Here is a 220,135-nt window from a genome sequence, read left to right as displayed (position 1 = left end):
TCTCTTCCCACATCCTCGGAAATGTGGAAACAAGTTGCACTCAGCCGCACTTCACACATACTGGTTTAAGATATTCGCATTCACGTTCGCGTCGTTCAGTTTCCGTACCACTTCACGTTTTGACATTTTTTCCATGAATATGAAAATATAGGGCGTTATGCGTCTGGCAAGTGTAGGCGCACGAGGACATGATCGTTGATCGCGGACATAAGCATGTTTTACTCGGAAGCCGAGCGGGCGAAATCAAGGATGAACGTTCATTGTGAGCCGGCAATACACACTCGAACACCGGTATCATGCATAAAGTATCAGCTTCACCGCTACAGGCACTCCGGCCCATCTCTGAAATCGTAAAACTAATATCCTGAAGTAAGGCGTAAGTCGTCTAGCAAAGGGAAGTACTTTATGTGCACTTTATTGAACTCCATCAATCCTTCCTAATTTTGAATGATAACAGTTTGTAAGTATTTCTGGAGAAAGTTGTGCATGTAGTGTAAAAGAAGACCACCAGACACTTGAAGCGCGGTATTATTCACAAGTGATACTGCACTCCGGGTGTCTAGAAGTTCCTCTAACACGATTGATTGATTCACTCTATTCTTTTTGTGACGATGCTGATTATGTCGATGGCTGTTGTTATCAATGTTGGAGTAATTCTTTTCCATTGGCACGTAAAAGAGCAACGTTGCACAGTGAAACGCCGCAGTGCACGTTGTAATTTACGTACTAACGAATAAAGAAACAAATTTGATTTACGAGTAAACTCTTGTGGTGATAGTTTTGCTGATAATGTACCAACAATTGTATGCGCCAGCAAAGTTTATCGAGAAACTTATCTCCTCCGACCTAGTGTTTAGTACTGAAAGCAAACGTATGTCGTATTCTGTTAAATGATAGAAAATAAGGTATTTTACGTATCTTAAATGCCTTAAAACGATTTTGATGTAAAACAATGTTTTCCGGGAGCTAGCTGCACCCAGGCAGAGTTTTAGAACAAGTGGACAATAACTTTGCCACAATAACATATTGTTATGGTACTATTGGTCCAAACATAAAAAGTTGATATTTGAAGGTAATTAACAATGAATTTGTTGAAAATCCACCAAAATGTCTCAAACTAAGAAAAACCACACGAAAAACGCGAAATTTTGTCTTGTATCCTTAGGTTTCGGTAGACTATTGATGAAATGGATAGCTGTTTGGCCGGATACCGATTACCGGATATCCGACCAGCCGTTTGGCCAAACAGCCAAATATTCGGAGGCCGGATATACGGCCAAACATAAACATTTAGCGTATTTTGACGAACGATCTAGGCCAGACCGATTTGATAAATTTTCGTGGCATGCGACAAGATTGCGCTTAGACATTGAATAACTAGTTATAATACAATAATAATAACTGCCTTAGTCAATGACATAGGGCAATGTGCCTCGCTCTAGGTATTTTACCCGGTTTTACTCCTGTGTTTACCATTATTATGCGTGCCAAGTAATTTCATAAAGGTGTTACACTTCCGCATCATGGTAATTAAAATCTTTGCCTACTGTATTCCTTAACCTACCCTCTCGTGTATTTATTGTTGGTGCATTCGGACCACACCCGGCAGTAACTGTAAATGTGTAAGACAATTTGCACTACTTACTACTTAGAAGATTCCAAACTTGTCGAGTTATTTCAGCGGTCTGCTCGAAGAATAACAATGTTGGAACACTGATTTTCTGATATTTACTAAGCAGAAGTTTGCTGTTCCCAAATCGTTTTTCCTTATATAAACCTGTGGGGTACATTTCATCGTCTGGGCTTTGTGTTGGTACGCTCGGTCCGGCAAGGATGTTTAGTCTACATTTATTTAGTCTGAACGAAACAGAGTAACCCCTTGTAGTCTGGGTACGAATTGCTCAACTCAAGGCTCTTTTTGACATATTTATTGGTATACCTATTCAGTGGTAATAATTGCCGGGACCGTCTGGACGACGTCTCGCCCTATTCACAATAGCTAACGTATAAACACAAAGACCAGATGGTGAAAATTTCCGATATAAAAGGGGCACCTCGAGAGGTGTTCGTCAGTCAGTTCTTCGAGTTCATTTGATGCAGAAGCTAGTACTTATTAATAAACGCATTACCACAACTTCTTAATAAACTTACATCGTGATATTCAAACCAAGTGTCTTTGCATCAATTATAACCCACACTCACCGATCCCACAAATTGGTGACCCCGACGTGATATTAAATTGAAGAACACGTTATCAAATTTTAAGTGTGTGAGCGGTGAGAATAAGTGTACCGAGTAAAAATTAGAAAATCGAAATGGCTCAAAGTACATCCGCGCCGATTCAAATCGCGAGTGCCCGCGTTGTACGTTTAATTCCGCGTTCGGACAATGAAGAAATTAGTGTTTGGTTCACACTTGCTGAGCGCACCTTTCGGCTCACTCAAGTGACGGAAGATGATGAAAAATTGTCCATAGTGTTACAATTTTTGACGCCAACAGACCGTCAAGCGGTGATGGACATAATAGCAAGACCAGACAGCACGTACGACGAAGTGAAGGAGGCATTAATTAAGCGCCTGGGCACCTCCAACGAGGAGAAAATTCAGGCCTTGCTGGAAGGTGAATTTATAGGCGATCGTACACCTTCCCAGTTTCTGCGAGACCTACAGCGGAAAGGTGGTCCACTCGCCGGAGATGCGATCATCAAAACGCAGTGGATGCGTAATTTGCCGGAAGCAACACGCCTAGTTGTATCTGGCGCGCAGAGCGACGATCTCGCCTACTTAGCATCGATGGCGGATGGCATACACGCAGCCACGAAGTTATCATGTGCGCAGCGCAGCCCAGTCCAGCTTCAAGCCAAGGAGTCATCGTTGGCTGAAGTGGTTAACTCTTTGGCTGAGAAGGTAAAAGAACTTACGCTGCACATGGACGAAAGAGTGAAGGAACTTTCGTTGCGCATGGAGGAGAGGAGCGCTATGGAAGTTCTAGCATCGTCGTGATCAACATCGCAATCGCCAGCGTTACCGCAGCAAGTCGCGAGGCAAGTCGCAACAATATATTTGTTGGCTTCATGCGCGATTTGGGCCGGATGCGAAGAGATGTGAGCCACCGTGTCATTTTGGTTCGGGAAACGGTGTGGCGGGCAGTCAATAGTGGCCGCGAAAGACTGTCACGCCTCCAAAGCAACCACGCGCCGATTATTTCTAAAGGACAAAAACACTGAGTGCGACGTATATTTAATTGACACTGGTGCGGATGTGAGCGTGTATCCGCGAATCAGAGTGCGTGGACACAATAGTGCGTGCGAGTATTCGTTGGCCGCTGCCAACGGTACACCTATAGCTACTTATGGACACATGAACATTAAAATAGACTTTGGCTTAGGTCGCGAGTTTCTTTGGGCGTTTATAATTGCAGATGTCGATCGCCCCATAATCGGTGCGGATTTTCTGCATCATTTCGGCTTGATCGTGGACATAAAAAACGGTGAATTGAGGGAGGTGGCTTCGGGGCTGACCACATCGCATGGCGAGTTGGCAGTCTGTAGCACTCCGTCAATTAAAGCTATTCAGGGTGCGTCTGTGTTCGGTGAGGTATTAAGTGCATACCCGGACATCACTAAACCGCAAAGTGCAGGTCGTCCACCGAAGCACAATACCGTCCATTACATCGCTACGTCACCAGGTCCACCGGTTGCGCAACATCCGCGCAGATTAGCGCCCGATCGTCTTGCCGCCGCCAAGAAGGAAATCGATGCCTTGATCCAACTTGGCATGGCCCGACCGTCCCAGAGTCCTTGGGCATCACCGATTCATTTAGTGCCGAAGCAAACGGGAGAATGGAGACCATGCGGAGATTACAGAGCATTGAATGCTAGGACCTTGCCGGATCGGTATCCGGTACGTCACATTCAAGATTTTGCTCATGCGTTGCACGGGAAGACTATCTTTTCGACGATAGACCTCGTGCGCGCTTTTCACCAAATTCCGCTGGCTCCCGAGGACATCCCGAAAACTGCAATAATCACCCCGTTTGGACTCTTCGAGTTCACCGTCATGACGTTCGGACTGCGTAATGCTGCGCAGACGTTTCAACGTTTCATCGACGAGGTTCTCCAGGGGTTGGATTTTGCATTCGCATATATAGATGACATTTTGGTAGCATCGTCCAGTGAGGAGGAACATGCAACTCATCTCCATCAGCTGTTCCAGCGTCTGAGCGACTACGGCGTGGTAATTAATGCTGCGAAGTGTGTGTTTGGCCAGGATAGCGTAAAATTCCTTGGATATCTGGTGTCCAGTCAAGGCACCAGCCCGCTCCCAACAAAGGTAGAAGCGATTATGGATTTTACGCAACCTGAGACCGCTAAACAACTTCGGCGTTTTCTCGGGATGATTAACTTCTACAGGAGGTTTATCCCTCGAGCTGCTTCTCTTCAGGCTCCACTAAATGAGCTACTTCACGGCAATGTTAAGGGAAATAAACCCATCACTTGGAATGAGGGGGGCATGTGCAGCGTTCCGGGATTGCAAGGAAGCGCTTGCCAAAGCAACATTGCTGAGCCATCCAGACCCTACAGCGCCGCTCGCAATATTTTGCGACGCGTCTGATTTTGCCGTGGGTGCCGTGTTGCAACAAAAAGTGGATGAAGAGTGGCAACCGCTGGAGTTCTTCTCGAAGAAGTTGTCACCGGCGGAGACCAAATACGCTGCATACGATCGCGAGCTGTTAGCCATGTACGCGGCTGTCAAGCATTTCCGGTACATGGTGGAAGCACGTGATTTTCACATTTTTTACTGACCACAAGCCTTTGACGTTCGCTTTTGGACAGAAGACGCAGCCGTCAACACCACGCCAGGTGAGACACTTTGACTACATTGGGCAATTTTGTACTGACATTCGTCACGTCGCCGGCGAAGAAAACGTGGTGGCCGATGCCTTGTCTCGTGTTGAGGAGATAAGCATCGCCATCGATTTTGTCGCCCTGGCTGAATCGCAGAAGAGAGATCAAGAGATGACGAAATTCAAGGATGACAGCAGTGGTCTGCAGTTGAAGCTCCTCCAGATCCCTGGAGTTGAGGTATCGTTGGTGTGCGATGTGTCCACATCGAAAGCCAGACCCTACGTCACGCCCGAATTTCGTCGAGCAGCTTTTGCTTCGGTCCATAACATTGCACATCTTGGACCCAAGCCGACAGCTCGTGCAGTAGCGGAGAGATTTGTGTGGCCAGGAGTGACGAGTGACTGTCGGGAGTGGGCTAAGGCTTGCCTAGAATGCCAGCAAGCAAAGGTGTCTCGACACGTATCTGCTCCCATTGGCAAGTTTCCGACGCCCCTAGGAAGATTCGATCATATTCACATCGACTTGATCGTGTTGCCTCCATCCGAAGGACATAAATATTGCCTTACCATCGTTGACAGAGCCACTAGATGGCCTGAGGCAATACCCCTAGTGAACCAGGAAGCATCCACCGTCGCTCGAGCGTTGCTGGAGCAGTGGATCTGCCGCCATGGAGTCCCAGGGAGAATTACGACCGATCAAGGTCGACAGTTTGAATCATTCCTCTTCAAGAGTTTGAATGCCATGATGGGTTCGACGCATCTTCGAACAACCGCCTATCATCCACAGGCTAATGGTATGGTTGAGCGGATGCACCGACAATTAAAGGCAGCCCTGATGTGCCATCGCAACCCAGCATGGACGAAAACACTGCCAATTATCCTGCTTGGACTGCGTAATGCTTGGAAGGAGGACATACAAGCCACACCAGCGGAGATGGTTTTCGGACAAACCTTACGCCTGCCTGCCGAGTTCATAGGCAGCAGTGACAGTTCGCCGGACTTCGGAAACGAGTTCATTAAGAATCTGAAGGAACAATTCCGCGTTCTGTCACCGTCCGAGCCATCCCGACATGGAGAAAAGAAGATATTCCTGCCCAAGTCTCTGCAGGATTGCGAGCAGGTTTTTGTACGTCGTGATGCGGTCAGGATTGGCCTACAACCACCATACGATGGACCATTTCCCGTTATAAGACGCAGTGCGAAAATTTTTACACTGCGCATCAACGGTAAAGAGGTTAATGTTTCAATTGACCGGGTGAAGCCGGTATTTGTGGTGCAACCAGAAATGCCACCACCAGAGATGGATGAAGATGACGACGACGGTAGCCATCTAGTATGGCAACCACGCGGATCTTCAACTCAAACGCCGCCGCCGAGTGTGGTGTCACAAGGAAGCAACGATAGCGCGGTAATTGCACCGCCAGCTCAGTTCAATTGTAAATCTCCAGTGAGTGACACAAAGAAGGCATGTGCAAAGACTATCGTTCCACCAAAGAAGGTGCGGTTTAATTTAAATAAAGAGTGCGTTAGGCGATCCAATAGGACTACCAGCGTACCAAACCGATTTCAAGCAGGTTTTAAGTAATGAGTTTTTTTTTTTAATGTTAATTGTTTAGATTTTTTTATGTGTTAAACATTTTTTTTTGCTGTTGTCAGATTTTGTAATTTTTTTTTGTATTGTTCAAATTTTTTTGTGTATTGTTTTTTTGTGCCCATAGCAGGCTACGTAATTTTTGTAACTCGTATAACTTTTTCTCCGGTAAGGGGGTACTGTGGGGTACATTTCATCGTCTGGGCTTTGTGTTGGTACGCTCGGTCCGGCAAGGATGTTTAGTCTACATTTATTTAGTCTGAACGAAACAGAGTAACCCCTTGTAGTCTGGGTACGAATTGCTCAACTCAAGGCTCTTTTTGACATATTTATTGGTATACCTATTCAGTGGTAATAATTGCCGGGACCGTCTGGACGACGTCTCGCCCTATTCACAATAGCTAACGTATAAACACAAAGACCAGATGGTGAAAATTTCCGATATAAAAGGGCACCTCGAGAGGTATTCGTCAGTCAGTTCTTCGAGTTCATTTGATGCAGAAGCTAGTACTTATTAATAAACGCATTACCACAACTTCTTAATAAACTTACATCGTGATATTCAAACCAAGTGTCTTTGCATCAATTATAACCCACACTCACCGATCCCACAAACCGCTCATTCTACTTAGGCCAACGCGACCCAACCACCACATGTAATCGACTGTTGAGACGTACGGCATTTATACTTCTGCACAGGGCTTTATCGCATTCGTATAAACAATTTTATGATTCATTAGAGGATTAAATTTAAAACGGCCTGCTTCAGGTTCATGCCTCTTCGAAGCGCAGTATGTGCTTACTAATTGATTTCTTGCGATTGTTATATCAGAACATGTATACAAACATTTGTTATCGTGGCACTGCATTCAATTGATTAAAAATAAAACTCTCCTTGATTCAATAATCTTTTTTATTTCAATTGTCATAACATATAAGGCAAACCAAACATTATAAAATTTTATAAACTGTTTATTTATTTAATGCTATTTCATATCCATTCAAAATTATAAAAAAATAAAAAATGGAAATAAGTCATATTAGTGATTACGCTTCAATAAAAAATTAATTCATGTAAATGAATCATCAAATACCTGTCTTTATTGTAATTTTAATTATCTTATCTAATTGGTAGTAGTTAAATTATTCTGCGACACATCGCTAACACTTCTTTCGCGAGCAAATGTTTGCAGAACTTCAATTAACTTATTTCCATGGTGTTGCTGATGCATAAAAATTGCTTCCATTTTTTTGCTAGAAGTATAATTTGAGAAGTATCTCTAATCTGCCGTTGCTTGCCGTTCCTTCCAAGCATCCGCCCTGACATAGCGTAATTAATCATAAGCAACCGGGTTCGACTCGCTGGCAGATTTCGAAGTTTGCCACTTTTCGCCTCACTCTCGCCTCGCCATCCACGTAATATTAATTAAGTACATCCAGGTCTCGGGATCAAAAGCTATTTTTTCCCTTGTTTGCAGGTCCACACTTTGATGCTTAATTCTTTTTTGACGCTAATTTCGCTTTGTTGTTTTAACTTTATTTCATTTATTTCACAAGAGTTGTGCGAGTTCAGTTCAGATTGCTCGTTTCATCCGGCGCTTACCAGACGCTGAAAATAAAATTCGCTTATTTCCCGCGTGCCGGCGTACTTCGAATGCAATGCGGTGGCGAAATTGCGTTGAAGCTGCGAGCGTGGCAATAAAATGTGAACAGGTAATAGATAAAAATCAATAACGTATGACCAATACCGCTCTAGCGACTTTGCAAAGCCGACATAAAAATTGACATAAAAGTTATTTATAACTATGAAGCGGACATCGGCGTTGTGAACGAGTCATGTGCTAAGAATCATCGGCCGAACTCTTTTCCGGCTCGTCGGGTGTCCGCCGCTATTAATTCGCCTGGTTCACAACGTTTAATGAAAACGCCGATCGTTAAAGTGAATACAGCGAAACAGATAAATGATCGTCGGCCGGCCGGCCGGCCGAGCTCGAAAATTCCGCATTTTTCGCGCTTATCATAATTAAGATCGCACCGCGAGGACTAGAACAATACCACGGCATTCGCGTCGCGACGACTGATAAGACGAGCTAATGGAATTCACGCTCCGCTGGCTTAGCGGACGCGATTTTTGTCTTGTAATCGCTATCGGGCGCTTCTATGTCGCGCGTGGCGGCGCGATATACTGCGGATAATTTAAACCACACGCCGCTAAGCATGTACGCGATAGTTCCCTCGTGGTGGACTTTTTGCAAAATGAGCTTTTAACCGCCAAACATTTCCCCATCACACGTTAGTTAGTTTGCGGAGTGTTAATCATAAGTTGTAATTAACACGTCAAACTTAAATCATTTCGTTAATTAATGTGAATAGTCACTCAACACCAACTCGGACGAGATGTTTAGAATTTCAGGCTGGTTTATTTTATGCCTTATAGGGTTAGAGTGTTGACTATCTGTACTAATTGCTAATTTATTTTCAACAAAGTTATCATTTTCTAATTGTAATTGGGTTCCGATGAATTAGACTTCAAATTTGGCATTTTTATAAAAAGTTTTCACGCGTATTGCCTTCGTATATCGACATTTAAGACATGGAAATGTTCGTAGTCTGCTCTAAAATAACCTATAGGAACCACATTCGAAAGTAGTAAATAAAACTCGGTTTGCCGAAATCGGCAGTGTAGCTGGAGTAAAATGAAAACAGAAATAAAAAAAAAGTAGCACTGAAACAACATTTACTGCCTCTTTGCAAATTCATCATGTTTAGTAGAATAAAATTAATTATATATCAAAGGGAATAAAATGTAGTTAGCGTAATTAAAGTATGAAAACAAAATCAATGAATGCGTTAATTGTTGAGTTTGTTTCCACGTAGACGCATTGAGTAGCAGAAAAACCGCAGGCCTGTTGCCGTCTGTTGTTCTCTTCGTCCTGTTTGCATCGCATTTGGTTTTATGTGGGTAGTTTACGAGCTGTTTTTTGCGTCGTGTGTCCGTTTGTTTACGCACACGATGAGCATTAGCCCCCTGTGTGTCCCGAGTTCGCTTTATTTCTGGTTCCGGGGAAGTTCGCAAATTTTATTTTTATGTCCGGGAATTTTGGCGACCTCTCTACTATCGCCTGTACATGTTCGTATACGTGCACATGCGGCTAAAAAGCGAAAGCCTAGAATGTTGAAGCGAACACGGCGAAAATTATTGCCAGTATAATTCTTTTTATTATATTCACTTCTTTCAGATGGGGATCGTTCGTTTTAATCCGTGTTCGGTGCAGTTTTCATTGTTTGTCCCGCCGTGGCGGCGCCCTTTATGCTCGCGTCGCTCGAAAGTATAAAGCCGCGTAAAATATTGTTTAAGACCGCTGATAGCGTCCCGGCGTGCTCGTGAAATTAAATACCAATTCGCATCCGAAGAAAAGGCATAAAGCGAAAAAATCGCGAGATGCATAAAATTTTATACTGAATCGATACGCGGGACGCAGGTGTTGCTGAAAGAAAACTTCACATAAAAGAGAAATCACATCGGGATCACACTAAGCGATTGGTGGGATTATGCAGAATGATCCTACTCGTCGGAAAACTTGACGACTTTTATATTGTTGCGGTGAATCATTGAAGGCCATCGATTTATTAATTTAAAATATTTAATTCCCGTTTTAATTTATTAATGGTCATTAGGAACGTGTACGACCGGCGGCATGGGTACTACTGTTCGGCCAGGCCAACCCTACCGCCTCTTGCACTTCGGGCGGCATAGTTAGCGGCCCCCCGCGAGCGGATCGATAACAAAGCACATTAAACTTTCTCGACCGTATGGTAAGCTGCTTAAACGAGAGGCGGCGGACGGCGGGTGGCGGAGTGGGTGCGCGCGTTCGCCGACCGGGGGCAGCCAACAGGTGCGCGCACGGGTCCGGAATTCACAAACGGAATGAAGCGCCACGCCGCAGCCGCCTTCGGCCTTCGGCGCAACGTGTGTCGCTTTTGTGTGTTTTACAAGCGTCGCGCATTAAATATGCAAATCAGCTTGTCCTAAATAAGCAAACATCGCGCGCACTTATTCACTCCTGCGCGGAGCCAAACCCTTGTTACCTACTTGAAGACGCCACTGCTGCCGTCGTGCGTGAGTGCGTTCAGCAACCAAATACGACACAATACGTAACATAAACATAGTACATACATATATTTCTTCATCATATAATGTTACATTTAAAAAACATATTCATACATATTACAAAGTTACAACATATTCAACACAGGTCAACTATGTTTTTCACGCTGCCATCTCACAGTCGAAATGAAATCACAAATTGAATTATTCACTAATTCTCGAATTTTGAGACATGAGTTTGATATCTTGTACATAAGAAAACCAGCAGTGTTTAACCTCGTCGTTTTCTCGTCCTGAATCAACGGAACGGGAAATTACCGTTTACAATATTAGTTTTGACTCTTATATTTAGCTGACATATACACGTACTTCTATAATTACCTATGTCATTTTTAACATTCCTCCGGTCCTTCGAGTGCTACTTATCACATACTCCGCCAACTTGCATGCACATGACGCTCGCCTGCGACCGGCGTTCATTAATTCATCAATGCGCTCGCCTTCCTTTTTGCCAGCAAGTGGTACCTAATTAGGCTACGAAGTCTTTCGATTTGCTCCAACGTGCTGGTTCGCATCGTCCACGTCGGTGTGACTGCCACTCGTGCGATTTGCCCTACATTTTACGTTTAATTACAGTATTCATATTGTATAATATTCATAATTTTAAGGTTTGTTTTAAAGCAAGTTATTGTCAATACTACGAGCTGTTTCTTCTGGGCGGTTATCGTTCTTTTTTTGCCAGTTGAATGCGTCTTTATGCGAATGCGTCTTATTAGATATAAGTTTGAATTTGAGCACTTGGCGAAGGCTCATTGGTCGATAGCAATCATTTTTATACAATCTTACAGAAAATTAACTTTTCGAACAATTCTTTTATTGCATAGAGACGGTTCGCCAAATAATTAGCAAGAAAAAAATTATTATTAAAGATTGTAGCTTTTTTGTATGATTTTTTTATATTTCAATCAAAAAATTACATTAAATAATAATTAATTATTAACGTACTTTTCTGCTGTTTGAGACCTCATTCGCATAAAGTTATTCGCCGTTTTTTTCCAAGTGCAATTTCAGTTTCATTGTCAATTTTTAAAATACACGCCTTCATGGGCCGTCGTTCCGTAGTTTGGGATAAATTGGTTTTCATGCGACGACGAAAACGTTAAATTTAGTTGCGATTATAGTAATCTACATGTAGATGGAATTCTAGTGGAGATAACGCGCTCGAAGTGACAATTTGTGTTTTGCTCCCGTCGTAAATGCTTGCAGTTTACAGCGATCTTGTTTGTTTCCTGCTTGTTTTTCATGTGTAAATTCTGCAAAGTGTGCTGCGCATTGCTGACGCATGCCGACTAGAGTTAAGTCATTAATGCTAAGTTTGTTAAAATAGCGACTTTGTTTTGTTTAAGGAAGACATCGTTGGGCATATTCAGCGTATGCAGTTTGCAACTGAACCGCGTAATCCGGTTGCTACAGAGCATGGAACTGTTGCTACGTCGAAATTTCGATCAATCGGGTCTAACTAATTGTTCGCGGTTTGGTTGGATAAGTTCGGTTCGTTCAGGCCATGTTTTTGTAAACAGTTTCCGTTTGTTTAATCAAATCTACATTACGTTGCGGTTCAGGGTGCTTACCGAGTTTCTGAGGGCTTTATTGAACGTTAGTTATTCACATGGAGTATGCAAATGCGAAAATTTCCAGCCGAAACGAAGTTTTCTCTCTGATAGCAAGTACGAAAGTGTAGAAAATTTAGTGATTGGGCTGCTTTCGGAAGTGGCGCAATCCGAAAACGCTACGAAAGAAATCAGTTTATGCCTGTCAGCACCCGTAACGATCGTTTGTGCTACTCGTTCCATTCTATCTAATTTTTCATTACTTTTCTCTACATTTTTAAAGTGGGAATCGTTAAAATCATGTACGAATACATTTCAGTCAGAAAATACGTAGTTTTGCTATTGATTCCTAAATCGAATCGAAATCGAAAATAGCTCAAAACAGCTTTTATGTAAAAAAAAACGTGTAGGTACGCGTCCGGTGCGCAGAGAAACTGATTGACCTGTTTGCGGCTTGAGTGTGACAAGTTCCACAAACCATAGATTTATCATTCAAAACCAGCGGCAGCGTTTAAACTTCGACCGGAAAACTGAAATCGAAACAATGCCTATAACAATGGAAACAATTAATGTCACCAGCAGCCGCCAACAAACAAACCTTTTCAGAAGTGTTAGTAAGTTTTAGTAAAGCTTTCATAGTACTTTAAATATTAATTTTTCGAGTTTTTGCAATAGGATGATTTAGTCAAAAATTTATTTTCAAACACTAATTGACACAATTTTTCATATTGACAATTTCGTAATAATTTTTTTTAAGTCCGCGTTTCTTGTTGAATCTTGTTGTATGGGCAATAGCAGAATACATTTTCCAATTACATTAGCTTCGAGTTGAGAGTCGAGGATACCCTGATGCACTATAATTTTCCGTGATTACTGCTGACACCAGCCGCACATTATGAATGTAGATAGGTATTTATGTGTAAAGAATAATTCGCATCACGCTCCGAAAGCATAGTCAAAGCGCACACCGTTACATGCATATTACTTAGAGTAGAAGCATATACGCGACCGGGAAAAGTCGCCGGCGATTTGAAACAATGTAGTTAAGCACACACACGTTACACGTTCGGCAGCGTAGTATATTGAATCAGTTTGGCGGTCTGCTGGGATCCCTCCCACCGCCGATCGTAAACAGCAAACATCCATCAAATTTAAACTTAACAATATTCTCATCGCGGAAAATCGCAGCTCTCGCCGGCGCAAAGTTCAATCAGTTCTTTGTCTGCAGTTTAGACACAAACTCGCACGTCCGCTGGCTGAATTCGGGCGAGGACCAGGACGAGCGTGAATAGCAAGAGGAACCCGATCGGTGCCGGCGCGGCGTGTGCGTTCGTCGGCGCCTGGTTCGATGTGCTGCTCTCCATCACGTTGCTCTCCTCGGCGGATATGATTTCGGCCGGCATTTCGGTCATCACAACTTCGACTGCAAATTTAATTGCGCGATTGTTTAATAATTGCGCATAGTTTCGGCGGCGGATTGTGGCCGCTATGCCAGCTATGCGGCAACTTACTGCGAACGGAGTGGCGGCGCTCGTCGGCGTAGCGCTCGTTGGGGCTGACATAGCCGGGAATCGTCGACATGCATGTTAGCCAGAGCTCGCCGTTGCCGCCGGCGTGCAGCTCCGACACTTGGATGGTGAGCTGTTTCATCGCTGGCGCACGTTGCTCGAAGTACCCATGTCCGTTGAGGCGACCGTTCGAGAAGGACCTCGTCAACATCTCGTCCACCTTCAGACACATAAAGCATCAAATTGTTATAGCATGATATAATTTAGAAAAACGGTATGAGAGTTTTTTTTAAAGTTATCTTGACGTCAATATCCCAAAATTATGTAATGTAGGCAATTAGAACGTGGGCTGTGACTAAGTGTGTAGGTGGGTTTGGAGCGAGCCCTAATTATACCTTTTCGCCGTTGATCAACCAGGTGATGTGCGGAGGCGGTCGGGCCGCCGCCGTCGTGCAATTCGCTTGCAGGACATCGCCCACCTCGTAGGTGGTTTTGTCAAATGTTATCGTGGGGTCTCGATTCTGTGGTTCTGCAATAATCAAACAAATCGCGGATATCGATCGGTTGCAGTTCGCACGTGCCGTTTCATTAGCACCTCGGCTAACTACTTCAAATTATCATGTGGATGTGAATGCGAGAAGTAATACGTACCGATGACATTGAGTGTGACCATCTCTGAGTCCTTGCTAAAAATCGGCGTCTCCATGGACACGCCGCACGAGTACGACCCGGATGCGGCAAAATCTAATCTTGCGAGTTCAATTTGCCGCTCGTTGCTGTTCGTTTTCTGCAAAAAAAAAGCATACAGACACCAATGAAGTGAAATCATCGTGTGCGCGCACGCGGCCCTTATGCAACCAACAGTGCATTGCCGTCTGACCTTTGCATTTCGACTTGAATTCAATAATGCAATCGGCCATCCGATGCGCGATAGTCGCAAATCGGCAACTCTCGGCGAAACTTCCCGCCCAAGTCTGCGATCCGAGGTCGCAGCTTAAAGCTAAACGAGCAAAGAGTTGTTTGTAAAGGGGGCAATTAGGTGTAATCAAAGTTTGAACGGGCAGTTTCATTTTCCAACTTAGGTTGCCGCCGAGCGGTGCTGAAGTGAGCGCGCCGCGAGTGTGTGCGCCACTCCTCGCGCCGCTTCCGTGCGCTCTCGTCTACATATAATGAGAATGTAGCGCCGTCAGCCACTAGTCACGTATCTAAAGCCGTGCAATTTATCCTTGCGCTTCCCATAATACCCGCACAGTCGGCCGCCAGTTGGGAGCTACTCACTCACGCCGCGCTCAGCTAACTTGCGCTGAGTCGTCCTGAGCGTCCTGAGCCTTTTGTTTTCCGTGCTGCACAACTTCGAGATGGTGCCACGTCGTGGCCGAGAGTGGGATGCATTTAGAAACCAGTTAGTTCGACTTCATCTCGCGTCGCTTTTGATGATGATCGACGATAAGGGCGCGCTCGCGCGACTTGTACATACAAATATATCACCCACAAGATGCTAAAAGATGATCTGCTTAATTTGTACCAACACTAAATTTTGGTAATTTATGTATCGAGGAGACAAATATTGTTTGATGTTTTGCGCTTGTTGTACATATTTTATATATGTCTACCTGTTTCCAGGAATAATCGCGTTTAGGCTATTGACCGATGAGAAAATTTCCATTAATTGATAAAACTCAAAAGAATATTCTTGCAATTATTTCAACATAAAAGTAAAGTACAAACAACAGCAGACGATATTCAAAAATTCCGATATATCCACTATTCTGCGAAAAAGGTGAATTTTTATAGAAAATTTCGTGAAGTACAAATTTTGCCCGACCTATTTTTTTTTATTAGAACTAACCATTTGATTTGGTTCCAGAATGGAAAAGTAGTACAGTTCGAATGGAAAACAATGAATTACATATAGGCATGAGTGAAATACACGCACAACAAGGGAGTTCGTAATTTTGCAGGTATGTACCTAATTCATTGTCCACGCGAAACTATGTACCGTGCTTTATCTACGTTTACACAATTCGATATTTCGTCAAAACAATAAGAGAAAGAGGATCGATGAGAAGCTGAATAACCATTTACGTGATTTTTATACTACTACTCACGAATAAAATGAAAAAAATACAATAAGTCGCTACGAACCATTCAAAACTGTTGCAAACGAATCCAAATTGATACTGCTAACCATCAACAAACAGACTTTAACAATAATTTTATGAAAAAAAGTGAAAAAAAGGCATTGCTTTTTTATCAGATTTAGAAGTCTTTGTATTTCGCCAGTTTCTCGACGGTTTTTAGACACAAAAATTATTACTTGAAACACGGACTGCCATGACCGTGACTAAAGTAGTTTACTCACGGATTTCGTACAAAAAAAGAACAGAAAATGAATTTTTGTTTTCTAAATTTTTGTAGGATATTTATAATCGTAGGCTCTCTTAAAAATCACACATCTATGTAACATAGTTGGCTTTATAACACGACTTTGAAAAGATTTTACGGCTCTAGCAGGTGGGTAAAGCAATCGTCTATCTCTCAGTGAGTTAGTATGAACTGAGCAAACTGTAATTTGCATAGGTTTGTTTTACGTACATTGAGCTCGGCGCCGGGCATTGGAAAGTAGCGAAAGGGCGGCTTCCTGTCCTTGATGTACTGAAAGATTTTTGCGCCGGCCTTCTGCCACTCGACTTTGTACAGCTGCTCGGGTGTCACGCTGTGTTCGCATTTTAAAACGACGCTGCCACCACGGATAGCGTACCGCGGCATTATCAGTTCCAGCCGGTCGATATTCCCCATGCAACTGCAACCTGCAACCAGAATGCATACACATCTTGTCATTATTTATCTTTTACTATGTTTACATTGTCGAGAGCGCGCAGGAATTACTCGCTGATAACGCAGCGACGCTTGACGATATCAGCTCGGTGTTCACCCGCATTCCTACAAGTTCTTCGTTTAATTGGAACAGCATTATGCCATTACGGTAAATGGTTCGGCGCGGTATTCGAAAACGATTGACAAACAAGCGCGGCGTGTGAAGCGCTTGGTGGAGGCGCCGGGCCGCATCGTCTTCGGCACGAAATTTGAGCAATTTCCGGCACAATTTATTCGCGCCGATAGGCCCATTTGTCGGCGAACGTGTAATTTCGCTTCGCGCCACACTCGGTCGGAAGGGTGCGCCACGATGTGTGCGATGCGGCTTCGCTCGTATCTGGGTTAATTACACGATTGACGGCGCTACGCGCTCGCTGCATGCGCTGATAAAAATGTGTATTATAACGCGCGAAGGTGCGATGGGTTTGATGTTCTGTTGCACTGATATTAATTACATTAGCGACGTCGTTCAAACGTCAATATCGTGTAATGCAGCGCGAATAAGCGCCTGGTGTATCATCAACATTGGCATTTTGTTGGTGTAGCACTCGCTCAATGGCATAAATACCCCAATGGATTTAGCTTTTATGTGCGAGGAAGAAACATTTCCGAGTTGTTTATTCAATATATGTGGATGGCATTAGCGTTAAACGAAACCTTCGACTATTGGACGCGCGAGTCACGCGTTAATGTATCATGTATCACTCGAAAAGCGAAAACATTGCTCTAATTAAAATAATTTACGAACACAAGCGGAAATATATTACATTATTGTTGCTTTTTTTTGTTTGCATTAACACCGTCGTTAATAATTCAACACGCCGTACCGCCAGTATTATGATAGATTGCAATTAAACGTAATTAAGTCCTCTGGCAAACAGCAGAAGACCGAGTACGGTAAATAGTCGTAAACAATTGAACATATCATCGCGGTCATTAATTTGATTATTGTTATTATAATCCGATGCGCGGAGTGCGATGACTTTGAGTATCGGCGGACACTTGAAACGCTCAAAATAATTGAAAACGTATCGATTACAGAAGAGCTTTGCCCGCCCGCTGGACCTTTTGGCTCTCGTGCCAATGTGAACGCAAACTAGATTATTAGATTACGAGTACAAAATGTGTGCTGCGGTTTATAAATAGAAGTTAGTTAGAGGCCAGTTGTAATGTGAAGCTATTTGCATTTCAACATAATTAATATTAATGGTATCAGCGAATATTTAAATTACAGACGAGCAAGTAAAATAATTTTGTATATTAATATTTAATGATTAAACACGTAATCATGTTGATATCAAATATCATAATATTGTAGAAATTATGAGTTTGGCTTACTAGCCGAATAGCCGAAAAGAGAAATAAAAATATTTAATGTTTTCTCTGTTATCTATTTGTAAAAAAAAACGTGTTATACACCTAAATAATCAAATCTGGTAGTAATAAAATGGATATAACTACTGTTTAAAAAAACATATAATATAGGTAATTTTTAAATGAAATTCCACCTTTAAAGCGTCAGTTTTTCCACGGTTTTGAGACACAAAAAGAGGTAATTTTAACATGACAGTGCGTTATACACGAGTTTTAGTTACGGGATGGACCTTTGCCTACAGTGCAGCATAAACAAGTCAAAGCAGGCGCTGCTGCTTGAGGTATTTCGCAGTAGTGTGCGAGCGAAGTTCGAAGATTTAAAACACAAAAGTTCAAACACAAAAACCTCAACGTGAAAATAGAGTGGAAGTACAATAGCGTAACTATCACGTGGCTAAACGATGTTAAACAACTTTGAACTCCAGTTAAACTCCCATTTAGCCACTTGACACTTCAAATACGAGTATATTATAAAAATACTTAATTATAAACAAATCATACAAGATCTGTGTAACCAAATTCGCTAAACTGAATACTGAAACATGATATCGGTGATTGGGATGTGTCTAAATTCCACGATAAAATTTGTTTATTTCACATGACATTGATATTGCGTTTTGCATTATAAATAAAAAGTTTATATAAAATCGCTGATACGCTGCATTTTTCATATGGGAACGAAGCAAGCTGCTTTTGCATTTTGATTTGTCAAGATGAAATTTCTTTAAAAAATTTCTAATATTTATAAATGTATATAACATGACTTGCCTAGTAGCTTTATATTGGATATATATGATCGGAGCGTATGAATAAAACGTTCCGATATTATTGCACCGTAAATCAACTTCAATATATTACAAATAAAAGATGGATGCCTTCAAAGAAATAGAAACATTTAATATTATTTCATAAGTAGTTGCTGTACCTAAAGGTAATATGAACTGTACTTCGAAATTTGGAGCATTGATGTAGAAGTAATACCTTTTGTATTTAAGCCGTGTTGATGAGATTCGATGTGAAAGTTTTTGAATAAAATGCGTAAGTCTGTTTTCAAATAAACTGGAATTTCTCTGATCATATTGAATGCAATATTGAAAACATTAGAAAATATATTGTGCGCAAGAGAAATCAAATTACAGGTGGCACTAATGGTTCTTTGAAGTTTTCTTTGCATTAAAATCGTAAAAAAACATAAATGTATTTGGGTAAACATTGTATTCCATATATCCAAAATTGAATTACAAAAATTCGCATAATTGCCGTTAACGGATCAGAAACGCAACTCCTATTCCAACGTACATTTCATCCATATTAAAATTTTTTAATTTACACTCCAACTTACTGGCACTGTCGGCGGTGCGAGCTCATCGTGAATGAAATATTGATTCGGATCGACTTATTCCATCCACGTTGTTAAATTACGCCCCTCCTCAAATCAATTTGCATACTGTAGTAGCACTCGATACTCATCGAAATTTATATGCATATGATGTAATCCGCGGGTAGCTTTCGCGCGGATTTGAGGAGTTTTAAAGTATTTATTCGGGGTCTTAAAGGCGCTCTGGGCGCATTGTATATCGGCGCGAAATTTATTACGTTCGTGCCGAACCGGATCGGCAGCGTCGAGAATGCGTGAAGAGCGGCACAGATATCGGCTTTCGAGTGGCGCTTATTTTTTGCTTTATTTCTTGACGCTGCCGGCAAGGAATGCGCATCCTGAGTTCGGCGTTTCGGCAGGCCGACGCGACGTTCGCATGCCCTTCAATCCAATCAAATCCAATATGGATATGCACGCACGAAAGAATTCACTTACGCCTCCGCATTGCTGATGGATACTTTTTTTTTGTTCGGGAACAACGCGTACTATTGTTGCACGAGCAAATGACCTAGTTCAACCGAGTAAACGCTATGTTTTCGCATATTAAAACAAGAATACTGGTTAATCTTTAACAATTGAATTTGGAAATTGGAGTTTTGACCCCACATTGAAAGCACGAGCGGATTTGTGGTGAAATTTGCGTGCTGGAAATCACCCCGGCCAAGACTGACCACATCCGGCGATAAACTTAAATCGTTTTGACCTCAGTGTTGATTTTCGGTAGTCGAAAGCACCGAGCACACGAAAGAAACTACTCCAGCACCCAATCGGAAAAGTAAAGCTCATTTTCCTAGTTTATGTTTACGTTATTATATTAGGTATATTGTGACATGTTGCCTAATTATATATTAGCTACATTTTGACGTATGTATACTAATTGAATTTCTGATATTGAACTCTATATGCTTACGAAAGAAATCCTTATTGAATTTTTTTCCACTCGAGGGGCCGAATTTAACATATCTAGCGTGTACGTATGGGTTCAGCATGGAATTAATTCGATTTGCTTTATTGAATAATGCGGTACGAAATCGGAAAGATATCAGTATTCGTCCGATTGAATATGTTCGCCGATTATCCTACGTCTAAAAACGAAGGCATAGTATGGGTGGACATCGGCGCTGCGATTCGTGTAGGAAAGGTAGAAAAAAAAACACACACACAAATTGATCGTGTTGGCATTTTCGCTTTTCCCATATTGGCATTCAAGCGCACATTTTCTTTTCATTCTCGTAACGTTTTTTTTTCTTCGTGCGCGTCGTTCGTGCCGTTGATGTCTACGGGGGATATTTCCAGCGGCGCGCTCTTTTGTCCCGCAGGATAAAACTCTTCCTGCATGTTCTGCCTACGCGCTCCGCTGGTTCGCGAACGCAAACGCAAGAAGCCCCGGCGACGCTCACCGCCCTCCTGGGATACGCAAGTGGCGTGATAAGATGAAACAATGCACGTTGCATTAATATCATTGCCGCAGTGAAAAACTCAGGCGCAAACATCGCGCCAACTAGCAAACAGCATTAGATTATTTTATTGACTGTTTTTTTGCCACGGAGTGTCTTCGCGTGTAACGCGCTTGTTTTTCGCCCGCCCGCCGCCGGCGTTGGCTTTGCGCAATTTGTCGCCGCGTGCCGAGCGAGAAATGCCCGTGCTTAAAAATACGAACGCGTATGCTCGACGGACGGGTGAAATTGGCGGCTTTGCCGGCGGTGACGCAGTCCTTTGCATTTTTATCGCGAGCATATGTGAAATGTTTGACAGGAAGCATGCGCTCAATTTTCGGAAAAACTCAAAGATGCTTTTGATGCTTTTATACCTTGTCATCAAACCAAGCGGGACAAGTGCGTAAAAAGCGCGTGAGCCACACTTACACTAATGTAAATCAAAATTTAAAAATTTTAAATCAACATTCACAATATCACTGATTCTATAAGATTTAATAAAGTTGTATTATTAGATTATGGTTGAAAACAAGTTCAAAATAAGCAAGACAATGAATTAAGTTTAGTTTAATTACCATTAGCATAAAATAATAAAGCTTCTAGTTAGTAGATTACAATTAAGAAAGCCAAGGTAATATGAAAGGTGTAGGTGTGCGCGCACTTGTGAAAAACGCGCGACATGTGATCGCGTTCGCAATTTATACGAGTGGAACGCCTGTCGCACGTCACGTCCGATCTCTTCTCGCGACGCGTTTACGTGGCGCGGCTTTCGGCGGCGCTGAAAAATGTGCACGCGGCGTGCACCTGTAGGTCCCGCCAGCAGGTATGCATTATGTATGTGTCGCGACGTGCGAAAGAGCGACGTGTAACAGCGCGTTATGAAAATGAGGTCGGCGACAAGACGCTCATACGAATTGCGCTCCTGCGAAGAGTCGCTTGCGAATAAAACAATAATTACTTGTCATTACTTGATGCGCTATAGGAAATTGCGCAGGCTGGAACATCTGTCGATGCAAATGCCATGACAGGCTGAAAGCAATTTGATGATGATTATGTAATTTACAACCGGGCGAAAAGCTACAAGTCGGCCTGGCAATCGTACTCGCGATTATAATAACGATTTGGAGAGAGTCATTTTTGCACAGCACGAACCCCCGCACTATCGCGATGCGAAGGCGCTCGCATAAAGCTGCCAGGGCGACCCCACCGCCCCCGACGGGTTGCATGCCGGCACATGCCACCCCCGCGCGTTGTGCTATCTCTAAGCGGCAATGCGATTATGGACGATTATAAAATTCTCCATAGAGTCAGCAAAAAGTGTACCTACGGTCCGATACACGTGCGTGGGTCCTCCACCAATGAACTTTATTCAGCTAGTGCAAGAAAAAATCCATCGGGATTAGACCTCTGGCGTGCGAAACGAAACGAGGGAAATGAACGAATTCTCAGATTAGCATATATCAAACTGTAATTAAGTGTAATTAATTAAGCGGCATTTGCATAATGTTGCTCGTAATTAGATAAGAAAACGTCGACATTTACGATGGCGTCGTGCGAATGGTCTTGCGGTGCACACTGCGGATCGATGGAATTGATTTGCGTCCCGCAACCACGTGTAGACCTAAATGAGTTATTAACATTCTTATGATTCATAAAAACGCGTGTTTTAGCGAATTAAAACAACGCCGGTTTACATGCTTACGCTGTTATTATAATTATGAACACATGGAAATTAATAAAATATTAACCTATTTTTCCCATTCTATATTATTCCTGTCATATCTGAATAAATAATAATAATATAGCCAGTGAAGCAGGCAACAAAGCAATTTTATCATATTTGTTGAGATCTATGGTGCGTTTGAGATTCGTTCGTGTAGATAAACACTGTCACAACTAAACTATTATCAGACATTAGGACACCACTTTTATTCTATAAATAGAAATATCAAAAAAAAGACTAAGTACGCAAAATAGCTAACACTTTCAGGGGGCGGCAAAATTTTTATCCTTCCACTCGACGCCATTGCAGGGGGCACCACTTGTACGTGTTATTCAATCAACCGTTTAAAATAGAATTGCGTGGTTTGCTGCCCTCTAATGACACAGAATTGACAGTTGGTAGGACATGCAAACAAAACGAAAAAGAAATTAGCTGGACTGAGGAATTTACACCAATCGACAGGCTTAAATTATGTAAACCTTCATTAAAAGAAGAAGCACAAGGAGCAGAAGGATTTGGTGTATAGGCGAGCTTGTAGAAAACACCAACTAAGGTAAACTGGTCAACTTGGCACAGACCAAAAGTAATAGTTACGGCCTTTACTTTATTGACCACCGGAGGGGTATATTCACATCTCTTGGGTGACAATATCAATTATTTTTTTAAATTAATAGAATTTGACTTCTATACAGTTTAAAATAAATTTTGTGTAGCAAATATATATATAAGTAACCAGTTAGAATACGTTATTGAGTTCTGAATTGTAACAATTTCTGTTTTGATAAAATATTCTAAAATCAAAAAAAAAAGTATATAAATGGCATAACTTATTGTTATTGGAAATCAGCAAGGTATTTCCTCAGTTATTATGACGTCACAATAGGTTTAACAGCATATTCAGTATCAAATGGCTAAACGGAAGCTTTAATCACAGCCGTCAATGTTTAAAGTACCACCTTTTGTGTCTCAAAACCATGGAAAACTGGCACTTTATAGGTGAAAGTAAAAAAATAAAAATTTATAACACTTTATGCATTATTTAAAACGCTACATTTTTTATACTCCAGCAAAAAATCTAATTAACTTTAATTAGCTGTCAGTTAACAAAATACACAATAACAGTAAAAGTTGTAACAAGTTGTGATACTCATTAAGAAACAAACCCAATAAAATATAAAAGTAGTACCAGAAATCTATAATAATATCAACAGTAGTGTGTAAGAAATAAAAATCAAAGAAATGTATTAAGAAATTTACATTTGTTTATATGATTAATATGCACAAAGTACAATGCAGAATGATAAATTATTGCACGGGAATGTGCATATTGCATGAGCTCAAATGCTTTTAAAGTTTTTGACAAATATTTACAACTTAAAAAATGCGCTTCACTCTGTAAGCAGTATAAACATACGCGTTCAAAACTTGTACCCTAACTCAACCGGTAAAGCTTTTACATTTATGAACTTTAGAGTTTATAATAATAGTTAGTGCTGTACAAGGTAAAAATATATACGGTAAAGACTGGTAAATTGCAAGGACAAAGTTTGCGGAGGTAGCTATTATTTATTTGCAAACCTATACACACATAATGGGCTTGTTTTTAAACATTCTTTTTCTACTTTCACCTATAAAGCGCCAGTTTTTCTACGGTTTTGAGACACAAAAAGTGGTACTTTAAACACGGACGCTCAAGGTCGTGACTAAAGTAATTTAGTCACGGTTATTATCAACGGAGCGGAACCTAAACGTGCAAATCGAGTGAATGTAGAAAAAATAACGCAAGCATCACGTGGCTAAACATTTTTAAACACTCGCTACGCTCACTCTCAATCAATCTCGTGAGTAAAGCCCCCGTTTAGCCACCTGATACATAATATACTATTTCAGTGCCAAGGTTATTTAAAACGAACAACACGTTCCAACCGCAATATACGACAGTTCCTTGTCCTTTATTTTAAGACACTAGGTGTTAAAGGTTTTGATATCGATCATTAACTAAAATTGCTTTGCAAACAAAAAGATCACAAATTGAACCAGCGGGCTTTTTGACACGCAGGTGAATTCGTCGAATGGTCGAAACATGAAAAATGTTTTAACAAGTCAAAAATAGACACATTACGGCACGGCACGTTAGCTCCGCTGAGTTATTACCAACAAAGCGAACAATAATGTTGTTCGGAAGGTTCGGAGGTACGATCAATTATTTTTCATGTTACTACACGTCGCCCATACGCCGCAAGTTGGCAAACACGAAAAGAAGTCGTTTCACGCATCGCATTTGCGTTCCACACTGTGTTTTGCACTTTTCTTCGTTTCCAGCGCAGTTGCGCTGCTTTTCGGGTTTACAGGCGCAGTTTACAGTTTACACAATTAGTCAGTTACTCACCTAACACGCCACACCACGCCGCACCGGAGCGATTGCGGTAAACGGTCTTATCACACATTATCATAATAACGTGCGCCAGATTTCCACCCCCGCTTGACATTCTTGCATGCATTCGGCTGCACCGGCGGGCGCGCCATGCTCGCGTTTTGATAATGACACTTTGATAATGCTTGTGATTACTTTAACATAAACGTTAGATAAAAATGCAAACGTGCGCAAACATGAAATTCAAATTTACATTCCAGCAACATGCATGACTATTTAACATTAGCGCAACCAATGTGAGCTTTTCACATCTGCCTGACAAATCTGAAAATCTGGCGTTTCGTCTGACTGCACTTTAGATTTATACCAACATTTTATCGATGTTTGTTACATTGCAACTCATTACACGTTGCACAGTTCACTCCGGTTGTTGTTATATTTTTTATTTTAGTTCAGCGCGAGTCGTAATTTTAGTTGGTAGCTTGTAGTGGCTAGTTATAGGTAAATAGGTGGGTGGTGATTAATGTTTATTCATATTCACATGTGCACAGTTCTTATTCTGGACTTTCTTGATTTTCTGTTTTCCACGTCTTGGATTCGAGTTTTGTTTAACATTTGATGATATCGCACAGTTAATGGGTTTCCGCTGTAATTGTAGAGATTTAATAGGTTTTAATAGACGTCGCCGGAGTTCGGGAGCGCGTTGCGTTTTATCCTCGTCGAAATCAGCGCCAAAAAACGTAATTTTTTCTCTCGTGTCTCGTGCATGTCTGCACGTTTGTAGTTTATAGTGCTCGGCAGCTACAGCTATGATAAGCATAACATGCGCCACTCGGTGTTCTCGAGGCGTTTCGTTTTCGTACGCTTTTTAAAACGAGCCCATAGAGTGTTGTACGACATGCTAAAACATGTTACACTCAGGGCGTTTCGTGCTTGCCGTGCATGTAGGGTACCAACACGTACGCAAAGAATATTAATGTCCATTTCCGGATTTTTATGTGCACGTGAAAGAAAAATTTATTACCTAATTGAATATTCTCGCATCTCTACTGAAAATTGCCCTTTGCATAAACAACCCATGCGTGTGGTCGGTTAGAGTGCTGGGAGCATTTATTCATAGTTAATGCACCTCCGCGTAATTATCATGAAAGCTTAAAGAATCGACGCATTTCAAGATTCAACCGGTGTGTAATTAATTGCAACCGTCTCGTGCGTGCGCGAGACGCCTGCTGGCAAGACGCCCGAATACAATGGTTTATTCAGGTGTCGATGAGTTCATGAATGGCGAATGCAGCCGCAGCGTTGACTCTATCGATTGGCAAGTGGTGTGTGCATTCTTCAGTGAAGGCGCGAGATTGCTTCTAATTGTGTGGGCGGCGGTTAAAAACGCGCTGCCCGCTACTTGAAAAAGTGCCTGAATGGTCGTCGCGGACGTAACCACGCAACACGTACACGAAGTGCCCTTCAACACAAGCACTTACACTCATGTCCGGGACAAAGTTTTGGCCCTCGAAAGAGGCCGGCGGGTTAGAGGGTTTGGAAACGTCGCGCGGGCTTTGTTCGCGCGAGAGCGCGTTTAAGTTTCGAGTGCGTGAAAAGGGTTTCGCGCGCGCGCGCGCGCGTGTGTTTTATGCAGCGCGTCAACATCGAAAACTACAAGTGCACATTTGATTTATACATATTTTATGCCCGCACCTTCGGCAACTTCGCACTCGGCCCGGTGCCGAAAGTTTCGTCGTTACGCAAATGTATCGTAAAACTTGCACCGCAGCAATGCGCGCGCCAGAAACCAGGCACAATTTGTACACCTCGCAGAAGACTTACCCAGGACGACGATGTACACGTATGCGAACTTGATTCCTTGCTCAATTGAACGCATTTTCGTCTTTTCATTATTGTATCAATTGAGAGACATCTGCAACAAAAAAAAAGTTAAGTATACTAGGTATTTATGTAATAAAAATAAATTGCTCAATGTTTTGCTAAGCGCAAAACTCGAGGATAACTAGACCAATCCGGAAAATTTTTTGAAAGTACAAATTTCTTTATGTGCGTTAATCCATGAGGAATAAACGTAATAAAAAATGAAAGCTCTAAAGCTATTTGTCAAGCGTAAAAAAATTGATAAAAAGAGTTTTGATTAAAAATTTGAAATCGTTGTTATGATCGCAATCAATATTTAACCAAGATTATTGCTTTATAGATGCATGATAGTTAATAATTACCAAAGGTGCAAATGACAGTTGTATTCATGTATTTATTGCTTGCCTGTGATGCAATGTATAACAAATTTAAAACACACCGCAGAAAAAAATATGTTTTTTTAACTGTACGCAGTTACAGTTTAGCTATGCATGCGTAAACTGGGAAAAATAAACTTTTTTTTTATATTATACAAAATCCAACAATAACGTTGCAAATAAATACATCCCACCCAATTTTTCTTTTATTTCTTTAAAGATGATTCAAGGTTGTGAGAATATGGGGTTGCAGGCTTGGACGCAAACAACCGGCTTGCGAACAGCAGCGCATGATGCCAAATCCGCGCAGCCGGTATTCCCTCGGGCGTTTGATTGTTTTCTACATTACATCCAATATCCCGGACCAAGCAGCAACTTATTTATTGTTCCACCGCTCGTCGCTTGTTTCGCTCACGGCTTCACGGCGCGCATACATTACGCCAACGCTCGGAAAGACACACATCCGCACGGCTCGCGGTTACATACGTTCACCTAGTTTACTACACTCTTCCTTCATATTTAAAACATCCTCCAAGGCACAAAATAATATCATCGCAATACGTCAAGGCTGGCGCGTACAGATTCCTGGAAGCAAGGAAAATCGCGTGCCGATATTGACTCGGAGCTAGTTTCTAGTTGGCTGCTTCAGTCACGCGGAAGAATTGAAAGGGCTTAAAAAATGTGTCGCAAGTTTTCGAATAGCGGAGCTGCTGGACGTGTTTACTCGTCGACGCATTGTCGACGCACGCATTTCGGTTGTTGAGAGGAACGTGCCCGCAAGGAATCCGCCCTCCGCCTTTATATTTTTGCGCGGGCTGAATTATTACGGCAAGGGGACGCGGCGAATGTTAAATATTTATACAAAGGTCGTAATATTTTAGCCCCCATGCATGCGGCCAAGTTTTTCTATACGTGAAATATTTATCCGGCGAATTTTGTAACGAATTTATATGAGAACGCGCGCGCCGCGAGCTGCGAGCTGCGTTTCGTCGAGAAATGTTGAAAATACGCGTAATGCTTTCTCGCAAGGAGTTCCGGCTCCACCTTTACGCCGTGGCATTGTATGCAAAATAGAAAATAAAGACGGCATAAATATATTAGCGATGAAATTGCTCGCTAACAACAAGATACACGGCAGTGCATGTAAACATCTTAAAAAGTAAAACATTTTACGATGTGCAGTGCTGGTAAGTTAGAGACACGTGGCTGAAACAAAGAGGCTACAATGTTAATCAGCTTTACTGGGGTAAATGCTACTAGCAGCCATTGTTTTTCTACTGCATATACAAATTCTATAAAGATCTAAAGAATTGATTACATTTTAAAGCTTAGAAAACGAAAAAAATATTTTTTTGTAATTTTATCAGAAAATCACAGCTTTCATATGTGACGTTAAATGAAATTGCAATTGCCTTTCATATTTATAGATATGTATCCTACAAATTCAATACTCAAGATGGAACTCAACTGCTCGCAGTCGCAATCGACGAGATTGGTTACGTTAAATCATCATGCGGCAAAAAAGGGAACCAAAAAAAAAAAAAGAATCGCGATTATTCACTCGTGCATAAATTTCGTGTGCAAACGCAACTCGCGAACAAACGGAATATCTGAATGCATAATTAATTCGTCGAGCGCGCAATTTTCTTGACTTGAGCAGAGCAATAAACGTTTCGAGACTACTCCTGGGCTATGACCACCGTCATTATCAATGCGGCACCCGAAGAGTGGTCCGACACTCGTATCTTCGCATCCTCCGGCGCCGTGCGCTTAATCTCGCCGTCCATGGCCGCAAATGATGTTAATTAACATATTTATTGATTTTCAGCTGTGTGCCGCGCGCGAGTTCTGTGCAAACAAAATCAAAATGCAAGACGACTCAGCAGGACTCAGCGTGGAAAACAAGTGGGAGCAGTCGCTGGATGAAACAATATTGTCATTGAGGTTAATCAGGCGCTTGGTGATCGTTGTACGGGCGTTTTTGCGGCTTACCACGTGCCGTGGTGGTATCATTACTCCGCCGGTACGTGTAAGTTGGTATTACGCGCCACTAAGTTATTGTTATTTATTATTCCTGCAATGGAACATAAAAAATAGAACGTTATATTCACGACGCGCGGTTGATTACAGCAATTGAATATAATTTCATATTTATAAGGAGCGGATCGATTTTGGATCGCGCAATGTTAGTGTCAACGTGTTTTCCGTTTGCTTCAGGAAGTGATACTTACTTCATTTACATGTTTTGCCCTTTGTGAAGTGGATATTTATGGCCGACATTTATTTAATTTGTATTTAATGAGTTTTTTAATGGTGGCATGCAGGCTTTGTAGCATTTTTCAATTATATGGAAAAAACAGAATAAGTGGTTGGTTTTATAAAATAGGAAGCAAAAGTCTAGCATTGCAACCAAACCTGGGCTTATAGAGTATTTCAATATTTTTATGTCCATTGTAAAGTATTTTTTGTTAAAAATATTTTAAAGACAAATGCAATTAACTTGAAATAAATTTATCTATTTTTAGAACATTTTTGGTGCAAATTACGCATTTTTAATAATTACAAACAGTATTTTATTGTTAACATAAATGTAATAGTAAAGTCATTCTCATGTGAGCATAGATACAAACAGTCACCAATCTTTTTTTATATTTTTTTGTGTTTTAAAATTAAATCAATTTTTATTTCATATTTTGCATTCATCCGTTCTTATTTCGTAAATTTCGTACATTTCATAAATTGAACTTAACCAAACTCTTCCAATATTAATTTCGTTGAGCATACTTCCAACCAATGAAGTTTTGAATATATGGCGGAATATATGGGTTCTATGCACAAAGAAAAATAGTGTACTGTGTGCGTTGGCCGGAAAATTAAATTTAGGCGCATGCGCTGACCGTCCGTTGTATTTGAAGTTCCAATTAAATTTCGTGTCGATAATTATGTTGATTTAAGCCTATTATGTAAGGCATTGTTATTAAATGTTTTAATATATTTTGCCCTAAAAACACTATGGGGAATTACTTATACAGGACGTGCAACGAAGGAGACAACGTGAGAAAAGAAATTTTATATTGCATTAAAATGACAAAGATATCGTTTTTTATCGAAAATGATAATTCGTACCATACTGCTGGGTCACTCTTCACCCATTAATAAACAAGTATTTAATCAACAAAGTTTAACGGGTCTTTTATAGATAAATTTTAGAGGAGCAGCATTTGACCTAAAGTTTAATTTCAGTTAGAAAAATAGCCCGGAAAAGTAAAGTTTACTTTGTGTGCAGATGCGCGTAAAAAGTTTTAAAGTTTATAATTAGAACGCTTAAACTTTAAAAATATAAAGAAAACTAAAGAGTAATAAAACTATCTCAACATCGTAAGTTATAAATATGACAGAGCAATTCAATTTGTTTATAATAGCAGCGAAGAATTTTGACATATGATGTGTTGGGTGTGTTTTCAACCCTTTTCCGCCCTCAACATATTATATATTAACAAAACTAATAGCGGAGATTATATAACATTATAAATTGTTTTGCCATACGACAAATCATACATTCATGCGTAATGATAATAACACCACATGTTATTCCGAAGTAAATAATCATTTCCTGCGCCACAAACATAGTCGATTCGCGGGTAGTGTGCCTACGCATGGAATATTTATTAATGGAAGCAAAGGCAAGTGACTAAAAATAAATAAAATAATTTTGACGAACTTATGATATTTATAATTCAAATACACGTAATTTTCATTGTTTCATGCTAAAAACTGTTTGATTCGGAAGAAAAAATAGAAGTATAATAACAAAATCATACAAAAAATTCTTGCTTCATTGTATTAACTAAATTTTAAATTATTCCAACTACAAAATCGATTAACTTATCTATCATATTGTAATTAATACGTTTTTGCTATTCGTATATATATATAATATACGAATATTCGCAATAAATGAACTTATAATACATGATACAATCGTTTTTAGTATATTTTGTGCCATTATTTCAACAATATTGTTTTCGTTACTATCAGTATTTTGACCAAAAATAACATATTCATAATATGTATCACTTTATCTTTCATGTTGCATAATATTCCATATGAATAGGTGGACATTACTGTGGATACAAACGAAGCGAAAATAATAAAATTTGACACCACAGAAATGAGCACACTATATCTTATTTTCAACTATTTGGTAAATTTTATATTTCAACACTAGACACTCGCTTTTATAAAATCTTGTAGGTTAATAATTTATCAATGTAAAAGTAATGATTTTCAATATATATTAATATACTATGCAAATAAGAAAAGTAATTGAAATGTGTTTCTTTACAATAAGTAAATAAGTTATATGAATTACGAATGTATTGGGCTTTCTACGAGAAAGGTGTAAAAGCTGCCAATCATGAAATTAAATATTCTATTTTTAACGTGTATTTTTCTTCAACTTATAAAATGTTTTCTGTGCTGCGCATTTCCGCCTAGTTTGGCATGTTATCTTTTTCTTATTTAAATGAAATTTTAAATGTAATATAATAGAAGTATAGGAATTAGGAAAATTACCAGTACCATTTGCAACACTAATCAGACATTAATTAAAAAAAAATCCAAATGACATGTCAACTTAAAAACCATAAGTGATTTGTAGAGTGTACATCGTGATATTCATGGCAAAGAATAGTGAAATTGGAAACTAGAATCACGCTTCCCTGGTTAATATGGTCTTGTATATCAATTGTTGATTTAATTTATCAATTTATATTAAACATTTATGAGCTGTCAATTTGTATCGTGATTATCATTTATCATTTGTGTATGAATATTTACTTTGTACGGTCTCAATGTTAAAAATTATCCTGATCAACACAAAAGAAGTATTCAAATCAGTAATTAAAAATTATATGACTGACATAATTATATTTTACTTTCCTTTAATTTTAACACGAACTAGTAAGAAAATATTTAATCAGTTTATACTTTTCTATTGCATATCAAACATCCTCTAATGTTTAGCATGTTGTTGAAAGTTACTAACTGCTATTAACAACACGTCATTAGACTTATAAAAAGCTTTTATGTTTGGCCCCAAGTGTTATTTTACTAATGAGTAACTACAAAAGTAGTGCACTTCAAAGGCAACGTTTATAGGATTCTCGTCACTGGCAACCATACAAATTCTCGCATTACAATACGCCAAAAACCCATCACTAACATAGACGACAAACAAAAGCACCATTTATGCACCACCGGATTCCCGATATTAGCCCAACACGAAAAATGTTTTAACGAGTCAAAAGTAGATATATCGCGTCCGATGTTGCGACCTGTTTGTCTCGCATAGTTATTATAAAGTCATTATAAAGCACACAGAATGTCTTCCTAGTAGTATGATACCGTAATTTTTTCGATAATAACCTTTGCATTTCTAAACCGACGCTGAATGCGATAAAAGTGCTGAGCTTGCATGCATTAAAATAAATCCAAATGAATTGCTCAATTAAAAAATGCATCCACAGGCGCGTGGGCGATAAAAAATTAAATGCAAAATATTTTACGTGGCGCAACGAAGTTTTATTACCTTGACGTCGGGGCGGCGCCGTTTAGTTTTGTTATTTTTGATTGTCGAATATGTGCAGAACGTGAAATATTTCAAAAAGGTAACGCCGGCATCCGGCTAATACGCATTTGCATAAAGTGTACAACTTCAGATTGCTTTTTGTGCACACTGTGCACCCACACGCGGATGCGGGGCAGCGCACGGAGGACACGGGGGTCACGCCGCCGCCAATTTTCTCGAATGCGCATTAAAATATGCATATTTTAATGCGCTGCCTCGCGAATATAAAGTTAATACTGCCTCCTACGTATTCCCACGTCACGTGTACGTGAGCGTTGGCGAATTAACTGGACGAACGTGGGAGTTGGCACGACAGGGGGCGGCGAGGAATAAAAAAAATATATTTATATATAACTTCAATTGGTTCTGAGAATAGTTTTCGTATAGTTATAATAATACGGCAATGATATTATCAGAAAAGTTGCTCCCCGTGCGGAATATCACGAAACGATGCGACAAGCAACAAGCAACAAGCGCTCAACGCAAACTTACATTGTGTGTTGGTTCTGTGCGGGCGCGTGCAGCTCAATCGAGGGATGTCATATTTACGAGTCCATCGAGTATCGTTTTTCATTCAATTCGCCAGCCAAACGGTTTATCCACCAGTTGATAGCGCTTACACCCACACCGAACTCACCCCGAGTGCTGCACCGAATTGCTTCACCGTGTTACGTAAGGCGCGCGCAACACAGCTTAATTAAATTACTCAAAACAACAATTAAATTTTAATTACTGCCAAACAACAAACCGCCTGCTCATAAAAACTTTCCGCGCGAAATGTTTGACTTTCGAACCGAATAAATACAATCACTCGAAGTTTGCTGAAGTTTGAGGACGCGCACGACTCTTCGCGATTCCAATGCGGTGGCGGTGGCGGCAGCATGCGCGTCGGTGACGGCCTTCCATCAACTGCGAGCGCGGCGCGCAATTCGCGCCCGCTTTGCCGGCGTACCTGTTAACCGCCCCCGTGGTGCGTGCGCGGCGGCCGCGCGCGCGATAAGTGCACTCACTCGCTCTGTGTAGGCACACACCGGGCGCACAGGTGCAAGATTACTGCTACCTTCCTTGACCTTATCGCCATCCGTTTTCTTTTGCGTAAATTAATAATCGGCGGGAGCGCGCAGGATGCGGCGCGAAGATGCCGCCGCCGAAGACGATATCGCATTTCTAATCGAAATCGATTTCATTACCGGACGCTTCGGATTGCGCCCCGTGCGACTCCTATGCTCGTCTGATTGAAAATGAGAAATTGAATTATTGATAAATTAATTAATCCACGGTTATTTCTGGTGTTCCGGATGTCCTGCGAGATCGATGCGCGCCGCTTGCCAATATGTAATTATCACTGGCATGGGTGTTTTCTTGTTTGGTTAAAAAAAAAAGGGTTCGTCGGGTGTGAATTAAATTTAGAAAGACGATTCTGCTATTATAAGAAATTTAACAGCATGTATTTGTATAAATTTAGGTATTTAATGTGAAATTGATCCAGAACACAGTTTTTCATACGCAATTTGAATTTATTTAGTGTGCATACATCATAACCCAACCATTATGTGTTTACATTATAGCAAGACTACGGCAACATTTGCCTACATTGCCCACAATAAAACAAATTTCACAAAAACAGAGAAATGTTAAAAAATAGTCCATCAACAAGCATCAATAACGTAACATACTTTTTTCTACTTCCAGCATTAAATACGATTTAGAGACACTAAAAGTGATGCGTTATACATGGATAGCCAAAGCCGTTACTAAAGTACTTTATCTTACATATTCCAGTAGTGTGCAAGCAAATTTCACAACAAAAGTTCAAATACAAAAACCTCAACGTGGAAATAGAGTGGAAGTGAAAAAGTAGCATAAGCATCACGTGGCTAAACATTGTTAAACACTCGCTAAGCTTGCTCTCAATCATTCTCGTGACAAAAACGCCCGTTAAGCCACGAGATACTCAATATACTATTAGAATCTTCAACTTTTATGTACAACTTCAGAGCTGTGAAACTTGAGTCCAAAGAATGATAAGCTAATCATTTTGTTGTATAAAATAACGAATGGTCAATTAAATGTGTCCCAAATTGACACCAGGAAATATGTAATACACGTAGATACTAATACATTACGTTTTCGTTCGCATTCGACAAAATAACTACCACTTGTTTCACTTATGTGCTTCGTTTTCACTTACCCCACTTCACCACACGATAAACATTACATTATTAGTTTTGAAAGAAAACATGGCATCGTCAAAACTTACCAATTTCATTTCCTTCGGACGCCAGCAGATAAAATTTAAATATTGTATCCTATTTGTTTATTTATTGATGACTGTACAAACCTCGTTAAAATCAACCAGTAAGTTTGTTCAGCACTGTTTGATGTACGGCTATTAATAATTAATTGAGTACTGCCTCGCAATGTCTACATACAGTCGTATAATGCAATGGCAGTTTTGAAGTAATTACAAAAAAGGATTCGGCTTGATTTGAAATTAAGAAGCATTTCATCGGATGGCACACGACGCGCGACGCTTGTTTTGCAAGTAGAGTAACGATCGACGTGTGCAGCGTATGAACTCGCGAGCGTAAACACGCGCGAACAAATAGCCGCTCAGTTTTGTATTCCGCGTACATATCGGGCATTGCGTCCCGCCGGGGTTACCAATTGGCAGCGCCCCAAACTCGCGAACAATATAAAACACACAAATTTCATTACGAAACTAGTCAACACAATTCTTATCGCGAGAAAGCATACAACTGCCTTTCGGAGTACTGCTAGAGGCATTAGATGACATGCACATCCTCGTGCCGCGTTTGGTAACCCTCGGACGCACTTGCCCGGCACAAATAAATCCAATGCACAATAATTCAGCGAGCGTGTGCAAGCAGACTGCACATGCAGTTACTAGAGCGCGTGCACGACTTCTTTGCTTCCCTCTTTTAATTAGAAGCGTGTAGGCCATACGGTGCATGTGCGATCGTGAATTATTCGAAAATTACTCGCTGCGAATGCACCGAACGGGACACATCTTTGTTGATGCGAACGTCATTGTTGTGAAACTTTGCGCTCCAAAGATTTGCTCATTAATGTAGCAAGACTGAATATGCGCGGCGAACTAGCGCAGAACTAACAAAACGAAACACTCATGTCAACAAGTTGCATTTGCAAGACGCTGCAGAAACAAAATTAAACAAAAACGTAAATACTGAATTACATTAAGTTAATTATTACTTTGGAGAAATTAAGTCTGTGGTTATTGCAGCGCGAAATTTGCAGAAGAAAGTCTCGTTGAAGATGGAGGGTTTTGTTGGTTCGTTTTTGTTTTTCTTTTTAGCGCTGCGCAGGAATAGTTTACCTTTACCCGAACGCTCGGAAAATATTTTCTTTGCCTAGCGTCTTCTGCATTCGCAGCCGCTTGTTTTCGTGTGCAAATTTCTCCAGAGAATTGTTTCGAAAGGAAAAAACCGACGTGGAAATGAAGAAAGCGCTAAATATGTTTCAACTTTGTTTGCTCGATGCCGGCGCTGTTAGTTTTATTACTATCATGTATTATTTTATTCTTAATTATGTGCGATGTAGTTTTCTCAGCAGTCACTCCTCGGCTGCTGCAGCACCTGCATTAATTTCGCGCGGAAATGAAATTGAGAACATTTGTTTAAGTTATATTTTGACATCCGCCGTATTTTATAATTTATCGCATATTTTTGATAAATATCGTTACTTGTATTTGTTTTTATAAGACACAAAAAGCAAATTTAAAAGCAAAATTTGTGAAATCGGTGTTGGGAAATTAATGATTGCTTTATAAAATAGTTACAAATTGTTTAATTTTTTTTTCTACTAAAGTACTTTAGTCACTGGCTTTAGTCATGGGGTGGAGCTTGCGCCTGCGCATTAAATTTTGCAGTTGTCTGCGATCGAATTTCGAAAATTTAAAATACAAAAGTTCAGATACAAAAACCTAAACGTGGAAATAGAGTGGAAGTAGCAAAAATAGCGTAAGCCATGATTAACGCTTGCTACGATCGCTGTTGATCAATCTCGTGACTAAAACTCCCGTTTAGCCACTTGATACTAAATATACTACTATTATGATTTTCAAAATATAAAAATAATTATTCCTATAAATTGATTATATACTCGTCATAGCTGAGTATGACTCTAAGTGAGCGTGTTGAATTGAAAAACGTTAGAAATGTTATTAGAAGCGGGTAATTTGACAAGAAAAACGCCAAATAAACAGTCGTGAGCAAACTTATACCACGCGCTCACAACCATCTACAAAACGTGGCATAAGAACTTGTTCTACTTAATTTCTATCCATATTCTGAAAATAGAACTCTCATTTAGATACGAAGAAAGGAAAACTTATGTTATAATATTGAGCAAGTTGATAGATTATTGTTTTTACTCGAAAACACAGACAGCAATGCTAAACTTCGAATCAACCCTTATGATAAACTTTACGATGTCACTTTCGTCTGTTTTTGTGGGGTGTCTTCCCGAATTGCTTCGCCTCGAACGCAAATAAGCAGGGCGCGGAATTTATTAAAATCCCCGGCACGAACACACACGATCTACATGCACACTGTTCAATAATAAAGCAATGCGAAGCAATGAAACATTACTCAAGCGTTGGCGGGGGCGGAGGCGGCGCACATAACGATAATAAATTCAGCTACGCGTACGTGCCTTATCGCCGCGCGCGAATCAAACAAGAACAAAGATATAACACACATCTTGCCCGGCTCGACGCAAGATGGAAGAAAAAAAAACGCCACGGAAATATCGGTCTTCCGGCCGCGACTTTCGGCCTTCGAACAGCTTAAAAACTCATCGATTATACTTGCGCTCGCACTCATCGCGTACAATGCCCACTATTGTGCTGTCAACGTGTCCACACATGAAAACGGATTGCACCGCCCCCGGCCAGATCGCCCACGCTGATGTAGATCGGGCGGAAGTGTCGCTGTCGCGCTAGCGTAATCTATCAATTAAAAAGGGAAAATTCTCGGTCCGAGTTTGGCGCCAAGGTTAAAAGTGCACGCTGTTGAATATCACATGGAGGCACGTTTCCTGTATATTTTTGGGATATGGAATTAGCATTTTGAATAGGGTATTGGGTATAAATATTTTGGGTAAATTTTAAAGTAAATTTTTGATGGTCAGTAGTTTTTGGGCGTTGAAATGTCTGCAGAAGTGATTTTTACTTGTGGGACACAAGTAATCTTCTGTACTTGCTTTGCAACCCATTGACAAATCACAATTTATATATGACTGAGTCATATCCTGTCATTAACTGAAGAAGAAAAAGACTTAAATTAAATAATAAAATAACACAAAAGTATTTAATTTATCAAATTAATTAGCTCTATGTTACTGGTAGTGATCTCGCCATCCAAGCAAAGTGGTTCCGCTCTTTTCAGAATAATTAACACTGGATACCAATGAACCATATACCCATGTACATGTTTCTTGAAATTCATGAAATGAGAACATTTCAATTTTTTTTTGGGTTTTTGGAATGTTTTGTCCAATATTACGACCAACCAAAACCAGAGCTTCAGAGGCTGTTCAAGATCATAATATTCAACAAATCGATGTTCAATCTACAGAAGCCTGTGCTGTCGCAAGGACAAGAACCATGTCTATCCATGTTAGGGTCAGTAAACTGATTAACAAGAATTCTTTAAAATACGATGCGCGACTTGCTGTGACACGTGTCTGACGTATCTGACGAATTGTCAAACAGTTAGTAAAAAAGAAGCTGGCCGATACAAACAAAAAAAGGTTAAATTCACCCAGTTTCATCTAAAGTGCAATGAGCAATGTCACTCAGACGCTTTAGTTTTATCTTTATTTACAATCACAACTTTCATATAAATAGTGATTTATCCGACTCAGATACTTAGGTATATGTCATCTATTTGGATATGGATCTACGATTCACAGGATTAAACTCAACTGCCAACAATCAACTTGTGATTGAATCGTAATATTTTACTCTGCCATTTAGGCAAGATTACACTGCCAAAATTGAAAATGAAAACCTGTTGGCGAAAAAGCCGCTATGTATTTGCAGTTATGATTAGAGTGCGCCTTAACGCAATGATTGCAGTTGCAGTTTACAAGCCCAGCCGTCGGAATTGCGGCTCATCTCGTACGCTCGAGTTGATTTTATCAAGCGGCAATTACGTCGGCCGGCAATAATCGTAACCGTAACAAAGCGCTGACAATAATAGAAAATAGCAATAACCGTTGTTAAGTAAACTATTCGCACTGCGGCGTGGTGAGCTGAGTCGCCTCGATGGTGGCATTGAGATGTTCTTTGCTTCTGGAGTGCGCACCAGGCCACAACCGGCGCTAACTCGCAAAGAAATTGGATGTCGAGCGAGTCGGTACGCGTCCGGCGTGTGGCGGCAACGGCGGCGCTCACCGGGGCGAAGAGTTAAATGAAATTTATGATAACGCTAAAAGCACACAAAGGACTTTACGTTGAAGTAGCTTTATATATATATATTTTTTGTTTTGTTCTCGAGGCTATCTTCTTACTACACATTCGTGGGGCGGCGAGCGTTGTCCCGGCTTTCAGTATTCCCTTTAGTGGAAATGGGCGCCCATTAGATCAAGCGAGCGACCAGTGGTCTCGGCCCGGCGAATGCAATGAAGTACTTACGCGTACGTCACGACGCACGATACATAATTGAATTGCTTTTGTACTGCCCCTGGCCGCTGCCACCACCCTGCACCGTGATTTCAGTTTGGTCAACAAATCAAGCTTTGCGATTCGCGAAAAATGTTGGAATGGAGAGGATGCGGCGCCGAAATCAAATCTAGCGAACAGTCCTTCGTATTTGCTTGCTGCAACATAATCAAGTTATTTGGCGACGGCAATACGATCGCGCGCACTACGCCTCCGACGTGGCTGCAAGGGCGCAGTATAGGGAAAAGAACCTCCTCTGAAAGGTGAATCGATAAGCTTAACCTCGCGTCTCGCTGTAATAACAAGTAAATCCAGCGACGGCGAGGCGCATAAACCTCCTGAACGCATCGCTACTTTCAGTCGTGTAATGAAAGATCGAAAATGCACTATTCCCACGACGCCCAGCGCATATCGTCTAATACGCAGCGCACCGGATGCACTCAGTTCATCGGGGAGCGCGCGCGCGCGTCTAAAGTAAGCAATTATTTACTGCAAAGTTACACGAAGTTTTATCAACCTACGGCATATTAAGTTTGATCAGACTAGGCTGCCTTCAGTCTCGTATTGCCATAACAACATGTTGCTCGGCGCGTTACGCAAACTTGCAAAAATATGTTAATTTCGTGTCGCGGCGAAGTTCGCAGTTAGCGCGTATTTAGTGTAATCGCATTCATGCCTTATCGCCGCGGCCAACCTGCGAAGCCTTTCACATAAACTTCGGTGGCTTCTCTTTCCAAGATACCAGCCCACCGTCGAACGCGGAAGAAATTCGATTAAGTTGTCGCCGCAGAGTGCCAGCGTGAACTCTTTCATTCTTAACGTGGATTGTATGCGGGTGATGCACTCTCGACGGCAGCAATAAACTTATGCAGAATTAGTTAGTAATTTAAGTTTTACAACCCTACGCAAACTCATAGGCATTCCTTAAGAAAACATCGACTTTGTTGGTTCAGTTTAAATTAATCATAGAAAATCAATTCATAAAAATCATTTTATAATATGTTGTTCATTTTATAGCAAAGTGCTTGTAATTGAATTTCTAAATATAGTTCTTTGTCACATTATACCGTTCTAATGCAAGCCAAAAAGAAGCAAAGAAAGAAAGTGTCTTCAACGGCGGAACTGAAAACTTGTCAAATGTCAAAACGACGAAAATTTAATAAAAAGCATCTTTCTTCAATAAAATAATAATTTCTACGAATATGTAAAATGCTCTACAAAGAAAATACTCGAATAAAAATATTCTCAATAAAAAAATCATTTTAATCAGTAATTTTAGCAATATGAAACCAATTGTAAGGAAAATTAACATTTAATTTATATATAGATCGTAATTTTAAAACTTCTGACAGATGTGCTGGCATTAATAAAAGTGCTGAATAACTGATCTCATTCGTTGCTAGCCAAAGCAACAGTTAAGCAAAAGTTATTTTTTTCATTTCGTCATCCATTTCGCAAGAATTATCCTCATCCGCGATGAAGTCGAGCGCATTCGCCCTAAGCCGCGCGCCCGACGATCGCAGAAAGAATAGGTCTTTCATTACGAGTCGGCAATTGCCAGTTAGCGTCGGCGATAGTCAGTTGACTAAATGGTATTAAGAAAGTAAAAGTTATAATCCTCGCCATGTCGCGCCGTCGCCACGTCGTGCGCTCAAGAAGCTGTTTAATGCGTTCGCCGTCAAGCAAAACTGACAACGATAAAGTGCCCATTTTTAGTAGGTATAACGGGCGCGCGACGGGAACTGGCCAGACGGGAATTAAACGCGGCGAGGGCGGCAGGCGGAAGAACGCCGGGGAAGAAGCGAATAACGCAAATGTGATTAAACGTAACGCTAACATTGTCGTTTTTCCCTTGTTTTATTATTCGCTTTGCAATGCGGAATTTGCGCCGCGCGTCTCGCGAAAAAGTGCGCTCGCCGCGGGATTGAATCGCGCCCCGCCGCTAACTGCCGCCCAGCGCAATGTTAACGCGATTAAAGTCGATGTTTTACTTAGTTTCGTCGCGTTTTAATGCGCGCCACGTCTTCCAGCCGGGTGTTTTAATTCAGTTATCGAGAATGCGTCTACAACATCGAAATGTTTGCGTTGGGCTTCTGGTCGCGCGATTGCAAACAATGCACACCGACATATATTTATCTTTGCGGCTTAAGCGAGCGCCTCTCGCCTGCTTTCGGACGAGTGCTTTCCCAGCATGCACCGTTTGCGCATAGGTGCTTAGCATATGCCTCCTCCCTCGTAGGTCGCAGGTGAGCGGGGGTGCTCATTTCCGCCCGGAGTACAGACGGAACTAAAACTAGAACTGGAAGTGTGCACGGCAACCGTGTCGCACAATTAATACCGAATGTATACACACATAATACACCGTGCTAAAATGCTTAGGCGTAATAGCAACGCCCCAGTCGCCCATTACACCGAATTCAAATTAAATTCTAATCGTCTTACTTATGCAGGCAGACCCCGCCACGCGCGTATTAGCCCGCTTCGTAGATGTAAGCATCCATTACTTCTCGCACCGGTAAAGCCGTTCACGAAATAATAAATTTGTTTCCTCTTCCAGCTTTCCAGTATTTCATCCGCTCATTACAATCGCGCTTATCGATCGCGCACTTAAAAACAGTCGGAATATAACTGGAAACAACATAAGCAAGCTAGACGGGATAACATGTCAGGATGGAAGAGCATATAATTGCTTCCAATAGAATTTAATTAACTTCTGGGAGAATATTCAGCTGCAAATGTTTAACGTAATTTTGTGTATCGACTGGGTCAAACTACTGCAACATAGGTAAACATTTGACTGGAAATAATATAAATAAGAAATTAGATGCTTGTTACTTGCAGTTTTTTGAACTATCTTTAAATAATGCCTTGGTTGAGCATCTTGGTTTCTCTTTAACGGCAATTGTATTCCCTTCGGATTGTTTTGCTTTGTTGTTTTACTGAACGCGAATTATGAAAATGTGAGAGTGCAAAGTCAGCTCTTTCCCTTGCTTTTCTTGCACTAGATCCAATTCCAACGATAAATCCCAACAACTTGTCAGTCATAATTGAAAAGCACTGACGCCACCTGTCAAAAATTTGCCGAATTGCAGAATTGTCATGGTGGTACTTGATGTGAGTTTTGTTATTCTTATTTTTCTGTTTCAGATTTCCACTGGTTTCTCGATTGTACTATTTCTTTGCCTCATTCTTTTATTTTTACAGTAATTTCTAAATTATCGCTAAAAATAAAATGCAAGCTGTATCGACTGTGTCGTAATCAAATCTGAAGTAAAAATGGAAATTCGTGCTTTTAATAAATTTTAATTAGCGTTCGAGAAAACTCCGACCAAAGTACGAAAGAACGCGACACAATTTGCACTTTCACCTACGCGCGCGCGCAATAAATTATCCCGGAAGCAGCGTCTCCTAAGTGTAATAAATTTCCAGATGATATTAATGCAACTCCATTGTTCCGTGCATTAATAGAATTGTGTTAAATAAAAATTGGTTTAAACTAATTAACAAGGCTTGATACCAGATTAGAATGAAGTAAAATATATTTATTGTTTTTGTCAAATTTTAATTATGTATAAAGAAAGATTAAATTTGGGAATTTAATGTTGCTATTTTAATTGGCTAAACCATTACGCGAGCTGTGGAAAAATAAATTACTCCTTCGGGAGATGTTTTTAATTTTTTAGTCAAATGTGCATACTATTTATAACTTTATAGTTTTTTTTTGCTCAACTTTTATTAAATTAGTACATTTTTTATAAACAATTAATAATTAATTTGAAATAAAAAGATAAAGACGTTATTATTATGATAAATTTGAAATTTTTACACAAATGTTTAAACATGTGTCAGATTGGTTGCCTATAGTTAGACAAAATATAAAACACGCCAAATAACAAAACAATAAACAGGTTTTATTATAATTTAGACAAATACATTATAAATACATGACTTAACATTATGATGCAATGATTATTGTAGCTGTTACTTGGCTAAAACTTTAATTTTGCACAGTAACGAGACATCCTGTAAGATGTTAAAATGTCAAATGTCAGTTATGCAACATGGTCGCCTACATAAGCATGTGTATGTACGGTACCGAACACGTGAATCCTCATTCCGGCTCATTTTTTACGTTTCTAAGCGAATAATACTAGAATTACGAATAGTTTTAATCATGTACAGACTCCTGAAGCTACGGAGTACGAATATTCAACCTCTGCGAGGCGTGTCCTTTGCCCACACCCCGCTCATCAACGAACGAACGTGCAACCTCTGCAACTGCATCCACAATGCAAGCAAGACACAAGGTAAAACCGCATTCATCGGCATAAGTTCCCTATGAAATTATGCAACAACTCTTCAAATGGCATCTCTTTTATAGTGTTGTTCCAATCTACGAATACAAGTCCTCACATCGCGCCCAAGAAGAGCAGAAAGAAGCGGATTGCCAAAAAGAACTACACTGACATGCTAATTGGTTGGGTTTAGGTCTAATAAGTTTAAATTTGTGTGCCTAATTTGCTTGTATTTACAGTAAATGAATCATCAGCATCAGAGGTGAAAGCCCGGATCCGAAATCTGAAGCCCAATGATATTAAAATGCTTGCATTGACAAACTTGAAGCTGAATGAATTATATAAATTGAAGCACTTTCTTAAGGCAGATCCTGCTGGCAGCCACACTGAGCATTCTTACAATAATCTTGCTGATTTCTCAAATATTCCACTACTTGAAGAAGTGCAAAATGTCCCAGTTCTGCCCAAGATTAACATTGTCAAGCCCGAATTAAAAATATCTAACAAGCAGCTAGAAACTGAGATTGATGAGGAAATGGAGGCTGTTATTGAACACACAGATGAATTATTACACAAGTATGTATATACAGTCATTTGTGTTCTATTTATAAACATATTTTATTGTTTGCAGTGTCAAAACAATTCCCTTTCAGCCTGAGATAGTCGAAGAAGAAGTCACCGAGACGCCGGATATTGTTGAACAAATCCTCAAGGAAAACAAACAGAAACGTGAAAAATTCACTGGTGATCGTCGTGCGCGCGAGGAAGTCATTGCCAGGACGCTCGCCGCTTACATCGAAGTGTGTGCGGGGTTGAAGAATCCTCAGCGTGGATTGAACGCGTTGACTTTCTATCGGCATAAGTGCAAACTTGGCAAGAGTCAAAGCGAGCGCTACCCGCCGATCAAAAACGTCAACGTATTCAACGCTCTCTTGAAGGGTTTTGCGGCGAAAGGTGACTTTCGTCGGTTGCAAGAAATCCTCAGCTTAGCAAAAGAAGAAGGCGTGAAACTAAACGTTCAGAGTTATGCGGCGATTTTCGAATGCATCGGGCGCGTGAATTTTAACGATAGTCACACACGGTTTATTCGCATGTATACAAGAGAAGCGCTGCAGAATGAAATCACTTTTGATCGAATCATGAATGAAGCGACATTTCTATACGATCAGAGGGAGAAAGTGATCAGCGCGATGGAGACGCATGACATTAATTATAAGCCCAAATATTGGGAACCAAGCGTGCATTATATTAATGGTTTGTTGAACGAGCTCAATCATGAGGATCAGAAGAAAGGATTGCAGGAGTGCAAGCCGGGGCAGCCTGGAATCTTCTCGAAGCAGATGCTTACGGATTTAACACAGAAGCAAGTGGATATTGAGAGGAATGTTATGGTTACTGTAAGTTCCTACGTTTTTATTCTTTTTCCAGTTTTATTTTTATTTAACTGCTTCTAATAATAACATACAATGGTTGCAGGTAAAAAGCATTGAAGCTAAAGCAGCACCCACAGAGGAAGTACTTCGCAATCGAGAGGTATGGACTGAACACACGAAACTCTGGGAGACAGCAGCTGGTGAAGCATTCAATCGCGATCTGTTAGCTTTATCTGCACAGCGCAGTGCCTTAAACAACGATTTGTATTTGCGTAGCATTCCCGTAAAGGACATTATAACGATTATAGTCGACGAGGCGCAGAAGCTTGCCCAAGGCTCCGAAACATATAGCCCGACGACTACAATGCTCTACAGAGAATTAGGATCTAAGGTATATGCACGGTATAAAGTTCTAAAGAAACAAAAGACAGGTGTGCTTGATAAAATTATTAAAGTGCACAACAAATATGTCGAGAACTATGCGGAGTCGCACCGCAAGTTAAATGTGTTACCAGAAGACGTCGATGTGTTGAACGGACGTCAGAAGTGGCAATGGGCTGAACACAGCTTTAAACATGAAGGTGCTACGATTCCCATGGACCATCAGGAATGGACACCTGCCGCTCTAATGGCCATCGGAAAGTTTCTCTATAATATTATCATGCATGACTTGAAGATTGACGTTAATTCACTTAGGGCTAATAGTAAACACAAGTAAGTACTTGTATCCTATTGGAATGTAAGTGTATGTGATTGTGAAATGTTGATTTGTTCAGAAATTACCTGCCGGCATTCTATACGATATTCCGAACACAAGGCCGAGCTATCAAAGAAGAAGTCAAGCCACATCCGGTGCTGTCAAAGTTGTATCGCGCATCGGTGCCTGAAACTCTAACATTTCCTGCCTACGAATTGCCGATGAAGTGTCCGCCGGTACCTTGGACTTCAGTTACAAACGGGGTTATCTGATAGCCCCCTGCGAGGTGGTGCGACTGCCGAGTCAAGCCACAGCGCAAAAGCAGCGCATGCACCAGGCATTGGCGAATCAATTGTACCCAACCCTAGATTCTCTCAACCAGCTTGCGTCTGTTCCTTGGAAGGTGCACACGAAGATTCTCGACGTCATCATGAAGGTTTTCCGGGATGGTGGCTCCGCGAAACTCGACGTTCCCGAATTGCCTTCATCACTTCCACTGCCAGCGGCTACGCAGGCCGATATGTCGAAGACACAGAAACACGCACTGTTTCGACAGAGGTTGCAGTATCGAAGAAAGAAGGCCGAAATGTACTCGCTATGGTGTGATTGCTTATATCGACTTTCCCTTGCTAATCATGTAAGTTATGAACTTAAACAATGCGAATTAATTGTTTCAATATTTAAATATTTACAGTTCCGCGACGACATCTTCTGGTTACCACACAATATGGACTTCCGCGGTAGGGTTTATCCCATCCCTCCGCATCTCAACCACCTTGGATCGGATTTAGCTAGATCCATGTTAATTTTCGCCGAATCGCGTCCATTGGGTCCGAAAGGTCTCGACTGGCTTAAGCTACATCTTGTAAACCTCACCGGGTTAAAGAAACGCGATCCAATTGATGTTCGCCTTGAGTTTGCCAACAGTATTTTACCGGAAGTACTTGATTCAGCCGATAAGCCGTTGGATGGTAAGCGATGGTGGGCGGAGAGCGAAGAACCCTGGCAAACACTAGCGTGTTGCATGGAAATTGCAGCCGCACTTCGCTCTCCAAATCCGGAGGAATATCACTCACACTTTCCCGTCCACCAGGATGGCAGTTGCAATGGCCTGCAACATTATGCCGCTCTGGGTCGAGACAGCGCCGGTGCTTTTAGTGTCAATCTCTCCCCGGCGCGGGTACCACAGGATGTATACAGCGCTGTAGTGGTGCTTGTGGAGGAACGACGACGCAAAGACGCTGAGAGTGGTCTGGAAATTGCGAAAGTTCTTGACGGCTTTGTGAAACGGAAAGTGATCAAACAAACCGTAATGACTACGGTGTACGGCGTGACGCGTTTCGGTGCGCGGCTACAAATTGCCCGGCAGTTGAAAGACATCGATGAATTTCCCAAGGAGTTCGTTTGGGCCGGGTCGAATTATCTGACTGCGCGGACCTTTGAGTCTCTGCGTACCATGTTCACGTCAACGAGGGAGATTCAGGACTGGTTCACGGAGTGCGCGAGGTTGATTTCATCGGTTTGCGCTGAGAACGTTGAATGGGTTACGCCTTTGGGTCTACCAGTGGTGCAACCATATCTGCGGTATAAGAAACTGGGCAATGGGTATGAGAACTTTCACATGGATTCCTACGAGAAGCCGAATGTCATGAAGCAGAAGAACGCATTCCCACCGAATTTTATTCATTCGCTGGACTCTAGTCATATGATGTTAACGTCGCTGCGGTGCGAACGCGCTGGTATCACGTTTGTTTCTGTTCATGATTGTTATTGGACGCATCCATCGACGGTGCATATTATGAATCAGGTAAGAAATATTACGACCTAATTTTCTAGAACCTTGTAATGTAATGAATGAAAATCACGAATTTGCGAATTTTAAAATTAATACACATAAAACACTAAACCGACAGTTACTTATAGCATATTTCACCTATACGTTAATAAAATGCGATTATAAAACATTTTCAGGTCTGCCGAGAACAATTTGTTGCGTTGCACTCGGAGCCAATCCTAGAAGACTTATCAAATTTCTTAACTGAAAAGTACAGCTACCAAGCTGAGTAAGTTCAACCCCCGAAGCGATGACGTCTATAGTTGTTTAACTTTATTTTTTATTTCAGTGAAATACAAAATGATGGATCTGTGATTGAATTGACGAAGAGAAAGCTGAATCGAGTGCTGCGAAAACTGCCGAAGACGGGAGACTTCTACATCGACGAGGTCCTGGAATCTGTTTACTTCTTTAGTTAGCAAACTTTAGGATAAATAGTTCACACAGGTTTATTTTACGTTGAGCTCGTAAATACCAAAGATTTGAGTTCAGTTTAGTTTCTTTTTTTTTTTAACTTAAAGTAAATACACAAAAATAACAGTCCACATCTCCCATATATCGTACTTCAGTGTCACATCATCGCTCGCATTATCGCATACCTTTAGTCATCTTTGTACTTAAATCATTAAAACTTAGCCTAAACATTTATCTAAAAATTGTATATACATAGAGCTGAGTTTGAGTTGAGTTATATTTTTAATGAACACATTTAGTTAGAACTGTTGCGTCGTTTGGCGTCGAGTGTGTGGGTGCGTTCTAGAAGGGTGAGTTCATGCCGAGCTTCGTGCCAAATTCCAAACGAATACGCCTTTGTTGTCTTAAATTCATCCTGTAGCAGAAAAGAAGAATGAAATCAGAAAATTTACGTACTGTCTAAGTGCAACTTACTTAATTTCATGTCGCTTGACAAGTTCGGCGATCGCGAACGTTAAAAGCGGCGACAAGAAGACGAAGATTAAAATAAGCGGGTCGAAATATTTCTGTTTGGCGCTAGGAATGTCCACCACATTGACGAAACTGTAGATGGCCTGCAGTAAGACGAGTGCGACCATTGCGACCACCCATAGAATGTTTGTGTGCGGTGATCGTGCCCAAATGTTATGCTCACGATGCACAAAACCAACCGATATGACAACTGAAAGATGAATTAGTTTCAAATCGAACATTTCTAGATGTGAGCCTTACCAAAATGCAGCATCGCGACCAATACACAAATATTCTGCGCGTATCGCAGCGTGAAACTGTGCTCGGTGTCCACCCAACCGCCCGTAAACGTCGCATTCGCCGTCTGCGTCGGTAAATAATACAACAGGCACGTGCAATCTTCCTGCGTACATATTTCGGAACAATACGCTGACAAAATGCTCGAGAACGTGATGAGAACAGCGAAGATCGCCGGCAGAAACTTTGCCCCGTAGAACCACAAGACGAAGGTGGCCACTTCAGCATTGAACACGATCTGATTCTTCTCTTGTGGCTTTTTCATAATTTCAGGATCGGTCTTCGTACCCATGAGTGAGATGCTGAGAATCGGGATCACTACACAGATGGACCATAGCACGTGGCCGGGTGTGAGGAGGGCAGGAAGCATAAGCAGCGCAGCCGCCAGCTGCATGATGCTCAGAGAAATGCAACAGGAGACCCAAAATTGTGTTGTATTCCAAAGGTTCCACATGTAGTGGCGGGCCACCATTACCAGATGGAAGATCGAGATTGGGTGCTCACGCTTCAATGAGAGTGAGCAGGCAATTGAGTTGAGGTAGCGAGAGATGTCGATAGGCGAAAGCATGCCTTCGACGGTCTGATGACAAGTTTCCATGGTCTGACAGGTTTGCGGGTATATTGGTTCTACCCCAATGCTGAAATATTACAACAAGGATTGTAATCGTATGAGAAAAGTTTTTTTTTTTTGCTTACCTTGCGTCTGCTTGCAGGAATATGCCCATGTTTTCATTGTTTGCGGAAGACCCCATGACGCAGACCACTTCGCCATAGTCTTGCATGATATGCAACATTTCTTTGGTGCTGGACGGTGTGCAGTCGGTGAAAAGGGATACCAGCAATGGGACGTTATCAATGAGTTCAATATGTGGTCGGATTTTATCGATGCCTCGCGGTAACTTTGCCTGCAATCAATTTTGTTCGATTTCTCCTTACATATGGAGCAGAATAATTTTCCTACCCGATTGCTCATGTCGAAGTTAATTGGCGCACTATGATCCGTGCTATCGGTGAGACAGCTCAGGCTCTGCCAGTCGTGCTGGTCCTTATCGTCGTCGTGCTCATCCTGCGACAGCTCCTCGTCATGCGGCGCCAGCGAATGTACCTCGTTGTCGAACTTGACGACCGTCTGCTCGGTGTTGATGGCACTCGGCGCTGAAAAGCTCATCGTCCTGGACGATTCCAAATTGCTACGAATTAATAGCGCACGTCAACGCAGGTTCGCTCCAACGAGAGATAGAGAGTTGGTTGAAGAGAAGAGAAGGGTTCGGGCAACGGACTCGTGTCTCGCACAGGTTCATCATCGAACAAAGGCCATAGAACATCCAAATGCAAGGCAAGAGTGACATAGATTCGTGTATTTGGGGGGGTTTTGTGTTAAGGGGCACTTGGTAGGGAGGGCAGAGGTCACATAGTTCTGGATACCTATCACGAATATTCTTGAATTCGTTTGTCGGCGTGTCGATGGAGTACAGGCGGCGGTCGCTCTGCGACTTGCGGCGCAAATGCGCAGCCGGCGCGCTCCTCACGCCACCCGCTCTGTCCGACGACGACGACGTCGTCGACGCATGTTAGTAATGTAAGAGAGAAACACAACAGAGCATCAGACATCGATCGATCAGTCTATCAGGTACGCAAGGCAGTCCAAACAACCAAAGAAACCGAACTGAACATGAAAATGGGCGAGGAAAGAAGAAGCGCAGTTACAACAGCCAAGAAGCATGCGATAATGTTGCGTGTGGGGCGGTGTGCGCGATGTACAAATATATTACTTGCTGCTGATGTGGTTGCGGTGTGTGGTTTACCTATTCCGATCGCTGAGCAACGAAATGTGGCAGTTCCATCCGCTCTCGAGGCCCATTTTTTCACTGAAGACGCGCGACCGCAGTTCGTTCTCCTTGCTGAAATGCACAAACCGAATGCAGGCGCGCTCGAGTTGCTCAATGAGGTGTACCATATCTGCCTGGGCCTGGTACTGCATGGTCACCATACCAATCAGTACCTGATTGCATTGCATGTCAAAGCATGAATCTGCGTCCTGCACTTCCGAGTTTGGTGGTTCATTGTACAATAATGAATCTAAACAACAACAATAAAAATATATATTATCAAAATGATTAACATTAGAATTTGTTTACCTGTGCTGTAAAAAGGACCTAAAGCCGTTCGAATTTTCGGCTCCAACACACTTCGACATTCCCAATGCACCGGCGTCGGGCTCCGGTGGCACTGATACAAATGCCTAGAATCACTAGGCAATTCTAAATATACATGGCTGAGCTTATCACTGACTGCCTTCGACAAGGGACGGTAAGCAAAGGCCGTGCAGTAAGCCGTAAGGCTGCAGCGCTGATAAAAATCTTGGATCTTCTTCCGATCGCCGGGAGTCAGTGGACACAAGTCATATCCGTCCCAATAATCAACGCAGGAATCTAAAATAATATCAGCTGTTCCTTGCGACAACAATTGGATGGATCCGCTGCTGAGTTCTTTTACCACCACAGCAAACATGTGCGGAAACGGAAACTTTAATTTGGTTGACATGCTCAATGAGCGTGCGTATTTGTTATCCCTGCGGACCATTTCCGGTTGCTGAAAGTATATACGTGGAGTGCTAATTTACAATTTACAAAATTGTCCACATACCAAGTGTCGAAACGTAGACAATTGTTGCTCCAAGGAGAAGATCTTCTGCGCCTGTTCGACGAATCCGATTTCCCTTGCCAACTCACACAGACATCGTCTATTTGTGACTGGAACTAAATTTTCGTTATACATAGCTTCGCAAGTGATGTGCGAGCAGAATTGCATGTACGTTGTCTGAGTGTCCTTGTTACAGGTGTTTAGCAGAATGGCCAGACCCAACGGCTTCAACGAATTTAAATGCTTGTGCCATTTCATGTCGTCAAAGTGTAGCTTGAAGGGGTCCTTTGGATTGTAGGTCACGTCCAACACCTCTGCGATTGAGGTTCCCGCATCTTCCTGAAATTGCGCGTCGGCGGTTTTGTCCCCATCCGTATTGAGATCATTGAGGTTCGCCAGACTTGAGGTATCAGATATATTGTCGGAATTGTGTAAGAAGAAAACTTTCTCGGCAGTGGGATTCGGCCAGGAAAGGATTCCCTTCTTGTCCACACAACAAAGGGCCTACATACAGAAAGTTTCGTAAATATTACTTATGTTTCAATTAACCAGACGGCTTACCGTAACGGAACCAAGAACATGCAGAATATTAGCTGTTCGCGGTAGAATGGAAGACCTTCCCATCATGATTGATTTAAAATGATTCCAAACCGACTTGTAGTCGATGTTGGTCTTTGGCAGGATATCTGTTTTTGCGTCCGCATCGTCGAAGAGCTCCGTGGTGGAATCCACCGTGCTGGTGGTGTCAATGGTCTGTTCAAAGAGCGACTTAAATATGGCCATGCCAATATAGTTGAGGACATTCCACGCGATCGGGAAGAAGATTGGTAGCAGCGGCAGCAGTGTGCTGGTGGGCACAACGAGGAATAAGTCCAGAACAGACGCTTTTCCCACCGTGCTTTCCAAATACATAAAGCGTACGAAGTTAATTACCAAAATCAAAAACCCCACTACGGGCAGCAGTATCCGCTCTATGACTTTGATCATCAACAAATGCCTTTGCTTATTATTTGGTGTAATCGGCCGATCAACACCCTGCTCCAAGGCGACTTTCAAGTTATCCAGATACGGCGTCTCCAACAGTCGATACTTCCTGTTCTCCAACGGCTTGCGTGCCTTGGGAATACTGAAAATCTCGTTGGCATTTTGTAGTGATGGCCCGTACACTTCCTTAGCGTGAAGCAGTGGAATGTCACACTTGTCCAGGGCCTCACAATACCCAGGACTGTGTTGACCCGGGCGGACAATAATGATGTCATCCTTCACCAGTAGTGCCCAGGGCAAATTCACCACCCTGTTATCCCTGTATGTCCATTGCAAAGTCACACAAGGTGAGTAGGGTGTCCCCAACTCTGGATAATTTGCTGCATTCCATTTGATTGTGTTAATTTGTCCTTGGATCTGCTTGACCAGAAGTGAAACTGTGTCGGCAATTTCGTGCTGCCGCAATTTATTATCGTACAGTTCAATAAATACAGCAACTGAGAGCAGGGCTACAATGAGTAAGGCCTCATAGATGAGGATGTCTTGTTCGTCAGAGCATACATAGACCAGCAACAGTGAGAAGGCACACAAGAGTAGGAAGAGTGCTGAAATCCAATTGATGTTTGTGTAGTGACTAGACTGATGACAGGAACGCTGCAGCCAGGATCTTTTGTGTCTGAAAAACAAGGGCGGCGAGGGTGGACGTTAGGCGATTAGGTGTTTATGTTTGAGACCTGGTTGTGTAACATGTCAACAATGGCTTGAAGGAAGCCAGCGAACGTACTTTTTGCTATGGGCTGTGTTGAACTGGCTGACGGTATGCTCGATGTCTTTGCAGAGGCGATGCAGGGCGTCCTTGGTGGATAAACCAATATTTTCCTCGCGGGGATCCATTATTTTCGCGATATTTTACATTTTACTGGTGTTGCCGAGGTTAGGCATGTACGGGTTTAACAGGTTTAAGAATAGATGCGCATCAATCACGGATGATGATGGTCAACATTATGTTCTACTTTCAAACTGCAGAAAATAATAAATTGCAGTTGAATTAATGAAATAATACGGAGTCGGGCCGTTATTGATGTCTTGAATTGTTTAAATTTGGTTTAATTGAAGCTAACGGCTAAATTTGTCAACTAAATTAATTAAGAAGGTGGAATATTCACGAAAACTAACGCTACAGGATAAAGCTTTTAGTATGAAAATATCTTCGGATTACAACGCAAATATTTAAAAATTAATTCATAAAGTACAACGTTATGAGTAACAAATGAGTAACATGTTTGTTACGGGAAGAATCTTGTTTAAATTTTGTTTCAAAGTGCAGTGGGCAACGCTTAAACTCGACGTTAATGTATAAAAAAAATTATTTCATGATTGTTTATGAGTTCATATGAGAAAATAAAAATTGTTTTAACAATAACAAAAGTTATAAAATTGTTTCACATTCCTGTAACTTGTCGGCGCTGTCGCAGTTGCCAGCTGGTTAACAGCGATCTCAGCCTGCAAGTCGGCAACCGAAGTTGCATTACGTCAAATTATGGTCAAAATCTGACGTGGACGACTGACGAGCGGACGTCGCGCGAATGGAGTGTTGTTCGCTAGTTGATTTCGGCGATCATGTGAAGGCGGCCGCGAGGCCCGTGCAAGTGTAAATCCTGTGTGCACCAGCAAACTACCCACGCCATGTCGCTACCCGGCAATGGCATCTTCGTGGTCAAGGGCGAGATCTCGATCATCCTCACCGCGATGCGGCGGGGCAATCGATGGTCATCGCACCACCAGGACGATGATCAGGACCCACTCATCAAGGCGTTCCAAGAGCTGAAAGATCTGCTCAATACGCTCGAGGACCTACGTCTCATCGACCCCGTCGATTACCTCGCTCCTTTCCTGAAAGTCATTCGTTCCGAGGACACCACCGGCCCCATCACCAGCTTGGCACTTTCTGCTGTCAACAAGTTCTTATCATATGGCCTAATTGGTAATTTGAGCTGCAATTATATTATTAATTATATTTATTATGAGCTATATTGTGTAACTATGTGCAGATCCTACACATTCATCAGTTCCGCTGACTGTACACAATATTGCTGATGCTGTTACACATGCCAGATTTGTGGGGACTGATCAGTCTTCAGATGGAGTGGTGCTGATGAAGATTCTGCAAGTGTTGAAGACGCTAACGTTGTCACCGGAGGGCGCCGCTCTGACTAATGAGAGCCTGTGTGATATAATGTTGTCCTGCTTCAGGATATGTTTTGAGACTAGATTAAATGGTGAGCATCCCCTCAAACATTTCAAAATTAGAAATACTTATTTTGATGTTTTAGAATTGTTGAGGAGAACTGCTGAATATTATCTAAAAGATATGATTCAGCTCGTATTTATGCGCCTGCCGCAATTTCCTGAAGTGTTCACTGGTAATTTCAAACTTCTGAAGATGCGTCCTGGCAGTATGGAGCAAACCAGAATGAGAAAACGCAGCAGAGGCTCAAACAAGATGAAACATAAAGGAAACACGGAGAAAGCAGGTATGTTTCTGATGCAATATGAATCAAATTGTGCAATTATTGATCTTGTGATCTTATTTCCAGAAACTGATGAATCCAATATAATCAAACCAGCAAGTGTGACACATACAGCTGACAATATCGTTGATATGCAAGGTTCCATATCGCAGGCGATTCCTCAAGAACAATCCGCATCACTCGAGTCGTCAGCCTCTGATGTCCAATCCTCGCTCGTTGTTGATGAGAATCAATCAGCCAGCGACGAGACGCAAACACTGCTCACATGCGACACGATGTCCAGTGAGGATGCGCCCAAGAAAGATGACGCTGTTTCCATCGACCAGGTAGAATCCGCAGAACTCTCCGTCCAACCTGAGCTGAAAGTCGTCGGTATTGAAGGCGAGGCAAAGGAATTAAAGGAGTTGAAGGATAAGGAAAAAGAAGACTACGTAAACCAACGCGGAATAACCTTTACGCCACAGCATCCCGATGATATGGTGCTCATCCCCTATGGGCTGGCATGTGTCTACGAGCTATTCCGCTTCCTAATCAGTCTGTGTAACCCGCACGATAAACAAAACACTGACGTGATGGTGCACCTTGGGCTCACCTTGCTTACCACCGCGTTTGAGGTAGGCGCTGATAGTATTGGCAAGTACTCCTCGCTGCTGGCGCTTGTCAAGGACGAACTGTGCCGTAATCTCTTCTCATTGCTGACCAGCGAGCGTCTGTCGGTATTCGCCGCCGATCTCCAAGTGTCTTTCCTTATGTTCGAGTCGCTGCGCACTCATCTCAAGTTCCAGCTCGAGCATTACCTCACTAAACTGGTGGACATCATTGTCAGCGACTCGCCGAAGGTCACCTACGAACACAAAGAGATTGCGCTCGACAATATCTTGCAGCTGTGGCGCATCCCCGGTTTCACTACCGAATTGTACCTCAATTATGATTGCGACATGTACTGCTCGAATCTGTACGAAGACCTGACGAAACTCCTTGCAAAGAACGCCTATCCTATCACACAAGGTGTATACCACACGCATTTGTTGTCATTGGACGCATTGCTTACTGTGGTCGATGCTATAGCCAAACAGTGTGAGGAGAAGAACAATTTTAAATCTCCCGACGTTGTTGCTGAATTGTCTGCTGAACAGGATGACACAATAGTTGAAAGGGGTGATCACGAGACTGCGGAGAATTTAGATATTCAAAGTTTCATCGGTAAAGGGAATCAGAGTCGGTTGAAAGTCAGTGAGAATGTGCCAACGCGAGATGATCTTGTTGCGGTGAAAAATATCAAAAAATGGCTGCCGACGGGCACAGAGTATTTCAATCACAAGCCCAAGAAAGGCATCCAGTTCCTTCAAGAGCACGGTGTGCTGAAGGCAGAGCTAGATCCGCACGAAGTCTGCGTATTTCTCCGCGAGAATCCTAGCTTGGATAAGAAAATGATTGGTGAATACATTAGTGGACGCAGTAATTCAGTCATCATGCAGGCGTTCGTGAAAATGTTTGATTTCACTGACACGCGTATTGATGAGGCGTTGAGATTATACTTGGAGACGTTCCGGTTGCCAGGCGAGGCGCCTTTGATTTCTATGCTTATGGAGCACTTTGCCGAGCACTGGCACAAGTGCAACGGGGAGCCATTTGCAAACGCGGACGCTGCGTTTACGCTAGCTTATGCCGTCATTATGCTGAACGTCGATCAGCACAATCACAACGTCAAGCGGCAGAACAATCCGATGACAAACGAGGATTTCAAGAAGAATTTGAAGAAAGTGAATGGCGGGAACGACTTCGATCAGGATATGTTGGACGAAATTTATACTGCCATTAAAAACGATGAGATCGTGATGCCTGCTGAGCAAACCGGCATCGTTCGCGAAAATTACTTGTGGAAGGTACTGCTGCGTCGCGGCGCATCAAAAGACGGTACCTATATTCATGTGGCGAGCGGCGCATACGACGAGGATCTATTTTCACTCATCTGGGGCCCGACCGTGGCGGCGCTTTCCTTTGTCTTTGATAAGTCCGAAGATCCGGCTGTTTACAAACATGCATTGTGGGGATTCAATCGATGCGCCTTTATCAGCTCGCACTTTTCAATGACTGCAAATCTAGACATGCTGATGGCGACTCTAGGCAAGTATACCACACTTAACGGTCAACCGAAGAGCGCCGCGCTTACGGTACAGTTTGGGCTGAACACCAAAGCACAACTAGCGCTGAAATCTGTTTTTGAGCTAGCGCATCAGCACGGCGAAAACATCCGCGAAGGTTGGAAGAATCTCTTCGACCTTATTCTAACGCTCTACACGCAGAGCTTGCTTCCGAAGTGCTACACTGAGGCGGAGGACTTCATTGATAAAAGTGGGCGCGTTGTGCTTGTCTACGAAAATGTTCAACTGCAGAAACAGGACACCGGGTTATTTAGCAGTCTGTATTCATATATGGTATCTTCGGAGAATATTCCGAAGAACCCCAATCAAGAGGAACAGGAATTGATTAAGCGCGCGAAGGAGTGCATCACCGAGTGTGGACTGGAACAAATTATTACTGATTCAAAGTTCTTGCATGAAGGTTCCCTGCTAGATTTGGTCAAGGCTTTGATTGAATTGTCAAGAGGTCCAGATGTAGAGAAATCGTTAGGGTACAGCTACAACGAGAACGTGGCAGTATTTTTCTTGGAGTTGCTGGTGAAGGTGGTGCTACAGAATCGCGACCGGGTAATGACGATATGGGAGATGGTGCGGGTTCATCTGTACACACTTGTAATGAACGCGTCGCACTGCGACTATCAGTTCTTGTTGGAACGTTCCGTTATTGGCTTGTTGAGGCTTGCTATCCGACTGATGCGCAACGAAGAAATGAGTCCGGTGGTCCTGCAGTCGCTCCGTATGCTCCTTATGTTGAAGAGCACCACATTGTATCGGATATCGCGACAGATTTCATTTGGCTTGTATGAACTTCTAAAGACCAGCGCTCAGAATATTCACACCAGCACAGATTGGTCCATTATCTTTACGTTGCTGGAATGTGTAGGTGCAGGGGCACAACCGCCCAAGCCTATTGTGAATGAAAATCAAGCCGAAAAAGGTATGCTACTTATATTACACATTGATATAAATTGAATATTATAATGCATGCAATTTTTACTCAATGAAAAAGTAAGCAACAAATGCCAAGATTGTAAATATACGAAAAGTATTAATGCATGATTCGATATAGCAATAAGATTTTATGAGTTGATAATAATAATGCATGATTACGAAATTGATTATTGCAGTATTTGCTTTTTCGGTTGTTTTTGTTCGATATATACTTAATTTTCTACTAGGTGCGAAATCTGATGGTGATGCGCCCGCAAGCAGTGAAGAAGAAACTCCGACAGCACCAGATCGTGGCTATCAATCTGATACAGACGTCAATAAGTCTCCTGTGCATGCAGGTCGCTCTCAAAGTCCGTTGATAGTTCCCGTAAGTCCGATTGGTTCGCCACAGAATAATTCCGGTGGATGGATTTTGGTAACCTGAATATTACACATCATATAACTAGGTTTTCATTACTTCCATCTTCAGGTTGGAAATGAGGGAGAAATTCAGCCGATTGTAGGCCGTGCGCCTCCAGCGCATCAATACAGTTTGTCTTTGGACCGTCCTTTGGGTCCACACGATCCCTACGGACTTGTTAAATGCTGTGAGAGTTTGGCGTTCCTGGTGCGCGATGTCGCACACATAACGCCGTATAATTTTGATAACTGTGTGCATTGCATTCGCACTTTCGTCGAGGCCAGTTTACACGCAAGTAGGTTCTTGTCTTTCTATTTGATTACCGAGAAAATATTAAAATTTTGTTTATTTTATTGTACAGATAAGAGGCGAAAGCATGATTCACGTTTGCGTCACAAGAATCCACGTAAATCTCATCGAAGTCCTGCGTCAAGTCCTGATGAAGACGACAGCGACGAGGAGGCACTTCCAGGCGCTTATCATCAAGTTACATTTCAAGTAATTATTGGTACAATTTAGTTGTCTTATTCATAATTTACTGTTTTTTTGTAGTTGCTGGATTTAATGCATACGCTTCACACACGGACCGCACAGATATTTAAATGGTGGGCCGAAGAAGGCGGTGAACTCGCACAGGAGATATCCTTATGGACACAGGGATGGTGTCCTTTACTGCAGGGTATTGCGCGGTTATGTTGTGACCCGCGAAAAGAGGTAGGAAATACATAATCTAAGCATATAAGCAAACATTGGTGAAATTCGTTTGGGTTTTCAGGTTCGAATGCATGCAATCACATATCTTCAGCGTGCCTTGCTTGTGCACGATCTACAGACTCTCACAGGGCCTGAATGGGCTGCATGTTTCAACCGCGTGCTGTTCCCGCTCTTGAATCAACTCTTACAGCCGGTTACGAACGTGAAAGACTTAGCGGCCATGGAAGAAACGCGAATGCGCGCCGCCACCGTTCTTTCGAAGGTTTTCCTCCATCACCTAACCCCGCTATTATCCTTGGAGACCTTCTCTCAATTGTGGCTCACGATCCTAGAATATATGGATCGATACATGAACGCTGACAAGAGTGATCTGTTGGCTGAAGCGATTCCAGAGTCCCTGAAGAACATGTTGCTTGTTATGGAGTCCGCAGGTGTCTTCCAAAACTCGCCGACTCTTTGGGGCTCTACTTGGGAGCGCATTAATCGTTTCCTACCCGGGATGAAAGAAGAGTTATTCAAGGAGAAGGAGGCGAAGGAAGGCAGAGATAGTAGTAACGCCGCACCTCAACAAGCGGAATTGCCAGCACCGGTTGAAGTAGTTCCCGAATTTCCTCGCAGTACTATTCAGGTCTCCCAACACAACATTGAAAACGCCACGCGCTCCAGTATTATTTTACAACCGCCCACATCAAATAGCATCAATTCACCACTTTTTGCTCACTTGGGTCAGGTATGGGATGAATAAATACTGTAATTGTTCTTTTGTTTTGCGTGCTAAATGTTAAGTAATTTGCCAGATGGTCTCGACACCGATCGGGCCGCCGACGGTCGTGACCGATTCAATCTCTGCGCCGCTGGCGGAATCGCAACCGTTGCAACAGTCGCCAGTTCATCCGCAAGTATTGCCGCCGCTTCCGACGCTAACTCAACCGCAGCCGCAAGGGGCGATTGCCGTGAACACTCCGGCAACCACGCAAGCGTACCATCCTACGCACACCTTCCCAGTGCTGTACGCGCCGTCCTTTCCCGGTGTACAGTCCGCAGTCGCAGTCGATATTCCACATCCACCCACTGGTCCACACCCACCCTCACTCTACACCGAATTCACTAACAATCCCTACAACTTTCCCGACAACAATACATTTCGGAGTTCTGCTCAACTCGATGCGCACTTGCCGCCTTCTCCTAATCACAATAATAACGCATTTGGTGAATGTCTACACGCAGATTTAGGCGCCGCGGTGGCAATGCCGGAGGACGCCGACAATGACGACACAGCGTGCAAGGCGAATGGTAATGTCTTCAGGTCGGCGAACTACTTTGCTACCGACTGCGACATTCCGCCTGGCTCTGAGATGCTCTTCGCCGGTGCCAAATATCCAGCCAACACCAACGACATTCCGCAAGTCGCCGAACAGCCGGCGCAGCCGCCGCCGCCGCTCGGTGCCCACTTCGATATTTAACTTGCGCTCGCAGCGTCCGCGCGCGCGCCCTAATCTATTCAAAAGCAAACATATTGTCTACTAGTCACCCATTCATCGATTCGAATTGTGAATGTTTTTTAAACCTATGCAGCAGTGACAATGCGTTCACTGCGTCGATTTTGAGTACGTGTGACGGGATTTACTACGATACGTGGACGTGCATTTAACGATAATGATGGAAACAAACAAGTAAACAATTATTAAATTATACATAACTGATTATTATTGTTGTATAAATGATTAAACAAATTAAATGTTGGTTGTACGGATAGAAGAATAACACATATATTGTAAATACGATGATAATATAAACAAATTTTAAATTAGCAACTAAGCGCACCGAACGTGCCAACAAGCATATATAGAATTGTTATAAACGAAATATTGTGCACCGAAAACCGGCAAACTTTTCTAATTACGGCGCGGTTGACGTTTCTGAAGAAAGTCGCGGCTGCTGAAAAATCATCGGTGACTTTCCAATAGTTGGTGACCGCGGTTGGAAAACGGTAAAAACCTTTGGTGGTTTCTCCTTGGAGTCAGCCAGTACCGTGTCTTTTGTGCCTGGCTCGACTTTGCGAATGGGCGTCATGAAAATCCACTTTACCACCGGAGTCACCCGGAACACCTTGCAGAATTTGTCGTTCATAATGCCGTAGATAACGGGATTCAAACCGGCGTTGATGAACAGGAATAATTTGGAAACGAACCATAGAACTTGGTACAATCCATTTGTCTTAAAAACGAGGAAAACTAATAATGTATCTTGCTGAAATTGGGTAGATTCTTACTCTGTTGACAACTGAATCGTCGTCATTGCCTCCTTTTATAAGTTGGTTGCGGTAGAAAATTAACGCCGAGAATGGCACATGGCAGATAATGAAGGCGATCACGACGATAAACATTGTTTTCGCCACTTTGGCTTTGTAGCGTACTTGAATCAAACTCTTTGTTTTGTTCTGAACGTAGTTCTGATATCTTGCCAGCTGGAAACGTTGATATTATGTTTAGTGTAGAAAAGTAAACTTCAAATGAATATTTTCGGATTACTTGCAAATGTCTGCCCACTTTTTACTACATCATTTACCTTAATGAATATTGTTATATAGCAAAGCGTCATTGTGATCAACGGAAACCATACCATCATGGTGATGATAACATGCCAGTAGATGTTGCTTACAATCAAATCTTCGGAGCAAAATCGTTCGGTAAAATCCAACCATGTTCGTTCCTTAAAAAAACAAAAAAGGCAAATCAGTAACGAAATCAAAAGGAAAGTTATTTTATGATGTTGAAATGTAAGTTTTTAAGACCGTATAACTCCGGTAGAAGAATAAAGGGGATGCAAAGACCAGTCCCGCGAGCCAGGTAACCGCCATTACTATTTTTGCTCCATTTCTGGTCAACCGGGTTTCTCTTGGCAACACAATCGCTGTGAGCCGATCATAGCTAATGGCAGCTAAGTTCATGACACTGGCTAACAATAAAGAACCTGTAAACAGAGCGAAAAATACTTCTTTGAATGGTAGACGATGGTACAATATGCTAAAACAAAATTACATTCGATTGCACCTTCAACACGACATCCAAAGGCGCCCAGTTGATAATTCTGAAAGAAGTCATAGACTAGAAACACCCAGGGATGAATCAGAAGTGAAAGCAGATCCGCCACCGCCATATTGCCGACAAGAAGATTCGTCGGTGAACGAAGGTGTCGGTTTTGCGCAATAACATATATCAACGCTAGGTTGCATACTATTCCCCAAAATACCACCGGCAAAAACACAGATGTCTTGATGATTATTTCCGAGGGTTGCGTGATGTTCCAGATAAGTTTGATAAAGCTCGAATTTTCCTGCAATTTAAGCAATAATTAGCCGTTTTCCAGAGCAAATCAGAATAGTAAAAGAATAAATTACCGGAGTTGGTGTAGCTTTGAGGTCGCTACGCACCCCACACCAAATTGGCTGGTAAGGGGTGAAATCCTCGCGCAAGCTACCACAATGCATGTCTGCTTCTTGTCGTCGCGCGCGATCAAAAATAGCTGATTTTAGCGCGTATCGAAGCAGCGATAAATAATCAATTGGCAGATGGATCAATTAATTTCAACAACGCGCGGGGCGAAAATACAAACGCTTTATTGTTTATCGACTGCTTCTATACGAGGCAGCGTTAAGAGCTTGGCCCGTGAAAAAATCTGATAACAAATAATAGTTGGCAAACAATAATCGATAATTGTTATTGTGATACGCACGGGAATACCAGTATATTTAATAATATTACGAGCATAATAAAAACGCTAATTTTGCTATTTCCGGAAAGCGAATTTAATTATCTGCAAACCATGCTTCTCTATTATATTTAAGTATAATTTTTTTAACAGTCGACAAATTTGCAAAAAGAAAATCAAAAATAATCTTGCCTGCTCTTTGCTTTATTGTGATTATTTCCTCTAGACTTAAATATAATTCAAGTGACATTTAATAATCATTTCTTCTGGATATTGTATATTAAGACTGGATAAGAACCAAATCAGAATATAAGCATTCGCTCGCATCACAGTTAATTTATTATCAATTATATATCAATCATATCATCAATATATAAATTTAGAATTTAAAATAAAGATCAAAATATACATATGTACAACCTAATCGGCGTGCTCGTGCTGCGCCTGTGCTTCGCTCTCGCGCCAATTGTGTTTCACCGACTCCACGATCCATCGCCACCACTTCGATCGGCTGAAATAATAAACCGCGCAGAATACAATAAAGCACCACGAGGAAACTAGAAGGATGTCTGTCTCATTGCTGGGCGCACTCGCCACCGGGCCGGAAAAGTCCGCAGACGTGACAAATGACTTCTCCGCTGCCGGAATGCCTGTATTCTTAGTGATGAACCGCGAGAATTGCTCCAGGGTATAGTCGCTTTCATTAAACTTGTCGATGATCTTGCCATTATGCAGCAGCAGCAGTGATGGCACCCCAACAATTCCGTTTTGTGTGTTGAATAAGTGATACATGATTGCATTGATTGCAACCATTTGCAGGTCCGGGAATGCTCGAGGCAGCGCGTTGAAATGAGGCGCTGCCAGGCTTGAAAATGGGCAATGCTTTGAGAAGAACAAAACACAAAGACAATTGCCTGGTGTATCTCTGCTGGTTATGTTTGGGTTGGGTAGCAGTAACTTAATGAGTTCAGTGTCATTGACTATCTGCACTTGTGATGAGCCCATTTCCAACAGGCAATTTACTTGTTGTTTTATTGTCACGTTCGTCGATTCATAGGAGAATGTAACTGTTGGTTCATCATTTGCTGCAGATATGGTCACATTTTCTGAGATGATGTTATCGGGGGCTGCATCCACATGTTCAAGAGGTGGAGGAGGTTCATTCAGGTCAACTTCATCCTGGAATTCTGTTTCTATCGTAATTTGTACGTGATCTGAGACACAACCTGTAAGGGATCACATAAATGAAATGAAATAAATGTTATTTCTGGAGGGCTAATAACTTACCGGAAATAATAAACGTAGAAATAATTAATAAACAGTAAAATAAATTCCCAGTACTCATCGTAGGTTATTGCTTTGGATTCACAACCTTCCCACACACCACACAGGCGCACACAAACCTCGATCGGCGCTGACTGACGTTAGCACAGGGACGTATGAAATTTGAAAGGCAATGAAATTAATTATGTTTACTTCAATTTATTTTACTTCGAGTTAAATCAAACCGATAAAAAATCATAATAGAATATTATTTAGCTTTTAATTCCTCTGGCATTTCCTCCCCTTTCAAGCCACAGATCAAATTCTCTACTGCGAGCATCGCCATTGCATAGCGGGTGGTATACGTCGCACTACCGATGTGCGGAAGTATAACGCAGTTTTTCATCTTGAAAAGTGGACTGCTTAGCGGAAGTGGTTCCGGCGTGGTAACATCCAATCCGGCTGCTCCAATTGTTTCATTTTCTAGCGCTTTAATCAATGCGTCCTGGTCCACAACCCCGCCTCGTGCACTATTCACAAATATAGCAGTCTTCTTCATTTTACTGAAGGCTTCCTCGTTGAACATCTCCTGCGTGTCCGAGTTCAACGACGTGCAAGCGACGACATAGTCGCTCGTCGCTAGCAACTCATCTAATTCGACCTGTTTTGCGCCCAGTTCCTCTTCAAGATCAGGTCTGGGAGTTCGGTTGACATATAATAAATCCTTGGGTCGAAAGGGTTTAACACGTCGCATTACCTCGGAGCCGACTGCGCCCGCGCCTACAACTCCAACGGTCTTACCAAGCAAACCCATACCGCACATCCAGAACGGTGACCATGAAGACCATCCTCCGGTTGCAGCCTCTTTGCTGGCTTCCATCAATCGGCGTCCAGTGGCCAGAATCAAGCACATAGTGAGCTCAGCGGTGGCATCTTTCAGGACACCCGGTGTATAGCCTATCCTAATATTTTTCGCTCGAATGGCTGGGAGGTCTAAGTGGTCGAAACCCACTGACATGGTGGAAATCACCTTCAAGTCTGTTCCAGCATCCAGCACCTCCTGGTCAATTCTATCGGTAAGCAAGCAACAAAGGCCCTTCTTATTGGCAATATTGCTCAGGAGGGTTTCGCGCGGTACTGGGTCCGGCCCTTCCCACAATTCGACAACACATCTGCGTCAGAAACATTATAACCATATTAATGAAAAAGTATCTCTAACCAAGAATTGATTGTTTTGCAGCACTTACTGTTCCTCCAAACGCTTCATTGCTGCCGAATTTAGCTTCCGTGTGAGATAGATTGTCGGCTTGGACATTTTTCCGTATCGACGCACTCTTGCACTGCTACGGGCCTGGGATTTCGCCGAGAGAATGAAAATGCGAAAACTGTGCTGCAATAACTTTCCAAACATACTAGGTTTGATTTATCAGTGTCGTTGTAATTACCGCGCCTGTGTTATTGTTTACGCAATACACATCGAATGAGAAAAACGCATTAACAGGGACACGAACAGGAATTAGATTTTTAGAGCTGTGTGCGATCAGTGCGCGGGTCAAATACCGACGGGAATGCGCGCTTTAGCAAAACTCGATTCTATTATCAGTAAGAAATACTAAAACGTTAATTATAGAATCTTGTAATTGTAAAATACTAAAAATTTAACGCGGAGAACGAGGAAATATTTGCAGCAAATTTTGACGATGTGTTTAGAAAAGTAAAAGTAAACAAAGCGTGGATTGCTAGGAAACAAAAACAATATATAAATGGAAAACTTTTAATCATTGTAATTTCTAACAAGCCATGGCATGACTTCAAATCGCGCCTTAAAGAAAATAATCCTGCACTTAGTTTTATTCAATTTCATTGAATGAACATATTATATAATCTATGAAACTATTCCATACGCGCCCATTAATGACCACTAGGTCCAAACAAGCCATAAGCAATCGCCCCTAAATGTAAATAATCCTGTAATTGTTTTTCTTTAATTGCATTAAATGAACAAATAATATTAATGTATGAAACTCATTCATACGCGCCCATTAACGCCTGAACGTTAGGCAGCTTAAGTACAACTGAATTAAAATAATTTAGCGAATGACAATCCTGAATTTTGTTTTTCTGTGATTGATTAATTTCAACGTCAGTTCTAAATTCGCAATGGAGAATGATTACTTTTGGTTTGACCTTTGTCTATCGAAATTCTTGCAGGCCTTGAATGTGTTTTTCATCAACATTGCCACCGTCACAGGACCAACACCGCCGGGAGCTGGAGTGATGTATCCCGCACGTGCCAAGCAACCTAGGAGGTGAGAAAAACATTCAAATTAACATTTACATCAGTTTATACAAGCGCGAACACTACCTTCGTAGTCAGCGTCCCCAACCAGCTTGCTCTTTCCTTCGGGTGTAGTAATCCTAGTTAAGCCAACATCAATGATGCATGCACCTTCCTTGACCATGTGCGGTTTGATCAAACCGGGCACTCCGGTCGCAGTGATGATAATATCGGCCGATTGGCAATACATCACCAGATCCTCAGGCTTGGTATTTCGGTGACACATAATCGCTGTAGCCTCCAGACCCGGCAATTCATTGCGGTAGTCAGCATGCAGCATTTGGAAGATTGGCAGGCCAACATTCTTGGATCTGCCACAAACCACAGCTCTCTTTCCAAATGTATCAATACCAATGCTAGAAAGTACATTCAGAAATGTAACAGTTACGAATTAGTATACGACTTAGTTTTTCTTACATTCTGATCAACTCAATGACAGCCAAGGAAGTAGCAGGAATGAATGTGTCCTGATTGGCGACTAGTTTGCCAATATTGGTCACATGGAAACCATCAACATCTTTGTCCACATGCACTGCATTGCAGATCTCCCTCTCATTGATGTGATCAGGAACAGGCAACTGGATTAAAATACCATCAATGTTATTGTCATTGTTCAGTTCCTCGATCTTCTTCACTAGGTCCTCTTGGCTGATTGTACTGGGCAGTCTGACAGTGTCACTATCAATCCCCACCTCTCTGGAGGCAATCATCTTTTTGTTGACATACGTGCAGCTCGCAGGATCGTCTCCGACGAGTATAGCGCGTAAGGCTGGCCGTTTGTGGCCAGCAGCCACCCAGCCATTGATTTCTTCCTTGATTCCATTCTGAATGTCCGCGGAAATTTTCTTGCCGTCGATGATCTTTGCTGTTCTGTAAGCAAAAAATTAATTGAGATATTACAATCTTAACTTTCAATGCAACTGGCGTTTTTACGGTGTGAGAAGTCGAGATAAAGTTTTCAACGGCGTTAAAAGCCGCATTATTTGGAGGTTACGCACGCTCGACGCGAGTTTGAAACGTGCCGGATTACCTACATTTTGCTGCGTTTACCTATGGTACGTACAATGCATCAACAGGTATGACTCAAGGTGATAACAAATGCATATAATTCTTGCGAATTATCGCCGTAAATGCGTAATTATAAAATGAAAAAAATGCAATTTGTTTACCCATTGCACGCTGCCATGATATTGCGTCTTCTTCTCTTAAGATCAGTTGCGAGAAATAGCTTAAGTTGCTTCCTGCGAGTCTGCACCCTGCAAGCGGTGGTTCGGTACTGAATGCCAGCAGTGATCACCGCTCCAAACAAGCAAGCTCAACAATTTGATCCAGTATGCAGGCGTGTGAACTTGTTTGTTGAAAAATAATTGCGCGTACGCGCGCGCCGAGTATCGCTGATATCGTCTCTACGAAGTGATGTTGAATCAGATATTCCATGGCAGAAGCGTTGCGCGCATATTTCGTCGTCTCCGAAAGTTCGATGACGGCTGCATGTTGCTGGTTGCTTGTTCCGATTTCGGAGGTAATGACGCACATTTCCTCGTTGAATAACATCTTTATCGAAGAGATAAATTGCGTTCCTAATCAATCCGCCTATGCGCGGAGCAGTTGAGTAATATTCGCATTACGCTTTTTCCATGGAGCTGTTGATTATTGCAAAATTGTTTGCGCGGCTTTCGATTTCACAGATCGCCTTATCAGCAAGCCGTAGGGGGCGGCCTGTGAAATATGTTATTAATTAATCGTTTGTTAGTTACGACAACTTGTGTTACTCGTTAGTTGTTACTAGGAAATTGATATCGCCTTGGTGCCTAGTGTTTAAGAATGTGCTGCGATAAGCAAGAGTCGAAGCTATTATCTTTCAAAGATAATTATTTTAGGATGTGCTTTGAGCTCTGCTCCGTTGCGCATGCGCGTTTTTAAAGTTTGCTCTTCACTACAGATTTTTTTCACAAGAAAAAGGTATTTTAAATTTTGTGGTATATAAGTTTGGCAAAGAAATACTCAATAACGCTGAGATTTACCTATATTAATAACACATGCCAGTAGCAGACATAAATAAGTTGTAGTGAAATTGAATATTTTTATTTGTTTAGTGAATACGAGTACGCAAAATATAATTTTACATGTTTATTCAAATATGTACATCTACAATCCTTTTACTTTACACAATTATAGAAAAACAAATGTTTAAACCCATTTTTTAACATTTTAATTTTCATGGACAACATTCTTATCATCAAAATTCATTCAATGTCAAAGCAAATTTGCAAGTTGAACTGTCAATGTCATAAACCTGAAAAAGCAGGTTTGTGGTACAATGTCATAAACAAATTCCGGCGTTTTTCCAACAATTATTCAAACAATGCTTAATAAATAGCAATTTGCGACGAAATTTGAACGGCATTATCATCTTATCTAAATGGAATGCATAACTATCGTATATCGATTAGGCACTTCGGTGTTTGTGGAACAGTGGTTCATGGGGACACGTTTGTTTTAATTACCGCTTTATTTTTAACGATTCGCGCGAAAGAGGCAAATCGCCGTGCGTCGCCGTTGCGGTTTATTAACGACGAAAACGAAAATCTCTAATTAATTAATCGTTAAATTAATCATTCGGTCTCCCGTTGGCTAATTAATTTAATTAAAAACTGATATGAAATTCCAATAGACGGCGGCGGTCGGCTCCCCGTCCGTGGAACAAACATACAAAATAAAAAAGAAAGTGCGGGTTGTTTCGCGCTCAGCCCGTCCGATCGCGGCGCGCGACGATCGTACGTAAGCGTGATCTAAGTCCGCGCAATTAAACGTTTTGTGGCACGCTAATTAATTAAATAGACGCCGTTTTGGAGCGGCGGGGATTGAATAATTGGAGAAATTCATTCACACGCCGGCACGGCGGCACGGCGCGCTCGCGCTCGCCGGCTTCTGTTTTGCTTCTGCTTCGGGAACCTGCGTGCTTTGCCATGGCCGGCGCTATAATTCTAGTATTTCATTGCCAATGCAACGCAACTCGACCAAAACATCCTTCCTTGATTTTATTGCAAATTACTTTCTTACGTACTCGTATCGTCGATTCCTCGATTTCTATCTCTTCGGCGTGAATACCGCTTTTGTTCCATAACGAGGAAACGCGCATTGTTTCTATATTCCATTAAATGATTTTTCCTGTGTTTCAGATTTCGTGGACGTCTGGCATCATATGAGAATATACAAAACGGCGTAAGTGATACATGATTATTCGAAATACTACACATGAAATAATTATTTAAAGTAGGTACAACAACTTTAATAACAACTTTACCTGATCAAAATTATGCTGCAGCAACTTGTTAAATATTTACAACCGAAAAGAACAACCATTTATGCTGAAACTTAGGTTTGAACCACAATTACACATAAAGTTACTTAGTGAATTCAGATAATTCATCGTCATTGTATGTGCTATTTTTAGGACACAATTTGCAACTGTATAAACAATTAGATAACGCAAATTTAGGTAAATTTAATCGTTAAACTTAAGGTAAACTTAATAAACTTAATAGTTTTTTTCCTAATTTCTTCAAAAGTCAGAATTCACACGTAGTTTGGGTTACCAGATTTTATTTTAAGCACCTGATGTAAACGAATAAAAAGATTTTCTTAAATCTTTGAATTCTGCAGATGAACAAGATGATGTTTGATTTAATTTCTGGCGCATCCGAAGTAATACTGGTGACGAGTAGAACTTTATTTAGATTTAGATATAAAGTGGTTTGCGAGATGGCGCTATCAGTCTTAATGCAGAATATGTACTGCTGTTTATTTACTTTTGCCGCAAACATTCTGTGTGCATATATGAGTCATTGTGTCAATCGATTGATTGGTTATTCGCAACATTTTATTAAATATTGATTATGACAGGTACCTTTATTCTGCCGTGTTTTTTTTATCATCGCTAGAAAAATATTTATTTCGTGCAAATTCTGACTCACTATTTGTCTTCGATAGTTAAAAAGCCTGATAAACATGAAACGCTTGGTCCGTGAGAGCAACTTTTCCCTTTTTTTCTAAGTAGCGAAATATTCCGATAGGAATATAGCATTCTTGTTTTCAATTGTCTACCAGTTCCGAAGACGTCGGATGCCGGCGTATGACGGACGTGCTTAGTTTATTTATTGCAACAGGCGCACGCAATCGCGAAGAATTCGCACGGGTGAAATGTAAATATTATGACGGCGCGGCGACACGACGTGACGCGAAAGACTCACAGGAAGGAACGAAGGTGCTAAGGTGCAGAGGTGAATAAACAAAAGGTGAACGATGCGGCGCGACGCAACCACCAAATGCACGAAATTTCCAAATGCGCTCCAAAGACGACGCTTGAACATTGCTGGTACCATAATAAATAATGACGCGTTTACATAACGTTTGTCAGCAATCGATGCTTGCCCGTGTGCAGCCACTTTCTAAACAGATTATTACTGAACTTGTTGCGTATTTTTTTTTTGTTTGTCACTTAATGGACAGCAAACATTCCGATCGCATCGCATTGACCTCGGCATTTTACAAGATCGCGGCGCGTCGCCGCCAAGTCGCCGTAGACAAGAATATTCATCGATTCAGGAAAGCAGCGTGAATGTTCGATACATCGATGGCTTCGGCCATAACGATTATGACGAACCGGCGATCATTGGACAATCAAGGTAACGACGATGATGCGTCCGCACCGGGAGTTCTAACGATGACAATTCCCAATCGGATTTTCTCATTGTCCGTAAATGCGGTCGGAGCAAACCGCTTATTCTACTTATCAGGTGCATCTCTAGAAAGTTTTCCAACTTAAAAATCACTTAACCCTCTTCCAAAATCATCGCCGCATCTTATTCTACAGTTTGCATTATTTCTGCGCGCACAAAAGAAACCTTCTGATTCGTTTAAAATGAATAACGCAGAAAATTGCGGGTGCGCCTCGAATTCGCAATCGCCGTTTACTCGCGTCTCTGTTTTCATTTTCTGCCGAACACGAAGCGAGACAAGCGAGAAGCGACTGCGAATTAAATGTGCAATAACTGTGCGCGTGGCGCAGCTGCGCGTCGCGCACAATACAAATTATTATAAACAAAACGCAATCGCACTTGCTCTACGAGCGCCGCCGAATGCTAATCTTTTCCTCGTTGTTGCGTTTTCCTCCTGTGTTTTTTTTATAAATCGTTTTGTTGTTACGCTTTTATCGCGATTATTGTTGGCATATGCTAGCGTGCGCTTTTGTGCTGATTCCTGCTTACTGCTTGCGAAGAATATAAACGGCATTTGAACATAAACACAAGTTGAACATCATCATAAAGTTGTAATTACGCAGTTTTAAATGTAAATACAACTTCCATTCGATAGAAAGGTGATTATAAATATAGTATAGCTAAATTATTCATATGAATAATTAGTTTATGAAATGTGATTGTGATTTTTGTTTATCGCCGTTGACGACAAGATCTATAAAATTCGGACAATCGCATTCAGCATGACTGGCCCATGTCGCAGTCGGTGCACTCGGTAATCCCCAACTCCTCCTCGGCGCTCTTTCTTCGCGGCCACGGCTTTGTTGGGCGCGTTGCCGGCCAGCGCCTTGCACCGCTGCGAAGTCGATCCCCTCAAAGCCGCGCAACTCGCGAGTTTGCCTTCGCCAGCGCGGCCAAGTGGCGCTCACTCGTCGTCAGTCGATTCGTAAAGTTAGAGCGGCGCAGTTCGACGCATTTTTGCTGTCTGCCGCGGACGCGCATGTCAACTCCTGCGTCTGTGTCTTAAGCCAGTCGGGCGCGCGCCTTCGCTAGTTACTTGAAAGACCCATCCCGAATCGTCGCGTCTTCGGTGCACTACTCACACCTTCTGTCTTCGCCGGCCGATCGCAGGGTTATCAGTTACCACCGCGCGCACATGCTCGCCGCGCGTTCATCGCCACCACCCTATCAGTGATCAACGTGCGAACGTGCGAGAATACCCGAAGGAGAGCAGCAGGTCGCAGTTGGATTGGAAGCGCATCTTCGTTGACTTAACATTCTTTTGAAAGGTCAGTATTATAAGCGTCGATTCGGTCGTTTCCTTGTGCATATGTGTATGAATGCTGGTCGCACAGATGTAAAACAGCGCAAGAATTTGTTATGGCAAACAAATCGAAGGTGATTTATCGCCGCGAGTGGAGTTCGATTGCTTTTGTGGCTTGTTTTGTTATTAAATCGGCGGCTGTGCATGATTATATGCGCAAATGCACAAGTACGAAAATGTACAACTGGCTTGATTCGAATTATCCACTCGGGGATTATTCGCATTTAATTTATCTGAACTTGGTACTTGCATACACAATGAGTATTGTCCGCCAGTTACAATGCATTTCGATTAGTCGATTATTTAATTCAATCGAAGCCATGCATCATCGCGGCGAAATGACTTTTATTTTCGTGTGTTTAGCGCACAGAAATTTTGCGTAAAGACTCATTATGTGTGAATTGTTTAAACAAACAGAAAACTTGACTTTTGTTTGAAAACTCGTGGTGCGAGCGCGACGCGTTGTCAATATAGAAAAAGAGACATTTTAAACACGTAACTTAATACCGCTGTAAGAATGAAACAATGCGCGTTATCATCGTGTTGTGTTATTTCATATGTATTATTGCTATAAACGCAGCACGTGCGTGACTTAAATTAAAATCAAAACGAATTCGCTCGGCCACTTTTATCACGTACTGATGGGCTGTTTATATTTTGGCACATTGTGTTTTAAGTAAATAAGCGCGACAGCAAATAACAACTTTGCGGAAAGATTACCGAGCATAGCGAATTTAAACGCAATCGTTTCCTCGTCTTGTTCTACCTTCTTCAGGGTAATTTATAACTTCCTCTTGCCGATAATTGCCCGCGCCGGAACACTAACACGCACAAAAATCGACATAATTCATGCTAATTTCGACGGCGCAAAATTTACCATTTTGCTTATCGGAATGTGATCTACATGAACAGCCTTACACGCTTGTTCTCGAACTTGCCAGATTTGTTTTTCACAGTTTCTTGACGATGCTCGCATGTCGTTCTCGATTTGTCGATTTGCACTTTCATACACGTAAATTGCTTTCCGTTTTTTGCGTAATTAATTAACGCCATATCGAGCCAACTATTAGAAATAGCCGCGTGGCGTTCGCCGTTCAAGAGAAGACATTGAAAGAGGTCAACAGCAACATAAAAGTCATGCATGTTTGTACAGCGTAATGCACCATGTGTGTTTGAGTCTCTGAAGAGATGTCGGAGAAACTGTGGAAGGCTGGTGGTGTGCGAGTGCGTATTTTTAGCAGCCTCATCTCGGTGGAGAGGTATCTCATCTTGCGGTTTTTGTAAACTGCGACAGTCACTGCACAATCGTACCCCTCTGGAGTCTGTCCGGTTAATTATCGACAATTTGTTGCATTGGCTATTCAAAAGGTTGGCCATGTACTGACTGTTCTGACGAGTAGTTTTACACTTCCCATTTCCTTCGATGCACATGAAACAAGAAACAAATGTAACACGTCGATTGTACTCGCATTGCAAAACTTTTCTTTGTTCAATTTAATTTAATTCAATTAGCGGCGAATTTAAACATGCAATTACTTAAACATTTAAAACGTTTCGTACTGAATGACATTGGTACGCACGGTATACGGACATAGCGAGCAAGCTTAAATTAAAACTAAGGACATTCGTTTTATTTGGTCGTTAATTGAAATTAAAGCATGTCATATTATGGTATCATCACCGGTACTGAATCAGCACGAATTCCGTTGATGCTTGGTCTTCAAGATTTCGTTGTATATATTTATTTAACAGTTTTGACATTTATTTAACGTGTAGTGTGGTTTATGCTGCGAATGTTATGAAACGATGATACGATTTGTCGAATAAAATTTAATATCGCATAACGCGTTACAAAATAACAATTGTTTCCGACTGGAGTCATCGCCGTCACAGCGCAGTTTTTTTTTTTGCGAAAAGGCGTCGGCGTTGTTTCTACACGCTTTTGTCCACGAAAGCGCGTGATTGCCTTATGCAATCTTTTTTCGGCGCGGAAGTCAAACAAAGGACGCATTATCACCACGCGTGATGCAAATTCAACCGTTGTCATCTTTACGTTAATGCGCTGAGATTTCCCAACGTCCTGATGTCATTACCAAAATCCGGTAATCTTTCCTGTTGGTTTCTTCATGTTTGTGCCTTGCTTCCGAACATTTTTTGCGTGTAAACGTCGTTATACTTCAGTTTAAATTATATTATTACTCGAAGGTAATATAGTTTGGCTTCTTTGATGTTGGGTAGCAAGAATGGCAGGTTTCATTATGCGCCGATCCGTCAATAATTGTATCGGGAACTTCACGGTTCAATGTCATATATATTGATTGGTTGGTTTCTTTCGGTTGAGTCGTAAACACTGCTTAAAAAAATGTTTCACCGTTCACGTTCGGTAGGTTTTTCTAATTTATTGACTTTGCCCCGATTAAAAGCTTATTAAGGCATTGTTTTCGCGCTGATTCATCGTCTTTTTCCGCGACACACGCACAGCGCTTAATCAATTTCACGCATGTGGCAACTGCGCAGTTGTGATAAGAATTTATTGTGAGTATCAGTGGTATTTGCTGGCTATCTGTCACATGCAGCACTTTGTCTATGGCTATCACGTCTTGTGTTACATATCAACTTTTGTTACCATGCGTATCCTGTCGAGGACGCGAACGTGTTTAAATTGGTGGGTATATAAATTCCGTTCCAATCAAGCCGGTTTACCTAAGTCTTTATTAGACATCGAACATTCTTCCGTTCTAAACTCCGTATATAGTTCTATATTATTCGTTGGTGTGACATTTGCGATGTAAAATGTAAATGTTTCAGAATCGGTTTCCGTTTTGGTTGGCGGTCGTGTTATCGTTTCACGTTGACGAGGGCGGATTTGGTTTCCCGTTCGTTTGCTGACTGCGTTGGTCGATGCACACGTTACGTCGGTAATTCGCGCATTACACGAAAGTCGCCTCTTTCGCATCATGCTCTCCCATCGCTCGCGAAGTCTCGCGCGAAACACAATTAATAGCGAAAAATTGCAAATGCGTTCGTTGCTCGTAACCAGTTGCGCGCTCTCCGGCTCGCGCGCGGTTTCATGTTTCGCCAGTTTCAAAAGTGAATGATGGAAAGTGCTTTTAATATATGCCACACATAGTTAGCGCGCGCATATTTATTTCTTCGCATGGCACATCCAAGCTCCGCTAGAAAAAACGTTTGCGCTCGAAATTCATTCCGATTCATTCGGACTTAACGAGCTACTTAAAATTAAGTTTGCCGCAGAAATAACGTCCTAAATAGTTACAGTTTCACCGCCGGTCAAAATGCTCAGTGTCTACGCTAACGCTTTGGGCGAAAAAAAAGCGCAATAAAAATGCGCTTCAATTTTGCTTTCGATTACTACACGCGCGTGTATGCGCCACGCTAATTGGCAAAAATAAAATTGAATTATTTATAGGAAACAATAAATTAAATTCGTTTCATAGAAAGTAAAATAAAACGTAACGAAAACTATTAGCTTTCGGGCAATCAACGCATCTTTGTGAACGCCAACGTTTTCCGCTTTTGTTTAATTAAACTCGTTACTTGTTTGGAATTATCGCAATTGCAGTATGAACGTTTCAGTAAATATTTGCACATCATGAAAGCGATACAGCATCATCGTGTGACTAAAACCGACTTTTCTCGCAGAGAGTCGGTTGTAAAGCGCTCAAGCTAAATTGATTTACGCTTCATTTACAGGCGTGCATGATCTTGAAACATTATGACTCACTTTATTTCTGGTGTCGCTTCGGCGTGTGGTGACTGCGCTCTAAAATTACACACCCACACGCCTTGTCTGATCCACGGCGCGAGACGAATCGGCTATAAATCATTTTTTAAGGCACACCGAATGAGACCGATAAAAATTCTGCAATCGACGGTGATGTTGAATAAAAGTGAGTGAATTGGGAATATCAATATACCGTCTCTAGGTAGTGAAGTAAAAAGTGTGTATAAATTTCGAAATACAGTCCTGTGCGGGCAGTTCACACGCTGAGCACTTGATCAATTTCGAGAAACAATCAATAAAATAAAACAAACTTTTGTTTCCACAATGGCGTGACATAAACAATTTTTTTTCGAAATTGATACCAAAGTTGATTAACATCGGACGAACTGGCTTATAAAAAAAAATGAAATTGCTAGTACTACCACCTACGAGTCAGGGAATCAAAAATATCGGCACGTCACGATAAAACGATAAATTAAAATAGACTTTAATTAACAAATTATTATTTTAAAAAGTATCAGTTATTTGTTGAGCTCTTGAAACTCATGTGTATTTACTTTGGTATGGCCCCAGAACACCGATAAGACTATTTATTTTGGTTTAGCGTGTAATATGCGTTGCAATTATTTTCTTCAAACTAAAATTCAGAAAATCAGACTTGGTGTGAATTATGTAAGTAGCGAGTCATTGTTCGACGAGGTCGGGCGCAAGAAATTTAGATCATCGTATTGACCAGTTCAGTTTACAAGACACCGCGAATATTCGGAAGCGCAAACGCGAATGTAACAGATCGTTGAAATCGTTGAGCCTAGCGCGTGTAGCACACTGCCACGAATGTTACAACATTAATTGTGTTTCTAACTGATGCTTGACCCCGTCGCGTTGATTTTATTGACCTTTTCTATTCGTACTTCCTTGCATTTGTCGTGTTGCGCTGGCCCGCGTAGAGATTACCGGATGATTACCTTTATTTATTTACCGTACGGACGAGCGACAGGCGCACATTCTCGGCGTCGACGAACAATGCGCACACGCTCGTCGCCCAACCAGAAGCTGCGTGCCATTTCTTCGCCTTGCACTTTGTAACATTTTTCTGCCCGCATTTCACAAGCATCGCATTGCGTGCGGATTAGGCTTGCCTAATTTTGCGTTATCTAATTGTGTTTATTATTTGCGGCTGGAGGCTTTTGTGTGTTCAAGACAGCGTGCGCTCGTGACATTACATTTCGTCTTTTGCATTTTCGTTTGGCATCGTTTTATGACTAATACAATTTATATTCAATGTGAACGCGTATTGTGTATCGTGATGAGACAGTCATTGTCTCGGTCGGGAATCGATTTCAACACACATTGCGACGTGGCGCGCTGTGTCTTCTCTTTTCTTCGTTTTATAGAAAGACCAAGAATTCGGCGTTGGTTTCGTTTGTGGTAATCTTTCTGGAACGGATTCTCATCGTGCTAAAATTTACCGAACGAAAACGTTTAGTAATCCTGCTTGCTATAAATTTCATTACCAATCGTTAGCTCTATTGTTCATTTTAAACAGGTGTAAATCAGCGATTGCACCTATAAATTTTGCACGCAGATCATGAATAGAGTTTCAGCTGTTGACTTTACATGCGCTCAGAGAGAAATTTCTCCGCAATTCGAAAAATTAATTCATACGCGAACACAACGCAGTTTAAAAAGTATTTCAAGGCATTATTCTTCCATCTAATTATCATAAATTACCTACTCGACTGTGATATATGCGTCGAAGCAATGCGATCGCCGAACGAAAATAAATCATAACAAAGAAATTGATTTCGTTTAGTTTTCTAGCTGTGCGCCCGTGGTTTAATGTTAAAGCATTATGTAAATGGCATTTCTTCAATCTGCGCTTTGTTTCTGCAATTCGTTTTGTGCTCTTCGCGGTGCGCCTCGCGCCGCCTGTTTACTCCTTTTATTCCGCGCATAATAATCATAGTAATCAGATGTCGTGCGGTTGATATGTTTATTTAGAGATTACGAATTGTTGAAAACCAAAATAGAAGAGTGCACATGCACACAATGTGTGGCTGATCGTACAATAAGTAGAAAGTTGAGTATCTAATTTCGATCTTAACAGAACGATGAAACTGTTGCAGCGGCGAGACGGGCGCGTAGCAGCTCGAACTAACGACTTCTTAAAAACGCGCTCGTCGGCCGAGATACGTTCCAGCCGGCGTGCGGTTATTTCAACAATTTCGAGTGCAGTTTCGTTTACAGTACGCGCACACAAGCCCGGGAGCTCTTGAGGTCTCGAGCAGCGTCGTATGTGCGTCGTGGCCGTCGTGGCTACCGTATTGTTACGGGCCCGTTACTCGCACTTAGCGCGACGTGCACCGCATAACGGCCGCTCTTGAAATATCAGGTCAATGGGGAAAACTCGATATTCGCTCGCCGGCGAAGAGCCGAGAGCCTTCGACGGAGTGGTTCACGGTTTCGTATGCGTATGGCGACCGTGTCCTGCGTGTCTTTACACCGCGCACAATACGCGTACGAAATCACTGTAATACAGTATGCAAAACTCGTCGGCTGCCACTTTGCACACCATTACACCAAACTGTACCAAACACGCACACGCGAACAAAAGACACAAGAAGAGCTTGTGCATTCTGCGAATCTGCTCAAATTATGCACAACGCCGTAGAAATACTTGACACTTGTGTGTACAATCACGCGATTCGAATATGCTTAACATGTTTCTCTTTTCTTTGGGCGAAGCTGTTGATCGTTGTTGAGCAGATTCGATTTTATTGATCTTTTCTGCCGCTTTATCTTTGGATAAATTCCATGCATGGGATTAATACGCGCGTTTAGGAACTAATTGCTCGTACGTGCAACCTTAATTACGCAACATTGGTATTTGCAGCTGGAAATCAACTTTTCCGCATTTAATTAATCTAATTCATTGCTCGATTAATGGTTCGGTTTCAACATTTAAATATTTAAATCGGATTGCGCAACGAATTGTGCTGCCGCTCGGAACCTCCAAGATCCCGTTCTCGACCGTACACGGATAAATTTATAATCAAAATAACAAATTCCAACCGATTTACTTCATCCGCATGAAACCAAGTTAGGCGTTATGTTGTTGAACATGTATGCAATTGCAAAAGTTCAAAACGTGAGCTGCGCACCCAGTGCTCTTATTTCAAGAATGCTGACCCATTGCACGATTTCCAGACTCAACAATGTTTTTTTTTTTTTGCTTACTTTTAGATGTTGCAACAGATTCTCAGAGATTTGTACGTGACTCCGGAGATACTGACCGAGCTCGATGAGGTGCAGAAACAGTCGCTCTTCTGTAAGATGCGCGAGGAACAGGTGCGACGGTGGCGCGTCTGGGATGACGAATGCTCCAAAACGCCAAAAAATGTTATAACGGCGCCGGTCAAGCAGAAAAAGAAAAAGAGCGTTTCCTTTATGAAGGGCGTCGACGGCGAGCCGTGGGTATGGGTGATGGGCGAGCACGAGGACGACATGTCTATCGGACAGATCATTCAGCAGGAAGCGATCGAAAAGGCACGTCAGTTGGCCGAATGCGAAGCGGAGGCGCTTCGCCAACAGCTTATCGAATGCATCACGCCCAACTGCGAGGAAGACATCTATTGCTCCGTGGACGCCCTGCAGAAGAAGCAGATAAAGCCGCCGACACCTGCGATCGTCAAAAGCAATTATAAGATCGGGCATTATCAGCACCAATCGAACAAGTACAATGTGATAGACACAAACAATGTCCTCAATGAGCTCAATCAACGCAACGCTACCAAAATGGTGGCGGCCAAGGTTGCCCAATGGGAGCGCCGCCTTACCGAGGAGCGCACCTGCGAGATCCTGCAGAATATTCAGTCTAAGCAGCTGCAGGCTGCCAAGGAGGCCGAGGAAGCCGAGATGAAACACGAGCAGTTATGGAAAGAACAAGGTTGGTGCACGTCCATTATTCTCTTTTTTTTTAACCTTTTCCCAAAATTAGCATTTCGTCCATATTCTATTGTTTTACAGAGAGGAAAGCCAAAGAGGCCGAACAGCAAATTCGAGAAATCGCGCGCAAAGCAAGGGAGGAACATAGACTGACCACGCGCAATTGCGAAACGGAACCGGCCTATAGTTCTGTTGTTCCAGGCGTTCCACCAGGAAAACAAGCAGTCGTTGACTGGTTCCAAAAGTCTGAGATACCGAAGCGAGCGGGTTTGGATCAGCTCGATCAAATTCAGCCATATTTCCATGGTAATAATGAATTTCTCTGTTGATGACGAGTGATTGATACACGCTTAATTTCAAGGTTTAATCTCGCGAGCCGAAGCTGAATGTTTGCTGCAAAATCAGCCCATCGGCGCATTTCTGGTGCGTTTGTCCGAGAAACTGTGGGGCTATGCAATTTCGTATAAAACGAAAGATAAGTGCAAACATTATCTTGTGTCTGCAGCCAACAACTACTCTTTCCTGGGCAGCAATCAAGTAGAACACAAGTCTCTCGGTGAGTGCACTTCATTCATCGTTCTCATTAAACACCGCACGCATTCTTGCAAAATACGCACAATGTGCGCTGCAAAAGTAACCAACTTCATCATAATTTAACTTTAACGGCAATTGCTTGCCAGCAAGAAAGAACGACGAGGAGCCAGATGGTGGATGGCGCAATGTGGATGCACGATCCCAGAGAGCGAGTTGAGATCTGTCAGGTGTTGCCGATCTGCGCTTCTGCACTTGGCACAATCAGTGCATGCGCTATATCAACCGAGCGAAATAAAACGAGCGGAACTATCGGATTGTTAATTACTTCACTCTTAGGAAGTACAAGACCTATTACATGGCTGCATTTTTTCGCGAATTGTCTGTTTATACCCTAGGAAGTTTGTACAATCGCCTAGCATAACAAACTTTCGCTACGATTCGTGCGCGCATATCGTGCAGCTAATTAAACGACGCAAGCTTCTTTCCCGGTGTATCGTGTTAGGACTAACAATATCCTAGCAATCGGAATTGTTCGTAAACAATGCCGTTGGTAATGAACTTTTAATAAAAAATATACGCTGAACTATTCATGCGTCATGACACATCTTCCGTCTACGATCTTGCCGTGGCAATCAAAGCCTTTTTAATAACAAATTTGCCAAGTTGTTGATTTCCGCTTTTCATTCGTTCGTTCTCAATTACATGCCTATCATTTTATTAACCAATGTCAAATGTTCTAGGGGACTTGATCAACTACTACAAAGACTGTCCGTTGACTGGCGGCGAAAAATTAATTCAGCCATGTTCCAGGGACGACGATTCTGCCGTGCGGGAACTGTTCGCTGGGAAGATTGGCTAGCATTAAGTTATTTGCTCGAGATAAAGTATTAGAAATTATTTGCATTTTGGCCTATTCATAATTCTTTTCTTGTTTTATGTTAAAATGTTTAGTGTATGTATTTTCGCGCTGTGATCATCCAAATCGGCATTTTTAGATTGTTTATGTTATTGAAATCTTGGTATTATACCTACATGAAAACAAATATATACGCCTGATTTTTTAAAAGAGTGGTTGTAATTAGGATATATTGTATTAGGTGCCTGCTTTTTATAAGATAATAAAAACGAATGCTCTACATTCCCATTTGATTCCGTGTAGGTTCACAACCCAATCTTATTCGTTAGGAACTTAGAAACATGTATTTTTTTATTCAAATTTTTATTGCAGACTTCATCATTTTCAGATTAAATTGTATATCAAAGAATCCTGTATTACTCAGTGCGAGATTATCACGGTCCAACAGTATTTTATAGTGATGTTAGTGGATTCTAACATTTTACTTCTTTTTAGTCATAGGAGAGAAGTTAAACGCAGTTCCTGTAAATTACAAGGGTAAAGTAAATAACCAGCCTTACTACAATCATAGGATATGCACAGATAATGTACCATGCATAAACATGTTAAATGATATGTTTTGTTCTTATATAGATATATTTTAAAAATCGAGGTCGGACGGGTTGTATATAGTAACATCATAAACTCAAGTAATTTAAATCTATCAAAACAAACTCTTATAGATCTTTCCTTAAAGGAGATAGTATCAAATAATGCAAAAAAACACTCAACTTCATTATTATGCTCTGCATTTAATAATAGTCGGATTTAAATTTTGTACTTCCTACTTGGCACCGTCTTCTTCTTCTTCGCTTCAACTTCAGATTCTTCATCGTTTGTAGAACTATACTTATCACTAATGTGATCATGAATTTTAGAAAAATTAAAAGTCAGTCTCTTCATAAAACTCATTAAACGTTTGCTGGGAACTTTTTCATTAGCCCCTTTGTTCAAATGTGATCTATCAGTAATTTCTGTTGTATTCAGCTGGGTATCTACTTTTTGGTATTCCAAAGCATCAACATCTTCTGTTAAATTGTTGGGTACAATTTTATTAGGACCACATGCATTTTCCACGGGTTTTTGTACTTCTGTTTGTGGACATGACACATCATTTTCATTCCATACGTTTGGCTTCTTTCTTGAATTGCGCATTTTGCCCCCCTTTTTGTCTCTTTTAACTTTGGTCTGAACTGGTTGCTTAGAAGCATTCAGGTGGATATCTGGTTTTTGGTATTCCTGATCATTAACATCTTCTGATACTTTGTTGGGCACAATTTGGTTAGAAGCATTCAGGTGGATATCTGACTTTTGGTATTCCAGATCATTAACATCTTCTGATACTTTGTTGGGCACAATTTGGTTAGAAGCATTCAGGTGGATATCTGATTTTTGGTATTCCAGAGCATCAACATCTTCTGATAAATTGTTGGGTACAATTTTATTAGGACCACATCCATCTTCCGCGGGTTTTTGTAGTTCGGTTTGTGGACATGGCACATCACTTTCATCCCATACGTTTGACTTCTTTCTTGAATTACGCATTTTGCGCCCCTTTTTGTCTCTTTTAGCATTGGTCTGAACTTGTTGATTAGAAGCATTCAGGTGGGCATCTGGCTTTTGGTATTCCAGATCATTAACATCTGATAAATTGTTGGACACCATTTTGTTAGGACCACATCCATCTTCCGCGGGTTTTTGCAGTTCGGTTTGTGGACATAGCACATCACTTTCATCCCATACGTTTGACTCCTTTCTTGAATTACGCATTTTGCGCCCCTTTTTGCCCCTTTTAGCTTTGGTCTGAACTTGTTGGTTAGAAGCTTTCAGGTGGATATCTGGTTTTTGGTACTCCTGATCATTAACATCTTCTGATACTTTGTTGGGCACCATTTGGTTAGAAGCATTCAGGTGAATATCTGCTTTTTGGTATTCCAGATCATTAACATCTTCTGATAAATTGTTGGGCATCATTTGGTTGGAAGAATTCAGGTGGATATCTGATTTTTGGTATTCCAGAGCATCAACATCTTCTGATAAATTGTTGGGTACAATTTTATTAGGACCACATACATCTTGCACAGGTTTTTGTAGTTCTGTTTGTGGATATGGCACATCATTTTCATCACATATATTTGACTTCTTTCTTGAATTACGCAATTTGCGCCCCTTTTCACTCATTTTACTCTCTGTTACTTTGGCCTGAACTTGTTCTTTTTTCCAATCACTTGGTATTGCTTGTCCTGTCAGAACTTCGTAGCCTTCGGGATACGGTGTGCCAAAAACTTTAATACACATTTCTTTGTCCAACATCAAACCCTTTAAGATGTGTATTTTTATTATTGCGGGACTATCATAATACGCTTGAGTAAATGTACAGCCTCTACGTGCAATCGCGTCGTAGTCGATTTTTGGACCCATACTGGCAAATGTGTTCGAACTAGTGGAAATACGTTAACTTTACACAGAAAGCACTTCGCAAAACATCAAAATAATTATGAATAATATGTGTTACTTACCAAATCCGTGTAATAAGACGTCCACTCCTAAAACTATGACTTAAATTCAGGAACGCTCAACGTTCACGCTCACACACAAAACAAATCTTAACCAAACCAAAAATTATCAAATGGTGCACATTGCAAATCGTGATAGATGTCATACTCGTGGCAGGAATTACATTAAATTCTCGGCCGCAATTTGTACAAGCAAATGGTTATGCACGATAAGTGTTTCAAATTTAAAACGAATACATTTAAAAAACATTTTTGCTGGAAAATGGAAAATGGAAATGGAAAAGACGACTTCGTTTTAAAAATGTTTTTAAACTCCTATATAATAACATATAAACCCGAAAGTAACAAGGAAGTTTTAAGAAATTTTATTTCATTTATGGTAATAAATTAATCTTCCTTATCATTTTAGTTTTATGCAAAAACGGGCAAACCAATCAGAATTTAAACTACGAAAAGAGATATTTACAAAATATTAAGGCTTTTGGGAGACTGGATCTTTCCCCTTTTGGTATAAATGGGAAAGCTACACAAAAAGCCACAGAATATTGAAAATAAAGCGGCTGTTAAAGAACGATTGACAGAACCAATTTAACATGGAACGTAACAAACTATATACTCTGCTACTTTTGGTGCAGTCAAAATAAAACACAAAATGCAGTTTTTTTTATGCTGGTATACATAGAACCGCGGGCTTTAAATTTTTTTGCACTTTAAGCTTTCACTATTTTCATCACTTTAAAATTAACAAACATTGGGAGCTACTCTCTTGAATCATAGGAATCCATTTTTACCAATAATAATTCAAATCACTCAAATGGCTCAAAGCTCCAATTCGCCGGATAAATCAAGCCAAGAGAGAGACTTACGAGTGTGTCCTTCCACTATACGCACGATAATCAAGCAGCCTTGAATGTCCTTGAGAGAGGTTTCAAAGTTGGCGTTGAAAATTTGAAACAAAAGAGAATTGCATCAATGATAAAACAAAATTGCTGTAACCAAGCGACGACAATGTTTTACCCTGCGTGAAAGAAAGTCAATTTGCCCTGAGATATCAGAACGCATATTTAATCGCGCTCGACCGTATTTGATTGTAACACTAAAATATTCTAACTGCCGTGCACCACGATGGAGACGTCCATGTCAACCACAGCCGAAGACGTGAACCCACCACTTTCGTCTGAATCAACTCAAATTGAATTGCCCCAACGATTGGATCAGATACCCTTGCCGCCGGGACAAAGACCAACGGTAAATACACTTTCTGCTATCTATTTTTTATTTCACTTCATACCCACCCTAATATTCATTTCATTATAGGAGCTGCACCAGACGTCCAGCATGCGAGTAAGACGGCACATTCGTCAACAGCCCTATCATTTGCAGAGACACTTGGAGCAGCCTGGATCAGGTAGAGGTCGCCACATTGATATTTTACAGCAGGAGCTTCGCTCCTTAAGTATAGGTATCAGTATTATATGCTATAGAAGTTTTTGTAAGTAAATTATTTGCCCATCCTTAGCTTCCACACCCATTCAATCCCAAACTTATGGAATACGTTCCGCTGTTACAACAACCTGGACAAACCGTTATTACTTGCCTCGACAGCAGTTGCGTGGATTACAGCCGCCTATCTTTAGAAACACTGTACCGCACCAATTGAACGGTTATTCAAATCCTCCTCCTGCTCACCGCGCTTCTTCCCAAAGCCAAACCACCTTAGCGGCACAGTTATGGGGCGCTCCTTTAATTTCCAATGCTCCCTACGCAAACTCTCCCGGTGCTGGTAATACGGGTGCTTCGCCCGATAGACATTTGGGTATCCACCCCTCTTTGGCACCACACCTTCAATATCCATTGCTTAATTACCCACCTGATAGACTAATGTCTGCTAGCATGCTTGAAGGAACAAACAACGTTAACTTTTATTGGCAATGTCGTACTGCTATTCAGAATGGTGAGCATTCGCGACAAATTGCTGGCCAGCCAGAGGTCCAATTGGCAATTGGATCTACGTCTGAATCTTCCGCTAGTCATGTGCCACGACTGGCCGATAATCTACTTATGTCAATGAAGGTATACGATACACTAACATTTCAGAAGAGTGATTTAGGGCAAATTATACGTTCGTATATGTTCATTTCCAGGAACATCCTATGATGTGGCAAGGTCACCTTACTATGAAGAATGAACCAGCCGAAGTGCAGATTTATTTTGTATCAGGTAATGAAGAGGTGGCAAAGCGAAGTTTATTAAAAAATGAAGATGGTAGCACAACTCCACTCAAGATAATTAACCGAATGCGACTTGATGCGGTGCAGAGCGAAGGATTGCACGATAAGATGCAGGTTGGTTCATTAAAATCCAAGTCAAGCGTTTACAAAACGTGTTGGCCCCTTACAGATTGCCAGCGATCACTGTGTGCTTGTCGCGTTGCCGTACGGTAGCGACTACCTAGACGTGTTGAGACAAGCTTCTACGCTGACTAACAGCTTCGTAAATTATTTCAAGGAAAAGCATGCGGCCGGAATTCTGAAGGTACCGGCACCTGGTACTACCCAACCGGTAGGTGTATCTATAAATACGCAGTGACGTAGGGCAATAGTACAACTGCTTCATAAGAACAAAGTTACAAAACAGGCAGGAACCATTTGGGTGTTTTATAAATTTTAATATATTTCCAGCCTGCATACTTTGTGCATTTTTTACCATCGTGCGATTTTGTCAATGAAAACCTCACACGCATTGCGCCCAACTTACTAAGACGGCTTACGGACATCCCATACCTGCTGGTTGTGATTGTAACTGTGTAAAACAGCGTTTCTGACTCCAAGCCATCATTCAAGTTATTTGTGTACTCCGAATGGACTGCTCCGTTTAAGAAGTATATACGGTCCAAACCTTGGATTTCAAACCTTAATTCCAGACTATTGAAAATGATAAGTTAAACGATCGGTGAATGATGGGAAATTGCTAATTGTACTGATTTTTTTTACGGCGTTCTGTTAACAAAAAGGGTTAAACGTAACATATAATTACCATTTGTCTACGTTGCCCTGAAAAACGGTACCTGAAACTACCTCCCACCTGCGTAATAGTTAGAGGGAAAGGATGAGACCTGGAAATCATATGCTGAGTTAAGTGAAATGTGCACAAGACCGGATATAACAACGCTGGGGTCTAGAATTTTTAACGTACCGTAAGATAGAATTGTAAGAGAAAACAATCACTGGCCAAAATAAATAAATTTATTACATTATTACATGTTGCAAGCGTTTTCTAATCTTGAGACAAACATTTAAACGGTTATTTCATCCACTACAAATTTGTCTATGAGTAAGAGTATTTTTTCATGGTGTTGCTGGTGGTGGTTCACTCAGTCCATCTACAGATTTATCTTTGGACTCCGGTGTAGGACCGTCCGGTGATTTTTCATCTGCAGGTGTAACCGTCGCTGCCCCTGGAAGCTCCATGAGTTCTTCCGGAGGAATGGGAAACTTGGGCTTGGGATAGCCACCATGTTCTTTAGGTTTAACCTCTGGCTTTAATTTGGGCGCTTGAGGGCTAAGTAGAACCAAAATATATACAAATGTATTATATAAAATTATATTATTTACTCACGGTTTATTTAATTGAGGCATAGATCCCTGGGACAGGCCAGATAGTTTTCTTTCTGCGGCAAAGTCATTTGCCAGTAACCTCTCTGTAAAGTTAAATATATGGGATGAATTTGGATTTGAATATAATGTTTTTAGATTAGGTGTTGTTACTTTTAGAATCAGGTGTTGTTCGTCTGGACACATCCTCGGCCATTGCTCTGAACATTTTAGTCTGGGCAAGCTTGGACCCACGTTTTGTTTGATCCATCTTGGATGAGTCCTTCGTTCCAGAGTTGGCTACTATTGATCCTCTTTCAGATTTAGATAAACGTTGACTACTACCAATCTTCTTATAAAGAAATTATATCAAATTATATTGTAGCTTAGCAAAACTCTGTCAAGTCAGACAACTCTAATAAGTTACCTTGTCACCACCTCCTGATAATACAGGTTGGGCTTCAGGACCCCATTGCATAAGAAAATGACCGAGCCTGGTCACCCGTTGATGAGGAGTAGTTACCGTATGACTGCCACCGCAATATCGGTTACAAATGTGATCATCGCTTTAAATAAAATTAGTGTACATTAATGAATTGTGATTTATATGTCACTATATCTTACGTTCTTTTTTGAACCCGACCGCGCATAGCCGCTTCAAAGCTGTGCATGTTCTTTCCAGGTACGCTAAAACATGAATTTAATGTGTTTAAGAAACTGTTTAAATTCCGATATTTTCTAATAAACAAACGATTTCTGTTGTTTTCGCAATGCATCCAACTCATAGGCTAAGTATGGCGCCATCGAGCGGTGCGGGGGAACCATAGCCGCCAACGGTCTCATTGATAAATCGAATTCCTTTTGCATGACGACTTCCTTATCGCACGATATGCAATTAACATCTCTGCAATAATAATCGTACGCATAAATTATACAATGGTATTAATTTAGATTCAAACCTTAAGAGCTTGTTCTTCGTTCCGGCCGCTTCTTGCTCTCGTTTCAACGCCGCTAAGCTCTTCATCTTATCCTGTAACAAGCGTAATTTGTTGTTAATAAACTCGCGCAACGGTCCCAGGTCCATCTTGTCGAGTTTGTTTCCAATCTCGCTTTGGATATCATCCAGCGCTTGCTGCCACAACAACTCTTGTTGCGAGAGTCTTTCCAATGCTTCGCCGATTCCCTTTGAGAGTTCCTCGCAAGCGTTGTCAAATTGATCATGGCTAACTTTACGTAGCACTGCACATGCATCCGCTTTGTCTGCTAACGCTTCCTCTAGTTCTTCGCGGTCAGCCTTTACGGATTTCAACACTTCCATTTGTTCTACAACAAACTCGAGCAACCTTGTGTTGCCATCTTTATCGTCAAGTAGCTTGCATGAGGTTTCATTAATGTCAGCGAAGTCTGCTTCAAGCTGCACAAGCTTTTGATAAACGGCTGAACAGCAGGTATTTGATTCAATTCCCTCAGGTGCGGAAGCACTATATTATAATATATGGTTAAAAGGAAATGGATTAAATAATATTAGTGGTTCATATTCACCCAAGTTCAATTTTGTTCAGCAACTCGTTGAAATCTTTCTCGATATCAGTGAATTGATTATGTAGTCGTGTAATTTCTTCGTTCACAGCTAAGTCCAAGCGATCCACGTGGTCAGCCACTTCTTTCAGTCTTTCCTCGGACATGCCTATGTCGAAATCATTAAAGTTTAGCTCTAGTTCTTCGGTCTCAGCCTCTCCAAAGCCTCCACTAATAGCTGAAAATGTTCCCATTTTAAATAAATGATTTATAGCAATTTATAATATGGTTTAAATTATACTTTCGACGCTTCGACGCTTCCTCATTTTCAGACGAGCCTGAATATCTTCCACGTCTCGAGCGAGTTGCCTCAATATACTATCTGGCTCTGCCTCCATCGAAAAGTCGCTCCTTGAACCTCTTTTCCATGCAGACATCTGTGCGTCAGCCTTGTCAGTCATCTCGCCGCCGTCGTGTCCAGTAGTCATGCATAATACAGGTTTGGTGCTCATGGCAAGAGCTCCTGGCGACTTAATCAAATCCTCAACAATGGACGCTATCTTGACCATGCCTTCTTCTGCGGCTTCAATGCGTTTTTGTAGCGCTAACATGTGAAATACATCAATAACAGTCGAAGACTTCTCCTCAAAGTTTCTGTAAATGAATAAGCGTCAATATAATTGTATAAATTATACATAATGTGGTATATACTTGACTGCATCGATAATTCCCAAATTGCCGGGTAAGTCTCGAAGCTCAATGATTTGATTTCTTAGATCGTTTACTTCTTCTTCCAGGTAGTCCATCTTTTCCTTGGCTACAGAAGACGTTCCTTGATAGGCAGTGTCTGGCTGTAGCACATAAATTTCTTGATCCTTTCCTTGTGCACCTGTTACATGGTTACATGAAGATATTTCTTAGGATGTATAACAGCATATGCTTACTTTTATCAACAGTCTCTTTGATGGTATATGAAGGTTTTCCCGGAGTGGCTTTTAATTGCTCTTGCAATTTAACAGCTTCGGCACCGTGTATTTCTACCGCGACGCTTTGTGCATGAGATTTTTGTATTAATGCATGAAGTAATGCTTGCAATAAATGAAAATTCACGGCGCCCTGAGTGTGGAAATATGTATACATGAAATTGTTATAAAATTTATTAGATATGTTTGGGGTACCTCTGTTGGAGAAATAGCCAGATCCACCATACGGATCAATGGTAATTGAACGAATGTGTTCGCCATTATTTAAAACAGGTATCGTTAATGTACACCAATTCACTACCAGCTTTTCAAACAAAAACGGAATTATATTCGTGTAGAAAATTGTAAAATTAAAACCGTATAAAGCGGTTTGACGTTAATGCATTAAAATAAAAATGATATATCTAGATTATGATTTTGATCAACAATTAATGTTGTCACTTATACGTCATGCATGGACTTTTCTTATTGATAATAATAACTTTTGTTTGTAAAGATTTTTTGTACTTGTTCCGGAAAATAATTTAATCTATTAGCATTTTTAAAAAGTTAATATCAGTTTTGTGAAAACTTGTAAAGTTAATAACGGTATTATGAAAAAGAAAGTAAAATATAATATAAAAACATTAAATTTGTTTGCATTCGTATATTTTTTAATGAAATGTACAGAGATGGGAATCATTATAAAAATAATCTATACAAGCTCAATATTGGATTGCAAAAAGATCTAGACAGATAAAATAGTTAGTTACATATATACAAATGGAAAAGTTTGTCAGAATTGTTCCCTAGTCGTAGTGTGTTAAGTTTCCGTCTGATGCTTTCGGAGATTATTTTTTATCCCACGTTGGTATCTACATATTCCTGAATGAATCTAGCGCATGTAACTATCCAACTACATGAGTGGTAAAATGTGTTTGGGTGAGCCAGACGCAGAAAGTATTCTCTGTAATATAATCACAAATCAATTATTTTGAATATAAGAAAATTATAATAGCCTACCGGTGTGACGATGTTTTCGCACGACTCAGGCGTTACGTTGATTTTGTTCGACTTTGGTTCATTTGGACTAGTTGTTGCTACACACAAGGAATATGTTTATCACTAATTAATAATTTGTTATGATTCTTACCTCCTGGTAAATTGGGCAAAGTGAAATCATCTTTAATTTTGCTTTTTCTTTTCACGTTACTGTTGAGTGTGCTTGGTGCAAGATGAAGAGGTTCAATGTTAATGAATAGGTCGTGGATGGAATGTCGGTCTAATCTTTTAGAAGGAGTGGTAGCGTAGGTGACGTTCTTATTGGAAAATGGAAGGTTTCCTAGATTTTGCGTAAATACATTCTTCAGGCATGGCTGAGTAATAGTTTGGAGTAATAATGGCGACTTTTTGATAGCGTTGATGTTACAGTTTGATTGAATATTTATATTTGATATTGTACTGCCGGACGATTCTTGACCCACATCCGAGCGTGCTGTCATATTTTCGAATGATTTTGTTAATGAGATGACATCATTCTCACTCACAACTTTATTCAGTGTTTTCGTAGACTTCAGAAATGTTAATCCAGTTTTTTCACGGTAAGACTTGCGTCCTGGTAATTGAAATTCTGCATTGTCGCAACAGAACTTTCTCTTAATATTTCCTTCGATGAGGTTCATTTTCCAGTTATGCGGTTCGTTTAAATTTGATTGTGAAGGACGTTTTGTCAAATTCTTATCTTCTGAAATGCTAGCCCTGTCCGTGGAATGCAAGACCTCTGTTTTGAATTTGCGTAGTAAAGGATTCGCATTGAACTCAGACATGACCTTTTCGCGTAGCGCCGGTAAAAATTGTTGTGGGAAATTGTCATGCGTAAAAAACTTATGTTTCAGTAGTTCTTCACTGGTAGGGCGAACAAGGGGATCCATTGTGAGCAAACTGATTAAAAAATCAATGCTCCCTTGCGGCCAATTCTGGCACATCTTGTGTAAACCGGCCAAGTCAGTCTGTGAGCTTGGTTTGGCCATTCCTCGTAGTGTAGAATTCTTTGCCATTAGAGCTTGATGACGAGCACATGGTTTTCCCATGGCTTTCAATATTAAGTAAAGCTGATCGATATCGCTTTCACCAGGAAATAAGGGCTCACCGGAGAGCATTTCAGCAAAAAGACAACCAGTAGCCCAAATGTCAATGGCGGCACCATACTGCTGTTCGCCAACAAGCAATTCAGGTGCTCGGTACCACCGGGTTGCGACATATTCGGTGCATGGTTCAATAGTATACGTCATTATACGTGCGAATCCAAAGTCGCATAATTTTACGACGCCCTGCGTCGATATAAGAATATTTTCTGGTTTAATATCACGATGGACGATCTGAAACCCCATCAAATATTAACTCTGAGATAAGTTTAAAAAATACACTGCTTACATAATTTGAATGACAATACGCAGTTGCTCGTAACACTTGGTATATACGATCGCGGGATTTTTCCTCGCCCATTCCACCGCTTTGCTTTTCAATTTCATCCAAAACCGTACCCGCCAAAAACTCAAACACAAGATAAAAGCGTTTCCGGTGTCGAAATACGTCAAGCATTGTGACTAAGTTTTCGTGTTTCAGTTTCTGTAAACAAAATTTAATGAATCGTTTATCTCCTGATATACCGCAGAGCTGTATGCACTTTCAGCATTCGAATCTCTCGTAGAGCCATCTTCCTGATAACGGCATCTTCTTCTGTTTCAATGAACTTCTTTACAGCAACTATTTGGTCCGAATCCCGGTGACGACATTTCAATACAACCCCATATGAACCCTCACCAACGACAGAGATTTGTTCATAGCGCTCCATATTGTAACTAAAAATGAAACTGTAACAAAATTATAATTAAAATATTGCAGGAGAATCAACAACGCAGCATTGTTCCGTATTTAGAACGCATAAGGAAGCATTGCTAATCAAGTGGTCAGGTCTCTGGCCAGTGAACCTGTTTAACCCACAATAGGGGTGGCTTTTGGAACGCGTGGGTACGCGCGCCTGTTGTTACGGCGACGGACCGACCGGACATCATAACACAACCAACAACGTATGGTGGCGGCGATCCAGTTTAGGGAAGTGCAACGACCGCGCCTTATCACGCACTAAATATTTATGTTCTTCTTGAATATCTTACATTAAGCTATGTTTTGTGCGAGTCGAAGAAGGTACCATGTTTGCGTATCTATATATGCATAGGCGGCACGTGCTCAACTTTGACCTTTTCGGCGAAAATTTGCGCGCAAATCACGCAATCGCTGCAAATTATTTGTTATGCGGCATTAGGGTGAAAGAAATCGAATCTTGGCACCCAACCGCGCACTGAACATATTCCATGTCAGTAATTTCACCTAATCAGACTTAAAATTAGAATTTGGTTGTGATTTTCTCGTTTTTATTGCGAAACCATATCAATTAGATAAGTAGTTTACGTGCATGCAACATGTTTGCCAGTCCGCCAGCATTGATTTTAATGTCAATTCGAGTTTATGTAGGCTCGGCGCTCGCGGTTTAGCAGTTCTGAAAACTCTGACTGATTGCCTTACGACTGGGAGAAATCGATTTTTCAACATTAAACGGCATTTCTGTCAACAACGAGTCATGTATCGCGGGTGCTCTGACGACTTTCTATAACAAAAGGTTGCATGGGCGCACATACCTTTTTCAAACATGCACACAACTAATGCAAATCTTGCTACTTAATTGAACTAGGCATTTATAACCGTATACAAACATCTATCATATTTGTATTATTTGTTAAATACTAAAAATAACAGAAGTATGGAACTATTGAATTGAAAATTCTTTATAGGGATTGGGTGGTACGCAAATAAATAAATCGCGTTTCTAAATAATTTTTATTTACAAAAGTCAACTGAAAGCTAAATATCAGGAGACACGATATACCAATATATCTTATATTATAGAAATAAATAACAAACTAAATCTACTAAAGACAATTAGTAATACCTCGTGTACTTACATCGCAGTGCTATTTCAAATCACATTGCAAATGTTTAGAAACGCGATCTCCGCGATGTTAATAATAAGTTGTTAATAAACTGTTCAAGTGCAATCCACGTTTGTTGTGTCGCGTATAAATGAAACTCTCTTCGCGGGCCGAACAACGAGCGCTAACTGACTGAACGTAAGGCGGCGGACCTCGTTTGTTGTGACCGTCGCCGGGTAGCGGTGAAAACACGCGAAGCCCTATCGAAAAGCGCGATGTCGTGTGGCGGCCAACGTTTTCGTGCATTTCGAGCACGCGCTTTTCCACAGGTGAAATTGCCCCCGGCGGGCCACTCCTCCGTGTGCAATTACGGCTTGAACACACAGTGCGTGTTCGATGAGAAACAAGCATTTTAAATTTTCATTGTTAGCTGACTATTTTTAACTGCACTAAGTGCAATGCATTTGTCAAGATGGGGACAATTTAATATCGCGTTCAAAACGTAATTAAATGATTCGAGGAATATGTTCTCCAACGCAGTCTTTGAAGTCTTATCTACATTTGGATAGGTTGGTATCTTACCTTTTTAAATGTAACACGAGTATTTTGTATTCAACTAAAAAATGTGTGGAGCGTGAAAACGGACCAAATGCACACAAAAAATTTTAACGTCTATTTGACTGACCTTAATGATTTAATACCACGATATGTCAAAGCCCATTTATTGAACAAATATTATTTAGAAAACACTGTCACTACAGTCACGCAACTTTTTTTTTCATAATTTAAAAACAATGGCACTGGTAATTCTAATTGTATGTAATTCTATTTTTGACAAGACGCTATAAATTGTGTGCTACTCAAAACGACAAATAAATATTGATTTTTGTTGTAATCATCCTGGATTCTCGTAATATATTATGCGAGCAGGCATAGGTAAACTAATTCAACTGTACGGTTCAAAAATGTATATGAAATTTTTATAGAAGTGTTTATAAAATGTATTGTCATTTTCCAATTCACTTTATGATTCAAGATTTGTCACCTAACGCGATCTTCAAAATTAAATAAATGCTTGATTTTGATAAAAAAAATGTCTAGATTGTCGGAATGTAGTTAAAAACACGCTGTAAAATTTCCTATTAGACATTTTCTGTAGAGGTGTTCCAATTGCCAGACTGTGTCCAAATTTGGCAAGTGTACGTAATTTGCGCATGTTGGACCCTAGGACTTCCTGCGGGCTGCCCAGCAATCACCTATTACACTATTTTCATTGAATAATTTGGTTCATTTAGGTTAAATTCTTTGCAGCGATTGAAAAAATGCAGCGGCATTTGTAAAAAATTGAATGAGTTTTCCGAGATAATTATATCCTATCTACTCTGATCTATGTTTGAAGAAAATGTCATCTTACCTTAAAGGGAATTGTAGGAATATGTTGACTTGGATGATAAAATTTATGGAGTACCGAATTATGAACGAATGTAGTATGAACGAATTGCAAACGATTTTGAAACTGATCTAAATGATTTGTTATGGCAATCTGTCACTTTATGACACTTCTGGACATGGCCCACTGGGATACTTCTTTAAAACTCCGCTTTGAACTTTACGTTTTGATAATTCTTCCTTTTCTCTCTTTCGCTTCAATTTTCGCAGTTTTTCTTCCACGCCTCTCCAGTTTAGTCGACAAACATCTAATCCACAACTTTTATTTTCTTCGCCATTTGTACATTCTCCTTATTGCTCCTTTATATGCAGTCCTAGCAGCCTACCATTCACCTCTAACACCAAGATAACTAAATACTTTGATTTATACCCATCAAAAAGCTCTCAGGAAAATGTAATGTCATTCTAAAATTTACAATGTAGCGCGTTTTTCTACTTAGTTGAATTGTATCTTCTTTTATTTAAGGCGGAAGAAAATACAATCTTACCGAATGGGTATTGCAGGAATATGTTGGCTTTGATGATACAATTTATTAAGTGCCGAAATGAACGAATGCAAACGATTTTGAAATTGACCTAAATGATTTCAAATTGTCATATTTTTTTGAAGTTTACGTTCTAGGCCTACTGAAATATTTATTTAAGAGCGTGCTTATAGATGACCCTTACGCATCATCATATCTATCAATTTTGTTTTTTTTATGGAAAGTATGCCATACATTTAAATAGACAGTAATATGACAATTTACAGTACTCCGGGACAACCTGAATTACACATGTAAAAAAAAGAACGTGGACCATCGCAAGAAAGAGTTAAGATTGCTCAATATTCGAATATCAATCTAAATAAGAATTTAGATTTACATAAATTGAATTTTAATTATTCATTACTATTAATAATTTAAATTGCTGAACTACTATCTAAATCATTCATAGATGTCACTAGCATGAATTAAAAATCATAAAATAGAATTGTATTCTGTATTTTTATATTTATCAGCAAACGTGGGTATTCGGCACGAGAATTGTGTTTGTTTTGAACACAACTTACACTTTCTTATCTCATTCTCTGCGAGGATTGCAACGCATGAGATTCCCGAGAGTGCCGTCTGTTGCCATCCCCTCACGCTGCATGTTGGCGCATCTTAGTTTACTTTTGATCGCAGGCAACGTGCCAAATGCAATTCGCGCTCATGGTCGCGTGACATCGACGCATTGACTTTGCGCATCTATTGCTTTCTTATCACAAAGTATCGCGTCGTTGCGTACACAGTTTGCAGCCAGTTTCGTCTCGGTCTCTGGTTGATCCGGGCTTGTACTTTCCAAATTCGCATTATAATATATTTGATCATCAATCGACAATTAATTTTATCTTGCGACTATATTAATGTTATTTGCGCGTTTATTGCCCGGCTGGTTTTTGATCGCGCTGAAAGTGTATATTGCAACTCACAAGGTGCCGAGTTAATAGGTGAATCTGAGAAATATCGCCCCATATGGATTGCTTTCTTCATCATTAGGATAACCCATCGTGCTGGTTTAAGTACTCGTAATTTTTTACTAAACAACACAGACGGTTTGTTTTTTCCGCTGCGTGAATACTATATTATTAAAAAATATGAAATATTTTGGTTCTACGAAGAAAATAGAAGTATCATTGTTTTAACTTATGTTTTCTTTGTTTATTTACAGTATTTGCAGTGCCTTGGAATCCGATGTGTTTGTTCTGCATTGGTAAGTTTATAATTCAATTAAATTTTTTTGTTTTAATTTCTGCGTCGTACACTGGTATATAATTACGTTGCTTTTTTATCACGGTCCACTGCGTGTTGTATAGATATAAAATAGTCGCGTGCCCTGCTGATAACATCCAGGAATTAACTATTTAGTTTTACATTATATTCGGGTAATACGAGAGTTGTTCTTAAAGATGCTCCAAATAGTAGCACAAGTTTGTTCTTTTCTATGCATTTTTCATAACTTGCCGACATTGTGGGAGAACCATTCTTACATCAGATTGTAAGTATTGAATTTATTTATCATTTTCATAAATAACTTTAGTAAATTGCTCATTAATTAGCAATGAAAATTGAATTTTTGTGTTTCGAAGGACTGATTTTTGCTTGTTTTAGGTGTTTTGCACCTTAGGCCGACATCGTAGGAGAACCATTCTTGCATCAGATTGTAAGTATTGAATTTCTTTATCATTTTCATAAATAGCTTTAGTGAGTAGCTCAATAATTAGCAAGGAAAATTGCATTTTAGTGTTTCGAAAGACTGATTTTTGCTTGTTTTAGGTGTTTTGCACCTGAGGCCGATATCGTAGAAGAACCATTCTTGCATCAGATTGTAAGTATTGAATTTATTTATCATTTTCATAAATAACTTTAGTGATTAGCTCATTAATTAGCAACGAAAATTGCATTTTTGTGTTTCGAAAGACTGATTTTTGCTTGTTTTAGGTGTTTTGCACCTGAGGCCGATATCGTAGAAGAGCCATTTTTGCATCAGATTGTAAGTATTGAATTTATTTATCATTTTCATAAATAACTTTAGTGATTAGCTCATTAATTAGCAACGAAAATTGCATTTTTGTGTTTTGAAATACTGATTTTAGCTTGTTTTAGGTGTCTTGCATCTGAGGCCGATATCGTAGGAGAACCATGCTTGCATCATATTGTAAGTATTGAATTTCTTTATCATTTTCATAAAAAGCTTTAGAGATTAGCTCATTAATTAGCAACGAAAATTGCATTTTTGTGTTTCGAAAGACTGATTTTAGCTTGTTTTAGGTGTTTTGCACCTGAGGCCGATATCGTAGGAGAACCATTCTTGCATCAGATGGTAAGTATTGAATTTATTTATCATTTTCATAAATAATTTTAGTGATTAGCTCTTTAATTAGCAACAAAAATGGCATTCTTGTAATGTGATTGACAAATTTCCCCCTTATATGACAATTTTCAATGTTTTAATCGTATATTATTATAGTTTCCCCACAGCGTCGTTCTAGTGCCTGCTCCCGAAACTAGATGGCGCTAGGTATTGTTCACACTCCTTTCTAAATTAGTTTGAGTTGCCGCTGCTAGATGGCATTAGGGTTATGGTACATTATTCTGTAAATTACTTTGGGTGGTCGATACTAGATGGCGCAAGTATCGGATTCATCCGGATAGCAATCAAAATCAATATTTTCCACTTAGTCTATCCTGAGCAGTTATTTTAAATTCCGCGGTATTTAGTTATACTGTCGAAAAGCAAACAATTTAGTTAGCGTCATGCTTAGTATCATGTGCCCTCGTGTGTTTGTCGGCCGTCGGATCATTTTCTGTGGCTTCGATTTCTAGGAATAGGTTTCATTAATCAAAATTGTTCAAGTATTAATTCGTGAAAATAAACCGTTTGTGTTCCGCCTGTGGAAAAATTGTTAGAGCAAAAATACTAAAGTGAGTAATTTCTAACAATTTGCCGAAACGTCTTTGTGCACTTTAGTACTTTCTGGATGAATGAACAAAATAGTTGACTTAATGTTATGTATAAAGTAAAATTTGCTTCTGTTTAATTTTTTAGTTTTTACAGTTGCAATTGCATTGCCATAATAATTAATGTATATGATTCCGACAATAAAGGATAATTTTTGCGAATTAAAAATGATTTCATGAAGTCACAAATCACAGCGAATCTGATTTGTGTTTGTTTTTAGATGTCGAGGAGTTGAACGTGACCTCGGTGTACAATCGTGCTCGTATTCAATTGTGAGTATCGAAATTCTTATCATTTTCATATCTGCTTTGTTCACGTAGCCTGCTATATCTTTTCCTTGTTTAGTCGATCGTGCGATGTTGTTCGATGCACACGTGTTTTGTTCACAAGTCGATCTTCGTAACTAGTTTGCGAGTTTCTTGTGATTTTAAGTTGGTAGTTGAATTATAATCGATCAGCAAAGGTAACAATTAGAATCAACGGACTAGTGCGGCGGGTAGTTAATGAATTATCACGGGTGGAAGTCAGAATTGTGTAGTTTTATAATGTGCGCACGTTTTTGCCGTTGGCCGTCGGATATCTTACGTTGGCTAAGAAGTCCGTCCTAGTGGTTTTATTTGCGTAATGATATTAATTTGTGAAACTAAACACTGTTTGTCCCCGTGTGGAACATTTTAATCGAGAAAGTGCACGTAGATAACTGCAACATTATCATTCGACGAATTAAACAATTAGTGAAGATATTTCATGGACGAAATGAATTTATCAGTCGTTAAGGAAAAGCGAGGTAACCGTTGAATAAGTAAATACTTTGAAAATAAGTCAATTTTAACATATAATTTTAAAATTCAACATGTACTCTTCTGATTGTATGAGTTGCAATAAACTATACTTACATTTACTTGTATATTTGTCTATGTTTCCTCTTTGTCGTTTTCAGAATTAGATTTAAAGACCACATTTGATAGTACGTGTTTGAAATGCGAATAACAAGTACATAAATGTTGTTGTTTTTAAAAAGGTAACAAAAACAACACCATTTATACCTGAAACGAATAAGCTTTGATATGAGAGCTCAGTGGCTCAGCTGGGTTATGCATACTAGGCTAGCATGCTAGGGATTCGTGGTTCATGGTTCGAATCTCAGTTGTAGAAAGCAGTTTTATTAAATAATAAGAAATTTAAGAGATGCGGGTTGCATGCCACCAAAATATGGATTCAAATGTTAGAAATAAGTTGAAGAGCAGGGTACGGAACAACAATAGTAATAATTGAAAGAAATAGAGAGCAGCAGAAAAGGATAGGAGAAGTAAGAAGAGGAGAGAGAGAGTACAGGAAGAAAAGAGAATAGGGGTGACGGAATTTTTAAATTTTTTGGCGGCGTGTCGTTATAAGACAGTCTTACGGCCCACTGCTTCGATGTGTCCATTGCTCCCGGCCCATCCTACAGCTACGATGTCTCTGCGCTTCATCCCCGAAATACTCAGGCATATCAACAATTTTTATGGTGGGGGATCATCCCCATAGAGAGGGAACTCCTTATAAGGACATCCTTTTAAGGACTTGTAAAAATATTTCTAATTTTTAAGTCGCCTCGAGAGAGGGGACACTTAAAAATATTCTTACAAGTTCTGACCTGCAGCTGAAATGAAAGTGGAGAACACAAATCATACAGGACACCTTAACAATTTTTATAGTGGGGATCATCCCCTGAGAGAGGGAACGCTCTTAGAGACCTGTTCCTGAAATGATAAAAGGGGTACACAAATCAAAGAAGTCAATATATCTTACTATTTATTTATTAACAATAGAATACAAGTTTATATTTTACAAGTCAACAGAATACATGTCGCCATTTTGAAACAGGACTTACGACCTGCACAGCTGCTTACATGCCATCAAGTACTACTACTTCATAAAGTTATACCGGAATAATTATATTAGTAAATAGCCAATTTTCTGGGTGGAAACTAATATAGAGGGTGTTACAAAAGGAAAATTTTAAGTGCAAACAAAAAAACTCTCGACACTACAAACGCCGCTCGTTTTCACCAGACGATCAGGGAAACTAATATACAGGGTGTTCCAGAAAAAATCAAAGTGCACACGGGAAAATACTAAAAACGACAGCTAAAGCAAAATTTTCACGGACACAAAAAAACATATATACAGGGTGTTCTAGAAAGAAAATTCCATGTGCAAAACTGAGAACACACAAAACTCACTAAAGGTAATTTTCTACGTGCTGATGGGAAAACTAATTTACAGGATGTTACTAACAGAAAATTTTAGAAACTACAAAGAGAGGTAATATTCACAATATGAAGAGGGAAATTTACAAATTACCAACAATATTTTAATAGAAAAACAGAGATTTTGCCCGAAAAACATCAGAAAATTGAGCAAAAGGGTGCTACAAAAATAAAACACTTACATTTTAATATATTGTGAATATCTATCTATCACTACATAGTATAAAGTAAAGTCGCTTTTTTTTTCCGGTCCCTTTGTGAGCTTAAATCTTTGAAACTACGCAACGGATTTTGATGCGGTTTTTTTTAATAGATAGAGTAATTCAAGAGGAAGGTTTGTATATATAATAACATCCATTAAATAGTGGAGAAGTACTGTTATTTTTGAGGTTTCTAATGTGATATCGTAAAAACAAAGTTTTCGATTATTCCCGTCTGCTCTTTGTGCGATGCTTCGTAGCTTCCCCCTCCAAGCATAGACGTGTGTATGTGTGTACGTGTGGGTTGAAGTTGACCGGTAGATGTTTTTGTTTGGAGAAGGAAAGTCGCTTTCTCTGTTTGTCCCTTTGTATGCTTAAATCTTTGAAACTGCGCAACGGATTTTTTTAAAATTGCGGACGTAGCGTTTTCGGCGGTGCCGGCCGGCCGCCCGGTGCGGCAAGAGCGTGCCTATAAATAGCGCGTCTGAGGCCGCGGTTTTCCCTGTAGCACTTTGAATTTAGCAGCGAAGATATTCCAAAGACAGCAGGAAATCTTCATGGTATAGGGAAAGGTGGATAGTTTTACTCCAAATTTAACGCGTGCGGGCCACGGGCAGTAATGAATAAATCAAAACTACTGGATCGATTTTAATCACATAGGCTATATATTTTAAACCCGTGCGAAGCCGTAGCGGGCCGCTATGTTTTTATATACAACGTTCACAGTTTTTCTGTAGTGTATTTAGTATCAGTATTGCAACCGTGCGAAGCCGGGGCGGGTCGCTAGTGTTATTATATATCCGTCACATGGTATTATACTGTAATATACTTATTTGTTATAAAATAAAATGGAAATAATAAATAATAATTAATCCATATTTTTTTACAAATACCATCTGTGTGAAAAAGCACAGTGGACTCCGTGACTGATGTTCTCTTATTGTTCCTCTTATATTGTTCACTATAATGTAATATTACAAAAACTTTAGCCACAGCAACGCGTGGCCGGGTCAGCTAGTATGTATATGAGCCGCTTATTTTGAAAGTGGCCTAACTCCATTTATCTTCAAATCGAGATATTGAAAGTTTTGCGCTTCAATGAATTTAAAAATATAGGTAAAAGATACTAAGGAGTCATACTGCTTAAGCGTATCTAAGGATGTTAAATTTAAAGTTCCTGTTAATTAAGTAATTATTAATTATTAAGTAAATAACGTGCGTTTCCTTATCAAGAATGGAGTTGGGCCACTTTCAAAATTAACAGCCCGATTCATTATAAAATTTGAGGATGCCCAAGTCCATTCAACATAATTTAAGATGTTTCAAATTGAAAAACAAAACGTTTTCGTTTCACAGACAGCTTCGTGAAGTAATACATTTTGTTTGTTAAAGTGTGCCAAACCCCTAAACTTCTCAAAAATATTCTTTCTTTCTTCTTCATTATAATTTTTTGTGCACGCATTCCGACAACCACAATCTTTGTTTTCGAAATTTTTTTCATGAACAATACTTCCGGTTTGACTGCAATATCTTTTTCCTGAATTCTGTTTAATCTTTCGCACTTTTTAGATATATGGTGCATCACTCTTTTCTGCATTGTTATTTGAATCTTCATCCTCTGACGAGGAATATTGTTCTATAATTCTTTTGTTATTCGCTTTTTTAATTATTAATTACTATTTCTTTTCACTATATGAACTAAGTGGTCTTCTTCTGTTCTTCCTCATGGGTGCAATAATTTCTATAATTTAATATTAAATTTTAAGTTTTATATTAATTAAACGTACAGGTTAATTAACCAACGCAATTGTCCCAAAAATAAGGTGAACTTGTAAATACTAATTAATTGAAATTACCTTCATCGCTGCTTTCCGACATTATCAATAGTAAATAGCTTGATGTAACTATAAATGGAGTTAGGCCACTTTCAAACTGCACGGCTCAGTTATTCAATTAATTCGGAAAACTTATGTGTAAAAAATGTACCGTATTTTCTCTGAATATAAGCAATCTGAAGTGCGTCACTGATAAATAACATGAAGTTGTACATGTAACCATGGTAACCGGCAAAAATTTAAAAAACGGAGTTAGGTCACTTTCAAAATAAACGGCTCATATATAAAGTCGACTTTGTTACTATGATTATAACTAAAGAACGGCTAATCCGATTTAGCTAAAAATTGGTGGAGAGGTAGCTTAGAGCCAGGAGAAGGTAATACTTTAGAATTATTTTTGAAGTGAAAACTTATTTTAAAAAACACTAAACGACACTAAAAAGAGACAAAAATATTCGCTTATATGGTTTAGCTTGCGGAGAATATGAGAATACAAACACAAAGTTTTCTATTATCCCCGTCTCCTCTTTGTACGATGCTTTGTAGCTTCCCCACTCAACATGCCGCGACCAAGACGATCAAATCTTTACCCACAAAACCGTAATGCAACTACGATTCGAAACATTGCGAATAAAAGGGCGGACTGAAGAAGAACAAGAAATTGCACGTGAAAAGCGCCGTTTTAGTATGGCTCGACTTCGTGCCCCCCAATCACTAGAGCAATGCGAGACGGGACAAAGTTTGCCGGGTATTACAAGATATTACAAGTAGAATCTTAAAGCAACCCGACGTCTTAAACTCCCAACCATGACTATGAAATGTGTGACGACTGGAACAATCTTTGAAGTTTAGTAAATGTCAAGTGACATTCACAGTTGATGTCAGCACCGCATCTGCCTACTTGATAAACGAATACAATTGCCGCTCGCCTGTTTGATACGCCGATATCGACGTAACGAGCCTGTGGTGCAGTGGAATATAATTTATTAAGTTTGCATAAACATAATCAACTTACTAAATAATCAAATACTGGAGATATAAAGAGAGGATCAAGAGGTATACTACAAACTTATGCAGCTTCGTGAATTATTCGGAAAACTTCGTTATAGTACGTCAAACCAATTGCAGTTTGTTATTTGTAAACAAAAAAATATATCCGATGACAATATCATTTCTATCATTTCATAGATAAATTTGGTGCTGTGACCAGGAAGATGTATCCCAAGAGTGATCCTCATAGTGATCCTAATCTAAAACGCGTAAGTGAAAACACGATTACCACTGTTGTTCGGACGGCCGTGTACCATGCTTTTGATCCGCTGACAAATTTGTGCCAAAACGTGTCGATCATACTCGTACAGTTACCAGTATAGGGACTGAATGCTCACAGGTGCTTCATCCATCGTAAACCGGTAGTGCTGTTTATGATGCTTTGACCAAGTTTCACGTCGTGTTTATTTTGCTCGTTTCTAAACGTTTTTTATTTATAATCTTAACTAAGAGGCACGTTATAAACTGCCTGTTAAAAACTGTTAAGTAATGAATTCAATTTATTCTTAATAATCAGGCTTTTTGGGATGTTAGTAAAATATGTCTTAATATTTTCTACATTATTATACGAAATATTTCCAATTTGTTTTAATCTACTTTAAAATTCTTCCCGAAGGTACACCATGGCAATGACAATCAAGAAGAACCTCCTTCCAAGGAGGTTAAATTTGAAATTGGTTTAATGGAGGGAGTTATACAAGACTGGTCAAACTCCGACGTAAATCATATCACTTCATCGTTATCAAAACGAGAAGCACTGGAGATTACTAATAGTACGATTACTAAGGTCAATTTGTCAATTAATTCCTCTGAATCATTGCAAAGCCAAACTATTCCTGATTTGATTGATGACATGTTTGCTGACTGCTTCAAACAATTTTGCAATAATATGAACCATAAAGAGCGCGGTGTGAATTCACTGAAGCATTACTTCGCATTTTTACCCCGTAACATACAAAATATGAACAATAATTTAGGTTCGCTATGTGCAGAATACGATATTGCCTATGCAGAAGCCGATAAACTGCGAAAGGCTGAAACCGTTGATAATATTACTTCTGAGAATTTTGAGATGTATATTGAGAATAGTGGCAGCACAATTCCAGAATTCTTGTTGGATGAAAGCAGTGACGTCTTGCTACAATATGAGTCACTATATCAACAATTAGTTGCGAAGACTAATAAAATGAAAGCAATAACTGAAAAAATTCGGGTAACACAATGTGCATTGTACCGAGCAGTAAATAGTTACAACAAATGTGCAAAAATATGTGAAAAGTACAAAACTCGAATGCACACATTCCAAGAGAATATTCATTCCTTTATAGAATCGTTTAAAAGACATTAATAAAAAGATTGCTATAATAATTGTAGTTTAAGGTTATATCGCCGCCGCAGCGGCGTGATTATTACGGAGTTCTGTGTAATATTTATGTTTGAGTGATGAAGAAATCAAAATGGTTCAATTTTAAATATATTAGAGTAAATGATGTTTCGAAAAAAGCTGTTTGCAAACATTGATTTATTTTTCAAACTAAATATCTAAATTATCTAATTTGGTAAATATGTTTTTAATCATTATTTTCTACACCCACCTCTAAAACGCCAGTTTTTCCACGGTTTTTATACTCAAAAAGTGGTTCTTTATATTCGGACGGCCAAGCCGTACATAATATTCATTATGTACTCGAGACAGAGCAGCCGCCTGCGCATTTGCTTACGGAGCAGCCCAAGACGGTATGAAATGCCATGCGACATCAGCCAAACACGTCAAATCAGGCGCTGTTGCTGCTCGTATCGGAGGGCCACGATATGAACCGAAGCGTCATATGCGCCGGCGCGCGACAAGGCACTAACGGTTAGTGACTAAACCTTGAGCGCGAACCGCATTTCGCACGTTACCTGCGATCAAAACTAAACTAGAATGCTGCAACATGCGGTGTGAGGGTTGCATTTCGTTCCTCGAATGCTATAAAAAAAAAGTGTTTATATACCCACGCAGGTAACAGCATTGTGTTCAGAACAAATACAATTCAAGTGCTGATCAGAAGAGTACAGCAACTTAAACTGTAACAAATTCCTGATATGTACCAGGAAAATACCATTTCAAAACTACCTACCACCATCACGCTTACACGTCCATCACAATACTTAGTTTACAACAAGTTAATACGAACAACATAAAATTTATTTAAAAAAAAATCATTAATAATCCGTGTTGATTTACTTGCAGACGATATGCATTTAGCTTAATGCTTTTATTATTCATTTGCGCTTCAATAACATTGTAAAAACAAACAGTTTAAAATACATATGGTACATTTTAATTAAGCATATTCGTAACTCACATCTGCACTTATTCAAGTAACACGTTGCAACCTCGTTCAAAAATATAAATAATAACATAACAATCATTTATACACTAGAGTCGTAGAATTCTTACGCTTATATCAGTTATATCAGTAATAGATGATGGTGAATTGAGAGTAGTCAAGTGGTAAATAGTTTAGTATCCATTTGATTAAAACTGCATATAGATTAGACCATATTTTAAGTACTTACGACTGATGCTAGCTGTGAATACCTGAAGTTTAACAAATTGGTGTGAATAATATCATATTGTTATCAGTACATATGTTTAGCCTATCCCGAACAATTCCAACGTGTGTTTGGCTAGCGCATTTTGTAAGAATATTTATTTCATATAATTGAAAATGAAATGTTTATACTGCTGCCATATGTTTTGTGTGTTGTGCATACGCTGCCTGGGTTTGGGATGAATCTGTTTTTAGAATATTGTCGAATGCACTTGTCGGAATTATAGAGTCACCAAATTGATTTCCCTTGCTTGCAGTTTTTTGCTATATCTTTGCTCCTTTGCTTCTTTTCGCTCATTACACGCAAGATTGCATTTTACAGTTTGACGTGGAATATGCTACAATTAGAAAAATAAATTGCACAATAAGCAGTAATTGCCACACATTCTGATATATAAACTGTCTATCATGCTTCGTCATGTGTGTCCAGTGCTTTGAATGCACCTATTTCGTGCCTGGCCCCGTCGTCCGTCTCTGCGAATAACGATGCCATTATTTTATCAATATTTATATATGTATACCTTTATATATTACATGATTACTGTTATGGTTTTGTTGCTATAGAAGGCTAATGTCAGTAACAGTGTTCGTCCAATGTAACAGTTGTGCCACGCAAAAATATCTACTACCACTATTGACTAAAACAATTAAATTTTCTCAACGAAAGATGCCTACACATTTGTTGAAGTTCTGTAACACAATATTCTGTGAAACACCCCAGCCTGTTTTATACAGGTCTCCTAATCCCTTAAGCACAGCCAACATATTGTGAATTAAACACAAGTGAAGCTATTTGTAATTTACAATATTTAGCATCATCCCATCATGTTTTACATTAGATATTATATGTCAAATCTCAATAACATTGTATTCATCTATCGGTATGTACTTACTTTAATTTGATTTGTATTCAGTTAGATGATTATGCAGTAAAATGGCAAATTATAGTTAAATTGCCAGTGGATCCGATTTTAACACATTTTGAAACACACTATTCCTCTAGAGAATGTGCATTGATAATATATAGACATCATGGTTTGCGAGTGAAAAACTAAATAACAATTTCTTGATTGATAGCAGCAGATCCACCTTAATAGAATGATTATGTTGGTTCGTGAAACGGTAGCAGTTGTTGATTTACTGTATAATCGTATTTGGACAATATCCATGCTCATGGCCAGAGCAGTAGATTCTTGGCGAATGTGAACTGTCCCAAATACCAGGCCCACAGCGCATGCAGAGACCCGATAACGTACAGGGGATCTCTCGAAGTTGACGAAATTGGTGTAGCAAACCGCGCGCCTTTCTTGCAATCACTTCCCCATCCATGTACATTGCTGCGACATGTACATAGATTACAACAGTGTCACATACCTTAACTTATTGACTTACCCAGTGAACTGAAATGTAACAGCATTTCATCCGCGCGCAGATCCTGGGCAATCACATCGTCAGCATACACGCATATTATTGCCAAACAGAGGAACAAATGGAAATAATCGGTGAGATAATTTGCCCAACACGCTTCCCACATACGCAAGGCGACCGCTTCTGTAAACTCTCGCTTAAAACATCTGAAAAGATGTATGTTATAAGTACATATTTATATAGAAAACAATAACTACAAAGATGACTTACAGTAAAATCCATCGATGACAAAATAAAAGCTCATTGGCATCTTTGTGTTTCTGCAGATGCTGGTGGAATTTTGGCACCATAATCTGTACGAGCTCACGTAGGAACTTCAAAGAGCGATCCATATCTTTGTCGGTGGGCGTAGCAACAAAAACAGCCCGCTGCATTAGACCCACGAAGCACCAGAAAGCAGCAACTTCATCTCGAAGCTCAAAAAGCACCGGCGCAAGCAGATCACTCATTCCTTGTGTATATCCCAAGCCAGGATTGTACACCGCGTAATTTAACAAAATGTTCTTCATTACATCTAGATTTGGATTGTTATCCCCCGCAAAAAACGGATTTCCCCGATCCGTACGCACCACATCCTTTTCGACAACGCTCTGCACTTTTCTTTTAAACTGTGTCAGATGATTGCCGATCATGTCAAGCCTGCGCCGCGTTATTTCCTCGTACTCCTGGCGTCGGATTTCCGCAATTTGAATGCGCTCAAGAAATGTACTCTGATACGGGTAACAATGGAGTAGGAAAGGCCACACTTCTTTGCGTAAGTTACGCTCCATGCCAGTAAAAAATACCGCCTTTCGCAGAGTGAGATCGTCTTCGAGCTGACCGGCCTCGTTGAACAGTGATCGAAATACGTCTTCAGTCAATTTACCTACTTGACCCTCTTCCGGGTGCAATTCGAGCGCGGATACTTCTGCACGACATACCATGAAGTGGCGATAGGGGAGATTCTCCTCGGGACCTATCCGTATCATTATAAAAACATAAATTATATAGATTTGTACAACGTATTTGAATTTACTCATTACCTTTAGGATATTTAATATTATGTAGCAAAGAATGCCACTGATGCAAAACCTGTGCAAGATGATCCAACCCGCCATGATGGAAATGTAAAATTTTGTACTGGCTCTCTCTGGATGCCACCACCAGTTGTCCACATGTGCAGTTTGCGTCGTTGAAAAACATCCGCAACGAGCGCATCTGTGAAAGATCGACGCTGAAGCGACGGCATTTGTGTTGGTTTTTTGCTGGTAAGATCGGTGAGCAAGACGCACTATCCGGGAAGGTCAAGTTGTGTTTCTGGGCAAGAAATTCGGGACTAAACCAGTTGCATTGACTGTCATTCGAGGTGACCGATTCAGAGCGACTGAACTCAAACTTCTCCAAAGACTCTCCGATATCCTTCACGCTATCTGGTGTTGTGATAATCTCGATATCCGGATTGGATATTTCCACATTGATATTAATAATGGAGTTTTTCTCTAGACTATCAGTCGAGCTTACAGATTCCTTGTCGGTGTCACTGACGTAGTTGAGAAAAGGATTAGTACTCTTGAATTCCGAATGCATACCATCAACACTGCCCACGCTCATCGGTCGGTTATCGTCGCAGGAGTCCAGCGAGTTCAGGCTTTCCACGCTCGTCTGTTTGGAGTAGTTGTAGACGTTCTTATTGGGCGACGGTTGCAGAGTGTGCGGGCATTTCCTCAACGTGCTGTTGGGTATCCACGTGAGCATAAGCGTCGGCCGTTTAGCATCGTTATATTGATCGATGAAAATTTTTGTCGTGATGGTGAGGTAGCCGGGATGATGCAGCACGTCCGTGTCCTGCCTCATAATGGCCGGAGGATGCACGCAAACATTGTTTTTGCAGAACAACACCTCGTTATCCTCGTAGTTGTTCATCTTCTCATCCTCGCCGTCCGCACCGAGAATATACGTGGACGCGCGACGCAATATGCTGCCTAGCGGCATTTTCCCTTAATTGTTAAGATTAAGATGAGAAAATTAAAAAGGTGCGTCAGACCCGACCTGCACCGCAACGTCCTTACAAAATTTTAACGCTATGGTGACGCGCACGAGACATGCAGTCGAAAAATGACTTTTTGATGAATTTTATGGAAAATGCACTCGCACTACACAGCACATTTCGTGAGTAACTCAGCACGTTATCTTCTTGACCATATTCGCCTCGACTGAGGTTTCAACCCACACTCGTTGTATTATTGATTTTCCGTCGCGCTTTTCGTGCCGTGCTTCGACTTGTGTGCGGAACGAGTGTTTTTCGACACGTATTTGTGTCGGACATTCTACGCTCATATTATTTTACGTTTTGCCTATCGGAATGTTTATTGCCTCAAATTGCTCGCTATGCATTTACCAAAGGGACACCTGCGATAAATTTGTTGAAGTAGGTCGAGGAATATTCAAACTTCCCGACAATTGTGTCGACTAATGACACCTAGTAAGTTTTATTAAAAACATTTCTTTAAGCGTAAAATTAGTGAAATAATAAAATTGATTTGAATTTACGATATCTAATAATTTGTTATATGCAACAACACCAAAAGAAAGATGAAGAATGATTAGAAAACAGGCCAGCAATGACTGACCCTTCTAAATAAAAAGAAATTAATCAAAAGCCACTAAGATTGTTAGTAGTGTTGGAGATTTACAAGTTTGTACCGTCTGAATAAAATTAAAAATTGAAATGGTAATTTAATATGTATAGTAGTGATCAAATGATCAATTCTGTACAGCCACGTTAATGTTAATATCTAAACAGCTATTAAGCTGCTATGGAGTTATTTCCACCTGTGTAAAAATTAATGTGTTTATTACACAAACGCGTGATATATATATTTATAAAACAATACAAAAACTTTATTAATGAACATTAAAATTCCTCCCAAATCAAAATAGAAGTAATTATTTTTTAAGTTGAGCAATCCCAAAAGGGCAAATATTATTATTAAGACAAGTGGCACATTGTGGCCTTAGCGGCTGGCAAATTTGTTGTCCAAAACCAACTAAAAGATGATTCACCTCCTTCCAGTAGCACTGAGGCAGCCAATCTTCTAACTGCTTGCGCGTGTCCTCCGGATTTTTCGACCGAACCCAACCCATCCGATTCGAAATGCGATGCACATGAGTATCAACACCTAAACAAATATATCATATTATTGCCACAAGTAAATCACGTTATGAGTAACAGTTCCTAACCGATGCCGGTAATCTCATCCCATGCAGTCTTCATACATAGATGAGCCATTTTAGGACCTACACCTTTCAATTTGCAGAGATCTTTAACTGTCCTTGGAATATCCCCATTGAATTCCTCCTTTATAATTTTTGTAGACTCCTTAATATACTGAACTTTCTTTTTCCAATAATTAACAGGATAAATCAATTCCCCCAGTTTATCATCACCAGTCTCTAATATTTTGTCCACAGTGCATCCATGTGCAATTAACTTTTGCATTGCTTCATAGGTGACATTATCTTTAGTCATTGAACTCAACATCAATGATATAAGGGCTTGGTATCTGGTGTCTTTTGGAGAGCCTGACTTATCCATGCACATGTCACATCCCATTGTATCCACTGGAGCATTAAACTCTGTTCTCATTTCTCGTAAATTGTGAAGCATTAGTTCCCAATTTTGGGGGGTTTTCAAATAAGATTTAGTGTTGGGTGAACCCTCCAACTTTGCCACCTTGCTTGATGATGGAGATAAAGAAGAAGGCTCCTCCTTAATCTTAATAGTAGCATCTATATCCACTTCCTCTTTAATGTCTAGTGGTTCCACCTTTATCTCTTGCTTAATTTCTAAGGGTTCTTCTTTAACATTAACTTCAGAAGGTTCCTTGTCATATTCAACTTGCAAATGAGGTCTCTTACTTCTAAGCTTGGGTCTCTCTAAAGCACTAAACTTGGCAAGAATTGAATTCCTTTCCTTTGGGGCCTCTTCAACATCATTGTTGTGAATTAATGACTGTTTCTTAGTTCTCCTTGGTTGCTTTGATGTACCCAAGCTCTCAACTGCTGAGGAAGTTGATTTACGTGCACAGCGGTCCTTTGTAATTCGTTTCATTGTAGAGATCAATTTTGTAAGAGACAAAAATTTTATTTGGGTTCCCATAAACAAATCTTGGTTTCAGGTTAGAAAGTACGCTCAACAAATACACGAAATATTCAAATCCAAGGCTATACTCACACAAAGATGAATTCTACAGGATTGCATAAAATAAAACAACAATTTCAATTCAATATTTTTTTTTCGGGAATTTTCAATAACATATTTTATATATAATAGATACATAATATTAGATCGTAGAGTACGTTTTTTTTTATTTTTCGTTTGCTTAATTTTGTTGAAATATAAGTTATATGGCAAATAATTATATAAACACTTCGCTTCGACGATTAGGTATACTAGTCATCAGTAAAAACATGAAAAAATGTGAAAAAATTGAGCAGAATCGAACACAGAAACTTGTACATAATCTCATGGTCTAGCCTTCTAATAAATGCATTTCAACATTCAATTGCAAGTATGAAATAATAATTCAAAAACACATAATATTAAAATTTCTAATTTGAGAAAGAAATATCAATCCCTATTATGTTACTACGCGCAACAACTGGAATTCGTCCAGACAAAACAACAATTAAATTCTAAGCAAAAAAATTGAATATTGAAACATTTTCCTCCCATGTCTACATCAAACCGACTATTTGATTATACGTTATGCAAGCACGAATCCTTGCATCGACCAGTATAATAAATAATAAGACTGGAAATGAATATTTGGTAATGTTGTATGTTCAGCGCCAACCATCGTGTTTGCTTCCATCCGAGAGAACACGCAAACAGCGCGAACCGCCCGACACCGTTTGATTAATGATTTTTTAGTCCACAACATCAAAGATATGAAAATATTTTTAAATGCACATTTCTTCTATTTGCTTATTGTGAATGTACTCGCAAACGCACGAATCATCTACAGAGCGCCAGTAAATGTGAGTGCCTCTTAACACTTTAAATTACGCACAGGCATTGCACATTATAGCTTGCGTTCGGCTAAGTCCTTGCATATTTACACATTTAGACCTTTCAGACAACGTATCAGTTCTTTTCCTTTGTTCGCCATCTCAGCCTGCTTGGTTCTTATTTACTTATATAATACGAACTTCGTGTGTACTCGGTAGAATCGTGCGATTCATATAATTACGTTTACCACTATGTACTGAGCTCTCGCCCAGCATCCTGCTATCTTAATTGTAATCATAATTAGAACGATAATAATTAATGTTTACGTTAATAATAAATGTATCATCACAATATGCACGTTTGATTAAGGGCCTTTTGGTTATCTTCATGTACATGTAATTCAATAGTAGATTAATTTAAAAGTTTTGAGTTACACACGTCGAAATGATAAATGAATACATACAGTAATTACTCACAAGAGAAAACGTAGAATCGCTTTAAACGGCGCGAGACGAAAGATGACATGTCGTTTAAAGCTTGAGCAACCTTAGTAATGAAAGAAATGTGTGGAACACATCACTATGAGCCTCCATTCATAGCCTAAAAAATGCGTTGCCGCTGTATCATCTCACAGCAGCTCTTTGAATGCATGCGCTCCACTCCTTAACGATATCGTGATCAGTCTGGTAAAATTGTTCTACAAAAAGCTCAGGTAATCAGTCGTTCTTGTTGCCTTCCATTTGTGAAATGTTGTTCACCAGCTTAGTCTCGACGGTTTAGTGATTCCTGCGAAAGAAGACTGTTATATCGCGTGAGCGGAGAGGAATTATGAAAGGCCTTACGTGGATCCAGGGCAGTAGTACGGGGGCGGCCTTTCGTATTCAGTTGCTCGATGATACTGCGGGGGGCCCCCATTTGGAAAATCCTCATATTGCCTGTGAGAACAACAGCGGAGAAAGAAAACACAAAGCTCACATTAGGCACATGAATGACTGGCACGGAATACAACTAATGAAAATATACAAGTTTTATAAATATTCCACCACCCTTTAAGAACCAACGAATCAACTTCAATAAGCTTTTAGTATCTATTAAAACGAAAACATGTTATTAGACTTTTTGAAACACAGAAAGCGCTTTTAGAAGTAGGTACTCTGAATATCTGGATTATGCTTTTGATCATCATATGGGGGCGGATGGCCGGGATAACTTAAGCAAGGCAAAAGTCAGACACGATTGTTAGTGAAATGATAACACTGAAAATATGAACAAACTTACTTCGGCGCCATGTCGGAATACCGCGCGTCGGTGTGTTGCGATCCCCCAGGATAATCCCGCGCCGCCATTTCGCTGTCCATGTAACGCCCGCCTTCATGGCGCTTCTTCTTGTGCTTCTTTTTGCCAGAATATTTACCCCTAGAACAAAAAAGCCGGGCGCTCGTAACATGTTTCAATCACTATGCGGCAAACCAAACAGTGCGATATATTTACTACGCATTCACTACGCTTGCAAAGTCGGGGGATGCTAAAGAATCGGAAAATTAAACTGAAATGATTGTTTCGCGCGCACAGAAGGGGATGCAGGATGCTATACTTAATGCGCTATTTTGGGAGCGCATGCATGCTTTTTGCTCACACAAAGAGGACAGAGGGTCCGACTCACCTTGCCAACGGAATATTTTCTCGATCGGCATACGCGTCATACAAACAATCGCTGCAAGTAAACAAACGAATAATTAAAAAGAACGAAACGACGGTACAAACGAAATACGTAACAAAACGGACCAGCCGGTAGCAAACCACCAAAATGATAACTCGTCGGGGAAAATCAAAGCTCAGCAATTCAATCAACTTTTTCAATATCAACACGACTTATTTCGCATGCCGACCAACCAGCCGATACTTACGCTTCAATATAGCCGTGATAGTTCTCCGAGGTCTTCTTGTACAAATCAGCAAGCGTTACGGCGATTATCGTCGTGGGAATAAATAGCATAATACACCACAAAATACTGACACCGAATCCAGTCTAGAAAAAGTAATTTATAAATTAAATTATACTTCAGTAAGTAACTCATTGCGTACCATTGGAAGAAGAATTTTATCGCAGGTCGACGTCAAAGTGCCATTGACGACCAAAGCCAGCGGCCCGCACTGACCGACGTCCTTCTCGATACTATCCGCGGTGCGGTTCAAGTACGTTTGCAGCACTTTCGTAATGCCCTTGGCAAACATGCGGATTACCTCAGCGATCTTATCCGGACCGTGTTGGCTCAACTCGTTCTGCGCAAATTCTATTTTGTCTGCCATGTCATTAATGGCGGCGTTGAAGTTGTCGTGTTTCAACTTTAAAGCTTCGTTCATTTCGTCCGCCAAGTTCTAATGAAAGAGTTTTGTTATTTTTTGCGCTTCATATTTAATAATTAGCACGTAATCTAACTTACCAACGTCTTCTTCGCATTTTCTACCATCGGTGTGAACAGCTTAGCAATGTATGTTTCTAAGTGCAACGCGCTGAGCTTCAGAGAGTTGACAAGCGCTTCATTTCCAGAAAGTCCTTCCAACGTTGTAATGACCAATTTCAATTGTTTCATGAGTTCGTCCAACTCCACAGTTGTGAAATCGTCAATCTTAACTTCATCTTTAACTCTATCAAATTTATCATGAATGCCACTCAGATTAGAACCCAGCTCACGCAAATTAGCAATGCTATTTGCGTCCAGCAACACAATGTGCTGTTCATCGATGGTAATGGTTTCCTCTAGACGTTTAAGTTCTTCGTCAATTTGAAATTTGGCGATATAGCCTCTGACCTCGGCAATGTTAAATTTGCTCTCGAGGTGGAACACTTGATAAACGCTCCCGTTGCGGTAACAGTTATTGATAAGATTCTTTAATGTTGTATCCAAGCCCAACATGCGTTTCAAGTCAACATGCTCATCATAGAAATCTAATACTTTACTGCTATTTGGATGTCTCAGCGGCTCGCACACCATCATCTGCACCGGCATGCCAAGAATATGCACCAATAGTATGATGACAAGCACGAACGAAGTGAGGAACATCAGCGTAACACTGCACATGAGGAACTTACTGCCAGCACCCTTGTTGCAACAGTCATCGTTGTACGTTGGCTTTTTACCGCATATACCGCAGATGAGGCCTAACGCAATCAAGAGTGTTATCAGCAAGAACACTACGCTCACGCCTACGCCCACATAGTATCTGAATTTCGAATAGCCGATGTAATCGTCCAAAACCGATAGGCCGTCGTTGGACTTGTCCACGAGCTCCTGCATTGTATTATCGATAACCTTACGCACGTCTTTCGAGTGTTTCTCAATTTCATTGCCGGCATCGGTCACCTTCTGTTCGACCGTCTTGATATTAGCGTCTACCTTGGCTTTGATTCCGTTCTTCAGGTCATCAAGTTGTTGTTTGCCAGCTTTGATCGCATCGATTAATCTATCGCTTTTCATGCTGGTGATTATATTGATATCGTCCGATATGTCCGGAATCTATAGCAACAAGTACAAATTGAATTAAATGAAAGAAAAAAAGCTATAACATAACGCTGTTAAAATAACAAATTTTAACACTAATAATACGGATGCATATTATCACAAGATATTTATCTACATGTCGTGTTCTATTTACAGCTGTGCCTAATTCAACATGCAGAACAACACCAAACTCACCCTTGGAAAGTATCTATCCAAGAACTGTATGAAATAAAACCCAAAGCAGTATTAGTCGAATTTTAAGACACATAACACATTCCTGTGTATCGAATGCGAACGTTGAAGTTAACGTAATTGACAATTAATAATAAAAAGTGCTTACGCTGTTGAAGTCGATGTTGGTTCCTAGCGAGTCTACATATTTCTGTTTCAGCTCGGAACAGCTTGCAATAGCGCCACATCGATTCAAATCCTCCAACAAATCTCGCTTTATTTTACGCATTGCTAAAGAAGAAAATTAATTGTTAGAACAATCGCTGTTTCACAAATTTGTAACAAATAAGAATTACCATCGTCCAGCTGAGACGCCTCCACTCTCAAATTATTAGTCAACTTCTTCAAGTCCTTTAGTTTATCCAGAGTCTCATTCATAGTGTCCGCCATCTCGTCGGCATCGTCGATGGACGACGCATTCGTAATCTGCTTCAATTCCTCATACAGAATCGTGCTACTCTCTGACAACGTCTTCAACAGCACCTTGCTCAATTGACGATAGTTGCGGTTCAACAACATCTCCAGGTGACTATTTGTCTCATTGAAATACTTGCGAGTATCGCTGACGGCAACGCGCAGATTGGCGGAGAGCTCATCGGTGCCGGTCTGCATATGCTCATTGCTGACGAACGAGCAGACCACGCCAAAGAGAAGTAGTGTACCCATGCCAATCATTAGCGTTGAATAAATAATCTTCTTGCATAAGTCACGGTTCTTCTCTGTGTGCTTGATCTCATCGCTGCCACAGCAGCAACGGCAACAGCAAAAGCAAAAGCCGCAGAACGGCATGCACACGGCGAAGAGTGCCAGCACACAAAGAAAGATAAGTAGCGGAATAAATGTCTTCGCCAGGCTGGCATAATCTTCGTTTTTGATGTGAACATTTGGCGGGTCATCTTCCACGACGATGTGATCTAAAAGAAATAAATTATTAAACACTCAACATTTATTTCACTTTCTTTCCGACCGAGTAAAAGTGGCCGTCGCTGCGCACGTGTTTGTTTACGTTCGCACACGTAATAATCGTAACTAAACCAAAGTATCCAGAGCGTGAAATAAACAAATGTTGTACATACCAGTGCAATCCTCAGGGAAGAGTGTCTTCGTGAGCACATTGGTCAGATTATACAGAATATTCATGCCCTTCGGATGGAACACTGTGGAACTTTCATATTGGGCAGTGTACTCGAACTCTTCATAGGGCACCTCCTCCAGCTGCTTGAATACCTTACGAATAGCGCGGCTAATCTCCGTGGTCATGCGCTGGATGCCGGACGTGTGCTCGCCGCGGCCACATTCTAACGCCACCAGCAGGAAGCCGACAGTGATGCACAAACTGAGCGCGTTCACAGTGCTCCGGCCCATTGCGAACTAGATGTTTCAAAGAAGCGTCATGTAAGGTGCACGCTACTCGCCAGTTTCTAATCCGCTTGGTTCGTCAATCTAAAATCACAATATATATATATATTCGAATATTTTATAGGTATAAATTATTTTGAATATGTTCATATGATACAAATTGCATATTTCCAAGATTGACACTGATACAATGATACCCTCGTTTGACAAACGTGATAGACAGTTGTGAATAGACATCAAAAACAGCAATATCGAGCAGTTCGCAGTATTTTGTCTAGTGATCGTGTGATTTGATACGTGCATGAAGCATGAAGGCAGCAGGAAACCACGAAAACAACGAATCGCGCTCTTTCTATCCCTATAAATCCAATTTATTCAGAGTACAATTACGCACGAATGCTGTACTATTCACATATTCACAACACACATGAGCACCACGTTACGGTACACAACACGACAAGCAAGGCGGAAGTTCAATTTGAACAAAGCGAAACGACCTCAGCGCACAGTGTGGACGACGCTAATTATCCAATAAATGGTCCTTCTCGTCTAATAGCCAAAAGGAAACTGTGCTCAAAATATTTCGCTCGTCCGAATAAAAAGCGAGGTTTATCGGTCCGGAAACAGTGAATTTTTGTTCAATGATTAGAAATAAGGCGTAGATGGTATGCCACACGCTAATTTGATTCTATAGATAAATATTTATGGTATGTATTAATCACAAATAGCGGTAAAACGCGCTAAAATTACACATGAAAGTTAAGTCAACCGAAATGAACTCTTTCGTGCCATTTGAGGTCTTGAGATCACAGACCGCTCTCAAACATAAAACATAACGACTCGTCACGAGCCTGACAATAGCCGAGGAACTACAACTAACAGTACAGTTATAACGAGCAACCGCCAGAAGCTCGGCGGACACTCGCCAGCAGAATTGCGCGTTGTTGCGCGAGGAAAACGTAATAAAACCTAACTTGGTCAATGAGCAGGTGAACGTAGAGATAAAAACGAATGCGCTGCGAATTGTGTGGCCAATAAAGCGCGTCATATGATCACGTCGGAACCGTTTCACCCAAAAGATTATATTGTTATGATTCATGACAACCAAGCAATAAAGCGAAAGAAACCATGTACAATGGGATCGTTCATTGCACTATCATACTTTTCATCTTTCCTCGTTTCACCGCCAGCTAATCGTTGACAATGTTTTTGATGTTTTTCCCATTGATAACGGAGTGAATTACGCAGATTGTGGTCAAATCGTCGAAACTATCGTCACAGATATTAGTAACACTGAATGCGTCATCAGGCCACAAGTTAACGTATAATTTATCGGCCACTGACTAAATGACACTTTAATTACATGGGCTTAAATTCATATTTGATTTTTTGCGATTTACGGTTGGTGCGATTTCACCTTGTCGAACCTTGTGTTAGGTGAGTTCAATTAAACGGCAACGGGACCAGTCAATGCCAATGGTGTGTCACTGATTTCTCAATATCGTTGCATCATGTTGTGCAGCTCGCAACTGCTCGCGAGAGAAAGATTTACACTCGGTTACAAACACACGGTGAATATTTTATTGCCTTTAACAATAGGAAACGATAACGTTGCTACATGATAAAAGTAATGCACAATTCTCACTGCGGTTTCGTTGTTAATCACGCGTTAATTACAAGTTCGCATTAAAACACGCTTATTTGGCGATTTGCTACCGTTCTAAAACGATATAGTTATTATTTGTTTTGGAATTAATTGTTATTCTACTTCCACCTATAAAGGGCAAGTTTTTTCAAGGTTTTGAAACACAAAAATTGGTACTTTAAACATGGCCAGCCGTGACTAAAGTTCTTCAATCACAGGGTGGACCTTGCGCCAGCGCATTTGCCTACGGTGCAGCAAAGATCATATACAATGCTTAAATTTCCCAGTTCTGTACGAGCAAATTTCGAAAATTTAAAATACAAAAATCTCGACGTGGAAATAATGTGTAAGTAGAAAAAAGAGCGTAGGTATCACGTGCCCAAACGTTGTTAAAAACGCTCTTAATCAATCTCGTAACAAAAACGCTCGTTTAACCACTTGATGCATAATATAATATTTACAAAGAAATATTTATTTATTATAATTTTACGTGATTTTTGGATTTTACAATTTGTATTTGAGTTGACATGTTTCGCCCAGAGGGCATCTTCATAAACGTATTACGTATTCGCCAAAGAAAGTAATAAATTTACAAAGAAATTATGACTGACTTTGAAAGAACGATTTTTCTGGCGCTATATCAACGATGTTAATGGCAACTAGCGCAATAAGTAACTTAAGTCATTTTGTTGCAATTTGACATTGAATCATCACAAAATGCAATTTATATCAATTGTGTCAACATCATAATGTCAAGAATATTTCAAACCCATTTAAAAGTTGCCTTAAATTACCCGTAAACAAAACTAATCCTCTCGCACGATTTGCGTGCCTAGAAGTCATATTTTATACACTTAATCACCAATATAAGAAGAAAAATATTTAAATAGTCTATGTCGCCTAGATGATTAAAAAAACTACGCATGTTGCATCGACATCATGATAAGAAAAGAAAAAAGGAGCAGATAATACGAGAAATACTCACGTAGTTACCGTAAAACTCTTAATAGAAACCAGCAATTTCCAATGTCTTGAGACACAATCAACAAAGCGAACGATAAAATTTCTATCGGTTGACAGCAGCCGTCAATGTTCTCGTCGGCGTCGTTAGCGTGACGTGATTATACGAACAATTTTCACCGTTTAAAGTTGAATGAGTGTTGAAAAGTAAAATGATTACCAGACTGTAGCGAAACGTTTGGCGTAACTTTTAAATTAAAACAATATTTACAAAAAGTGTTTCGGAACAAATGTTAACATAGATTTAATCATCTTTTACTGCCATACTCGTGATAAATGCCTCGTAACGTTATCATAATTATAAGCAAACAGTTTTAAAATGAATTATTTGTGGGTTTTTTAATTGACACATTACTGTTACAAATGCGGCAAGAAACATGCATTTCCTTATAAATTGTAACAAACATTGAAACAGTAGGTATTTATATAACTTATAGTTCTTACATGCATTATGCTCCTGTTTTCGTTTTCTTCCTTTTAATCTTTCATCATGCATTACACACATTTAACTTGTTTTTCACGGAAAAATAATTGTTGGCATAAAAATGATACAATCATTGCGAGGCATCTGTGAAACTGACATTAATTAAAACCCTTGATGATAATTGCGAAATGAGCATAGTGTCACAACAATGCGATTCCGGATGATTTCGATTTCAAAGCCACGCGTTGCATGTACAGTCTGATCGAGAATAATTGATACAAGACAAACACAATGGTACATTGCCGTAATATATAAACACAGATAGCAAACACAACGTAACATTATAATACGATTAAACAATCATTCTTTAGCCTGGAAGGCTTGCGCAAGCCAAATGAGGGATTGCAAAAAAATCGTCATCGTTGTGTCCCTTGTAATTTGCAGCAAGTAATTTTTTAATTGTTGTCGCACTCCGGCATTCTCCAGCGTTCGTTCACTAATGGCCGTTTGACGCTCGAATCTCACGCGAAGACGCATTTCGAAACTTTTTCATGCCATAGGCAAGCCGGATGACCCATGAAGCCGCGCGGTTCATTGTCTAGTCTAGTTTGGAACCGGCCTGGCCTACTTTTGTCGCCTGCAAGCTGCCTGCAGGCCTTTGCAAGTTGGAAGGTCTCACAAATGGGATTAAAATCTGCGCCTGCAAACGTTGCAATTGTGGCGCTAGTATTGATTCTTTCGCGTCTAGCTTGCCTCCAGCAGGACGCTACGGCTTTGCGCTAATTTTCAAAATGCTACGTACTACATAATACTGTGCGAAAATTACAAAACGCGCGCAGCGGATGCATATTGTTCGTCGGCATCTTTCGCGCGCGCCTTTCGGCAAACCATCGTCGACAGCGTCGTGCTTTATTACATTCTCTTTTTTTTTTCGTCATTCGCGCGTTGCGATGTTATGCATTTCGACTTTGAGCTGCGTTGCGCTGCTGCATATATGCGGCTGTTTGCTTCAACTCGTGTATGTGCGTGGGAATTGAGGTCACATTTACGAGCGCGGGTTGCAAACGCTTTCGTCACAAATTTTGAGTTCGAAACGAAATGTTATTATTGCTGTCTTCACAGCTATCCGTTAGACCAGTCTTTCCCAAAGTGGGCGATAACGCCCCCTTGTGGGCGCTGCAGGTCTCAAGGGGGGCATTCCTGTACATAATATACATATATAGGTCACAATATTTAATTAATTCAATTTGAAGTTAGAGTGGTTTTTAAATAGGTGAAAAAATGGGGGGCGCTAAAAAAATATTTATTCTCAAAGTGGGCAGTAGACAAAATAAGTTTGGGAACCACTGCGTTAGACGATGTCAAATTCGTGAGAATGAATTAAAGAAATCACAAATCAAAGTCCGAATTTCACGTAACCAGAGACAGCATTCAAAACTAAACAAAATAAGAAACCACCGAATAAAGTACTAATAGATAGACCCCAGACAAACCAAACAATTTTAGCCCCTTTTTTCAAAAATCGACGAGATTTCAATGGAAAGAACGATTATAAACAAGATAACAGTACTTATAATCACAACAAATCACGTCAGATGTAAGTTTCATACAAACTATCAGCCAAAATTATAATCAGCTTTACTATCAATATCAATTAAGTACTTATCAAAAAGTAAACTCATAAATATCTTCTGAAGCTCATCATGGACTTACTAAATAGTAGGTATTAACTTTCTTGAGTTGTTCCATTATCGAAGAAATTAATTAAAAAATATTCCACAATGAATACCTAAGTATTTCTACTTTCAGACACTAGAGAATGGTGCAGTGTACAAAAAACGACCAAGAGTATGGAAAAAAAACAACCACCTCGACCTCCTCTTCGTCCTGGTTAAAAAAAAAGTCGGAAGGAGTTCCTTTCTTTACGTAGTTCGATAGTTAGCAATTCCGCACTCCATACAAGTTGACCTGGTCGAGCTAGTTGGCAAGTTGAAAGAAAAGTTGCGGATTTTAGGTTACAAAAAAAAAACATCCCTCCAAGAAAGAAAACAAAGACCGATTGTTTACAATACCGGTGACCCAGTTGGAAACGTTGTGCAAGTTTTCGGAATCCCCAAAACTAGAACACGTCCGAAATGCAGCGAGAAGAGCAGAGAGGAAATGGCATTTCCTTCATAAAATATCAACGATGGCATAAAACAGGCATGACATTTAAAAAAAAATGCCGCACCGTAGTTTGAAAATTTTACGTGCGCATCGCTCTTTAAAACAATCAGAAGCGATGCTTGTTAGGACAAGTCGAGACCAATAAACCAATCCTTCAGTTGTGTTCAAACAGAACTAAAGCTTCCTTGGCGTAAATTTGATACGCTGCAAGTAGAAAAACTAATGTTTACAGATTCTGCTTTCATTCGATGAGCATTTTTACACTGTGTAAGTTCTCATACGAACGAGATAGCTGATTGTTGATTATTACATCTCATAAATCGACGTGACACCATAAACTCCAGCGCTCCTTACACATACGTTTCCCTGCGTGTCAATGGATGAAAGCTTCCACATAATAACTATTTTTAACTCAGCGCGCGATTTCAAGCCGGAGCGTGCCATCTCCGCATAGCGGGCGATTAAATATCTTGTAAAACTGTAACGCATAGCGCCCAACGCGTAATTCGAGTAAGCATCTCGGTTTATAACGACATCCACTTGGCACGATAGATAGCCGAGCGGGCGTACTAAACAGGCTTGTTATTAACCACAACAAGTTCTAATAATTCATGTCAAATGTCAACCAACGGATTATATTCGCGAAACGAGCGCATCTCTCGCGATCGCATCCATTGTTATATTGTTGTATGTTTAATAAAGGAAATAACAATGATTCGATTAATGATATCATGTTTCTAAAACGCACATTCGCACTTTTTACGCGTTGATAAGCGATAGGATAGGTACGTAAGTAGGTAGATATATATATATACCTATATAGATGCCTATCATTTGGTTTGGTGACGCATCAACAAAAGTTTCCGTAGAATTACTTTATCTTTATATGATACATGTCTATAATGTAGAAGTTAGAAAATATTACGTTGAACGCTTGAAGAGCACTGTAAACATGCAAACGCGCTTGACGACAATACATTAGATATTAGAAAGAGCTGTAGGCTGCAAACCCTGCCGGTGATAACGATATCTATCTAATAAACATCGCCAACATATGATATTAACAAACAAACAAGGACTACAATAACAAGCCTCAATCTTCCTGATGAGAAAAGACGTGGAATGAACTTTGGCGGTGTTGGTAGTCATCTTTCAGCAGCTGCCAGAAAAATATACAAGTCGATTTCAAAGCGAGCCTGTTCCCTATACATTTTGTTTGTTTAGCGCATCGAAGAAACTTAAGACGCGGTGTTTCTTTCCATGATAAGATCCAATTAAAATGGCCTATCCACGATAGGTGGAAAACTACTGAACAATCAAGGTACGTGCAGAAATTGGAAGAGTTGCGTTACATGGGTCGACTTTCAACGGGTTCTGGTCACGTCTGCTTTTCATCCGCAGTCAACGCGTCCCGGTAATGTGCTCAATGTGCTCATCCGCTTGTCAGAGCAGATGCTGGAATTCATCGCAAAGGGAAGAAATTAGCGCTAAAAACGAAAGATAGAAGATGTGGATGAAAATCCCATCTTTACACTCTGTAAACACCACATTTAATATCCCTAAAATAGATAAGGGTGGCTCATGGAAAAAGGAAGCAGTTTATGTTGAATTGCTAACAACGCTAGATTTATGCAACAAATTTCTCCTAAGCTTAGAGATGCGGAGATACTGTTTGTTTGGATAGTGTTCAGCGTATGCATGTGTACAGTTGAATTGTATAAACAATTCTATCAACGAATGTTAACAGTGTTGTTTGTTTGATTGCTGCAACTCGACGCAACTTGTTGGAAACATACAAAGAAACTAATTGTAGCAATAAACTAAGAATTTAAATATGAATACACCCAGGGATCGGAACAATGCATCATAATCAACTAACGAATGCAAGAGCTGTTTGTAATCTGGACAATTATTTGATGATCTTTATCAGTAACAGTGTAATAGTAGAATAATTGTTTTGATGGGATTTTCCCCTATCAATTGCTTCAGGTCTATTAGGTACTTGTACAACATAATTAGGTTTTGCTGCGTGCGCTGCGGGGCTACGCAGTTCTCGAATCTTGACTTTTTGCCATTTACGAACTCTAGCCGTAGTTCTGCGGTGAATGTCGACTGAGGTCGCGGCGTTGATGAAGAAGAAAAAAAAAACGGGCTGTGCGGTTGGGCTCGGTTGACTCACCCGTGCAATGACTCTTTGTCCTCAGCAGTTGCCTATCCACACAACGAACAGGAAAACTTGTTACATTCAACCTTCCGGCAGTCAAAGAGATTCGGAGTTTCCGCAAGTTGATGCTGGCTCGTTCAGTATACTTTTTGTTTTCTGCTTGAGATTTTCAGTCGCGGTGCACTATTCCAAACGATGGCAGCTTCGAGGCACTTGCGCGCTCGCGCACATAACGGGTCGGTGCTCTTTCACACGCCGTTCGCTTGCGATTTGCGAGTTATCAATAATGTCTGGTGCGATTTTCATTCAAGAATACGCGGATCTGAGAATCGTATCGTCGTGAGCAAGCCGCGCGGATCGCGATGATGGAGGTTCCGCCGTGCGTGCCGCGACGCTTTGTGTGTATTCGCCACTGGCAGCGCGCTGGCGGTGGTGTTTTCGAGCGAGCGGCGCAAACGACCGCGCACCGCGATGCACGACGAACGATTGCCGATGTCGAGCCGCTGCGCGCAACGATTGCAAACAAGCGCCGCTCGAAGACACTCTTCGTGCAGAGCTTGCATGTAGGGGGAGCTCCGGTGCTCATAACTTTTATTGGGCATATTTGTATTATAAAAACTGCATAACTAACATCAAATAATGAACCTTCGAAAATGTTTTAATACCGTACATTTTTCTGTCGCATGGATTTATCACAATGTTTAAAATATTGTTTCATGATAGGCAACCAATTATACATGAAGGTCCTCATATTTTCAATTTACCGGTCACTGATTTTCTTAGCGAAAAAGTATTCTCATTGATCTTATTATTATCATTTATACACAAAAACATTGTAACTGTGTTAAATATTACAAATTTAAAAAAAAAACATTTTCAACGATGACTATTCGATCAGAATCACATGAAACCCGTCAATTTAAACAAATATATTAAGTTTATTTTAAAAAATGTCAAGTTATTGGTCATATCAAAACAAAATTAGGATTTAAATCCACAACTACAGTCGCCAAACACGGACTTTCCAAACAAAAAGAGTAATCACTTGCATTTAACAAGATCAAATCGTTATTAAATATGAAAAAGAATTCATATCCTGCCACTTTCGCAGGATAACGAACAACCCAAGTTATTAGCGTTACTAGCAATTTCGAAAATATTTTTACACCGTTAACAGCAAGCCAATGAGGCTGTTATCAGCCTGAACTAAAAGTTTCCGTCTTTTGTTGGTGTGAGAGGTCGTGGTAAAAATAGTAATATAGAAAATACATTTTCTAATTTCACTCTGCTCCATAACAATTGCATAACAATTAGAAAAGTTTAGAATTTTAAGTTATGAACATGTTCGATAAAAAATTACACGCCGGCCATACTGGCCGCTTTCAGCAAACAAAAATAAATAACTATTCCTAGCATTTCCTAAGTGCAGCATCGCACATGATAAAACGAGGACAGACTCGTTAAATAATAAAATTACAACGAAAAAAGATTGGAATCAATCGCAAACCGCGCGGCGGGGCTCTGGTAACTTCGGTAGGCGAGGTATGTGTGTGTACTTAACCTATCGTGGGCAGGAAAATACTGGTAGCGCACTCGTCGCAACCTCACAACGCTTAAGAAATATGTTTGTACGCAAATAAAAGCTAAACACCAACCGAGCCCAATAATCAAAAACAGCACCACCTTTAAAACAAGAAGCAGAAGCCAATCATCGTGACAAAGAATTCTTTTTGAAATTATAAGAATCAGTTTTTTTTTTCATTTTTACAATAGTATTGTGTTGTGCGAGTTACCCCCTACGTTCTCTTTTTTTTTTTACTTCCAGGGCGAAGAGACATGTTCATGTAAAAAATTATTGCCATATCACAGCACGCAGAGGCGACTATCATTTGCGCCACGCGTCCGGGCCAGCGGCGTCGTGTGGCAGGCCCGGAAAGTGATTCTCCATATAATGTGAATTCATATGATGCTTCAGCTCGTTAGAGAAGATAATCTGCTTGCACGTGGCACATATTTCCAGGTTCTTCGTGCTGCCAAGGGCCTTGTGGACCCGGTACAGTTCTTGCTGCTTGTCAATATCGGGAAGCAGAACCAACAACTCCGGAAAGAGTTTGTCGAACTCCGAAGCGAGCACTGTCCGACAATGCTCATAGTATTTCTCCGCCGCGTAAGATCCACTCCGGAACAAGGCCGAGTAGGATTTAAACTCATTGAGGCTTTCCTGAGTCTTTAAAACACTGATACACCGTTTGATTAGAGCGATGTTGCGGTTCTGAAAGTTCAATGGCTGATAATACGAGTGCCGTGGGTTGTGCTTTCCCGTCTCGGTGGGCAAAATACTGTACGACTGCCCGCTGCTGCTGGTAAAGGTGAGGTCGTTACTGGTGAAGCCAAAACCTGGGGGTGGTTTGCTCGTAAATCCGGGCGGTCCAGACAACGGTTTGCCCGATGGTTGGCCAAGTGTTCCGATATTCAGTGTGGAGGTTCTCTTCACGAGGGTGTTTCCAGACTGGTTATCTTCGGGCACTTTCTCTATCGTCTCTGTTTTCGTCTTCTTTTTGTTCTTACTGTTGTTAGAAGTCGTCGGGTCGGGATCGGGCTTCTTGTCCTTAGATTTCGCTTTGGTGCTACCTGAATTGTTCGCAATGTCTTCCTTTTTCTTATTTGTATTTTTTTCTTTCTTAGCGTTTAATGTTGAATTGACAGTGTTGGAGTCATGATTATTATGGTTATCATGATTGTTATTGCTTTCGTGTTTCGGCTGAGGTTTGTTGTTCGAATCGACGACTTCTCGAATAGGTACAGTGACACTGGACGATTTCTTCTCCATCTTTCGCCCAAGCGAAGGAAAATCGGTAAGAGAAGATGAAGGTAATACGGGCGCTTTGGCAACTTTATTAGTTTTGGGTTCTTGCTGTTTCTTCGGCTTTGGGGCAACCCACTGCTTGGTTTCAGGCATATGTTGGGCTGAGCTGCCGCCCAACGCTGGGAAAGCTTCCGCCATACTCTTCGGGCGCACCTGAATAGACGTCGATGAGCTGACGCTTTGCCCATCGTGGTTCACATGAATCGACACATTCGACGGTTGAACCGGACGCGCTGGTCTAAAAGATTCAAAAGTTAACCAAATTGCAACTCAAATCAATCAGATAAACTTACTGTACTGTTAACTTCACAGTACTGTTGCCCGATGAACTCTCCGCTTGCAATGTTGGAAAGTTCTGCTTGTTCAATGCAAAACCCTTGCCGTAGCTGTACGTCGCCGCGGTACTAGCTGGACGCCTAGATTCCTTCGTTGTCTTCGTGATAGTAATATTTCGCGAATTACGTGGCACTGCACCTGTGGAGGTAGCAGCAGTTCCGCCGCCACCGCCGCCGCCGCTTAAAGATGGAAATTCTTCAGTATTGAACTTAGGGCGCGACATCTTCGAAGTAAACGTCACACTAGTGCGTGCTCCTGTGCCGGATGCTTCACCACCGTTGCCTCCAAGCGATGGAAAATCTTCCTCAGTGAGCGGTCGATGTCTCGACGGCACAAACCGCCTCGATTGTGGCAGTTGCTCCTCTGGCGGTGGTATCGGAGAGCGTTGGAAATTCCTTGCAATGAAACGATGAATGTAAGATTTAAATACTCTTTATATATTAAGCGCACACCTGACTGCTGGAACCACCTCCGGGTTTTCATTTTGGTGTTGTTGATTTCTACGCGATTTGAAGTTAAACTCCAACTCAAGAGTGCGCGCTTGCTTCGATGCGGCACGTCCCATTTGTTTCGAATGCACAGTCGCAATATGCGCTAAAACAATCAACATTAAAACGATTGCCGACTTATTTGACTCAGTACCTTTCAGGTCGATGTCAGTGCGGAACACTGAAGTCAACATCTCGTTCTGACAGTCCCCTTGCTCACATAGAAAATGATCCTCGAGAAAATGATCTCGCAGTTCGCTGTAACTGCGGAAGAAGTAATGCTTGCCGTCAGCGTCGCAGAAATGACAATATAAATGTTCGCGGCGTAAATGGCGAAACAAGTGATCGTTGTCCATGTAGCGTTCATCGCAAAACTCGCATATGGGATGTCCCCTAAAGAAAATCAAGTATCAATACAAAGTCGTTCCAAATTGAAACACATTGCTCAGCAAGTGCGGCGTTAGTTAATAATTTAAGTAAATAAATATTTCTTTGCTTCCAAGTGAATCATACAAGTTCAAATTACATGTTTATAGTTGCATGCATTACTGGATATTACATTGACAATTGCCATACATGCATTGATGTTGATAATTTTAAGAAATTGTTTGTTTTTAAAACGTTTATTTTAAAATAGTCTGAATACCTGTGTGATGTATTGTCGGGATCACCCTTTCGTCTATGAGTAGCAAGTTCTGCACGAGTGTAACATCGCCGTTCGAAAGCAAATATCATTAAGTGCTTCACACATAGATCACAATAATGCAGCTCATGCTCCTTGCGCATATGGTCCCTGAGTTGATTGAAATTTTTGAATTCTTGTGCACACACAGAGCATACAAACTCAAGCAGCTTGCGGTAGTCATCCTGAATTGCCTTTGACATAAACTGGATACCATATGTCTGATCACTGATGCCAGGCCTTAGGACTAGGTCCTTGAAAGGTTTCACCTCTCTGGTAAAAACCACCTGAAGTATAATATAAGAATTAGTTATTAAATATGTTGAAAACCGATCTGGGGGATTGTTTACCTCGGGCATATCGCTTCGACATATAGGGCATTCTTTACGATCGCACACAACTCGCATCCGTGTTGAACACTCATAGCAGACGGGGTGGTCGCACGCGCCGATCGAGTAAAGGTCCACATTCTTAAAGCACACCACGCAGAGGTCGTCGCCGTCGCCGGGGGAAGCATTCGTCGACATGGTGGCGTCGCGGCGCCCGACAAGTGGGGCTCCTTGTCACGTTTGATTTTGATCCGATGGCCGCGTTGGCTGGTGGTCCGAGGAGATCACAGAGATCACGAGCTTGGCGAGTGTAGGGTTTGAAAACGCGCTGGGATTGCAACGCGCCGCGGTCCTCTGACCACACAGCTTGCGCGGATCGCTGGATGAGTTGAACGAGGTTGGAAACGTTGATAATTTACTGTTTGCGTACGCCGTCGGCGGCGCTACTCGCCAAACACGTGGCTAGGCCAACGCAAGTCACTTTTTTCAAATTGTTTCACAATGTTTGGCAAACTTTTGAAGTCACCAGTGTGTTTTACAGATTTCGTGTCGCTGTGCGAACCTTTACAACACTTCTGTAAGGAATCAAATTTGCGCTAAGAAATACGTGCGAACAAGAATATATTTACGTGCTTCTTATCAAATATTATGTCAGCAGATTTTCTTTGTCGGCAACTCGACATTCATTATGAGAGGAATGAAATTAAATAAAAATACACGAATGTGATTGTGATGTTATTGCAATTATAAAATACAGTTGACGATGCCGTTTGGACGAAACTTGTCCGGTAAAATAAAAATTGTATCACAACATGATATATAATATTAAGTCCATCAGTGGGAATCAGTTGTAATCATTTATGTAATCTGCCATAGATTTCACAACAAAATATACATTGATGATACGCTGAAACATATGATTATAACTCTGGTCCTAAATCCGTTGCGCAAATATTACTTCTCTTCAGGAGAGCTACATGGTATAAAACTGATCGGTTAGATCTTTTAGACTACGCATTGCAGTTTAATGCGATTTGCATCAATAGACGGAGTTATTCAAAAGAAAAGGTTTATATCTGTATGCATATTATAAAAGAAAAAAGCCACGAATTTCAAAGATTTGTTATGCAAACGAAATGGATCAAAATAATTCTTCCTTTTACATGTCATAAAAAATAATACGCATTTTAATTGTTAATAATAATTGTTTTGATTTATTAATTGTAATCAGAATGTTCAGCTGAAATACGCAATTTTGAATTCAAATCACTATTAGAAATAATATCAAAAGTTTTGAGAAAGTGAGTAAATTTTAAAACTAGTTATTACAAACATGGCAATGTCAATAATTTCATATTTAGCTATTTTCATAATACCGAGTTGTGGAGAATTTAATTTACAATTAATAATGTTTGAGCAAAATTTCTGTGTGACAAATACAGCTTAAAAACCATATGCAGCCCTTTTTACAAAATAACGGCAACAGGACAAGGGTTGCAACCCCACAAACATGGATTTAACTTTATACTAACCCAGTCTTGACATCTAATATATAAAAATGCGTCCTCCGAATTTTGTAACTTTTCAATGGATTAATTACCGAATAACGTTGATGATGTTTCTGGTGAATGCATCAATTAAAACACACAGAGAAACGAAAACAAACAGTGAACATTCTTAATACGCAACGAAGCGAGTTAAACCAAAAGCCTGGCGACTGTTCTCCAGAAGAACTCACGAATTACCCGAAAAAAATGGTGGGGGTAAAAGCTGGATTGTGATTGGTCGCGCGTGAGGGTTCAAGCGGCGGGTATTTATGAAAACCCGCGTTAAGAGATTAGAAGTTTAAGATACCAGGACAAGCGTGCTGAACGGGTTGCACAAGACGTCTCCCTTTCTTAACAAGTTTTGTACTACAAAAAAATCAATATTCGCATACATATTAAATTGAAAAGTGTAAGTTTTTCGAAACTATTTATGTGTTTCGAGCATTTGCACGAAAACATCAAATTTGGTTATGCATGAGTTCTCGGCATTTATCAATTTCTGTTTATCAATTTATTATTTCGATCAAAATTCAAGGCCAAAGTATTTTATTTACTTGGCTTCGTTGTTCTTCGTGTTTATTCACATCAATATTCCTCTTGAAAGCACAGCGTTTTTAAAATCGAAGATATTTATTGTTGTTTGAATATAATTTTTTTTGCGCCCCTCGGTGTCATGAGTATTTACTTGTCCTATTCTTTTCTTATATTGAACGACCACTTTAGGTGATTCCTTCATATTCCACGGCGTGTGATTGGCGCGCATAAATCTTTGAAATGATGTGATGCTTTACGGTTTCGCTTTAATAATTTGATCAGCGACGAATATCAGAAAATAATTTCGCCGAGATTGGCGACGATGTGATTATCTTTTTGCTTCGCATTGAAAGTTCCAAGAATCGGAAATAATTGAAGTGAATAAATTAAAGTGAAAATGTACGCAGTTACTATCATAAAAAGCACTAATAACGCAACTGATGCTGCAGAGATGCGTGTGGGCGTTGTTGTTGTTTTCTTTCGTCTCGCATCGCACGTGAATTAAAAGTGGAAAAGTACATTCACCCCCGTGGGGTGTTTAATCTCGAGAGCAGTAGCACCGCCAAGCTGGGCATCCCATTTAGCCAGGCATCGCCGGCGTGTTTTTCACGCGTGTGTCTTCATTTTTTCCTCGACAAACAAGTAGCTTTCTTTAAATCGTGCCAGCCCCGGCTTATTGCGCTGCCTCGCGTTGCGGCGCGCGGCGATGACACGTCGCTACCGCCGATTAAATTTAACGACACGTGTCATCGTCGGGAAAATATTTTGCCATCTAGCCGAGCGGGACGAAATAAAAAGAAACCGATCGCAAACACTGTCGATGTTCACGCGGGGAGGGTGCGAACACTAAGTGAAGAAAACACGCGCAAAAAATTAATTGATCATCTGAAACAGTCGCTGCTTTGATTGTCAGTCGCTGCTCAAACACACCTGCTATGTTAAAATTCCGATTTTTAAATGTAAATACAAAAATATCTGTCAATAAAATTTTCACCGGTGAAAAATGATAGTATACCAACTCTTCTTGAAACGATTACCGATATTGAACTAAATCAAGATGGCGTGTGGACACAGGAAACAAAAGAAGGCTGTTAACAGAAAATACAAAAAGTTGAACTATCAAGTATGCTGTGTTTTTTCAACAATCATCCAATCATCAGAAAAGTGTAAGTCGAAATTATCATGGCACGAACCAACCAAACTCCCCAAGATCTACCAGTTCACAAGAAGCCGGAAGATTATAGCTACCACGTACGGGATGGATTGTTTAAAATGTTAGACTCGGAAAATCACGGATATATCGATAATTCAAAGCTTTTAAACATGTTTGATTCGCTTGGATACAAACTCAGCGGGGATGAATTGAGCAGCATCATAGCACACGTTGACAAAATGAACAAAAATATCAACTTCGAGAGATTCAGTCGAATAGCGCTGTTCTTCTGTGGGCGAGAGGGTCTGGATGAAGCTTACCGGTAAGTGCAGACGAGTGATATGATTAAGTTCATAATTATTTACAGTTGTGTATTTTTTTCGTGTAGATTCTTTGAGACCCGAGGTGACTTGCCGCAAATTGACTTCCCAGAACTCTTTGCCAATGTCGGCAATATCACCAAGAGGAATGCACATCGTGTCCTGACCGCGGTGCAGGCGGAGGTTGCACAAATGGGTAAATTTAACAATGATTGACTTTATGTACATTAATTAACATAATTTTTATAATTTGTATAGCGTACCGAACGGTCACGATCCCAATTCCAATTTCGATTAAGATTCCCATTGCGCCTATTGTCGTCTCGGAAGACAGCGATAGTGATGTTGAAATAGTGAATGACTCTTAGCTATTGCTATTTAAAGCAAATAAACCACTGATTTTTATGTCCGAAAAAAAGCAATATTTATTTCTAGTTTACTTGATATTAGTGGCTTACATAGAAACCGTCGCAACAAAGTCATATTCAATTATATTCAAGAATTGCTGGGTAAAATATATGTGATCTAACAAATTGTTATGTACATGGCAATGGTAGCTATTCTAGAATTAATGAAAAACTATTTAGCTATTAAAAATGCCAGTAAACCGGAGTTACCATGCCGTTTTGATGGCGCAACTGCGTTACCAGTGGCAACTGGCGGCAACAGAAGCACCGTAGCCAAGTAGTAGGCGAAAGCTGCGGGTCTCTGTGCGAACGCCAACGCTTAAACGCTCCCAATGTTTTCGCGTCCTGCCGGCGATCCGCCTCGTTCAGTCCTTTTGCGCGTCCTGTCCGCAGCGCGTCGCGCCGCTCCTCCCGACGCGTCCGCACGCACCTCTTCGCCAAACTTCACCAAACAAATCAACTCAAACAACGCCGTTCAAACTTCGCACCGCACTTGCTAAAACAGGCAAGCATGCCATCTTAAACTCGCTATACTTTCCACGCAAACTTTAAATTGGATTTACGACGACTTTCGCGCGGCGGTTCGCGCGCGCCGAGGATGAAAAGTGGTGTCTGCATGACGACCGGAACATACGTCGTGCTCGCGTGCTTAATACTGATCGGCGACGGGTCGGGATTGGGCGCGAAACGCATCTGCCACAAAAAGGAGGCGAACAACAAGACGACGCATCACGAGGACTTCAAGTACTTGTACAACTATTTGACGGGCACCGGCGCGCACAACTTCAGTGAGTCGGTGACGATTGGCTTCCTTGGTGCGTACGGGCAGGCGCAAGTTGTGCTCGGCGCGCTTCCGCTTGCAATTGATGCTATTAATCAGAACGCAGGTAAAATATTTCGTTTCAAAACTTTCCACAACACAACACGGTAAAAGTAAATAAAACACGTGCAAACTTTTAATGAGTAAATTTTGTCTGGCAGAATTGTTACCCGGAAGAAAATTGTATTATGTGGCCGCTGATATTGGGACAAACCCCACCGCATCGGGCCTCACGCGGAAGAAGTCATCACTGGCGGCACGTGCCATCCGCGCCATGACCAAGATGCGTGACAATGGCACCATTGCATTCATCGGACCAGATGACACCTGTTCTTCGGAGGCTTTGGTGGCCGCTGCATGGAACCTGCCTATGATATCCTACGTATGTACTTTTAACGTTTTTATTTTTACTCAGTCCACTCGGTTTAACGGTTCGTCTAATTTGCGCGATGTTATGATCAAGGCGGTGGCAATGTTCAATTAAATACATTTCAGAGTAAACACCCGCTCGTTAAGGGCTGCTGGCATTCTGGAATTGTTTGCTCATAGCGCGCCACGAAGTGATCGCGATCCGGAAAGCTGCGAGCACTTTGTTGGTGGCTGATAATAATAATAACTCAGCGTAGCGCATGATCTGCGCTTCTGCGTTCATAATCTGGCAAGTTTCATTAATAAACATTAGCACCGTGCGGTAATTATTCAAGCGTTTCGGCGATGCGATGTTTGTTGTCGTTGGCAATGTGCGATGAAACACACTTACACACACACAGAGAAATTTAATATTGACAAAGGCAATAATATTTTTTTGAATTTGTAATGGTTTAATTTGAAACGTCAGGTCGTTACGAAAGAAATACGGCGTCGTTAATTATAATTATTGCGCCTGTTTTATTCCTGACGGATTCTTAGAAGCTGCCGCAATAAACTTGTATTCGGCATTGTAGAAGTGCAGCGATACGCGCGTTTCCGATAAGAGGGTGTTTTACACCTTTGCCCGGACGCTGCCGCCATCGAGCAAGGTCTCCAAGAGTGTGGTGTCACTGCTGATCGCGTTCGATTGGCGTAAATTTGTTGTTGTTTTTGGCTCGCATCCAGCATCAGGCGGCGAGGTAAAGGAAGCGATTAAAGTAAGTAATACTCAGTTTTAAACATCATTTTTACCTGTTGCGGCAAGGTGAATACGTTTTGATAATAAATTTTTTTATGTATTTATAAAATTGACTTATCGGCATTGATTGACACAATTTCCAGATTTTTTTTAAAGTAAATTACGTAAAAGTTGTGCTTTCAACTTTTAACTAGCTAATTTCAGCTTTTAATCAGCAAATATTGCATTTTTACAATAAACATATGAATAAATCAATGTAATATGATGTAATTTAATAATAATTTATAGAAATTATTGGAAATCAATTTTAAATAAAATTCATTGCTAATTTCCAACACTTCAAAGTTTCACAACGTGAACTTTCTTGGTAGAATATCCGTGATCCGCGCCTCGGTTCAATTTCAACGAACAATAAAACGTATTCACCTAAAATTTATCATTATTGCTTCAAGATAAGTTTGTCGCAAGAATATATGTGCGTCGATTTACGAACGGCCAGAAAGTTATAACGCCGCGTTCGCGCGCTCATTTTGTGATTGATTGAGTCTGTGATTACATGGCGAAAAGGAATTATCGGAGGCGCACGGACTGATTGTGACTGATACGAAACAATATTCGGATTACATCCCGCGGCACATCGATCAGATGGACCTCATTGTCGGCGACACATATAAGAGGACGCGCGGTGGGTGAGCCTTTTCTCTTTGTCGGCAGTCGCGCGTACAACCGCCCGATGCTTGCAACGTGGCGTTGATGAAATCAATGTGATGTTTTCGCGAGCATAAAGCGACGAAAAGTTTGGTTTGTTTGCATCGCTTGTGTTAATCGCATTTGCAGTTCATTGTTTCATATAGCTTCGTGTGCATTATTTCGCTTCAGGTACCCAATTGTTCTTCGTATAAAAATATTTATTTTTTAATATCAAAGGCGAATTAATATCGAACACAAATAAAATGTTTAATCGAAAATGAAAACAAAATTTCCAACAATTGGGAGATCCAATTAGCCCCCCCCATTGCAAAAAGTTCTTTTTACGGGAGGGGAATCGCATCTCCGCGGCCAATTTTCCAAGCCGTGTGATTCCGGGATAAATTCCATCCGTTGGATTACACCTTTCTCAAGCGGGAGCGGCGCCCGGTTTTGTCTCGATTCGATTCACATTAATTGCAACTTCTCAACTTCGACATTAATTTCCACTCGGTTTGTTCTAAGTGGAACTAGGAATGAAATGTAATTGGAGGCGACCAACTGCAAAGTGTCGTAGGTAACACTCAAAGGAATAAAATGGCGTCAACAATTGATTCCCGTAATAAGACTCTATATCGAAACGTCCACTCGCCGCGATTCCTTGCATGTTTATGCCATTAACTTGTCAAACTCGGATTTGAAAATTGCTTGCTTTGTTACGCTGTGTCTCCCTACCGCCCGCCCCTTCATAAATTATTCCACTGAAAGTGATTGCGTTTGTCGTCAATGTACGTTATTCTCTGTTTATGCACTGCCTTCGATCATCCCGAAAGCCGGCGTCCTTCATTCCTGCCTAACGTCGTCCGTTTGTTTACATTCCCTAGCCATGCGAACTGCCTGGAGAGCGGTCGCTTTCTTCGACATTTCTTCAATACGCTGCCGTGTTTACTTCGCGCAAGTGCTCACTCCTCACGCGGATAATATGCAAATAACATTGAAATAATCACAATGTGACAAATATGAAGCAGCGAGGAGGCTGAGTGCAAATGTAACTGTTCTGATTTAATATTCAATATTCTTTCGTCAGGGGAAATGCTATCAACGCGCGATACAATTATTTATTAACCAGACATATCAGTGGCAAATAAAAATGTGAATATTACAACTTAAATCATGAATTTATGTGTTTATTTTTATTTTGCGTTTAATTCCCGCAGTTGAGATTTCAAATCCTTGAGATGTTCACTTTTATGTTTTGCGGAAAACAGTTTGCAAATTTCCAACTAGACCTTGATATTTCACTCGCAGGTCTCCAGTTAAACAATTTTTGAATCAATATTGAAACAGTTTCAGCAGATAGGAATTTCCTACAATCAAACCCGCATTCAAGGATATCCTCATGCATTTCTAACATGTTTCTATATTAACATGCAATGTAGTCTGTTAATAATTGTCTCTTGATATAAACAACTATAATAACTCGTTTCGAAGGAAATGCTTTCTACGAAAATCAACATTTAACGAGAGGTAAACATCTTCTCATCCAATCTCACCAATTTTGTTCACGGATGTTATTTCGCCACTTTATCGCACTTCCTTTACCATCCGGATTTGTAAAAGTAAATAAACACATTCAATATTGGCGCTTTCATGAACGAACGCCCCACTTCTCTCAGAAAACATTTAATCACACAGCAAACATGTCAAGAAAAATAAAAGATGAATAGAAACCTCCCCTGATACAAGAAGTGACGAGTTTTCAGTAAGCGTATTTATAGTATCTATAATTTCGCTGTATTTCGAGTTGTAAGTGACACTTTCTAAACGATGCCAATACTATTTTCAATCACACACCGTAAAATTGTTTTCTGCCCACACGGCGCGAAATTGCAAACAGAAAAGTAAACAAACACGTTACTATTAGATATTATGTTAAAGTTTATTCTATATTACGAACGGAAACAATATTTATTTATAGCTTTCCGGCAGGGTTTTGTGATTGGGTGATTGAAGGCACTACGGCACAAAAGACGGGCGCCCTTTTCGGGATCATCGCACTGTAGCGACACACATCGCGACGCAAGGCGCCTCCACCACCATCTAGTATCGTCAAAACTACGTGATGAATATTCTCCCTAGAGAAATGAAAAAAAAAAAGTTAATTTTATTTTTCCTTGCCTATGTTCTCCTTATTACTGTATTTTCCACTATATCTTGTGTTCTCCGTACTTTCTTTCACGCCAATTTTGAAAGATGACTTGAATTATGGCTCTGCATATTATTAAAAACTTGATTTGAAAAGTTTTATTTTTTTCTTCTACCAATCCACCCAGTAGAAAATATGCAAGTGCACAATGTAATTTAATATTTGATATTGCGAGCGCAGGCAATATTGCAGCATGATCTGGAGGGTGTTGTTTATGTTGTTGTTGTTATTGGCAGTTTATTTATGAAAGTTATTTATATCGACAGTATACGTTTTCGTGGGCGAGCATATTGCTCTCGTGGACTTCGTCAAATGTCTCCAGCGTCGCAAACTGTTAGATTCCGGCGACTACGTTGTAATATCCGTCGATGATGAGATATATGATCCTAATCGGCGAATTAAAATCATTCAACGAGGTATGCTAGTCATTTATTAGGACGCAGTGAGTAATTAATGTTGTTATTCAAGTTTTTGTCAATCTCGTCGTTATTTAATTAAAAGTTGGGAAGAAAATACGGTTTTTGCAGTGGCAGCTAATAAATATAGGTTTAAACGAAAGGATTTTCTGAAGGTACTTTGATAGATTATCAAAATACTTCACAAAGTTTTCTGACATGGTACTTGGGTGGCCTAATCTCATGGAGCACACTGTCGAAAATTACGGTTTGACAAATTCCGTTATACTTACTGAAGAATTTAAATTAGCGAAATTATTCATATAGTACTGTTACCAAGAGAGATAAAAGGTTTATAGGTGCATATCCAGTTGATTAAATCAACTGGACACATTAGTTTTAATCGAAATTTCATTCACTACGTGTATAATTGTAAACTGTGCCACTGTGATAAACACAACCTAACTTTTCTTTTACTGTTTTAATAACTCAACAATGTAATTCCTGAATGCAACATAAATTAGCTTCGAATTGGTGATATTTAAAAGGCGTCTATGGCATTTCGTCGCAATTTTAGTTTATAAGAGTACCAATCACAATTTACAATTTTTTGCTTAAAATTGGTTAAAATTGTGTTAGGTTATCTTCTTTGGGGGGCAAAAAATAATTTTATGTCTCATGAATATGTGCTTCTATAAAATAAGATTCAAGTTGCATTTAATTCCGTCATTAATGCACATTTTTTTAAATTTAAATTTAACTTTTTTACTTTCATGCAAAATAAACTAATTATAAACTAGCTTTTAAAAATGTTTTTTTTTTTTCGTTCATAATTCACATGAAGTTGTTTCATGACCAGATTACTTGGACCCGTTTCTGAGCGAAACTTGGGGCAACTTGAGCGACTACATGGGCTTCCGATCTGTGCTGAAGCTGACGCCGTCACATCCACGAAATCCGAGTTACAAGTAAGCAGCGCGCGCGACTTGTGGCGGCGGCAAGCTTGCGGCGGCGTGGCACGTAATCGCTCGCAATTTGCATCAAACGCGTGCCCGGGCAAATTTCGCGGTTTCCTCCGCTTCTCAATCATTTCAACACTGACGCGCGAGTCGCGTGCGCGGCGTTGTTGCTTCTTTGCCACGTGGTGGCCGCCTTCTTAGCCGCCGCCCGCTGCGCACGATGAAATATTCATTGCATGCGTGCTGGGTGTAGAAAGCTATGCCACGACATTAAGCTGTCCTCGGCCCAACCGCCTTTTTGCGTGCCATACCACAAGAAGATTTTCGAGAGCATCTCGGTGCCGATACAGGCGGCTTACTTGTATGACGCCGTGATGATATACGCGCGGGCGCTGACCGAAATGTTCGACAACAACGAAGATCCCCGGAACGGCACCGCCATCCTGCAGCGCATCGTCAATCGCTCCTACCATTCCGTGCAGGGTTACGACGTGAGTTGCCCACCGTCCGATAATCTCGATGCATTCATAAATTTCGATCTCTTCGTGGAACAGGTGTTCATTGATGGCAATGGAGACGCCGAGGGCAATTTCACCGTCGTCGCGCTGCTGGACGATCTGGAAATGAACGGCACGCTGCGGATGAGCATGCAACCTGTTGGATATTTTCAATATAACGGCAGTAATTCACCGCTATCGATTCCGGTAAGGACTGCGGTGGCAAGCCGCACGCTCAGCGGACGCCCTCGCGCCAACCATACTTCCTTTTTTTACGTTCTCGCCGCTTGTGATTTTTGCCGGCGAGTGCATTTTTCTTCAGCTTTATTTAGAGCTCATCTTATTTAGAGCGTAAAACAACAACTTTTTCTGTTCCAATACTCATAAAATTCAGATAATAAAACCTTTCCATCATAATCACGCGACGAACTTCATTTTGCGAGGTTTTACTGTTTCAACATTTAATTAAACGTCTGGTCTAATTTGTTTGTGACAATGAGCAAACTCGGAACCTACTTCAGCGCCAGCATCGACCCAAACCACGACCTTCGCGTCGCAGGTCACTAACGACGCCGCTGTTAAATTAATTTGTTTTGCGGGTTTGGCAGGAGTTTAAATATTTAGACCTGGATCGGCCGATTCAGTGGGTCGGCGGCAAATTGCCCCGAGCGGAGCCCGTCTGCGGCTTCAAGGACGAGAAGTGCATCTACAAGACCGACTGGCGCGTCATCGTCGGCATCCTATTTGTGTCCATCATTTTTTTGATCGGCGGACTTTTCGTGCTCAAGTGAGTCGAAAAATACCATCACTCTAATTGTTTCATCACTCATCTCTGGCATTTCAGACATTACCGATACGAACAGAAACTCGCTTGTTTACTGTGGAAGATCGACATGAAGGACGTGACCATTATCCCGACGGAAACTACCGAGGCTACTACAAAGAATATGGTAGTAACAGCATCGAAGAAACACTTTTTTATTTGCGACGTTTTCCTGCCTTTCCTATTTATAGTGGTCTTTTTGTAGATTCAGGTTTGTCGCCATAGCGTCTTCCAAGCACCGACCGGAAGCATCGCGGAAATATCGGACACGAGTCCGAAACGTGCCTACACTCGGATTGGTCTCTACAAAGGCAACATCGTGGCGATCAAGCGCATCAACAAGAAAAGCGTCGATTTAACGCGTTCGATCCGAAAGGAACTGAAGCAGGTAACTGCAAATCGTAAACATGATATTTCTTTGAATTCAAATTCCTACTTTGATTCCTCGCAGATCAGAGAAGTGCGACATGAAAATCTGATCCCATTCATTGGTGCTTGCGTGGATCATGGCCAGGTCGCCATTTTAACTGCGTACTGCGCGCGTGGGAGTCTTGAAGATGTCTTGGCCAACGAAGATTTGCATCTGGACAATATGTTTGTCTCTTCCCTTGTTGCAGATATATTGAAGGTAGGATTAATCTTACCAGTTGGGTTTTTGTTGGTTCACCTAAAGCATGTTTCACTTAGGGCATGATTTACCTTCACGACAGTGTAATTATCTGTCATGGCAATCTTCGTTCTTCAAACTGCCTCATCGACAGCCGGTGGGTACTCCAGATCACAGATTTTGGTTTAACTGAGTTCCGGGCTGGTGAGGCGGACGAACCAGCGACGAATGATGCTAGAGGCAATAGTAAGTCCCTCCAGCGCAGTCTCTATCGTGCACCGGAGTTGTTACGTGATACAACCTCGCTGTCGTCTCGAGGTACGCAGAAAGGTGATGTATATGCGTTCGGTCTTGTACTTTATGAAATAATCGGGCGTTCTGGCCCATGGGGAGGCTCGAGTCTCACCCCGACTGAAATAATAGCCGAAGTAAAGAAGGTCCAAACAGTGCCGTTCCGTCCAGACTTAGAACGCCTTGGCGCTCTTGATTATATCACTAAGTGTGTGAAAATGTGTTGGCACGAGGAGCCAGACCAACGACCTGATATTCGGTACTGCAGAGTCATTCTTAAGGAAATGCAGGTAGGTTCTATGTTTGGGGCATTCATAATTTAAAAAAAAAATCTTGCGTGTTGAAAGGCTGGTCTAAAACCAAACATTTTCGACAATATGTTGGCGATCATGGAAAAATACGCGTACAATTTGGAAGGATTAGTCCAGGAAAGAACCAATCAACTCACTGAAGAGAAGAAAAAAACTGACGCATTGTTGCACAGGATGTTACCAAAGTAAACACCAATCATATTCAACCAAAATACTTGATATGTCATTTCGCTTAATTTTTTTTTATTTCAGAACTGTTGCAGATGCATTAAAGCGCGGTAATCGAGTGGAAGCGGAGAGTTTCGATTGTGTGACGATATACTTCAGCGACATCGTGGGCTTTACCGAATTATCAGCAGTCAGCACACCGTTGCAAGTCATTGATTTGTTGAACGAACTCTACACCTGTTTCGATTCAATCATATCACATTACGACGTATACAAGGCAAGTTTTAATTGAATTGTAACGAGCGTATTGTTGGAGGCGTAATTATGGCAACTTTTTAAACTTTCCGCATGTAAAAACCGCAGGTGGAAACGATTGGAGATGCTTACATGGTGGTTAGTGGTTTGCCAATTCGTAATGAAAATCGCCATGCCGGCGAAATCGCCTCAATGGCATTACACCTACTGAGCAAGATAAAAAAGTTCGAAATTAAGCATCGCAGCGGCGAATTGCTGCAGTTACGCATCGGAATTCATTCGGGTGAGTCTTGAACAGGTTATGCATGTTAATTCAGTGGTGATGAATGACTAGCCATCCAAACTAAAACTATGAAATTTATACAAAATGCCAATTATTATAAAAACGTTGTGTGATGGATTATCTTTTGCATTGGAATTTCGACGGGCTTTCAATCAAATTACGCCAGCGGTTGTCAAATGTTTATAAATATAAATAAAAGACTAATAAGCATAACACTGAATTGCTTCCATGGCGCAAACTTTAGGAACTTCTGGGCATCTGAAAGGGTCATCCGTGAGTGTGTAAAATGGCCAGTGTATATGTGGAGTATCCGTTCGCCCGCTGATGACAGGGTATATTAATTAAAACTCTATTCCCCGGCCACGCGACAAACAACCAATGTCGCTTTGTTTGTGCTTTGTCATCAGGGAATCTCTCGAGTAATAATTATTCATTGGGTTTTTTTCTACGTGATATTTTTGCAACAAAAAAAAATGGCGCAAAAACGCTATTTCTGTTTCATGTTTAAATTAAACCAACAATGGGCCTAGTTTGCCATGAAATTAATTGTAATTGTTTCGGAAAATTACATTAATATTCCGGAAGAGGATTCACGGGATGAAATTAATAGCATATTGTATTTATTTCTGTAAAGTCCAGCAACTACTAATTGCACTGGCGTTGTTTGCTAAAACCAAGTTATAACAACATGCAGTTGTATACAACAATGTCAAAAGCCTCAAGATTTTTTGTTTCAAACATTAAATGAATATATTTTTAATTTCAAAGCATGTTTTTGAGTTTCGTATTGTTTGTGGTTTTGGTTCATGTTTATAGTTCATGCATGGTCATTACTGATTGTTATATTATGGTATGATTAAATTATTTTCCTACAACAAAGCAGACCGCAGAAAATTTCAAAATTCAACTGTATTTCAGCGCCAACTGAAATTAATTTATTGTAAACTCTAAATTCTAATTAACAATTATTTGGTTCGAGTGAAATGCGTGACCAGTAATTTACCACACACACCATGCAAAATTCATAGTAAAGCAATTCACTACCGCTGAAACGTTATTTTTATTTTGTAGCGTATGCATTGAAACATAGGCTATTTCTGCTCTGAAACGAAATATAGGATCAAAACAGAATTACATCAATGGGCGTCGAATTGTTGACCTTGGGGTAGGATGTGATAAATGTGTGTGGGTTTTGGGATTTTGCGGTGAATTATTGCGACGGTGAATTGACGTGGCGGTGAATTGTCGAGGCGGTAAATTGTTCACGGTGAACTTTCTGGATTCCACTACAGGCGTTCTTTCTTGGGATTTTATATAGATTTTATATAGACGTTACCATGGAGCAAAGTAAGGGTTTGCAATATCACAAAAATGTATACTGATTCGTGATAGCTGAATAATGCAATGGCCAAGTGATAAACGCGAGTTTTTGGTGAATTTTAATTGACAAAATGAAAATTCGATAACATCGCGTGCTGTACTAATCCGATTCAATTGAGAAAAAAAAAAACGAAACAAACAGGAATCAGTGATTCCATCCATTTTGTTTGAATGTACGATTAATTGAAGAAACTTTGCCAAAACTGCACCAATGAAAACATGAAGATTAAACTAAAAAAAAGTAGACTCCACCATTAAGCTTAAAAGTTGCCCAATTCATTACATAAACATTCGAAACAACATTCCTATATGCATTTATGAACATTAGAAAGTTGAAAACATCAAAAAATGATGATAAATGTTAATCAATTGCAAATATTTTAAAATATTTTCTGAAAAACTTCATACCTCTTAAAATATTCCATTTGCAATGTTTATCTAATAACCGGTGAACTTGATATAGCCATTAGTGTTGCTTTGAAACCTTGAAACTGCAATCCCCGATGATTTATGGAAATTAATTCGCAACAATTGCAGGGCATTGTGTTGCGGGTGTCGTGGGGCTGAAGATGCCACGTTACTGTTTATTCGGTGACACGGTGAACACGGCCTCGCGCATGGAGAGCAGTGGCGAATCGTTCCGCATCCACATCTCGCAGGCGACGTATATGCTCCTGCAACGCCTGGGCGGCTATCGATTCGAAGAACGCGGTCTGATTCCCATTAAGGTAAACCCCCCTCAACGTCGTCACATCGCACGCCATTCGCAACAGCGATGCGAATTACGCCACCGGATTACATGTTTAATGCGCGCTCGTTTGCAGGGCAAGGGCGAGATGCGAACGTATTGGTTAATCGACGAGGATCCCGCGCAGCGCTTAGCGCGGATCAAGAATGAAATGCTGGGCAGTTCGCTGTTCAGCAGCATCAGCTCGGACCGTGAGTAAACCCGCGCCCGAGTAAACGCCACGTGAGTAAATTCCTCGGGCGTCGTATATCCGAAATTTGATTTTAGATCTCAGCGAGACACCGGACTTGATTCGAAGGCCCGGCCCCGGCATTCCGCCCATCTGCTCTTTGATGGAGCTGCACGAACGTGCCCGTAAACTTTGCTCCTCGGTACAACTGTCACCAACGAAGGTATCAGCAACAGTAATGCTAGCCTAGACTTTAGGTCAAGGCCAGCTGATGACATCTGCTTTCGCTACCTGTGTGTCTAATAGAATTCGTTGTTTCAGGTTGGGCAATATCAAAGGCGATCAACCCCACGTGACCTTTCCCTTAGCAGGGGCAATAAATCTGCTCCGACTGTCACCTTTCGAATGGACTATAATTTGTAATCCGAGCCGTCTCAATCATTAATTTTAAACACCCCCAGTTTGCTCAGCAAATAAATTGTCCGACATTGCGGTATTACTCAATTCTGAGCAAATGCGAGCAATGCCTAAGACTGTCAACCACGATGAATATTATACCTGGTATTCATGGTAACCGAGTGTGTTGTCAATAATCTTGCCATTCCTGACATTCCATATAATTGTGATCAATGTTGAAATATTTATCTACATGTACAATATTCTGAATGCACCTGGAAAATATACTTTCACGTGATGCAAACTTCTAATCAATTTTTATAATGAAAATGATCTGCAGAAAATGTTGCCGGAGTTTAAGACCAATTAAACAAACCGGATACTTTTATGGTCAAGCACTAATTGTGATTGGAGTTTTGGGGCTGACGTGGTTCCTGTACACCAACGAGTTGGAATACAACGATATTATTCACTACGATCCAATATGTAAATTCAAATTTGTATCAAACAACGTTAAGACATTAAAGACCAGCCCCAAATTGTACACTTGTCCAAAGACCGGAATACAACTGGTTGGTCATCGCTTCAACTATATTTACATCAAGAACATTGATATTGTAGAAGCATATGATCTCAAATGTTACTACAAAGATAATCAGGGATCAAAATGGACGTTGTTTTCGCTGCCTACGGTTGTATACAGTAAATTAGTATATGTCCAATGCTTTAGAAATGATCAAGTCATATATAAGGATGTATTCCCTCTCATTCAAAAAGTTCCTAATGAGCAAAATGTGCATCAGTCAAAGAGAAGCGCAAGAATGAATATTATAATCATTACCTTAAAAAGTGTGTCTGCAAAAGCGTTTCGCAGACGAATGCCACTAACGAGAAACATTTTTGAAGCACGATGGGGAGTTATGTTCAATAATCTTCTATCAAAAGGCATGCATTCCATTGATAGCTTCACATCACTATTCCGAAATTGCTCGTTAAGGTTGGAAGGGAATTGTGATGAACGTCGGAAATATCTGTGGGAGCTGTTTCAGAGCGCTGGGTATTCGACCGTTTATTTAGAAGATTCTTGTCATAATGCTGTATTCAAGAAACAACTCCCTGGTTTAGATTATCAGTGGACCGACAATGTGGCCATTGAAGACTACGGCAACAACTGGGTTAATAATCAACCCTATTGTATCCAGAACCGGAAATACCATCAGATCCTTCAGAAGTTACTCATTGAGTTCATACAAACAAGAAGAAAACTATTTCTATGGTTATCACTCAGTTTTAGCAGTACAAATGAGAAAGATCTTTCAATTCTCGATAGAGACATGGACAACTTATTTGCAAGTTTAAGTCGGCACGGATTGAATAGGTCCGCGGTGTTGCTGGTCAGTGATCAGGGTCGTGTCACCGGTGAAGATACAGACGTGCTTCGCCATTATGCAGAGCGATTCAACCCGATTGCGTATTTAATGCTTCCAACTCACTTTAATACTGTTTATCCACTCGTACACGAACAGATTGTTGGCTTGAGTACAAATCTCATCAACCACAATGTTCTCTACAGTTTAGTTGAATCATTTGCTACGCTAAACAATGTCAAGCCTAACTTTTACGAGAATATTAGGACAAAATATCAGCCAGCGCGTAATGATAAGGTTCACGGAAAGTGTCCCACGGATTTTCCGACGGAACTCTGCCCGTGCAAGCGGACGAGCCTCGAGATTTCAGCGTTCGCCGAACGCCTCGTTGATTACACGCTGGCAAGGATTAATGATTACTTCGTCGCTGCTAATTACTCGCCGTATTGCTCGAAACTGATGCGTGCGAAGGTCCGCCGCGTGTCATTCATCGACTCGTTGAGCGTGTATAAAATACGATTTTCTGTGTTCGCGCGGGGTGAGTATCGAAGCATGGACGTTTTTGAGGCGTACGTTCAGGTGACCAACCGACGGCCAGGACAATGGAAATGTTACCGGTTGACGTACAGGGAGCAGGATGCACAGAGGCACTGCTTACGGGGTGTTGAAATCCATCGTACAATGAAGCCGCTCTGCTTTTGTGAATAAAATCTTTTGCTGCCAAAGGATTACAGGAGTTAATGGTGTGCGAATGACTCAATAATGGAACTTTACTATTATAGGGTGTGAACTTTAAGTAATAAAAAGGGCCGAAAACAAATCCTAGTTTAATCCGCGCTTTGTGTTATAATATATTTAATGGTTTGAAAATGTAACACAAGTAAGCTTTAACATTTAATGCTGGGGTTGGTGATGTAAAATTCATTACGTTGCAATTAATAATTTAATCGATGAGGACGATGTGCGTTAAGAACTAACAAAAACTCATTTACCGCGCGCTCAGTAATAATTAATGTGAATAATATTGCTGATAGAATATTGAAAATCATTACAGTGCAAAGAGAAACAAATATGTATGTTAATTGCATTAGATTAGAGGCAAACACAACACGAAATATTAATCTGTTCTCATGGGTATATGCAGTAATTAATTAATTATGACAGGATTAATAATTCTGGATTGCGGATGTGTGGTAAGCATGCATCGCGGATACAATTTATTGATCATTAGTTTAATAATGTTTTAATAATGAATTACGCCATTTTTGTCACAAAGGAAGTTTTTATTTTAAAACCATTTTAATTTGGTTAGTTGGTATTTCCGGGCGGAAAAGTTGATTTTGCGCACAGAACGATAAAAATTGCATTTACCGTAATAATATTGATTAATTCTTCGCTTGTTTGATGTTAATTACTAAGAATACTGCACTAGTATCTACGTTCTTTTTATAGTTTATCTCTAGTTTTCATGATGCCATAAATGTTAATGTATTTTGATGGGTTGATGAAGTAATTAATTAGTGACGTTGCGATTAATAATTTTGTAACGCGAGCGCGAAAGAAGAATCGCGCGGCTCGTGCGAGTTTAAGAAGAACAACGAAAAAACTGCGCGAAGGGGGAACAAACAAGTAAGTAACAAGTTGCTATAGTCACGCCGCGATGCCGTGTGCGTGCAATAACCGACAGCGTGCGACGGCAGGACGACTTTATCCGGAGCGAGATGTTGCTGTAGGTTGCGAGCGTTGCGGGTGCTGCGAGCGGGCGTATGCGCACGTTTGATCGATTTTCCAGCCGCCCCGGCGCGCATGTGCGCCCCGAACAACGCCGAAAAGCCGCGTGCGTCCGGTCGCCCTTTTCGGCGGCCCTCGCGCGTCCAGCAGAAAGCCCCCCCTGTGCGGCCGGCTGACCAGCGTTCCACGCGCGACTTTTTCGTCCCCCATCCGGTTTGGCGCATCGGATGACGCATGCATGCTGCTGTTCGCGCGACGCCACCGCCAGCCGCCACCGCGCTCGGCTTCATTCGGCGCGCGCGGGGGTGACGAGGGTGCGATCAGTTGCGCGAAGCCCCCGAACGTCAGCTGTTGAGAGTAGTTGTTGCGGGCCCGAACCGACCGGCCGACGTGCGCAGCGAGCGAGCGACGTGCTTGCAGAGCAACTTACTTCCGCCGCCTCCACCGACCCGCTGCACGTTGTTCGGTCGTTAGACGCGAAAATCTGAATGAAAATCGCCCGCGAACGAGTCGATTTGATCGTTGTGAAGATGTGACGTGTGGTGAACACCTGTGCCGGCGCCCACTGCAGACGAATTCATCACCGGCGCGAGCACCACGCCAAATAGCGACGAAAGAAAATCGGCGACGATTAAATAGATCCTTCATCGAGAATACCCGCACGCAATTTTAAAATGGGCAACGTGAACTAAGCGCAAGCGGTAAACAAAGGATCTGGGGGTGCACACGGCAAGGCAAACAAGCATAGCCGCACGCAAACAACGCGCTACTTGATTCGCGTTTTTCATTCACAATTTTTCTACAAATAGCAATTGTTTTCATTTGCGTTTCACATTTGTATCGCATTCTGATTTGAGCATTCGATGAATTGCTGGAAATGTTTCATGACGGTTGCAATTAATTCATGCATTTAATTAAAACGGTTGGCTTTTATGTTTCCGAATGCGGTGGCACTTTATCCGCCGACGACATAAACGCGGTTGCGTTTAGATGAATCCAGCAATTGCATAATTGCATCGCATCCGAAGCACAGAAGCACTCCGACAACCGGAAGAGAAAAGAAGAGGAAAACGGCCGCAAGATTTCCATTAAAAAATTGGTCAAACGGTAAGTGATTGCGTTTATTTCGTGACTGCGAATCGTTGCTTTCATGCGCTCGGTGCAAATAAAAAAGTAAGCAATCCTTTCAGCCCACGCCGCAAGTAAACTCATCCTCTCACCAAAATTACCTACGTGCCGTGCAGATAAAAACGCGTTTGATGTCTGATCGTTTTAATTAGAAACCTGGAGATATAATCACGCAAACGTTTTGCGGAATAAAATTCGGTAGAAATTTCCGGGAAACATTAAAACGTCAACAATACGAAAGTAATTAGACTGGCAGCGAACGCAATGAAAACTTAAATACGCCAAGATTCAGCGTACGAAAATACACGCAGGCGAAAATAATTAAAAACCAAAAACGAGTTGCGCCTGTAAGAAGCGACAACTCACGCAGTAGTGCGGAGTGTTTGCTGCTCGTGTTTGTTACCTTTCCGGCACGGAATTTAGATTGGCGGGTTAATGAAGTTGCTTGTGTCTGCATTGAGCCATTCTGCGAAGTAGTTTTATCATTTCGCATCTATATTAATTAAGTGCGCTAAGATGTGAAGCAGCAACATCACGGAAGGCAAAAATGTAGATAATCCGAGCTGGCGAAACACTTGCCGTTGAATGCGGAGGTACCGGATCGTCAATGAATTACTAATGCGCTCGTCTAGCCGAGGGATGGTAGAACGCTGAGAGCTGTTTCCTTGCGAGTACGCGCAACGTTTTCGGCACAACCATCAAGCCTTGTTAACTCGAACGAGAGTACGCGTATGCAGATGCGGTGATTGCTTCAAACACCCTTCAACCATACATGTAGATCCATGCGGATGCAGTCGTGGGGTGGCGAGAAGGGTATGGTGCATGCGGTCACGGGGTTCAAGCCGGCGTCGTTCGCATAATGAGCGCTGCTTGACTTTTCGCGTTTAGCATCGTATTCGTGCACGGCGCGTGCTTGTTACGCGATTGTTTAATGGCCATCGAAGCACTGCCACCACCGATGCGGGCGTGTGATTTCAGTCAGCGAAGAGGAAGAAAAACTGAAATAAGGGTTTTTATCCACTCTCATCGTCATGATGGACCATCCAGGCCTAGAGCCTGCTTGAATAGTATTTGCATCACAAAGTTGCTCCGAGATACAAAAAATGTTACGGACTTTGGGTCACGCGATAAAAAAATCTTCTGCGTTCAAAATTGAGATGAGAACAATTTGCATAATCATGATAAACCTGAATAGGCTTAAATATTCCCGTAATAAACACCTTGTTCTTGAGGTTCGTGTCCTGAAAATTTAGGAATTGTTATAAGATGACTTGAAATGTTTTCAAATTGCAGTAATTTTTGCTTGAAATGTTTTGCTTCAAAGAATATAAGAAAATTAAGATGCAAATTCCACTTTTAGATCGTCCCCTGTCGGAATATAGAAATTGCGACGAACGGATTTATCTCGAACCCTAGCGTTACCAAATCAGGAACATTTCCAACCACCCAGCCTGAGTTGAAAAATATTCGTCCCTGCCGGGTCAAGTTCGGAGCCGGCGTCGCCGCGTAGATAATTTAATTTGGCAGGAAATACTAAAAGTGGGCGACAACACACCAACAACAAGCGACGGCTTTGCCGTGCCGAAAATTCGTTAGATCCCTGCATGGAAATGCCCGCCAAGCCAAAAACATGGCCCGCGTACCCGAGGTGTAGTACTGATGTGGAAAAATGCGCCCGGCAAAATTTACCCCGTAAACAAAGGAATGAATTGGTGTTTTTTTTTGCGGAATGCTGCACGCGCGCAATGAGAATATGTCACCCCGTGCGCACGTACACGTAACTTATTCGCCAAAGCGGAAAATTAGAAAATTCCTCAGCGATGAGGAGAAACTTTCGTGCGCGCGTTGCTTTTTTTTTTAACCGCCGCCATTGTTTTTGTTTCACTCGTTGGCACGAAGATTCCAACGGATTAAAATAATTTCGTGCTGAAAGCAGACTGTAGCAGCATCTCGCACCGGTTATAAACCAATTTGGTGGGAGCACGTCAAAACTGAACAAAGAAAGGATAAAAATAAAACACGCCGGAAATTGAAAAGCGCCGCCACAAAAAGCGAAGAAAGCGAGGCGGGTCTTGTGTTCATCACATGTTTTGTTCTCGCCGTGTAACAGTACGAAATCATCGAGTTGATTTAAAATCAAATTCAATTCTCGTGATTGCGATTGCGTTCGGCAAACACGCAGAAGTTCCTAATGAAGTTAAGCGTCGCGATGAGTCATGAAGGCAGTCGGCAAGTCGGCGAATTTGATTCGTTGATTGTTTGATTTGAACAATTCCAACACCCAGTGCGAACGAAGATGATGGATGGAAAGTAGGTGCGCACAGCATAGCACCATATGCGATTCGACGTTGGGGCTTTTTGTTGCGAAAATATAGAAGTAAACGGCGGTAAACAGCGACGGCGCAAATCGCAAAATCGCCAAATGGCTGAAAGCGGCACCGTGTGGCGCCGGCGAACGCCATGAAAAGCACGAGTGAAACGCGCAAATTCCCCAACATTGCCATTGTTCAAATTTGCTCATACACACTACGTTCGCAGAAATCGCATGATGGCGAAGCCCGCGCAAACATCGAGCGATGCGGTGGTGTGTTTGATTTCGACGTTTCCGCCTCGCGCGCGCGATTCCTTCGTGGTTCTGCGAACGTTGCTCCTGAGCAGAATTTGATAAGAATCTAATTGAAAAGTGTCTGTTGGATTGCTTTAGGTGCTTCGCATTTACATTTTCATTCGGCGGTTTAGCAAACGTTGACACGCTTTTAGACGAGCTCATTTTCCTCGAATCTATTCATAACTTATCAAGAGATATTCAGTTATTTAATTCATCGTATTGACTTGGCTAAACTTCCTTTACTCGAACTTGTACCATGCTTAATTCAAATCGTGTTCTAGTCTCGTATATACGCAGTTATTTATTAAAAATTACAAAAGAATATAGTTACTTGTTAGATGTAATTATTTGCCATGAATGCGGTGAGCCACATTGCTAATGTAATTTTAATTATACAGAAACAAGTGTAGGTTATTAAGTTAAGGTTTAAGCACCGAGCGTAAAGCTGTGAAGCAGCACCTGTTATTTGTGTATGAGTGACTGATTTAAGCACCCGTTAAAGTAATACGATTAGGGAATCTTTCTTTCATAGGTTTTCTACGTTTAGATCTCTAACATGCGCCGATGAAAATTTACTTTTTTTCAGTGAACGTACTGCCGCTTCATTACCCGTCGCTTGTTTTCATGAAAACGTTGCATTACAGCTAGGATTTTGCGCGAAGTTTTCAGTTTTCATACAGTAAAAAATCTGAATTAAAAGTTATCTATGTTTTTTTTTTCATTTAGGGTTTCAGAATATATTTTTAAGTATTTGTTAGTGGTGAGTTTATAGTATATTAAGTATGAAGTTATTAAAAACGCCTTTTTTGTCACGAGATTGATTAAGAGTAAGCGTTTAATCAATCGAGTGTTTAACAACGTTTAGCCACGTGATGCTTACGCTATTTTTTCTACTTCTATCCTATTTCTACATTGCATACAACTGGCAACTACTATAGGCAAGTACGCAAGCTCAAGCTACAGCTCGTGACTAAAGCCTGTGATTAAAATACTTTGGCCACGGCTTTGGTCATCTATACCACTTTTTGTGTCTGAAAACCGTGGAAAACTGTGGAAGTAAAAAAATGATTAATATACCAGTAATATAAATTTATATCTACGTTTATACTCGTACATATAAATATTAATTATTGAAAATTGCATTTGGTCACCCAAGTCGATTGCTCAATTAAGTTAATGCGCGCGTGGTTGCAGAGAAGGGGTATTTCATATTATTATTATTGCAAATATAGATCAATAAAGTAATTAATTTACATTTTACTTCGCACGCATTATTTTTGACTTTAATTTTCTGCTCTTCATTCACAAGTTTAATATTTAAAAACTATATTTGATATATTATTGCACACTTGCTTTGAGAAACACATATTATTACAAACATATGTTATGTTATGTATGGTAATAGATTCTAGTGGTACATCGTGCATTTACGAATATGCGTGTAACACGCTAAACCATCTGATTTGAGCTGCCACGCGATCATATTTAACAAAACTGCAAAATTTAATTTCAAATTTGTTTTAATGGGAACATACGTAATAAGACATGCTGAATGCAATAAATGCGTAATAAAGTACACAACGTATTTTCACTTGAAACACAGTTTAATGAATAAGCACAACGAGGATAATGTTAAGAATCCTTCACATGTTCCGAAGCCGAAGGGCTGGGCTCACATGTTCAAGAACTGATCTTTCTACTTGGGATGGTCAGGGTTCAAACCCCGCTAGCGGCAGAAATTATAATAATGATAATCGTCTACACAACCCTGTCATGTTAAATGGGTAAATGCAGCAACGTAGCTACATACGAGTATGTCAGGCGCCAAGGGAACCAGGATCTAAAGGCCCCAATGTTTTGCGTCGCAAAAAGCAAAATTTCCAATATTTTATAAACCAAGCCCGTAGACGAACTGAATAGATGCATAAATATTAACAGAACAATCATGAAGCGTTTTTTTACATTTTTTTACTTAAATAAACAACACAAAGTTTTATAAAACTTATATAATAATTAATCACCATAAAACTTCATAATGGAGGCATAAATGGTAGTTACAGTCCACATTAGAGCAAAATATTAGAATTGAAGTTTTTATAAAAGAGCAACAAAACCAGCTGGTAGAACGCACTTAACATTAATTTATCTTGGGAAATAAAAAAAAAACATTAAATTACCATTTTGTCATCTCCCTTGCGGACGACCGGGCCCATCCCATCTTTGGTAGTCGTGGCGCATCCGCCATCCCGCACCTTTAACTTTTTTAATAATCCCATCCTGTCTTTATTAAACTCGTCGTTTAGTGCACGACGTTATCGCGCGTCGTTTTGCAAAGCGCGCCTCCGCCTTTTTCGCCCTCTTCCTTTTCATTACGTCTTCATATCGGCGCCGCCGCATTCCACATTCTGAATTTGACTTTTATGGAAATACGGATGCAAATTGCGAAACAGCATAAATATCAGAACACTTTAGAACGTATATTAGAGGCGTTCTACCTCCCCGCTTTAAAATAATATTCCGCGGCTTCACTTAACGACAATGAAATACAGCGGGAATATGAAGTTTATAGAAACTCGTAGTTTCGAAGAAAACTTAATGGAATCACCTGAATGCATAAATGAATATCATCGGGTTTATGAACAACCAAAAAACGACCAACTTAGTTTGAAACTTTGTTCTGGGCATTCTAATAAATTCCATCTTCGTGTGAGTCATTTTTATTCATCATTCAGACAGATGAAATGTTAGAGAAATGCTCTTTTATTTTTCAAATGTTAATTTGTACGTGTGCGTCCTGCGGTACGTCGAGCCGAGTGACGAAACTCTTTCGTTGCAAATTTTTTATTGCGTGTTTTTTCTTGCATTATTCATTGCAAATCGCGTTGCGTTTCCGGCGCGAACACTCGCGGCCGGCGGTAATGTGCAGTTTCCCCAAGCGACTAATTTATTAATCTTGATGTTCATTCATGTCAGAGTTTAGAGACTGCGGCATGAGTTTTTTTTTTCCCCGGCGCGCTTTTTGTCAGTAATTCAATTTTTGTTTTGCGCTGGCCACCAGCAACGCTGCACGCCTCTAATAGTTTTACTCTTTGTTTTATCTATGATTATACAAGCGAGGATGCAACAGGGAACGCGCAATCTCTGGGGTGCTTATATTAAATTCTTTCCGCACGTGTTGTTTAACGCAAACGCAAAAGCAAAATTTAAATTTTGTTGCGGGCTAGGCAGATATAAATAAAAGTGGGGCACAAACGTTACCACACGGCAAAGTTAAAACGTCTGTCTAACGCCACTCCAAACGGAACCAGAAACGACCGCCACCACATACGAGACACTAAAAAGTCCGGAGAGTGCCATATGTTGTGCATCCTCAGCCTGGTGTCTCAACTCCCAACTGCCTGACATCCAAACGCTTCGGAGCCTTCAGGGCTTCGTTTCTAGTTCTGTGTCCAATGTCCTTATGCGGCACGTTACGTGTCATCTTCGCCTCGCGCTCCCCGCCATTTGTAACCGTCACCGAACGCGAAATTCACATTTCGATGCAACTGCAATTGTTTTTGTTGCGCTGGCTCGTCTCGCCAACGGCATTCGGCGGTTTAAACATTCATACATAATCAAAAAGTCAAAATGTCCCCGCCGCCATGTAACATTCATTACCTACTATTTTATTCGAAACTCGTTGCATCCTGACAGTTCTATTACGCCCTCGTGTGCGTATTTACATTTTGTTCGGCGTGAGTGTAATTGAAACTCGAATAAAATGCAAATGAATCGGGCGGGGGCGCACTGCAGCGACGATAATGGCGGACGCCCGCCTGGCCAAATTGCAAATTCAAGGAACCGCCAAACATAACGGCCATAACTGCCAAACTTAACGACAGTCCTTGCCCAATAACAATAACAGTGTGCACATTAGACATCGAACGTACGACATTGTGTGCGCAGCGCCAGGACGACCAGGATAACAAAACCTTACAATCATACCATTTGGCCAGCGCTACCGTTAGCTCATTCTCATTCGCGTGCTTTTTTTTTCTTCTCATTTCTCTCAACGACCGATAGTTACTAACTCAACTCGCTGCGCCCGTGGAGGCGGCCGGCTGCAGGTGGACGAGATGAACGCGAAACGAGCGCGGCGGGAAAGCACCTTTTATATTTCAGCGCAGCCGCATCATTTTCCGGACCATAAACCTCGGCGGACGAACGTGAATTAATTCCGATGCTGATCCGCGCCGGCATTCATCGCGGCGCGGCGCCGCCCTTGCGGATTGAAATATGCTCGTGTTATTCGCAACGCACGTCGATGAGGCGGCGGAGGCGGCAATGTTCGGTGGACGGCGGCTGTTTACATTGAAAACAAGCGGCGGCTTGACTCTGCCTTTGTCCGGAACGCAGGGAACAATAAGCCTGAAATGTTCAAATGCTGACATACTCAAATGTAAAGTTGACTTACTTTGTTGAATAACGATTGATTGATCAGAAGTGGCGGAAATCTCATGGAAAGGACAAAACCGGTGTCAATGACCTGCGAGTTGGTGGAGTACGGGTGTGATATTAATGTTACAATGTTATTTTACCAACGGCTGCTTAATTAAGCAACATTCGCATTGTTTGGACAGAAACTGTGACATACATAATTAACTCTAATAAAGTTTGGAATACATTCAGTTTAGGTTGGTTTTGCATTCGGTCTGATTTTATGGCGTTGAGAATAAAATATAAAATAGGACTTTTAAATATGCAGGAAGTATAAATCTAATGATAAAAAATTTTACAAAACATTTTTTTATAATAGAAAACTTTAACTTTATCTTAATCCGATGTTAATAGATAGATGTTTGATGATTTTTTATTAACAACCAAAAAACAAAGATGAAGAAAAATGTTGTGTGCCATTTGTGATCTTAAAATAGCATATTGGGTATGAAGAGATATAGAAAGCGTAAAAATGATGACTTCTGGGCGCGCGTACTCAGAAGGCTATTTCTGCTCACGTTGCACATAACAACCGGCGATTATCACCTACCTACGACGTGAACTCGTAATTTTATATAACGAGGTCAATTGATATACTTGAAGACGTAAAACAAGCAAATTCCTTATATTGTCCTAAAATCGCTTTTGAAATTATATTATATATAAAAATAGTTTAATTTTGATTTATTTTTAAAGCCAGCATTTAAGCCACCTTTAAACTTCAATGCTCAGAAGCGTATCATGCAGTATGATATTGATAAATCTATCGAATTCAATGAGGATGTCAGGCGGACGAAAGAAAAACCTAAGTGAAGATTAATTACCCGTCGCTCGCGAAGAAAGAACCTCGCCGAAAAACGCTCGGACATCGAAACATGAAAACAAATTACGAAATAAACGTCGGAAAAATCAGTCGCGCGAAGCGAGAGCGCTAAGTGAAAATAGATGAAATAAAAATGTATAAAACGAATTGGTTTAAGTGGTTTGTTCGGTGCTCACAGTGCGAACGCCATACAACACACCAACAAAGTGTTTTCAACTCGAATCGAACTTAAACTGCAAATAAAAATTGCAAAACGACGAAAAAAATCCAAGGCGGAACTATCTGAAAGTGTCAAGTTGCAAGCATTTTCGCACTTTCAAACTTGGACTTTATTACGACATCAAGTGTTGATGCCTTCGCAAACATTTCACTCGGCAATGCAAACACTCGGTGCAAAAGATGCGAAGCTGCATCTAGCATCCCTTACTACGGCGAAAAACAAGCAACGACTGCGGGAAATAACGAGCAAGGAAAGATATAAGAAGGCAAAACAAATGAATCGTCAGCGTACTGCTATTGCTACCCATTGCTATACTGTTGTTAGTGGATAGTAAATCCGACGCAAATTCCATTAACGTCCAACACGTCCGCCGCTAAAACCCGCCATTCTTCCAGCACCTTTCTCGGTGCTTTTCAGAGCCAACTGAGCGAAGCGGATTCGCAAACCTGCATTCATCTCTGCGCTGGGGTTTCTAATTTCTCGTCAAGTGCATTCCGCCTTCGTTTGCATTTGCAACTGACTGCAAAACGGTACACTGAAGCATGCTCGTGAATAATGAAAGGCGCAACGTGATCACCGCAGTTACCTTAGAACAGCATCGCAGCTTTTTGAGCACTAATTCTTTACTATAAATAATTTACACGCGGAGGAACTATTGATTATTTATTTTTGTACTTTACAATACATTTAGACAAGTTTGTAATTGGTTTCAGGTTTAAGAAGATGAGTGCGTCCAGCGGTGGCAGCAGTAAAAGCAGTAAGCGATACATGGCGATGAGGAACAAACAGCGTGCCAATATGTCGTTCTTCATTGTGGTTATGTTTTTCGCCGTCTTCGGTATTATCGTATTCACCGAGATCTTCCTAATCGACGAGCGAGGCCGCGGCGGAGGAGTTCTGGTCCGCCACGGCTCCCTTACCTACCACCATCGCCAGCAGGATCGTGGAGAGTACGACGATGTTATGCAGGTAACAATTCGATCCTACCATGGTTTCCAATTACGCAGATCCAACAATACACGGTTTGACATTTCACCAAAAATTTCACTAGACGTCATCGAATTTGGAAGAATATCATGATATGTTTTTTAGTAGAAGGCAAAGAAATTGGTGATTGAGAAAGGGGGGTTGCCACGGTCGGGTCCGTGCCTCCATCCTAGGAAGATGATCAGGGGCAGGAAGCCGATGTGGAACGACATCTTGATATAATGTAGCACCTTGCGGAGGCCGTCGGCGGCTTCCTGCGAGATGGGCATGAGGCAGCGGCCACTCTCTAAGGCCTCTTCCTCCTCGAGTTCTCGCTGCTCCATCATCTGCATGTTCTTCTCCTCGTCGGTCATCATGAACCGCATAAGGGACGCGGGCTCGCCCAGTAATGAATATGCCATTGCAATTATATCGGATGATCTGTTCACAAATTGAAAACGATAAATAATCAGTTAAAATTCTCACAATATTTGCTTAAGGTTGATAGTAAGTGAGCCAAATTTTAATGCGTGATGTGATTGTGTGTGAGAACAAATTTGAACTGAGGAAATATCGGAAAACATCAACGACGTCAATTCGGTCTGATTTTGTTTTTGTTGAAACAAAACGTCGCAGCCGACTTGGATAATATGCAGTTGAAACAACATTTGTTTGTAAACAAGGGCAAGGCCGCCTCGGAGTTACGAATGTGTTTGAAACATTAGTGGCATTCGACAGTGAATAATTGAAAACGGAACGCATTAAAGCGACCGGCAAACAGCCACCCTTTATGTCACGTAATCGAAGAAGGGCCATCGACAATCGAGCTTTAATCGGCTCGTTTACTTTCGCCACATCCGCGCACCGAGCACGCAAAACAGACCCCCGGCCGCGCTAATAGCAGATAGTTTCAATCGCAAACAGACGATTAACGGCAAACAGATAATCATTAAATCGATCCGCGAACAAGTGGAGAACAAATTATGTCGCAGACCACCTGGCGCACTGCGCCGTTGGCCCATTCGAGCAGGCGTTGCAATTTATTATTGAGCGATTACTTTTGATGCAGTCATGCACGATAATTTTCCTGCTAATAAATTCAGTGTTTGCCATGTTGGCATCAATATCGTTCCAATTCAAGCAAGTAGTGTCAAAGCGTCAAATATTCATGCATGTTTTATCAGACACGAATACCACTTGGAAGAAAAATTGCTTGCATGCTGCTTATAACAAGAAACGTGGATACAGGTTAAATTGTTTGACTTTATACTTATGCAAAGGTCTTTCTGGATATCATAGATCTTTTTGTATTTATTCTGAACCTATAATAAAGCAATTATATTGAGCTAAATACGGACGTAATCCAAGAAAATTAAAAAAAAAGAAAGAAAGAGAAAAATAATCGGAGGTAAAAATATTATCTGTCATTTACAAAACTGAATAATGACGTCAATACCGTTTGTAAACATCATATCCATCATTTAATTTAAAAGAAGACAAGCATGTCTACAATTTAACAATTCTGCTTCGATCGAACTTTATATTTTAACGATATTATATATTCTGGTATCTGGTAAGAGAGCAGTTATTGGCCCTCTAACTGGTGACCAAACTTCGAATATAGATACAATAGATAGGTATCCCACAAAGTTAGTATTAACTTATACCGGTGGTCGGAAGGACTTTGAAGTTTGGGCCAACTTGCTGCAAATATCTTATACCTTATATGAAATAGCAGTTATTTAGCTTATGTCGGAATCAATAATACAGAGATTCTCTTTGTTTCGGTTTTATTTGGTTTACGTCATCAAATATTAAATTTATTTCCATTTTAATTTGTTCTTGTATTGTGACATGTTATTACATTTTGTTGTGACAAGTTATATTAACATCTTCGTCTTTTTCAAATAACAATAGTAAATGTCATAATCATAATATTATAAAGTAGTTTCTTCCTATAGTCTGGATACTATATTAAAAAATTTAATTTAAAAAATAACAAAATATTCCGCGTTGAAAATTGCGCAGCAAATTTGAAGTCTACTATGATAAAAATACGCATCGGAGTCAATAGGATATAGGAATAGGAAATATGCATCAAATCCCAAGTAATAACATAATATACATTTCCTAGGTACTTTTCAATAAAAATTCTATAAGCGTTGGTATCTGGCAAATATGTAGATCGTTGTACTCATGAATTATTTTGCTAAAGTCAACAATAGATATTTTCCTTTTCTCATTTTCATCGGGAAATTCTAGCCTCACAATCATAGTATAACAAATATAACATGAGCCAGTATTGAAATTAAAATCGAAAACCTTTAGATTTTATCTTTTATTTTCATCATGCTTCATGAATTCTTCATACTTCTTACAAATATTTAAATCAAATGATCTGTTTGTACAGTGTAATGGAAACCAGGATTTTTCCCTATCCATAGAAACTAATTAATTACTGAAAACTTATTTTATGCAATTAATGCAAATTCAAAAAAGTTTAAATGGATTAATGTACTCGTAAAATATGAAAAAGTTGCATAACCTTTTATCTATCTAAAAAAAATTCTATTAATATAAATTTTCATAGTTATATTAAATAATTAATACTGAATAACCACGATACATTTTTTATATCAACCGAAACAAGAATAAGGCGGGTTTATATTCCCCTGTTCATACAAATCATAAATAAATAATACATATCATGTATGATATGTAATCACAAAAAGTGTGATTGCATTATTAACACAATATTCAGTTACAATCGGAAATCGATCAACGCTAATCTGTCATAATCAATGATTAAACTACATACCAACATGAATATAAAGTCATGTGCATGGCTTTATGGCTGGGGTCATTCGGTGGGAACGTAATTGCCTGATAGCCCGACATTCATGTGGAGGTCATGCTGGGTTTGACGCGTTGACTCTTCGGCTTCGGATGAATACGGTTGATTCGGTCGAGGTTTTACCGTTTTCGATTCGATTTTTACAACCGCGCGCCGATTCGTTTTCCACATTCGCCGCGCGCAATTCCCCACTGCAGCACTCGATATTCTATTTGACTATTCCATCTCGCTATTCAATATTCGCGCGGCATTTCAGCAATAAGATCGAGTATCGTTGACCCACCTACACGTACCACTCGAGCGCAGCGGCGGGTTGCTTTCGATACCTTCGCAAACCTTCGCCAAAACCCGCCACGTCGATCCACTTCATCCATTATTAAGCTTCGCCAAGTGGAATAAAATGGCCGAAATCGATGTGGATTTATTGCTTCGATTACCTCCCCCAACACTTGGACTCACCTTCGCCCGGGGCGATGCAGGCGCGGCAAATTCGGCAATCTTTTATCTTTCATCTCATATTTTTGTGATGATTCGACGGTATTCATTGTTCCAATATTCGTCTCTGGCTGGTACTCAACGATGCTTTGTGATATTTATTCCCTTTGACGTCGATGTTTGCAAAATAAATGCCATTGTGACGCATTATTGGGTTCATTGGCGCAGCGGGCGGAAAGTTTGACAAAGTTCCGCGAGTCTGAGCCACTTGAAAGTGGCAGGCATATAAAAATGACTATAAAATATAGATAAATCGAGGGATGCCTCCGCAGTTATCTGCCATCTTGCATGCTCCAAGGAGCACAGCAGCGCACCCATGTTTCTACATGTTCAAGTGACTTCATATTTCATCGGCATTCTTTCGGCGCTTCTTCTCGTTGTATTGACACGGAGCCGAGGCTTTCCAGCTGGTGGTCGAGGAGCTCTGAAAGTTTTCACATTTCGATATGAAAGATGCGCGCCTGGAGACGGTGCAAACTTTAAAAACTTCGTCGAGTCGCCCCATACGTTCCTACTTAGCTGGGGCGAGTTCATTTCACTTCTACAATGCCGAATGTTGAACGTTCGAAGAAGTTGAATGCAAAGTAAACTAATAACGGAGCACAGATGGCGGAAAAGTTCGGAGGTAATAAGTAATCTGGAGAGCAAGTATTCATATCTAACTTGTGCTAAACTAAACAACGATCAAGAATCGTTTTCCAATAGACGTCGGGATTGCAAGTAGTACCTAACTCCAGTTTGTCGGGAACAATACGGAAGCATTGTACGCCAGTCTATGAGTCTTCAAAGTTTGATTAAATTTCTTTTTACAACAAACAATCCAAACACTTTATATGTTGCCGAATATAACTTATAATGGGTTTCAACTAAGTACACTGCAACATTTCTTTATTCTCCACATAATTGAATTAAGATTCCGTTGATTTTGAAGTATATACAGATTCTGTAACTAAATTGTAAACAAATTTAAGCGGCGGTTATTTCCGTTGTTTCAGAGTGATGATTACATATCGATAAGAATGAACAACAACGAGCGCACCCTTCGAGAGGACACAATCGGCGCGGTGCTTTTAGGCCGCCGACCAGCACCACTCCATGCACGCCCCGACACCACCGTGAATGAGCGCGAGGTGCTCACCGAGGGCCAACTACCCCCGTTCTCCAATAACAGCATACCCATGGATGGTACTTGGCAGACTGTCAACGGCACTAGGTGATCACATAACTCCTCCGCTCCTCGATGCCAAATGACTTCAATTTACCCTTTTGCCCCGCCCGCCACACACCCGGCGCCGCCAGCCAACAAGCACACTAATCGAAGCAACGCCAACCTCCCGCTAGCTCTAATTACATCCATTCATTCCGCTTTAATTATTAATGAAAATTGCTGCGATTACATTGCCTGCTCGTGTTCGCATCCTAATGCCTTGGCATCCGCCCACAGGTACAAGTTCTACGTGTTCTCGGCGTTCTTCGACAATCGTAAGGGCCAACGAGCCATCCGCGTCATCGGGGCGACTAAGATGCGAGGACCCGAGAGAGTGTGGTGCCGATTGTGGTACAAATTCGGCGAGAATAATGGCACCACATTTACCAGCAAGACGGTGGTGGCTAAAATTAAAGTAACTCCATCAGCACATCGGAATACCGTCAATTAATTATGTTTTACTTCTAGATTATCCGGGAGAATTGGAACCTCAAGTATAGTGCATGTTTTGTGATGTGTCCAATGCAGCGGAACCAGTCAGTTCCCAATTATGTGTCCATCGTGTCCAAAGTGAAGTTCCCGCCATCCAACACGCTCATCGTGGTAAATAATTTCAACGAATCGTTTGCGTCGCCCAACGACAGAAATCGGCAGAAGAAATTCGCCATTTGTGTGAAACCGCTGCATTTCGACTATAACCGAGTGAGTATCACATCTGTTTAACGCTATCGCTGCAGAATCCTAAGCGTCATATTTTATCACGCCATCGCACATTAATTACGTCGAGTCGCTGTCGACCTAATTAATAAAGTTGCCGCAAGTTTCCAAACAGCCGCTCGGTATGTTCGCAGGCGCTGCAAATATTGGAATTCATCGAACTGAATCGCATCATGGGTGTAGAGCACTTCACCTTCTATAATCACACCGTGGGAAAGCAGGTCGGTTGCATTCTGAACGACTACGTCAAGAAAGGATTAGTCAGCCTGCTGCCATGGCAGTTAAATATGGTCTCACAGAAGGAGATTCGTACAGAGGGATTGTTTGCCGCACTCAATGACTGTCTTTACCGCAGCATGTACAAGTACACACACGTTCTGCTCATCGATTTGGACGAGTACATCATTCCTCGGCACAATGACACGTTGCCACAGCTAGTCGAGTGAGTTTTTCATTAAGCTACGATTAATAACTAGTGCAGTTATTACTTACTTCGTTCTTTTGTAGTTATCTATCGACTAGAATCAACACACGCTCCACCGGCTCGTTCTCGTTCCAAAACGCTTTCTTTTACCTGCAATGGGGCGATGGCGACTTTGTTTATGAAAGCCACGACTCAGTGGCGGCCGGTTTGGTCACCTTGAAGAAAGTGCGTCGGAAAACAAAGCTGCATCCTCACAAACAGCGTTCGAAGTATATTTGCTTGCCGGAACAGGTCGTGGAGGCGGGCAATCACTTCGTCTGGGAGTACATCCCCGGCCATGGCACATTCAATGTGCCTGCGGACTCGGCCATCTTGCATCACTATCGCATATGTGAGTTCGGCGGCGACGACTGCATCAATACGGCGAGCACCATCGACAACACCGCCTACCGATATAAAGATCAGCTCATCGCCAACGTGAAGGCGAAATTCCAAGGGTACAAGGTGCCATGCCAGTTGCCCGAATTGCCACCGCCGCCAGAGCGTGGGTTCGAAAAACTGCTCAAAATCTTCAAGAGCGACGCGTTCAAGAGCAGATAATGAACGAGGCGCGCAAGCCTGGCCTCCTCTTCGGCTTGAACTATATCAGAAACAAGTCTATGCTTTAAGTATTATTCTATCAAAGTTTAAATCAAAATGGCGACGAATCTCCAAAATGTACACTCATTTAATAATTCAATTGTGATAAACGCTTAGTTACTCATTTTTCCCTTTCACTTGATTTCTCATTTAGTTTTGCTTCAGATTGGGAAAAATTGAAGAAGTATAAATCTATGACGTTACACTGCATTCAGATGAGTAAAGTTCGCCACAAATCTATGCTAATTTTGTAAATAATCATTTGTACTAGTATCTACTGGACCTATTTAACTATTAAGTAATAATTAAGGAATACTATACTAATAAAAAGACCAAATTTGCGCAATGTAATGCCAAAAGAAGTTAAACGAGGTTTTAAAGCAAAAACGAAAGAAACAAACACTGTTGAAAGTCTTTTCATATTGAGCAATCTGAGTATGTAAGTGCTACCAACCAGTATTTAAAGTTAAAGCTCAGTTTACTAGTGCTAAAATACACATATTCAATATCTAAGTAAAAAGTAAATGATCGCAACTAAAATTTCTAACAAATAAAACGAAACACCGATAATCATAGGAAACACACACATCTAAAGACATATTCATTTGCATAATGACTAACCCAACCAGAGAGTACTTTATAAAGTTTTGTTTAAACATAGTGAATAGTATTGTACATTGCTAGATTTCTATGTTCTGTTAGAAAAGAGTGGTAGGACGCGTATTACATAACAAACCGATTAGAATAGGCTAGTTACAAAGAGGATATTTAACTAAACGAGTAAACGGAAAAGGAAAAAGAAATTACAATGACAATATTATATCAAATCTAACACTTTCTTTATCGTCGGACGTTTCAAGAGTTTCTATTGACATTTTCTACCATCACCAATTGCAGCATCGGTTAGCAGTTATTTTCTTGTAGCTTTTGTATGGATAGTTTACAAATAGCAATCCGAAACTAACATTCTCAATTAAATGATTTGTGATCTTCAAACTTTCAAACATACTGCTGATAGCTATAAACTGTGAAATGTATACTACTTTCGTTGTGATTCTTGTTGTTTCTTACTTTCTTACTACCTAGAAAGAAAACTAAAATAATTAGGTAAGCGAATGACGACAAATTTATTGAATGTAAGTCTATTTATCAAGGGATTAAATAAAATGAATTTTTATCTAAAACATTAACGAATCGATAGTTAACGATCGATTACTCGCCCATATTTCTAGAAAAGTGTTGTGAATGAACCAATCCATTAAACCTGTATTAGATTTTTGTTCTAAATTGGATTCGCATTTTTATAAGTCAAGACGTGGGAGCAGAGGAATGGATCAAGAAATGAAATAACTGACTAGGAACGACATTTCTTTGATACTTCAAAGTAAAACATACAAAATTTTATCCATAATTAATTCCTTTTGGTTAAATTTTGTTTTTGTACCATTTGTGTTATTTATTTAATGTTAGTACTTTGTTGCACTACAAATCATATCAACTTGTCTTGTAATTTGACCCAAATTCTTTCAAAACACAATTTTCTCTCCGGAAAATTAAGTTTTGGTGCTCCTTTTGTACACATACTTCTAATTCCTTTAATTTGTATTATTTGTAATCATAAAATCAAAATATCCTAACAGCAAAACAAATTGTGTTCTTCCAAGGATTGGTGAATTAAAGGTAGTCCTAAAAAATATAAAATTCATCTACTCCATTTTATTGTTTGTTGTACAGTAACTTACAATTAAACATTTCCTTCATTTCAAACTAGAGACTCATAAACTTTTTAAAATTTAACTAATCTTAACATGTTTATATTCGCTAATGTATGTAATCATAAAGTAGATACGAGAATCAATCAGATGCATCGCTGCACGAAACAGAAGAGTTAACTATCAACCGTGGTGTTCAAGAATACACAATTCACGACACAATGGAAATGTGTACGCATCGTATATATAAACCTCTCAGAATACTAAAACGTTATGCATGGAAATAAAATGTATACTGTCATTTCTAAAGGAGTTAACGAAATACTGAATGCATGATACTGTCACCGTTCCCCAGTCGCGCTCTTAGCCCTAGCTTAAAATATGCTTACTCTTATTTATATGTAACAAATTTTGGAAAAAATAGCTCTTTGAACGTTGAAAGTAAGGACTTGAATGATACAACGCGATAAAGAGAGCTGCCGCGGCAAGCTAGTCCTCTAGCGTGACGTTCTTGAAGAGGTAGGACATTGATTCCTTGTTGTGGATACGGCGGATTGCCTCCGAGAGCAGAATCGAGATGTCCACTGTTTTTATTTTGTGACATTGCATCTTCTGGAGCTCGTGCGGAATCGTGTTTGTCACAACCACCTGTAACCACCACGTCAACTCTCATAACATACACACACACACACACACATCTCGGAATTTCGTACAAAAAAAAAACAGAACGACGACAGAACTTGGAACAACTTGGGAGCGGAGACTAGGTACTATGTAATTGTGTATATGGAATATTAATTTACAGCGTACATACCAATTAAGACAATTTATAGCGCTGCGCAAAGAGAAGGCAGAATATGACACTAGATAAATATGACTCACCTCATCAATTGGCGAGTCTTCAATCAAACGCGGCGCGTCCGATGATAAGAGTCCGTGTGTGGCGAGTACGTAAATCTTGTATGCGCCCCGCTCCTTGAGCACCTCTGCCGCCGCCACAAAAGACTGTACATCATCGATTAGGTCGTCCACCATGATAGCGATGCGTCCACCGACATCACCTACAACATTGATTGGAGGCTTCTCCTTGGCGGGATGCGCAGGTACGCCGACGCCAGCGTCCATCGTACGTGAGCGCGGAAGCGTTGGCGGCGAATAACGCCCATCCACCTCATCTGATTCCGCTCCCTTTTGTTCGCCGTGAATCACGGCAATGCCGAGACGAAGACGCTCCGCGTATGAGGTGGCCTTGTTCGCCGAGCCGGGGTTGCGTGCCACAATTATTGAATTGCGATAATCCGGAATCTATAATTAGAAGCGCGTGTCGAATTCGCGTGCGATATGCAATATCTCTTTGGCGGACTTACACACTCCTGAATGTACTGTAACAGGAACGGGCTGGCTCGCAGATTGTCCACGGGACACTCAAAGAAGCCTTGAATTTCCTTCTGATGCAGATCCATGGTGATAATGTGTGTCAAGCCTGAATTGCACATCATCTTCGCGAGAAGCTTGGAGACAATGCAGCCACGTTTACGCATCTTACATTGTTTGCTGTATGGAAGATAAGGAATAACTGCAACAATAGACTTGGCTGAGGAAGTCTTGCATGCATAGGCCATAATCAGTAGTTCCATAATGTTATTATTGCAGTCCCTGGAAACATTGGCATAAAATAATGCACATATTGTTGGAAAAAACACTTTGTTTCATACTTGGTGCCAGTTTGAATGATGTAAATATCCTTGCCTCTGACTGAATCCCCAATCTCCACCATAGTCTCCCTGTTGGTCTTGTGGTAGACAGCACAGCCGCCCGACTTGACGCCCAGTCGGTTGCCGATGAGGTCCGCCAGCTCCGGGTGCGAATTACCGCTGAGCAGCACGATGTCGGAGGTGATCGGCACGTCCATGTCGCGTTGTGCAGAAGGTATGCGGAAGCCTCCCAATCTGGAAACAGAAACGAAACGCACGGAAATCAGCGTGATAACCTGCTCGGCGCGGCAGGTCGCTGCGGGCCAGACGAGCACCTGGCCTTCTTGGTGAACATTAGTGCTGATTAGATGTGGCTGAGAACTGAAGTGTCGTTGTTGGCGTGGGAGCACTTTGCGAGCGATCGTGCGGGGCGACGCGAACGTGATTGAACGAATTCAGCTGGCTCCGGTCTTGGAGGTGCGGTGCGGTGCGGCTGAACTCGCATGTGATTCGAATACGATTGGCTGCAACTTCGCAGGGTTTTATAGGTAGCACATCGGACACCACAATGTAAGCGAGGAAATTTGAAGAATTGTTTGTTTCTTTCGGATGATCAGGCGTCGTTCGACACTCGCACACACTGATTGCATCGAATCATGCGCGGTACTTGTCGAGTGCTGACTAGCAAGAAATTAAGTTGGGTTATACAAACAATTTGAAATTTAAATGTTTCAAACACTAGAAGCGGATCGTTTCTCTATCTTTTATGTTATCTGTTATGTTACGTTTCTTGTTACGATAAAGGCGGCAATTATATTTAGAAATAAATACACGTTTTCGCAGTATTTAGATTTACATAGACAATATGCCTTGTTTGCAAGTTTTATTCGTTGGATTGCATAGGTATATTCGTTTCTAATAAAAACTGCCCTTATCTATATGTACTCATTACGTCTAAACAATGTTCAACCAAGGAGTTGTAGAATTGTTCTGAACATCAGCGGAGTCAATTTCAAGACGAATTATGCTTGCAATCCAATGGCGTGCGCACATACATTAGACCCCAACTTAATTAGGATCAAATGGTTAATATCTTGCGTCGCCAAAGAAAACTCTTCAAGTTTAGAATCTAGACCATTAGTTGAATTGAAAGGCATTAGAATGCACCCGAGGCTGCTTTAAATTTCAAATAGTATAGAAATATATATTGCATTACATGGAAATACATATATATTAACAGTATGATATGAATTTGAGTGAAAACAAGGCATTCATGAAATTAAATTACATGCATTTTCGTCCATTGGTGCTAGCGTCAAATTGCAAAATAATAAACACATATTTTAACGCTGTACCCAATATCTAAAACAAACCATCGCCATTATAACATTTGTTCATCATGCAATTGTGCCGTGTTACCAGAAATAATGTCGAGTATTCAATATTTAAAATTCCCGCAGCACTCGTGGACACCTTCGAGACCAACAATTGAAAAGAATATAACGAAATCTAAACATAAACAGACCAAATAGTATAATCATAGTACACTCTCACCATGAAACCTACACAATCATCGACGTTTTTGTAAATCTTTGTAATGAAATGCATCAAGGGACATTCCCGACCTCCGTTCACATTTAATTCATGTGCTGAGATAATTATAAATCCAATATCTACAACTTGCCAATAGGAATCGACACGTAAAGTGTATATCATTAAAACTATTACCTAGTATTTCAACAAGAATCCAGTACTCTGTAAAATAATGCTCTCTGGGGTAAAGGCCCAGCTGTCCACGAAATCTCAACAAATCCAAGATGATTATGTAAGTCAACAAGATAATACCGTGCATGGTAAGATTCACTAGGAGCAGATACTCATTACTGTAGATGGAGTGCAACTTTTTGATCACTTTCGTAAGCCGAAAGTGCATCTTGAACATCTTGTGCAGCTCACAAATGCAATCTTGCCGGTGATTCCAACTCTCATTGACCGACTGCTGCATCTTGATCGCCAATCGCTCACGGATGAGATTGAAATAATGATTGAGGTCGTCGAATAACTGTGCGCCCTGGAATTTCATGAAGCTCATGTATGTGACATAGCAGTGGATAATCAACCCCGGCAGGTGAGCACACCAGAGTACGCATATATTGTTCTTGGGGTCACTGTAGGCGTCCAATACAATCATAATTGGTGTTGTTAGTAAAGCCACAAACAACGATGCAGCCAGAACAAGTTTCGCCAAGATTGTATGACCCGGATGGATCCTAGGAGGCCAGTTTTTCTGAATGTTGGCCAACTCGTCGTGTACTTCAGCGATGAGTTCCCTTTTTCGCACAAGCAAAACAAGAATGTACGCGGCCAGTATAAGTCTGCTGCAGTATTGTATCCAGAACCCTGAGCGCGTGAGTGCGTTTTGTCTAAAAACTTCACTTGTTAAATCAGGCGAACTTATTGAAAAAAAAAATGTTTATTACGGGAAATTGACTTTCAGCAGATCTGAATTTGCGACCAACAAGGCGAAGGTCACAAGTAGTGCAGCTATGAAGAGTCTGTAGGAGGTGAACGTTTGTCGCACAAGGAGGCTTTTACTGGAGACATTCGGGTACACTCCCAATACCAAGAGCATACAGGTGAGCGGCGCTTTTATATCAATGTAGTTTACAAATTTCGAACGCATGTTTCAAATCACAATCGACGCCTCAAGTTACAAATATTCAAATCATTCGATAAGCAACTGTGCGAATTTGTAAGGAGTGATATGTTAGCCACGCGTCGAATGAATCGAATGTACATTTGAACTGTAAATAAATAAACACGTGATGCCAATCACGTCGATGATACATTATTAAAAACTGACATTTGGTTTTTGGAGAAGAAAAAACCAACATTAAACGGAACATTATTATGTATTGACCAAATGGCCCGCAATTAGTGCTCACATTTCATAGGAAAAAAAGGTAGTTAATGGTCAAACCATTTATTTGATTAAATGATAGTACGTATAAAATCACCAACACCATTATTGATATATGCAGTCATGACATTTCCCTTACCGGCGGATTGTAGTTACATATTTACAGTTTGGAAAGCACCATGGTCGGATTATCATCAACATCAACGAAAACATCAATGTGTAGGTCGTCCTTGGTGTCTTCATCGCACGCATAATCGTCGAATTCCCGGATGCCGTACTGCATGAGAAGTTCCTGGTCAATAAAGAAGTTCCCCGTGCATGATGTGGGATCTTGAGACAGAACAATGTATGCCGCGTCCGCCATTATCTCCGGTTTGCGCGAATGTTTTGCGCCTTCACCACCAGTAAGCATATCGGATGCTGCTGTATGGATAACTACACAGCCCAGCGAAGAAGAGGAAATAAAGTATGAAGAATATTGAAGTTTAAATTAAAATTATTTACTTGTGCGTGGCCATAGCGCGTTGACAGCAATGCCGAATTCTTTGAACTCCTCGGCCATTCCAAGCACGCACATGGACATCCCATACTTCGAGATGGTGTATGCCACAAAAGGCTTAAACCAATGTGCAGACATATTCAAAGGCGGTGAGAGCATAAGGACGTGTGCGCGTTTTGATTTCTTCAGATGTGGCAGACATTCTTTTGTTCTAATAACCACAACTACCATGAACTATGATAATACAATTAATGGTGAGTACTTACACCAAAAATGTGCCTCTGACATTGACGCTGTGCATTAGGTCGTACTTCTTCATGGAAGTCTCCTCTGTGGCGCTTAGCGAAATAGCTGATGCATTATTGATTAGAATGTCTATTCCACCAAATGTTTCAACGGCTTTCTGAACGGCTGCTCGTACCTGTTCCTCGTTGCGGACGTCAACGATGCAAGGTAGGCATTTACCGCCCGCTGCTTCAACTGTAAAACAAATGACACAGAAAAAATCAAAATACATCAAATATTAATATTATGAAGATGAGGTTTACTTTCGGCAGCTGCTGTGTAAATAGTGCCTTCGAGTTTTGGATGTGGTTCAGCTGTCTTGGCCGCAATCACAATGTTGGCTCCATCTCTAGCTGCCTTCAACGCGATGGCTTTGCCAATACCGCGAGAACCTCCGGTGATGAATATTGTCAGACCACTCAACTTTCTGGAATGTGAATTGTATAAATGATTTTGTTAATAAGCAATAAAGAAGAATTCGAGGTGAGGAAGTCAATAAAACCAGCTGGAATTAAATGTGAAAACATTTTTTATACTTTAGCTTACAAATTATTTAAAATTTAACAATATAAATCAGTAGAAATAGGTGGCATGAATGCCCGTATATAAAAGAATTGCATTTTAAAAAGTGTCCCCGTTAAGTGCACTTGATTGTGATTACATCTTGGCCTTCAGCTTGCCCATCAACTTCTCCAACTTCATCGCCTTTTGCAGATTGCCGGAGATCTTCAGTTTTCCCAGCATGTAAGCAGTTGCAGGCTTCGTCTTCCCGGTGAACATAGCAAAGAAATTCTTTCCGTCCATTGTGAGTGTAGCATCAGCGGCTGTGGGTGGTTCACCCTTGCCGCACTGGCCTGATCCATTCTTCAGGTCCACGAACCATTTGCCTTCTTCTTTGCCGGTGACGTTGAAGGCAAATACTGCCTTGGTACTCGAAACAAGATCCTCGCTCAGACTAGCCTCAATCACACGGAAGATACCCTCAACGTTCTCGACTGGCCCGGAAGGCGCTTCTTTCTTTTTACCGAAAGGTCCCTGTGCGAGTCCCTGTTCCATACCGGTCTCACCAGAGCCCGTTCCGACGCACGGCTTTGCTTGGTCCTCATTGAGGAAGAAATCCAACATGAGATTGTCCTTGTTGTTTGGGTCACATGCGTAAGCGTCGAAGTTCTTGACGCCGGCCTCGAAGAGCACACGCTCATCAATAAAGAAGTTACCGGTGCACTTGGCAGGGTCCTGCGAGAGAACGGCATAGGCAGCATCCGCCATGATATCCGGATTGCGGTAAGCACTGTGTGTGCCGCCACCGGAAAGCATCTCCATCGCGGCTGTTTTGATAGCCGTGCGCGGCCATAGCGCGTTTACGGCGATCTTCAATGGGCGGAACTCCTCGTGATGTCCAAGCACACACAGCGACATGCCATACTTTGCCATTGTGTACGCCACGTGATTGCTGAACCATTTCGTTTCCATGTTCAGTGGGGGTGAGATGTTGAGCACATGAGCGTGGTTACTCTTTTTCAGGTACGGCAAACATTCCTTTGTTCTGTAATCAAAGGTAAAACTTTATAATAAAAGTATGAACACGTTTGGAAAGTACTTACGCTAGGAATGTACCTCGTGTATTAATCTGATGCATTAAGTCGTAGCGCTTCATGTCCGTCTGGTCGGTAGGAGTCAGAGAAATGGCAGATGCGTTATTGACGAGAATATCAATGCCTCCGAACTTCTTCACCGCTTCTTCAACAGCGCCGCGAACCTGCACCTCATCGCGCACATCCACCACGCATGGCAGACACTTGCCGCCTGCCTTTTCAACTGTAAACACAAATCAGTAAGTTTTAAATTATTTCATTAAGTGTATGACAACAAAAAACACATACTTTCTTCAGCAGCGGTATAAATGGTGCCTGGAAGTTTCGGATGAGCTGTTGCCGTCTTGGCGGCAATGACAACATTGGCACCATCTTTAGCCGCCTTCAAGGCAATCGCCTTACCGATGCCGCGGCTCGCACCAGTCACGAAGATCGTCCGCCCGGCCAACTTCCTAAAAAATGTCGTTATCAACACGGTGCAACACTGAGCCTAGCAAAAAATCAAGCAAAATGATTCAAAACACGACACCGACGTATTACTACTACTTGAACCAGACAGAACCAAAACACCATGTTTTATAGAAGCAATATTTGCACTTTCGGAATAGAATTACATAAATAGTACGTAAATATTTAAAACAAAACAAAGTTAGAGAAAGTTCTGTCTGGTTCAAATGCCAATACTATCAACCAAGCATATTAATAATAAGCAAAATACTTCATTAGATAATTACCGTCGTTTATCACACAAAATATAAACACTGCTAAAAGTAACGAGTTCAAAACAGTAAAATAGAAAAAAAAAAAAAACAAGCGCATTACGTTGAATCGAACAAGTAGTTCACCGGCATATAAAAATATCGAGTGCACGATGCACACTTGATTTTAAGAATAATTGTATGTTGTATCACACCGCAGCAAGCCATCGAACGTGGCAGCGAAGCGTTTTTTTATTAACTACGCGTACCATTTAGTACGCTAAATAGTTAACCTAGATATGATTGCAAAACTAATAAAGTTGAGGCTTACCCTGTGTTGATCATGATGCGATGTGTGATGGTTCTCCCTCGGATGTGATCAACTAACTACTCAATGAATCGCCGACTATTAGCCGCTCCGAAGGTGTTCGCGTGTACTTTAAACCCCGCACGCCAAGCGCTCGCGTTGAACTCTAAATAAAAGTTACAAAGTCCAAGTTTCCTGCGCGGACCTCTCTGTCTGGACGGCGCGCACCATTGCGCTTGCTCGCACGCTCGCCAAGGGGACGTAAACACGACGGGTGATAAACAAGACGAAAAATAGAAAACGATCCGCGCAGAATGACGTTGACAAAAATTCTATCAGTCCTATCAAGTGTCCAACAAGTACCGTATGATTATGACTGGTAGGACTGGTACATATGACCCAAGTGACAAGTCCTAAAACGCCGAAATACATCGGAATGTTTACGCGCGTGATATGCAACTTGTTAAGCACCAAATATAAAATTAATTCATTTGAATTTCGCGTTTTCAAGCAAAATATCGATTTTTCAGCTAAAATCGGCGTTTTGAAGCAATTAAGCACTACTAGGCTATACTAACTTTAATTTATAGCGTATCTAAATTTAACTTATAGCTGTAATATTAAAATATGCCCTGAATACTTTTGTATCAGTGTTCTAAATATATTTCATAATTACTCAATTTTTTGCGTTTAAACAAAAAACAACATACTTTTTAAGTAGTGCAATTTTTTTTAATTGCAAACATTTACAAGATAGTCGCAATAATTAAAAAAAAAACAGCCTGAATTAATATTATTAGCACCGCATAAAAAATCAAGCTCTTATTTTTAATTGTTGTTAGTATTCTAAACTTGCAATTTGAATGCATTTTAAAAAGATTTAAATCTAACTGCAACTTTCATAACAGGACTGTTTTCCTTAGAATCTCTAATTTAGAATAGCGTTATTTATAGATTTGCGAATAAATCATTATTTGAAATTGATTAGAGTTTGGGTACACGACCGCGCTTGATAACAAGTTTGGCTCTCATGTTTACAGTCATTATTATTGTAATGTTTTCATTTTACACGTGTTGAGAAACTTCTATTTTATTTATTAAGTTAAACAAGTTTGGCGCAACGTTAATAACTCAATTATTACACATTTGAAATGTCGCAGTGAGTAAAACCGCGCCGCTAAGGACTTACAAAAGCTTACAAAAAGTATTGTAATAGTCCCTTGAATATCATTAAAAAAATAATTAAATATTAAGAAAAACGAATAATATGTCTTCAGCACCTGGTCCCTGAAAAGTAACACAAGAGAACAGGTACATACGTATACATTTCCTGTATGAAAGAGTTTGGTTGAATTGTTTTGTTGATTGAAAAACAATTGTTTTATTTTTTACTTGTTTTATTGAATTGAATTGTTCCAGAATGAACTTCCAATCCCTCCCTCCAATCAATTCTCTTTCGTTTATGTCGAATTGCATTCGCACGAATCTGCAAAGCCCACCACGACTTTTCTGTCCTACGCCTCTTCCTGCCACTGCCATTCAACTTTGGGAAAACAAAATCTTATAAATCTTTCATTTACCACAGAATTACATAATAATAATTAATTCAATTACTTTTAAATTATTTTATACTATAACTTTTGTATTGTGTAATAAGAATTCAATCATCAATCAACCGCTGCTTGTATTTGAGTTGGAAGTTTTCAAACGCGATCAAGACTTATTTCCTGCAATCGGATGCAGGGCGCCTCTATATAAAAAGCCCGAAACTTAAGATTGGCGAGCATTCCCGCGTGCATTTCTGCTTACCTTGCACTCAATCATATCAAATTGCTTTTCCTTTGTGATTCAATCAAAGTAATTACCAAAAAATGCAAGCAGCGGGTCGTTCTTACCTTAAAATGCGTTCCCAGAGGCACGAAAGGTGCGCAAAAGGTGGTGGATGGAAAACACTAACATCGGGCAAGAATGCACGTGGTTCTAATAGTGCAGGAGGAGATTTGGCCAACGATATAAAAAAATACGCAGATAAGATAGGTGAGCAAAAGTATTCGTATTTTGAAAAAAAAAATTGCCTTCTTCTATATCACCTTCTGTAGTTCTGATGTAGATGCGATGATCATTAAGCATACATTTCATACTTTGATTTTTTTTTCAATCAGAGAACCTTGATGAGAAAATCAAGATGAATGTCAGAGTGCTTTTGAAGCACGAAGATTTGATGGCTATAAAAGAACAACTGAAAAGTTCCAGAGGAAAGAACAAGTCTTACAAGGAAAAATCATCAGCTTTTGCATTTGATGATGATAGGGCAGGCAAAGACATGGCCAGTTCTTCAGGTAATAGAGTAAAGATATGGTCAAAACTTGAATTCTGATGTGGATGAGATAATTAGGAAGCATGCATTTCATTAATTTGTTTTTAATTTTTTTGTTTCAATTAGAGAGGCATGATGTCAAATTCAATATGAAAGAACATGTCATGAAAGCACATTTCAGTGGTTCAGAATATAACAATTCCACTGCGTCGGCCCTCGTTAATTCAAATTCAGTGGCATCACCAAGCATTGAAACCTCTGATGAGGAAACTGAATCTGAATCTGAAGATTCGGATGTAGATGAATCAGAATCTCTAGAATCAGGATCTGAAGATTCGGATGTAGATGAATCAGAATCTCTAGAATCTGGATCTGAAGATTCTGATGTGGATGGATCAGAATCTTCAGATACCGATGTTTTTGATTTGGTCCAGCGCATGGACGACTTTGCAGATACGTTAGCTGCGAAATACGGCTCCATTTGAAAATAATCTTCACTAATTTCTTGAATGTTTTAACACACGTATTATTTTTATTTGTTACCACTCAATGAGGGTCTATCTATAAATCAAATCACTATGATGTGCACTTGTAAATTATAATATTTAATAAAAATATTATTCTTTTAAAACGAAATAATTCTGTTTGTATTATACTATGTTTTACGAATTTCGTGAATAAGTTAAGTTCGTGGAACCTTTTTTTTTTTCAACAAAGATGTTAAAATTCTGTTTTTGATTTTTAATTCATATTTAATCTCATTATAATGCGATCTGTCTTTAAATATTATAGAACAATTGCAATCAATGTAATTGTTCGGCAGACTAAAGTTGCTTTTTATTTCAGAACTTTTCGAAAGGATTCTGCGCGATTTTGACTTCCAATACAACTACAATCTGCACATCTTTTGATATGTACTTGTATGTCATATTTTTAACTACTCTACTTGTAAAGAATGTGTAGCTCTGTACGTCTCTAGGCAGTTATACTCATTGGCAGTAATTAACAAATTTTGAATTTTATTTTAAATGCTGTTCTCTTCATCTTAAAATTGTTTCAAGGTTTTTTGCTTTTGGGAGTAGCAAACTAACAAATTCAAATTCGCATTTATAACATTAGTTACAATTCCATGAAATAATTTACCTCACTAAATCACAAAAAAATTAAGAATACTCACGAAACCATCTAAACACTAACGCATTTCTTACGCATCATAATTTTATTATTGATTCTTAATCAACTTAGAAATCACAAAGTTTTTACACTTCATTGAAGTTAGTACAGATATCAATTTTTAAAACTTCATATATTAATGAATACATGCCAAACAAATGAAATAAATCATAGAATTCACTATACTGATACAAATGTATACATAATATTCCTCTAGAAGTAGCTAGAAACCAACCATCCGCATGATCGTAGTTTACTTCAAAAACACTTAGAACATTCAAAGGCAATGAAAATCAATGATTGCACGATTCATCCGAGTCTGCATCCCATATATAAATAGAGCGAATTGTAAAATCGCATGGTGCAATAAAATATATCTCGTAAATAATACCAGTTAAAATTATTTTTCAGTCAAGGTTCGCTGTGTGGTGCTTATGAAATGCTCACCATATCAGAGGCGATGATAAGGATTCCCAAGCGCGTAGGCAAAAATATCGTATGCAAGCGAAACTTTATCTATCGGCACCGAAACAATCTGAACAAGTTGAACGAAGCTCGATGTATTTTTAGCTTATTTCTAGTCACGTGCGCGTAATGTTTGTTTATCGATTTCTGCATTCTGTACGGTAATTGATAATTGCGATGCAATGAAGTTTGAAAAATAGTGTGGAAGTTAGGTATGAACCTTCTATCGCGAGTTTATTGACTAACTTTGGTCTCGAGTCTCGACTATACTTCGTTGGTGTCCTGCGTGACGCCTGGGGCTGTCTCACCGTAGCAGTGTTTCGCCTTCGGGTCTTTGTAGGAGTTCTCGTGCTGCACGCTCTGCGAGTTCGTCCTGCACTTCGCCAAGCACAGCTCGAAGTGGTCAGTTACGGACGCAAACAGCACGTTGTTTTGCTCCGTCGCCTTGCCGAGCACGTTTTCCAGCATGTTTTTCTACGTGACACATAAGAAGACGAGAACGAATAATAATGTTTCGTAACAACTTAGCTTTATGTGGAAATATTTTGGTGAAAACCACTAAATCGATTCGATTGATATCTTGAAACTCATTGGTTACATAACCAATGTAAATGATAAAAAAAATTGAACTAATCATGTAAAAAACTTATTCAAACAGTGTGGAAACTGCTCATGAAAATATCACATGGGAAAAGTTTAATTCTGGCTAAAGCCAACCTAATTCTTAATGTTTGCATATATCAATTGCACTAGATTTACAAATCAAATAATATAGAAGAGAAAACTGCATTCATGACTTTCTTAATAATCAACTAAATAAAAACCAAACCCATTTGCATTAAAATGTATTAAATATCATGCATGACTTTAAAAAAGCATCAGAAAAAAGAAAATACCTTGTTGGGATGTAAACAGCATGAAATGCAATACTCATAAATTGCACAGCAGTTGTTATTCTTGCAGGTTTCACAAGAATACTGCACTGATGTGGACAGGTCATCATTGCAGCAACCATTTGGGAGGATGTCATGCCTTGGACATACATATCCTATGAAAACAACAACAGCACTTAATGACCCATGGAAATCAGTTGATTCAACATTACCTCTATCATCAACAATTAGCACCTTGCCCTGCACTGAGTTCCTGCATAGCAAATCAATGTCACTTGCATTGTGCTGTTGCAGTGTTCGCCACACAAAGGGCTGAGATCTCCTCACAGGAATCGAGTCATCCGTATCAAGAAACGCACCCTGAACAAACAATACGTGTGTCAGTTAATGATACAAACAAGTAGATACAAATTGCAATGAGTGTGGAGTTGTATTACTAGGGATACTCACTTTTCCCACAAAACTGAAGATGCAGTAGAGCAAGGAGACTGTGAAGATAATGCCTAAGACTATTCTACGGCGTATGAATCGCACTAGGGCAGCGTACCACATATTTCACATAGTCCCTCCGCGTTCACGCGCATTTTCTCCGCATTTTTGCGTCGCAATTGCGCCCGTCGTAATTATTTGTGTTTTTCAGTGCAGCAAACGCAGCGCAACACGATGAAGATAACCACAATTATTTATCACATATAGGCAATCATATACACAGCAATATTGAATCGAATTACGTGTGAGAATCAGTAGGCTCTTGGTATTTATGATTAACTGGAAGCATTAGTTTTATATTTATTGTCTTTACCAATAACAAATAAATGTAATATTTATAATAATCTAATAAGCAAGGTTTTAAATTACATTTTGTTCAATTGCCAGTTGGGTTGCATACATCACAATATAAAACTTTAAAAAGTATGAATTGTGAATGGAAAGTTTGACGTGCGTTGCGTTGCCTATATTACAACGACGGTTGTTAGCACAATTCAGCTATTTGTTGTCAACGTGTAATGTGAGAATTGCGTGAATCATTCGATTCATGCGATCAGTAACGCTCGGTGTGTCATGTTTTTATGTTTACTGCAAGTTGACGTTTTTCTGAAGTTATTTTTTTAATTTATTTGAAGAGCTCCCGAGGCTCCCATAGTGTTTGTGCGACGCTAGCAAGTGCAGCGTGCGGCATCAGCAGCGAATAGCCGGTTTAGCGCGCATATGGGCCGTGAATATAATCGACACGATAACGGAGTTCGGAATCAGGTGATCTTGCGTCAGCCGTGCGCACGCGCGTACGCGCCTAACCGCTCACGGCCGACACGCCGCTTTTGGCGTCTGACGCTCACACATTAGTTCTCGTGTGCGTTGGAAAAAAAGCGTCCGCCGAGTGCCGCCTGTGAAAAACACATAGCGTCCACGCGGCGGTGAGTATCCGCGCCGCAGACCGTTCGCTGTCACTCCCTACAATCCATCCGTAAGTTTGTTTATTTGCATACTCCATATCGCGCGCGGCGGCTGCGCACACGCGTGATCACAGAGGCGGCAAACGCAAACTGCTGGCTCTCATCTGCCGAGATCGGCCCGCGTGGCGCACCGCCCCGCGGCTCCGTGCTCCGGGCCGGCGCGGCTCGCGTCGACACGCACACCGGCGACCGGCATTTGTTGCATGCCCGTACGGCCGGCGTGCGTATCGCGATCAGTCGCTGCTTGCCCGTTTGCCGGTGAACAACGTGTGTGCTCGCGGCGCGTGAGCGAGAGGGTAGCATGCCGGCCCAGGACCTCAATAGTAAACAAAGTGTGACCGTTCTCAAGGAGTTCAAGAACATGCCGCCCGCAATCGCTCCCAACAACTCCCAGGAGCAGCTGATGCGCCACGGCGAGCAGCGCGGAGATGATGCCGTCTCCGGCGGTGGCACCCTGCGGGACATCAAACGCATGGAATGGGTCGCCATCCTCATCCTCTGCTTCGTCAATCTGATCAACTACATGGATCGCTTCACCTTGGCAGGTAGGTGCTAATTGCAGGCGGCCACGTCTCATCTCCGGTCGGTCCCACTTCTTTCCCTCCATCCTCTTCAACGGCAACAGTTTACTTTTACACATGCTTTAAGAATCACGTGATTCTTGCAGCTCGATTTAAAAAGTTTTTTTTTTTTAATTATTTCTGCGGTGCTGGCAACACCACGTGGACTTAAATCACAACATGCCAATCGTTCTATTTCCGATCGGTATGATTAATCGAACTTATAAATAGTATGAGTTTCGTTCTTGGTGCTGGAATTTAAAACTCGGTTGAAGTCACGCCATTTCTGGAATTGCTTGCGTTCTAGAAGTGGAAGTGTAAAATATAGCTCTTATTTCAAAACAAAACAAAAAAATGCGTGCTAAATTTAATTTTTGAAGTCTGAAAGAAGTTAACGTTTTTATGCACTCATCGTCGAACTAGGAAGGTGTAATTACTCCAACTTTCACTCATTCGCTTTTTTGCTCTTGTACGACTTCCAGTCTGACTGACACGCGACTTAATACCCTCAGAAGTCAACCAACTTTAGGTTTACTGTAAGCTTTTTACGTACGTATACTTTTTACGCGATTTATGTCGCATACTTTGTCGTAGGAATGGAAATATCGCCTTGTTATTCATAGAAAAGGTGTATATTTAATGATTCAATGTGTACTCGTATAAGTATCACACTTAACGTAAATCGTATATGTTCACAGTATCTTTACTTGTACAATATTGGAATGTTTTGCTATTGCGGACTTTATGAGTACTATGGAATATTTGAATATTTTATTCCACTTTTTGATTTGGTATCGTGTTATGTTAGGGATTTTTATATTCATGTTTGGCATTACTTATTGTCTATAAATTGTTGTTTATTTTTGAGGAATCGTCGATCAATTAATATTTTATTTTCTGTGCAATAAACTAAATTTCCAATAGGTTTCGATATATTTGAAGAAAAACTTTTGTTTTTCAGATTTAATGATTCATTTTCGAATTGGAGATAAAAATTAGTGTTAACAATTCCCAAATGCCAGAGTATTGCTTTTCTAGCTGATGTTATTGAACAGTTTTTTGGATTTTATATATAAAACAATCCTAAGTGAAAATATCAATTGAATAATCTAAGCTGTGGCATTTTTACTAGTAAATTCTGATGATAATATTCAATTTGCCAAATTATTATCAGAATAGATTTTAAACACAATTGTGTGAAATATAATTGAATGGCCCCACATAAGTTATTAGAATTAGAAGTAAATGAGTCGCAATTTATCGCTATAAGGTATTACATGACATATATCTTAATTGCTATTTTAAATACAATGCATGATGTTTGAAACTGGAATAACCCCATAATCAATGCGGGATTAATGCTCCAATGAGCAAATTCACTGTCACAATATTAATAGATTAAGTAATCTTTACTGTTCATCATATTGGTATGTGTTTGATAAGATTGTCAAAGTGTTTGCGTTTCAAACTCATTTTGTGGCAAGGTGAAAATCGATGTCCGTGCCAGCAAACATCATGCGAGAAAGGAAAGTTGTAAAAGTCTCGCGCGTCCGCGTTTTGTTTAAAGCAAGTCGATTCGCTCGCTCGCCAATCGTCAATTACGCTGTCTGTGGGCATAATTATGCCGATTGCATGACAATATTCCTATTGCGTTGTGTACCGCTTCAATCACCCTACGTCAAATTGCAATGCGAACGCAGTCGTTGCTTTGGTTGTGTGTTGTTCTGTGGACGGCTTTGGCCTGACCTCTCAAGGTGTATAATTTTTCATATTGCAGAGTCACTCGAGTTGGTCGATTTAATTATTCGGTTATCATCACGGAAATCAATATTATGCTCGTAATTCGGCTGCACTATGAGTCGCGAATTATTAATTATTTTATTGTACAAATCGTATGATGCCACATTTAATTAAAACATTGTTTTTAATCTTATTAATTACATATTGAAATTGTGAAATGATTAAACCTCAATTGATATCGACATTGACTAATTTCAGTGATTGTATACATTGATAAAAGTCTGAGGAATATTGATATCTGATTTGTTTATTTGTTATTTTTTGCAATGGGAATTTTTATTATTTTATAAAATGTAATATACTCGTAATTAATATCTAGAGTTGGCTAGACATTTGCAGGAAAAAAAAAACACATTCTCAGACATGGTTGTTTTCTCCAAACTTTCTTCTTTTACTTTGATTTTACTATGAAGTAGAGACCTATTAGTTTGTTAGATACATTGAAACATTGTTGCCAGGAACCAAATTTGATCAAAAGTTTATTTTGTATTCATTTGCTTGTGAGTAATTATCACAGAAATGCAATAAATCACTGTAGCATTAATGCTGCCAACAAAATACATCCTAAAATAAATGAAATCGATTAAAGCCAAAACAAGTTTCGGGGTTTGTTGCGCCTGGGGGTAGTTTATATTTTCAATTTACATAAATCAAGCGGCCGTAAATTTGAAATCGAAAATACCCTTCAGATTCCACTGTCAGCCACAATATTTAGCACCACCAACACAACACACCACACAAATGTTGATAACCTTAAAAATTGCCCATATCAATTACATTAATTATAATTGTTTTGCGCCGAAAATAAATTCGCAACGCATTTGCGCAAAGCCGATAACAAACCCGGATTAGATAATGCCGAAAGTAAAAACATTGCACGTCGATATTTGGCATTTGGTGCTATTAGCAGAGCAAATTTTTACGACTTTCGTATTACATTATGAATATTACCTGAACTGTACTTATTACTTTAGTTAATTACGATTTCTGATTGTCATTTTCAACCTACTCGACATCCACACAAACTTTAAAATTTTACATGGATCGATGGATCGAAGAAGCAAGAAAGTAAGGAAGTATGCAAATGCAATTCTGGGTAAAATGGAATATAGACATTTGTAGCGCTATAAATTTTGAGGACTTCGCGGAAAGTCGATCATCACGCGCCTGGGGACTTGAACTTGAACAAGACTCCAACACACATAACCATACATCGCAATGTTAGCAAAAAAGCAAGTAAAACTATTTACACACCAACAACCAAGTTCGATTCGCGGTGGCTAGTTTGTTTATTCGTGTATTCATCGACATGAATAAAATAAATGTCTTTGACCGGTAAATTGCCGCGTCGGGCAACGCTGCGTCATACGATTCGTCCGAGTATTACTGAATAATTTAGGTATTTTAGCATGTTGAAATTGATAAATGTTTAAGCGTTTAGATTTCGTCGATTGGTGCCTTTAATAAGCCAGTGAATTAATACTAGACTTTCGGATGGATTGGAAGATTCACTGTCGTATAACAATGAATCGGCAATGATGAGCCTAATGATGTGTTCGCTGCTAGGTGTCAGACAAAGGTCGTTTATTTGACATTCGTTAGGTTCGTTATGTCTTGCTTCCCACATCCAATGCATAAATAAATAATTGACGCGCCAACATGTCGACAAGACGCTCAATTGCTGTTTAATATAAATAATTGATCGACTTATTGAACTTTTATAATTGTATTATGTTCTGCGATTTTTCTAGCTCGATTTAAGAGATGATAAAAGAATAATAGAATAATTTCAGTTAAATATTGTCAAATGTTCCGGCGCGGAGAAGTTATTTCGGTTTATTGTTGCTAAATCAGTTTACTGAGCGCAGTTTTGATCTTAATGAGTGAAAGGTCAGTGTCAAGCCGAAGTTGATTAAGTGCTTTCGTATATTTACAAAACAAAAATAAGATTCATGCATGTTGATAATATCAGGATATAACAATAATAATAATAATAGCAGATTTGCGCTTCTGCCTATACTCGATTGCATGATTTAAGTATTGTTGAAGGTGTGATTTTCTAAAAAAAATTGTATTGTATAGACATTGTTCTGAGAACTGTTATGATTTACACGGCAATTTCCTATCAGAATTTCGCGATTTCGGCGAGCATTGCGGCGCGATTAACGAAAATTTATGCGCCGTGGAGTGTTTTACGATTATTGCACGCGTTTGCCTACCCGCCAACTTCCTACTTGCAAATGTATTTCCATATTTCACGCCTGATGCATCGAGGATGCTGCCCGCACGCAGAAAATTGTTATTTACGCATCCCCAGAGCAATATAATTTCGTTTAATCTTATTACACGCCTATTATACTGCCCGCGTGCCCGCGAAGATGTAATTTCAGTCTCAGTTTACGTAGTAAGTATTTCGTATTCGTTGTTTTTGTTTTTATCATTTTGTAATGAAAATATTTTGAGTATCTTATCAAAACGTAAGGCGAACTGCTTGCAGCGACGTGCATTTGGACCAGTGTTTAGATTTCGTGGAGAAAACAACCCTCGGCTGCCTTCCTGTTTACCCTACGCGGTGAATACCCCTCGAAAATTGCTTAACCAGCCATCACTAAGGGCAATTTACACTCACAACATTGCGCCGGTGCTCGCACCCGCACCGAAACAATATTATTACATTAAATTCAAGGCATCGTATGCATCAAATTCTAAAATATTATCTTTGAATCTTTACGGTGGTGATAAACTAATTAGCTAATTGTTGGAGAGTCCGAGTTCGTGGGTTGTTTATTCAACGCTGTCGTGTTTCAATGCAACATATGGGCGCTTAAAACATCCCTTTTGTTGCGTTTAGATTTATCGCTCGTGGTTCGGTCGTCCTGTGCGGTTTGATTAAACTAAATCATTCGCACACGAGAATCCACAGCAATGTGCAAACAAAACGCATGAAAGGGCGAAATGAACCCGGAGTATTCCACCCTGCCGTTTCGTGTGGTTTTTTTTCTATTCCGATGTGGACGCAATGAATAGAAAGTAACTATTTACAGCGCGACCGCAATTACCAAAGCCAGTGTCCTCGTCGAATTAGGGTGGCTATTTAAATTTAGACATGTGCAGCACTTCGTAGTTTTGGAATATTTCCGAAATTCTTAGAGTACAAAACACAAATGCAATATATGATCATTACCACGTGCCAAAAACAGAGGGTCTGGTGTCAGGGTTGTGTATTTGTGTTGTCCTGGCAACATATTGCGTCCCTTTGCTATATTGAGATGATCGAGCGTGTGTCGCAAGCCCGGCAATTTTGTGAATTGTGCGCTATTATTCGTACAATAGCAATGCCTTGATGAGTGTTTGCGTTCGTTGCATCCGTATATATGATCGCTGGTCCTCATTGAGTACCGTGGAGAGCACTAAATCGTCGTTAGCGCGTCGAACGTGCGCGCAATGGGCGAGTATCAAAGTGGTTTAACTAGCGGAAAGCACGTGGATGGCACGTGGACTTCGATGCCCCATTGCAGATCACCTTCATCTAACAATTTTGTTATTAGTTGGTATATTTGAGTAGAAATTTCCTTAGAATTTCGTTTGCATTATCTGCGGTTTTCGGATGAGAGCGTTTTTTATTGTTTGCGGTTTTGAGTGTTTTTGAATGTGAAATGATGCAAAGTGATCGATCTAATAAATGACGGACATCAATGGAAACACGCTCGTCATTAACGGGAGTGCAAAACGGGTATTGTGCGCGCGGATGCGTCGAGAGAGTGTTTTGTTTCGATAAATAGGGAGAGCGCATTCGCCCGCCCCGAATGAGCATCGGTGCTCCCGAGGGACGCAGCAAACACGCCGCCGCACAATGAGCATATTGTTGCTGCGGTGGCGATGGTGACACGACAATGCGTTGCCAACGCGTGCCACTCATCAACGTCATGAATTTCTAATTGATGTTCGCTCATCTCGATCCTCTCCCCTTTTCTGTGATGATTTATTATCATTTGCATTGCTAGCCATTAGGCATTACTATTACAAATTTAAATTAAGAATCAAATGTTGGATAAAGTACAAAAACTGAATCGTTGCTTAGGCTTATTCTTTGAATTTGTGTTTTGACGCATTTTTTGAGTGCAATTTCACAAGTAGGGAGCAATTTTTCCAAAGGTATAAAAATTATTTCAATATAATTGTGTTAATTGCTATTTTTATCATAAATTTTTGTTGTTTATGGGTAAATCTTTATTTTAATTGTTTTTTTAATGTTTGGTAATTTATTTATAAGCGAAAATGAATGTTAAACCTCGATATTTCCTTGATTTTGAGAGAAAAAAAACTTTCTATCCCAATTTTTAAGTTAACCACCTGAAAAGTGGACTTTGTACACATTGTTAACCGAATCATCCAAGTCTATTTATAAATTCACTCAATCTTTGGCATTGAAATACAAGTTTAGGTGGGTTATATCTGTTTCATGCTATTATACCCATCTTTCAGAGTGCAGCATTGTTGGCCCAGGTTTTACGCGAATTCCATCTTCCCGTATGTTCTCCTTTTCGTCTGTTTTAGAGTTTAGTGTAGACAGTTTGACTCACGCCAATTATCATCCATCAGCAAACTATAAACAGTACAAAATGAGTACTCACAGCACTCGCCTTGACCCAAATTTTGGTCGGTCAACTTCAAAAATAAAACTATAACACGCGAAAAACGTGCATTAAACCATGCAAAACAAAATCACGCGATTTACATTCTGTTTACTTATATATCTACCAGTCTGAGATAAATATTTGTTTAAAGTTTGTGTAATGCATTATTCACTAATGGATACAATAGGGATATCCTGATGTATACCTTAACTGATAAAGATGAGTATCTTGTATCTTGTTTGCAGAAATAATGTGAATAATGTCAGTTTGCACAACTGCGATCCACAAGCAAAATTTTCTGCCGTGATGCATTGTGTGAAAAATGTTCATTTCTCGTAAATCAAATTACACAGGTAACTATTGTTTACAAATGCAATAAACTGAGAAAAACTAATCAAAACGTTAATGATCTTGTACATTGTTCCTGTTGAAGTCGGTTTTTGTTATTTATCGTGATGTTGCATTTAAGGTCCTTCATTATTACTTGCAAATTGCGTAATCTTCTTCCTGATGTATTTATTACTGTCATAATTCACATGTTTAATAATTATTAATTGCGCTGACAATTGAATTGGCGTATACAATTTGTCAAGACACAATTTTCAGTTTCACTTACGTGCAGATAATGCCGAATCACGATGATTCCATAAATTAAAAACATTTACGACGATTTAAACATGCGTCGTGTTATTTGTTATTGTTTACACTAATTAAACGTGTAGCGTTGCACAAGGTTAAAATATTTATTATGCATTACCATCGGTAAACACATACAATGCGTCATATTGAATATTGCCAAGAAGTTACAATGATATTTGCTGGTAGTTAACAGGAATGTTTTCGATCAGACTGATTAGCTTGATATCACACGTGTTTTATCGATTAATCTCGGGCTGAGTTAACAAATTTTCATTAGCACAAACGCGGGTTTTTCGTTTTTAAATGAATACGTGTTTTTTTCGCATGTGTTGCAAGCTTTCAAGTACTCGTGTCGAGTGGATCGTACGATCTCGTGACGACATCCATCCGTCGCTTTTCAATTGCAGTATAAATAACCGGCTGATAGTAATAATAATAAAAGCGTATGTATGTATTGCGAAATTATCAAAATCTGCTCGTTGTCGTTTTGGGCGATTTATTTTGTGCGTCAATAAATAACAGCGTTTTAAAACGCATCTGCTCGTCACAACAAACTACAACCGCGGTAGTTGGGACGAGAAACCAACTGAATTGATACGTTGAGTGAGTGTGCGTATGGCTTACAGTAGCGATCGCGCACTTATGTTTATTTTCATCTCGGCGCGGGAAAAGAAACTTGCACGAATCGTGTTCGACGCAGACATCGTACGATTTTCTATGAATAGAAGCGATTATATGTAGTAGGTATGCGCCACGGGTCTAGTGACATCGATGGGAATAAACCTTTGAAAGGGAGCAGGAAGTTTGCACTAAGCAGATAACACCCTACTATCCGTGCAGAATAATAAGTTTCATATCTATTGAGATTATGTAAACATGGTGCATAATGCATATTTTATAGTAATGGGAAATTGTTTACGAAGGGCTGAACATAATGTACGATGCCCACGATTAATTTTTACCTCGTTGTGCATATTTTTGTTTTTCGTTAAACCAATTTTCCGTAAACGTTTAGTTTTAATATAAATAAGTATGCAATTTTCGTTTCGTAGGTTATATTTTTGTAAAATTCTGGTTGCGACACGCGAACACGCACACAGCATGTCAAACAAGAAAGCGTCTCGAATTGACAGCTCTATAATATTTGATATTAATTGAGGAATTTAATTATAGAATTATACTGATTGTGTGAACAATTGCAACGGGTCGTCGCAATCACGGCCTATAACACAGTTCCTTCAATGAACATCAATCATTTTATTCAATTACAGACAGCATCTGGCAAAAATGTGCAATGTTTATACGGATTCAGGGTCGTACAACTATTTTTTATGCGACATTAAAAAAATTATTATTTTTTACATAGAAAAATATTTCATGCATGTGGCAAGGTTTTATTTTTAATCATTTAGTTTTATCAATATCATAGAAAAAAGGGGTAGTGTTTTGTATGGTTTATTAAATATGTAAATATACATATTTAATATGTCCGGAAACTAGTGTCTAAAATATTTCTTAAGCTAATTTTCAAATTCTGGAAATGGTGTAATATTTTATATGAATTTAAAGTTAGTACTATTAGTGGCATGAAATAGTAATTTATAAAATTTCCACTCCTATGTTTATGTAGGTACAGAAAATGATTAATGATAATCCATAGAATAACAGCGATGTGACAGAAATGATTTAATTTAAAATAAATATTGGTAGGTATTGAGTAAAAAAAAATGTTTAAAAATGTTAACGTGTATATTGATAACGTTTTGTAAAAGCTAAAAATACTTTTTCGTTGGCAAATTGTGAATCATTTTGAAAATAATTGATTTATAACCAAAAACTACCAGAAACGTGATTAATTCCATAAAATAATATCCGAAGTTTGTGGAATATTGCCGCATAGATTGAAATGTATGGCAAACAGCATTTGTTGCAATTTGTGCACGAGTAGGTCGTCGGGAAATTGGCAAATTGGAAAGGATAATTTTACGCCGATCGGACGATCGACACAAGCACCAATTGCAGCGAGCTACGTAACAGTCGCCAGTACGAACGCGGCGCATACGTTCATGTTCATAAATACTTGTTACTTATATGCACCCATTTAGCTTCACCTCGCTGGGCGTCTAATAATAATGTGCTTTTCATGTCCATGTCATAATTTTACGCTGTCGACCTGCGCGAGGCGATGTGCGGCATGTGCACAAACACACAATACATCAATCAGATTTTTTTACACGTCCATTGTGTTTACAGTACGAGTACGTTACTTACCGCAGCACGCGTTTTTGCACAGAAAAACTTTTGTAATTTTCCAATTTCGAAGTCAATTAAAAACTTGAAGCCGACATCGCAGGGAAATGACATCTCCCTAACTTTTTCATTTCGTGTTAATTATGAAAATTAAATGCGGCTTGTGTACGGGAAACGACGGACAGAAAGTGAAGGCGGCATGGCGTGTCTGGTGGTTGGCGATAAACACGTTAAGAAGCTGCCAATCTTCACGTTTTACTAAGTGATGGCAAAAGTTACTGTATTGTAGAGACTTGCGAGGTTCTTTTTGGTGTTCTGGCGCGGATTCTTAACGTCACTCATACTTTGTTCAAACACAGGTCGTGACATTTTTCGACTTTAAGTAATAGGATGTATTCTGTCGGAAGCACGTTTGTGGCGCTTTCACCACCACGATTCTCGTCCAAAAATCATCATCAGTAGATTGTCTGGGGGTGTATCTGGTCGTGTCGTCCGGTTTTCTGCTGCCTTCGGTATTATAATTTACTGAAAGCAATTTCTGCCGGCGGGTGGTCTTGGTCGTCGCCCGGCAATCCCCAGCCCTTTGGCGCGGCCCATGCGCGCGCCCTACGCACTTCGCTTACTTTCCACGTTGCTTTTTTCACGCGTTGCAGTGTAATTCAAATTTTGTATCGCGGTTCGTGCATGAGTCACTGCGGAAGCATGGGATTACGTTTCGTCGGTTTGGGTGGCGCAAACTTTTCAACCCCTAAAAATTAATTGTAATATTGAATCAAAGTTACTAAAGAGTTCTTTTAAACAGCAAATCTTTTTTTAATTTAAATAACTTTTCTAAAAAAATTGAATTACAAAATTCTTTTTAATATAAAAAAAAACATTTTTAGGTCTAGACAACGATTGTGATATATACGCAGACATAAAGAGATGTAGTTTATCATAAATCTTAATAGGGCACTTTGTGTACTTCAATAATTCCATTTAAAGGTCTATTCATAAATCAAACGATGGTTTCCTATGAAATTATAATACGTGTAGCCTCATTCTAAATCAAATCGTGGTAGATTGTAGAGTGGTTAGGGGCGAGGCACTTCACAGGAAGATGCACGATAACATCTGCATTTTTGGATGCTGTTAGACTATGCGCATGTATGCATGTTGGCACTGGTTTTGTAATACGTGGTAGGAAACTGAAAGTAAAATGCACCTGTATATCTATCCATCACTCCCGTTTGTGCTCTGCTGCATTTGATATTTATATCCGCTCTTACTTAACGCATTGCGAGATTGTTGCGCAAAGTTATACATGTGAAGCGAAACTGCTAAACACGCTATTATTTCCCCACGCCGAAAACAGACTTTCCCCGTCGTCTCATGTGCGCTGAAAATTTGACTCGAGCCAAAATGCGCGCTACTTGCAAAATTGTGCGTGTTGCTGTTCGTGAAAGGCTGCAAATTGAGTTTCCAGGGGCGCTAACCGCCCCCGCCGTATTCACAATTTTGTCGCCGAGTCCCATGTGTCCGTGGCACTCTAGTTGTTTTTATTTTTACGAACGTCCCTTTCTTTCCGCCCCCACGCCGCGCTTATGCCTGCGGTGGACGTGCGTGCACGCTCGAGACTCATGCGTTTACTGCATGATTCTGCCTGGCAAAACCGTCCCGGATGGCGTGCGTATGACTCGCCATCTCACAGCAATCATCTCGTTTGGTGCGCGCTGGGAACAAGAATTTTCCTCTTCATGGGGATGAGCATATGAGCCTGCCGGACGTGTTTATCCTCCCGGAAGTCGCAAATATTAGGGTTGCAATGTTTGCGCACTGGCCAAACACGACATTTCATTTTGGGCGCAATGCTTCTCGCACTAGCCCCGACTTCGCAAATTTAATCTTAACGTTCTGTGCGAGACTCGCGAATTATTTGCATTGTGTGCATGCATCCCGCGCACATAAAACTCGAATGGGAGTGCGAACGCGTTGAAAGAATGTGTCTCCAAGGGGTAGGACGAAAGGTCCCAAAACCATCGAGCGAAAAATTGTGCAAATTTTGCGACATATGAAAATGTTGCCGTTGCGGCTCCGATGAAAGTCGACCACGACGTTATTGGAATTATGTATATTCATCTCGAACAGTTTGCCGTTTATAGCGGTGAATTTATTTTATTTTACGTCTGGTGTATTTCCTGAATTTCGTATTATTTGTTGTTTATTCTTCTCATATTTTTTTGTAATTTTCTTGAAGAAACTTCCGGGAAATGACATACATTTATGCAAAGAACAAATGAGGGGACACACTCGTAGAATGTTGCGGCCATAAAATTTTCTGCGAAGGCAAGAAAAAGTGAGGAAGTAGGGAAACAAAACATTTCTCCAAGAAATATTCTCGGTCGTCTGATAAAAAGGAGTGTTTTGTTTACTTTCCATCAGGAAGATGGAGGTTTACATATTTATTCAAGCCAATTCGTATTATTCTCATCTAAAGAAATGTGCAGGTCTGCGACGTAATAAAATATGTTTAACAGTATCATCTGATGATGAATAAAAGTTTGTTTGATGAGTTTCGTGAGATTTTATGCCATATTTTCATTTTTTTCATAGAAACTCAGATTGTCCGCTAGTCAGAAAGTGTAATTTATAATAATTTACGAAATTTCGTAAAAGTTTTAAAGCATTAAAGCATTTCTCATTCCTACAAATTAAAATTGCAGGAATTCTAGCTACAAGAAATAAGAGAGTAGTTTTCTTATTCTATTTTATTTTATTTTTATAACGCATTGTTCAAAAATTAATCTTGTCAATTCTCTCATATGCCGATAAAACCCAATTTTGTTTATAAAATTGCTGCTGTTACAATTTTCTATTTTCCAAGTGTGTTGCCGTAGCAATTTTGGTCGCGCCCGGCTGCAGACCCAAACAAGTGCCTTCAATTCAACTCTTGCAAAGAACTTGCTTTCATGAAACGCGCCGAGAAGAATAATTGCCACCGATATATCACTTTATAATGCACCCTCCGCGCCGAGATCACGTCTTTTCATCTCGCCACTTTTCCATTTTCACGCCTCGCATCTGTTTCGCGCGACTTCACCACCGTCAGCACGCCGGCGTTTTCCGCCTGCCTTTCGCGACAGCCGGCATTCAATTCCATTCCGTAGTCGGCCGTTTTAACTTTCATGCACTGCAATAACTTCCGCAACTCCTCATCTCCTCAAATATTGAGTGCAATTTCTGTACGCCGGCGCGCCTTGTTATTGCCTCGTTCCGCCACGTGCCGGCGCGTGCAATCGCGCGTTGTGTGTGCGTCTGGCGTGCGTGATTTCGGTCGTGTCATGTCTTTTTCATGAACAGCCCCCCAACCGTGCTTTTGCCTACCTATCCCACCCGGATTTAATATATTTTGACCTTCTTTTCGTTGCCTTCCATCTCATGTTTGCAGTGCACAAAGCTCGCACAAAACGTTAGCTTATATTACACTTAAGTTGTTGTTGGCGCAACTTTTTGTTCGCATGCTCTTTCTTATTCTCATATCAGTTTTCCCCCTCGGAAATCTAATGCAGGCGGGAAAATTTTACTGCTTTTACTGAAGAAGCATAATAATGTATATAGAGTTCGAAAAAAATGGGAACATATCGACGAAAGTTTATTGACTGGATAGGTTTGGCGTGTAAAAGTAAGACTGTATTCAAAAGTATATAATTGGAGCGCTCCGCGACCGACCGACCGACCGACCGACCGACCATCGCTTGTTATGCTATTTATTATTCACTTTGGTAAGTTCATTGGTTTCATTTTCTGTCAGCGGGTACGTTCACTATTGATGCTAACAGACAGGTACGAAAAACGGTCTGTTATTACCACTTTAATAATTCCTACCCGTTCTCGTTTCAATTTTTGACACATTGGTCGAAAATCTCCATTTTAACTTGTAGATTAGCTTGTTTTGTCTGGAGTGTTGTTTACTTGTTTATTTGCGAAATCAGACAGACATCAAACGCAAATATTTGATATTTGCATACCTTAATTCTTTAACCTATTAGTAATTCGACTAAACACGAATTTCAGTGAAAACGCTTTTATTTTATGGACCCGCGAAGAACATAAGAAACCGGAAGAGAAAAAAGAAGACAACTGATAGTCATGCATGTTATTCAATTTGTAAAAAACAAGTTTAAACGTTTAAACAATATTTTCATATAATGCACTTTTGAATTACTTTGTTGCATGAAAGACAATGAAACATTTTGATTTGTATGTCAAATTTATGCGAATAATGTATATGAACTACTACATATGGTAAGTAGCCTTGTGTGGAAAATATTTCATTGATTAACAAAAAAAAAATCCAGAAACTTCCTACTCATTTGTATGTCTATGAATGTCTTAATAGCATCAATACGGTATTAACGTACAGTGAAACCAATGAAACTCAAATTTAATGCGATTCATCCGATTATCGGTAACATCTATCTGCGCGTAGCCGTTAAGAGCAATAAAAAAGAGTGCTCTTGGCAATAACACTCTATTCTCGCCGTGTGCACTCGCCCGACATACCTAACGTTTTATTAAACCCTACACCGAGGGCCGCAGCGCGTGGAATTTTTGAATGATTGAAACGACACTTGATCTTTCAGACCTTTTAACGCTCTTGCATCTTGCAAGCGCGGTGAGATTTTAGCTAGGGTCAGAAAGGTGCTAATGTAAAACCATTAAATCCCAAGCACGGCCGTCTTCCAAATCTCTCGTACGCCGCCGACGAGTGTTTGAAGAAATAATTTTATAACTCGCACGAGTGCACGTTTCCTATTCGCTTCGTTATCGTTCGCGCTCATTGTGAGGGCTTGAGGATGCATGCTTGTGCGGCGTTATTTAAACGTGACCTTTGCATTGACGACTGCGCAAGCAACTGGTAGTAGGTACCACCGGACGGGCGATTATTACAAGTGCATTTTCCGCAGTGCGTTCACATCATAGAGGACGTGGCGCGCTACTTGAAATCCGAGCCCGAACACGAGGCGCATTTGTCGGAGAGCGATTGCTTTCTACTTTTGAATGCTGCACGAGCGGCACTTACGCGAAGTTCTCGAAGATTCGAGATACGGGCGCAATTTTCATTGTTCGCCCACTTACTTAGGTCTCGTTTATTACAATTGACTCGAGGCGATACGGAAGTTCGAAGTGGGAAAACGTGTGAAATATTAGGGAATTATATTATCATCGCTTTTATCAACTCATTTAGTTTAACGAATCAAGCGATATTTGAGAGGCATTTGAACTAGACATTCGGTGGACTTTGAACTAGTCGATTTAAAAATAAAAAGGTTTTTGTGGCATAGTAAATTTGGTTGTAAACCGATTTGGAACTTGATTTTGCGCCACATTTTTATTTTTATCATTTGGTACTTAAAGCGGATATTTTGAAACTATTATTAAATGATTTGCAAATCCTCTTTTAAATAAGAAAGTAGTACTTATAAAATATTAATTATTTCGCTTGAATAGAGTCTGTAACCTGTGATTTAATATTTTTCGCGAACTAGAGCAAGAAATTGATAGTTCAAAAAATATTAAATGAACTCTTTGGCTTATGGGTCCCACTGCTACCTACATACAACGATTCGAATGAAAATGTGCTGCCAGAACCGTCGAGTACCGTATAGTTCGTAAACATACCACACGCATTCATCAGATTACTCCACAGTAGCACATAGTAATACTTTCCACACCGTGGCCGAGTTGTACACCGTACAAGTTCATTCATCTTAGCGCGGAATGCTTTGCACAGCGCTTAGTAAGTAAGTTCGGTAATGAGCGTGCAAACAAAACCGTATTTATCAAGTGTCGCACTCGCATTGTAGATTACGATTCTGCTTATTCTAGTTATCTCTACTGCCACATAGGCTTTCGTATTGTAGATTGTGATTTATGACGTCGCTGCGTTGGCATTCGGGACTAGGCAACTATTATTGCAGCGATTGCGTCGTGATTGTTTAATAAAGTGGCCTGAGCGGTGATTGCGTAGGAGTCTGGACCATCGCGACACTTTTGCAAAACACGAGCCGGATCAACATGACCCGATGATAAAATTTAATCCTGGCACGCTGTTATCACCGCTGACTTGAGATTCGTCGGCTATTGCAAGAATTTCAAGCGGCAAATTATTTGAAAGTTAGCAGGTGGTTTTCTTACGTTTGATGGCGTGATTTTCATGCTGTTATTAGTAATATATACCGCAGTATGTTATTATTCCAGGCATGATGTAATTCTAGTTATCAAATCCGCATTAGTTATGAAACTAGTAAATATAAACGTGCCGAGCGGAATTAGCATAAATTAAATTGTTGTCATTCCATGATTTGCAACGACGCAATAACTGCAAATGATTTTTTACTCTATCAAATACAAGTGACGATGTGAAATGATTCCTTTTTGGCTTCTTTATTGTCGATACATCACTATAAAAGTCTGTAACCGGAAAATCCATGATCTTTAGTCATATTGATCCAATTCCGAATCATGCGTTATGAGTCATACTTGAGTTTGAACTAAATCTGATTTTCTTGTATTTTCCACAGGCATTCTGACAGATGTGCAAGATTACTATAAAATTGGGGATGGCCCCGCCGGCCTCCTGCAGACTTCCTTTATCCTAAGCTACATGATCTTCGCGCCGTTATTCGGCTATCTGGGCGACCGGCATAGCCGCAAGTTGATAATGGCGTTTGGCGTATTCCTCTGGAGCTTGACTACATTCATCGGCTCCTTCATGGATAATTTCATTGCCTTCACAACATTCCGCGCGCTTGTTGGCATTGGCGAAGCGAGTTACTCCACTATTGCGCCGACGATCATCAGTGATCTTTTCGTTGGCGACAACAGGAGCAAAATGCTGGCGATGTTTTACTTCGCTATCCCAGTCGGAAGGTAAGGATTTTTCAATATAGAAGTTTTTTAATGATTGATATTAACAATGGATATCTTTCAGTGGTCTGGGATACATAGTTGGATCGGAAACAGCAAAATTGCTCGAGGAATGGCAATACGCGCTAAGGGTGACACCTATTTTGGGAATTGCGGCTGTGTTGTTGATTCTCTTCGTGCTGAAGGACCCCGAGCGGGGTCAGAGCGAAGGAAGTGGTCATTTGGCCACTAGCCCTTTAAAGGAGGACCTCAAAGCACTGTCAATTAAGTATGATTGTTATTTTTACGTAATTAATTGTAAGAATATGAATAATGTCTTTGTGTCATTTTAGTCGGAGTTTCATCCTGTCTACGATGGGATTCACATGCGTTGCCTTTGTTGCTGGAGCGCTGGCCTGGTGGGGCCCGAAGTTGCTCCATTTGGGAATGGCCGCTTCTGGAAATGGTGGCGACCAAGATAGGTTAGTATCTTTAGGAAAGCAACATTTACCTTTCAGATATTACAGCATTCCTAATGGTTAAAATTGTTCGTGATGGACCGGCATAGTATTGAAACATGGTGAACAAAATGAACTTTTTTTATAGCGTGTCATTGAATTTCGGGATCATCGCGATGTTTGCGGGATTAATCGGCGTGCCGCTGGGCAGCGCTATCGCCCAGAGGCTGCGCCTCACTCATCCGCACATAGACCCGGAAATCTGCGGCTTTGCGCTGCTTTTTTCGGCGCCCATGGTGTACTTCGCCTTGGTAACCGCCTCTTACAGCACATCACTTTGCTACCTGTGCATCTTCCTCGGAATGGCCTCACTGAATCTCACCTGGTCCATCGTTGCAGATATTCTGCTGGTAAGCGAGGCGTGCATGCCACCGCTCAAAGACGAGTTTCGCAATTGGCTGCCCGGCCCTCTAGGATTGATTTGTTTTACCGTTGTTTTCTTTTTATTTGACTTTTTTTTGACCTAATCTTACTAACATGTTGCCGACGCTACTGAAACTGCTAAAACAATTGCTTTGATATTTGTGTGTGTTGATTCTATGTTTCAGTTTGTCATTAATATTCGGAGCGATAACGATCGTTGCTGGGATTCTCGGCCTTCTGGCGGGTTGCTTATTAAGCCAAAAATTGAGTCATAAATATCCGAAAGCCGATCCGCTCATATGTGCCGGCGGACTGCTGGTGTCGGCGCCGCTACTTTGCGGCGCGATGTTCACTATAGACATTAATCAGTACCTGTGTTTCACACTGCTCTTCCTTGGTCAGGTCTCGCTCAATCTCAATTGGGCAATAGTCACTGACATTCTATTGGTAAGAACCACTTTATTACCATCTTATTTTTCTCCATCATTGTTTTGTTCTATTCTTTTATTCTTCCCTGGCGACTCATCAAGTGCCAGTGGTCTATCATTTTCTGTCTCGCACGAACCCACCCCCTTCATTGTTAATCGTCTTTATTTCTCGCTGCAATACGAACAAACGAAACTTGCACAAAACTCGATCGCTGTCTCTGACTATTGCCCAAATTTTGTGAATATTATTAGCAAAACGAAACCAAGAGTCAACACGTTCACATTGCGCCACTTTAAGTCTAACTGCTAACAGTAATTTTGAAGTTAATAACAATTCCCAACTTATGATAAAGTAGTAGATAATGCGATTAACAGAAAGTAGTGACGCTTGTTTGAATAAGGCGCGCGCTTGCAGCCTTATGTATGTAGGGTAATCTAACCGTAGGCGCTGTGAAATGCAGTAGTTTCGTTTGCTTCTTAATTGCATGCAACCAGTTATACACTATGCTTTTAACAATACGGTGTATTGATTCGAATTTAACATTGATTTGAATAATAAATTAATGCCAATTACAGTACGTCGTGTTACCGACGAGGAGGTCAACAGCCGAAGGCGTCCAACTGCTTGTTTCTCATGCGTTGGGCGATGCGGGAAGCCCCTACTTAATTGGAATCGTGAGTATATCCTCAAATGACCACAAACTTATTTGATACAATACAAACTTGCTTTAGATATCCGAAGCGCTGAAAGTATCACTTCGATCCGACTCGAAATCATCTACGAACACCGAGGAGTCGGACTTCCATGCGCTGCAGTATGCCTTGCTACTGACGTGCTTCATTGAGGTGCTCGGCGGATTCTTCTTCCTGCTAAACTCCTTCTTCATCGTCGATGACCGGCGACGAGTTGATGAGGCTGTGAAAGGTGATGTCACTTACAGGCGCATGGGGCATGCTAAAATTGTGTAATTGTAAATTCGTTTTGAAAGTCGCCCGTTTAGCGGTTGATCATCGTCTTAATTCCATAGGGAATGCGTCTATGATTGTACACTTTTTATGTGGATCCTGTTATAACATAATTCAGTGTCAGATTCACTTCTCAATGATTACTTTTCATTACGATGACGAATGAATGTAAATTTGACACTGGTCTACCGAATTCACCTTAGAAATAGACCTAGAACTAGCGAGTAAATAATGATCGTTGTACATTTCCTAGTTGGAATCTCTTCGTATGTGTTGAACATGTACATTTTGATGTTAGCTGATAGTATGCGATGAAATCCGTAATGTTGTAATTAAAACATTATTTGTGTTATGTGCGCAGAGGGCCAGGAAGATGCCTCCAACGGTGTGACGACGACGCCCGCCATTATCTAGTAGTTGCCTAAAACCCACCCAAATTTGCCAGAATACGCTATAATTTCTATATGTATGTTATTAGTATTCTACTATTTAATTAACACTACAAATATCACTGCAATCAAACTCATTTTGGTGTGGTTAGTGACATTAACAGGAGTGGCGAACGTTGTAAACTTGTGCATGTAAATTAGCTTGACATTGTAGCTGTAAAAGAATTGTAAAGTTTGTGCATGTATTGCTAACGTTCGTGTGCGTCTTCCGCTTTTAGAGATACTGAACGCCCTTTACTCTCTGTAACACAATTTGAAGGCATGTCGCGACCACATCGCTTCTTAGTTTCCACTAATCCGCATGACGATACATTGTTCGCACGTGGCACTAAACATGATTATTTTGTGTGATTTTAGAAAAACTAGGAGAACCAGCGCGACTACTAGCAGTCGATACCGATGACACTAGACTAGTCGATTGAATGTGTAACATTTCCTACAATTACCATACGCTAACCGCCGCATTCGCCTAGCCACAACACGATTACAACTCACACGCCAGGGGCGCATGACTGAGAGACGTTCTTCGTGTACCAGTGGTGTGCGCGAGCCGGTTGTCAGACAACCACTCGAAGAGTGTGTGCTTGTTCGAAGACTTTAGCAACTCGAAAACGTTAATCATGTGCGGGGCAATCGTAGGCTGCGAGCGTCATGCAATAAATCGAGTATTATTTGTTTTTCCAGTGCCGCAGTCGTTGGAGGATGGCAAGCAGAGCCAATCCAAATAACGAAAGACAAAGGGACCGTGAATCAAATTTGTGAAGACCGCCGCACCTTTTACATTGCGCACTGGCTTCTTTACGATGAAGCGCGGCGTCTAGTCTATTACAATTCGAGTTTCCACTCACACTGTAAAGATACGGCATTATTATATAAATATAAATATCTTATGTATGTCCAAAAAACCAAACGAAAGTCAACATCAGCAACACCGGCGGGTATGTTTACCTTCGGTACTCGTAACTTGTTGTGTAATTTGATGTACAATGTAATTTGCTCAAAGCGTATCGTCTGCCGTGTACCCGGAGCGCGATAAGTTAGTACTTTACTATTAATATTAATGTAATTAAGTTATTGTATTGCGGTGCAAAGTGCGTGCAGCGGCGCGTCTTTGCAAATTGTGATTGTCAGCAAAGATGAGTGAAACTCTTTCAGCAACGTCCGATATTTTTCATTAAGTTAATTCTAATTGTTAAAAGACATTATGTTGAATATGAGTGTATATTTCTTCGCTAGAGTATATTGGAAGTGGCGAAATCATCTAGCAATACGTATTTATAACCTATCTTAGCATATCAGCCTTGGAAAATGTTTGGTTTCCAATTCATTTTTAGCTGTAAATTGCAAATAGTTTGAATCGTGCTCTCCGGAAGAACATCCATTCTGTCTGTTTAAGTTAAGTGTAGCAGAGTTAGCATTATAGTTCCAACCAAATATACTACTATCATACTTTTATATCTACATCTATGGAAGAGAAAACGTATTCATTTATGGAGTTGGTGGCGAGGCATCAGGTTTAGATTTTGATTAATAGAAAGACTGATTTTGTAATGAAAATATAATGTTTCTGTTAATGCTGAAATTGATTGCAACTTTTAAGTGGAATAGAAAATACATCAATACAATTTACAATCACATGCATTTTTTTCCTTCTGTAGATACAATTGTAGTTATGGCGATTATCCTGATCGTTTTCGGATTTGTATTAAATTTTTCGATTAATCAAACTCTGATTCATAGCGTGTATTGGTGTTTCCCCTGCAATTTCGACACTTGTCGGTTGTGTTCCTTACCAAGTGTAAAATTACTTTTCAGTTTTACGGCTGTTCAATCAGTATCGTTCTGTCGAATTAAATATCATTTAAATATTTGATGTAAAATCGGACAAACTTTTGGCATAAGAAATCAGAATCACATCATTCGAATTGTAATGTTTTATTAATTATATTAATCTGTATTATTCATAAATGGCATTAGTATCAACTAAAAATTATAAAATAGACTTGTATTTATCGGCACGAGAATTGTATCTGTTTTGAATACAAATTACACTTCTTTTTTATCGCATTCGCGGTGCGAAATGTAACACATATTACCTCGTGTCGTCCCTCACGCCGCAGATTGCCGAATCAGTGTGCCAAAGCTGCACAATTGTTACTGCAATTCGCGCATGAAGGTCGCATGTCATCGTCGCGCCGGTATTGCTTTCATCTTAATCATTACCCTCAAGTCTTATCGCGTTGATGCTTGCTCGGCTACGACATGCACTATTCGTGGATTGCGGCCAGTTTTGTGCCGGTCGTTGGTTAATCCAGGCGCAATTCGCGCGACTCGTGTCGTTTCTTTTGACTAAATTTGCATTATATTTATTCATCAATCGACTATTTAATTGTGATTATTATCGTCAGTCATGTTATTGACTGATAGCGCGTTTAATGTACAAAAATGTTAGAAATTTGATCGCGTTTAATGTGCATACTGTGCATTTACTTATGCATGTTCGGTGTCGGATGACCCATGTTGTTTTATTCATATTGTCTTTGTGTAAGAAACTTTTTACTCAATAACACATATTGTGTTTGTTCTGCGATGTGTGAATCTAATATTATTAAATTCTCTGACATGTTTCCACCTCTTCTCTTTTAATTACAGCACCTGTCGTGACGGGGTGACTGATGATCATAACTATTCGTAAGTTTATAATTCAATTATATTTTTCACTTTAATTTCGCGTCAAATATTTTGCGTCAGATATTTTAATGCATCCACTTTTATTTCTGCACATTTAGCCTCTAATTAGATCAGTTTTCAGATCAGTGGTTTTGTCGGTTATTTTTGGTTTGTCCCATATTTATCGAATGTTTGTGTTTTTTCGGATTTACGCGCGATCTAGGCAGCTCACTAACTTCAGCGTGGCGTCTAGAGATGCGGAATTACATTTTCTGTCGTGTTGTGTTTGTTTGTTGCTTGAATTCGACCTGCAACTAGCGAAACTTTGCATAAAAACTTGATTTTTGTCACCCTTTCTCGTGAAATGTTTTTATTTTTTTCGGGTTTGCGCGCGATCTAAGCGGCTCACTAGCTGCAATCCAATGTTCAATTGGCAATCGACTGCAGTTAATGACAATTTAGTTATGATTAATTGTGTTTGTAGTTTTCATAAATGCGCACATTTAGTGTCTTCTCGTGAGTTTCATCAGGCGGATATTACCTTTGTGGATACAACATTTGTTAAAGACTATTGTAATGAGAAATTTTACGTTGTAGGTAATATATTATTACCATATTATATCTTATTTTTGTTATCTTTATATTTAGGTGCTATAAAGTTGTAGTTAATTTAGCGAATTAAAAATGAATTAAAGTCACAAATCACAGCGCATCTAATTTGTGTTTGTTTTTAGATGTCAAGGAGTTCAACGTGACGTCGGTGTACAATCGTGCCCGCATTCAATTGTGAGTATTGAAATTCTTATCATTTTCATATCTGCTTTGTTCACGTAGTGAAGATATAGCAGTCTTTTCCTTGTATAGTCGATCGTGCGATGTTGTTCGGTACACACGTGTTTTGTGCACAAGTCGATCTTCGTAACTAGTTTGCGCGTTTCTTGTGATTTTAAGTCGGTTGTTGAATTAGAACCGATCGGCAAAGACAACATTTAGAATTAACTGACTAGTGCGGCGTGCAGACCTTAAGGAAAAGCGAGGTAACCGTTGAATAAGTAAATACTCTGAAAATAATTCAATTTTAACAAATAATTTTAAAATTCAACATGTACTCTTGGGATTGTATAAGTTGCAATAAACTATATTTTTAATATAACATTTGCTAGTATATTTGTCTATGTTTCCTTTTTGTCGTTTTCAGAGTTAGATTTAGAGACCACATATGATAGTACGTGTTTGTAATGCGAATAACAGGTACATAAATGCTGTTGTTTTTAAAAAGATAACAAAAACAACAACATTTATACCAGAAACGAATAGGCTTTGATATGAGAGCTCACTGGTTCAGCTGGCATGTTCATACGCTAGAATGTTAGGGATTCGTGGTTCATGGTTCGAATCTCAGTTGTAGATAGCAGTTTTATTAAACAATAAGAAATTAAAGAAATGTGGGTTGCATACCACAAAAATATAGAAATAAGTTGAAGAGTAGAGTACGGAGCAACAATAGGAATAAGTAGAAGATGGTGGAAGAGCAAGTCGAGAGAGCAGCAGCAGGAGAGAATAGGAGAAGTAAGAAGAGAAGAGAGAGAAGAGAGAAGAGAGTACAGGAAGAAAAGAGAGAATAGGGTTGACGGAATTTTTAAATTTTTAGGCACGTGTCGTTATAACACAGTCTACGGACAGGCTGTTCATGGCTCCCGGCCCATCCTACAGCTACGATGTCTCTGCGCTTCATCCCCGAAATACTCAGGCATATCAACAATTTTTATGGTGGGGGATCATCCCCTGAGTGGGAGAACTCCTTATAAGAACATCCTTTTAAGGACTTGTAAAAATATTTCTAAAAACTATTCTTACAAGTTCTGACCTGTACCTGTAATGAGAGGAGGAATACACAAATCATACAGGATACCTTAACAATTTTTAAAGTGGGGATCATCCCCTGAGAGAGGGAACTCTCTTACATACCTGTTCTTGAAATGATAGAAGGGGTACACAAATCAAAGAAGTCAATATATCTTATTATTTATTCATTAACAATAGAATGCAAGCTCGTAGGTATATTTTACAAGTCAACAGAATACGTGTCGCCAAATTGAAACAGGACTTACGACCTGCACAGCCGCGCATATGCCATCAAGTACTACTACTTCATAAAGTTATACCGGAATAATGAAATTAGTAAATAGCCAATTTCCTAGGTGATTGAAAATGGAAATTAATATACAGAGTGTTCCAAAAGAAAATTTTTAAATGCAAACAAAAAACTCTCAACACTACAAACGCCGCTTGTTTTCACTCGACGATCAGGGAAACTATTAAACAGGGTGTTCCAGAAAGAAATTTGAAGGTGCAAACGGGAAAATACTAAAAACGACAGCTAAAGCAAAATTTTCACGGACGCAAAAGAAAACATATATACAGGGTGTTCTAGAAAGAAAATTGCATGTTCAAAATAGAGAACACTCACAACTAAAGGTGATTTTCTACGTGTTGTTAGGAAAACTAATATACCGGGTGTTACAAAAAGAAAATTTTAGTAAGTGCAAAGGAAGTCAATATTCACAATATGAAGAGGGAAATTTACAAATTACCAACAATATTTTAATATAAAAACAGAGATTTTGCCTGAAAAACATCAGAAAATTATGAATTTTAAGATATTGAGAATATATATTTATTAATTGATGGTAGCATCAACTGTATAAGGTAACCACCGACGGGTGAAGCATCATCATAAATTGATAGAATATCTGGCGGAAAACATCTAAATCAACAGACGGCAAGCGACGGCGCGAAGCCACACAGTGGTTAAAGACGATAAAAATAACTATTTCTTTGTAAATATTAAGATCTACTGAGCCTCGAAAACGAAAAACTATTCACCGTTCAAGATTTTATTTCAACAAGAAATTATTATTTACGTGATCCTCGAAAACATGACCGATCCGTCAGCCGACGGCAAAGTAAGCGTCGTCGATCACATGCATATTATCATTTTAATAATGCTCAAATAATTTTAAAAACCGTGCTTGTAATAATTAAATGAAGCATGTTATTTTCGGAAACGCGAAGAATTCTGATAAAAATGCCACCACGTGTTCGTAATCTACAAAATTAATATACCTCAAATTAAATAATCAATTTAAGTTAAACCGCTTTAACTTTCCGCGAAAGATTTTAATTATCCACCCACCTGTGCATTGATGAGGAAATTTTCTATCCTGTAATATATTCTATCAACTGAAAACTCGCGCAGGAATTAACGGACACTTATTTCTCACTTAAGAAGACTCTAATCGCCATAAATCATTAAACAAATCAGGCACACATGACCATTGCGAACATTTTGCCGATAGCCGACGATTAATCCAATTAAAACCTCAAAACGCGTGGCGATTAGAGAAACACGCTTGCGGACCACGCGGTGAAACAACTGCCGTGTGCGCTGCGCGTAGTCGGGTACAAGGCAGGTATGTAGCGATATCACGCGTCAGTCGATCAAAAAAAGTTGTTTATACCCAAACAAACTGATAAACACGTAGTTGAGAAGACGAAACTAAAAATTCACAATGTTGAAATACACATACACGAAATTTACTTTTACTTTCAATATTTCTCGGCATACGAAAAGAATGAAATTTTAATTCATAAGAAAAAAAATGGGCAAGGGTGGGTGCTTGATAATTTATTTCCTCGATTAATTATCGACAGTGAATATTTTCTAAACTAAAAGATATAGCAATTAGAAAATTGTAGATTATGGAAGATTGAAAAATTCTCTATCAAAAAATTCCCCCTTTTATGCTAATTTTCGCGGGTTGCAGGTTATATTCTTGCAATGAACAAATACTACTCGACGGAGAATTTAATTCTGCACCCCCAAACACCGCGCTGAAATTACTCCGAGGCCCAGCCCGCGTGAATACGAAAAAATACAAACATTTCGCGAGAAAGGGTGAAAAATTCACCCTTTTATGCAACTTTGTTTGGGTTCCTACGGTGCCCTAAACACGAGTCACTTTTATCGCTAGCCTCGTAAGATGCCCTGAATCGAGTCACTTCTACCGCTAACAAATACCACCCGACGGACAATTTAATTCCGCATCTATAAACACCGCGATGAAGTTAGTGAGCCGCCTAGATCGCGCGTAAATCCAAAAAAATACAAAAAATTCACGCGAAAGGGTAACAAAAATCACCCTTTTATGCAAATTTTCGCGGGTTCCTACGGTGCCCTGAACACGAGTCACTTTTACCCTAGTTTCGTAAGGTGCCCTGAATCGAGTCACTGCTACCGCTAACAAATACCACCAGGCGGAGAATTTAATTCCGCATCTCCAGACGCCGCGCTGAAGTTATTGAGCCAACAAGGTCGCGTGCAAACCCGAAAAATTACCAACATTTCACGAAAAAAGGGTGACAAAATCACTCTTTTATGCTAATTTTTACGGGTTTTGGGTCAAATTCCTGCAAGAAACAAATACTACTCGACGGAGAATTTAATTCCGCATCTCCAGACGCCACGCAGAAGTTACTCCGCCGCCAAGACCGCGCGCAAAACACGAAAATATAGAAACATTTCGCCAAAAGGGTGACAAAATCACCCTTTTATGCCAATTTTTGCGGGTTGCAGGTTATATTCCTGCATCAAACAAATACCACCCAACGGAGAATTTAATTTCGCATCTCCACACGCCGCGTTGAAGTTATTGAGCGATCTAGGTCGCGTGCAGATCCGAAAAAATACAAACATTTCACGAAAAAGGGTGACAAAATCACCTTATTATGTTAATTTTCGCGGGTTGCAGGTTGTATTCCTGCAACAAACAAATAAAACCCGACGGAGAATTTAATTTGAAACCTCTGGAGACGCACCTCTCACGAGTTAAAGCTAGGCAACCACAGTGCGGCAACTAATAAGTACCCTTAATTACCACTCCCAACAAACTAAATGCAAACACGTCCCACTAGCACAACAAGCAATACAAAGACGCAGAGACAACTCTGCCAGTCGTGAAGCGATTAAAGGTGCAATACAATGTAAACTCTTGATAACCTTTTGTATAATAACGTAGAAATACATACCAAAAGGTTGGTTTTATGGCAAATGATTGAATGAGTTAGATCCGTTCTTAAACCAACTGATCTTGGTAAGTATCGTTATAAAGGGTTTACACTGCATGTTATTCCACAAGCATTCATCAAATTGATTGTCCCTAAATATATACAATTATAAGTTAACTAAAAGAATGCGTTTGTGGTTAAAAGGTCCGGAGGTATTTGTGTCGTTCCCTCTGCGCATTATTTGTACTACAGTAGAATCTTGATAACTCGAATGTCAAGGGAAACCAAAAAAAATTCGAGATAGCAAGTGTTCGACTTAACAAGAATTTCGAGATATGAAGAGTTAACTCATCAAATTTCGACATAAAAAGGCACAATTTCATAGAACATTTATTACGACAAATTACATTAGGTAACATAAAATGAAAGTCAAGTACATAATTATAATAAATGAACTTACACTGTATGTTTTAAATAATTGATAAAAATCTGTTATCTTCGTTTGATTCAAGCCATTTACAGATTTTTATCAATTATTTTTTCTAGTTCATATATAAATATATGATACTCGATATCATTACATCTTTCAATGTAAGTTCGTAGTGTATCAATTGCTGTATTGTATTCATGTTGTTGCTTGTTAACAGCCAAACAAATATGTACTGACTGAGCCAATTAACCAAAAGTGACCAAAAATGAAGAAACATAACATCTGTGTTTCTTAGAAATTAGAAAGTTTATTGAATGAATTCATTCCTTGCACGTGTGCAAAACAAAAACAATAGATAAGAGGCCCCGAGCCCCGAACATTTATTTTTGATTTTATTGCCACGAGTTTTAAGCTCCGGGAATCCCGAGTTTTGAGCTCCGGGAATCTCGAGTAAGAAATCATAAAATGTTATGAACTTCGACTTACTGAGGTAGTATTTGCAGTTCGAGTTACTGAGTATTAAAATGTACGAGTAATGCCTCACAGGGAAATAACTTATTGTTCGAGTTACTGAGTCTAAAAAATTCGAGTTAGTGCGTCGTTCGGGGTTCAGCGGAAGGGAATAGCATATCTTTTCGAGTTACTGAGGATTACGACTTAACAAGGTTCGAGTTATCAAGATTCTACTGTAGTTTGAAAAATAATGTGTGGGCGTAAGATTGGCGACAAAATATGCAGGTATCGCATCCCGTCGAAACGCAGTTGCTTTCCACCAGGCTGGTAGGCGTCCCTTTGGATGATGTAGTTGGAAAGCCGATCATATGTGCGATTCAATCAAATGGCAGGAGATTGTCGAGTGTATTTTCCACCGCAGCATACATCAGTGGGTGTTTTACGCTCCAAATTCTAAAATATTATAAAATTTAATCATAATAGTGGAAGTGCAATACAAATTTGATATTATAATAAAAATATATGTGATGCCAAGTTAACCGCCACGTATGAATTAAATGAAATTAAATATAAACAGTAATTGCAGTAAAGAAAAATAATGAAAACGTGCACTTTACCTTTATTTCTCGCGGTGCATGAAGGTCGCTGGAACATGGACAGGACAGACGCCACTGCTGGTAGCCAAGTCAATGATGTGCAATGCCCTCCATTAAAAGATGATCTTCGGGCAAATATTTGGTGCACACTTCACCAAGAACTAAAATTGAACCACTTTTTAAATACAGTAGTATTACACAGCTAGTTAAGTATGTTCACAACAATAACAAGGTAAGATATTGTCCTGCCTCGTCCTAGGCAAAGTCGACTTGACTGCACGTGTATGAATGAAACTTCTAGAAAAATACATGCATGAATAGGTGAATTAAACAGAGACAACAATTTCAGAAACAAAAATTAAATAAAGTCTGCACTTTACCGTTCCTTCTCGGCTTCTATAAAGAACATTGTCCAGGTTCCCAACCGAAAATACACCGAACGATCACAACAAACGTTGCCGATTCATGCTACCTGTATCTCGCGTGCATTCAGTATAAACAAGTTAATAGCACGCGGCCATCTTGCAATACGCACAACGAACGCAAAGAAAATGATCGATTTTGTATATTCAACACCCGATTATGTACTAATAATCACTAAACACCGCTGTAATAACTAAATGCAGTCGAGGGACGATTGAAATGAACGCGATTTACCGAATTACACACACAAAATAAAACGATAATAGACGCGAGAAACACACACGGCCTAACCAACGACCGGCACAAAACTGCGCTGCGCACATCGCGCAATCAGCGGCGGCACGCGAGGACACGTGATAATACTTCGCGCACGCTGCAACACAACGCGCACTATTTGCAACAAACAAGGTTGAATGCAGGATAGCCAACTCAGCGAATGCAACTTCTTTATACAATACTGATAAGCAATAGTGGAATTCCGCGTGCGAAATCGTCAATGTGATCACTGAAGTGCCGTAGGTATTGTCACATGCGCTTATTAAAACTATATGGCCCGGTGCCACAGTACGAATTATATACAAATAAATTATGTTTATTATAATAAGCAAATAATGAAGATATGACCTGATATTGTTATTGAATAGCAAGTTGGGAATATAAGGAAATTGATAGCTGTTCTCTACAATGCTTTAATTTGAAAATTAAACTACTTAGTAAAATGTTCTTTTTCTTACAATTCTCAATCAAATAGCGCTTTCCATTTTCTTCTAACTTGAAATAATATGTTAAGTACCAAGTGGCAAAACGGGGTTTTTTAGTCATAAAAGATAAAAGCATACATGACGCAGCAAATTTGGAAATTTCCGATGCTAAACAAACTCAAGAACTCGAAGAACTCCTTCAACTTGACCAGCCTGGCAAGCAGCTTGTAATTTCGCGTGGGCTGCTCCTACAAGCTCAGCAAGTGTTGTTTTTATTACAATATCATTCATTCACACAGAATGCATTTTACAGTTATATAAATTAATCCGTTTTGAAGAAATATTCTTCTGGTTTCCAAAGAAGACCTTTCCACTTTGTCACCAAATCATGGTATATCCATTACCATGACTTGACCATTACGGACTAGCGAATAAACTTTACCAATTGTAAAGCACTGGAAAATTCTTAAGGTGTCGAAATTAATGCAAGGTCGGCGATTGTGACTGTGCTTAGCAGAACGCGTGGGTCACGGCTGCGATCCGGTTATTCAACTACACTGCCATCGCCTGCCATCGACAGACAAGATTGGTAAAAACCGCGAATCGCAATCCGAAGAAGGTACTCGCGCATATCGATTGTAGAGTAAAGTGTTTTCGTCTCTGGTACAGACCGATTTCACGCGGATGCTAATTTTATTTCAGTTTTAACAGTCGTCTTTCGAAGCTTGTGCCATAAAGCAATCCTTTTATTTATTTTCGGTAACATTCTGGATGGTTTCGGTTGTGTAATTTGCGAGAATTGTCGCGTATGCGGAATTGCACCGCTGCGAAACGGTAAACGCAGCCCATGTTCATAAAATCTCCAGTGACAACGAAAAACGTGATACGACATTTAATATTCGGACGTCGCCCGCAGCGCCGGCCGCTTCCGAATGAGCCATAATACAAATGCATAAAAATTATATTGTTAACCCAGGTCAGGACTTGTGCCTGACACGCGATATTGCCTTTTCCAAGCAAGAGCTTTTTACTGCAGATTGCTATATCGAACGGGAACATTATTTCCAGTGTAGCCGCACATTCCTACTACATCTTCCTTTCAGTTTCTTCTACTTCTAGCGTCTCTTTATTAAGATACTTCATGATATTTCATTTACATTTCTGTGTACTATTTGCGGCTGGGATGTTGTGCAACTTGCGAAACATGTGCCCCATCATGGCGCACACATGATACCACAGCTTGTCGCCTGGCAGATCTTGCATGTTCCATCTGCCGTCCTGCGTGGCCCATCTTACACAACATTAAATCAACGTTTTATTTTAATCTAAATCGGCACACATCGCAAAGTATTTCCAAGGTGGATTGTGAACGAGTATAGGGCTCATTAATATTTGTTATTTAAATGTTATAAGATGCGTAAAGTTGGAGTTTTATTAGGCGAGCTAATTAAATTATTGTTGCACGCGATGCACCAGCGCTAATTTGTTATCATGCTTGGACCGCACGTCATTGTAGCAAGAACAGTGTTTATGAATAATGCATGAACAAAACACATTGCCAATCGACCAATTCAAGCCAGCAGGGCTTCCAGGGATAAATATAAACGAACAAGTGCATCAGCCATGCGCGATCTCCATCGCAAAATGTAAATTTGATCAGGAATCTTAGGATGAAAACAGTCTACTTAGATGAGGCAGATAGAGCTTTGATTACCATGAAACCAATCATGGCATATGGAATTTTATAAATATCAATATTTTTTGCTGTTTATCTGTTTGTTGTAATCTAGTTCATTCGACGCTTGTTCGGCCCCAGAAACACGCGCATTTTTCAATCAATGCTATCGAATTGCGAATTACGGTTCTATAGAATTCCATTCGTGGACGCTGTGTGTAAATCACGCATGCAAACGCGAGTTCTCACGCACCGGCTGCAAATTTGTCTACTGCCGCCTTCAAATAGCCGACAAGGACGAAGCGCGATTCAAATTGGCTTCGATTGTGATCAATTCTGGAAACCATTACAAAATCGGACAAAACTTGACGTTTGAATGAGTGTGCATGGAAGACCAAGGGTGAATTCGAGTTTTTCCAGAATTTTCAATACTTGGAAGAGCAGTGCTTAGTTTCTTATCGTCAACTAACAGACGATAAAGTCTAGAAAAGTTTTAACTGCGTTAAAATTCACGGATTTTACGGCGTACCTTGTACACACCATAAACAAAAGCAAATATATTATTATTATCTCCCATCGTCATTAATAATTATATTACTATCCTTTTATTCGCCATTAATAACCTTAAACTCGAAGTTTTAGAATGATGAATGTTTCGAAGCTCCCGGCGCCATAATCCACGCTGAAGACGTTAGCGACGCAAATTTATATCCAAGCTACTAACCCACAATTATTAACAACCAACACACAATGGAATTCGGCCGTCGCGAACGAAATCGAAGCAGGCGATCGTGGAACCGTTATCCCGTTGTATCGGCCCCGTTTTAACATTTGCATTTCGGCCATCATCATGGGCCACATCGCAAGCGGCTGCTTCTTATAATTTTTTTGCATAATTCGAACACTGCGCAATTTACATACAGCCGAAATTGTCGCCTATGAGCGTATAAATCAGCATTTACTTAATATAATGATACATTTGGCTGGGAATTAATTGGAGCTAATGTTTCGAAGAATTAATTTGGACCGTTTCGCTAATCTTCTTTTTGCCAGGTAATGTTGTTTCAGGTGATATGAATAACATTATTAACTTATTAGAGTCAATTTGCATGCGTTGACTAATGGAAAAACGGGAACTGATATATTTAAGGCATGGGTTTGGTAACAACAACATAATAGAGAGGTTTTTGTATAATCTCACTAATAAAATATTGAGAACGGTTATCGCTTGGCTTTTTGGCTTTTGTCATGACCACAAAATTAATTCAAGACTTAAATTCAGCACTTGTCAGCGCCACATTCATCTATCTATTTCTTGGAAATCGGATGGGCCTTTCGGTGGTCCAGCGCCTTGTTCAAACATTAATTTGGCGTTGAGATTGCTCCAGAGTGTACATTTCAGTTGACTCCATGGATGTGTCCAACCCATTTGCGGTTTCGGCACCACACTCGGCTTTATTTGCGGTTTTCTTGAGATGTCCTCGTGCGTAGGTGCTTCATCACTTGTAACCCCGGGAATTTCGCCGATAAATTAATGGTAGTAATGTGATAAACATATTTAATAATGGTACTTAAGTACTTCTTCCCGCAGCCGCTTATTTAAAACTCTTTGATTTCGATTTTCTTCGATCTCGCTCATTTGTTGTGGTATTTTTTATTATCGCTGTTGTAATTCACGTTTTAATCTGGTCACTCCGACGACTTGCACGCGGTACACCAAATTGCTTTCGCGACCAGTTGGCGGGCCGCGTGCGTGCGCGAAATCTAAATTGTCGCAATAAATTTGCATCCACGGCTTAAAGCCGTACTCAGACGATACCCTCGAAGAAATATCCTCCATATACACGAATAGTAATTGAAAAATACCCGGCGAATTTAGCGGATTATTTCGAAAAATTGTATGTTTCCGACACAAAACACCGTTTCGGTGCGCGTTGTCAACGATTAATTTTATGATGACCCGCAGATTCACCTCAATAGGTGCTAATACAAAGTTAAATCCCGCTAATGAATTGTGTTCGCACCGATGCTAAATGCGTATTTTACAAGCCACAAAGTAAAAAGACATGATTATGAAATATGCGCTACGATAAGCTTGTTTTTTCATTTGTCGTGAGTCATCCACGGTCAAGTTCATTTGGGGCTTTTTGGTCATTGTGTGCTCACCTGCAGCACGAAGAGTGAGACGGAAAAAGAAACAGGTAAGGAGGAACACAAAATATTTGTGGGCCACTGATGCGGTAACCAAACTTGAACAAGTTCGATTGCCTTGCTCAGCAAGTGCAGAGATAAAACGCAGAAGAGACAAGAGCAAAGTTCCTGATAAAAAAAAAACAGCGAGTGGAAATTTTGCATGATCACAGTGCATGGGTTCTGGAAGTTATGAGTGGATGGATATTTTTAACGCATAATGCTTGTTATGCCACGCGAGTACATGAGTGTAGTATGACGACATTGCTGTAAGAAAACAAGACGCGCCAGAAAGAAGGCATCCTCTTGTTCGGTCACAACCTGCGATGGATAACAAAAAAAAAACACAGCCGAAGAGGTTGATTAATCGCGCGTGTCCGTGCGTTTGCCGGCCAATTAATTTTTTCCTGTTATTGCCCTTCTTCCTAAGTGCATTGTTTCGTATGTACAGCTTGCAAAAAATCCAAAATGCATGGTCATTGTTATTATGCAAAAAATGATCAAAGAACAAGGAGAAGGAGAATGGAATGCGAATGCATTCAGCATCAAAACTCCTTCTGTACCGTTATATTTATACGTTACAATCTATTTTTAACTGTTTTTTATTTCTCTTCTTCGTGATGAAAAAAAAATTAATCACAACAACACAACATAACACCTAATAAAAATCCGCGTGTGTTCTTGGTTGTTTACGGTCTTAAATCATCCCATTAGTAACATTTCGTCATTGGTTTCCTAATCGACATACGTATCGTTCTCGAAATTAATCATTTAATATCACTTTGCATATAAATTAACATGATTTTAATTTGTTTATTATAGCCATGACGGAGTTGAGAGCAGAAGCTGGCGCATGATGCTTATGATCGATGAGATATCATCTATAATAAGAAATTTGAATAGAAGTCGCAGGACATGATAATAGCGATGCGATTCGGCAGGATCTTGAACAGATCGTGTCAACTGTGACTTTGAACGGTACGCCCACATGTGCTATGTGAATTCATACGCTTAATTACACTTGTAAATCAGTTAGGTCATGTAGCTATTCAATCGCAAAGAGAAAAAATCCATTGATAGCGAAATTATTTCTGAATATTCAATATTCAATATTGTCTATATTGTAATTAACCTATTGTATGAGTAATACTTCCATAGTTTATAAATTGGTCCACAACAGTTTAATTATACCTTAATTAATTTTTTTTTTGAAGTGTGAAAACAGTGAATACATAAGGAAAACTTCTGCCTAGGCCAGCGGATAACAACAATTAGATGATTGTTTAACACACGCAGCCGAAAAATACTCCGAAACGATGAAGAACGTGCCAGCGTTCGCCCTTGTACATCATCGCATGCTACTTACGAGTACGAGTACGAGTACATCACGGCGTAATTTAAATTTATGATCACTCGTGTTCTTCGCGCGATTAATGTTTTTGCCATCTACAATTCATACGACTCGAATATAAACTTTATTATTCATTCGATCATTATTACGTTCTTGTTTTTACGCGTTTCTGGTTTTTGCGCCGGCAGCCGATTCATTGTCGAATAATTACTCTATCCTCTAATCCGTTGAGGTTGGATGGATGGGTCTTCCTGAAGTTTTGACACTCGCTTGTTAGAGAAGTCGTGATCTTCGTGATCCAAACAGATACCCACATCACATATGATTTGATGTCATCGCACATCATACCTACCAACACAATGCACGTCGATGATAATTAAGTGGAACAATTACGATGTAATTATGATTGAAACAAAGATGCCATCATCATATACTAACCAGTTAAGTACCTTCGCAGATTTATTGCTCTATTATTTTTATTTCCGAGTTATTATCTGATTAACGCTGCGAATTCTCGTTTAATATCGCCATTGAAACCGAAACCTGCAAGTTAAATGTGCGTTAAATTTATTCAGACACACACTCATCCCAAAAACAATATAATAATTAAAGAAGAAACGTTGGATATTAGACATCATTAGCAATGTGAGGTGTCTCCATGTCTCCATGAAAAACTGACAATTTGAGGATTTTTTGCGTCGATTAGTGCAAACGCGACGCTACAAAAAGCAGAAAAAAGTTTGAAAATGAAGGTGAAACGGCAGACAATGAAAATAAGTTATTACCGCCAGGTATTGCGAGATGAGCGATTAGCACAGTCGCGAACATTTAAGTTAATCCACAAATGTTTAATGTAAGACTCAAATTGATTCGAATATCTTGACGAGGAAAAACGTTACACGCTTTGCATGCGCCGCACGTCTTCGCACGAATGTAATGTAATGTAATCACATTCGCGCATTACATTTGTCAAATCGTGCGAGACGCATATCGATGGATTCACGTACGCGCCCTCGACATTGTTCACCGGGTTCGGCTAATGTTTGTTTAATGCGGTTAATTAACGCGTTAATTAATACGAATGGCGTATGTGCTTAGACTAAATGCGCAGCGTTTATGCAAATGCGTCAAATGAAGAAAACACTCACTTTTTTTATTTTAAGCAAAAAAAAAGATATGACAGTTTTATTAATAACAATTTATACGTGGGAACGCGTGTGGAAGACAAATTTGTAGCAATTTATAGATTTACATGAAACGATCGACCATTACACGAATCGCTTCATTAACGACAACATAAAAATCCTCCAAGCCCACCGAAAAGTCGGAATAAATTCACATATCACGCGACAAGCAATAAAGTGCGCCATGCCCATTTCGATGTGTTTCAGGAAACTATTCGCGTAAACTGCGCCTCGATCGAAATTCGTAAAATTTAACAGGGTCCATAAAATCGATGGGACGAGCTTGACGATGCGTCGAGTCCGAAAAACACGCGCGACAAGCGAATTCTGCACCCTGAGTCCATCAATTTCGATAAACAAGCCATCAACTCGCAGATGACTGCAAATAAAATTGCCGCTTATCTAATCGCGTGCAGGAATTTATTGAGCCGGGCTCGTGGATGAATTTAAGCATGAAATGATGCTTTTGGTATCTTAATTTATTGTAGCTACCTGTAATTGCCACCTGTAGATTATTTAACGCAAAATTTTTGGCGAAGCTTTAGTTTGAGTTAAAAACTAAGTTATACCTTTCATGATGTGCTCCTGCCGTGACCAATATATGCGGAGACTCATGAATATTCAATATCTTCTAGTAACTAGTCGTGGTAAAAGTTATAACATCCGCACTTTGCATATGCTACATTATGAACTCGTAAATCTAATCCTAGACTGCTAAAAATTTGTATCTTTCAGAAAATAAATGATGTACACTGTTTTTCACATAGAATTTAAATTAATATTATTGTGTTTTAATCAAACATTGATTTGACAGGACATGATGTACTTAATTCATCAATGTTTAATGTTAAACTTCAATTTTAATATGAGTATGATTTAAGAATTCCGCACGAACGCAACCGGATGAACGGTACACGCACAAAAACCGCAATAAGATCTTTATCTACGATCCACGGCGTCTTTTTTTGCCTCAGGAGTACCAAAAATCGCAATTTAAATTAAATCCTCCTTAAACGCAGTCAAATTTATTCGCATACGTGCGCATTTGTATTAGTATTCCTCGCAGCACAAAGCGCCGAAAAAACCACACGCGTGATTTACTTTATTTATTTTATTTATGTTTCCTTTTTACGTTAAAATATTGTTTTGTGTTCTAACAGCCTAAGAATCATGTTCAAGCGCTATAAGAATGAAAATTACAACAATAAATTTTGGAGTATCGGTATTTTTCGCAGATAAGTTCATTTATCTCGCTTAAAATTCCGGCGTTCACAAAATTTCAAGTTCAAGTACCTATGCGCTGCGTCACGCCGAAAATTTAAGACTTGACCAAACACGAGAATTCAATTACAACCCGCTTGACGCAAGCAGATATCCGCAATATTCGCAC

The 220,135-nt window shown here is 40.2% G+C and overlaps 28 protein-coding genes and 4 long non-coding RNA genes across 57 annotated transcripts; 13 read left to right on the top strand and 19 right to left on the bottom strand.

Annotated features, from left to right (window-relative positions):
* The first annotated feature begins 2,315 nt into the window (after positions 1 to 2,315).
* Positions 2,316 to 3,002, top strand: LOC135793781 (uncharacterized). The gene has a single exon (XM_065304868.1). The coding sequence runs from the start codon at positions 2,316 to 2,318 to the stop codon at positions 3,000 to 3,002; it is 687 nt and encodes a 228-aa protein (XP_065160940.1).
* Positions 3,003 to 10,592: 7,590 nt separating this feature from the next.
* On the bottom strand, positions 10,593 to 33,587 carry LOC135794274 (uncharacterized). Its single transcript, XM_065305488.1, has 7 exons — positions 33,186 to 33,587; positions 26,649 to 26,739; positions 16,258 to 16,472; positions 14,314 to 14,449; positions 14,058 to 14,191; positions 13,666 to 13,882; positions 10,593 to 13,577 (listed from the first exon to the last, which is right to left on the bottom strand). Exons 2-7 carry the CDS (start codon positions 26,701 to 26,703, stop codon positions 13,384 to 13,386), a joined length of 951 nt encoding a protein of 316 aa, XP_065161560.1. The 5' UTR covers positions 26,704 to 26,739; positions 33,186 to 33,587; the 3' UTR covers positions 10,593 to 13,383.
* Positions 33,588 to 43,467: 9,880 nt separating this feature from the next.
* Positions 43,468 to 48,089, top strand: PolrMT (mitochondrial RNA polymerase). The gene is given in 10 exon segments (XM_065308524.1): positions 43,468 to 43,706; positions 43,781 to 43,876; positions 43,934 to 44,270; positions 44,326 to 45,091; positions 45,171 to 45,781; positions 45,844 to 46,022; positions 46,025 to 46,401; positions 46,459 to 47,571; positions 47,736 to 47,827; positions 47,888 to 48,089. Coding segments are annotated over 10 exon segments (3,834 nt in total). The 5' UTR covers positions 43,468 to 43,573; the 3' UTR covers positions 48,018 to 48,089.
* Positions 48,086 to 53,568, bottom strand: l(2)k05819 (transmembrane protein 94-like protein l(2)k05819). 2 transcript variants are annotated; one of them, XM_065308337.1, is made up of 11 exons: positions 53,231 to 53,568; positions 52,024 to 53,122; positions 51,466 to 51,966; positions 50,958 to 51,411; positions 50,625 to 50,898; positions 50,245 to 50,358; positions 49,781 to 50,009; positions 49,516 to 49,724; positions 48,784 to 49,457; positions 48,487 to 48,733; positions 48,086 to 48,427 (listed from the first exon to the last, which is right to left on the bottom strand). In XM_065308337.1, the coding sequence occupies exons 1-11, from the start codon at positions 53,338 to 53,340 to the stop codon at positions 48,355 to 48,357; spliced, it is 3,984 nt and encodes a 1,327-aa protein (XP_065164409.1). In that variant the 5' UTR covers positions 53,341 to 53,568; the 3' UTR covers positions 48,086 to 48,354. The 2 variants fall into 2 exon arrangements, with proteins under 2 accessions (XP_065164409.1, XP_065164487.1); XM_065308415.1 differs by lacking the exon at positions 50,245 to 50,358 and having other exon boundaries at positions 53,231 to 53,567.
* A 415-nt stretch (positions 53,569 to 53,983) lies between these two features.
* Positions 53,984 to 61,000, top strand: garz (Sec7 domain-containing protein garz). 2 transcript variants are annotated; one of them, XM_065307777.1, is made up of 10 exons: positions 53,985 to 54,430; positions 54,498 to 54,725; positions 54,780 to 54,980; positions 55,044 to 58,058; positions 58,300 to 58,487; positions 58,542 to 58,767; positions 58,834 to 58,970; positions 59,025 to 59,186; positions 59,248 to 59,916; positions 59,984 to 61,000. In XM_065307777.1, the coding sequence occupies exons 1-10, from the start codon at positions 54,133 to 54,135 to the stop codon at positions 60,647 to 60,649; spliced, it is 5,790 nt and encodes a 1,929-aa protein (XP_065163849.1). In that variant the 5' UTR covers positions 53,985 to 54,132; the 3' UTR covers positions 60,650 to 61,000. The 2 variants fall into 2 exon arrangements, with proteins under 2 accessions (XP_065163842.1, XP_065163849.1); XM_065307770.1 differs by having other exon boundaries at positions 53,984 to 54,430; positions 54,780 to 58,058.
* Positions 61,001 to 61,085: 85 nt separating this feature from the next.
* LOC135795961 (substance-P receptor) lies at positions 61,086 to 63,081 on the bottom strand. Its single transcript, XM_065307815.1, has 6 exons — positions 62,587 to 63,081; positions 62,228 to 62,522; positions 61,981 to 62,159; positions 61,755 to 61,898; positions 61,459 to 61,653; positions 61,086 to 61,403 (listed from the first exon to the last, which is right to left on the bottom strand). Exons 1-6 carry the CDS (start codon positions 62,674 to 62,676, stop codon positions 61,086 to 61,088), a joined length of 1,221 nt encoding a protein of 406 aa, XP_065163887.1. The 5' UTR covers positions 62,677 to 63,081.
* A 132-nt stretch (positions 63,082 to 63,213) lies between these two features.
* On the bottom strand, positions 63,214 to 64,342 carry bug (thioredoxin domain-containing protein bug). The gene is made up of 2 exons (XM_065307847.1): positions 64,185 to 64,342; positions 63,214 to 64,123 (listed from the first exon to the last, which is right to left on the bottom strand). Exons 1-2 carry the CDS (start codon positions 64,240 to 64,242, stop codon positions 63,318 to 63,320), a joined length of 864 nt encoding a protein of 287 aa, XP_065163919.1. The 5' UTR covers positions 64,243 to 64,342; the 3' UTR covers positions 63,214 to 63,317.
* A 21-nt stretch (positions 64,343 to 64,363) lies between these two features.
* Positions 64,364 to 65,871, bottom strand: LOC135795970 (glyoxylate reductase/hydroxypyruvate reductase-like). Its single transcript, XM_065307824.1, has 2 exons — positions 65,408 to 65,871; positions 64,364 to 65,332 (listed from the first exon to the last, which is right to left on the bottom strand). Exons 1-2 carry the CDS (start codon positions 65,569 to 65,571, stop codon positions 64,429 to 64,431), a joined length of 1,068 nt encoding a protein of 355 aa, XP_065163896.1. The 5' UTR covers positions 65,572 to 65,871; the 3' UTR covers positions 64,364 to 64,428.
* A 49-nt stretch (positions 65,872 to 65,920) lies between these two features.
* Nmdmc (NAD-dependent methylenetetrahydrofolate dehydrogenase) lies at positions 65,921 to 67,995 on the bottom strand. 2 transcript variants are annotated; one of them, XM_065307836.1, is made up of 4 exons: positions 67,668 to 67,995; positions 66,916 to 67,368; positions 66,526 to 66,854; positions 65,921 to 66,462 (listed from the first exon to the last, which is right to left on the bottom strand). In XM_065307836.1, exons 1-4 carry the CDS (start codon positions 67,682 to 67,684, stop codon positions 66,332 to 66,334), a joined length of 930 nt encoding a protein of 309 aa, XP_065163908.1. In that variant the 5' UTR covers positions 67,685 to 67,995; the 3' UTR covers positions 65,921 to 66,331. The 2 variants fall into 2 exon arrangements, with proteins under 2 accessions (XP_065163908.1, XP_065163904.1); XM_065307832.1 differs by lacking the exon at positions 67,668 to 67,995 and adding an exon at positions 67,432 to 67,545.
* A 1,697-nt stretch (positions 67,996 to 69,692) lies between these two features.
* Positions 69,693 to 81,944, top strand: LOC135795954 (SH2 domain-containing protein 4A-like). Of its 2 annotated transcripts, none has more exons than XM_065307802.1 (5): positions 69,693 to 69,723; positions 79,571 to 80,273; positions 80,354 to 80,578; positions 80,634 to 80,828; positions 81,547 to 81,944. In XM_065307802.1, the coding sequence occupies exons 2-5, from the start codon at positions 79,571 to 79,573 to the stop codon at positions 81,663 to 81,665; spliced, it is 1,242 nt and encodes a 413-aa protein (XP_065163874.1). In that variant the 5' UTR covers positions 69,693 to 69,723; the 3' UTR covers positions 81,666 to 81,944. The 2 variants fall into 2 exon arrangements, with proteins under 2 accessions (XP_065163874.1, XP_065163863.1); XM_065307791.1 differs by lacking the exon at positions 69,693 to 69,723 and adding an exon at positions 72,176 to 72,547.
* A 335-nt stretch (positions 81,945 to 82,279) lies between these two features.
* LOC135794828 (uncharacterized) lies at positions 82,280 to 84,362 on the bottom strand. The gene is made up of 2 exons (XM_065306272.1): positions 84,221 to 84,362; positions 82,280 to 84,141 (listed from the first exon to the last, which is right to left on the bottom strand). The coding sequence occupies exon 2, from the start codon at positions 84,120 to 84,122 to the stop codon at positions 82,470 to 82,472; it is 1,653 nt and encodes a 550-aa protein (XP_065162344.1). The 5' UTR covers positions 84,123 to 84,141; positions 84,221 to 84,362; the 3' UTR covers positions 82,280 to 82,469.
* A 270-nt stretch (positions 84,363 to 84,632) lies between these two features.
* On the top strand, positions 84,633 to 87,505 carry LOC135794303 (protein split ends-like). Of its 2 annotated transcripts, none has more exons than XM_065305541.1 (6): positions 84,633 to 85,465; positions 85,535 to 85,625; positions 85,737 to 86,290; positions 86,362 to 86,562; positions 86,618 to 86,779; positions 86,899 to 87,505. In XM_065305541.1, the coding sequence occupies exons 1-6, from the start codon at positions 85,343 to 85,345 to the stop codon at positions 87,025 to 87,027; spliced, it is 1,260 nt and encodes a 419-aa protein (XP_065161613.1). In that variant the 5' UTR covers positions 84,633 to 85,342; the 3' UTR covers positions 87,028 to 87,505. The 2 variants fall into 2 exon arrangements, with proteins under 2 accessions (XP_065161613.1, XP_065161604.1); XM_065305532.1 differs by having other exon boundaries at positions 85,535 to 85,679.
* LOC135794292 (uncharacterized) lies at positions 87,445 to 90,701 on the bottom strand. Of its 2 annotated transcripts, none has more exons than XM_065305512.1 (12): positions 90,507 to 90,701; positions 90,273 to 90,444; positions 90,040 to 90,217; positions 89,630 to 89,982; positions 89,353 to 89,566; positions 88,770 to 89,291; positions 88,562 to 88,714; positions 88,435 to 88,497; positions 88,238 to 88,376; positions 87,985 to 88,162; positions 87,836 to 87,917; positions 87,445 to 87,778 (listed from the first exon to the last, which is right to left on the bottom strand). In XM_065305512.1, exons 1-12 carry the CDS (start codon positions 90,570 to 90,572, stop codon positions 87,565 to 87,567), a joined length of 2,334 nt encoding a protein of 777 aa, XP_065161584.1. In that variant the 5' UTR covers positions 90,573 to 90,701; the 3' UTR covers positions 87,445 to 87,564. The 2 variants fall into 2 exon arrangements, with proteins under 2 accessions (XP_065161584.1, XP_065161592.1); XM_065305520.1 differs by having other exon boundaries at positions 87,985 to 88,159.
* Positions 90,702 to 90,942: 241 nt separating this feature from the next.
* Positions 90,943 to 96,356, bottom strand: LOC135793310 (cyclin-dependent kinase-like 4). Of its 5 annotated transcripts, none has more exons than XM_065304226.1 (7): positions 96,217 to 96,356; positions 95,694 to 96,133; positions 92,977 to 93,163; positions 92,724 to 92,918; positions 91,444 to 92,668; positions 91,314 to 91,390; positions 90,943 to 91,257 (listed from the first exon to the last, which is right to left on the bottom strand). In XM_065304226.1, the coding sequence occupies exons 3-7, from the start codon at positions 93,142 to 93,144 to the stop codon at positions 91,207 to 91,209; spliced, it is 1,716 nt and encodes a 571-aa protein (XP_065160298.1). In that variant the 5' UTR covers positions 93,145 to 93,163; positions 95,694 to 96,133; positions 96,217 to 96,356; the 3' UTR covers positions 90,943 to 91,206. The 5 variants fall into 5 exon arrangements, with proteins under 5 accessions (XP_065160298.1, XP_065160291.1, XP_065160321.1 ...); XM_065304219.1 differs by having other exon boundaries at positions 95,694 to 96,063; positions 96,217 to 96,350; XM_065304249.1 differs by lacking the exon at positions 95,694 to 96,133 and having other exon boundaries at positions 96,217 to 96,297.
* A 1,064-nt stretch (positions 96,357 to 97,420) lies between these two features.
* On the top strand, positions 97,421 to 100,112 carry LOC135794649 (uncharacterized). 4 transcript variants are annotated; one of them, XR_010548933.1, is made up of 5 exons: positions 97,421 to 97,462; positions 97,861 to 97,912; positions 98,026 to 98,077; positions 98,191 to 98,242; positions 98,521 to 100,112. It is a non-coding gene; the product is annotated as an uncharacterized lncRNA (long non-coding RNA). The 4 variants fall into 4 exon arrangements; XR_010548930.1 differs by having other exon boundaries at positions 97,427 to 97,747; XR_010548931.1 differs by having other exon boundaries at positions 97,427 to 97,912; positions 98,521 to 98,572; positions 99,432 to 100,112.
* A 4,535-nt stretch (positions 100,113 to 104,647) lies between these two features.
* On the top strand, positions 104,648 to 105,916 carry LOC135794844 (uncharacterized). The gene is made up of 2 exons (XR_010548964.1): positions 104,648 to 104,757; positions 105,165 to 105,916. It is a non-coding gene; the product is annotated as an uncharacterized lncRNA (long non-coding RNA).
* Positions 105,917 to 106,766: 850 nt separating this feature from the next.
* TBC1D16 (TBC1 domain family member 16) lies at positions 106,767 to 110,851 on the bottom strand. The gene is made up of 4 exons (XM_065302430.1): positions 109,596 to 110,851; positions 108,784 to 109,528; positions 108,538 to 108,719; positions 106,767 to 108,482 (listed from the first exon to the last, which is right to left on the bottom strand). Exons 1-4 carry the CDS (start codon positions 110,542 to 110,544, stop codon positions 108,283 to 108,285), a joined length of 2,076 nt encoding a protein of 691 aa, XP_065158502.1. The 5' UTR covers positions 110,545 to 110,851; the 3' UTR covers positions 106,767 to 108,282.
* A 576-nt stretch (positions 110,852 to 111,427) lies between these two features.
* On the bottom strand, positions 111,428 to 112,767 carry Nthl1 (Nth-like DNA glycosylase 1). Its single transcript, XM_065302441.1, has 2 exons — positions 111,793 to 112,767; positions 111,428 to 111,731 (listed from the first exon to the last, which is right to left on the bottom strand). Exons 1-2 carry the CDS (start codon positions 112,709 to 112,711, stop codon positions 111,499 to 111,501), a joined length of 1,152 nt encoding a protein of 383 aa, XP_065158513.1. The 5' UTR covers positions 112,712 to 112,767; the 3' UTR covers positions 111,428 to 111,498.
* Positions 112,768 to 112,828: 61 nt separating this feature from the next.
* LOC135790398 (prominin-like protein) lies at positions 112,829 to 126,557 on the bottom strand. 5 transcript variants are annotated; one of them, XM_065300605.1, is made up of 12 exons: positions 126,091 to 126,557; positions 118,374 to 118,740; positions 117,594 to 118,211; positions 117,407 to 117,528; positions 117,262 to 117,285; positions 116,008 to 117,081; positions 115,649 to 115,942; positions 115,471 to 115,592; positions 115,227 to 115,277; positions 114,842 to 114,979; positions 114,406 to 114,507; positions 112,829 to 114,349 (listed from the first exon to the last, which is right to left on the bottom strand). In XM_065300605.1, exons 2-12 carry the CDS (start codon positions 118,660 to 118,662, stop codon positions 114,340 to 114,342), a joined length of 2,844 nt encoding a protein of 947 aa, XP_065156677.1. In that variant the 5' UTR covers positions 118,663 to 118,740; positions 126,091 to 126,557; the 3' UTR covers positions 112,829 to 114,339. The 5 variants fall into 5 exon arrangements, with proteins under 5 accessions (XP_065156677.1, XP_065156686.1, XP_065156705.1 ...); XM_065300614.1 differs by having other exon boundaries at positions 114,406 to 114,498; XM_065300633.1 differs by lacking the exon at positions 115,227 to 115,277.
* A 436-nt stretch (positions 126,558 to 126,993) lies between these two features.
* Positions 126,994 to 131,205, bottom strand: LOC135790432 (E3 ubiquitin-protein ligase ZNF598). The gene is made up of 6 exons (XM_065300639.1): positions 130,798 to 131,205; positions 130,412 to 130,734; positions 129,920 to 130,158; positions 129,730 to 129,871; positions 129,235 to 129,672; positions 126,994 to 129,179 (listed from the first exon to the last, which is right to left on the bottom strand). The coding sequence occupies exons 1-6, from the start codon at positions 130,972 to 130,974 to the stop codon at positions 127,961 to 127,963; spliced, it is 2,538 nt and encodes an 845-aa protein (XP_065156711.1). The 5' UTR covers positions 130,975 to 131,205; the 3' UTR covers positions 126,994 to 127,960.
* A 2,508-nt stretch (positions 131,206 to 133,713) lies between these two features.
* LOC135793051 (uncharacterized) lies at positions 133,714 to 134,735 on the top strand. The gene is made up of 3 exons (XM_065303911.1): positions 133,714 to 134,332; positions 134,399 to 134,526; positions 134,589 to 134,735. The coding sequence occupies exons 1-3, from the start codon at positions 134,040 to 134,042 to the stop codon at positions 134,696 to 134,698; spliced, it is 531 nt and encodes a 176-aa protein (XP_065159983.1). The 5' UTR covers positions 133,714 to 134,039; the 3' UTR covers positions 134,699 to 134,735.
* Positions 134,736 to 135,122: 387 nt separating this feature from the next.
* On the top strand, positions 135,123 to 149,027 carry Gyc32E (Guanylyl cyclase at 32E). The gene is made up of 20 exons (XM_065303897.1): positions 135,123 to 135,624; positions 135,719 to 135,939; positions 136,502 to 136,684; positions 137,233 to 137,350; positions 139,825 to 139,974; positions 140,813 to 140,921; positions 141,166 to 141,403; positions 141,467 to 141,616; positions 142,018 to 142,196; positions 142,254 to 142,359; positions 142,438 to 142,620; positions 142,684 to 142,860; positions 142,920 to 143,420; positions 143,478 to 143,626; positions 143,694 to 143,886; positions 143,973 to 144,147; positions 146,065 to 146,255; positions 146,352 to 146,466; positions 146,543 to 146,667; positions 146,766 to 149,027. Exons 1-20 carry the CDS (start codon positions 135,336 to 135,338, stop codon positions 146,865 to 146,867), a joined length of 3,654 nt encoding a protein of 1,217 aa, XP_065159969.1. The 5' UTR covers positions 135,123 to 135,335; the 3' UTR covers positions 146,868 to 149,027.
* A 1,138-nt stretch (positions 149,028 to 150,165) lies between these two features.
* LOC135792805 (uncharacterized) lies at positions 150,166 to 167,679 on the top strand. 2 transcript variants are annotated; one of them, XM_065303560.1, is made up of 8 exons: positions 150,166 to 150,639; positions 150,939 to 151,045; positions 159,907 to 160,162; positions 164,504 to 164,721; positions 164,953 to 165,130; positions 165,184 to 165,417; positions 165,567 to 165,874; positions 165,940 to 167,679. In XM_065303560.1, exons 3-8 carry the CDS (start codon positions 159,917 to 159,919, stop codon positions 166,454 to 166,456), a joined length of 1,701 nt encoding a protein of 566 aa, XP_065159632.1. In that variant the 5' UTR covers positions 150,166 to 150,639; positions 150,939 to 151,045; positions 159,907 to 159,916; the 3' UTR covers positions 166,457 to 167,679. The 2 variants fall into 2 exon arrangements, with proteins under 2 accessions (XP_065159632.1, XP_065159623.1); XM_065303551.1 differs by having other exon boundaries at positions 150,929 to 151,045.
* A 517-nt stretch (positions 167,680 to 168,196) lies between these two features.
* On the bottom strand, positions 168,197 to 170,575 carry LOC135789717 (phosphoribosyl pyrophosphate synthase-associated protein 2). Of its 2 annotated transcripts, XM_065299728.1 has the most exons (6): positions 170,433 to 170,575; positions 170,237 to 170,399; positions 169,923 to 170,156; positions 169,575 to 169,863; positions 169,090 to 169,512; positions 168,197 to 168,855 (listed from the first exon to the last, which is right to left on the bottom strand). In XM_065299728.1, exons 2-6 carry the CDS (start codon positions 170,254 to 170,256, stop codon positions 168,697 to 168,699), a joined length of 1,125 nt encoding a protein of 374 aa, XP_065155800.1. In that variant the 5' UTR covers positions 170,257 to 170,399; positions 170,433 to 170,575; the 3' UTR covers positions 168,197 to 168,696. The 2 variants fall into 2 exon arrangements, with proteins under 2 accessions (XP_065155800.1, XP_065155883.1); XM_065299811.1 differs by having other exon boundaries at positions 170,237 to 170,531.
* A 503-nt stretch (positions 170,576 to 171,078) lies between these two features.
* LOC135789643 (uncharacterized) lies at positions 171,079 to 172,584 on the bottom strand. The gene is made up of 5 exons (XM_065299608.1): positions 172,382 to 172,584; positions 171,630 to 172,324; positions 171,468 to 171,574; positions 171,321 to 171,410; positions 171,079 to 171,263 (listed from the first exon to the last, which is right to left on the bottom strand). Exons 1-5 carry the CDS (start codon positions 172,582 to 172,584, stop codon positions 171,186 to 171,188), a joined length of 1,173 nt encoding a protein of 390 aa, XP_065155680.1. The 3' UTR covers positions 171,079 to 171,185.
* Positions 171,587 to 172,952, top strand: LOC135789930 (uncharacterized). 2 transcript variants are annotated; one of them, XR_010547691.1, is made up of 4 exons: positions 171,587 to 171,726; positions 171,791 to 172,029; positions 172,108 to 172,309; positions 172,402 to 172,952. It is a non-coding gene; the product is annotated as an uncharacterized lncRNA (long non-coding RNA). The 2 variants fall into 2 exon arrangements; XR_010547686.1 differs by having other exon boundaries at positions 172,108 to 172,952.
* LOC135789839 (hydroxysteroid dehydrogenase-like protein 2) lies at positions 172,869 to 176,364 on the bottom strand. The gene is made up of 5 exons (XM_065299928.1): positions 176,230 to 176,364; positions 173,869 to 174,032; positions 173,587 to 173,800; positions 173,326 to 173,531; positions 172,869 to 173,256 (listed from the first exon to the last, which is right to left on the bottom strand). Exons 1-5 carry the CDS (start codon positions 176,241 to 176,243, stop codon positions 172,982 to 172,984), a joined length of 873 nt encoding a protein of 290 aa, XP_065156000.1. The 5' UTR covers positions 176,244 to 176,364; the 3' UTR covers positions 172,869 to 172,981.
* Hsdl2 (Hydroxysteroid dehydrogenase like 2) lies at positions 174,117 to 176,370 on the bottom strand. The gene is made up of 4 exons (XM_065299496.1): positions 176,230 to 176,370; positions 175,489 to 175,652; positions 175,210 to 175,423; positions 174,117 to 175,151 (listed from the first exon to the last, which is right to left on the bottom strand). Exons 1-4 carry the CDS (start codon positions 176,241 to 176,243, stop codon positions 174,263 to 174,265), a joined length of 1,281 nt encoding a protein of 426 aa, XP_065155568.1. The 5' UTR covers positions 176,244 to 176,370; the 3' UTR covers positions 174,117 to 174,262.
* A 1,621-nt stretch (positions 176,371 to 177,991) lies between these two features.
* On the top strand, positions 177,992 to 179,104 carry LOC135793576 (uncharacterized). The gene is made up of 3 exons (XM_065304622.1): positions 177,992 to 178,242; positions 178,368 to 178,544; positions 178,649 to 179,104. Exons 1-3 carry the CDS (start codon positions 178,077 to 178,079, stop codon positions 179,005 to 179,007), a joined length of 702 nt encoding a protein of 233 aa, XP_065160694.1. The 5' UTR covers positions 177,992 to 178,076; the 3' UTR covers positions 179,008 to 179,104.
* Positions 179,105 to 179,722: 618 nt separating this feature from the next.
* LOC135793665 (SREBP regulating gene protein) lies at positions 179,723 to 181,737 on the bottom strand. Its single transcript, XM_065304740.1, has 4 exons — positions 181,504 to 181,737; positions 181,266 to 181,413; positions 181,057 to 181,208; positions 179,723 to 180,634 (listed from the first exon to the last, which is right to left on the bottom strand). The coding sequence occupies exons 1-4, from the start codon at positions 181,603 to 181,605 to the stop codon at positions 180,425 to 180,427; spliced, it is 612 nt and encodes a 203-aa protein (XP_065160812.1). The 5' UTR covers positions 181,606 to 181,737; the 3' UTR covers positions 179,723 to 180,424.
* Positions 181,738 to 182,124: 387 nt separating this feature from the next.
* spin (Protein spinster) lies at positions 182,125 to 203,640 on the top strand. 5 transcript variants are annotated; one of them, XM_065304436.1, is made up of 9 exons: positions 182,125 to 182,518; positions 182,857 to 183,052; positions 198,957 to 199,305; positions 199,367 to 199,570; positions 199,635 to 199,763; positions 200,348 to 200,609; positions 201,167 to 201,265; positions 201,323 to 201,515; positions 202,363 to 203,640. In XM_065304436.1, the coding sequence occupies exons 2-9, from the start codon at positions 182,869 to 182,871 to the stop codon at positions 202,425 to 202,427; spliced, it is 1,485 nt and encodes a 494-aa protein (XP_065160508.1). In that variant the 5' UTR covers positions 182,125 to 182,518; positions 182,857 to 182,868; the 3' UTR covers positions 202,428 to 203,640. The 5 variants fall into 5 exon arrangements, with proteins under 5 accessions (XP_065160508.1, XP_065160586.1, XP_065160347.1 ...); XM_065304353.1 differs by lacking the exon at positions 182,125 to 182,518 and adding an exon at positions 201,918 to 202,022 and having other exon boundaries at positions 182,590 to 183,052; XM_065304275.1 differs by lacking the exons at positions 182,125 to 182,518; positions 200,348 to 200,609 and adding an exon at positions 199,888 to 200,149 and having other exon boundaries at positions 182,584 to 183,052.
* Positions 203,641 to 210,459: 6,819 nt separating this feature from the next.
* LOC135792733 (uncharacterized) lies at positions 210,460 to 211,983 on the bottom strand. 2 transcript variants are annotated; one of them, XR_010548444.1, is made up of 4 exons: positions 211,602 to 211,983; positions 211,445 to 211,518; positions 211,243 to 211,396; positions 210,460 to 211,078 (listed from the first exon to the last, which is right to left on the bottom strand). It is a non-coding gene; the product is annotated as an uncharacterized lncRNA (long non-coding RNA). The 2 variants fall into 2 exon arrangements; XR_010548445.1 differs by lacking the exon at positions 211,445 to 211,518 and having other exon boundaries at positions 211,243 to 211,382.
* Between the last annotated feature and the right edge of the window lie 8,152 nt (positions 211,984 to 220,135).

This window comes from Atheta coriaria, unplaced genomic scaffold, assembly GCF_025399875.1.
Source record: "Atheta coriaria isolate IRGN ID8LTWV9N9 unplaced genomic scaffold, Caltech_Dcor_3.1 hic_scaffold_1_pilon, whole genome shotgun sequence".
Taxonomy (NCBI): Eukaryota; Metazoa; Arthropoda; class Insecta; order Coleoptera; family Staphylinidae; genus Dalotia; species Dalotia coriaria.
The sequence above is the reverse complement of the archived record's forward strand: the minus strand, read 5'-3'. Positions and strand labels throughout refer to the sequence as shown.

Coding starts and splice junctions, on each gene's coding strand:
- LOC135793781 (XM_065304868.1), top strand. CDS start 2,316: ATGGCTCAAAGTACATCCGCGCCGATTCAAATCGCGAGTGCCCGCGTT.
- LOC135794274 (XM_065305488.1), bottom strand. CDS start 26,703: ATGCGTTCAATTGAGCAAGGAATCAAGTTCGCATACGTGTACATCGTC. Junction 14,192..14,313: donor GGTCACACTCAATGTCATCG/GTACGTATTACT, acceptor TGATTATTGCAG/AACCACAGAATCGAGACCCC. Junction 13,883..14,057: donor GGTTGATCAACGGCGAAAAG/GTATAATTAGGG, acceptor ATGTGTCTGAAG/GTGGACGAGATGTTGACGAG.
- garz (XM_065307770.1), top strand. CDS start 54,133: ATGTCGCTACCCGGCAATGGCATCTTCGTGGTCAAGGGCGAGATCTCG. Junction 58,768..58,833: donor CGAGGCCAGTTTACACGCAA/GTAGGTTCTTGT, acceptor TTTATTGTACAG/ATAAGAGGCGAAAGCATGAT. Junction 59,187..59,247: donor GTTGTGACCCGCGAAAAGAG/GTAGGAAATACA, acceptor TTGGGTTTTCAG/GTTCGAATGCATGCAATCAC.
- LOC135795961 (XM_065307815.1), bottom strand. CDS start 62,676: ATGCATTGTGGTAGCTTGCGCGAGGATTTCACCCCTTACCAGCCAATT. Junction 62,523..62,586: donor TCAAAGCTACACCAACTCCG/GTAATTTATTCT, acceptor CTTAAATTGCAG/GAAAATTCGAGCTTTATCAA. Junction 61,899..61,980: donor TCTTCTACCGGAGTTATACG/GTCTTAAAAACT, acceptor TGTTTTTTTAAG/GAACGAACATGGTTGGATTT.
- bug (XM_065307847.1), bottom strand. CDS start 64,242: ATGAGTACTGGGAATTTATTTTACTGTTTATTAATTATTTCTACGTTT. Junction 64,124..64,184: donor TTCTACGTTTATTATTTCCG/GTAAGTTATTAG, acceptor GATCCCTTACAG/GTTGTGTCTCAGATCACGTA.
- LOC135795970 (XM_065307824.1), bottom strand. CDS start 65,571: ATGTTTGGAAAGTTATTGCAGCACAGTTTTCGCATTTTCATTCTCTCG. Junction 65,333..65,407: donor ATGAAGCGTTTGGAGGAACA/GTAAGTGCTGCA, acceptor TTTCTGACGCAG/ATGTGTTGTCGAATTGTGGG.
- Nmdmc (XM_065307832.1), bottom strand. CDS start 67,478: ATGCGGCTTTTAACGCCGTTGAAAACTTTATCTCGACTTCTCACACC. Junction 67,369..67,431: donor TTATCTCGACTTCTCACACC/GTAAAAACGCCA, acceptor TTTTGCTTACAG/AACAGCAAAGATCATCGACG. Junction 66,855..66,915: donor GTCATTGAGTTGATCAGAAT/GTAAGAAAAACT, acceptor TGTACTTTCTAG/CATTGGTATTGATACATTTG.
- LOC135795954 (XM_065307802.1), top strand. CDS start 79,571: ATGTTGCAACAGATTCTCAGAGATTTGTACGTGACTCCGGAGATACTG. Junction 80,579..80,633: donor AATTCAGCCATATTTCCATG/GTAATAATGAAT, acceptor CTTAATTTCAAG/GTTTAATCTCGCGAGCCGAA. Junction 80,829..81,546: donor AGTAGAACACAAGTCTCTCG/GTGAGTGCACTT, acceptor CAAATGTTCTAG/GGGACTTGATCAACTACTAC.
- LOC135794828 (XM_065306272.1), bottom strand. CDS start 84,122: ATGGGTCCAAAAATCGACTACGACGCGATTGCACGTAGAGGCTGTACA.
- LOC135794303 (XM_065305532.1), top strand. CDS start 85,343: ATGGAGACGTCCATGTCAACCACAGCCGAAGACGTGAACCCACCACTT. Junction 85,680..85,736: donor GCTTCGCTCCTTAAGTATAG/GTATCAGTATTA, acceptor GCCCATCCTTAG/CTTCCACACCCATTCAATCC. Junction 86,780..86,898: donor CACCTGGTACTACCCAACCG/GTAGGTGTATCT, acceptor ATATATTTCCAG/CCTGCATACTTTGTGCATTT.
- LOC135794292 (XM_065305512.1), bottom strand. CDS start 90,572: ATGGCGAACACATTCGTTCAATTACCATTGATCCGTATGGTGGATCTG. Junction 90,445..90,506: donor TGGCTATTTCTCCAACAGAG/GTACCCCAAACA, acceptor TTCCACACTCAG/GGCGCCGTGAATTTTCATTT. Junction 88,163..88,237: donor TATCAGGAGGTGGTGACAAG/GTAACTTATTAG, acceptor TTTCTTTATAAG/AAGATTGGTAGTAGTCAACG.
- LOC135793310 (XM_065304226.1), bottom strand. CDS start 93,144: ATGGAGCGCTATGAACAAATCTCTGTCGTTGGTGAGGGTTCATATGGG. Junction 92,919..92,976: donor GAGAGATTCGAATGCTGAAA/GTGCATACAGCT, acceptor TTTTGTTTACAG/AAACTGAAACACGAAAACTT. Junction 91,258..91,313: donor GCGAAAACATCGTCACACCG/GTAGGCTATTAT, acceptor ATTATATTACAG/AGAATACTTTCTGCGTCTGG.
- TBC1D16 (XM_065302430.1), bottom strand. CDS start 110,544: ATGCCGCTAGGCAGCATATTGCGTCGCGCGTCCACGTATATTCTCGGT. Junction 109,529..109,595: donor TAATATTAAATATCCTAAAG/GTAATGAGTAAA, acceptor TGATACGGATAG/GTCCCGAGGAGAATCTCCCC. Junction 108,483..108,537: donor GTTACATTTCAGTTCACTGG/GTAAGTCAATAA, acceptor TACATGTCGCAG/CAATGTACATGGATGGGGAA.
- Nthl1 (XM_065302441.1), bottom strand. CDS start 112,711: ATGGGAACCCAAATAAAATTTTTGTCTCTTACAAAATTGATCTCTACA. Junction 111,732..111,792: donor GGATGAGATTACCGGCATCG/GTTAGGAACTGT, acceptor ATATTTGTTTAG/GTGTTGATACTCATGTGCAT.
- LOC135790398 (XM_065300605.1), bottom strand. CDS start 118,662: ATGGGCCGGAGCACTGTGAACGCGCTCAGTTTGTGCATCACTGTCGGC. Junction 118,212..118,373: donor CTTCCCTGAGGATTGCACTG/GTATGTACAACA, acceptor TATTTCTTTTAG/ATCACATCGTCGTGGAAGAT. Junction 115,278..115,470: donor TATCACGGCTATATTGAAGC/GTAAGTATCGGC, acceptor GTTTACTTGCAG/CGATTGTTTGTATGACGCGT.
- LOC135790432 (XM_065300639.1), bottom strand. CDS start 130,974: ATGTCGACGAATGCTTCCCCCGGCGACGGCGACGACCTCTGCGTGGTG. Junction 130,159..130,411: donor CCCGACAATACATCACACAG/GTATTCAGACTA, acceptor GATTTTCTTTAG/GGGACATCCCATATGCGAGT. Junction 129,180..129,234: donor ACTGTGAAGTTAACAGTACA/GTAAGTTTATCT, acceptor TGAATCTTTTAG/ACCAGCGCGTCCGGTTCAAC.
- LOC135793051 (XM_065303911.1), top strand. CDS start 134,040: ATGGCACGAACCAACCAAACTCCCCAAGATCTACCAGTTCACAAGAAG. Junction 134,333..134,398: donor GGTCTGGATGAAGCTTACCG/GTAAGTGCAGAC, acceptor TTTTTCGTGTAG/ATTCTTTGAGACCCGAGGTG. Junction 134,527..134,588: donor GGCGGAGGTTGCACAAATGG/GTAAATTTAACA, acceptor TAATTTGTATAG/CGTACCGAACGGTCACGATC.
- Gyc32E (XM_065303897.1), top strand. CDS start 135,336: ATGAAAAGTGGTGTCTGCATGACGACCGGAACATACGTCGTGCTCGCG. Junction 143,627..143,693: donor TTGCACAGGATGTTACCAAA/GTAAACACCAAT, acceptor TTTTTATTTCAG/AACTGTTGCAGATGCATTAA. Junction 146,668..146,765: donor TACAACTGTCACCAACGAAG/GTATCAGCAACA, acceptor TCGTTGTTTCAG/GTTGGGCAATATCAAAGGCG.
- LOC135792805 (XM_065303560.1), top strand. CDS start 159,917: ATGAGTGCGTCCAGCGGTGGCAGCAGTAAAAGCAGTAAGCGATACATG. Junction 164,722..164,952: donor CAGACTGTCAACGGCACTAG/GTGATCACATAA, acceptor ATCCGCCCACAG/GTACAAGTTCTACGTGTTCT. Junction 165,875..165,939: donor ACGTTGCCACAGCTAGTCGA/GTGAGTTTTTCA, acceptor GTTCTTTTGTAG/TTATCTATCGACTAGAATCA.
- LOC135789717 (XM_065299728.1), bottom strand. CDS start 170,256: ATGTTCACCAAGAAGGCCAG. Junction 169,513..169,574: donor TACAGTACATTCAGGAGTGT/GTAAGTCCGCCA, acceptor TTCTAATTATAG/ATTCCGGATTATCGCAATTC. Junction 168,856..169,089: donor AAGACTCGCCAATTGATGAG/GTGAGTCATATT, acceptor TGGTGGTTACAG/GTGGTTGTGACAAACACGAT.
- LOC135789643 (XM_065299608.1), bottom strand. CDS start 172,584: ATGCGTTCGAAATTTGTAAACTACATTGATATAAAAGCGCCGCTCACC. Junction 171,575..171,629: donor GATTCTTGTTGAAATACTAG/GTAATAGTTTTA, acceptor GGCAAGTTGTAG/ATATTGGATTTATAATTATC. Junction 171,264..171,320: donor AATACTCGACATTATTTCTG/GTAACACGGCAC, acceptor GGTTTGTTTTAG/ATATTGGGTACAGCGTTAAA.
- Hsdl2 (XM_065299496.1), bottom strand. Junction 175,424..175,488: donor TTATACCGCTGCTGAAGAAA/GTATGTGTTTTT, acceptor TTGTGTTTACAG/TTGAAAAGGCAGGCGGCAAG. Junction 175,152..175,209: donor ACACGAGGTACATTCCTAGC/GTAAGTACTTTC, acceptor CTTTGATTACAG/AACAAAGGAATGTTTGCCGT.
- LOC135789839 (XM_065299928.1), bottom strand. Junction 173,801..173,868: donor TTACACAGCAGCTGCCGAAA/GTAAACCTCATC, acceptor TTTGTTTTACAG/TTGAAGCAGCGGGCGGTAAA. Junction 173,532..173,586: donor GTCAGAGGCACATTTTTGGT/GTAAGTACTCAC, acceptor TGTGGTTATTAG/AACAAAAGAATGTCTGCCAC.
- LOC135793576 (XM_065304622.1), top strand. CDS start 178,077: ATGCAAGCAGCGGGTCGTTCTTACCTTAAAATGCGTTCCCAGAGGCAC. Junction 178,243..178,367: donor AAAATACGCAGATAAGATAG/GTGAGCAAAAGT, acceptor TTTTTCAATCAG/AGAACCTTGATGAGAAAATC. Junction 178,545..178,648: donor AGACATGGCCAGTTCTTCAG/GTAATAGAGTAA, acceptor TGTTTCAATTAG/AGAGGCATGATGTCAAATTC.
- LOC135793665 (XM_065304740.1), bottom strand. CDS start 181,605: ATGTGGTACGCTGCCCTAGTGCGATTCATACGCCGTAGAATAGTCTTA. Junction 181,209..181,265: donor GCTAATTGTTGATGATAGAG/GTAATGTTGAAT, acceptor TTGTTTTCATAG/GATATGTATGTCCAAGGCAT. Junction 180,635..181,056: donor GCTGTTTACATCCCAACAAG/GTATTTTCTTTT, acceptor TGTGTCACGTAG/AAAAACATGCTGGAAAACGT.
- spin (XM_065304275.1), top strand. CDS start 182,809: ATGCCGGCCCAGGACCTCAATAGTAAACAAAGTGTGACCGTTCTCAAG. Junction 183,053..198,956: donor GGATCGCTTCACCTTGGCAG/GTAGGTGCTAAT, acceptor TATTTTCCACAG/GCATTCTGACAGATGTGCAA. Junction 200,150..201,166: donor TCGTTGCAGATATTCTGCTG/GTAAGCGAGGCG, acceptor TGCCAATTACAG/TACGTCGTGTTACCGACGAG.